The sequence below is a fragment of the Schistocerca piceifrons genome, chromosome 2 (assembly GCF_021461385.2).
Source record: "Schistocerca piceifrons isolate TAMUIC-IGC-003096 chromosome 2, iqSchPice1.1, whole genome shotgun sequence".
In the NCBI taxonomy this organism is placed as follows: Eukaryota; Metazoa; Arthropoda; class Insecta; order Orthoptera; family Acrididae; genus Schistocerca; species Schistocerca piceifrons.
This window is the reverse complement of record NC_060139.1, coordinates 319,410,188-319,698,545: the sequence shown is the minus strand read 5'-3', so window position 1 is coordinate 319,698,545 and position 288,358 is coordinate 319,410,188. Positions and strand designations below refer to the sequence as shown.

General features: G+C 40.0%; 1 protein-coding gene across 1 annotated transcript; it reads left to right on the top strand.

Moving 5' to 3' along the window:
- Positions 1-67,843: 67,843 nt before the first annotated feature.
- Positions 67,844-260,846, top strand: LOC124775357 (insulin receptor substrate 2). Its single transcript, XM_047250189.1, has 20 exons — positions 67,844-68,241; positions 88,225-88,371; positions 94,495-94,604; positions 94,808-95,010; positions 105,151-105,296; positions 119,187-119,329; positions 120,993-121,144; positions 127,193-127,255; positions 162,481-162,706; positions 164,367-164,563; positions 205,371-205,495; positions 205,585-205,660; positions 211,076-211,333; positions 214,828-214,992; positions 222,289-222,493; positions 230,266-231,381; positions 231,615-231,891; positions 235,792-236,090; positions 245,552-245,823; positions 255,156-260,846. Exons 2-20 carry the CDS (start codon positions 88,258-88,260, stop codon positions 256,436-256,438), a joined length of 5,430 nt encoding a protein of 1,809 aa, XP_047106145.1. The 5' UTR covers positions 67,844-68,241; positions 88,225-88,257; the 3' UTR covers positions 256,439-260,846.
- Positions 260,847-288,358: the final 27,512 nt, after the last annotated feature.

The following is a 288,358-nucleotide window of genomic DNA, read 5'->3' as shown; positions in this document are numbered from 1 at the left end:
GAAGATCCAAAGAAGAGCGGCGCGTTTCGTCACAGGGTTATTTGGTAAGCGCGATAGCGTTACGGAGATGTTTAGCAAGCTCCAGTGGCAGACTCTGCAAGAGAGGCGCTCTGCATCGCGGTGTAGCTTGCTGTCCAGGTTTCGAGAGGTTGCGTTTCTGGATGAGATATCGAATATATTGCTTCCCCCTACTCATACCTCCCGAGGAGATCACGAATGCAAAATTAGATTCGAGCGCGCACGGAGGCTTTCCGGCAGTCGTTCTTCCCGCGAACCATACGCGACTGGAACAGGAAAGGGAGGTAATGACAGTGGCACGTAAAGTGCCCTCCGCCACACACCGTTGGGTGGCTTGCGGAGTATAAATGTAGATGTAGATGTAGGCACATGTCTCATGCTCAAAACATCCGAAAAAATTGCATGACACGAGCCGATCGATATCTTCTCGGCCATCTTGGAAGAGCTTGTACCACTTGTAAACATTTTTTTTTTTTTTTTACTTAGAGCAGATTCACCGTATGCCACTGTCACACAAAATTTGATGCAAATTCTTTGTTTCTTTTTTTATAATAATAGAAAATCGCCGAGAACGCTAAAACACGTCTAAGCTTTCTATGTGTCAAAAACAAACGAAGTATGCTTTACAATTAAAACTGTGAGCATATGTTCGGGACATGTGTACCAACATAACAAAAAAAAGATCGATAGTCGAATGTACGTTTCCCGCGCAATTTGAAAAGTCACCTTACTTTCCGAGATACTGGAAACTGTTTTTTTAATTTTAATGGCTATACTACACCGTATTAGGCATGGTAATGAGTAGTGTTTGTGGTGTTTTCATACTTTTGCCTAACCCCTGTACTTCTCAGCTGAATAACTATGACGAGAAAGTTAGAGAAACTGGAACTCATACGTAGGATTAGCGACAATAGATCTACCTCCCTTCTTCCATTCGCAAAAGGAACAGGAAAGAGGGGAAGTAATTGTCATGCTAAAAGTATCCTCCGCCACAATCTGTAAGAGGTCTTACGGAGTGCAGAAATATAGATGCGGAAATAATCGCGAGTTTTAGTCAAGATGCATCAGAGGCCTTTACATTGTAGTGTCCGTATTTCTTTGAAACGGTTACCGGAGTGCGTGGCTTGCGCGTAATTCGTTGTTTGTTCCATGGTTAAGATAAAATTCGTTACGGACGCAGTCGTAGCGAATAGCTGCGCTGAGTCAGTGGTGACGTGAGACAAGTTCTCTGGGAATTCCACACGCTAGCGAGCAAACAAACAAACAACGGCAAAAAGGAGTAGGCGTGGGAGGCTGGGTGGGGAGAACGGATGGCGGGTGGTACAGAAGGAAAAGCAGTTACACCGCCTCTGCGACGGAAGGCTGCCGTGAGTCAGAGATTACTTTTGACGCAGTTGCGGCCGACTGCTGCGCTCACTTCCGGCGCGGCGTGGAATTAACGCGGGCGTAATGGGTGGCCTTCCTGGGACGCATTCCATGTTCTTGAGTAAGAGCGCCGCTGGCGCGCGGCCAGGCAGACAACGATCCGCTCTCGTCTACCGAACGAGTACAGCTCGCGTGCGGCTTACTGGGGATATCAAACTATAAAGCAGGACGCAAAACACGGAGCAGAGCCTGTAAGAGATTTCCTGCCAGCATGTGTATAACATCCGAAGACATGCAGAACGAAGAGGTTGACAGTGTTAAATTTCTGGGATTACTCCTGGATAATAAATTTAGCTGGAAAGGGCATACTACAGAACTGCTGGAGCAGCTAAACAAGTCTGTATTCGCAACACGAATCATGTCATGTATAGGAGATATAAACATGAAAAAGTTGCATACTTTGCTTAATTTCATTATTTTATGTCACATGGTATTACATTTTGGGGTAACTCGTCAAACAGAGCAAAAGTTTTTAGAGTGCAAAAGCGCGTACATTCAAGAACATCATGTAGAAACTTGTTCAAGGAACTTTGTATTCTAACCATTGCTTCTCAACATATTTATTCCTTAATGAGATTGGACGGACAAACAAGAAGATGTGCAGATACGGAAAGGTGTCCGACAAGGTTGCGCACTATCCCTTGTTATCTTTAATCTATACACTGAAGAGGCGCTGAAAAAAGTAAGGAAAAATTCACAGACAGGTGTAGTAATACATGGCCAATGAATAGACATGATAAGATATGCCGATGATATAGCTGTCCTAGCTGAAAGTGCAGAAGATCTTGTAGTCCTACTGAATAGAATGGATAAAGTTATGGGGGAAGAATATAATATGAGTATTAATAAAGCAAAAACAAAAGTAATGGCATGCGACAAAAAAGAACAAGTGAAAGTCCAAGTTCATGTAGGCAATGAACTGCTTGAACAAGTTGATAAATTTACTTATCTGGGCAGTAATATTACCAGGGATGGAAGGAGCAAGGCGGAAGTGAGAAGTAGAATTGCTCAAGCAAAGGCTGCTTTTAACAAGAAGAAAAACATCTTAACATCTAAGAGCATCAGCCTTGAAATCAGGAAAAGATTTTTGAAATCATATGTGTGGAGTGGAATGCTATGGGTGTGAAATATGGACTCTTGGGACAGAGGAAGACCAGAAGCTAAATTCTTTTGAAATATGGTGCTATAGACGCATGCTCAAAATAAAATGTATCGACAAGGTCACAAACGAAGTGGTTCTGGAAAGAGCAGGTGAAAAGGAAAGCTTCTGGAGTTTCATTGTTAAAAAAGAGTGCAAATTTCTGGTAGACCGTCCGCACTTCGATTTTGTTAATTGTCAGAGAGAGCAACGGTAAATTTTAGACTTCAGTTTCTAGCACTGGGTTCAATAATTTCTCGACCACTGTTCTCTATCTTAAACTGTACGTTTTCCCTTCAGCGTCATTTCTGAGTCTGTTTGCTCATACCGGAAGCATCTTGTGTTCTAGACTTGGGAAGCAAATTAGTTGGTAACTATTACAAGCTGCTCGTCCACAGAAAGTAGCATCCTGATAAATTGCATGTTGTTTAAATCAAATCTATGTTTGGATGAAAAATTAACCCTTTCAGTCGTAATTTCCTTTATACATATGCATATGCTAAAGGTATTGATGATTAACCGCAAATGTATATCAAGCTAACATTAGTAAATTCTTTTTTATTTTACTTGTTACCAGTTTTTGATATGCCTACTTTTGATCACTTCTATGACTAAAATATTTGTTTCTTTGTTATAATTAAAATATTTCTCTTTTATTTGTTGCAGTTGTTCTTATGACAGTCTCTGCTAGTCTTTCAAGCCATGTTGTCACTGTATTCGTGTACAGTTTGTCACCATTATTTGATGAACTGACCACCTGCATAGTTTTCACAGTTCTTCACTCCAATGGAATAAACTTTTTCTTGAACATGTATTTATGAATCTCTGGAAACTCTCTAGCACTGTATACGACTTATGTTTAGGAGTTCACCATTTATGATACCACTTCCGGAAGCTCAACTCTTTCAGACTACAAATTATTTCTCCAGCTTGAAATTTGTACTCCGTTCTTTCGTAGTATTCATCTCAGCATTCCCTTCATCCTGGATGAGGAAAAAACTGTATCATCACGAGAACCGCCATAATTCTGTGATAAACGTCGACCAACGTTTGTGGCCTATCTGGAAATTATTGTCTGACTTTTCGGTCACTTGATATTTTTTCTCAGAAAACTCAAGGGCGTAGGCAGTAATTCGTCTTGCCATTGCAACATTGAAGGCTCACCTATGTAGAGCTAGATATGAACCGTTAGTTCACAGTTATCTGCCTGTGGTTCTCGATACAGTTTATGAACTGAAAACGACGGCGAAGAGTTCGTATCGAAACCAGCAAAACAAGCACTGTCAGAACAAGACAGTTAGTAAAAAAATATGTAAAATCACCAATAAAACAGACCTAAAACTTAGGCTTTCTTAGGCTGCATATGATAATGCAGTAGAGACTAAAGCATTGTCTGGTGTAAAATTGGGCTTTTTTTACGGTAGCACATATTCCATGGCTTTTTTTTTTTTTTTTGCAGTTCTGCAGTTTATAATTCTAACTTACAATTAAATCTAATCAAACAATATTTCAACGAAGCACAGATTCAGGTCCGCCACAGAGTTTTAATCTGTCAGCAACTTTCAGATCGTTTAGTATTTTCCTTAGCTTCATATGGGAAGGAAACAAGGTACAAACAAAATATGTGTTTTGAAGGCGAATAAAAATGCATTAAGGAAACAGAGGACATCAACAAAATTCACCTTCAGATTAATCTCCTCTGGTCGTAAAGCACTACTGGCCATTAAAATTGCTACACCACGAAGATGACGTGCTACAGACGCGAAATTTAACCGACAGGAAGAAGATGCTGTGGTATGCAAATGATTAGCTTTTCAGAGCATTCACACAACGTTGGCGTCGGTGACGAAACCTACAACGTGATGACATGAGGAAAGTTTCCAACCGATTTCTCATACACAAACAGCAGTTGACCGGCGTTGCCTGGTGAAACGTTGCGATGCCTCTAGTAAGGAGGAGAAATGCGTACCATCGCGTTTCCGACTTTGATATAGGTCGGATTGTAGCCTATCGCGATTGCGGTTTATCGTATCGCGACATTGCTGCTCGCGTTGGTCGAGATCCAATGACTGTTAGCAGAGTATGGAATCGCTGTGTTCAGGAGGGTGATACGGAACGCCGTGCTGAATCCCAACGGCCTCGTATCACTAGCAGTCGAGATGACAGGCATCTTATCTGCATGGCTGTAACGGATCGTGTAGCCACGTCTCGATCACTGAGTCAACAGATGGGGCCGTTTGCAAGACAACAACCATCTGTACGAACAGTTCGACGACGTTTGCAGGAGCATGGACTATTAGTTCGGAGACCATGGCTACGGTTACCCTTGACGCTGCATCACAGACAGGAGCGCCTGCGATGTTGTACTCAACGACGAACCTGGGTGCACGAATGGCAAAACGTCATTTTTTCGGATGAATCCAAGTTCTGTTTACAGCATCACGATGGGCGCATCCGTGTTTGGCGGCATCGAGCTGAACGCACATTGGAAGCGTGTATTCGTCATCGCCGTACTGGCGTATCACCCGGCATGATGGTATGGGGTGTCATTGGTTACACGTCTCGGTCACCTCTTGTTCGCATTGACGGCACTTTGAACAGTGGACGTTACTTTTCAGATGTGTTACGACCCGTGGCTCTACCCTTCATTCGATCCCTGCGAAACCCTACATTTCAGCAGGATAATGCACGACCGCATGTTGCAGGTCCTGTAGGGCCTTTCTGGATACAGAAAATATTCTACTGCTGCGCTGGCCAGCACTTTCTCTAGATCTCTCACCAACTGAAAACGTCTAGTCAATGGTGGCCGAGCAACTGGCTCGTCACAATACGCCAGTCACTACTCTTGATGAACTGTGGTATCGTGTTGAAACTGCATGGGCAGCTGTACCTGTAGACGCCATTCAAGCTCTGTTTGGCTCAATGCCCACGCGTATGAAGGCCGTTATTACGGCCAGAGGTGGTTGTTCTGGGTACTGATTTCTCAGGATCTATGCACCCAAATTGCGTGAAAATGTAATCGCATGTCAGTTCTAGTATAATATATTTGTCCAATGAATACCCGTTTATCATCTGCATTTCTTCTTGGTGTAGCAATTTTAATGGCCAGTAGTGTAGTTGTAGTATTGTGGAGATGAACCAACCAATAAGTCTGCAGAAGTTACCTGAAAACTGAAAAAAAAATTCGCCCACCATAAATAATTTATCCGCATGGGACGGAAATCGTTAGATGTGATATACATGTACAGACGAACAAATGATTACAGTTGCGGAAAAAATGATTAATTTATTCAAGAGAAAGTGCTTCAGTAATTGAGCAAGTCAGTGATTTACAACCAGAAGGAGGCTCCTGCTCATACAGAATTTTGGTCTGAAGATGACCACAGGCGTGGTCGAAACCGGTTACCAGAATAATTAAATTTGTGATCAATACTGATTTTAATAATAGCTATTAGTAATAGCACTGATCACTATCTGCTCCTAGGATGTATTCAAAAGTAATTAAGTCAGTGACGCGTTGCTCCCCCTCTGGCCCATGTGCAAGCAGTTGTCCAGCTTCGCATTGATTGATATACGAGGGTAAGTCAATTATTATCCGCAAAATAATTATAAAATTTTATTGTAATCAAGTAGGAAACTTACAAGAACATCATTTTTCGACATAATCTCCTTGCGTTTCAACGCACTAGGTCCATCGTTGTACAAGCTTCCTGATGCCCTCATAAAAGAGGGTTCTCGGTTGAGCTGCGAGCCAGGAATGCACCGCTTCTTTCACTGCTTCGTCCAAGGCAAATCGACGGCCCGTTAATGCCTGTTTGAGTGGACCAAACAAGTGATAGAAGGGACAAGATCGGGACTATATGGAGGATGATCCAGTACTTCAAATTTGAGTTTCTGGAGCGTTTCAACAGTGTGGACAGCAGTACGCGGACGAGCATTGTCGTGCTACAACACAATACCTTTTGACAGCAATCCCCATCGTTTGCTTCGAATTGCAGGCTTTAGCCTAGCAGTAAGCATCTCACTGTAACGAAAACTGTTTATTGCTGTGCCCCTTGCCCCATGAATGTTCCAATATTGGACCTTGTGCGTCCCATAAGTTTTCCTGCGGACGGTTGGGTCTTAAACTTTTTCTTGCACGGCGAATTTGGATGTTTCCGTTCCATACTCAGCCGATAACTCTCCGGCTCGTTACGATGAATCCTCCTTTCGTCACCAGTAATGATCCTGTCGAAGATGTTGTCCCCTTCGTTACCATAGCGATCCAAATGTCTTTTGCAGATGTCCAAGCGCGTTTGTTTATGCAACTGTATGAGTTGTTTTGGGACCCATCTTGCACAAACTTTACGAAACCCAAGTCTGTTGTGGGTGATCTCGTAGGCAGAACCGTGACTAATTTGCAGACGATGTGCCACTTCGACAATAGTTAATCGTCTAAGAGAATCATTTCATGTGAACGCTCAAGGGTTTCTTCATTTGTGGCGGTAAACGGTCATCCGGCTCCTTCGTCGTGCGTTAACACTTGTGCCACCTTTTCGGAATTTTTCAATCCATTTTTAGACACTCCATTGTGGCAAAACACTCTTCCCGTACTGTACCGAAATTCTTCGACGAATTTCGGCCCCTGATAATCCTTTCGATCACAAAAAACGGATCACTGAACGTTGCTCTTCTTTGGTGCAAATACACAGCAGAGCAGCCATGACTAACAGCACGGCAGCGATAACGAAACTAACCCAGTAGCTTGAAAATTGCAAAGATATAACAAGAAATAAACAAAGCATGCGTCACCAACGTAAAACGACATTACTACCAAAATAAACAAAAATATAACTAAATTGCGGATAGTAATTGACTTACCCTCGTACTTGTTGGATGTCCTGCTGAGTGACATCGTGCCAGTTTCTGTCAAATAGGCGCGTTAGACTTCAAAATCTTTAGCCCGTTGGAGCTCCTTGCCCACAAAGATCCAAATGTTCTTAATTGGGGACAGATCCGGCGATCATTCCAGCCGACGTAAGGTTTGACAAGCGCGAAGGCAACCAGTAGAAACTCTCGTCGTTTGAGGGTGGAGAGTTGTTGAAATGCAAGCCCAGGATGGCTTGCCATGAAGGGCAAAAAAGCGGGGCGTAGAATAACGTCGACGTACCGCAGTGCTCTAAGGATGCCGCGGATGACAACCAAAGAGGTCCTGCTATAAAAATAAATGGCACCCCTGAACATCACTCTGGTTGTCGGGCGGTATGCCGGGTGACACTCAGGTTCGTATCCCACGGCTGTCCGGGCCATCTCCAGACACGTCTTCGCTGGTCGTCCGGGCTCACTTCGAAGCAGGACTCAACACTTAAGTCACTTCTAAAATGGTTCAAATGGCTCTGAACACTATGGGACTTAACATCTATGGTCATCAGTCCCCTAGAACTTAGAACTACTTAAACCTAACTAACCTAAGGACGGCACACAACACCCAGTCATCACGAGGCAGAGAAAATCCCTGACCCCGCCGGAAATCGAACCCGGGAACCCGGGCGCGGGAAGCGAGAACGCTACCGCACGACCAGGAGCTGCGGACGAAGTCAATTCTACTCCACTCAATGAGACTCCAGGCCGAGTGTGCCCGACACCACTGCACAAGAGCTTGTTGACTACTGTGGTTGGCATAAGCTTCGGTAGTGCCTAGGCGATCATTGCTAACTACCTCGGATCTCGGGAGCTTCTGCAAGGTAGGTTCTTCGTCTTTTCACTGCAAACAGTGTATTTCATCGTCGCGAGGTGTGCAGACGGCTACAGACACGCTACCAGATTGAAAGGGAACATTTTTCCACCGGAATGTGACCTGCAATGAAACGCAGGTGCACCAGTACACCCCGGAATCGAAGAAAGCAGCATGGAATGGCGCAAAGAGGACAAATATGCACCCCTCAAAGTCAGAAACCGTCTCTCCAAGGGGAATGTTCTTGCAATAGTCTTATTTTAAGGAATTGCTCTCATCGATTTGCTTCACGATCAAAATCAAATGGTTAAATGGCTCTGAGCACTATGGGAATTAACTTCTGAGGTCATCAGTCCCCTAGAACTTAGAACTACTTAAACCTAACTAACCTAAGGACATCACACACATCCATGTCCGAGGCAGGATTCGAACCTGCGACCGTAGCAGTCCCGCGGTTCCAGCGCAACTGCCTGCTGTCCAACAACCACGTTCATTTTACGAAGGGGATCAAGAAACTACCAATTAGCTGGGAAAATGTGTTTCCCATTGAGAAGACCATACAGAAAAACGAATTCATGTGTATGATTTTTCTGAATCTTAAATAAACTAACAAGAAAATCGAGTTTGTATTTGATTCGCTCTCGTATTACAAACCTTTTGTTTGGTTAGGTGTAAAATCATAATATGTATGTGCGTTTTATTATCTTATGATTGTTCACCTGAAACTGCATTAAAGATTGAATTGTACAGGCTGGCCTGTTTTATAGTTGTTATACAGTTTATTCGGAAAAATGTGTTTCTTAGCTCCGAAAGTAGCTGCTTTCCTACACTTTTTCCGATAATGACAGTAGTGTGAACAACAGAGTGCGCAATTACAGCACACCAAGAATGACGAAAAACGTAACTACACAATATCCGCTACCGTTATTCTCGAGGAAAATAAACAAAAACAATGGCTTTTTGAGCTAAGCTACGCCGGCCGGAGTGGCCGAGCGGTTCTAGGCACTACAGTCTGGAACCGCGCGACCGCTACGGTCGCAGGTTCGAATCCTGCCTCGGGCATGGATGTGTGTGATGTCCTTGGGTTAGTTAGGTTTAAGTAGTTCTAAGTTCTAGGAGACTGATGACCACAGCAGTTAAGTCCTATAGTGCTCAGAGCCATTTTTTTGAGCTAAGATACTCATTTTTTCTTACTACTTTGCAGATGAGAGGCTCCTGAGTCATGAATTGTACAAGAGCAACCCCACAAATACTATCCGATATTTAAAAAATACATAAATACAGATTCAGGTGAGCAACAACAATAAAATAAAATACATATGTTTTAGTGTTAGGCCTAAAACAGAGAACCAACCAAATGTTTTGTACAATATTTTACAGAAATAAAATGAGACACACTGTAGATGACACCTAGATGTCGAAACATATATTGGTAAATCATAAGAAAAAGGAAAAACACTATGTTATGCAGAAGACGAAGTTTGGAAAGAGCCATATTTTAAAAGAGGATATTTAATTCACAAACACGAAGAAACTGAAATTGGAGTTTCTAACCTCAGCAAGGTGATTAGGTCTTAATTGTAAATTAGGAGTAACAGTGGAAGTTGATTACACAGGAGAATAAGTAAAATACAGTGTAATGATCACAACAAACTTCGTTGAAGAAAACCATAAGCCGGCCGCGGTTCTAGGCGCTCCAGTCCGGAGCCGCGCTGCTGCTACGGTCGCAGGTTCGAATCCTGCCTCTGGCATGGATGTGTGTGATGTCCTTAGGTTAGTTAGGTTTAATTAGTTCTAAGTTCTAGGGGACTGATGACCAGAGCAGTTGAGTCCCATAGTGCTCAGAGCCATTTGAACCAACCAAAACCATAAATAGCAAAATCATCTAGATGTTTCAGAGGCCGCTGACGGACTGACTCGAAAGCTGCCTTCGCCTACGAGGAGCACGAGCTGGGTTTCGTGTCGACAAAGGATAATCACACAATAGTGGCCCCCAGAGCGAACAGTGAAATTTGAATATACGGACTAGGGTGAATTAACCCTCCATCCCACTCTCACGCTAAGACACGGAGGTAATGCAGAACCGGATTTAATACATCCACCGGTTTGCCAACCGTTGCTGAAGTTTACTGGTCATCTTGCACGTGACTGTATTTTAATTTTTCTTACAGTGTACGTGTGTGAGCCGCAGATGGGGATCGTATCGGACTCGGCATCGTCCATCTAAAACAGGAGAGAAAACTTTCTAATAGGAGTGTCTGCCTGCGCCCAGGCATCAGCCATTCATTGACAAGGTGGATTCAATGTTCGACTGGCAAAATAATTTGTCAGGAAAACCGAAACGATGCGCACTAGAACGTGCGGCGGCGCGGTTCCTTCCGTCCCTTAACGACGAACCTGCACCTACCTGTGAACATTGTCCCAGCACATCATCAGTAGGGAAGCCGAGCGAAACCTACTGTACTGCAACGTGAACCAGGCTGCAATTAAAAGTCCACTTCAGAAAGCCAGAAACTTTTCGGGAGAAAGTTTGAACATGAAATGAAAAGTTGGAAATATTGTCCTTAATTAATATATTCTGAAACTTAGGTGAACAAGTATCACTGCCAAGCCGTGCTAGCAAGTTTATGGTGTTGCATTTCCCGAAAACGTAATAGCTACAAAAATACGGATTGTTTTTGATTGAGAATGCTCGACAAATATTAAGTCTGTTGGTACCTAATGCAGTCACAGTTTTTAGCCACCGATCTGCTCGATACGCCAGGCGGAATTTGTGGCTTTTCTCGTCACAAAATCCAATTAAAAATTTCTAAATTTCTACACACCCTTTGGAATAATTATGCCGTCACTGTACAACGCTTTTGATGTATGAAAGACTGCTAGATCCAGCAACTTATCATTTCCATCGGAACTACTACTACACACATCCTAACTGTTTCATGGCTAGGCTCCGACTCCTCTCTAGAATACTTTAAGTCTTCTTTCTCTACCAGCAGAGAACGGCGCGCGAAGAATATTGCTTTACCATTATTCAGTTTACTCAACAGCCAATAGCAAAACAACATTCTCCCGCCTCAGCCCGCGCTTTTCATCTTTAACCAATCTCAAAATAGTAAACCTAACGACTGCACTTTTTACCGACGTAATTATCTAATATGCTCAAGTTTTGTTTATGTATAAAGTTATTTACTTTTGTTATTTATACCTGAAGTAACTTTCCCTTTACCATAAACTTACTTTGCAAATCTGTTCTACAAAAATCCCCTTTGTCCTCATCCATACTTCTTCGAAATGTTCCCACACTAAATCCCACTACATAACTCGTTAAACAGTTATCTTCATATTAACCTTAAACCACACTCACGCATCATTCATACTGCTAAAACACATTTATAACATTTTACATACACAAAAAGACGTAATAACACTATATAAAATACTAGAACAGTTTATGAAAACATGCTATTACTTTAGTGCACTCTAGTGGGCACAATCGAAACTAAATCACAGTCCCTTGTCCAATACTGTCCTCTATCGGGTGATACATAAACTACGTGCGCGTCCAGTCTCGCGTCACCATCTGTCACTATCCAGCTCTGAGACACATCTCCCACTTAACCGCCTCCAAGGCAGGATCGGTATACGGCGCTACGCCTCAAACAGAAAGAAATCAAGGTTAAAATTTAAAGCTCTGTCGACGCCGATGTCTCTAGGGAGCATCATCTCAGTTAACATACCTGTAAGAATGTGCACTCATTAGCCATAATGTTAGAACCACATGCTTAGTAGTGTTTTGGTCCACTTTTGGACCGCAGTATAGCACCAATTCTGCGTGGGATGTGTTAGATTTCCATGGTGGATTTTGTGGCACCAAATGTGTGTGCATAGGTCACACAGTTCCTGCAAATTACAGGCCTATGGTTTGTCGACGCGGAGCTTGTGCTCAGTAGCACCCCAGATGTATTCCATCGGTTTAAAATCAGGCGAATTGACTGGCAAAGAGTAAGTTCATAATCAAGTCCTCAAACCAATGTAGCACGTTTCTGGCTTTCTGGAGTGGACTGTTATCCTGCTGGAAAGAGCCGTCGCCATCGAGAAAGACATCAGTTATGTCGGGATGCAGGTCGATTACAATAACTTTGGCGTAGTCCACTGTTGCTCGATACCTGCCGCAAGAAACATGGGAGCCGAGGTGGATGTCTTACATCGGTACGCATGCAACAGCATGCACTACAAGTATGTTCCATAACGGCCGGAATTTTCCGAGGCTCATACCTCGGGTCCTACTGGCGATGGAAAGGTAGGGTCACGTGTTTGAGATAGCCGTTGGGCAAGGGACCATTTGTACACTCAACAGAACGATCGTCTTAGTGTAAGTATCCTACAGTAAAGGGTCAACTGTTGATTATTACACACTTCCTGCCGCTTAGGCAAATGGAGCAAATGGTTGGCTACTACTGCATTAGATGTTGCCTAAGGCGGGCCTTAAGATACTTATGGAGCCACAATTTAGCTCACGGGAGATTCCGGAGAAATTCAAAACAGCATTTTTCACGATTTTTTACCATCAGCAGCGGATATCTAACTAACTAATTGCAGCTAATTATTCAGATTTTAACGGTATATTCCCTAGGTGTTTATCTAAAAGTACCACCATCCCGTCTTTAAAAACCTTTATCTGTTATCGAGAAACATCCCAAAAAATGGTTTTTGGGTACCAAAACTGAGCGGCTCATTCCAAGACGGCTACGCACAGCATATGGCTGAAGATCCGGATCTCGAACAGTACTGAAAATTTTCTTGCTATCTTTATCCGTTTCCAAGATACAGAGGTCTACACGTAAAACACGCATGTAAAATCCAGTGTGAGGCGAAAACATAGTTTGTAAAGGTGTATAACTTGGAGTAATATGCTATAAAGTGTCTCCATAATCATCAGCAGGGTTATGGGGACACAATCTTGCAAAATTTTTGTGCACATCAAAGCCTGTATGACATGCAATTTAGTTTTGGGTTTTTTCGGTTTCACTTAAGTAAACTATCAAAACTTTACTGATCCATAAACTTCTTTTCACATGATTGACACGCCCTGCTGTAGCAGAGAAAAGAAGGGAACCAGCGGAAAAATGCTTCTACCAGAGCACAGAAAAGGCGAATAGCTTCTGTTTAAAAGACTCTGACTGAAAAGAGCTGCCTCATCTACCTTCCCCAGCACCTTTAAAATACAGGGCTATTACAAATGATTGAAGCGATTTCATAAATTCACTGTAGCTCCATTCATTGACATATGGTCACGACACACTACAGATACGTAGAAAAACTCAAAAAGTTTTGTTCGGCTGAAGCCGCACTTCAGGTTTCTGACGCCACCGAGCGCTCGAGAGCGCAGTGAGACAAAACGGCGACAGGAGCCGAGAAAGCGTATGTCGTGCTTGAAATGCACTCACATCAGTCAGTCATAACAGTGCAACAACACTTCAGGACGAAGTTCAACAAAGATCCACCAACTGCTAACTCCATTCGGCGATGGTATGCGCAGTTTAAAGCTTCTGGATGCCTCTGTAAGGGGAAATCAACGGGTCGGCCTGCAGTGAGCGAAGAAACGGTTGAACGCGTGCGGGCAAGTTTCACGCGTAGCCCGCGGAAGTCGACGAATAAAGCAATCAGGGAGCTAAACGTACCACAGCCGACGGTTTGGAAAATCTTACGGAAAAGGCTAAAGCAGAAGCCTTACCGTTTACAATTGCTACAAGCCCTGACACCCGATGACAAAGTCAAACGCTTTGAATTTTCGGCGCGGTTGCAACAGCTCATGCAAGAGGATGCGTTCAGTGCGAAACTTGTTTTCAGTGATGAAGCAACATTTTCTCTTAATGGTGAAGTGAACAGACACAATGTACGAATCTGGGCGGTAGAGAATCCTCACGCATTCGTGCAGCAAATTCGCAGTTCACCAAAAGTTAACGTGTTTTGTGCAATCTCACGGTTTAAAGTTTACGGCCCCTTTTTCTTCTGCGAGAAAAACGTCACAGGACACGTGTATCTGGATATGCTGGAAAATTGGCTCATGCCACAACTGGAGACCGACAGCGCCGACTTCATCTTTCAACAGGATGATGCTCCACCGCACTTCCATCATGATGTTCGGCATTTCTTAAACAGGAGATTGGAAAACCGATGGATCAGTCGTGGTGGAGATCATGATCAGCAATTCATGTCATGACCTCCACTCTCTCCCGACTTAACCCCATGCGATTTCTTTCTGTGGGGTTATGTGAAAGATTCAGTGTTTAAATCTCCTCTACCAAGAAACGTGCCAGAACTGCGAGCTCGCATCAACGATGCTTTCAAACTCATTGATGGGGACATGCTGCGCCGAGTGTGGGAGGAACTTGATTATCGGCTTGATGTCTGCCGAATCACTAAAGGGGCACATATCGAACATTTGTGAATGCCTAAAAAAACTTTTTGAGTTATTGTATGTGTGTGCAAAGCATTGTGAAAATATCTCAAATAATAAATTTATTGTAGAGCTGTGAAATCGTTTCAATCATTTGTAATAACCCTGTATTTCCCAAAAATTTTGGCATGAGAACATATTCGTCCGTTTTCATGCTGAGAGAGAAGGAATAGTGGCAATGGGAAAGAGAAAAGTAAGACATACTGGGAGAAAGAAGACATTGGTTGTGGTTTATAAAGAGCAAAGGAAACGATGGTAACCTGTGACAAAGAGAGGGACACAGCGACAGAATAGTGCTAAGAAAAGAATGAAGGAGACAGCGCCAGTAGGAGATGAATAAAGAGAAGGGGAAAGTGGAAGTGGATGAGGTCCAGTGATAATGAGAGACAGAGTTTATGACAATGATAACGAGGAGGAGAGAGATAGTGTCAGTGAGAAGAGATAACAGCAGTGGGAAGGAATGAATGAGATAGTAGCAGTAAGAAAGAGGAAGAGGGAGAAGTGTCGGTGAAAGAAGACTGTACTAGTGGAACAGAACGAAGGAGACTCTGGCTGTAAATCATGAGACAGTGACAGAGAGACCCAAAGAGATAATGACAATGAGTTGGGTTGAATAACTGATTGAGAATGGGTAAGTGGGAATGGATGGGTGTGAGCGACTTACAGCGATGGGCTAGTGGGTGTGAGCGAGTTACAGTTACGGGAGTTTGTGGGAGTGAGAGGTTGTTGTTGTTGTGGTCTTCAGTCCTGAGGCTGGTTTGATGCAGCTCTCCAAGCTACTCTATCCTGTGCAAGATTCTTCATCTCCCAGTACCTACTGCAACCCACATCCTTCTGAATCTGCTTAGTGTATTCATCTCTTGGTCTCCCTCTTCGATTTTTACCCTCGACGCTGCCCTCCAATACTAAACTGGTGATCCCTTGATGCCTCAGAACATGTCCTACCACCGATCCCTTCTTCGAGTCAAGTTGTGCCACAAACTTTTCTTCTCCCCAATCCTGTTCAATACTTCCTCATTAGTTATGTGATCTACCCATCTAATCTTCAGCATTCTTCTGTAGCACCACATTTCGAAAGCTTCTATTCTCTTCTTCTCCAAAATATTTATCGTCCATGTTTCACTTCCATACATAGCTACGCTCCATACAAATACTTTCAGAAACGACTTCCTGACACTTAAAACTATACTCGATGTTACCAAATTTCTCTTCTTCAGAAATGCTTTCCTTGCCATTGCCAGTCTACATTTTATATCCTCTCTACTTCGACCATCATCAGTTATTTTGCTCACCCAAATAGCAAAACTCCTTTACTACTTTTTTTAAGTGTCTCATTTCCTAATCTAATTCCCTCAGCATCACCCGACTTAATTCGACTACATTCCATTATCCTCGTTTTGCTTTTGTTGATGTTCATCTTATATCCTCCTTTCAAGACACTGTCCATTCCGTTCAACTGCTCTTCCAAGTCCTTTGCTGTCTCTGACAGAATTACAATGTCATCGGCGAACCTCAACGTTTTTATTTCTTCTCCATGGATTTTAATACCTACTCCGAATTTTTCTTTTGATTCCTTCACTGCTTGTTCAATATAGAGATTGAACAACATCGGGGAGAGGCTACAACCCTGTCTCACTCCCTTCCCAACCACTGCTTCTCTTTCATGTCCCTCGACTCTTATAACTGCCATCTGGTTTCTGTACAAATTGTAAATAGCCTTTCGTTCCCTGTATTTTACCCCTGCCACCTTCAGAATTTGAAAGAGAGTATTCCAGTCAACATTGTCAAACGCTTTCTCCAAGTCTACAAATGCTAGAAACGTAGGTTTGCCTTTCCTTAATCTAGCTTCTAAGATAAGTCGTAGGGTCAGTATTGCCTCACGTGTTCCGATATTTCTACGGGATCCAAACTGGTCTTCCCCTAGGTCGGCTTCTACCAGTTTTTCCATTCGTCTGTGATGAATTCGCGTTAATATATTGCAGCTATGACTTATTAAACTGATACTTCGGTAATTTTCACATCTGTCAACACCTGCTTTCTTTGGGATTGGAATTATTATATTCTTCTTGAAGTCTGAGGGTATTTCGCCTGTCTCATACATCTTGCTCACCAGAAGGTAGAGTTTTGTCAGGACTGGCTCTCCCAAGGCTGTCAGTAGTTCTAATGAAATGTTGTCTACTCCAGGGGTTTTGTTTCGACTCAGGTCTTTCAGTGCTCTGTCGAACTCTTCACACAGTATCGTATCTCCCATTTCATCTTCATCTACATCCTCCTCCATTTCCAAAATATTGTCCTCAAGTACATCGCCCTTGTATAGACCCTCTATATACTCCTTCCACCTTTCTGCTTTCCCTTCTTTGCTTAGAACTGGGTTTCCATCTGAGCTCTTGATATTCATACAAGTGGTTCTGTTTTCTCCAAAGGTCTCTTTAATTTTCCTATAGGCAGTATCTATCTTACCCATAGTGAGATAAGCCTCTACATCTTTACATTTGTCCTCTAACCATCGCTGCTTAGCCATTTTGCACTTCCTGTCGATCTCATTTTTGAGACGTTTGTATTCCTTTTTGCCTGCTTCATTTACTGCATTTTTATATTTTCTCCTTTCATCAATTAAATTCAGTATTTCTTCTGTTACCCAAGGATTTCTACTAGCCTTCGTCTTTTTACCTTCTTGATCCTCTGCTGCCTTCACTACTTCATCTCTCAAAGCTACCCATTCTTCTTCTACTGTATTTCTTTCGCCCATTCTTGTCAATTGTTCCCTTATGCTCTCCCTGAAACTCTGTACAACCTCTGGTTCTTTCAGTTTATCCAGGTCCCATCTCCTTAAATTCCCACCTTTTTGCAGTTTCTTCAGTTTTTATCTACAGTTCATAACCAATAGATTGTGGTCAGAGTCCACATCTGCCCCTGGAAATGTCTTACAATTTAAAACCTGGTTTCTAAATCTCTGTTTTACCATTATATAATCTACCTGAAACCTGTCAGTATCTCCAGGATTCTTCCATGTATACAGTCTTCTTTTATGATTCTTTAACCAAGTGTTAGCTATGATTAAGTTGTGCTCTGTGCAAAATTCTACCAGGTGGCTTCCTCTTTCGTTTCTTACCCCCAATCCATAGTCACCTACTACGTTTCGTTCTCTCCCTTTTCCTACCGACGAATTGCAGTCACCCATGACTATTAAATTTTCGTCTCCCTTCACTGTCTGAATAATTTCTTTTATTTCATCATACATTTATTCAATTTCTTCGTCATCTGCAGAGCTAGATGGCATATAAACTTGTACTAGATGTCTTGTTCATCCTACCACCGAACTTCACTAATTCCCACTATATCTAACTTTAACCTATCCATTTCCCTTTTTAAATTTTCTAACCTACCTGCCCGATTAAGGGATCTGACATTCTGACATTCCACGCTCCGATCCGTAGAACGCCAGTTTTCTTTCTCCTGATAACGACATCCTCTTGAGTAGTCCCCTCCCGGAGATCTGAATGGGGGACTATTTTACCTCCGGAATATTTTACCCAATAGGACGCCATCATCATTTAACCATACAGTGAAGCTGCATGCCCTCGGGAAAAATTACGGCTGTAGTTTCCCCTTGCTTTCAGCCGTTCGCAGTTCCAGCACAGCAAGGCCGTTTTGGTTAGTGTCACAAGGCCAGATCAGTCAATCATCCAGACTGTTGCCCCTGCAACTACTGAAAAGGCTGCTGCCCCTCTTCAGGAACCACACGTTTGTCTGGCCTCTCAACAGATACCCCTCCATTGTGGTTGCACCTACGGTGTACGGCTATCTGTATCGCTGAGGCACGCAAGCCTCCCCACCAACGGCAAGGTCCATGGTTCATGGGGTGGGGGGAGGGGGGGGAGTGAGAGGTGAGCATGTTAAAAAGAGCACGAATATGTTTACATGTCAAAATTATTGGAATAAAAATTAAAGGTGTTGAGGTATGTTGTATGTTAACTGGGGACCTAGAACCGACGGAGAGGCTCCGTCCCCGCCGCAGCCGCAGTGGTCCACAACCCCACCACGACTACCGTAGTCCACTTCACCCCTCCTCCGGCCCACACCAAATCCAGACTTATTGTGCGGTTCGGCCCCCGGTGGACTCCCCCAGGGAACGTTTCACACCAGAGGAGTGTAACTCCTATGTTTGCATGGTAGAGTAATGGTAGTGTACGCGTACGTGGAGAACTTGTTTGCGCAGCAATCGCCGACATAGTGTTAGCTGAGGCGGAATAAGGGGAACCAGCCCGCATTCGCCGAGGCAGATGGAAAACCGCCTAAAAACCATCCACAGACTGACCAGCTCACCGGACCTCGACAAGAGTCCGACGGGGGGGATTGGTGCTGGGGATCAGGCGCTCCTTCCCGCTCCGGAAAGCCGTGCGTTAGACCGATCGGCTAACCGGGCGTGCCAAAGTATTGAGGTTGGTGAAATGAGTCAATTGGTGCCCCACTTTTCAGTCAGAGCCATTCTAAGCAGGAACATATTCGGATTTTTGTATCCCGATTTGAGCATTTTTCCGCTGGCAGCATAATACTGCTGCCCTCTCCCCCCTCCCCTCTCGCAGAGCTGGCATTTGGAACAAAGTGCATGTTTCGAGCAGTCGTCGCTCGTCCGGATGACGGTGTATCCGTGCACACATCGACCTGGTGTAAAATAAAGGGGAAAAAACCGTGATTCATTTAGCCACGCGACAATTTTTCTCTGATCCACAATACAGTCTCAATGATCTCGTACCTACTGCAATCATAATTGACTATGTTGTTGGGTCAAACATGGGAACACGTAGAAGTCGTCTGCCATTGAAGCCATGTTCAACATTGTGAAATGAATAGAGTGCTCCGAAACACTTGTGACTGCAGCAGAATTGTTTTCTGTCCCATGTCTCGCTTTACGGAGCGGGAAACCTTCGGTCTCCTCCTCCGGCGATGAGTCGGGGACGCCCAACACTTTGCCGCCTACTCGTGGTTTGCCGTCCTTCAAACACTTTATATAGATGCTCATAACAACAGTACGCGAACGGCCAACCAGCTTCGCCGTTTCCACTATGCGAGTCATAACAATTTGCTCTTTGACAAGGTCGCTTATGTCAAGGGTCTTCCCATTTGCGGCCAGTGTTTTTGCTAGAATGAGTCCCCATTCTTCTCTGCGCCGTTTACATATTTCCCTTACCGTGTCACGTGCCTTCAACGCTACCAGGTAACATTGAATTTCGCGGCGGGCACAGGTCATGTTTTGGCTCATCTGTATAATCTTCTCTGTGAAAGACAACGATTAACTGAAAAAACATTCATCATGCGAAAACGACACACAAAATAATCTCCGCGCCATGTATACAGGAAACTAGATTGGTTCGGTTTCAGAAGCTTTTGACTCATCTCAGCACCAACGCAGAAGTGCTACTAGCGGAGCACAAGTAGAGTATGCTCCTGTTAATTAAAAGAACTTGACTGAAAACTGGTGTTTCTGTACAGAAGATTTCGACACTCCTAAACATCCCTAGATCCACTGTTTCCGATGTGATAGTGATGTGGAAACGTGAAGGGACACGCACAGCACAAAAGCGTACAGGCCGACCTCGTCTGTTGACAGTAGAGACCGCCGACAGTTGAAGAGGGTCGTAATGAGTAATAGGCAGACATCTATCCAGACCATCACACAAGAATTCCAAACTGCATCAGGATCCGCAAGTACGATGACAATTAGGCGGGAGGTGAGAAAACTTGGATTTCATGGTCGAGCGGCTGCTCATAAACCACATATCACTCTGGTAAATGCCCGCGATGCCTCGCTTGGTATAAGAAGCGTAAACATTGGACGATTGAACAGTAGAAAAACGTTGTATGGAGTGACGAATCACGGTACACAATGTGGCAATCTGATGGCTGGGTGTGGGTATGGCCAATTGTCCGGTGAACGTCAAATGGCTCTGAGCACTATGCGACTTAACTTCTGAAGTCACCAGTCGCCTAGAACTTAGAACTAATTAAACCTAACTAACCTAAGGACGTCACACACATCCATGCCAGAGGCACGATTCGAACCAGCGACCGTAGCGGTCGCTCGGTTCCAGACTGTATCGCCTAGAACCGCACGGCCACTCCGGCAGGCCCGGTGAACGTCATCTGCCTGCGTGTGTAGTGCCAACAGTAAAATTCGGAGACGGTGGTGTTAAGGTGTGGTCGTATTTTTCATGAAGGGGGCTTGCACCCCTTGTTGTTTTGAGTGACACTTTCACATCACAGGCCTACACTGATGTTTTAAGCACCATCTTGCTTCCCTCTGTTGAAGAGCAATTCGGAGATGGCGATTGCATCTTCCAACACGATCGAGCACTTGTTCATAAGCACGGCCTATGGCAGAGTGGTTAGGTCAACTGCTGGTATTATGGGTCATTTAAAAAAAAATGTAAATTACAAAATATGTTTGTAGCTTAAGTCAGTTACGAGCGGAAAAAAAACATATTTTCAACTTCTTTCCTCTATGTACTAAAAATATATTTAGCAATACATGAAGGGAACATAATAGAAAATGTAATTAGAATTAACTTTGCATTTTGGACATTTGAAAACTGTTGAGTAATATGGGCCAAACCAATAAGATTATGTTTATAAATTAAAAACATTGTTTTGAATAAAAGTTTCATTGTTTAATACTATACACAATGTATAACATACTATAGCTCATTTACCCTTATGATTTATTTAGTATATACAGATCACAAAAGTAAAAATGTAAGTCGTCAGTGTCCGCACAGAGCTCATGTGCCCAGCCTTCACACTTGTTGCACTGAATTCAGTTTTCCTCATAGCTTTCTCTACACACAATACATTTAACATCTACAACGTCTTGGGAAGTGCTTTTTGCAGGATTGTCATTATGAAAAATTTTGATTTGCTCATTTCTCTTCTTGTTATTGATCATCGTTTGTTCTTGTTTTGAAAATTTCATTTGTCTCTTTTTCTGTTGCGCTTTTTCCTTTTGCTCTTCTGAATCATTCTTGTCTGTCAGCATATTTTTTACTGGAGTTGATGTCAATATTTCGCTTCTCTCTGCCTTTCTTTTCGCTGCTGGAGGGCAAATGCGATGTCTCTTTTAAAACACTTGCAAAATCAGAATGTTCACTTGAGTGCACTGCATTGGAGGAAGTGGTGGTCTCTCCAGAAGTGATTGTGGATTCTGCCTGTGAAGCAAGCTGAGAGGGCGGAGGGGGCCTATCAGAGCTACTGGTGAGATCCATGTGAGTGTCCTACATGTAGCAATCACAGCCCCATCAAACGTCATCTCGGCGAGAGGTTCCTGTATAATGTTGGTAACATCACTGCCCATATAGGCCAACTCAATAAATATGTCTGGGTTTGTCGGGTAAATGCTAGTGCATCTAAATCCATTTTCAGCAACATCTAGTCGATACACTTGGTTTTATCAGCTACCAATTTTGCAACATCAAAGTCATTCATTATTGGCTCTGGATGAGCCCTCATCCACAAACTGCAAGCAATATTGTAGCAGTTTTTGAAAGGTTTCATGAACGCCCTATCCAGAGGCTGCAATTTATGAGAAGTGTGTGTGGCAAAACTTAACATACGGACATGGTTTTTCCGAGCAAACATGATGACATCTAATTCATTGTGACTGGCACGCCCATCTACAATCAGCAAGATAGGATCTCCTGCTGAGGGCTTTGTGAAGGAAAGAAAGTGTCGAGCCACTTACGAAAAGCCTCAGCTGTCATCCAACCGTTAGAAGTTGCTTCCGGTTGGAGCACCAATCATCAGGCGGCCATTCATTCGATTCCTTGGGAAAATAAAAAGGAAGGAATAAATTGCCCGGTTGCACTCATGCAAAATAGAAGTATAACATTACGGCCCCTCTCTCCAGAAGTAATTTTCCTCACTTGACGCTTGCCTTCACTGTAATGACCTTGTCATTTTCACGCACGCACGATACGCCAGTCTCGTCCGGATTAAAGATTCGGAATGGACGAAACGAATGCTATTTTAAGAGAATTTCAAACTGGCTGAAGAACCCTTCGACCTGTGGCTTATTCAACCTTACACACTGCATCGGACTCGTTGATTGTGGTCTTCTGTAGGTCAAATTTGGGTGCTTGTTCATAAAACTAGCATAAAAATCTTTTCCAGCCATTTTTGTCCTTTTGTTGACTTAAATTTAATTTTTCTGTCAGATCATAGGCCAGTTTCAAAAGCTGTGGTTTGGACAGGGGCATTAGTCTCGAATCTAAATCCATCAAATGAGCTACTAACAGTTTTTCACATCTTTCATCAAAGGTTGCCTTAAACGACCCTATTTGTGGTTTCATATCAGTTGGCTCATTATTTGCTATAGCTTTTAACTTTCTTTGCAGAGTGCTTCTAGGTACACGGTATCGATCAGACACGGCTCTTAAGGAAAGTTTATTTTCCACTACACTTGCAACAGCATTTTTCATATCATTCTCTAACCATTCTCCCCGACCTTCACCTTCTGGTTTTTTCTTAAATGTTGGCATAGTATTCTAAAAAAATAGTAAATGAGTTCTGCGGCCCATGCCACCCGAAAGTCACATGACCCATACTATCCGACTCACATTGATATGAAAACATGATAGTAAGCGAAACATTGTTAGAGCAAACGAAATGCAATTCCAGAATGAGATTTTCACTCTGCAGCGGAGTGTGCGCTGATATGAAACTTCCTGGCAGATTAAAACTGTGTGCCCGACCGAGACTCGAACTCGGGACCGTTGCCTTTCGTATGGCAAGTGCTCTACCAGCTGTGAGTACCGGGCGTGAGTCGTGCTTCGGTAGCTCAGATGGTAGAGCACTTGCCCGCGAAAGGCAAAGGTCCCGAGTTCGAGTCTCGGTCGGGCTCACAGTTGAAATGCAATTAACAGAGTAAACTAAATAACAGCTCTAGTTCAATAAGTGTATTTTTACCTGTAATGATTCAGGGTGATGTTATAAAGTATTCGAGGGAACAACTTTTAGGAGCACAAACAAACAATAACCACTCATAGGCGATACGACACTTGCAATCAAACAATTATTTACAATGAATTATATATAAGGGTATATATATATATATATATATATATATACCCTTATTTACAATGAATATATATATATATATATATATATATATATATATATATATAACATCTGCACCATTTCATTGCAGTAATATGTTCATAGTAATAAGTATGGTAGTAGTTCTATTACATGTTTATTACCTTAAAAATAAATAAAACATTTTTTAAATTTTAAATTCAGTGCGTTAATGCGATATTAGTAAATGAGTGTTTGTGAAATGATTCTTTCACATAGTGTTCATTTTTAAAAAAATGACGTTCATTCCACTTGCGACCTGTGGAAGGTACATTAGCGTATTTGTTTCAGTTGTAAATATTTGTTACGTACTATTGTTTTTTGACATGTTCTACATCCTGGAGGACTTCCTCACTACGGATAAATTGGAATGAAAGTAAACCTAATCTAATCTAATCAAACTCTTTGCACATGGCGAAATGGCGCTGGCGGCAAAGATTACACTGTGTACCGTGTTGCTATCTAGTAGTGAATAGCTGAAATACCAACTGGCCCATACTACTCGCTGGCCCATGCTACACGCCGTTCTCCTACACGACAGTAACATTCCTTTAAAGGACTGACCTGCACAGAGTCCTGACCTGAATCCTACAGAATACCTTTGGGATGTTTTGGAAAGCCAACTTCGTGCCAGGCTTCACCGACCGATATCGATACCTCTCCTCAGTGCAGCTCTCCGTGAAGAATGGGCTGCCATTCCCAAAGAAACCTTCCAGCACCTGATTGAACGTATACCTGCGAGAATGGAATCTGTCGTCAAGGGTAAGGGTGGGGCAACACCATATTGAATTCCAGCATTACCAATGGAGGGCTCCACGAACTTATAAGTCATTTTCAGCCAGGTGTCCGGATACTGTTGATCACATAGTGTATTACTTAGCGCATGCTGTCGCATGTGTACCGATCACCTAGAGAAGCTAAGTCCCTGTGGGACATCTAACCAGTTTTCTCGACTGGATCTAAAACTTCTTGACAGGTGACAAACAGTACGTTACACTAGATGGAGAGTCTTCTACAGACACTTTAATAATACCCAGTGTGTAGCATTGATGCGTACTACTACCATTGTTGTTCTTTCTCAGTATCATTAACTAAGCGGACAGTAATAGCTACATCCTCATGTCTCTCGCAGACTACGCAGTTATCTAAGAGCAAACTGTTCCCTGTAGGAATTGTAGTGACTTACAGTCAGATCTTGACAAAATAAGAGCCTGATGGAAGCACTAGTAGTTACCTGTTAGGTTGAACAAATGTAAAGTTGTGCACTTCATGAAGCGTAACAACGCGGTTAAGTTTAATCGTAGAAATTATGGGTCACAGCTAGAGTCAGTCGTGTCTTACACACCCTTAGAAGCAACAATGTTTAGCGATACGAAATGCTATCTTACATAGACTGAGTAGTAGAGAAGACAAATTACAAGTTCCAAATCAATGTACGATAGTGACAAGCCACAGTTTTGTGTACGAAACAGTTTGCAGAAACGGGGTGCTTCAGATAACATGTTTTTCTCTGTAACTCATAAAATAATAAGTGAGCGAGACATTTATTTTGATTGGTAAACGTAAGAAACGTGACTCTTATCAGAATTATGAACAGTTTATTCAGCTATTTTGCAGAGAGTTACAGCGAGATATAATTGTTGAAATAAAACATATTCTCTGTCATGTAGCTGATGCATTTAAACCAACTGTATACAAATAAGCAGAAATCAAATTTCTATCAGGTTTAGTTAGAGAACTGGAAACGTTTAGAGTTTTAAGGGTGTGCAGAACAATGAGTATGTTATTGGCTGTGTTCAGACGATTTTTTTTTCTGAGGAGGACTCACACAGCCATTCTCATACATACAAGGTGTAACATATAATCGTAAACATAAAATTACAGTATAATCGCCTTAGAAATCGATCTGCGTTCCAGCAAAAAGACATAAAAGTGAGCAATAGAGCGATATTGGCAAACAGCAACCGATACTGACCAGACGTTGTAGGAGGTGGCTTGTAGCGTTGTATTTGTTCGTGCAACCAAAAAAGATGTGACTGAGATTATCTTCTTCACCACATTCGCACAATAGGGATATCACTGGACTCACACGATGCACATGTTTCCTGTAACGGCCATGATTCAATATGAGGTACCTTTTGTATTTGGAGGTCTCTTGTCATCCTGATTTTCTCTTTGTAGTGTTTGTGAGCAAGGGGAACGACAAGCTACAATTGATGTGCCCAAGTAGCGAAGAACTACTGTACGTTTATTAAGTTTAAGGAACAGAATAGAATAAAACAGTTTCCTTGGAACTGATATCCGCACTACTTGGCTCAGCTGAAATTCAGTCACTTATGTTGCAATGGAATGTTCTTACACAAAGTAAGTAAGACTGTCATTGTCGGAGAGCAGTAGGCTGCTGAAAGACGGAGTCCAGCGAGGCAGTGAGTTCGAGGATGCTAAAGATGGGGCTCAGCAAGGCAGTAGCTCAATAATGGTTGAGACGAGATCCACCGAGACCGTAGCTGGAGTACAGTTGAAGTTCGTTGACGCTGTGGTCAACTACCTCGCTGGCTTGGTATTGTGAACGTCAGCTGATGAGCTGGTAGGTGCAGGGGGTGTAACCACGGAGATTGTAAACTGGATGCAGAGCGGTCCGGCAGCAACCTAAATACTTACCCAGCGAAGGGAACCAGGGGAGGGACGTGACTTGCGGTTGGCGAGGTAATGCCGCGATGGCAGTTCCGTTTGTGGCAAGACTGGTGCCGCTAGGTACTGTGGAGCCCGCTGGAGCTTCGCTTGTAAACAATCTAGCACATAAACACCCACAGTTCATTGAATACTCAATGAATTGAATAGTCAATGAATACTCATTGAACACTCAATGAACTGTGGATGAAGCCCGACCAACAGGCGTTACATGCATTGATCAAAAATATAGTGCATTGAGAATGGCTAGTTTCTAGCTGAAATCTAGACCTGCCAATAAAATTTCAAAAGGACGACTGATACCTGAAATCTATTATTTACAAGCCATAAAACTTTGTCAGCGTGACCAGGAAGGATTCAGGATTCACACTCGTAACAGTGGAAGTTCATAAACATAAAAAAATAAATTTTTTATATGTGAAATTTCATCATTTTTTGACTTACTATTGGCTGCATTTGTTGCTATAGGTACACTTTTCTTTATAAGTAAGAGAGATTCCTCGATCAATTTTGCACAGCATACAAACCATACATATGAAGCTCTAGAAATTTCCAAATATATGAAAAACTGTGGTAAAAATTAAGATAATTAACTATAAAATTTCAGTTCTTTCTAAACATAAAGTTTAGAATGTAACAGCTCACTCAGTTTTTCATAAATTAAATAAATTCTATAGTTTCGTACACCTGTAAGTATGGTTTGTATGCTGTGCAAAATTCATCGAAGAATCTCTCTTACTAACGATGAAAAGTGTACCTATAGCAACAAATGCAGCCAATAGTAAGTGAAAAAACAATGAAATTTCACACGTAAAAAGATTATTTTGTGATGTTTTTGAACTTCCACTGCTATGAGTATGAATCCTGAATCCTTCCTGGCCATGCTGACAAAGTTTTATGAATTTATTTGTAAAAGTATAGACAGTGGAAATTAAAATGTCCTGTGCCTCTTCTGCTCCAAGTCGGTCTGTTTGACATCCTACCCCCCTTAAAATCGCTCCTCGATATTTTATCGAGGTAACTACTTTCAGTCACTGTTCAACAAACGTGTAATCATTACAATTATGGGCCTTCCTATGTACATGCAATACGTTTGTTTATGTTGTGGACCAACTGCCACTCCCTGCAACACGCATCGATCCTCTGCAGTTCTTCCTGCATTCCGCTGCAATTTTCTAGCGCTGCGACGTCTCTGTATACGACACCATCATCCGCGAAACGCCTCATGGAACTACCGATGCTGTTTGCTGTGTTATTAATATATACTGTGAAAAGTAATGGACCTATAACACTCTCTTAGGATACTTCCGAAGGTACTTTCAGGTCTGAAGACTTCTCTCTGTTTGACATGCTGTGTTCCGTTTGCTAGAAACTCTTCAGTCTAATCACGCAGTTGTCTGAAATTCCATGCGCTCGTATTTTGTTCATTAGAAGCAGTGCGAAACTGCGTCGAACGCTTTACGAATGTCAAGGAGTGCGGCATCTACCAGTGCGCCGGTATCTTACTGCTTTCTGGGTTTCGTGGACGAACAGCTCGCTCAGAGATATACATACACTCTTACCATACTTCATCCGTGACTGGCGGCGGGAGTAGCTTTAAAATATTGTAGAATAAATATTATTACCATTTGATTCGCAGTTCATGTGATGTGCACTGGAAACGGATGAGGAAGGAAATCGGTCTTCGCTTGTCATAACCTATTCGGGAGAAAAACTTCGGCGGTCGCCAGGAGTGTTTTAAGGGAACCACAGTAAATCCATGTCAAGAAGGGAATTTGAACCCTCATTTCGTCCGCATAGGGGTAGCCACTGCATCGCTTCTCTGGGTAAGTATTAAATTAACCAAGCAGGTCACAGCTGATCGCCGCCGTCTGGCCTTTTTGGGCCGCGCACAAGATTTTTGCTCTCCCTGTGTGGTGTCTCCCGTGTTGTATACCGTTAATATTATTATATCAGCACCTCAGCCTCGTCAACGATAGTTTCAGTGTTTGGGGGCATCACGCTGGTTTTCAAGCAGATACTCGCGAACATGAGCACGTACATAATATGTCGGTTTGAGCCTGTTCGTGTACTTCTATGTATTGTCAACTGAAATTGCAGTCGTAGGATAATGCACAAATAGTAGTCAGTCATAACTCCATACAACCGAGCGAGGTGGCACACTGGACTCACGTTTCGGAGGACGACGGTTAAATCCCCCGTGCCCGGCCATACTGATTTTGGTTTCCCGCGATTTCCCTAAGTCGCTTCAGGAAATGCCGGGATGGTTACTTTGAAAGGGCGCGGCCGACGTCCTTACCCATCCTTCCATAACCCGATGGGGCCGATGACCCTCCTGTTTTGTCCCTTCCCACAAATCAACCAACCAACCAACTCCATACAATATGTACAGGTTATGTTGTTAATCTGATACAGGGACAGCGCCTCATCGTTTTCAACGATTTCGTCTAAATTTGTAGCATACGCCCGACTCGGTCAAAAATGAAATTGACGGAAGGGGGAGCGCCAGATAATTACGACAGCGTACATCCAGTTCGCTGTTGAGGCAGCGGAAGCGTATAGAATGGTAATCCGAAGTTAGTGGGATCGAGTCCCTATGCGGAAATATTTTCTAGTTTCAGTATTCACGTTACGAACGCTGCAAATAAACAGAAACGATGTTCAGTACATTATATCTGTCAATATTTTCATTAAAAACATGAAAAGGAAAGAGAAATAAAACCGAGACTGCAAATAAATTTCCAGAAAGGAACTGTGAGGCGTACGTGAGAAGTTCCCGTATAAAACTAGATACTTTATTTTACAGTTGATGATTTCCATGTTCTGGGGTAATAATATTTGTAAAAACAGTGAAGGCAGTAATTTTCTCGCCACCTTGTACACTTTATAAAAGCCACATTTTTACAATTACATGCTAAGTTTATTTACTAAATAAACTTATTCGAAATTTGTAAAAGCTTGTCTCTCATCGCACAGTTTAGCAGCAAACTATGCGTAACACATCATTTCTCCAAATATTGGCGACGGTAACTGGTGACATATTTTGATGCAGCCTCCTAGGGATGTGATTTCTTTTCCTCTATCGACGAGATAAGAAAACTTTTGAAGCTTTTTGAAGAAATTCTTTAGTTGCCGATAAAAATAGACATGACAGGGTTGCACTAGCAGTGTACATTTGGTAAGGGGCAGGGGGCGGGAAATCGCTTTAAAACTGCTTGAAAGCAATCCTTCTTCATCTCGAAAAGTCCCATTGTATAATTGCAAATTTGTTTCTTTTCCCCTCTATTCAATTAATAGAAGAAATTTGTTCTCCCACACATAGGGTTTCATCGCATCAGACGTTGAGCATTATCTCGGTTTCTTTTCAGTGTAAGCAACGTAAAAATTTAAAATAGAAAAATACCACATAGGATGTCGATCCCACGTAGTCAGAGAGGAACACAGTGCCCCGCATTCATCATTATTATCGATCTGACATGCAAGTAGTGACCACAAGGACCATTAATAGGCGGCTCACAGCAATAGGGCTGAGCTCACGGCGACCCTTGCGCCGACTACCTCTGTGCTCCGAAGAACCTGTCTGCATTGGTGTCATGCACTGGAATCTCATTCAGTGGAGTAGAAATGCCTTCAGTGATGAGCCCCCTTCGAATTGGGCCCCAACGTCCAGCGAAGAAGTGTCTGGAGAAGCACGGGACTACGGGCTGAATACCAAGCTGACTGTCGCCCGCACTACGGTCCGACAACCAGGAGTGATGGTCTGAGATGCATTTTTTCATAGCAGACGCCTTTGGTTGTCACTCGCGGCTCTCTTACAGCACAGCGGGACGTCGACGATATCCTACGCCCTGTTTCGTTGTCCTTCATGACAAGCCACTCTGGGCTTACATTTCAGCAAAATAATGCCCGCCCGCACATGGCAGGAGTTTTTGCTAATTGTCTTCGTGCTTATCATACCGTACGTTGGCCAGCAAAGTCGCCGGATTTCTACGAAGCTGAGAAAGTTTCGAGCATTATTGCCAGTTCGGAATTTTGACGATCTAACGCACCAGTTGGATAAAATATGGCACGATATCTTTCAGGAGGATATCCAACAAGTCTGTCAGTTAATGCCAAACCGAATAACTGCTTGCGTAAGGGCCCGAAGTGGACCAATGCGTTACTGATCAATTTCGGAAGCTCTTTCTCTGTAATAAATTATCCGATTTTTCTGAAACTGTAATCGTTTGTTTGACTGTACATGTACCATTTCGTCCCATTCGGATAATTACTCTGTGGTGTGTCTTTTTCTTTTTGACTTAAAGTGTATTTCTAAAACTGTCCAATTTCGCAAAATAGTGTGTGATTCGGCTTGAGAGATATTCATGAGAAACGTTGCTGGATTTGAAATGAGATCAGGCACCACCTATGTTGTAGCAGTGGGTGGAGAACTCTGCGTAAGGACAGACATTGTATCTGAAGAAATGGAAGATGGCTGGGATGATGAGAAAAATCCCGACGTGTCCTTCTCGGCTTCGTCTAGCTGCTCATTCAGAAGAAACAGGAATTTAGCTTTCATATCTTATTTACGCCTGTCAAAAGTTTCCTGAAATCAAGGGGCATAAATTGAAAAAAATCCAGTCGTCATTATCAGTTAAAGTTTCGCGGGGTCTTTTCATTTCAGTATGTTTTTCACTTCGAGCATTAGCTTATATTGGTAGCTAATAAAAAGGAAACACTCCACACAACAGGCGACAACAGCTTCACTTGCGACACGTTGCTGCCAACATAATCATGATAACCTCCAATACCTCTCTCGTATTTTCTAGAGATGTGTCGATATGTCAGTTATATTTCGTATACAGAAATTCACCAATGGTATGGAATTCGTATACAGAAATTCACCAATGGTAAACTGGCGGCGATTAAATTCTTCACTACAAATTTTTCAAAACATGCCCAGTGGTTTACGTGTTTGCGAAATATCACAATAACTATAGGCAGAAAAGAAAACCAGTTCATTATCAAGCCATGATATCAGACTAAATGTAGATTTCTCTCTGACATTTGGTGATATCTTTTAGTGAACAACAGTCATCACTTCTATTCAAGAACAACACTCAATTTCTGGTCTTCTCTACTAAGCTAAATACAAGTTTTTGGGATTTAACTCCTAATTAATGTAGCACAATTTACTTATAGAACTCAAGTATTTTCAAGAACCTTATCTGAAAGCACAATGTAAGAAAAACAACTTGTAAAAAAAATATGAAGGAAGTTAAAAAAAGTTAGAAGTTAAATACTACAATTAAAAACAGGACTACCATATACAGGAAATGTCTAAAAAGAAACTGATTAGTACAAGTATGACATAAACAAGAAGTGTTTGGCATATTGACACAGTAAGAATTAGGGCAGCAAATGCACATAATAAAAATCCACTGCATGTCAAGAATTATGTAGGAAATTATTAGTAGGGATTAATGAAGAAAAGTGAACCTGTAAAGGTACAGGATCGATCTTCTACTTGACAGATTTAATGCTTATGCTTCTTTGCTACAACAAAGCAGCACTGCTGATGGGGATGCCCCGTAGACCTAGCAGGCCTAGGTTGGCATCTGGACTTTGTGTGGTGCAAAGAAGGGAGAGAGTTGCACCAAAGACATCACGTGATTACGACTTGCATGTATGTGAGCAAAGTGATTGTGGTTAAAATGATCACTTTGAAGCACAAGATTAGTTTCATATTGCGGGAGTTGTTTTTTATATATAAGGCAACCCTACCATAAGAAATCGGCAATGGTATATTCGTATAAGATTGTGACAAGTAAGTAATTCTAATCGTGGTATGAGTGGGATCAGAACAAATAGGAACGTGATACTTGAAATTAAAGTGAAATGAGGTTACTGTGTCATAAAAAAGTGTTTAGATATTGCAACCTGTTTATTATTATCAGAAAATTTTGGACGGGATGAGACTATAACATGCGAAAAATCAAATTTTTTAACGAATAGTTTCTTAAAAGTCGAAAGAGAAAGACTGCATAACATAGAACACATACGAATCCCAAAACAGTGATTTTTAATTTTTTACGCGAAAAGTGACAGTTCTATTGAGGAACTAACTACAGAGACGGTTGTGGCGTTGTTTCACCTACATAAAACAATAGTTTCGAGTCACATTGGATGATCTGAAATTTCCCATGCCGTGTATCGTATGACACAAGTTTTATCATTTGCCCAGTGTGCTCTATTTGTAGGTTCGAAAGATCCAATGGCCTTCAAATTAAGAGTACAGTAGTGTGTACTGTGTACTGTACTGTTGTGTGTCAGGCAACCCTTAAGGGCAGGATAGAGGCCCTGTTCAAGCTACTATATTGGAAACAATGGCGCTGTAGATGACGTTTTACATTAGCATCAGAATGTGGCGCTGACCACATTGCACAAACGATCCTCAAGGGCAAAATTTGTCTTGAATTAAAGGGGAACCTAATCGAAATGTTTACATTCCAAACACATTTGAGCTTCACACTGAAGGCAGTGGCAGCTCGTAACCACATATTCGCAGTTATGTTACAAATGGTTTGTTTTGCAGACCTCTGCCAACTGGAACGTTATTATTCCTGTTATTTCATCTTCTCAGGTTCCGCTGTTAAATATGATACGTCATACATATTTACTGAGCAAGAAAATCTACAGTACACAAAGGTGCGTATTTTGTACCCAGTGTTAGTCATTTTTGTTCTACTCCCTAATGCTACCTAATGCATATCGCGGTATAGTACACTCCTGGAAATTGAAATAAGAACACCGTGAATTCATTGTCCCAGGAAGGGGAAACTTTATTGACACATTCCTGGGGTCAGATACATCACATGATCACACTGACAGAACCACAGGCACATAGACACAGGCAACAGAGCATGCACAATGTCGGCACTAGTACAGTGTATATCCACCTTTCGCAGCAATGCAGGCTGCTGTCCTCCCATTGAGACGATCGTAGAGATGCTGGATGTAGACCTGTGGAACGGCTTGCCATGCCATTTCCACCTGGCGCCTCAGTTGGACCAGCGTTCGTGCTGGACGTGCAGACCGCGTGAGACGACGCTTCATCCAGTCCCAAACATGCTCAATGGGGGACAGATCCGGAGATCTTGCTGGCCAGGGTAGTTGACTTACACCTTCTAGAGCACGTTGGGTGGCACGGGATACATGCGGACGTGCATTGTCCTGTTGGAACAGCAAGTTCCCTTGCCGGTCTAGGAATGGTAGAACGATGGGTTCGATGACGGTTTGGATGTACCGTGCACTATTCAGTGTCCCCTCGACGATCACCAGTGGTGTACGGCCAGTGTAGGAGATCGCTCCCCACACCATGATGCCGGGTGTTGGCCCTGTGTGCCTCGGTCGTATGCAGTCCTGATTGTGGCGCTCACCTGCACGGCGCCAAACACGCATACGACCATCATTGGCACCAAGGCAGAAGCGACTCTCATCGCTGAAGACGACACGTCTCCATTCGTCCTTCCATTCACGCCTGTCGCGACACCACTGGAGGCGGGCTGCACGATGTTGGGGCGTGAGCAGCAGACGGCCTAACGGTGTGCGGGACCGTAGCCCAGGTTCATGGAGACGGTTGCGAATGGTCCTCGCCGATACCCCAGGAGCAACAGTGTCCCTAATTTGCTGGGAAGTGGCGGTGCGGTCCCCTACGGCACTGCGTAGGATCCTACGGTCTTGGCGTGCATCCGTGCGTCGCTGCGGTCCGGTCCCAGGACGACGAGCACGTGCACCTTCCGCCGACCACTGGCGACAACATCGATGTACTGTGGAGACCTCACGCCCCACGTGTTGAGCAGTTCGGCGGTACGTCCACCCGGCCTCCCGCATGCCCACTACACGCCCTCGCTCAAAGTCCGTCAACTGCACATACGGTTCACGTCCACGCTGTCGCGGCATGCTACCAGTGTTAAAGACTGCGATGGAGCTCCGTATGCCACGGCAAACTGGCTGACACAGACGGCGGCGGTGCACAAATGCTGTGCAGCTAGCGCCATTCGACGGCCAACACCGCGGTTCCTGGTGTGTCCGCTGTGCCGTGCGTGTGATCATTGCTTGTACAGCCCTCTCGCAGTGTCCGGAGCAAGTATGGTGGGTCTGACACACCAGTGTCAATGTGTTCTTTTTTCCATTTCCAGGAGTGTAGTTTCGATTCCCACCGCCAGTATGTTATTTATGATGACGTGGCAAGCTCAGCCTATGTGACCTAAACTAAAATGGTGGGGCAATTTCAGAATGAAAGAAGCACACTTGTACCTTAATGATAGGAAATTCAAAATAACCAATAACCCACACAGACATCATGCAGGGAAATTAAAAAATTCAAGTACTCTTCTCCTCTTGGAGAACTCGTGCAAATGCCTCAGGAGCAAAAGAAATTCGCTATGGAAAATTAATGTGTGGGATGGTTGGTGGCTATTAAAACAAGAAGTAAGCTCTACCTTTTTCATAGCAAAGGCCCAATACTCACAAACACACACGTCAAGTTATGCATACTAGATGTCTGTTTAGCACATTCACAGCAAAATACCTTTATACAAAGTGACAAGCTAATCCACAGCCATCAAAAATGGCACAAACACAGATGACGGAAAGAAACGATATGCTGTGAGAATAGCACTCAAGACCCTAGATGTACATGCCATTTCGTGATGAAAAAACACTGCTAAAATCTGTGAGAGAATGCAACCCTCTCTGGCAGACAGGACATCAACACAGCCCCGTCTTCGTCCACAAGAGCGGACAGTAACCAACATAAAAAACACATACATAGGTACTTTGTGGATAGACCTTGTGAGAGCAGATCTGTGGTATTCTCTTGCTTAGGACAGAGCAAACACTGAGCTAGAGGTAAGATTTAATGACTGGTCACTTGATATTTCTAAGACAGCAATTTGTACTCTTAACTTGACAAATATTTTGTCATAAGCGCCGCAGATACCTCCAGATGCGGGTAGAGTAATCTTTTCAACTGATGGTCTTTCTTGCCACATATTAGAAGAATGATGACAAGTGTCACAGGTTTGCAGTTGAAGATAAATGACAGCACAGTACATGCATTCAGAAGTGTTGCAGAGGATGTTCAATGAGTTAATTGTCAGGCACAGACACCGCACGTTTCCACAGGATTTGTGAGTCATTTCTGATGAATTCAGGTGGCATTCCTTTAACAAAACACTTGCATTAGAAATCGTTTGCCTGCAAGATTGTGGATGGTCATGATAACTAGGGTTGGCTATTATGACTCACATAGGAATCCTCATAATGGGTATGGATTGTCAGCAAATCAAGCATACCAGCGAAGCAGTTCTACTGTGGTTTCCTCTGTAGGTATCCGGCAATGAATGTTTACACAAAACTCCTATAAAATAAAGGTGCAAAGCTTACGTCCAGATGCATTCAGACTAGACGAATTTGCACTGCATCACAATTTGAGCCTTATACCCACAGACAACTATAAGGGCACTTGTGTAGAAGGTCTTTCGCCACCACAATAGGGAGTGTCAGGAGATGCGATGTGAAACGACCATGCGTGCAGACTTGGAGAGATTCTACCAGCCTGCTAGCGTGTAAGACATTGAAATACGTTCAATTGAAGTTAAATATTTCTGACAAAATTCAAATTTAGAGTTATTCAAAACGTGTGACTTTGATTTAACAAAGGCTTCTCTGAAATATTTTGGATCAAGTTCAGACTATGAACATTTTATATAAAATGGGAATATAGAGAGAAACTGAACAAGTCATGCACTGCATGGTGGAGACTACATAACACTTCAAACCATACATACAGGATACAGTGAAAATGTAAGAAAATGCCTCTTGTTACAGTGGAATTGTAACAGACTACCCATGTTCCAGTTAAAATTGCTACAAACTACCGCATGTTACAGTAAAATTGTAACAAAAAACAGCATTTTACAGAAACTAGTAACAGATTGCCCCACATTATAGTGAAATTTATAAAAAAAAATAACTCCATATTACATTGAAATTGTAATAAAACACCCCATGATACAGAGATAATGGAATCAAATTACCCAATACACCACTGTGTTAGAGCAAAATTCACTGAAGACCTGCAAGCAGTAGAGTTTGATGGGAGCATTAGTGCAGACAATAGACCCAAGAAGGAAAGTTGGAAAAAGTACTGTGCCACCTACATACCGATCGTGCTGATAAGGACGCTATTAACAGGTGTAATTTCATAGCTTTCATAAGCGTTCCGTGCTGTTATCAAAGACCTCTTAGCTCCAACACAGTCATATCCTACTGGACTTGTCTCTGATATAATGTAGTGTAATGGTTGTAGGATCTATTTGTAGCCCACAAACACTCCATACCTGGTGCCACCTACATGGTTGTCAGATTCCCCGTATACTATGAGGTTTTCCTTGATGTCACTGAGGAACTGTCCGTTCGCTGTGGCGGCTCATGCAAAATTTTATCACTGTGTTACAATGTGGTGGGCTGTAGCCATTTGTATTGCAAGGGCAGTAATTATAACTAAACTGAATATATTAATTTTACTTATATAAATTTAGCAGTTCAGTTATAATTAAATTTTATAATAAATCATTTAACATTGCAAGGAATAAAACAATAATGGAAGCAGTGCAAATCGAACCTGAGCCAACAAACTGGCACTTAGTGAGCTTGATCACTTTTTTCCCTTCGTCATCGTTCTAGTCGTTTGCTCTGGGTGGATGTTACGTGGCACATTTTCAGGCTGACAGTTGAATACTTCACTCAGTCCGAACACACTGAGCTACTGTGGTGGCAAACCAATAGCCTTTGGAACAAATACAAGAACTACTGCTGAAAAGCCCCTCATATTCTATGCGTAAATCCTTAGAAAGCTTAAGCGCTGTTCGTGTGTTTACGTGCCTCGTTTTTGCTATCTTTGGGGAAAAAAAAGACGCTAAGTTAGGTGGCGCAGTGGTTACACACAGGACTCGCATTCAGGAGGACGACGGTTCGATTCCACGTCCGGCCACCCTGATTTAGGTTTTCCGTGATTTCCCTCAATCGGTTCAGGCAAATGCCGGGATGGTCCCTTTGAAAGGGCACTTTCGACTTCCTTCCCTACTCTTCCCTAATCCAATGAGACAATGACCTCACTGTTTGGTCTCTCCCACCAAATCAACCAACTAAAAAAAAAAAAATGCTCGTTTTTATATCTTGAACTCTTTAGGAAATATGAGAATTGTTATGAGCACATGATTCCTAATGTGGAGGGAGTGCATTGCGTGTGACTGTCTATCGGATATAAAAATGAATAAAATGAGATATCCATGTGCTTTCAGTTTTAAATGGAATTTCCATACCTTATCTACATTTCATTCATAGAAGTGCATAGGCTGGAATTAACAACAGGCAAAGTTTACGCAATGCGCTTTTTTTTTCGTGCAGGCTGCAGATTTCTCGACTTACACCAGAGGGTGGTTGGGTTTCGCGTCTCACTGAGTAGGTCTGGAGTCCACTACACACAGGAGACGGCTACACGGGTAGCAGAGGCTGTGCGGCGTGGACTGGGTCGTGTTTTAGGTTAGAGGGTCTCAGGGAAACACAAAAAGGTCTTCAGTTTCAAAGGGTGCATCTCGAACAAAGGAAGAACGTACATCCAGGAGCCATCAGTATAATAGTAGTAAATTTTCGCAGCTGTGTTGGGACAGTACCAGAGCTCCAAGCGCTAATAGAAAGCGCTGATGCTCAAATCGTTATAGGCACTAAAAGCTGGCTAAACCCGAAGATAATTTCTGCCGAAATTTTTGCGAAGAACCTTACGGTATTCCGAAAGGATAAGGGAAACACGGTTGGCGGTGGCGTGTTTGTTGCTGTTAGAAGTATTCTATCTTGTAGCGAAATTGAAACAGACACTTGCTGTGAGTTAGTATGGGAAGAGGTCATTCTTGGCAACGGGAATAAAAGAATAATTTGATTCTTTTCAGACCTCCCAACTCAGATGATACAACTGTTCAAAGAAAACTTGAGTTTAATTTCAAACAAGTAGCGACTCATACGATTATAGTTTGTGGTGACTTCAATTTTCCATCGATATTTTGGCGAAAATACGAGGGTTATTCGGAAAGTAAGGAACGTTCGATCGCGAAATGGAAACCACAGTGAAAATCCGATGAAGTTGTGCACAGGTGTGTTGAGCAGGGTCTCTAGTATTTCCGTCGATTGCGTTACGTCGTTCTTTTTAGTTCTGAGCACACAGGGAGCACATAAAGATACCTAGAACAATAGTGTCTCCCGCCAAGTACGAGGACCTGGTGAGAAATTTCGCCTGAAGCTATGCAGCCAACATTACATAACTGTCGTGCGGTTTCTTCTTCAAGACAATTCTCAGCCGCATTCTGAAGGGGCAATGGAGATGCCCCTGCATCGCTTTCAATTGAAAATGTTTGATTACTCACAATACAGCCTGTAATTGTTTCCCTCTGAGCTTCATCTCTGCTCACATGAACCGCTGGCTATGAAGACAACATTTTGGCACAGACGACGAGCTGTAGGCCAGCGTAGAGAATTGGCGGAAAGCACTGGTGGCTGCCTTCTATAACGAGGGTATTGGAAAGTTGGTACAAGGCTACGACAAACGTATCAGTCGGATCGGCGACTATGAAGATACAGTAGATTATCCAGCAACAGAACGAAGATTTAAGTAGCAACATAATAACAAAAATGGTAGTTCATAAATATAAAAGATAAATAATAATTTTAACGTGTTAAAGAACGTTTGGAAGAAGGTACTGACTAAAAAAAGGTTATGTTAAAAATAAATTTGATTCGGTAAATATTCAGTTAAGAGTCGATGGCTTTTTAATCGTTTGTCGTAATAACAAAAGAAACCTGTACGTCTTCTTCGCAACAGTACAGTTCTAATCCATTCTTGGAATGGGAGGACTACGTCACATAGTCGACGGTTCGGAAAACAGCTCTTGCGCAGCACATCTTGGTCCATTCTCTGAAACTTATCTGTAACAGATAGAATGGAAGCTCTCACACGATTGGTAGATATGTGCACAACAAACAGCGGCGCCTCTTTCACGCTCTTCAAATACAAACTGCGATTACCTTTCAAGATAAGCGCACACTGATATCAGATATGATGCGAAAACAAGTAACGTTTTATGTACCACACACTAAACGTGTACGATATTTCTGACCCGTGGCTGTGTAAGTTCGCGGTCTGATCTGTGGTTGACCCAATAATTCATAGGAAATTTAAGGTAGCTTTCAGTTCTGGCAATGCGAATATTCTCAATCTGCACCCTGTTTCGGGATCTACATCAGACTACAAGTAACTCCTAAAACTGGTTAGATGCACAGTCCACATGTCAGACTAAGTCAAGACCATACCATAAGCATTATAAGTATGCCTGATAAAACGCTATTTTCAACCAATCTATGATTTGACGGGTACAACCTCTGTGTTTATACCATGTCTGTATCTTCACAATACAATGTCCTTCGACATGAAGGAACAGACACTATCACTGACAACTATAGCTGTGATAAACATTACGAAATCGTTTCGCATTCTGCGACTATACATTGGCGTTAGCTGTTTGCGACGCTAGAAAATTTGTGCCTCTCGCGATAAGCAGGATTCCTGGTTCGGCTCCCGGCCCGGTACAAATTTTCATGTGGAGCAAACAGCCTACGTCATTGCGTAGTCGCAGAATGCGAAACCATTTTGTAATCTCGGATTTATTTAGACGAAACATCAGATATACATGTACCGTCTTAAATGCGAAAACTGGCCATTGACGATTGCAGGTGGAACTGTTTCGATGATTTTCTGATTAACATGAGTGAATTCTCGGTTCGTCCTCACGTAGTCTCGCGAAACCTGCGGAATAGGATTTGTATTTCAGTATATGTGCCACAAGCGAAAGACGTCGTTTACTAATTAGAAAAAATTTGTTACTTAGTAGCTCGGTACGAATACCACGTTTCAACAGATGTTGTCAATAATGGCGAATAAAAAGTACAAAACCGGTGATTGCAAGGGAAAACGAATTAAAACTCGTGAGACATGAAATAAAAATGACAAAACAGAAAATACACGGGACATAAAATCAACAGTAATATGAAATCCTGATAGCACCCTGTAGAACATATTTACAGTGGAGCAATCCACGTTAAATACGGTGAAATGAATTAGAAACGTTTGATGTTATAAAAATGACAAATTTCGCAACTCGTTACTCATAACATCACATGAATTAGCGACCGCGAGCGCATCGGATAAATAAAATCTTGATGTTTGTTAGAGGAGTCACATACAGTTAACAACAGGTACTGATGATTATCACGAGAAATCAGAAACATTCGAGGTCATTAAGGATACTTACTTCCCTCGCATTATTCGCTATTGGAATAGGAAAGAAGGGAAGAAGCAGTGGTGCCCGGTGTACATTATGCCAGACACTGTAAGGGGGCTTGCTGAGTCGTCGTTAGCGCTGTCTTCAGTCCGAAGAGTAGTTGATGCAGCTTTCCGTGCTGTTCTGTATTTCTTCTTCTTTGCATAGCTTTAAAGAAATCGTTTATATCCAAGATCGCATTCGTAACTATCTTTTATCACCGATTTCGACAAGTAAGACTTTATATTTACATCTTCAAAAACGTTTTTGATCGTACGCCATGTTTTATTGTGCATTCATTATTCATGTAAAGTTAACACTTTAATGGAGAGCTTATTGCACATTCCGCACAGGTTCCTCGAAAATAAAATTACAAATGGGTTTGTCGCAAGTAAAAATATACACGGCTAAAATTCACCTAAAGGAACTTGGATTGTCTACATATATAGCAGTCCTTTGATGCTTGTCAGTTGTTAAAATCCACAGTATATAGCAAAAATGCGCATTTATGGCGATGATTACATTTAAATGACGAGTGAAGCACATCTTGGAACCTTTTCACTCGAAATAGTTGCAAATAATGTGAACCGCTCCTTTTCGTACTTCATTATGAGAAACTTTGCACAGCTATTGCAAACTACAGTGTCCAGTCAATCTGACCATCTGCCAAAAGCCTGAAGAACCACCTTTTGCGCCGGCCGGAGTGAACGAGCGGTTCTAGGCGCTATAGTCTGGAGCCGCGCGACCGCTACGGTCGCAGGTTCGAATCCTGCCTCGGGCATGGATGTGTGTGATGTCCTTAGGTTAGTTAGGTGTAAGTAGTCCTAAGTTCTAGGGGACTGATGACCTCAGATGTTAAGTCCCATAGTGCTCAGAGCCATATGAACCAACCACCTTCTGCAGTGCGGACCGTTGCGGGGCGTGCAGGAAGAGTCAGTGAGATTCTGGAAGGTACCGGCAGGGATGTGGAGCTGTGCCGACTCCAATGCCGCGGCCAGCTGCTCTACGTTTCTCGGGTGAGAATCCATGACGCATACAGCCCAATCGAGATGGTCCCACAGATTCTCGATTTGGTTTTAATCCGGGGAGTGTGGTTGCCAGATCGAAACACATCCTGTTGCTCTTCGATGCACAGGCGTACACATGTCACATTCTCCTGCTGGTAGATACCATCGTGACGAGGAAAAACAAACTGCATGTAGGAGGGACTTGGTCCCCGAGGATAGACGCATCCTTGTGTTGATTCATCCTTGCTTTTCAGAATGCCGAGACCACCCAGGGCATGGCACTAAAACATTTCCCAGACCATAACGCTCCCTGCTCCAGTCTGGACCCTTCCGACTACTGTTACAAGGCCGTACACGCCAACGGTCATCTATCTGATAGAGCAGAAAAAGTGGCTCACCTGAAAATGCCACATGCCGCCACTGAGTGGACGTCCAGTTGCGGTGCTGGCGTGCAAATTCCAGACTTCGCCGCCGATGAACAGAAGTGAGCGTGGGTGCATGGATCAGGCGCATGCTGCGGAGGCCCATATGCAACAATACATCTACATCTACATACATACTCCGCAATCCACCATACGGTGCGTGGCGGAGAGTACCTCGTACTACAACTAGCATCTTCTCTCCCTGTTCCACTCCCAAACAGAACGAGTGAATAATGACTGCCTATACGCCTCTGTACGAGCCCTAATCTCTCGTATCTTATCTTTGTGGTCTTTCCACGAAATATAAGTTGGTGGCAGTAAAATTGTACTGCAGTCAGCCTCAAATGCTGGTTCTCTAAATTTCCTCAGTAGCGATTCACGAAAAGAACGCCTCCTTTCCTCCAGACTCTCCCACCCGAGTTCCTGAAGCATTTCCGTAACACTCGCGTGATGATCAAACCTACCAGTAACAAGTCTAGCAGCCCGTCTCTGAATTGCGTCTACGTCCTCCCTCAATCCGACCTGATAGGGATCCCAAACGCTCGAGCAGTACTCAAGAATAGGCCGATTAGTGTTTTATAAGCGGTCTCCTTTACAGATGAACCACATCTTCCCAAAATTCTACCAATTAACCGAACACTACTATCCGCCTTCCCCACAACTGCCATTCCATGCTTGTCCCACTTCGTATCGCTCTGCAATCTTACGCCCAAATATTTAATCGACGCGACTGTGTCAAGCGCTACACTACTAATGGAGTATTCAAACATTACAGGATTCTTTTTCCTATTCATCTGCATTAATTTACATTTATCTGTATTTAGAGTTAGCTGCCATTCTTTACACCAATCACAAATCCTGTTCAAGTCATCTTGTATCCTCCTACAGTCACTCAACGACGACACCGTCCCGTACACCACAGCATCATCAGCAAACAGCCGCACATTGCTATCCACCCTGTCCAAAAGATCATTTATGTAGATAGAAAACAACAGCGGACCTACCACACTTCCCTGGGGCACTCCAGATGATACCCTCACCTCCGATGAACACTCACCATCGAGGACAACGTACTGGGTTCTATTACTTAAGAAGTCTTCGAGCCACTCACATACTTTGGAACCAATCCCATATGCTCGTACCTTAGTTAGGAGTCTGCAGTGGGGCATCGAGTCAAACGCTTTCCGGAAGTCAAGGAATATGGCATCCGTCTGATAACCTTCATCCATGGTTCGCAAGATATCATGTGAAAAAGGGCGAGTTGCGTTTCGCAGGAGCGATGGTTTCTAAAACCGTGCTGATGCATGGACAGCAACTTCTGTGTCTCAAGGAAATTCATTATATTCGAACTGAGAATATGTTCGAGAATCCTGCAACAAACCGATGTTAAGGATATTGGTCTGTAATTTCGAGGATCCGTCCTTCTATCCTTCTTATATACAGGCGTCACCTGCGCTTTTTCCCAGTCGCTCGCGACTTCACGTTGGGCAAGAGATTCGCGATAAATGCAAGCTAAGTAAGGAGCGAATGCAGTAGAGCACTTTCTGTAAAACCGAATTGGAATCCCATCACGACCTGGCGATTTATTTATTTTCAACCATTCAGCTGCTTCACAACCCCAGTGATGTCTATTACTATGTCCTCCATACGGGAATCTGTACGAGACAAACGGCGGTATGTTTGTACGATCCTCCTGCGTGAAAGATTTCTCAAATGCTAAATTTAAAATTTCAGCATTCGTTTTGCTGTCTTCCGTTGCCAGGCCAGACTGATCAGTGAGTGACTGGATGGAAGCCTTCGACCCGCTTACCGATTTTACGTAACACCAGAATTTCCTTGGGTTTTCAGCAAGATCTTTTGCTAAGGTATGACGGTGGTAGTGGTTGTATGCTTCGCGCATCGCTCTTTTTACAGCAGCACGAATCTCTATTAACTTTTGCCTGTCCTCATTCTCCCGATCTTTCTTGTACCGCGAGTGCAACTGTCTTTGCTTACTGAGCATTCTCCGAATTGCGCTGCTAAACCACGGTGGGCCTTTTCCGTCCGTAACCCACTTTTTCGGCACATACCTCTCCAATGCGTGATTTACAATGTGTTTAAAATTTGCCCATAATTCTTCCACGTCCATCGTACCGGAAGTAAATGAAGTCGATTCATTTACTAAGTGGGATGCTAACAACTGCTTATCTGCTCTTTCCAGTAAGAATACTCTCCTAGCCTTCTTGACCGACTTTTTAACTTTAGTAGCCGTAGTCGTAATGACAACATCATGATCACTAATCCCTGTCTCAACACTGACACCGTCGATGAGGTCTGGTCTGTTCGTGGCTACCAGATCCAAAATATTTCCATTAAGCGTTGGCTGTCGATTTAGCTGCTCAAGACAGTTTTCGGATAATGTGTTCAAAAGTTATTCACAAGGCGGCTTGTCTGTACCACCAGTAATGAATCCATAGACATCCCAGTCTATACTAGGTTGGTTGAAGACGTCTCTGGCTAATATAGCATGATCCGGGTACTTCTGCGATACAGAGTGTAGACTCCCTTTGAATGATTCTAGAACTGTCACGGTGGAACCTGGTGGCCGGTAATAATACCCAACAATTAACTTTATTTCTCCTAGCCCCGTTAAACGTGTCCAGATAACTTCACAATCACACTCTACTTCGACCTCAGTAGACACAATATTTTTGTCAACTGCAATGAAGACACCACCTCCTACGGTGTCAAATCCGTCTTTCTGATACACGTTCGAACCCTCACTAAATATTTCAGAACTTCCTATCTCAGGGTTCAGCCAGGTCTCAGTCCCGAGAATATTTTCGCGCCGCACGCTTCCTGGAGGGCAGTAAATTCAGGAACTTTATTCCGAACGCTCTGAAAATTTACTACTAATATCTTGATAGCTGAAGTGTCTTTACACAGAGCGTGTCCTGATTTCCCTGCCTGTATGTCGACTGGTGAGTGTTCATCAGGACACCTCGCACCACTGCTTAGCCTAAAAAAAACCCATGTGCACGCCACAAGTACTCTGCTACCCGAGTAGCCGCTTCCTTTGCAAAGTGCACCCTTGGCCTATTTAGGGGCATCCTACAATTCCCCACCCAATAGCGCAAGTCTAGAAATCTGCAGCCAAGACCGTCACAGAGTCGACGAAGCCTCTGGTTGAGACCCTCCACTCGTCTCCAAACCAAATTACCCCGATCCACTCTGGGAACGACGCTGCAAATAGAGAGCTCTGCTTGCACCCCGCGTGCGAGGCCAGAGGTCTTCACCAAATCCGCCAGCTGCCCGTACAAACTAAGGATCGCCTCAGAACCCAAGCGACAGCCATCATTGGTGCCGACGTGGGCAACTACTTGCAGACGACTGCACCCCGTACGCTCGACAGCCGCAGGCAGGGCCGCCTCCACATTTTGGATGAGCCCCCCCCCCGGCACACAAACCGAGTGCACGTTGGAATTCTTTCCAGCCCTGTACGCTATTTTCCTAAGGGGCTCCATCACCCGCCTAACGTTGGAGCTCCCAATAACCAGCAAGCCTTTGCCCCCGTGTGCCTGTTCGGGCCCTGCTGAAGGAGCGGCCACCTGCCCACTGACAGGATGAACGGGCGAGGCCAGCCGGCCAGCCTCCACATTGACCTCCGCCTCGAGATGTGGAGGCGGCTTTGCCTGCGGCTGTCGAGCGTACGGGGTGCAGTCGTCTGCAAGTAGTTGCTCACGTCGGCACCAATGATTCCTGTCGCTTGGGTTCTGAGGCGATCCTCAGTTTGTACGGGCAGCTGGCGGATTTGGTGAAGACCGCTGGCCTCGCACGCGGGGCGCAAGCAGAGCTCTCTATTTGCCCCCGTGTGCCTGATCGGGCCCTGCTGAAGGAGCGGCCACCTGCCCACTGACAGGATGAACGGGCGAGGCCAGCCGGCCAGCCTCCACATTGACCCTCCGCCTCGAGCGACGCGAATGCTTTGCGTCCGCCACTCACCCTGAGGTGACGGCGGCCCCAACGCGCTGGGTACACTAGAAGGTGCCTCGGCGGCTGAGTCAGCGGACGCAGCAAGCAACACCTGGGGTGTTTCAAGCGACGCGCCAGACCCTCCGCCGTCGATGCACCTCGAGGCAGCAGCCTGAAGGCGGCTGACTGTGGCCAACATCACGCTCAGCTGCTCGCGAACCGCGGCCAGTTCCTCCTGCGCCCGCACACAGCACGCACACACCCTATCCATCCTACTGCTACTATCTGTCGTATAGAGTTGCGACAAATAAAACAGCAATATGCGACTGCACAGTTGCGTCACCAGCGCCAGATTGAGATGCGATATATGAACAATTACTTACGAACTAAGCAATCAAATGACCACGACTACGCCACTATACAGATATTAAATGCGATCCTACCCCTGTCTTGGTACAAATGACAACCGCCTACACGATGTTACACTCTACCGTAATTAAAATTTGATACTACCCCTTTCTGATTCGAAAATACGCAAAGATCCGAAAAATTTCACCACGCAGCACACAAACACACAAAGTAATTTGAATTAAACTTGTGGAACTAATACGAAAAACTGAATATACGACTAGTTTCTGCTACCGCTGCTCGCACACGTCACTCTGCAAGCACAGGTGAAACTGCACTGGCCTCTGTCTGCTGCTAACTGACTCTACGAAATAAATAGAAAGCACCGGCTGCCCAAAACAAACAACTGACTAACGACTCCGTGAATTTATACTTTACAGCTATCAATAAGCAATATAATTCCTCTCAAATACGATAATACGCAAGGATTTTATGTACTTAAATATGCAAGCGCAAAAAACACTCGGAAAGAAATAAAGAATCAAACTACAAAACAAATATGAAAGCTAAATAAGCGACTCCCTACTGCACTGCTGCTGCACTACTGCTGCACTGATACTTTACCAGCGGCTGCTCAAGGCTCATCGGTCGTTGAGGAGACTGTTGGTAGCCCCTTGGTTTATCTGGGCGGTCAGTTGCTCGACAATTCCACGTATATGCGCACCGTACACATTTCTGCAGCCATCGTTGACCCCCTGTCATCAATGGTTCGTGGTACACAACAGTTGCCGCGGCGCCAGTTTTGAATAACGCCATGGTTCAAATGGCTCTGAGCACTATGGGACTTAACATCTGTGGTCATCAGTCCCCTAGAACTTAGAACTGCTTAATCCTAACTAACCTAAGGACATCACACACATCCATGCCCGAGGCAGGATTCGAACCTGCGACCGTAGCAGTCGCGCGGTTCCGGGCTGAGCGCCTAGAACCGCTAGACCACCGCGGCCGGCAATAACGCCATTTTGCTATGCACGGTACACTTAAATCACAGTTAAACACGAACGGTTTACGAACTTAGCCGTTTCGGAAATGCTACTACCCTTGGGCTAGATACGAATAGTCATGCCCTTTTGGACGTCAGATAAATCGCCCCATTTCCGCATTATGACGACGATTGCACTGTTTTCCACCCCAGTCGGCAGGTTTCATATATCCTCCACAGCCAGTGCTGTCGTCTGCCGCCTCTAAGTAGTTGTTGCATGTTGACGCCGAACACAGACGATGGGTACATTAACGTGACTGGTCCGTGTATACCCAGTTCGCCCTGTTAGCTGTAGTCAAGCCTACGGCCCTGTTAGCTGTAATCAAGCCTACGCCTTTCTTTGCAATTTTTACCCCTCAGACTTCTCTACATTAACAAACTGACTATTCTATGATACCTCAGGATGTGCCCTACCAACCAATTCCTTCTTTTATTCGAGTTGTGCCATAAATTTCTTTCCTCCCAGATTTGATTCGGTACCTCTTCATTAGTTATCCGATCTGTCCACATAATATTCAGCATTCCTGTGTATCGGCACATTTCAAAAAGCTTCTTATTTCTTATTGTCTGTTCATACTTCACTTCCTGATAAAGCTGCACCCCACACAAATTGCAAATACACTATGCGATCAAAAGCATTTGGACACCCCCAAAAACAAGCGTTTTTCATATTAGGTGCATTGTGCTCCCACGTACTACCAGGTGATCCATATCAGCGACCTCAGTAGTCATTAAACATCGTGAGAGAGCAGAATGGGGCGCTCCGCGGAACTCACAGACTTCGAACGTGGTCAGGTGGTTGGTTGTCACTTGTGTCATACTTCTGCACGTGATATTTCCACACTCCTAAACATCTCTAGGTCCGATGTTTCCGTTGTGGTAGCGAACGTGAAGGGACACGTACAGCACAAAAGCGTACAGGCCGACCTCGTCTGTTGACTGACAGAGACCGCCGACAGTTGAACAGGGTCGTAATGTGTAATAGGCAGACATCTATCCAGACCATCACACAAGAATTCCAAACTGCATCAGGATCCACTGCAAGTACGATGACAGTTAGGCGGGAGGTGAGAAAACTGGGATTTCATGGTCGAGCGGCTGCTCATAAGTCACACATCACGCAGGTAAATGCCCGTGACGCCTCGCTTGGTGTAAGAAGCGTAAACATTTGACAATTGAACAGTAGAGAAACGTTGTGTGGAGTGACAAATCACAGTACACAATGTGACAATCCGATGGCAGGGTGTGGGTATGGCGAATTGTCCGGTGAACGTCATCTGCCCCCGTGTGTAGTGCTAACAGTAAAATTCGGAGGCGGTGGTGTACTGGTATGGTCGTGTTTTTCATGGAGGGGGCTTTGCACCCCTTGTTGTTTTGCGTGGCACTATCACAGCACAGGCCCACATTAATATTTTGAGCAACTTCTTGCTTCCCAGTGTTGAAGAGCAATTCGGGGTTGGCAATTGATCTTTCAACACGATCAAGCACCTGTTCATAATGCACGGCCTGTGGCGGAGTGGTTACACGACAATAAAATCCAAGTGATGGACTGGCCTGCAAAGAGGCAGCATCCCTGTAATGGCCTGGCCTGCACAAAGTCCTGACCTGAATCCTATAAAACACCTTTCGGATGTTTCGGAACAACGCCTTCGTGCCAGGCCTCACCGACCGACATCGATACCTCTCTTCAGTGCAGCACTCCGTGAAGAATGGGCTGCTAGTCACCAAGAAACCTTCCAGCACCTGACTGAACGTATGCCTGCGAGAGTGGAACATCTCATCAAGGCTAAGGGTGGGCCAACACTATAGCAAAACTCGTCTACTACTTTTACTGTCATATTTCCTAACCTAACTCCTTCAGTATCACCACCTGCTTTAATTCGACTACGTTCCATTACATATACACTACTGGCCACTAAAAGTGCTGCACCAAGAAGAAATGCAGATGATAAATGAGTATTCATTGGACAAATATATTATACTAGAACTGACATGTGATTACATTTTACCGGCCGGTGTGACCGAGCTGTTCTAGGCGCTGCAGTCTGGAACCGCGCGACCGCTACGGTCGCAGTTTCGAATCCTGCCTCGGGCATGGCTGTGTGTGATGTCCTTGGGTTAGTTAGGTTTAAGTAGTTCTAAGTTCTAGGGGACTGATGACTTCAGAAGTTAAGTCCCAGAGTGCTTAGAGTCATTTGAACCATTTTTTTTATTACATTTTCAGGCAATTTGGGTGCATAGATCCTGAGAAATCAGTACCCAGAACAACCACCTCTGGCCGTAATAACGGCCTTGATACGCGTGGGCATTGAGTCAAACAGAGCTTGGATGGCTTGTACAGGTGCAGCTGCCCATGCAACTTCAACACGATACCACAGTTCATTAACAGTAGTGACTGGCGTATTGTGACGAGCCAGTTGCTCGGCTACCATTGACCAGACGTATTCAATTGGGGAGAGATCTGAAGAATGTGCTGGTCAGGGCAGCATTCGAACATTTTCTTTATCCAGAAAGGCCCGTACAGGACCTGCAATATGCGGTCGTGCATTATCCTGCTGAAATGTAGAGTTTCGCAGGGATCGAATGAAGGGTAGAGCCACGGATCGTAACCATCTGAAATGTAACGTCCATTGTTCGAAGTGCCGTCAATGCGAACAAGAGGCGACCGAGACGTGTAACCACTGGCACCCCATACCATCACGCCGGGTGATACGCCAGTATGGCGATGACGAATACACGCTTCCAATGTGCGTTCACCGCGATGTCGCCAAACATGGATGCAACCATCATGATGCTGTAAACAGAACCTGGATTCATCCGAAAAAATGACGTTTTGCCATTCGTGCCCCCAGGTTCGTCGTTGAGTACACCATCGCAGGCGCTCCTGTCTGTGATGCAGCGTCAAGGGTAACCGCACCCATGGTCTCCGAGCTGATAGTCCATGCTGCTGCAAACGTCGTCGAACTGTTCATGCAGATGGTTGTTGTCTTGCACAAGTCCCCATCTGTTGCCTCAGGGATCGAGACGTGGCTGCACGATCCGTTACAGCCATGCGGATAAGATTCCTGTCATCTCGACTGCTAGTGATACGAGGCCGTTGGGTTCCAGTACGGCGTTCCGTATTACGCTCCTGAACCCACCGATTCCATATTCTGCTAACAGTCATTGGATCTCGACCAACGCGAGCAGCAATGTCGCGATACGATAAACCGCAATCGCGATAGGCTACAATCCGACCTTCATCCAAGTCGGAAACGTGATGGTACGCATTTCTCCTCCTTACACGAGGAATCACAACAACGTTTCACTGGGCAACGCCGGTCAACTGCTGTTTGTGTATGAGAAATCGGTTGGAAACTTTCCTCATGTCAGCACGTTGTAGGTGTCGCCACCGGCGCCAACCTTGTGTGAATGCTCTGAAAAGCTAATCATTTGCATATCACAGCATCTTCTTCCTGTCGGTTAAATTTCGCGCCTGTAGCACGTCATCTTCGTGGTGTAGCAATTTTAATGGTCAGTAGTGTATGATTAAGACAACACAAAATGATTTAATAGATTGCTGTGATGATACCATTGCTGGAAAAATGACTGATTCCATGAAGGAATCCAAATTTTTCACCGTAATAGCAGATGAGACAGTTGATATAAGCATCTCTGAACAGTTATCGCTATACTTACGTTTCTTTGATGTTGGGAGTAGTATTGCAAGAGAAGAATTTTTAAAAAACCATTGCAGCTACTGACCTGGCGGCTGAAAACTTAACAAACACCACCCAGCAGGAGATTAAAGCAAATGACACTTATATAGTTTATTGCCCAGGACCATCCTATGACGGAGGAGCGAATATTTAAAGGAGTTCAAGCAATTCTGTAACAGAAACTTACCGTCACTATGCTAGTGACAAGTTCAATCTTACACTAAGATAACCGTGTACTCTAAGTAGCGCACAAAATAATATGGGTGTAACTGGCTCAGTATTGAACTTCATCACGGAATCTGCTCAATGACGACACTTACTAGAGGAAGAAATGCAGTCATCTCTGCCAGCAGAAAAGATTCACATAATAAAGAAACTGTGTAAACACGTCGGGTAGGGAGACATGATGCTGTCCCGCGTTTTAGAGACATTGTTCCTAGCCTAACTATTGTACTGCCCAAACTATGCACCATTCGCAGTGGAAGCAATACTGCAACGACTGCATTTTCCTTACTTCATGCTGTAAAGTCATCAGAATTTATTTTAAGTTTTTGTGTACTTGCCAAAGTATTTGAGATAATATTGCCACTTGCTCGGCAGCTGCAAGACAAGGAATTCGATGTATTCCAAGCAATGCAACTCGTGGAAGCAGTATGTGGCAGCTTGTAAGAACTTCGCGAGGACAGTATTTTACACTTCCGTCCTGTCTTTAAGGCAAGCAGAAGAACTTGCTGAGAAATTTGGCGCTGAGAAAATAACTCCTAGAGCAACTGCTCTAACGAAGAATCGAACAAATGCCCCAGCTGAGTCACACAAGGAATACCTTAGAGTGGTGATCTGGATTTCTTTTCTAGATTTTATGTGTAATGAACTGGCCTATAGGTTCCACAAAAGCACACCTTAAAACCGGTGGTCATTTAAAGAAGCTAATAACAAAGTGCGTTTCTGATGGGTCCACTGGGGGACTGTTGAAGAGTGATGAAATACACAAAAATGATTTGCCATGTTTTGCAGGTTTGGAAGGGGAACTGACGATCTGGAATCAGTTGTGGAGAAAACAAGACAACAAGCCAACCTCTCCAGCAGAAGCATATAAAAATTCATCTTGAGTTCCAAATCTCGTAGCCCTCCTTCAGCTGCAATCGATCCGGCCCATCACTACTGCGCTGCGACACATAAAAACCTATCTTGGTAGCACCATGGTAGAATAACGACTGAATGGCTCAACTTTGATGCACATCAACTGGAACAACAAATCTACAGCAGGAAAAGTGCTAGAAGTCTTCCATCGGAAATTTTAGAGAAGACTGAGCTTCTACATCTACATCTACATCCATACTCCGCAAGCCACCTGACGGTGTGTGGCGGAGGGTACCCTGAGTACCTCTATCGGTTCTCCCTTCTATTCCAGTCTCGTATTGTTCGTGGAAAGAATGATTGTCGGTATGCCTCCGTCGGTATGGGCTGTGATCTCTCTGATTTTATGCTTATGGTCTCTTCGCGAGATATACGTAGGAGGGAGCAATATACTGCTTGACTCCTCGGTGAAGGTATATTCTCGAAACTTCAACGAAAGCCCTTACCGAGCTACTGAGCGTCTCTCCTGCAGAGTCTTCCACTGGAGTTTATCTATCATCTCCGTAACGCTTTCGCGATTACTAAATGATCCTGTAACGAAGCGCGACGCTCTCTGTTGGATCTTCTCTATCTCTTCTATCAACCCTATCTGGTACGGATCCCACACTGCTGAGCAGTATTCAAGCAATGGGCGAACAAGTGTACTGTAACCTACTTCCTTTGTTTTCGGATTGCATTTCCTTAGGATTCTTCCAATGAATCTCAGTCTGGCATCTGCTTTACCGACGATCAACTTTATATGATCATTCCATTTTAAATCACTCCTAAGGCGTACTCCCAGATAATTTATGGAATTAACTGCTTCCAGTTGCTGACCTGCTATATTGTAGCTAAATGATAAGGGATCTTTCTTTCTATGTATTTGCAGCACATTACACTTTTCTACATTGAGATTCAATTGCCATTCCCTGCACCATGCGCCAATTCGCTGCAGATCCTCCTGCATTTCAGTACAATTTTCCATTGTTACAACCTCTCGATACACCACAGCATCATCCGCAAAAAGCCTCAGTGAACTTCCGATGTCATCCACAAGGTCATTTATGTATATTGTGAATAGCAACGGTCCTATGACACTCCCCTGCGGCACACCTGAAATCACTCTTACTTCGTAAGACTTCTCTCCATTGAGAATGACATGCTGCGTTCTGTTATCTAGGAACTGTTCAGTCCAATCACACAATTGGTCTGATAGACCATATGCTCTTACTTTGATCACTAAACGACTGTGGGGAATTGTATCGAACGCCTTGCGGAAGTCAAGAAAGACGGCATCTACATGGGAACCCGTGTCTATGGCCCTCTGAGTCTCGTGGACGAATAGCGCGAGCTGGGTTTCACACGATCGTCTTTTTCGAAATCCATGCTGATTCCTACAGAGTAGGTTTCTAGTCTCCAGAAAAGTCGCTATACTCGAACATAGTACGTGTTCCAAAATTCTACAACTGATCGACGTTAGAGATATAGGTCTATAGTTCTGCACATCTGTTCGGTGTCCCTTCTTCAAAACTGGGATGACCTGTGCCCTTTTCCAATCCTTTGGAACGCTACTCTCTTCTAGAGACCTACGGTACACCGCTGCAAGAAGGGGGACAAGTTCCTTCGCGTACTCTGTGTAAAATCGAACTGGTATTCCACCAGATCCAGCGGTCTTTCCTCTTTTGAGCGATTTTAATTGTTTCTCTATCCCTCTGTCGTCTATTTCGATATCTACCATTTTGTCATCTGTGCGAAAATCTAGAGAAGAAACCACAATGCAGTCTTCCTCTGTGAAACAGTTTTGGAAAAAGACATTTAGTATTTCGGTCTTTAGTCTGTCATCCTCTGTTTCAGTACCATTTTGGTCACAGAGTGTCTGGACATTTTGTTTTGACCCATCTACTGCTTTGACATAAGACCAAAATTTCTTAGGATTTTCTGCCAAGTCAGTATACTTGCAGTATTTTTCAAAGTTTATCTTATAAATATATAAAATATTTATTTGGTTTGCTTCGCCGTAATTAAACGAGTAAAGTCTGTATAAAACAGTTCAGTTGATTTAAATTTATTACAAAGTCCTTGTGAAGACCATCTTGACCTTCCCACAGAGGTGCCCTGTCATAGACAGGTACGCTGTGCACTGCTATGAAATGGATAATTATTGACGTGAAAGCTTGTGCACCCCACCCAGGAAAATATTCTAAATCCGCCGCTAATTACAGGTTTATTTTTCTACACATATGCAGTAACTTACCTATTTCTATACTTAGAATAAGCTGCATCATACCAAATAGGAATTTCGTCTACGACAACGTGTATCCTCCTATAGTCACTCAACGACCACACTTCCCCGTACATATACATCTATACACTGCAAACCACCATGAAGGTCACTGTACCAGTTATTAAGGTTTCTTCCTGTTCCAATCACGTATGGGGCGTGGGAAGAATAGTTGTTTCAATGCCTCTGTGCGTGCAGGAATTATTCTAATCTTATCCTCACGATCCCTGTGTGAGCGATACGTTGGGGGTTATCATTTAAAGCGGATTCTTGAAACCTTGCTTATAGACTTTCTCTGGATAGTTTACTATAGCATCATCAACAAACAGTCACTGACTGTTGCTCACCGTACCTATCAGATGGTTCATGTATACATTGAAAAAGAGCAGTCCTATCACATTTCCCAGTGGCATTGCTGACGGTAACATCGCCTCTGATGAGCACTCGCAGTCCAGGACAACGTAACGGGCTCTACTACTTAGGAAGCCTTCGCACCGTTCGCATATCTGAGAACCTGTTGCGTATGCTTGGACCTGTCTGCAATGGGGCACTGTGTCCAACGTATTCCAGGAATCTAGGAATACGGAATCTGGCTGTAGCCTTCCTGCTGCATGGTTCGCAGACATCGTGCAAGAAAAGCGCAAGCCGAGTTTCACATAAGCGTTGCTTTCTACATTCATGCTGATTTGTGGACAGAAGCTTTTCTGTCTCGAGGAAAGTTATTGTATTCTAGCTTCGAATATGCTCAAGAATTCTGCAGCAAGCCGATGTTAAGGATATTCGTCTGTAATTTATCGGGACCGTTCCTTTAACATTTATACAGGAGTACAGGAGCAGCCTGCGTTTCTTTTTCCAGTCACTTGAGACTTTGCGCTGGGTGAGAGATTCATGATAAATGCAAGCTAAGTGTGTGGCCAATGCCGAAGAGTACTCTCGGTAAAACCAAACAGGGATTCCATCCGGAGCCTGCCGCTGTGACCGAGCGTTCTAGATGCTTCAGTCTGGAAACACGATGCTGCAACGGTCGCAGGTTCGAATCCTGCCTCGGGCATGGATGTGTGTGATGTCCTTAGGTTAGTCAGGTTTAAGTAGTTCTACGTTCTAGGGGACTGATGACCTCAGATGTTAAGTCCCATAGTGCTCAGAGCCATTTGAACCAGCCATCACAAAACATAACCATATAATTCTTACTCTCTAGAAGGTGAGATAGCTTCCCTCATGACTGTGTCACATTTTCTGTTTCCATCTTCTATCATAGACAGCAGCTTCTCGAAACAGGCCATGTCCATCCTAATGAAGTTCCGAAATTCTTGCGGATCTTAGTTAGGTTTAAGTAATTCTAAGTCTCAGGGGACTGATAACCTCAGATGTTAAGTCCCATAGTGCTTAGAGCCATTTGAACCATTTGATTCCATCCGGACATGGGCACTTACACTGCCGGAAGAAAAATCGCAACACCAAGAAGGAGTTATGCGACATAAACGAAAGTTGGCAGACGTGTTTCTACACCTGAAAGATGACGTCTACTTAGATTTCGAGCCAGTCACATAAAAGAGGCGCTAGTAGCTTTAAATACACGCCGTAGTGATCGAGAGCTTCAGTTATCGTTCAGATTGGACATGATGAGTTGATGTTAGTCAAGAATGCCTTTAAGGCGACAAAGACGCCATTATCAACATCTCCGAGTTTGAACGAGGTTGTGTAATAAGGCTGAAAAGTTGAATGTTCCTTCTGCGATACTGCAGAAAAACTTGGCAGGAATGTAGCCACTGTACATGATTGCTAGCAGTGGTGGTCGGGAGAACGTACGGCCGCAAGAAGACTGGTCTCCGGACAGTCACGCGGCACTCCCGAGAGGAAAGACCATAGTGTTTGGCGTTATGGCTCTGGCGCATCGTACTGCATCTGCAGTAGCAATTTGAGCATCAGTTGGCACCACAGTGACACAGCAAATCCTTTCAAATAGGTTACTTCAAGTATAGTTCCGAGCCAGAAGCCCTGAAGCGTGCATTCGACTGATTCGAAACAACCGCCATTTGCGATTTCTGCTCACTGGAGAGCAAGATGATGGTTTATTGTTTTGTATTAAGAAAAGGCAAACCTACGTTTCTAGCATTTGTAGACTTAGAGAAAGCTTTTGACAATGTTGACTGGAATACTCTCTTTCAAATTCTGAAGGTGGCAGGGGTAAAATACAGGGAGCGAAAAGCTATTTACAATTTGTACAGAAACCAGATGGCAGTTACAAGAGTCGAGGGGCATGAAAGGGAAGCAGTGGTTGGGAAAGGAGTGAGACAGGGTTGTAGCCTGTCCCCGATGTTATTCAATCTGTATATTGAGCAAGCAGTAAAGGACACAAAAGAAAAATTCGGAGTAGGTATTAAAATTCATGGAGAAGAAGTAAAAACTTTGAGGTTCGCCGATGACATTGTAATTCTGTAAGAGACAGCAAAGGACTTGGAAGAGCAGTTGAATGGAATGGACAGTGTCTTGAAAGGAGGATATAAGATGAACATCAACAAAAGCAAAACAAGGATAATGGAATGTAGTCAAATTAAATCGGGTGATGCTGAGGGAATTAGATTAGGAAATGAGACACTTAAAGTAGTAAAGGAATTTTGCTATTTAGGGAGTAAAATAACTGATGATGGTCGAAGTAGAGAGGATATAGAATGTAGACTGGCAATGGCAAGGAAATCGTTTCTGAAGAAGAGAAATTTGTTAACATCGAGTATCGATTTAAGTGTCAGGAAGTCGTTTCTGAAAATATTTGTATGGAGTGTAGCCATGTATGGAAGTGAAACATGGACGATAACTAGTTTGGACAAGAAGAGAATAGAAGCTTTTGAAATGTGGTGCTACAGAAGAATGCTGAAGATAAGGTGGGTAGATCACGTAACTAATGAGGAGGTATTGAATAGGATTGGGGAGAAGTTTGTGGCACAACTTGACTACAAGAAGGGATCGGTTGGTAGGACATGTTTTGAGGCATCAAGGGATCACAAATTTAGCATTGGAGGGCAGCGTGGAGGGTAAAAATCGTAGAGGGAGACCAAGAGATGAATACACTAAGCAGATTCAGAAGGATGTAGGTTGCAGTAGGTACTGGGAGATGAAGAAGCTTGCGCAGGATAGAGTAGCATGGAGAGCTGCATCAAACCAGTCTCAGGACTGAAGACCACAACAACAATAATGATGAAAACTGGTTGTATCTCGGTGCCAGGATGGTCGTTTATTTTATTTTATTTACACGTCAAGTTCCGTAGGACCAAACTGAGGAGCAAACCTCCAAGGTCATGGAACGTGTCAGTACATGAACTTACAGCATAAAAGTAATAAACAGATAAAAATAAATATTCATGAACCTGAAAAAAAGTCAGTCCATAAGTTTAAGTAAACGCTATCAGCAATACAATAACAATCAGCTTAATTTTTCAAGGAACTCCTCGACAGAATAGAAGGAGTCACCCATGAGGAAACTCTTCAGTTTCGATTTCAAAGCGCGTGGATTATTGCTAAGATTTTTTAATTCGAGTGGCAGCTTATTGAAAATGGTTGCAGCAGTATGCTGCACACCTTTTTGCACAAGAGTTAAGGAAGTCCGATCCAAATGGAGGTTTGATTTCTGCCGAGTATTAACCTAGTGAAAGCTGCTTATTCTTGGGAATAAACTAATATTGGTAACAAGAAACGACAACAAGGAATATACATATTGAGAGGCCAATGTCAAAATACCCAGACTCGTGAACAGAGGTCGACAAGAGGTTCGTGAACTCACACTACTTATTGCCCGAACCGCCCGTTTCTGAGCCAAAAATATCCTTCTAGAATGGGAAGAGTTACCCCAAAACATAATACCATACGACATAAGTGAATGAAAATAAGCAAAGTAGACTAATTTACATGTCGAAGTATCACTCACTTTTGATACCGTTCGAATAGTAAAAATTGCAGTATTAAGCCTTTGAACAAGATCCTGAACGTGGGCTTTCCACGACAGCTTACTATCTATCTGAACACCAAGAAATTTGAACTGTTCAGTTTCACTAATCATATGCCCGTTCTGTGAGATTAAAGTGTCAGGTTTTGTTGAATTGTGTGTTAGAAACTGTAAAAACTGAGTCTTACTGTGATTTAACGTTAGTTTATTTTCTACAAGCCATGAACTGAGATCATGTACTGCACTATTTGAAACCAAGTCAATGTTGCACACAACATCCTTTACTACCGAGCTAGTGTCATCAGCAAACAGAAATATTTTAGAGTTACCCATAATACTAGAGGGCATATCATTTATATAAATAGGGAACAGGAGCGGTCCCAACACTGATCCCTGGGGCACCCCCCACTTGACAGTACCCCACTCAGATCCCACATCACAGCCGTCATCAATATTGTGAATAATGACCTTTTGCTGCCTGTTGCTAAAGTAGGAGATGAACTAATTGTGAGCTACTCCCCTTATTCTGTAATGGTCCAACTTCTGGAGCAATATTTTGTGATCAACACAGTCAAACGCCTTAGTTAAATCAAAAAATACGCCAAGCGTTCGAAACTTTTTGTTTAGCTCATCCAGTACCTTACAGAGAAAAGAGAATATAGCATTCTCAGTTGTTAAACGACTTCTAAAGCCGAACTGTACATTTGATAGCAAATCGTGTGATATAAAATGATCAATTAACCTTACATACACAACCTTTTCAATAACTTTTGCAAACACTGATGGCATAGAAATAGGTCTAAAATTATCTACATTACCCCTTTCGCCCTTTTTATAAAGCGGCTTTACTACTGAGTACTTTAATCGCTCTGAGGACCTGCACCCAACCTGTCAGCAGCCTAGCCTCCTTCAGTGCACCAAACCAATGGAATTCACTATGTGCTAAATCAGGACTCTATGGGGGGGGGGGATGCAGTACTTCCCAGCCCATTTTGTCGATGGTTTCATGGGTTAGCTGAGCAACATGAGGACGTGTGTTGCCTTGCTGGAGAATCACACCTCTCCTCTGACATCCACAACCTCTCTCTCATGGCTGGTTTCACCTCGTTTAAAAGCAAATCCGAGTAGTATTGGCTGTTCATTGTACGCTGCTCTTCGAGGTTATCACAAAAAACTGGACTTTCAGCACCCAAAAATGCCGTCAACATGAATTTTCCTGCTAATGCTTGGGTTTTGACTTTTTTCTTGAATGTGAGTTGGTGTGCTTTCTACTCCATGCTTTATCTTTTTGATCCTGCCTCATAACAGTGAACCCAAACTTCATCACAAGTTAAAGTTTTATTGAGGAAGTGCTCACCTTCTCTTTCATAACGTTCCTTTAGCTCTGTGCACACTCTCAACCTTGTTTCCTTGTGTAGTTGTGTCAACTCCTTTGGGACCCCTCTTGCACATGTTTTGCGGTACTTCAGCTAGTTACAGATAAAATTATGAACTGTACCAGTACTAACTTGAACCTTATCAACTACCATTTCCACAGTCACACGGCGGTCGGCACGAATAATGTCATCAATCCTACTTTCAAGAGGGAGTTGAAACTGCGACTGGTCGGCCAGAACGGTGTTCGTCAGTCACTGAGTCGCGACTATTTTTGAACTGCTCTACCCACTTGTAAAAATTTGCACAATTCATACAACGTTCACCATAAACTTTAGACTTTCTAACAGTATATATTCACTGGTTTCTCGCCTTCAGCAACAAAAAAACGAATAACAGAATGCTGTTCAACTAATGTGGACGTTTCAAGCGAACTCGCCATCTTGAAATGTATTTTTGAGGTTAGAAACAAAACAGTATTGATACATCAGCTGATCGGGGATCATCCCAGTGATGCCAACTTAAAGCGATAAAAGTACCAAATTTGCCCAACTAACAGTTTTTCCCCCAGACCAATTTGTCTCTTTAATTATTGAATAACCCTCGTATGTTTCTGAGACAAAAGTATTCGCGAAATTTCGTTACTCTACATTAATTATTTTTTGGTATTGCAGTTATTCCCGTCAATGTATTTGTTTTCAACTCTTTCATTTCCTTTTCAACACCAGGGGTGCTTTTGTCCTCCATACAGGAGGCTGTACGTCGGTCGAACGATGATATGTCTATATAATCCGCCCGTGTGAATGATTTATTAAACTCAAAGCATTTCACTAGTTTTATACCAATGAATTTAAGTCTTGTCACTTGCTTTGTCTACAACTGAGTCTATGTGATCATTCCGTTTAATTACCTCTACAAATTAAGATATTTGTATGAATTGATTGATTCCAGTTGTGATTCATTGATATTGTAGTCATGGGGTAACACATTTCACGTTTTGTGGAATACATGGTTCTATATCTCTGAACACAGAAATATGTAGCAAACTGCTAATATTTGCACCAGACAGGACTGTTATCAAACTTCTGCTGAATATTTGTGCAGATTTTTCAGATAGTACTTGATTACTGATACAAATCTGAGGTTTCTGTTGGTCTTGTGGTCCAGGTCATTATTATGTACAGTAATGGACCCAACAGGATTTCCTGGGACACGTCTAAAGTTACTTCTAGATCTGTCTCCATTCAAGACAGCATGCTGCGTCCTCCCTTCCAAGATATCCAACATCCAGTCACAAACATCATTTGATATGTACCTCATAGGACAAGCTGTGGTATAATACCAGTACGAGTCTATTTTTTTCTTTGAGAAAAGAATTACTAACGCTGATTTCTCATTTTATTTTACATCGAAGTTTATCTAATGTTGGTGAAGGTCAGTCTCGGTGGCTAAAAATTGGGCAACTGGATTCTAGTACGGCCATATTGCTCCTGAAAATAATCCATTGCAATTCGTCCAAAAATTCAAAAACAGGTGATAACGTCAAGAAAGTGCGCGACAAGAGATTGGAGAGTAGGCGAATAGGAGTGCGTTGGTTAGCTCCGATATTTTACATGAAGAATCAACTACCAGAATCCTCTGTGCCACGACAGGTGCCACATTGTTGCCCGCTGGCCAGAAACAAATGCGGAAACACATTTCTCAGGAATAAATGGATCGTTTTATAAACAAACCTGCTAATTTTGAGTGCCGTTTCCTTACTTTGAGTAAAACATCTGTCGATGACATGCCGCCAGAACCAAACCCTTCATGTAGCAATAGATGAAAGACATGTAATGAAACTGAATATTTCATCTCATTACTAGACATAGTAGCATTAAATACTGTTATCGATGAAGAAAACTGATGTTTTTAAATGGAAGCGTTAACCAAGTTACAGAACAATGAATGCGTGGACTTTTTTTACTATTTTCCTGTAGAACATCTTAGTTGAAGGAGACCGAGTACTAACTCAACAATCTGTATCTCCATTTATCAATAATCCGCTATATTCTGTGTGAAAGAAACGTAAAGCATTTGTATCGGGAAAGCTCTACAAGGTATCCTAGTAATCATAAATCTGGTTTAAGCACTGTTAGTATCACATTTGAAGTCGAAAGCAATATAAACATTTATTTCGGTTCTAAAGACAGTAAATTTCATCCGGAATTTTCTGCTTATGTGAAAGTCAAACAGCGTTCAGAATAAAGACACTTCGACTGTCACAGTTTTATCACTAAACTGTCGAAATATTCGTAATAAAGTTCCCGAACAGACTACCCTTCAGGAAAGTTCTCGCGCTCAAATTATTCTTGGAACTGGGAGGTTGCTGAAACCAGAAGTGGAAAGCTCTGAGATATTTAGCGAGTCGTGGAACATATATCGGAAAGACAGGTTAGAGGCCATAGGAGGGGGAGTTTTTGCAGTTGACAAAAATATTTTCTCTATTGAGGTCGAAGTTGAGTGTGACAGTGAAGTCGTCTGGTCGCGTATAGCAGGTGTAAGTGAAACGAAGTTAATTGTTCGACGTTTTTACCGTTCACCCGATTCCGCTGTGGCAGTTCTAGAGTCATTCAAAGAAAGTCTACGGTATAGCGCGTAAATACTCAGATCATGCAATACTAGCTGAAGGCGACTTCAACCTGCTGAGTATAGACTGGGATGTCTATGGATTCATTGCAGGGGGTACAGACAGACAGTATGCGAAGTACTTTTGTACATGTTTTCTGAAAATTGCCTTGAACAGCTAGCTCGGCGGCCCACACGCAACGGAAGTATCTTAGACTTTGTAGATACAAATAGGCCGGACCTTATCGACAATCCACGCCCGGGTTCCCGGGTTCGATTCCCGGCGGGGTCAGCGATTTTCTCTGCCTCGTGATGACTGGGTGTTGTGTGATGTACTTGGGTTAGTTAGGTTTAAGTAGTTCTAAGTTCTAGGGGACTGATGACGATAGATGTTGAGTCCCATAGTGCTCAGAGCCATTTGAACCATTTTTTTTTTTATCGACAATGTCAGTACAGAAACGGAGATTAGCGATCATGACTTTACGAAAGTTAATACATCAGTCAAGAAGGCTAGAAGAGTGTTTCTGCTAGATAGAGGAGATAAGCAGTTACTAAAAGCTTACTTAGACAGTGAGGAGAGGAGATACTAAAAACTTACTGAGACAGTGAACTGGCATCACTTAGTACCAGTAAGATGGATGTAGAGGAAGTATGGTCAAAGTTTAAGCAGACTGTAAGTCGTGGTCTGGAGTGTTAAAGTGCCTAGTAAGTGAAAAAAGGATGGGAAAGACCCACCAAGGTTTAATAACGAAATTCGTAAGATGCTGAGGAAGCAGAGGCTGTTGCACTCTAGGTTCAAAACGGGACGCAGAAACGACGACAAGCGAATGTTAGAGATTTGTGCGTCTGTGAAAAGATCTATGAACGAGACATACAACTACCACCACCGTCACACCTCGGCAAAATATCTGGCAGAGAGTCCTAGAAAATTCTGGTCGTAAGTAAAATCACTAAGTCCCTTGTTGACTAGTCTGGTGTGGCAGTTAAAGATAGCAAGACGAAAGCCGAAGATTTACATTTCACGTTCAAGAAATCGTTCACGAAGGAGCACCGTACAAACATACCGTCATTTGACCATTGGACAGATTCCCATATGGACGACATAGGAATAAGCATACCTGGCGCAGAGAAGCAACTTAAAGGTTTAAAAACAAATAAATCACCAGCTCCGGATGGAGTCCCAGTTCGATTTTACAAAGAGTACTCTACGGCATTGGTACCTTACCTAGCTTGCATTTATCTTGAATCTCTCGCCCAGCACAAAGTCCCACGCGACTGGAAAAAAGCGCAGTTGACTCCTGTATAGAAGAAAGGTAGAAGAACAGACTCGCAAAATTAGAGACCAATACCCCTAACTTCTGTTTGCTGTATAATCCTTGAACACATTCTCAGTTCGAATATAATAAACTTTCTTGAGGCTAAGAAGCTTATGTCCACGAATCAGCTCGGTTTTAGAAAGCATCGCTCGTGCGAAACTCAGCTTGCCCTTTTCTCACATGATATACTGAGAACTATGGATGAAGGGCAACAGGCAGATTCCATTTTTCTATATTTCAGGAAAGCATTTGACACGGTGTCCCATTGCAGGCTATTAACGAAGGTACGAGCCTATGGAATAAGTTCACAGATATGTGTGTGGCTCTAAGACTTCCTAAGTAATAGAACCCAGTGTATTGTCCTTGGCGGTGAGTGTTCATCAGAGACAAGGGTATCGTCAGGAGTGCCCCAGGGAAGAGTGATAGGACCGCTGTTGGTCTCTATATACACAAATGCTTTGGCGGGCAGGGTGAGCAGCTGTCTGCGGTTGTTGCTGATGATGTTATGGTGTACGGTAAGGTGTCGAAGTTGACTGACTGTAGGAGGACAGAAGATGACTTCGACAAAATTTCCATTTGGTGTGATGAATGGCAGCTAGCGCTAAATGTGGAAAAATATTAGTTAATGCGGATGAGTAGGAAGAACAAGCTCGTAATGTTCGGATACCGTATTACTAGTGTCCAGCTTGACACAGTCAAGCCGTTTAAATATCTAGGCGTAACGTTGCAAAGCGATATGAGGTGGAATGAGCATGTGAAAACTGTGCTAGAGAAGGCAAATGGCCGACTTCCGTTGATTGGGAGAATTTTAGGAAAGAGTGGCTCGCCTGTAAATAAGACCGCGTATAGGGCGCTGGTGCAACCTGTTCTTGAGAACTGTTTGAATGTTTGGGATCCGTACCATGGCAGATTGAAGGAAGATATCGAAGCAATTCAAAGGAGGGCTGCTAGATTTGTTATCGGTAGGTTCGAACAAAATGTGTTACTGAGATGCTTCAGGAACTCAAATGGGAATCCCTGGAGGGAGGGCGGTATTCTTTTCGAGAAACACTTTTGAGAAAATTTAGAGAACCGGCATTTGAAGGTGACTGCCAAACGATGTTGCTGCCGCCAGCATACATCTCGCGTAAGGACCTCGAAGATAAGATACGAGAAGTTAGGGCTCATACGGAGGCGTACAGACAGTTGTTTCTCCCTCGCCCTACTTGCGAGTGGAACAGGAGGGGAAATGACAAGTAGTGGTACAAGGTACCTTCCGCCACGCACCTGACGGTGACTTGCGGAGTATCTATGTAGATGTAGATGGAATGTATCTGAGCTGGTTCTATTGGAGTCGAGGTGTGCACAATTGGTTTGTTGGAGCTAGAGGTGGTAGTTGTGAAATTATCATTGATGAATAACCACAGCACTGTGTAAAAATCTCTGCTGATATATTTATACAACAAAAATATTTTTTGTGTAAATTATTTAAGTAATTAACGATAACATACTAAAATGAAAATGTGGGTGTTTAAGAAAGGGTGTCCCATTAACTGACAGAAATTGCACGAAGCACAAAATTAAATTGAAGGTCTTGAAGGGAAATTATTTCACAAATTAACTTTATTTCTTATTTTGCCCCTGTATTCAGGGATGTATGGTAAGCCTGAACTAGAGGAAACTATCAAAGTGCACGCTACAGTTGTTTCAGCAAATGCAGAAAAATTTTCCTACAACATGTTGAGCAACAGACGTTCCCTCACTTCCGAGAACCTCTGCATGCTGACCGTCATACACTGCAATAGTTATTGTAAGACGTTCCTGCAACCATTTTCGTACGCTTACAAAGAATAAAATTTCTTAAACAAACATAGCGATTTTAATTTCATTTTCACGTTGCGTGAAGTTTATCTTTACTCTAGTTCTTTTTATAACTCACTTTACATGTTTCATTATTTATATCATTTTTACGTAATGTATCGGTATTTTCAGGTCATTTTAATACTAATTTTCCGTCTTAAAAATCCTGATCCTGCGCTTACAGGCCCTATTTCTAATTCGTAAACTAAATTAATTCTCACTAGTGGCAGCTGCCCCCCCCCCCCCCCACACACACACACTGAACCACCCCCCCCCCCCCCCTCCACCCTTGGACCCCTGTTTCCCACAGACTTGTGGATGAGCCTGAGTGACGTCACTTTTAGGTTGCCGGTTTCTGGTCGCACCTTCCTGTTGGCAACAGGAGTATTTTGTAATAATGAACATGCTCTTGTGCTCTAAAACGCGTGAATTAATTCTGACACTCCATAACATTACATGGATATCATGAAGTACTGTTGAAACATAAATAATTGGTGACGCGCATGAAAGGAAACTAATTTGGGTGACCACACATGCTGAAAACTACAATGTAGAGACATTCACAACAACCTACTAAACTAGATGAAAATGTCCTACATTCATATTTCATATAAAGCACCACGAGATCTTAATAAGCAGAAGCTTCGAAAGCGCTTTTATCATGAGATTTGCCTAACGTGTGCGGTAAGTATAATATGAACAAATGCTACAAGTTTTCGCCGCGTCAGATTTGCATTCACAGGGTCAGGTTTGTAGGCATATTCCGAGATTGAATACAGATCTGACGTGACAAGAGCTTCGTCAAGCGTTTATTCAAGAGCGTCGCCACGGATATTTTCATCTATTCCTGCTATAAACCTTGTCAGCAGTTTAAAACTATTTTAGAATTTTCTTGTTCTTGAATCCGAAGTATATTTCATTTCCTCGAATTTGTTAGTGAAATAAGTGTGGATAAATGTACCGGTACACAAAGTAAATGTTGAATTTTGGCAGTTGCAGACTTTCGTTGCAGAAAAACTGTATCATCACAGCAGGTTGTCACGATCATAGCTTTATCGCAGCGTTTGCGTCGTACTTTGGAGCTCAGAATTTCGGCCTTAGGCTGCATGAAGTTGCTTGTTATCGGGGTCACTACGACACAAATGCTACTATATCGCTTTTACCTTAACTAATTCCAATACTGACTTCTTATTTGGGAGAAGGAGCCTTATTTTTGAAGACATGATGCATTCCTTGAGTAATGACAACTGCAGACTTGAAGTTGAGTCAGCAAACCTTGTCGACTGAGAATATTATTGTCAGTTCAAAGTCTTCGAGGTTTATAACAGTTTTCCTCTACAATTTTAGTTTCTGTCTGCTAATAAACTTACGGACGTAGCTTCAACACACGCCCGCTTCTTATATTAGGCATGACTACCACGAATTCCAAGAAATCGATGAATGTGTGCATGTATTCTTGGCTCTTGAATGGAAAATCACGAACAGATCCGTATTTATGGCTTCTCTCAGTCTATTTATTGCCTCGAGGTAAACTTGGAATCAGTGTAATAAGAAAAATAATTGATGTTTTGAAGCAATTGTCCCCCTAACAATGGATGACGCATTAATACGCTGGCATGTGGTCACGTGAAGCGCATGCGCAGCGCTTGTTTACAACGACAGCCCGTACACACACATGACCTTTTTCAAGATGGATGTGAAGGAGTATTTTGCTGTAGCGTGTGCAAATGATAGTAGCAAAATGCAAGTCAAGTGGTTATCTTTTTTAGTGGCAGCTAGATTGTGGACAATAGCGTTACTTAGTGAATGTTTTTGATGAAACTGTAAACCCGTAAGACTTAATAACTTGTAGTGAATTATTGATTTTTGTGCTAGCACATTTTTCCCGTCTGTTAATTCATAAAAGTTTGTACGTTGAGTGTTACTTGTGCGACTATAGGACAGACGAAAATAATTTATAATCAGAATAGCTGATTCGTGTGATTGTTCATCGGAGAAAGACGAAGTTTGTGATGATATTACGTTTCATTGACCTCGAATAATAAAGTGTTGGGTATTGCGCATGAGGAACTGCATGCCCTTGGCAAAGCCACTCGTAGCCTATTTTTTTCTCCTGGGTGACGTTTCTGAACAACTTGCCGAAAATATGTGTAGTGAAATGTTGTCAGTGTGACTGTGACAAATTGTTGTGCAATTTTCTAGTTGAAACAGCGCGGCATTTCGGCGTAAACACGAGTTGCGAGCTGTGACGCGAGGAATGCCAGGGCGCCTGCTGCCCTTAAATGCGCAGTGCTCTCAAGGATTCGTCGTATTTGGTACGTATCACTGTGTTTATGCGTCTTCACGAACTTATGCTTGAGAAAATGTGCATAGTGATTGGTGTCTTGACGATGTGATGGATTGAAGCAACACCCGTACGCAAATATGTAGGGAATCCTGAAAGCACATGGTTACTACGCTTTTAGTTCGCAATTGGAGCACGTTGTACCTAAGCTATTTGACACTTCTGTGCCAAATTATTTTAGTTTTGCTACCTTTACAAAAGGAAATGCTTCGTGTATCTCCGAAATCAGCAGAGTTGTTTATTTTTCAATGCCACGTGCGTTTTTTGGGGTTACGCGTTTTGTTTGGGATGACTTTAGCATGCTTCATAACTTCGAGGGAAACATAATTGCTAGAAAATGTTAATAAAATGTGGTGGGTGATCATGTTTGTAAACATTCGGCATTTTGTTTTATTTTGAAACATGCTTCTGCTGTTTATTGACTATAAGCGAATGGCTTGTTTCAAAGATGATAGCTTTCATAGATACGTCAAGATCAAAAACTTTAGATCTTAACCCAACACGTACAGTATTAAACGCATTTTATTACCGTAATAGCATGAAACAAGTGTAAAAGAATTTGTTTGAAATACTTTCCTTTAACGTAGGTCGAGTGACTGTGTTTTACTTACTATAATTTTTCGAAATTTTTAAGTTTTGGAAATCATTCGAAATGTAAAAAAAAAAAATTCTGCAGAGATTTTAAACGTCAGAAACAGCATACTTATTTCTGAAACATACCCTTGTTTGATAACAGTAGCTGCCTGACTTACGCATCCATGTTTTTCTACTTTTTATTTTGTTTTCGTTTCGTTGTGGTATCCGCCAATTTACACACAGTAAATTATTTTCATATTATTGCCAGCGTAATAATTAGAGAGATGTTCTCTCTGGTGATCACTCTAAATGAAAACGAAATAAAGAAAAGATAACCCTGGACTGTTCTTTCCCCATTACATTTTTCCTGATTACATATTTCAGTGTGTGTCTTGCCATTATTCTTTAGACATGCTTAATGACTTAGAAATGAGTACAACCCTTAATGACTGAATTGATTCAATATTCACTTTCTCAGATTGAATACATACAATTTAGGTAATGAGCATTTCTTGTAACTTTTGTTGTCAACTGTTACATTTGGAAGGGGGTAATGATTTGGAAATTCAAAGCCAACCATAGTTTCCAGCCTCTTATTTGTATGACTATTTATACCAAGGGCATAGTACATACTGCAAATTCAATGTTGTGTGAATTTCGTATTGTGGGGTTGACCCTATGAATCAATTAGAAAGAAATTAGATGTGTTCTGAAGTTGTGCTGCCTTATCATTTGTAAGTGTATGATCAGTGAGGATTGTGTATTTTTAACTTGTTTGACGAATAGAGGATTGACGGATAAATTTGCATCATGATATTTGTCATGCCATCCATAATTAGTACAAGTTGTCTGCTGTTACTTGAGAAAGTCGTATATGTAGGCTTATGGTTATGTTTCACAGATATAGATTAATTAATTATTTACATCCAGTGTGGTTAATAGTTCTTTTATGTTATCATTTGATTAATTAAACATAGTATGACATTTCTTATTAAATGCTCACATGTTTATGTTAGTGTGTGCTTGTTTGTGATGCTTTAGTGTTCTCCATCTGCATCTAAACTCTGCAAAGCATTGTGAAGTACTTGAATTAGGACCATGCATTATCTGATATCTATTTTATGAATGCCTGTTTTGCAAAGCGGTAGGGAATTATGGACTTTTGCCCTGTGTACCACATAACTATGTATTACATCATGTGATCTACACTGAAACTTACAAATTGTGTCCAAAAAAGCCTCTGCACTCATATAATGATCATGTGTTGTCATTTGGCATTTATCATTGTTCAATGTGGAAGGAAGAAATTTGGTTTGTTGTGTTTTCCATTTGTGATGTCATTTACAATTTTGTTGCCTACATGTCGTGGAAAGTTGATGTTTTTACATTTCAGAATGGATGTATTTGCAGTTTTTCACAAAGTGTGATATACTCCTGTTACCATATATATACTCTAATTATGGAGGATGGTAGTAGTAGTGTTGCAGAGATTGTAAACACACACATCAATAGGGTGTCTGTTTGTTACTGCAGAATCAGTCTGACACACGGGTTGGATTGCTGTGGAATTATTGTGTGTTTTATTACTATAGGCAAGTCATACCACTGAACTGTTAAGGATTTAGAGTAGGCTCTGTAACAAAGGATCAAAAACTCAGAAAGATGCTTGTTGGGTAATAAATTAATTGAATCCCTCAAAAACCTGGTTAAGAAGATAATCCAATCTTATTAAGAAGATAATCCAATGTTATTGAGTTACCTAATTGTGTGAATGAAGTTGTATATTTGCTTCTCCTGCTTTGTTGTCAAAAATTTAGTAAACATACACTCATTTTTTCTGCAGTTGCATGTAACATGATGCTTCAGAACTAACAGTACTTACAAGATTTCAAACAAGAAATTATTTAACATTTTGTTTTACTGATACAGCTAAGGGGCTAATTCGAATGTTCAGTACCACTCCGTACTTTTGAGCTGTGACAATTTGTCTATGATGCTAAGCTTGTAAACTTCCAGATGTTAAATATTAGTTATGGTTGTCACAGTAACTAGAGAAAAATTTGATTGCAATTTACATGAGATGTGAATTATATGTGCAATTTATGCTTATTTTGAATTGTTGGTAAACAGATTTTGTTGTTGAGATGTTCCTTTTAGTGGCTGAAAGTTGTTTTGTTTCTTGTAACTGTGTGACATATGTATCCTTTCTTTTATTTGTATGGTATATTCACTTGTTTTTCATATTGTATGTAATCTGCGGTATAAGGTTTGTTTGATTAGTTGGTTATTTTTATTGTGATGTGTTATTTCTTGCAACATGAATCCAAAATTAATCTTCAATAGTTGAATGAAGTAGTGTGACTTGGGGTATGTTATATCAGCCATCAAATTTTTGCAGATGTTTAGTGACGGGGAATATTTTAAATGTCACACATTCTAATGGATACATGTGGAAGTGCCTTAGGGATAACTTGTGAGTGCCCATCAGATGTGGAACTTGGGTTTAGAGGTCGAGATTCAGTGCTTAAGTGTTATTATGTTGACATACTGTTTTTGTTATCAGTCATCAGTGATATACGTCTGCCATGAAATGGGTGTTTCTGCAAACACAGTAATTGATTTGTTTTCATCCTGCAGAGATGTGTGCGGAAAATTCATTAAGTATTTTTTTGTGTGGGGGGGGGGGGCGGTGATACTAGAAATAGATGAGTTGAGCTTCAGTAAGAGAAAGAATGGTACGAGGCATAGAGTTGTTGGTAACTGGGTTTCTTTAGCAGCTGTTTGTGGTGGGGATTGTTATGATGATAAACTGTAGTAAGGGTGTCTTTATTTCATAGTAGAAGAGTATGTAGCAGAGGTGTATAGTGTCATGTCAGATGGGTTCGCTTCATATAAGGCTGCGAGGCTGGGGCCTATAATTGTACTATTGTGGGAGGGGCAGTATTCCATTTACATGCTCAATTGATATATTTTGGTTTTGTATTTTTCATGTTTTTATTAAGTTAATGAGAAAAACGTTTTAGAATTTTTGTAATAGTATCGGCCTTTCAAGTTTAGCTATAAAGCCAGCTCAAATGATTTTATTTCGAGTCTAGTTAAATTTTGCTTGCTCATATTGTCTCTTTTTTACTTTTGTAAAAACTGTTTTATCTGTCATTGTTACTTTTCATGTATTTCTTTGTTAATGTAATTTTGCATTTGTTGTGTTAGAGTTTAATTTTTCCCCTCCCAGAACCCCAAGTTCCTGTAGTAGTCACAGTAGGTAGGTTCAGTATTTATTATTAAGAATTTGTACGACTATATTTCATGTTTATATTTTCACACAATGGAAACATTTAAGTTTATTTGTTGCCATTTTGAAATCGTGTGTATTACATCTTGGGGTCTAGCCTGATGTCATTGGTAATAGCTGATGACTGGTATCAAATACCCTGGTTTGTCACAAGCAAAGAACTGTTTGAAACTATTTTTCATCGTCTTATCCCATCCTTCTGTCTCTGGAGCCACAGGGTTGTGAGTGATTTCCCAGTTCTTAGAGAGTCCTGTTTCCTCTGCAACTTTATATTTTTTCTCACTTAATTTAACACTTAAGTTATAAGACAGTTAAGTCATCTGGAGGAAAGAGGGGAGTTCATCTAGTAAACAGTTTAACCATCAGGTAGGATGTTCATTTAGAACCACACCACTTGAGAGACAGAACAAGGTGTTATAGGCCAAGACAGCAGTCTGTATAAGTGGAAATGTAAATGTTTGTTTGTACAAAATTGTAAATCTCGTAAAGCTTTTACTGATTACTTTGAAATTTTGACACAACTTTGTGTTCGAATACACTCATGTTTTTGTATACGTACTGGAACGCCATAGAGTGTCTCTCTCTCTCTCTCTCTCTCTCTCTCTCTCTCTCTCTCTCTCTCTCTCTCTCACTCACTGCGTGTGTGTGTTTTTTACTAAAGGGATACATTGTTAGCAAAAATCTCACACTTGTTCCAACAGTCCTGCAGCTTTTTTGTTCCATCAGGAAAATAGGTTCTGTCAGACTCTGCAAAATACTCGCTGACTGCAATGATCACTTCCTCATTTGATGAAAATTTCTTCCCAGGAAGCTAAAGTTTTTAGTTAGGAAACAGGAAGAAGTCATTTTGGGCTAAGTCTGGTGAACAGGGTGGATGAAGAACCAATTAAAAGCCCAATGGCCAATGCATTGTTATTGCTGATATGTGAGATGCATTATCATGGTTAAAGAGCTCTTTCATGTGTGCCAAACTCACTGTTTTTTCAGCCATTGAACGATTCAAATGATCCTACAATGGAGCATAATAGGATAGGTTCTGCCTTTTTCTAAGTATTCTCTGACGATTATTCCTTTGACCACATTTAAATTCATTAATCCAAAAGTAAATGGTCTTCAGTGATGGTGCAAGAGCCTGCCTGAGCTTCATCCAATTCTGTCTTGATTTATGCAACACTGCAACCCTTCAAATGAAAATGTTTAATAACAGCATAAAACTTAGACCGAGCAAGGTGACGTGGTGGTTAGAACACTGGACTCGCATTCATCAGGATGACAGTTCGAACCTATGTCCGGCAATCGTGATTTAGGTTTTCTGTAATTTACAAATCACTTCAGGTAAATGCTGGGAGGGTTCCTCTGAAAGGGCATGGCCGATTTCCTTCCCCATCCTTCCCTGATCCAATGAGATTGATGACCTCACTGTTCGGTCCCCTCTCCCAAATTATCCATCCAATCATAAAACTTCATTTTCTCTGTTTTCAGTCACAGTTGACACAAAGAGCAGTTTACAAGATGGTTGTCAACAATAAACTGCACACTTTCATGAAGGCACAACAAAAATGCTCCATTTTCTCATGAAAATTTACCAGACTTAACAAACCACTTTTGTAAAAATGTAAATGTTCCTTCGTTTCAATATTTTAAATGTATGAAAGTTCTTCACTGATTCCTTTGAAATGTTTACAGAACATTGCATTTGTATGTTTGTGTGTTTTTATATACCTGTTTTAATATATATAATAAATAAATTAATATATAATGTATAAAGGAGAAACAGTATTACCAAAAATCTCGAAGTTCTTGACCAATTTACTTCAACTTTACTATAATGAAAACTGGACAGGCATAGACCATATATTTTTAATACATAAATATATCTGTAATCTACAAAGGGGAAACATTCTTACCAAAAATCTCAAAATGTACTCAACCTATCCATATATATTAGCAAACAGGAAATTTGTATTTATTGCTTATCAGTTTATGGTTAGAATACTATTACAGAATCTGAATTTGCAATAACAATAAACAAGGACTAAGGTCGGCCAAATGATATGGTAGGAGAGGGTGAGGAGAATATTGACGTAGAGAAGCGTACAGGAGGAGATGGGGGAGAAGAACAGAGAGAGAAAAATAGAGGGGAGGGGGAGGAGAAGATAGAGAGAGGGGTGAGGAGGTGATGGACAGAGAGAAGGGCCAGAAGATCAGGACATACGGTAAAACTGCCTTTTTACACTTTTCAGCAGACTAGCCCAAAAAGTGTAAAATGTTATATGGAGTAAAATACAGAAAAGCACCGGAAACACAACAAGCAGAAATGAATCAATTCCTCTTACAGTCATCTTTATATTGTTCAAAATATGAAATTAAAACAATTTAGCTTTTTCCTTTTTTAAAAAAGAACAAATAGTTAATTGTTTTTGCTTCTTTCTTACAGCAGTCAGGTCTACTTGTCTCTCCACAGAACAGGGAAACAAAAGTCTTTCTTGAATCCAAATTAAAAATATTTTCATGTTCTAAAATGAGACTCATCATTCTAAAATTATGATAACACAATATTGGTTAAAACACTAAGGTTGATAGTCTTCGTAAACAGAGAACAATAGGCAAGAAATCTATAACTATGTTACCAACAAGAAGATCACTTGGCTCAAGGGCATCAGAGCAACTTGAGGAGAAATGTTTCATGTCTGACATCAGGTTATATGAACCTGAGACTCTGTGCCTTGTAGGAATCAGCATATTTATTGCGGAAGTAACAATTTGTGAAAGCCCACTTAGAGATGGCTGTCTTCAAAAGTGGTGTTTATTTGTATAAATTACTGTGAAATTAAATTAAAGCTGTTGTAATACAGTGCAGTGAGTGGAAGCAAGGTTACTACGAGAGTCGCTATAGTCAGATCATGATTATCTTAAAGTCAGTGACTCAACATACTTTCCCACCTTTCCGAACTCTGCAAACCTATAATGCAGGTGGCTGTGGCCCAATACACTGACAGTGAAAATCTTCAAACCATGCTAAAGCTCCATTACATGATCTGTAACTTTGTGTGTAGTCCACTTTTTCTGCTTTGTTCCAAGGCTGACTTTGAGCAGGAATATGATGCACTTTTTGCGGAAATCTTTGTGAAAATCGATGTTATAGGTTGCGATAATGTCAGAGAAAACTTAACATGAGGGAAATGTTGTAAAACAGAATTGTTAGTCACAGGAAAGCATTGTATTGAGGGAATAGGACTTATGTTGTGACTGACAAAAATGAATGTAAAATGCAGAAATTTAGAAATGGAGTTTTACTGTTTGTCCAATTCTCATACATTTTAGATGTGTACGCTGTCTCTTTCTTTTCCATTTACCCAGATTGAGCCACAGCAACACATGGCCACGAACCCTATGTTTGAAATGAAATACCAATGAACAAATAGATTTGAAAACACCTGCTGTTGAAAGTGGCATGAAGAGCAGCTGATAATTCATGAAATAAGAAACCTAGGTGTGACATGCTGCACAGGGACAAACCATTACAAAAATGGGGCCTTCCTCCCACAGAAGCTATTCTTCTATAATATAAGATAAAGAATCGGGTATTAGAAGTTACTGATAACCGTATGTCCACCTTGATGGGTGACATAATGGTGTGATGTCTGACAACATACACGGGCAAGTAGAGCCTATGCATAAAAAGATTCCAGAATCAAGGATTCCTTTGTATGTAGGAAGAGATCGCAAGGTGAACCAAAGTGAATTACACAAGGAAATTGTAAACCTGTGTGAGTGAAGGTAGACAAAGCAGGATTGCATGAGAGTAAAATAAACAAATAATTTGCAGTTGTTCTCTTGAGCTCAGCTGCTTTATTGACTGCAACTCAAAGAGGGGGCCAATCAAATTGGGGTTATTGCTAATTTTTAGTTTTGTACTATCATTTCTGAAAGTATTCGTATGGAGTGTAGCCATGTATGGAAGTGAAACATGGACGATAAATAGTTTGGACAAGAAGAGAATAGAAGCTTTTGAAATGTGGTGCTACAGAAGAATGCTGAAGATTAGATGGGTAGATCACATAACTAATGAGGAAGTATTGAATAGGATTGGGGAGAAGAGAAGTTTGTGGCACAACTTGACCAGAAGAAAGGATCGGTTGGTAGGACATGTTCTGAGGCATCAAGGGATCACCAATTTAGTATTGGAGGGCAGCGTGGAGGGTAAAAATCGTAGAGGGAGACCAAGAGATGAATACACTAAGCAGATTCAAAAGGATGTAGGTTGCAGTAGGCACTGGGAGATGAAAAAGCTTGCACAGGATAGAGTAGCATGGAGAGCTGCATCAAACCAGTCTCAGGACTGAAGACCACAACAACAACAACAACAACAACAACAACAACTATCATGTAAGATGAACATTGTATCGCCTATTGTTTGAAATGTTTAGTGTAACTCTTTAAAGTCAGTACCACCATTAGACTTTTTTATTTGCAGTGTTACATTTACACGATCATGATTTTGGCTTCAAAGTGCCATTATCAAGTGTTTTAAGTATTATACAGTGGCTAAGATGGCATACTGTCGTATTTAAAATACACTATTAGACACATTGTCTAAGGGTCGATATTTCTGGTAAAGCGTACTGCTTTGTTTTATCACAGAGTATACCATCTTGACTCAAGCCGAAATCATGATCATCTAAATGTAACACTGCAAATAAAAAAGTCTAATGGTGGTACTGACTTTAAAGAAATATAGTATGACTATGGCCCCACATTATGAAAGAATTATTTAGTGTAACTGTTTACACTTGTGCATTAGTTTGGGATTGGTTGCCGTGGTGTGACTAAGGCCTCCGATGATACCATTGTCATGCTTGCAATGGAAGCGTAAAAAAGAGAGAGCCATTTCTGAACTGAAGAAGAATGAGAGGTCAAGAACAATTTTAGAACAGCTCAAGAGATGTGATATACGGCTTAGTTGGAGGGGCTCTTCTACTTCTGCATGTGTTGCTCATATACATAATTTAGGAATTGAGTTTGCTTCCAAGAAAATTGTTTGATGACTGTGTGGTTCAAGGGCGCAGCTTTAGGAGGTAATTGTTCATGAGTTTCATTATTATCCTCTTATTGCCATCTTGGTTTACTATTGTCAGTAAAATGTTGCAAATGAGTCCACAAGGAATTATCATTCGTGGAGCACATTAGCCAGCAGAAAGATTCAATTTGCACCATTTATTCTTTCATACCTGATAGTGATGTATCAGACTTTCATTAATTATAGTGTGTTAGCTCGAGAACTTGTACAGGTTGCAGATTAATATCAAAATCGGTTTCATACTCATTGTTGTAGGGAAAATTGTAATGTAAGAATCTCGTGACGTTCTCCTAGGCAAAATTATGTCAGAAATATTTTGTTGTTACCCAGTTCTCATCTGTTGTGTAGTATTAAGCATATATCTGTATTGTGTAGATGACAGTGATGTGTTCTTGCTCAGAGTAGTATTGTGTGTGTATTATTTAGTGTGAGTATGGAATGAAATACAAAGAGAGAGAGAGAGAGAGAGAGAGGGAGAGAATTGGTGTAAAGTAGCAGCAGTGGTATTGCGTGAGATTAATTTCTGCTGAATGGAGTAGCCTACCATCAACTGTGTCACATATTCTTATTCCTTGAAGCATAGCAAAGACGTTGGGGACTCAAGCCTGGACAGTGTTGTGCAGTCAGGTGATGAGAATGTGCACATCACCACCCCTCCTTCCCTACAACAAACATGACCTCCCACAAGATCTGTTTCCTAGTAAGTCAATATTTGCTTGTGAATGCAGTGCGTCTATCGCAAATCATTAATAGAATATCAATATTCTGCATCTGCATCTCCCAAGGTTGTTGATAGCAACAAGTGTCCTGAGAAATGTTTAGCTCTTCATATATTTTTACATGAAATCTGCTTCTGTCATTTGTTACTTTATCTTGCATTGTCACTTCATGATATATCAATGTTTTAAAATCAAGCATTATAGAAATACATTGCTGTTGAAACTATGTTATATAGTGAGGAGTGATATAGAAAAGATTTCTTGTTGGTGTAATCCAATCCATCTTGAACACAAATGCAATAAAATAAACATTTGAGGAGGACAAAAAATCTGCATTTTAGTTTTGCACTGATGGATTCTTTCATGTTACCCAGTTACCTATGATTAGTTATAGAATGTAACCTGATCAGGACAAAAAGGTAGCAACAAAGCAAGTCAGAACTTGATTTGCCAAAGGAAAAGGAAGGGTAGTTCTTACATTTGACACCAGTTGCAAATTAGATGTTGTTTTATTCCAACAGATCCATAGTGAGGAGATCCTCCAGGATGTCGATGATTACTCGTTTTTTATAGCAAAAATACCCTAGGGCAAAACTTCGCTAAAATCCAGTTAAATGAGATGTGTGGGACTGTGTTTGGATAGGCATTTTTTTACTAAAGAGTTCTCGAACCATAAATTTAAAACACCCCCATTGAGATCTACTGACCACCAGTGAGATAGTTCACCAACTGAAATGTGTTAGTTAGTTGTACCCTATTTCCCCTAAGTTATGTTACGGTATGTGGAAGAGGGTGCCTTAGGTACCACTGTCATTTACCTTTTTCCTGTTTTGTTTGCAAATAATGCATGGGAAGAATGGCAGATGGTAAGCACCCATATGAGCCCAAAGTTTCTATCATGGTCATTTCTTGAAATGTGTATAGGAGGAAGCAATGTTTTGCAAGACTTTCCGTAAACATTTGCTCAGAATTTTAACAATACTAGTAAACCTCTGTGTGATGTACAGTGCTGCTTTTGTGACATATGCCACTAGAGTTTGAAGAGCATCTCCATGCTACTCTCATAGTTACTAAATACAACTGTGAAACAAAGCTGTTTTTCCTTGTGTCTACTCTGTCAAATCTACCTGTAGGAGTCTCAGACTGTGGAACCATACATGAGGGTAGAATCAGCAAGGGTTTTGTTCATTAAGTAGTAGCAGAACATTAAATGATTTCCTACTATCAAAAGAAAATAAAGATTTAAAGGTAGGAACCTTTTTTATAACTAGATAGATATTCAAAGAATAGCAGGAACCGTGAAGTCTCTAAAGCAGTTAAGAAATAGTATGCGTGAAGCTGTTTGGTTATTGAAAAAGTTTCACCAAACCCTGAACTTTAGCAGTCACTGCTTCCTGCAGAGATTTCATTAATGTAGACTTTCCAAACTGAAATAATACTAATGATCAATATTGGAGAGGAATGCTTATTTTGAAGCCTTAAAAATCTGTCAGGCTCCTCCACCATTTGCATGTTTTGCGTTATACATTTGAAAACTGCTGCAATTCCTATATAGACTTGAAAATGACACACATACTTATACATGCAATTGCACAAACGAGAAGATAAGCAACAAATACAGCACAAATCATAGTTCCATCCCTGTACAGCAGTGGAGCAGTCTGCCCTCAGTCACAAAGCACTGTAATGTCCTTGCTCAACAAAATATATTTATTTTCAGACCCATCACATTGTTCTCCACTTTTCTTGTCTCACAAGTCATAATATTACTGAAAGAAGACTAGGCAATTTGGGAATTCCTGAGGGAACAAGCAGGTTCTTCAACCTTTAAAGTCTCCTCACCTTGACAGTATCATGGGTGGAAGATTGAAATGAAATAAACAATATTCCAGTTTACAGTAAAATGTAAGTGTGTCCAGGGTAGTGGTAAATAAGAATAATTAAACACTCCTGGTATGCAAACAGCAACAGTGTAGACTTGTGCAAGGAAATATGGTGGCACGTACACATATTAAGGGACTTAAAAGAGCTCCAGAATAGGTTTGGAGGTTGCCTGCCAAAAATGTCGTCTCAAAACAGGTGATAGAAATAATTTGAAGGAAAGTGGAAAAAAATCATGTTTTAAATGAGCAGTGTAGCTGAATCAGTGATAATCAAATTGATACATGCTTTCCTGAAAATGTTATTTGAAGAATGTAGTTAAAAGAAAAATCTTTTCTCTAAATGTGTCATAGTCAATGTAGGAAATAGTGTACTGTTAGCTCTCACATTGTAAAGAATAAAAGTTGTAAGGTGTGTTTTAAGTTGAAAACAAAATTGTGTTGAAACTTATTTCTAGATGGTTATTCATGTATGGCAGACCATACATGCTGTCATGTTGAAGTCCATATTTTATTGTTAGATGCAGTGTTTACTGATTACTGAACACCATTTGGTCAAGGACTAGCTGCTTAGGGAATCTGAAATTCTACAGAGTTTTTTTCGAGGTCACTTCCCAGGCAATAAAACTCATATGCTTTTAAGCTGTTTAAAAGCTCACTCTACAAGGGGGAGGGGGGGGGGGCAAATATTCATCATAATCGTATGACTGTAGTGCTGAACAACAGACAGTTGTTTATGTCGTATCGATGTGCCCCGTACATGCCTACAAGGATCCTTTTGAAGATTTCCTGACAGTTATGAGTGATGTTATAAAATACATAAAAGACCTTGATATCCGTATATAGCTGTTGTCATTTGTGTTATTTTATGCTGGAGAGCTGTGCTTAAATGTTGGTGTGTAGTAGTTTTGTAATATTTGTATGTGTATTGCCATATGATAAATAAATGGCACTGTATAGGCCCCTAAAGATAATGTGTCACATTATAGACATAAAAATCACTGTGTAAAGGTTACACATGCCTCACCACAGACCTATCATTTAGCTCCCAGTCTTTATTGCAAACAAAGTGTAATTTGTGATAAATTTTCACAAATGATCAACGCAGTGAATACCTTGCCTAAAGTATAGGAGTTTCTTACCCAGTCACATATTTAATGATTTATTTGTTTACTTCCATTGTTCTTAAATACAAACTTGCTAACATCTGTCTTTACTAAGACAGAATTCGAAATTTTTGTAAAAGATATTGTTCGATATCACCACCATATTTTAGAATGCAGAATGTTGACAAAATCAATTTTTCTTTTCTTTCTTTTCTCTTTTTTCTCCAGAGACCAGGACAGAATACATCACTGCATTGCTAGTGTGCTCTCCATTTATTGCCACTTCAGTTCAAGGCTGAAAGCTGAGGTGATTGTTCATGTGACCAATATTGTTTGTGGTTCACATTCGTTCACATTTCTTCATTCTGACAGAAATAATACAGTTTTCTGATCGTACCCCTGTAATTTGTGTATTCCAGTCAATTGCAGAAACCATTAAAACACTGATTCCAAAATACTAAGTTCGTAAAGTGACAAAAAGAACATAAGGATTGAGTTTGGGAAATTTGAAAAATTAATTTTGTGTAGATGTTAACTAGAAGTTACGGTATACCCCTAAACAAAGAAAACCTAAAATTGTATAATTAGTGTTCTCAACTTGAATATAGACTATTATTCCAAATTGCTGAGTGACGTATTTTTCTTAAAAATCCAATCTCTAATGTTAAAGTTATTCTCCTCCCTACATGTTTTCCTCACATCATTCATTTTCATATACATTAAATGGATGCCCTTCACTGTTCTTAACATTGCCTATTTGCTTTTACTTCTGTCTCGTTCAAAACTAATCATTCTCATATTAGATATTCACTTACAGTGTGTACCAACACTATGCACTGCAGTATTCTTATAACAGAGCCTACTTTTTCCTCTATGGTTTGTCCACTTGTCTTCTTATTGGAAAGAAACTTCTCCCCTAGTTTCAGGTTAATTGACAAGATCTTCATGAACTGGACTCGGGACAAAGACACCCTCTCCTTGTTCTTTCACAGCTTTAACACATTTTCTCCCGTCTGCTTCACCTAATCCTCCTCAGCCCCAACATGCCACCTTTCTGGACATTGATCTCTTCCTCTCTGATTGCTCCATTCACACCTCTGCCCACATTAAATCCACCAACCACCAACAGTACCTGCATTGTGACTGTAAAGGAGCAGGCCCTTTGTTACCCAATACCACCTAGGAGTGGAACAGCTGAACCACATTCTTCATCAGGGCTTTGATTGCCTATCATCATGCCTGGAAATGAGGGACATCCTATCCAAGATTCTTCCCACCCCTCCTAAAGTGCTGCTCTGTCACCCACTTAACCTCATGACATCCTAGGCCATCCCTATGCCACCAACAATCCACACCCTGTGGAAGGCCAAGTTTGCAAGACCTGCCCAATCCATCCACCCAGCACTTTCTATTCCAGTCCTGTCACAAGTTTATACTACCCCATCTGATGCTGGGCCACCTGTTAAAGCAGCCATGTCGTACACCAGCTTTGCTGCAGTCATTGCACTCCTTTTTATGTTTGTGTGACTACCAACCAGCTGCCCACCAGGATAAATGGTCACCACCAAATTGTGGCCCAGAACAAAGTACCACAAGCAGCCGAACATAACATGCTCGGTTTCAATGGCTGCTTCACAAGTCAGGGCATCTGAATCCTCCCCTCCAGCTTCTCTGAACTGCACAAGTTATTCTTACAATTCATTCTCTACTCCTGAAGTCACCCTGACCTCAAACAAAGGTAACTTACTGATCCCACACCCTCCACCCAACAGTTTCCACACCCTCTGCCCTATCGTTTTCTCCCAATTCATGTCCTCCACCTTCTTTGTTCTCCACAGTCTGCCAATGCCACCAGTGTTTGGCCTTCTCCTTTGCTCTCCTTTTCCACTCCCTGTCCTCCCTTCCACCCCACACAGCCTCTCAATGTTGTGCCAAGCAGCCTTTTATGGCCACCATCTAGTCCTTGCACATTCTATCAGGCAGTGCTGACTCTCTCTTACCACCTGTACCCTACTATTCCTCCACTCTTCCGCACCTCAATCCAGATTGCTGCTTGAGATTGCTGCTTCTGCTCAACACAACACCATTGCATTCTGGCCACAGCAGCCAGAGAGAGCGGTCATGTACACAAGAGATATGCTTGCTTGTTGGAAGGGTCTCTGTGTTTTATTTTTGTTTCTGAGGAAGGCTTTGGCCAAAAGCTACGTGTGTAACAGTCTTTTTGTTGTGCCTGTGTGCAACTCAGTTAGTCATCTTTACGGTGAGTAGCAATATATCCTTTCATGATATTGTGGTTATGTCTTTCAAAGGTAAGCCAGGTGCTTCATAACTGCTGCACGGTTATTCTCTGCAATTACTCATTTGTGCAATCCTGAACTGATAAAGGAAAGTGATAAAAAAGTGAGTAGTTGACAGTTTACCCTTTAAGTAACCGCTTGCTGATACGGGTGCATTTTCTAGTTAGAATGCAGTCTGTGTTCCCTTGTGAAATGAGGACTGCCATTCTTCAACCAGTGAGAGGTAATGTGGCGTTGTGGAAATTCAGAGGAGACTGATTGTTGAAGAGATGATACTGTTTCAGGCAGAGCAAGATGATACTGTACCAGAAACAGCCATAAGTCACTCGATAAGTCTGACATCTTCAAACATGAAGTGAATGAGCTGTGTACAAATAGATAGTCTCTGTTTTTCATGTATCAATGTTGGACCATGTGAGACTTGATTGTGCCCCACAATGACTTGTGTGGCATGGTAAGGTTCAGGCTTTGTGGTGGCCATTTCAATGGAGCTGAACCAACAGCCTCAAAATTGTTCATCAAGGAACTCTCATACACAAATAGAACAATGTGATGTAGCTTCTGTAATCAGACTATATCCTCAATTCCTGTTTCCTTGAGCTGAAGTATTAACCATGTTTGTAAATGCAACATGTCCAAATAAAAATTTCTGGTCATTTATCCTTAAAATATGAGCCCAACATGTATTACGATGACATCCCGGACCACGATCATAACAAGAGGCAAGTTTATTTCCAACTCTTGTACATAATGAGGATTTTACTTAGACCAGAAAATCATAGTACCTTTGTGTGAACTGTGATATATCTCACTTTCTTCGAAAAATGTGCCAACAAAACACGGCAGACTGTAACTTGCTGCTCTATGTCTTGTTAAGTAAATCATACACAAACATTGGTCATAATCCTTTTATTTTCCTCAAAATGTCCTCCACGAATGGCATCCTTTAACATGTTTGTCCTTGCAAATGACAACATCATCTGCTGCACCATGTCGTGTGACAACCGTGGATGATCTTCTTGACCGCTGCAAATCGTGGAACTCTGTCGAACTGCCTTCTGGTGACCTCACCCTCCTTGCCCAGCGACTAACTGTATTTTTGTCAACAGCAGATGCTCCATAGACTTTGAACAAGTGTTAGTGAATATTCCTCCACAGTTTCTTTCTCTGCAGTGAGAAAGTCAATGATGACACATTGCTTGTAACGTAAATCACCTATGTGATCTTTTGAAGATGCAGTGTCTACTTTCTGATTTGGCGTATCGCAAAATCGGTGCTGACCCTACTAAGAGTGTTGAGAGAACGACAAATATCCTCCTGAAGAAAAGTTCTTTGTCACAGGAGACTATCAAGAGTCTTAATTCTTACCTAAATTATATGGCCTCCCTAAGGTCCATAAGGAGGCTGTCCTGTTGAGACCGATTGTTTCTAATATTGGTGCTCCAGCATATCGTGTAGCTAAACATCTTGCTAGTTTGTTGAGCCCACTAGTAGGTAGGTGTGAACACCACATTAAGAACTCTGCAGATTTCTTACGTCGATTGCAGGGATTGCGTTTGAATGACTCTGATATTTTAGTCAGTTTTGATGTGGTTTCTCTTTTCACTTGCGTACCTCTGTCTGATTCATTGCAGCTAATTGAGGTTAGGTTTGGTGTTGAGTTAACAAATTTGTTTTGACATGTGCTGACTTCCACTTACTTTTTATTCAATAGTCAGTACTACGAACAGACTGATGGAGTTGCAGCGGGAAGCCCGTTGTCACCTATTGTGGCCAATTTGTTTATGGAGGACATTGAGGAATGTGCATTGGAGTCAGTGACCTTGAAACCTGTGTGTTTTTTCAGATATGTAGACGATACTTTTGTTGTTTGCCCTCATGGTAGTGAGAATTTAAACCGGTTTTTGGAACATCTGAATTCAATCCACTCAAATATTCAGTTCACTACGGAGGTGGAAAAGAATGCATGCCTTCCCTTCCTTGATGTGTTGCTCAAAAGGAAGACTGATGGTACGTTGGGGCATTCTGTTTATAGGAAGCCTGCCCATACTGTATCTGCGAGCTGATAGTTGTCACCATCCAGCTCAGTGTGAAGGAGTACTTCGCACCTTGGTTCACAGGGCCCACATTATCTCAGACCATGAAAGTTTGGCAGCTGAGCTATCACATCTCGAAGTCACCTCTCGCCAGAATGGTTATAGTGAGAGGCAGATCAAACGTGCGTTGCGCCATCAGCCTTCTGTCCAACGGGTGAGTGATGATAGCAACGAAGTGGCGCCTAAGTCTACGGCCTTTTTGCCTTACGCAGGAAGCATTTCCAACAGGATTGGCCGTATTTTGTGGAAATATGATGTGAAATGTGTTTTTCGACCACCTTCTAAGATTAAGGCCCTGTTGGCCTCCGTAAAAGATGATCTTGGTTTACGTAAGGCTGGGGTCTATCGTATTCCTTGCAGTTGTGGCATGTCATATATTGGTCAGACAATCTGGACTGTGGAAGACCGGTGTATTGAACATAAGCGTCACACACGCTTACAACAGCCGAGCAAATCCGCTATTGCAGAACATTGCCTTGACACCGGTCATCCAATGGAATACAACAACACGGAGATTCTGGCTTGCACGTCCAGCTATTGGGATAGTGTTATTAAGGAAGCTGTTGAAATCAGACTATCAAGCAACCTTATTAACAGAGATGGTGGATTTTGTTTAAATGCTGCTTGGAATCCGGCTCTGTCTCTCATCAAAAAACAGAGGGACAGAATTAGTGCTACCCCACCTGTTGATTAATAGTACTATCGATATTTCGGATGTTGGTTATCTTTGTTTGTGTTGTCACTTGTTCTGTGTGTGGTGTCTTCCTTGTTTCTCCTCTGTGAACCGAGGTATTAAATTTGCTAGCACATTTCTTCTTCCTTGCATTTGTGCCTTGAGAATGGCAGCGTGTGCTCCTGTCGAAATATCGGCGGTGTTCGACGACGTCACCCGGCAGCAAACCCGTAAGTTATTTGAACTATCCCAAGAAATTCTAACAAAGTGTCAAGAACTGCTTTAAATGATGACTCTAGGAATATACCACAACCCCCTATATATCACTTATGTAGGGACCGTGAGGACAAGATTAGAATAATTACAGCAGGCACAGAGACATTCAAACAATCATTCTTCCTGCACTCTATGAGTAATGGAATGGGAAGAAACCCTAATAATTGCTGTTATGGGACATACCCTCTGATGTGCACTTCCCAGTGATTTGCAGAGTGTGAATGTAGATATAGATGTAGATGCTCATGTCAAATTTAGGCACATATAAAGGACATGTTAGTGTGATGTTTCTTGGTGTGACTAATTTTTGGTCGTGTCACTTATCTGCCGTTTTACATGCTTCTGCCAATTTTTGAAAGAATATTGTAAGATATTATTGGTATGCATGTTACTTTCTTTTATTTTGACACACAGAATACACAACACTGGAGACTGTACTTACTAGAATGTTTTTTGAGATTTACCAGGGGACTTTATGAAGTGATGACCTTCATCAACTCTTGACCCTCTTTGATTCTATTCATATGTATACAGTTTGAAGCTCCGTCGCTGCTCACAGTTTCCTAAAGTTGTATAAAACACCTCTCAGAAACAATTTAAAAAATCGACTTTGAAGGCGCCTGAGTAGTAGTATTTGTAATTGTAAAAGTGTAATACTATTTGAGCAGTAGTGATACTGCCTATGTCTCAGTCTTGTAATTGAGAAATTGCTGAGTCAGTCTTAATTGTAGCAACTGTTTTTTGTTCTTTTATATGACTTCTGCATACAGGGTGTGTGTCCTGAGAGTCATCAGGTGAATTTTCTCTGGTGTTTCAGCAGATATTGACAGTTTCATTTTCGTAATGTGTAGATGGAATCTGGCCAGACAGATACTGCTCAACACATATTTAACGTGGCACTCGTCTCAATGAAGAACATCTACTTGTTTCCCATTGTGCACAAAATTACTTTTGAAGTAGAATTTTTTGTGACCATCCAATACAGCGATCCAAAATAAGCCTAATGCTGTATTCAGTTTAGTCGTATGTCTTAAGAGGGACAATGAAACATGAAGAATAACAAATACTCCAGCAGTTACTGAGTAGTTCCGCTGCATGTTAGTAGCAGACAGCACAAGGCAGGGCTGCACATGATCCAGGGCAAGTTGGGCAAGGACTGCTGCTAGAGTACCAGTTATTCTTATTGTTTCACAGCAACTATTAATAAATATTGATAAACTGAATAGCACACTAGGCTAATTTGGTAGTACTTTATTGAATGGACATGTAAAATTCCTCTTCAAAAATCATTTCTTTGTAGTTGGAAACAAACCAGTGCATTTTGTTGATGTTAGTAAATTATGATTCATTATTTGTTTATCAATACTTCAGTTTAATAATAAATATAGAAATCAAAAGAGAAGGAAAAAAATATTGTCACTAGTGAGAACTGAACCAGTGACTTTGTGATTTCAAGACTAGATCACAGTGCACTTAGTTGCAGGTGGCTTTGCTACATCGCTTGCAATGTTTTGTACTGAACAGCACTCTTATATCTACAGAGTTGACTTTTCAACTGTTTTTGACAAGTGTGTCATACTGCTTTACAAATTTGATCCTGAGCACTCTTCTTCAAATCTTGTAAGTGTGAAGAAAAAACGGAAGAGGCAGAGCATCCTGTATGGCCCCCTTGTTAATCCTCCACAATTTTAGTCACAATACAATAAAAACAATAACACAAACCAAATCTGTAGTTGCTTAGCAAAATAATTTTGAGGTGATCTCACCATGTAATGCCTAAAGTTTTTCAATATATCCATACCTTGATCTGTTTACTGAACTTCATTCTAGAAATGATAAAAATATACTTAATGAATTATTTTAAAAAGGTAGTTAGAAACACTATTTTTTCAGACATATTTATTTGCTGCCTTTAAAATGCTGCTGTGCCAGTATATCACTTATTTTTTCTTCCCACAGGTGTCTGGCACCATGCATCGACATTAAAGAGCTATGTCGTCAGTAAAGAGTTCATCATCAGCCGGAGACTCGACCTGGCGGGATTCGGACCGGCACGATGGTCGCTCGGGAGAGATAGTGAAGCGAGGATACTTAAAGAAGCTTAAGGTACGGCGCATTGTGACTGTACAGACCTGAAAATTTTCTTCACAGAAGGGAGACAGCCGATCTAATGTGTAACAGGTACAGTTCGCTCCTGTGGCAGGTTTATCCACTGCTGCATTTTTGAAAGCTCATAATTTGAGTTTGTGAATTGTGTATGCTTGGCTAGTAGATGTTGATCTGCATATGAAATAACTTGGAACTGTTCTCAGATTACATGAGGATTCTGTGGTGGGTTGAATAGCCCTGTTGAACTTCTCTAAAAGTGAGTACTGGGCTAAATTTTAAAATTGTTGTTATACATGACGCAAGAAAGGTAGGCAGTGGAAAGATAAAATCTGTAATTTTTGGGCTTCCTTCCTCTTGATCCTCACCTCTTGCTAGACTTTCTAAGTGACAGATATTGAAAGTTTTTTATGTTTTCTGTGTTATTTTGTCTGCAGTGATTCTCTCTCTCTCTCTCTCTCTCTCTCTCTCTCTCTCTCACACACACACACACACACACACACACACACACACACACCATAAAGTAGATCAAATTTTACAGCATAGATTAAGTGGCTCTCATGTGTAATTAGTAACTGTACTATATTTCTGTGAGGCAACTGCTTCTCATCACCAGAAACCGGTACTACTTTGGAGAGCTGTTGTGGTGAACCAATGAATATCTTGCTAGAAAAATGCAGCCACCTGGGCGGGGGGAATGTCTGTATCTTCATCACAGATGATAAAGTGATGTCTAGAGCCAACTGCTGGAGACACAAATTATGGACCTATCCTAGCGTGGCTGGTGTGAACGCTGATCACTAGCTGCAGTTTGTGGTGCATGTGTCCGCATAATTTTTTTGTGCCCAGCCTGGCTGTCCAACATTATGCCTATGTACCATTTAAGCAGCTATTATGTCAGAAAAGCTTCAGATAGTGCCAACAAGTGTACAGTAAGTAGGCAGAAGAAAGAGAGAATGTTGTTACAGCAGTTAAGACTTTGAAAAGTTATATTAATCACTTTGAAATAAGCCGTATGCACAAATCTGAATTACATTATTTTATTCTTGCTATTGGTAAGATGATTAAATAAGTAAAAGTTCTCTGTCTGAATTGCTGGTAATGTTTATTTTTTATTTTTTATTTATTTATTTATTTTTTAAACATGGAAGAGGTTTGTGTAATCAAAGAGTTTAGCTTTCCTAAGAAAAGAAAACAGAACACACACACTTTCTTTCACACACTCAAGCACACAACACACTTATGACCTCCGTTTCCGGCAGCTTGGATTGAAATGCAACCATCACATCAAACAAAAGCAACAATTTGAAAGGGGTGGGGGAAGGGGAAGGGATAGCCAGGTATGGATGGGGGATGGGGGGGAGGAGAATGGGAGTGAAGAGCACTTTCTGGTAGATTATGCAGGGACTGGATGAAGGCATGACAAGAGTGCCACCAGGCACAGCATCGGGAGGCTGTGGGGCAGTTAAGAGGGTGGAAAAGGAGAGGAGCAGGGAAGGAGAAATATGGGTGGGTGCATTGGCTGAGGGCAACATACAATGAGGATGGGGACATAAGGAGGGAGGAGGTGATAGGATAGAGTGGATGGTAACTGTTGTGTGGAGGTTGCAGGAACAATAGATTACCATAGGTTGAGACTGTGATAACTTCGGTAGCAGAGAATGTGTTGCAAGGATAACTCCCATTTGCACACTTCAGACAAGCTGGTGGTGGAAGGGAGGATCCAGTTGGCATGGGTTGTGAAACAGCCATTTAAAGCAAGCATGTTACATTCAGATGTATGTTGTGCCACAGGTTAATCTGCTTTGCTCATGGCCACTGTTTGGCAGTGACCTTTATCCTTGTCAACAGTTGGTGGATAGTCATACCAATATAAAAAGCAGTACAATGATTGCATCAGAGCTGTTATATTACATGGCTGCTTTCATATGTGACCTGGCCTCTGATGGGATAGGATAAGCCTATGATGAGACTTGGAAGTACTTTGTGGGTGGATAGGGCAGGTCTTGCACCTGAGTCTTCCACAGGATATGATCCACGTGGCAGTGGGATGGGATTGGGAATGGCATAGGGATGGACCAGGATGTTGTGGAAGTTGTGTGGGTGATGGAACGCAACATTAGGAGGGATGGGAAGGATCTTGTGTAGGATTTTTCTCATTTCAGGGTATTATGGTATGTAATCATAGCCCTGAGAAGGATGTGGTTCAGTTGTTCTGGTCCAAGGTGTATTGAGTGACGAAGGGAGCACTATTTTGTAACTGGTTCGTGGGGGTGGTTGGAGGATTGAGGATGTGTAGGGAAACGAGATAGGAGACCTGGTTGTGGACTGGGTCTGAGGATAGTGCTTGTCCGGAAGGGTGTGGTGAGACCCTCAGCATACTGGGCAAGGCCAGCTTGTGGGAGGGATTTTTTGGTGTGGAAGGGATGACAGCCACTGAAACACTGGTACTGTTGGTGGTTGGTGGATCTAATGTGGGCAGAGTTGTGGATGAGCAGTCAGGTAGGAGAAGGTCAATGTCCAGCAAGGTGGCACTCTGAGTTGAGGAGGACCAGATGAAGCAGATGGGTCAGAAGGTGTTGAGCTTGTGAAGGTATGAGAATAGATTGTCCTGGCGTAAAGTACAGATCATGGAGATATCATCAATGAACCTAATCCAGACTCGGGTTGGCATTTTGGGAGGTTAGGAAGGTTTTCTCTAGATGGCCCATAAACAGGTTGCAATAGGAGGGTGCCATGCGGGTGCCTTTGGTTATGCCGCACATTTGTTTTTATATCTTCCCTTCAGAGGAGAAGTAGTTGTGAGTTAGGATGAATTTAGTAAGGTATATGACATAGTGGGTTTACAGTGCAAAGGACATTGGGAGAGGTAATGTTCAGTAGTGGCAAGAGCATGGGCTAGATTGATGTTGGTGTATAGGGAAGTGGTGTCAACAGTGATAAGGATCCAAGAGATAAAGGGATGGGGATGGTGGAGAGTCAGTGAAAGGAGTGGTTGGTATCCTGAGAGTCAGTGAACGGAGTGGTTGGTATCCTAGATGTGAGAGGCTAGATTACATGCAATTGGTTGGAGCTGTTGGTCAATAAGGGTTGAAATTCTTTCAGTGGGGGCACAATAAGCAGCTACAATGAGGTGTCCAGGATTGTTGGGTTTGTTTATTTTGGAGAGCGTATAGAGGATGGGTGTGCAGGATGTCAGGGTTGAGGAGTGAAATGGATTCAGGGAAGAGGTTCTGGGAAAAGCCTAAGGTTTCAAGCAGGGATTGGAGATTATGGTGGACTTCTGGCATGGGATCACTCTGGCAGAGTTTGTAGGTGGAGGAGTCAGATAATTGTCAGAGGCCTTTCGCCAGGTTGTTGCTGTTATTCATAACAACAGTGATGGAACCTTTGTTTGCAACCAGTACGATAAGGTCAGGATTTGTTTTGAGATCGTGTATGGCTGCTATTTCTTCTACCGGAAGGTTGGTGTAAGAAGAAACTTGGGGAAGGATAGTGAGGGCAATTTGGAGGTAAGGAGTACCTGGAAGGTGGTTAAGTGGGAGGGGAAGGTCGGGGGGGGGGGGGGGGGGATAACAGTTTGGATGTTGGTATGAATTGGGAGAGGCAGGGTTCAATGTTGGGATTAGGTTGGCTTTGGTTGGAGGGATTGGTCGCAAAGAAGTATGTCCTTTCCAGGGATCAGAAGAAGGAGAGTAGGTCTCTGGCAAGACCAGCATGGTCTGGTTAAATTTGTGTTTAGGGATAAAGGTGAGGCCTTTGGATGGGACTGAAACTTCTGTGGAGCTCAGAATTTTGATGGAAACGTTAACAACTGTGTTTCAGGAATATTGGTACTGCTATGACTACCAACCAGCTGTCCACTCGGATGAACAGCAACCACCAAAGTGGCCAAGAGCGTAGTAGGCCACCCTGTGATGCTGAACACTATGTACTTGATTTCAATGGCTGCTTCACAATCTGGGTCATCTGGATCCTTCCCTCCTCTACCAGCTTGTCTGAATTGTGCAGATGGGAGTTACACTTACAAAACATTCTCTGCTCCCAAAACTATACTGGCCTCAACCTATGGTAACCTGCTGTCCCTGCACCTTCCACTCAACAGTTTCCACCCCCTCTGTCACATCAGCCCCTCCCTATTCACGCCCCCCCCCCCCAACTTCATTGTGTAGCTCCCTTTGCCAACGCACCGACCTGTCTTTCCCCTTCCCTGCTTCTCCCCTTCTCTGCCCCGTTACCCCTTCCTCCTTCCCACCTCTCTACCCCACAGCATCATGACTCATGCCTCCATCTAGACCCTGCATGCTCCTTCAGACAGTGCTCTTCTCCCTTTCCCCCAATACCCAACTATCCTTTCTGCTTCCCTATCCATTCCATATTGCTGCTTTTGTTCAACATGACTGTTGTATTCCAGTCCACACTGCTGGAGGTGGCAGTCGTGTGTGTGTGTGTGTGTGTGTGTGTGTGTGTGTGTGTGTTTGTTGTTGTTGTCTTTTCTGAAGAAGTCTTTGTTTGAAAACTGAATGTTTAACAGCCTTTTCGTTGTGCCTGTCTGCAACTCAACGTCATCGTTACGGGGAGTAGCAATCTACCCTTTTCCTTATATTGTTAACAAAAGATATGGGATATGCCGAAATGTGATTTTAAAAGTACAAGAATGAAAAATGAAGATGGATCTTTGATGCATCGAAAACATGATAAAGCAAATTGTGCGCGTGTAACTGCTCTTGTTTGCTGATTGGATCCACCACTAAAGATCACAGCATGTGTATTGGTTGCCAACCTGAAACAGTGAAATTATTTGTTCAGTTACCTTTCATTTGTGTGTGTGTGTGTGTGTGTGTGTGTGTGTGTGTGTGTGTGTTTTAAGATTGCTATTAAAAATTCATTTTTTGAAATGTTGTGGGTTCAGATTGACAATTTGTAGCAAGTAGAATGTGTAGCTTCCAATAAAGGTACTACAACAATGTGGCATCCACTGAGGTTGAGGACCGAGTGAGGTGGTGCAGTGGTGAGACATTGGACTCGCATTCGGGAGGCCGACGGTTCAATCCCGCGTCCGGTCATCCTGATTTAGGTTTTCCATGATTTCCCTAACTCACTCCAGGGAAATGCCGGGATGGTTCCTCTGAAAGGGCATGGCCGACTTCCTTCCCCATCCTTCCCTAATCCGATGAGACCGATGACCTCGCTGTCTGGTCTCCTTCCCCAAACAACCCAACCCCAACTGGGGTTGAGTTTCCTGTGCAAAGTAAAGAGCGTCATATAGTTCGGCAGCTTGCACTCACAACAATGTAATACTCAAAAGAAATTCCACATCTCCACTTATGAGAGAGAAATTTTGTGAAAAGATGGGATTTGAAAGAAGAGATGTGTAGCAATATTGAGAGAAATCCTCAGCCATCCACTGAAATATGAAGGGAGCCATGTTTAAAAAACCTCGAAAAGTGTCACAAGGTTGAACAGCTCTACAGTAATTTCTTCAGCGAACAAAAGTTCTTCCCTCCAAATGGTTTTTTGAGGTTAAGAAATAGAAAAAATCTTGAGGCAGTATGTGGGAGCTGAGTAGAGGTGGGGAGTGTTTTAAAAACCATGTTCATACACATTTGCCACTATAAAGATTAGTGTGTGCGTAGGTCATTGTTCTGATGGAAGCGCATTTTTTGCGTACTAATTTTGATTGCTTCAGTTTGCCATTCAAACAGTTTGATGGTGTTGCATAATAAGCATGAGTCATTTTATCTTTTTTCAGGTAACCAATTGTGATGTTATTCTGTGATTCTCACCCTTCTCTCCCCAAATGGCATCCCATTTTATGAACTGTAATTATTGGTCAGTTTGGTATTTTAGCACTTCGTAATGTGTGGAAACATGTAGCCATTATGTACATGTATAAATACAGAATAGCAAAAGGTGAAACCAAAAACAATTGGTAATGTTTGTGTAAAGATTAAACCTGTATATCTTCCATCACGTTATGTTTATGTTAACACAGAACTTTTACATTGTAATCAGCAGTACTTCTTTCCATCTGTTTTCATTATTGTCACATTTTTTTTTCTATAGTCTTTTCTGTCTATGAGTTAGTTTGATAGGATTTTATAATTTTTCCTCCCTTTACAGACAATGCGCAAGAAATACTTTGTTTTGCGTGGCGAGTCAGTCGAGTCTTCAGCACGTCTGGAGTATTATGATAGTGAAAAAAAATGGCGGTCGCATCATCCTCCCAAAAGGTGAGCCTATCTTCTTGTCCCATATGCCTATGTGTAATGGTTTCTCCCACTCGTAAGATTAAATCGTTTTGTAGGATATGTTGTTTTTCTATGTGTAACAGTCATAATGGTTGTTACTAACTATGATTTGGTTGTGCATGTAGGTTTCTGAGGAGTTCCTTCATAGTATTACAATGAGTGTCAGAAAAACAATTATATTTCAGGAGCATTCTGCTGAAAACTTGTTTTAATATCAATCGTCGACAAGACACAAAGCACAAGTATGTGATAGCACTGTATACGAAAGATGACTGCTTCTGTGTAGTTTTGGAATCCGAGGAAGAGCTGGAAGAATGGTTAAAATCATTGTTGTCACTTCAGCAGGGTGAAGATATTCCTGAAGGAGAACAGCCAAAACCTACTTATGGTGAGTGCAGAAGACAGTTTTTTTGCTTTATCAAGCTGAATAAAGGCATCGTCTAAACTTTTCTATGCATTACAGTGTATAGCCATATGGATCCAGCTTGTACTAGCATATCTTTTTAATGTCAGCTACTCAGTTTTTCATTAGGCTGTTGCCTCTCACTTTCCTTATCTTTAGGAAATCAGCAAAAGATTTCGGGCCCATTTACCATTCATTCATCTGATGACATATACTGCTCACCTGAATTTTATTTTCACTACAGTCATTATTATGTCTCCCATCCCAGGTTGTCCCCTACTCATTTCTACCCATTTTTTGTTTTGTTTTTCTGAATCTCCTAGTAATTTCCAAACACACTACTCTCCATTACCTCTGACCAGTGTAATGAAGTACTGTAAGGTTAAGCTACCAGTAGGATATAAACAGCAGCTACGTAGTATAAGTGAGGAGACAGCAGTGTTTCTTATAATTAACCTGATAAACTTATCTGGCATAAGAATGAATAACATTAAGCATAATGGTAGTTTATTTTTAATAAAATGTACAGATTAAGTTTCTGTTGTTTACTTGTCTACGTTAACTTGTATCTTGATCGTTTTGATCCCTGAAGGTTTTTCTTCTTGAAGGGATCTACTGAACACAGTGAATGAATGAATGAATGAATGAATGAATCAACTCTTAATTTTTGAATATTTTTCCATTTAAAGTCATGTTTTGCAGCCAGAGGACTGATAAACAACATAGGAAGTTAAACTTAAGCTGCTAAAATTTAACAGACCCTCTGATCTAGTTTTTAATGTTTGCATCAGCTAGGTCCAGCCAAACAAAGTGTAGCGCAAATATTGTTGGAACTCGGTGATTCTGTTTACGACATGAATTAAGACGTCTGTCTCTAATGAACTCGAAGGAACTGCAGTGATATAAATACGGAGAAAAAACTTTCTCCGGAAGAGGAAGAATAAAACGAGACTCGCCGCCTTCTATACTTGGGACTGCTCTCGGCCAAAATTGCAAGGTTACATGAAAAAGCCAACATAAAAACCTTCTTCCGACCAATGCCAAAGACGAAGTGTGGCCTGGCTCTGCAAAAGACCCACTAAAATGAATGTCCCATGAACATACAGCGTTGCTTGCAATGTGACCAACAGTACGTTGGGCAATCACAACATTGTATTTCTAAACACTGCGAGGAGCGCTTGAGGCATTTGCGACTGGTACAGACAGAAAAATCAGCAATAGCAGAGCATATAGCCTCAAGGAGGACCACACCTTTGACTTCCAGAACATCAAGGTATCTGCCGAACAGTCGGCTATTGTGACAGCATCATAAAGGCATCCATTGAAATACGGATTCACAATGATCTTGTCGACAGAGATAAAGGATACCAACTAAGTGTGGCATGAAATCCAGAATTAGTGGCAATATGACAAGTGATGTGTCGGCAGCTGGGCCAACACCTTGTAGATCGAGATGGCTGAAAATGCACGCTAGACTAACGCAGACGGGCGTGAAGTACTGGAACAGGCTACGTAATTAATGCTATGAAGAAAAGTACGTAGCTGGATTAATACTTATCTTTAATCAATCATTGTGGTACATCGCTCTTGACTATTCACAGGAGACTTTAATTACAATCACTGTAAGGCTAATGGCGCCTTGCTAATTCGTAGCCATTAACTTAGCTGAAGGCTATTCTGTCTCTCGGCTAATGAGAGAGAAAGGCTTCGTACATCTAGTCGCTAGCTAGGTCGTCCGTACAACTGGGACGAGTGCTTGTTCGTATCACGAGACCTGCCTTGTGGTGGCGCTAGGTCTGCGATCACACAGTGGCGACACGCGGGTCCGACATGTACTAAATGGACCGCGGCCGATTTAATCTACCACCTAGCAAGTGTGGTGTCTGGCGGTGACACCACAACAAGAGTGTGACCAGCATTATCAACTTGCCAGACTCAGCCAGAAGGCTCACACAGAGATTTGAATGGAGCACCCTCTATCCAACCAGTGCAGTTTCAGCACTCTCTCTGCCCACCAGCCAGACAGTACACAGGTGCCCATAGCCAGGGGGAGGTGGAGACACCTCTAGTATAAGTATCACACTATCTGCATATCTTGACACATTGCCAGAAGGTGATGAGTATGACACTCAGTGAAATGTTGCCGTATTTTACCAGTGCCACCTGGCTGGAGACCTGAGAGCTTTTCACCAACCATAATAATCCTCTAAAAACCTAGTAGCAACATAATCATCCATAAAGTGAAAGATATGCACTTATTCAATTACAGTCGTATTAAGGCACACAATGCCTTCCTCAACAATGATCTAAGTCTTTGCATGGTTATTACTGACGATGTTTTCTGTTTCACATCCTGAATAGCCATTGTCTGTTGTAGGTGCATAACCGTCGATAATCATCTTTAGCAATTCTGCATTGTCATCTTGGAGGAACTTGAGTAGTGTGAAGATATGCTTGTCCTTTGCATCCATTATCCCAGGACAAGTTTTCTTCATCACCACCATGTCCGTCTTCCGCATTGGCAGTCTGCATCCGCGTTGTTTATTTGGTAGGGACTGAATGTTGCTGCAGGAGTAGACAAGACTTAAAATGCCTTCCTGTTGTAGTAAAAAATAACATATTTTCATATTCCAACAGTGTGTTCCCTTTCAGTTTCGTGATAAAGCGGATGCCCAGTCCTCAGTAATGTCCACTTCTTCCACCACTTCCTAGGGTGCTGGAATCTTTCTGCAGCTCTGAAGCACTGAACTATATTGGCTCTCATTCTCAATGTTTTCAATCTTTCTTAGCAGTTTTCCATACATGCCAAAGTGACGGTTGCATTGGCTGTATGAATATCCCCCAACTAGAAATATGTGTTGTATAGTCACGTTGTTGTTTTTTGAAAGCCAAGTACAAAATTGTACCATACTTGAATTTTTATTTTGCTCCCCACACAAATCAGATAGAAAAATAATGGTGTTAATATTGTTTGTCTCCTGTGGATTTTCATGCTTATGAAGCCATACATAATGGAGCAACCAGATTTGAATATTATATTGCTGAACCTTCGAGAAACCAATAGAACGTACTTGATTGGTCATAGTGGCGGTGAACATTAAATACATAGAGCCACAGTAGCTTCTTATAGAACTGCACAGTAATGCTCAGTTTAGGCATGGGCAGGTTCCGTGTGTAATCAAACTCTAACACTAAGGTACCTGTGCTGTCAACTTGGCTGACCTCAAATACTTGTCCATGAGTTTATTGTACACTGCAACCTTTAGTTTCTGTTCTTCATATACATATTTATGAGGATCAATTGCATTGACATTCATTATAACTTCACATTCCTGTCAGAAATCATAAGTATCATTTCTTGGTTTTTGAAACGAATATGGACTATTTTCTCTAAAGAATTTGTAATAATTTTTGTACTTCATCTTGAGTACTTTACTCGTTTCAGGAGAAAATGAATCTCTGAATGATGTGAATAATTCCCAACACTAAGGTCAGGGTTGTCAGAATATTTACTTTCAGCTTTACTGTAACAATAATGCAATGATGTGGAACTAAACTGGTCCAGTGAGATCAGACCATGCCTGATATTTCCTTTGGTGTTTTCTGCAGTCTTCACTTTGTTGCCTTCTTTTGTCTTCCACTTTAAGAGCACCATCATTCAGTGCTTTTAAAACTGTTTTCAGACAATGCTTGGTAGCTTGCAAGATTCTCAGGTATATAAGGGGAGCTACGATTCCGACAAGACCTAGGTGCATTAGTTGCTCTAGATTGTGTTTTCTTTTCATTTGACCCTAACATCAATGTATCTTCTGTGTTCTTGCCACGTAAAGCCCAAAATTGTTCATGGTTCTCTTCTTGATCTTTTGGGCATATTTTTAGAAAACATTGCTTTGTGTGACATTTCTTACTGACTGCAAATTTCTTAGAACAGACTTTCTTACTAGTTTTTGGTGAAACATAACAGTGTCCTAAATTTCTCTTCTTTTTCAAAACTTTTTTCTTTCATTTCCCATTCTGAATTTTACATTTCCTTCCAATTGGATGGTTCTCAAAATCACACTCTGCAATAGGTGTACCATCACAATCATTTCCCTTATTTTGCTTACAGTGACTATTTACTTCCTATGCTATGTTGGCAAAAGTAAGTTCCACAGTATGGATGCACCATCACTGATAAATTTGTCTCAGCAAAGCACACACATAAAACAGGTTCGAGCAGCATTGAAGTTGTTTGTGTATTGGCCGCAGCGCTCTGTGGAACAGCAGCTTAGAGCAGCACGGCCATCAAATGTTTCTGGAAGGTGTTGCATCTGTCGGAGAGTAATAATATTTTTTTTAGCACAAAGACTGGTTCTCACAGACACAATTACTGCAGGAAACAGAGAAACGAATTGGACGTTAAGCTGTTTTTCCTGGGAATGCCTCAATTGCTGCACCACTTGCATGCTGTAGAGTTGAACCTTCAGGTGCAACCTGTCCAACACCTTAAGAGCTTATCCATCATGTTTAAAGCTTGTGAATGCCAACAAATTGACTGTGTTGGCTTTTGTTTGATGGTAGCTCTTACTGTTGCAGTGTTATGTGGGGTGCAAATTTTATGTTATCTACCAGTTGGCTTGTTGTTTTTAAGCAGATGCTGTTGTTCGGAATTGATGCCCACTTAAATTTTAAAATTGGTCACTATTTAGCTGTAATACATGAAACCCCTATAAATAGAACAAATTCTATTTGAGAGTGGGAGCTTCTGCAGTGTTATATGCATGTGAAGGATTGGTTCTCTGTCAAAAGAAAAAGTCCAGTATTCAGGCAGTTGAAATGAATTGCCTGCATAAAGTGGGAGGTTTTACTTTCTTATGCATGCAGAGGAATTAAGATGTAAGGCAATAGCTGTATATTTATATGCTCTACATGATAAAATTCAGCAACACACGGAAAAAGTGTATCATCAGGAGTGCCCCAGGGAAGTGTGATAGGGCTGCTCTCATTCTCTGTATGCATAAATTATCCAGTGGACAGGGTAAACAGCAATTTATGGCTTTTTGTTGATAACTTTGTGGTGTATGGGAAAGTGTCATCATTGAATGACTGTAGCGATAGAAAATGACTTAGACAGAATTTTTAGTTGATGTGATGAATGACAGCTTGCTCTAAATGCAGAAAAATGTAAGTTAGTGAAGATGAATAGGAAAAATAATCTTGTAATGTTTAAATTAGTAATGCGCTGCATGACACAGTCACATCAATTAAATATCTGGACGTAATGTTGCAGTGCAATATGAAATGGAATGAGCAAGTCAGGTTGGTAGTTGGGAAGGTGAATGCTCAACTTTGTTGTCTCTCTCTCTCTCTCCCTCCCTTTCTTTTTTTTTTTTTGGGGGGGGGGGGGGGGGTTAAGCAGCTCATTTATGAAGGAGAAAGCACATAGAATGCTAGTGTGACCCATACCTGAGTACTGCTCAAGTGTTTGGGATTTGCACCAGGTCAGATTGCAGGAAGATATTGAAGCAGTTCAGAGGTGTGCTGCTAGATTTGTTACTGGTCGATTTGATCACCACAGAAGTACTACAGACATGTTTCATGAACTCAAATGGGAATCCCTGAAGGGAAGATAACACCTTTTTTGTGAGGCACTATTGTAGAAATGTAGAGAACTGGCATTTGAGGCCGACGGCAGATCGATTCTACTGCTGCCAGCGTACATGTCGTGTAAGGAACACGAAGACAAAGTGAGAGAAATAAGGGCTCACATGGAGGCTTTTAGACATCATTCCCCTTATTCTGTTTGTGAGTGGAACAGGAAAGCAAATGATTAGTTGTGATATGTGGTACCCTCTACTATTCACCATGCACTTGAACTGTTATTTGCTTATTCACAGAGAGAAACGGGATAATTTGATAGAGACCCACGTGTTACAAGGATGAGGGGAGACTCCGCCTCCCGTGTATAGTGTTCTTTTTTAGCTGTTAACGCATAGTAAAGGCAGTAGAATGTGTGTACCAAGAATCAGAAATCACCACTGTAGGAAATGGAAAATATAATACCAGCACAAATTTGAGAGTAAAACAAGGACACAGTTTGACACTGAGTGTTTTTAATATTTATATTGATGACATGCTGAAGCAATGGATAAGTAAATTAACCTTTTATACTTATGACTTCAGTGTAAGAAATTATTCTGTGACATTACTCTTTGCTGATGTTCAAATTGTGATTGCTTACTGTGAGAAAACATTCAAAACAGTTGCTAATATTTTCTTCCACAGCAGCTAAGTTATATGATGCTTTAGTATCTTCAAAGAAAACAAAAGTTATGACTTACAGATGCCAGGGGCTAACTCCCAGCAAAATGATTACAAATGATCAGAAAGTAAACTCATTCAACGTCTTAAGAAATATTACCTCACTCATGACAGAAATGGTCTTTCAAATGAAAATAGAAAGATTTAGTCATGTTAACAAACAACCTATAGAACTCTCACTACTAAAGCAATAAGGGAAACTCTGTTTTAAGTTCTACAAAACAATGTCAGTACCAACTGTAATGTATGGAAGTGAGTTGTGGACTGTAACAAAAAGACATGAACAAAAAATACAAGCCCTGGAAATGCAATTCCTAAGAAGAGTATGTGTGTACACATTATCCAACAGTACGACAAATGCTGACAACACAGAAGAACTGGGAGTGAAAAGCTTAATTGAGCAGATTAAAGAGACAGGAACAACTGGAAGACCATGTCGCAAGAATGTAAGATGACAGAATACGACAACCAGTGGCAAATTATCAACCAGTGGGCAGAAGATCTTTAGGAAGACTGCGGGAAAAGCAGAAAGTTCAATAGTTTCATCCTTCTTTTTCCCCTGTGCTCTCTCCCTCTGTCCTCACTTAAGGTGGGTTCCTTTTGATCTTGTGTCAGAGTGACCTGCCCCAACTTTCTGACCTTCCCAAACACATCCCTCATTCCTCTCGAGGCCGTTAACCTTCCAGTGGGCATGTTGGAAAATTTAAAGATCCCAGTTCATTTGTTTTGTTTTGTCACAATTTCTTTGCTGGAACATCACATTTTTACATTCCATGCTGTTTTTATTATTAGTGGATCATATATATATATATATATATATATATATATATATATATATATATATATATATAAAAACAAAGATGATGTGACTTACCAAATGAAAGTGCTGGCAGGACGACAGACACACAAACATACACACAAAATTCAAGCTTTCGCAACAAACTGTTGCCTCATCAGGAAAGAGGGAAGGAGAGGGAAAGACGAAAGGAAGTGGGTTTTAAGGGAGAGGGTAAGGAGTCATTCCAATCCCGGGAGCGGAAAGACTTACCTTAGGGGGAAAAAAGGACGGGTATACACTCGCACACACACACACACATATCCATCCACACATATCACAAAATATATATAAAGTGGAAATTTGTGTTTTATGTTGGATGGAATGAAATTCAACATTATATATTTTGCAACATTTTTCTTTCCACTACTTTTTGTTACAGTAATATTTTTTTTTACATGTTGTTTTTATTCTTGTATATTAAATATTTTCAGGGCATATTGTTTTGTTTATGTTTTTGAAGACAATTGATTTTTTATTTCATAGCTTTTGTTGTATTTCTAGTTATCATAATGAAAATGAGAAAAGAAAAACTTAAATACAATGAAATACTTGTTCTAGTTTTACTGTGATTGGATACAGTTATGTCAACACACCACATTTACTTATTTTTATCACATTCTAAGCACATCACAGTCTGGCTGAAATGAGAACTGGAAACAAATTTTCCATAAGACTTATTTATTTTTATCATATTCTAAGCACGTCACAATCTGGCTTTTGCCTAGATTTCTTGCACACAAAGAACACCTTTATATTTTGGTGGTGTGTTGGTGTCCTTTAGTCTCTTAGTTGTATCCAAGAGCAAGGACACCACGTTTGCTCCCTTTTGAAGGCACTTCATATCAAGTAGTCTTCTGTCGATGATGCACAAACTTTCGTCACAACTACAGCAGAAACTGCCACCTCTACTGATTTTAAGACAGCTTTTTGAGTGATCATACAATCATATAATCACTGCAGTGATACCAGCAATGTCAGTCGAATTGTAGAATAGTTCCAAGATTTCTTTGTTACACTTATTAGTGATAAAGAGTTGAGGAAATCTAAAAACAGATGTATTCCCTTCTCTTGAACAATGAGGCTACATCTCCTTAGAAATTTCAATCTTATTTTTCCTTAGAGTTCCGACATACGTTCTTTTCACTGCCATCAAGTCCTTCACTAATGGTATTCTCCAGAAAAAATTGTCAGCTACAGTATTATAGCCTTCGTTGAGCCATTCAGTTGATACACCTTTTATGACTTACGAACCCTGATTTAACTCTCTCTGTTGGCCAGTTTTTTCCCCAAGGAAATCTGTTCATTCACTGGAAATGTATATCTAGAATTGCAAGCCCACCATATTTTTATACCGTATTGAGCAGGCTTGCTTTTCATGTATTGTTGAAATGGTCATTTCTCTCTAAATGCAATAAGCTTTTGATCAGCAGTTATGTCAAAGCTTGGACTCTATATGGAAGAAAGCTGCAAACGAACATTTTTGAAATGTTTCTAAATGCTGCTAATTTATCATGAACTCTACTATCTGCCCATGTTTCCTTATTGTTGAATCCGAGAAAATGTGTGATAGCTTGAAATCTTTTTAGGCATGTTATTGTCCTGAAGATAGACCTCTCATGTTTCTTGGCTCACTCAAGCACTCCCATCCTGATCTGTAAGCTACAGAAGATACAAAGCAACCAATGTAGGCCTCTAATTCTTCCCTGTCTAGTTCCTTCCATGGCTTAGGTATACTATTAGGATATCTCCACTCCACTTGTTGTACACTCGCCTAGGGTCTCTTTCAGTTTTCGTTGTCATGACAGAAATAATTTTTGGGGTAATTTAGAGCTTTAGGGTTTCTTTTATTGAACTATGGGGTGCTGCTTCAGGACCAGGTTTATTCTGGATTATATTATGAGATGAGATGGAGTTTGGAATTTAGTTGGAGGCACTTTGTATGAAATCATTATATTTTCTCCAGTGAAATAATCCTTCATAGTTTAGTCATCACTATTAAATCATCATAACCATGAATGAAATCATCTTCATTACTTTCTTCTTCCATTGCATCACTGAATTTCTCCACTTCATTATCTGAGGGCAAGTATTCATCATCATTCATGTCAGATACACTTTCATTATCTGAATCAGCATTATCCCAAATCAGAAGAATTTTATCAGCCTCTTCATACCAAACATGTTTTCCATCAACCCTAAACAGAAAATTAATTCTATGTTTAAATTTTAACCTAAATTGTCAGACAATAGTTTTTTCTACAATTTTCATAATTTATGACTTATGTTACAATGAACTGATAGTTCTTTGTTTTTATGAATTATGTCAAGACTTGTATGGAAAACTTAAAGATTTGAATACAAATACTGAACTTACTAAATAAAGTCAGCCGACATCTACTTGCCTCACATCAACAATGCTATCTAAAGCTCAACAAATGAATAACCTTCATTGTTGTTAAGTTTTGCCAACTTCAGCCATTTGTTGGCAACACTGAGTTGGCTAAACCAGCTGGGGGTCTTTGAAGACCCCAAGCGCCCACTTTCGTTCCTTCTTGAACTAAGTTATCTAAATTACAGACATAATTAATGTAGGATTTTTTTTTCATAGCGGTCCTTTGTATCTTAACTAGGAAACTTGTGTCAGGGACCACGAGCATTGCAAGATCGGCACTGGAAATATGAGGGGTATGGGATCTGAAAAGACACCTCATTCCTAGCGAAGGGTTAAACTGATGACCTAATATTAAATTCATAGGGTTTCTAATAACTGAATATTTAAATGAAATAAAAATCCTAGGCAAGCCATTGCAAAATGACCGATGATGATGTTTTCCAACCCAGTAAATTATATTTTTTTAAGTTTTCTACAACTTCCTTTTAAATTTGCAGGGCTGATTAGGTTAGTGACATGTATTAGTGCTTGTTTAAATATATTACGGTAGCAACATGTGCTAGTTCTTTTATAACTTTTTTTTTTCTCATTGCAGAGCATGTATGGCAAGTGACTGTCAAAGAGAAGGGCCTTGGCAACAGCCGCAACATACTGGGCCCATTTTTGCTTTGTCTGACAGACAAGACCCTCAGCTTGGTGCAGTGTGGCCCATCTGAGGATCCACAAACATACGAATTTCCGGTTAGTATCACTGTCAGTTACATTGTTGCATTGTCAAACATTTGGTATGGAGTGTGCTGTTGCTTTTGACTATAAATGATAATCTTTTTGGATTTGATGCTCTTCTTAAATGTACCTTATTAGCATCACAAAAGGTGTGTGCAAAACTACAAATATTCACTAATCAATCCTGTATTGTGGGTCTAATTTTTGCACAACTAAGATGTAATATTCTGTTTATCAGTTAGCCAACATGCAATTAACTGCACATGAAAACCAATACTAAATTGATGCATAATTATTACTCCATCAGACGAGTAGAAATAACTTTAGGCTGAAATTCAAATGTAACTGTATTATAATAGTTTTCAGACTGGAAAATAAAAATATCCTGCTGACGATGGCACAAAAAGTGCTGAAACCTATTTGGGGAAAGTAAAACAAGCAAACAGTGTCTTGCATAAGGCAGGATATTTCACCAATTTGTCTATAAATAACAAACAGATGAATTTTAAAGAATATTTTCAGGGTTAGCAATCTCTCTGCCTCAGAGGTTCCCAAACATTTCTTCTGACAGAACACTTTCAGAATACTGGTACTTTAAAGGAACATCTTGTGTATTTTCAGAGTTAATAAAATCAATGAAATTTTAAAAAATGAGAAAAACTAGTTTTATTTGGTGATTACTTCAGTTTAAATCATAGCTAATAGGACAGAAATTTTAATAAAATTTTGAAAAATGAGAAAAAAATGTCAAAAAATACCACCTCATTATTATTAATAGTCTCTTGCGGAGCACTTATTTGGTGTTCTGCAGAACATAGTTTGGGAAGCCCTGCTGTGCTTAATCTAGTGTTTTCCTTCTTAGCTTATATCTTATATTTTAGTCTGATTTGATCCATTATAAATGGGTTTTGAAAGCCTGCGACTGTAGAAATAATAGGTTTGTTTATAAATAAATAAATCTTCTCCTACCAGTCACGATTTTCTTTATTTTACTATTCGCACGACGCGTTTCGAGAAATAATTCCCATTTTCAAGTGCGTTTTTTTTTTATGTGTGTTAAGCCATTTCTTTTGATGTTGTCAGTGTGTGTGAGTGTGCTTAATTTTGTTGACTTTTACTGTAATACATAAGAAACGTGATTTTTAGTTGGTTATCAATTCTTTCTGTGAGGTTAGTGGCTAAAGTTTGAGAACAATTTGTACTTACAGTTTTCTAATGGTCCATTTGTGTAGAGAGTCACACACACTTAACATCACACACAACTTGTACATTTTACACATTGAAAATATCTTATATAAACAAAACAGTTACAAAGATCTTCTTATAGGTAGTTCACAGAGATAACATTATAGGTCTTCCACAGATTATGATATGCTTTTGTACAGAGGTTAATTTATCTTTACAATTTGGTTCATGAATTACTTATACTGATTTTACAATTGTGCTTATTTCTATAGTAAAACATAGAAATAAGCACAATTGTAAAATCAGTATAAGTATAGTAAAACATAGAAATAAGCACAATTGTAAAATCAGTATAAGTAATTCATGAGCCAAATTGTAAAGATAAATTAACCTCTGTACAAAAGCATATCATAATCTGTGGAAGACCTATAATGTTATCTCTGTGAACTAACTATAAGAAGATCTTTGTAACTGTTTTGTTTATATAAGATATTTTCAATGTGTAAAATGTACAAGTTGTGTGTGATGTTAAGTGTGTATGACTCTCTACACAAATGGACCATTAGAAAACTGTAAGTACAAATTGTTCTCAAACTTTAGCCACTAACCTCACAGAAAGAATTGATACCCAACTAAAAATCGCGTTTCTTATGTATTACAATAAAAGTCAACAAAATGAAGCACACTCACACACACTGACAACATCAAAAGAAATGGCTTAACACACATAAAAAAAACGCACTTGAAAATGGGAATTATTTCTCGAAACGCGTCGTGCGAATAGTAAAATTAAGAAAATCGTGACTGGTAGCAGAAGATTTATTTATTTATAAACAAACCTATTACATTTTAGCATGACATGTTTGTTTAGCCCTGAACCATACCTACGAATTTTGAGCTCAGCGTTCTGCATTATGAAAATCCTGAAGAAAAACAGTGCAATGGGAGACATGAGAGATATGATACTTTGGAACAGAAGATGTCAGTAGGACATAATTGCGCATATAAATTTTAGACTGCATTCAGTTTATTTTTTCATCTGTACTAAAGGCCAGTTACTGTGTGAAAGTCAGTAGTGGTGATCAGAAACAGCTGCAAAAAATAAAAGCAAAGTGAAAATGTAAGATAGAAGAGAGAGACTGTGATAATGATTGTGAAAACGAAACTGCAAACATTGTTGTGCTTACAGTTTAAAATTTTCTAATTTTAACTGATCATGACATCAAGGACTGAGTTAAATCTGAAACGTAAATCATATAAGTTCGTTATATCCATTGTGTATGACGAACTTGGAACAAAAATTTAATTTGTAAAATCAAAACTGGAAAATGCAAGATGGAATAATAACAATATTATGGAAAGGTTATTTGCTACTTACTGTATAACAGAGATGCTGAGTCGCAGAGAGGCACAACAAAAAGACTATCAAAGCTTTCGGCCAAACAGGCCTTCATGAGAATTAGACAAACCACACACACACACACACACACACACACACACACACACACACACACACACACACAACTTCATCTACATTTACATTTAGCCTTTGCAAACCACCATGAGGTGCGCATAGCAGAGGGTACATCTCATTGTACTAATTATTAGGGTTCCTACCTGTTCCCTTCATGTATGCAGGAAGAATGATTGTTTGAATGCCTTTGTGTGTGTGGTAATTATTCTAATCTTATTCTCACAATCCGTTGTGAGCAGTACATAGGGGATTGTAGTATATTCCTGGGGTCACCATTTAAAGCCAGTTCTTTGAGCTTTGTTAATAGACTTTCTTGGTATAGTTTACACCTACAGGGTGTTTCAAAAATGACCGGTATATTTGAAACGGCTATAAAAACTAAACGAGCAGCGATAGAAATACACCGTTTGTTGCAATATGCTTCGGACAACAATACATTTTCAGGCGGACAAACTTTCGAAATTACAGTAGTTACAATTTTCAACAACAGATGGCGCTGCAAGTGATGTGAAAGATATAGAAGACAACGCAGTCTGTGGGTGCGCCATTCTGTACATCGTCTTTCTGCTGTAAGCGTGTGCTGTTCACAACGTGCAAGTGTGCTGTAGACAACATGGTTTATTCCTTAGAACAGAGGATTTTTCTGGTGTTGGAATTCCACCGCCTAGAACACAGTGTTGTTGCAACAAGACGAAGTTTTCAATGGAGGTTTAATGTAACCAAAGGACCGAAAAGCGATACAATAAAGGATCTGTTTGAAAAATTTCAACGGACTGGGAACGTGACGGATGAACGTGCTGGAAAGGTAGGGCGACCACGTACGGCAACCACAGAGGGCAACGCGCAGCTAGTGCAGCAGGTGATCCAACAGCGGCCTCGGGTTTCCGTTCGCCGTGTTGCAGCTGCGGTCCAAATGACGCCAACATCCACGTATCGTCTCATGCGCCAGAGTTTACACCTCTATCCATACAAAATTCAAACGCGGCAACCCCTCAGCGCCGCTACCATTGCTACACGAGAGACATTCGCTAACGATATAGTGCACAGGATTGATGACGGCGATATGCATGTGGGCAGCATTTGGTTTACTGACGAAGCTTATTTTGACCTGGACGGCTTCGTCAATAAACAGAACTGGCACATATGGGGAACCGAAAAGCCCCATGTTGCAGTCCCATCGTCCCTGCATCCTCAAAAAGTACTGGTCTGGGCCGCCATTTCTTCCAAAGGAATCATTGGCCCATTTTTCAGATCCGAAACGATTACTGCATCACGCTATCTGGACATTCTTCGTGAATTTGTGGCGGTACAAACTGCCTTAGACGACACTGCGAACACCTCGTGGTTTATGCAAGATGGTGCCCGGCCACATCGCACGGCCGACGTCTTTAATTTCCTGAATGAATATTTCGATGATCGTGTGATTGCTTTGGGCTATCCGAAACATACAGGAGGCGGCGTGGATTGGCCTCCCTATTCACCAGACATGAACCCCTGTGACTTCTTTCTGTGGGGAGACTTGAAAGACCAGGTGTACCGCCAGAATCCAGAAACAATTGAACAGCTGAAGCAGTACATCTCATCTGCATGTGAAGCCATTCCGCCAGACACGTTGTCAAAGGTTTCGGGTAATTTCATTCAGAGACTACGCCATATTATTGCTACGCATGGTGGATATGTGGAAAATATCGTACTATAGAGTTTCCCAGACCGCAGCGCCATCTGTTGTTGAAAATTGTAACTACTGTAATTTCGAAAGTTTGTCTGCCTGAAAATGTACTGTTGTCCCAAGCATATTGCAACAAACGGTGTATTTCTATCGCTGCTCGTTTAGTTTTTATTGCCGTTTCAAATATACCGGCCATTTTTGAAACACCCTGTATCTTCAAGAGTCTTCCAGTTCAGTTTCTGCAGAACCTTTGTGACTCTATCACACAAATTAAACAAACTTGTGACTATTCATGCTGCTCTTCTCTTTATGTGTTCAATACTCCTGTTAGTCCTATTTAGTACAAGTCTCACACATTTGAGCAATACTTTAGGATGTTTGTAAACTGATTGCACTTCCCCAGTATTCTACCAATAAACCAAAGTCTACCATGTGCTTTACCCATGTCTGAGCCTATGTAATAATTCCCTTTCATATCCCTACAGACTGTTACACTCGGGTATTGTATGAGTTGGCTGATTCCAGGAGTGACTCATTGATATTTTAGTCATCGGATACTCTTTTTTTGGAAGTGCACAATTTTACATTTCTGAACATTTAAAATAAGTTGCCAATCTTTACACCACTTTGAAACCTTATCAAGATCTGACTGAATATTTCTGCAGCTACTTTCACATAGTAGTGCAGCTACTTTCACATAGTAGTGCATTATGGATAACTGCATCATCTGCAAAAAAATAAAAAATAAAAAAAAAATCCTATTTCACTGTTAATATTGTCTGTAATTTCATTAATATACAGTATGAACAGCAAGGGTCTCAACACACTTCCCTGAGTTACATCTGAAGTTCTTCATCTGACGATGACTCTTCATCCAAGATAACATGCTGTGTCCTCCATACCAAAAACTACTCAGTCCAGTCACAAGTTTAATTTTTATACCCCATATGATTGAGCTTGTGACAATAAGCGTAGATGTGGTACTGAGTTATATGCTTTTTGGAAATCAAGAAATACTGCATGTACCTGATTCCCTTGACTCAAAGCTTTCAATATGTTACGTGAGAAAAGTGCAAATTGGGTTTCACATGGTCGATGTTTTTGGAATCCATGCTGATTGGCATTGAAGAGGTCATTCTGTTCAAGTTACCTCATTATATTTAAGCTCAGAATATGTTCTAAGATTCAACAACAAATCTATGTCAAGGATATTGGATGGTAGTTTCGTGTATCACTTCTACTACCCTTCTTGTGCATGGGTGTGACCTGTGCTTTTCTCCAGGAACTGGGCACAGTTTTTTGTTCAAAGGATCTGCAATAGATTATAGTTAGAAGATGGGCTAACTCAGACACAAGTACAGTATACAGGGTGTATACGACACGGGAGATCCGGGAAAAACCCGGGAATTTTTTCATACGGGAGAAAACTGGGAAAAACCCAGGAATTTTTTAGAATTCTGGGAATTTTTCATTGTTTTAGTTTACAGTTAAATTTTTGTAACTTTGACTGGTAAGAACCAATACTCTAACAAAGAATATTACTGTATTTCGCTACTGCAGAATAATACTGCAGCAATAAAAAACAAATGAGAGAAAAAGAAACGAAAATAAAATTTAAGTTGCAAAGGAAATTCACCATATACAACAACAAAACACAGTGCTCTTACAAGCGTCTGCCAACAGCAAAATCTGTCAAAGGCTTTAGGAAGGTTATGCAATGTTTCATAACAACAAATTGCCTCCTATGGGCATGACGTCACAACTTTACATTAGATTCGTTTGAGCGGTTGTGAGCGAGCTTATCCGCATGTGCAGTTGAGTCTCGTATGAGTAGTATCTTCTCCTGCTTCTGGCTACAGAAGTGTGGCAGTTAGCTGTATAAGCAAGCAGCTAGATGCTATCCGGAAAAATTTTACTGGTGCGCCTAAGCTGCCAGATTCACATATGCGCAACAGGCCAGGAACTAGGGGATGGGGGCAAACCGGTTTATCTGTCCCGGGCAATAGTTTCATTGGTGGGGGAAGGGGGGGGGCGGAATTCATATTATTGAGGAAGAAGACCTTGTTTCACAAAGCCCCTATCACCCAGCGCACGTTGGTCTATTGATTACTCATATGATTTTGAACGCATCCCTGTTGGTTTTTGAAAGAATTGTAAGTTGATTTTTGAATGCGTGCATAGTGTACGTGATGTCTCTGCTAGGGGAATCCTCGTCGCATCTAGAAATAAACTTTCCTGCAGACAAATACGAGCTGAACGGAATAAAGCCGAACGGATGAATGCCAGCCGCTGTTTATGTGGTTGACTGGGTTTGCAAATGACAGGCATTGTTATAACTACTAGCGAATTCCATAGATTCAGACTACCAGAGTGAAAAAAGCAACTAACAGGAATAACAGGCAACAAAGATTGTTTATTGTCTCCTCCATATGTCCAAGAAAATGAAATTTTGACAGAAAATTTTTGGCCAGACTGCTACACTGCTAAGAGCCAGTTATGCAGTCCCCGACTAGGAGCCGCTAAAGTTATATTCTGGGAGTAGCGTGGAAAACGTGTTGTACAAACACATAATAACACCCTACCGTATAAGTAAACTGGTGATGCAATTAACCAGAGAATAAGTTTTGACACTGGCAGGAATAGGTACAGAATTAGTGATAAGATTGTTTGTTAGAACAAGGAAGGAGAAGAAACGGGGACTCACACAAATTACGGGAGAATATGACGATTCAAAATTTATTTAAAAATTTAGTACTACTACTACTAGAGAGTATGAATGAAATGTGAAACTATTTCCTAACACAAAACGTTTTGCTTGTAGTAGGCCTAATAGGCATTTGATATTGGTACTTCGTGAATTGTATTCCGTCGTGTTATAAAAATGACCATTTGTGCCAAAACAGTCTCGTTTATTTGGTGTGTGTAAGAACTGCTGCAATATTGGGCAGGCCTATTTCATTTTATATAGCAGTGACAAAATACATGTAATGAGATCGAGAAACACACCAGTCTTGGGTACAATTTGTATTAACAACTTTTCTAGTATTAGACAATGACATTTCATTTTTTCATGTAGCAAAATGCTGACGAACTTTGATGAGGTAGTAGATTCTTTCCCAGAAAGGAAAGTACGCCATATAAAGCTATGGCAAGATTAGAGAGAAAAGAAGCTAGGACTTAACGATTGAAGAAACGTTTACTGTCTTGCGTGTCTCTTGTCTTTACTCATTTTATGTATCCTACATTTAATTTTATGTCACACAAATCAGCAAGTTATTAACTAATAGGCAGTAAAGACTGCAAATTTTCTGAGGAGTTCTTGTTCTGCCGGTTACGAATAATCCCAACCAGTATTAATTCCGAGATTTTTATAAAGAGGAGCAGGATGTCAATAAAGAGGAGCAGGACGTCAAACTGACCGACTGGGAGCAGGAGAGGCACCACAGGACATTTTAATTTCCACTGGTGCGAATATAGTTTGATGGCACCCATTCCATTACAAAATATTACACGTTTGAATTCCTCAGAGCAAAATACAAGAGACGTGCGAAGGAAGAATGCTGTGTGGAGAGGCGTGGCACTGCACTTTGCCACACTTAAGACCAAATAACATGTCTTACGTTTCCTCGGATATATATGTTTTATGTATCAGACTCTTCAGAAAGATGTGTGCTACAAAATGAAGATATTTTTTAAAAGTCAATTTTTAAATTTTTGGCATCCTACCTCAAATGCTCAAGGGAGGGGGGAGCGCCACTATCTAATATCGCCCTGGTTCGGAAATATCCTAGATCCGGACCTGATTTACAGAGCAGTCTGAGTTGTAGTGGGAGGTGGTAGTCTCCACGTGACCCATGTTTACGTTAAGTGATTTTGCTGTTTCCTCTTCGTTTATTGCTCTCACTTCAAATGAAAACAAAATGGATTTCTGTGGCCGGGAGCTATCAAGTAAATTAAAATACATTCACATAATTACAGAAGGCTAAAATATGTAATTAGTTTCAGATTTTATTTTGTTTCCACCTTTCTGACAGTCAAGCCTTAATCGCCTTGCATAACACTGAAGTTATTTTTAGAATGAGATTTTCACTCTGCAGTGGAGTGTGCACTGATATGAAACTTCCTGGCAGATTAAAACTGTGTGCCCGACCGAGACTCGAACTCGGGACCTTTGCCTTTCACGGGCAAGTGCTCTACCATCTGAGGTAATCTTTTCTGCTGAGGCAGTCAATTTATTTGAAACAAGTGTTTAATTCCACTCTATTGGCTATTTCAACTGTTCGCTGCATTTCAAGTTCACGTTTTCATCTTCTAGCACGTGTGGCATTAAAACCAAACATGAGATAATACAGTGCAGGTACTCCAAGAAAATTTACATCTGAATCTGGACATACGAATGTGCACTTTAAGCTGAATGATGCATTTTAGTATAGTTCACAAAATTCCCATGCTCTTGGAGTGTCCTCTAATGTCTTGTTTCTTTTATGACATAATGTAAGATCTTTTAATGTTTTACACGCACGAACATACGGGCTTCCTGCGTCATCGTAGCTGCGCAAGCGCTGCAAAACCTGTTATTTGGCACGCTCTGGCAACTGCTGAAACGATTCTGTTTCTAACAGGTCACGGGAAAATATTGCAAATGGTTGTTTGGAAAGCGTTACTTTCAAAGTAAATTTCCTTTTACGCAAGATGAACTCTGCACGCAAATGTCCAATGAATTTCTTAAATCACAGAGCATTTGACTCTCATTCAAAAATCAAATATTTGAGGATGACCATTTAGAATATTTTTGAGCCCAGAAGATCAAACATTCATGTCGTTAAAAAATTTACTGGCACATTTTTGTGATGTATCTTTAAAGTGTTACACGCGCAAAAATGTTCATTATGTATTAAAGCTTAGCTTCTCTTGCAGCTTATTAATCTTAGTGACCAATATTATACGTAAAAGCTTTTCTTTTCTTGTAGCAACACTACATATATATTTGTATATTAATTTAAACCATTACCTTTTCCTATTTGTGTGTTCGCGCTACTTCACAGTGATGTTGCTATTGGCTGACTGCATCATGTGTCCTATGATCTGAATATCCGCTATCATCGGCTGGCGAGATCACTTGACACGAGCTACAACTGCCTTACAAAAGCGCATCGCAATCTTGATTTCAATCCTTCGGAAAGTAACATGCGGTGTTTGGTGGAATTCGAATTTATATTTTAGTAATACGAAAATATGCAGTGTACATGTTGCTGCACATCACACATCTTTCTGAAACGTGTTTTTTTCCCCGAGTTTCCTTTTCTAAAGTGCCGGGAAATTCTACGCCGGTGTATAAAACCACAACCATTTAAAGGATTGATAAGTTTTATAGTTTTGGGGAAAAGTATACTGCTACTTAACACAGAAAAAAATGTATTTTCATCTGGGAGAAAGTGTATTTTTAACTGGGAAATCCGGGAATTTTTTTTCATTGTCCACATATAAACCCTGAGTATAGAATCTGACAGGGATTCCATTGAGCCCTAGAGTTTTGTTCAGTTTTAACAATTTAGCTGTTTCACAACAACACTGTCACTAATACCTATTTCATTCATTTTTTCAGTAGTATGAGGATTAAATTGGGGCAATTCTTTTGGGTTTTGCTTTGTAAAGGAACATTTGAAAATAGAGTTAAACAATTCAGCTGTTGATTTGCTATCCTTAACGTCTCATTCACTAGGACTGGACACTAACTTTGGTCATAGTTTTTTATTCAGGCAATTTTCAGCAGTTATCTGTTTCAAAAAACTCATGGCACTGAACTGCATTAAATTGATTTTATTAGTACTACCGATTTCGACCATAAGCCATCTTCTGGTACCTAACAACACAACATTCCAATTTGTAGAACAAAATTAAGACAACACAAATTGGTGTGTAGTAGTCACATAATAATATACTTATGAAAATCACTTAAAACATTTCATTTGTCATGAATATTGAAACACAAATCATTGAATATTTTCATCCACATGAAATATGTAATAAAAAACTCATTTATAGCATTTACAAGTACAGTATTCATCCTATTCATATGAAATGACAACAAATACAAAGTGACTTGGCATCACAGCCCAAAAATATCATTATGCCGAAGCTGTAGCTATGAAGATATATCGATATGTACATTATTCGGTTACAAAAAGTGTGACAAGTAATGTAAGGGAAGCTAAAAATTATCTTCACTATCATCGTATAGTATAGTATTTTTTTTTTTTTTTTTAAATACAGTCATGGCACACTGACACACAGAAAAAAAGACATAATGAAAAGCATACATCAAGATCTCAGTTAACCTGGTCACTATGTAAAAACTCAGAATGTGACATTGTATAAATTACAGTATTACAGTATTGTAGAAATTATAGTACAGACTAAAAAAAAATGAGGCCTAACATAAAAATGATCCCATAACAATCACATACAAAAAGTTAGTAACATAATACGGTGAGATCTTGTAATTTTGTGGCTCATCCAAGTTCACAAGCCTTTCCAGGTCTCTTTAACTTGCTGATGATATAGAAGACATATATGAATCATTATTCTGTAAATGTATAATAAAGGTACAAAGAGTGAAGAAGTAATGTACTGGAATTGCTGAACCCATGGTAATTAGATCAACAAACCATACTTATCTGTAAAGTATGTTGAATAGTTTGGAGATAAGTATGGTCAATGGAGACCTTGATGTATGCTTTTCATTATAGAATGATTGCTGCACTAGTAGTTTTTTATTGCATGTTTCATGTGGATTAAAATATTCATTGCTTTGTGTTTCAATATTCATAATAAATGAAATGTTTGAAGTGATTTTCGTAAATATATTATTATGTGGTTGCTAGGCACTAACTTGTGTTGTCTTAATGTTGTTCTACAAATTGGTATGTTGTGTTGTTAGGTACTAGGTAATGGATTATAGCCAAAACCGATAGTACAATAAAATCCAGTTAATGGAGTTCAGTGTCATGAGTTTTTTGAAACTAACTTTGGTGCCATTATCAGCCTTTACATACGATTTACATTTCTTTGGGTTTTGTGAAAGATTATTTGACAGTATTCTGCCTTGGTAGTCACTGAAGGCATCACGCACTGTTGTCTCGACAGCCAGACACGTTTCATTTAGCATCTCTCTATTTATAGCCCCACGCTTTGTTTTACACCTTTCATGTAGTAATCTCTATTTAACACGTAGCCACAATCTCTGGTTGCCAAAGCCTGATTGCAATCAGGCTGGGAGGTGGGGGTAAGAAGGAGGCTGTGGCAGGGTGGGGGAGGGATAGCATGGTGGGGGTGGAGGATGGTAAAGTACTACTCGTGGGAGCATACAGGGATGAAGTGGGGAGTGAGTAGGGTAACTAGGTGCAATCGGGGGGGTTAGACGGGGGGGGGGGGGGGGGGGGGGGCTGTGGAAAAGGAAAGAAGTAAAAAGATAGTAGATGCATTGGTGGAATAGAGGACTCTGTAGTGCTGGAATGAAATAGGGAAGGGGACTGGTGGATAAAGGATAATGACTAATGAAGGTTGATGCCAAGAGGGTTACATGAGTGTAGGATATGCTGTAGGAACATTTTCCATCTGAGTAATTCAGAAATAAGGTGTTTATGGGAAGGATCCAGATGCCACAGGCTGTGAAGGTCTTAGAAATGAAGAACGTCGTGTTCGGCAGCGTGCTCAGCAACAGGGTGGTCCAGCTGTTTCTTGGGCACAGTTTGTCATTGGCCATTCATGAGGACAGACAGATTTTTGGTTGCCATGGCTGGTTTCACATGCAGCCCTGCCTTTGATAGGATAGGTGATGCTTGTGACCAAACTGGAATAGGTAATGGTGGGATGATATACAGGGCAGGTATTTCATCTAGGTCTATTACAGAGACATGAGCCATGAAGCTTGGGGTTGGGAGCAGGAGCTATGTTGGGATGGACAAAGATATCATGCAGGTTCAGTGGGTGACAGAATACCACTGTGGGAGGGGTGGGAAGGATAGTGGGTAGGACATTCCTCATTTCAGGGCACGACGAGTTGTAGTCAAAATCCTGTGGAGAATGTGATTCAGTTGCTCCAGTCCTGGGTGGTATTGAGCCATGCTCCTCTCTGGCTGGGTAGTGACTGGAGCAAATGAATCACATTCTTCACCAGGGTTTTGACTGCCTGTCTGCAATTTAACATGTCTTCCTTACGGTAAGTAGCAATCCGTCTCTTCTTACGATTGCTGATGTCCCTACTTGAAGCTGCCAGGTAGATGTAGCCAGCATCTCAACATAAGATCAAGACAAGAACATCGATTTGATAGTATAATGCTGTGGCCAAACATGAAAACCACCTCTCATTTTTTAGTATATTTGTTATGACTATTGAATTCTATGAAATGCTATATTGGCACATGAGAATAGAGACTGCTCACACCAGTAAGGAACTATTTGTTGTGGTGTGTTAGTACAATATTGGTTTCTTACCTTGAATTGTATCCTTATTCTGTTAACAGCTTCATTAAAAAAAAGTGTCATTCAAATCAATCAACGTGGTGGTAGTGGACAAGCAACTTTCTACTGATGTATTCGTGGGCTTCATTGCAAAATATCATGTACAGATCACACACTTTAATTTGACCCCTGAGCAAAGGATGCTGGGAATGCAGCTCATAGTACCTTGGCTATTGAGACAAGCCCTTCCTTCTTTTTCCAGAAGAGCCAGTTTACAGCTTATAAAAGAAACAAACTTATAATGGGTTAATGTGTTGTAGGAGTGACGCAAAAGTTGATGGCGAGCTACTAGAAGGAACAGGTAGTGTTTCTTCGCCCATTTTTGTGAATAATATTAACAGTCACTATACACAAATCAGCACTAGTTTCACAATAGCTACTTGTTGCTACATTGCACAAAACTGTTACATAACTAATGTTGCCAATGAGCACAAACATTTAGAAGCAGTACAAAGCCAGCGGACTTTCACAGATCAGAAGTGAGCCAATTTAAAGTGTGCAATCTGTACGAGATCTGACAAAAAACAAGCAAGATAATGTTGTAACCAAATATGTTCAGTTAGTGGTTGTCATTTTCGAAGTAGACACATTTGAGTCAGAATTCATCTACATTTATTCCGTTCATTGCTCAACATTTCTGTACATCTTTTTCTGGTCTGCACAGAAACTTTGCCTTCCAAATGTGTTTTTAACAGTTTTTCTACTTTCATTGAACTGATCGATGTATCTTAAGTTTATCATAGCATAATGACTCATTTCAAGGTTGAAAAGTAGTCACGGTCTAATGAGCCACAACAAGTAGTTACTCAGTAATGCAGATAATCATTTTTTTTTTGCGTTGAGGCAATATGTTTATTATAAAATACAATTCTGTCATGTGCATGACATTATGTTTATATTTCTTAAGATTTGAACCTTTTCTAAGCAGCAGTGTGCTGTTTGAATTAATAACTCAGTTTAAAATATTAAGTTATTTATTTTCTGAGAAACATATCCAGAAAAGTGTTTTTACAAATTAGTGCCATCTAAATGTCACACTGATTTGGCTTTATAGTTGAATGGTATTCGGCGATGCGGGTACTCGGACTGCTTTTTCTATATGGAAGTTGGCCGTTCTTCATGCACAGGAGCTGGTGACCTGTGGATGCAGACTGAAGATACCAACATTGCCCAGAATATGCATGATGCAATCCTCCAGTATGTATTCTCTTCTGCTTGGCCACCAGTGATATTGCATGTCTCCTTTAACTTGTATTATTTTTTCTCTGCATAGTTATTGTGTTTCTGATAGTTTTTTGCTTTTGTCACTATTCATTGCCTTCTTATTACATTTTAGAGCTAGAACAATCGAACATATATACAGAATGAAACTTAATTATAAGAAGATGAGGAATATTATAAAATGATAACTTAGAGGCTTTGACTATTTAACTGCCTCTCATTTGAAAACAACCGGACGAGGTGGCGTACTGGTTAGCATGCTGGTTTGCATTTGGGAGAACAACGATTCTGTCTGGCCATCAAGATTTAGGTTTTCCATGATTTCCTGAAATTGCTCCAGGCAAATGCTGGGATGGTTTCTTTGAAAATGGCATGGCCAATTTCCTTCTCCATCCTTTCGTAACCCAAGCTTACGTTCCATCTCTGTTAATGGGACATTAAACCTTCCTTCTCCTCCCGTAATTTTAAAGTGTACTTTTTAACTGTAACATCCAGATGTTTTTAATTTTTTCAGTCTCCTCTGGCCAGTAACAGACATTTTTATGACATGTTGGGCATCTTGGAAAATTGTGAAGTATTAAGTTATCCCTCTGGTATTCAGAAAAGTGTTTGTTATTATATTCAACTTCTGAATGTATTTTTATCTTTCCAAACAAGGAGTTGGATGAAACATTATTATTGACACACAGCTGACAGTTTGAATCAGAAATAAATGTTTCACAACTACATACCCACCTCCATAGTCAAAGAAGCTAACGCATGCTTGTGGGATGGCATTTAGTTCTAAAATGACCATTTCAGATACTTGAGGTAATAAAAGTATCCGTGTCAATATCTGGCAAACATGGTGACGCAGATTCCCTGAACACCAGACTTGTGCTCCTCTGTAGATCCACACACAAGAGTGTGTTCTGATACGTGTTGGTGTCATGTGCTGTGGCTTAATTCACAAAAATATGGCAACTGTGACATTTGCCAGCGTCAGTCCAAGCTTGTGACTTGGGTTCCTCTTTCCTATGATTGTCATAGCTGCTTTTGCATGTAATTTGGCAGTGGCCTATAAATATGAATTTGCCCAGTTGTGGTGATCAAATAAATTTTAATTTTTGACAAACTCTTACAACCCAGGTGAAGCTGTGGTTTAAAGCTTTTACAGGCTCATACTAGCTGTGGAATTAAAAGCCACAACACTGGTGAAGCTATGGTTTAAAGATTTTGCAGGCTCTTACTAACTGTGGAATTAAAAGCCAAGAAGTTGACTAGAACTGTTATTTCATTAAAATTGTGGCTGGTTCTCTGTAGGAATTGTGTAAACTCCTGGAATGCATTAGCAAATCTTGATCAAATAGAGAAGTTTGTATTTTCTCATTTTTACCAGTCAGAAATAAGATTGAAGGTTTTACCAAATAGAAGAGACTTAAAAAGAACTAAATCACATATGGTACCAGCCCAGGTTTGTATTCGTATATTCACACTTGTGGAAAAGGGATTGGTATTTTCATTTCTTAATGTAATGTTGTATGTAAAGGACTTCTCTTCAGGCAGGCATGATAATAAGGCAGAAGTGTGAAGGAGCTCTATAAAAAATGTCAATCTGGTACATAGCTGGTCAGTGATTGCTTTTTTTCTTTTGTATCAGTGCAATGAGTAGCAGTCGTGAGGACTCAGGCAGTATAAGTGTCAGTGGTAATTCACGTCCTCGCACACGCTCGTCACCAGGGAGTGACGCCGCACGGCCATGCCGCAGGCAGGGTCACACTGTGTCAGGAAAGCCACCACACTACTCTGCAGGTAACTAGATGGAGAATAGTTATCATTGTATTGTCGGTGTACTGCCTCTTATACACTAAAGTTTTATTGGTGCTATGTAATGTTTCAGTCTCTGCTTGCCAGAAAATCATTCTAACTTAGCAAACAGCAACTCCTGAAAGTACAAGTACAGCATGATTTAAACTAGATCTATTTCTTAGGCAAAGGAAGAATGTGAAAAATGATGGGGTTGGGAATTTCATAAGTAGCAGGTAGGAATGGAAATTGGACAGTGGATGGTAATAGGTGGAAGTTTTAAATTCTCTCATTATTCATTGTTGGTCTGCTGATCAGGAAGGTGAATGTTCAGGGATGTGGAATGAAGGTATTCTCAGGAACACACATTCCACTTATTACTGCACGGTCTTTGATTTGTGTAGCTGCAGTCCCTTGCACTCTCTGGACTTTGTTCTGTCAAATTATATAGATAGTGTTTTGATCATTTAAGTCAGAAACCCATCAGTAAGTACATGTGTGCACTAAGTTCATTTCTTTGTCCCTTAATCATTTTTGTGTGTAATAATGGTGAGCAGCATCGCTTCTATCTGTGAAAGAGCATTAACAGTTTCTCAACATCAGGTCAACTACTTTCACCTGTGTTATTTATTTGGTCCAGGAAATCATTTTTAGTACATGTGATGTAGTACATGGGGTAAACATAATTAATGATTTCAGTAGCAGTTGTGACTACATGTTCAACAAATTAAGAGTGCACAATAAATTGACACTACATTTCTTGTACATATGATAGTAGCAGTTTTTAAGCGAGAGTACCTGAGCAACACAGTCAAAGTAAATTATAGTACAAAGTGATATAATACACAAATAACAATATCTGATAAATGAGATTTTACTTACTATGATGATCTAAAAATACAGAGAGGGTAGAAGTAGTGGTCCAGTAGGAACTGTTTTAACTGTACTTTAAATGTGTTTAATGTCAGTATGCATTTTAACTAAGAAGGCATTTGTTTACATAATATAATTCCAGTATGATGTACTCCTCTTTTTGGTAAGTTTGTGTTTGCTGTGTTTGCACGCAGGTTAAGCATCTGCCTGGTCTCCTGTACATTTGCAGGTTTTTTTCAATTATTAAGATGTTCCCTGTGTGTGTGTGTGTGTGTGTGTGTGAGAGAGAGAGAGAGAGAGAGAGAGAGAGAGAGAGAGAGAGAGGGGCAGTATTTCAGGTTTTAAAAAGTGTGAACTCAATGGAAAGTACGTGACTCATAAACTGGATTAGATTTCAGTTACTACCAGAAAGCACTTCTTTCTGACCACAGTATTTTCAGATAGATACTCATTTAATTGCTAACTAATGAGGGTAAAGTGAAAAGTTTTTAGTTTTTATGCGAGAAATATGCTTATTGTTTTGTGTAAATACACTGACATCAGACCACTTCCCCCAACATTTTTCCAGCAAGTACTTTCCATTCGTAAGTATGGTTCGCGGTGGTTTTTAAAATTTTAATCTATGTTTGTGAGAATGTATTTATTGGTCTGAAAACATTTTTCAGCTAGGATTTTTTTCAAAGTCTGCAACATATGGAACTCGTAGGTTGCCAGATATGGTGAATAGAGAGGGTGTTCCAACAATTTGTACTTAAGTTCTACGGTGTTTGCCATTGCTGCAGCATATTTGTCTGCAACTGCATGTACGTGACTTTTCTTTGTTCTCTTTTTGCAATCAAGGTGTTCTGTCCCATATTTTTTGCTTCCATCTAGTTCGGGAGACTCGTATGATATTTCCTAATTATTGTTGTACTCTTTGCAAAGTAATCAATCAGGAAAATCTACTCCGTGCCACAGAAAAAACTAAATTGGTTCCACGGCGTCTTTTTTTTTATTTACAGTGTGGACTCGAGTCCATGATAGCAAATTGGAGTATAAAATCAACTATATTCTTTTTTTTAAATAGAATCCAAACATAGCTGAAAATTTTACTTTCCACCATCACTCAGCATATGATGTGCTAGCTTTATAGAGTTTTCACAGTGTTAACTGTGAATGTACCATACTCTTTCTATTTTGTGCACCATTTCAGTTATTTCATCTGTGGTTGCAGTTTTGGGTTGCTGTTAACATGGACCACCTGCAAGAGAAGTAAGGTCAAATTTTAATTCAGTATATTTGCTCTGAAATGTTGGAATCGAAATAGATCTGTACCTATTGCTGCGGTCCAGTGTCGAATCTGTACTGCAAATGAATCTGCGTGGTCCATTACGGCCTTGCAGACCATTGCTGTAGAAAGCGCTGGTGAGATAGGCACACACCAAGGACACAGGCACAAAGAGGACACAAGAACTGGCAACAATATAGAATGTAAGAGGATTTGAGGATTAACTGGGGGAGCTACACTAGTTCCCTTACTCATTGTGTTCCAAGAGCACTTAGTTCACACAGCTGCCAGCTACACTGCTCCCTCATATTCGACAGTGGAGTTCTTGTTGCTACTTCTGTGTGATGTTGTAGGATTTCAAAGGTCAGTGAGCAGCTACTGAAACAGATATGTTGTTTGACCAAAGGCCTGCAATAATTGCCAACAAGGACTTGGTGAGACACAATGATGGAAGAAACAAGCAAACTAAAGGTCAAGGGGATATATAATTTACTTGTTCCTACAGCCAGTACCTATGCTGCTCCTAAGTTTTGATTGATACAATTTGCTGTGTAAATAAATAACCTCTGTGGCAGATTAATAGTATTATGGGAGTTGTATATGTTTTACCTGTTGACAGCTATTCTCTTGCTGTTGGTCATCAATTGCATTGCTCCAGCGCTGCAAGTTGCCCTTACTGAGGTGTTAGATACATTGCTGTTGTTATCTTATGAATATAACTCTGTGCTGAAGCACTGGAATTCTTTAAGTTTTCTTTTAATCGCTGTGCTAAACATTTAGCCCATGTAGTTTGTGTACCAAATCTCACTGGACTGTCACTTTCACTATGCCTGCCAGTTGTGTCCATATAGACATGAGGGTCTTGATTCATCACTGCTGAGCTACATTAGCGATATGCTAGCAGCGATGCTGTACCATAAACCTTCATAATCAGACACGTTTGTGTGTGAGGAGGACAATCCAATAATGTAACAACAGATCTGAGGAATACTTAGTGCATTGTTGATAACCATGTTAATCTTACAATGAGCAGACTGTAGTAACAGCACTTTGCTCTGCTGACACGTGCTGTGTTACAACTATTAAGCCACTCGCCTTCTTGGTTATCGAGCCTGTTCTAAAATGAATATTCCCATTCTCTCTCTATCCCCTTTACTCTAGTGTTGTTACTCATCCACTTTACCAGGTCTTGCTTGTGACTGGAAGTGTCACTCTATCTGTTTTGGTGGAAAATCAAAGATTTTTGTGATTCTTTATCTGCCCAAAGTAGTTTTACCATTAAAAGGTTAAGAAATGCAAAGAGGTTAGCTAGAGAGATGATTGAATGCTCACTCCACTTCTGTGTTGAGAAAGTAATTGAGCTAGACTGCTTCAAAGTATTTGATAGAATAAGAAATGAAGTGGATAATAGATCTCACATATTTCCAGAATGAGATTTTCACTCTGCAGAGTGAAAATCTCATTCTGGAAACATCCCCCAGGCTGTGGCTAAGCCATGTCTCCGAAATATCCTTTCTTCCAGGAGTTCTAGTTCTGCAAGGTTCGCAGGAGAGCTTCTGTAAAGTTTGGAAGGTAGGAGACAAGGTACTGGCAGAAGTAAAGCTGTCAGGACGGGGCTCAGTTGGTAGAGCACTTGCCCGCGAAAGGCAAAGGTCCCAAGTTCGAGTCTCGGTCTGGCACACAGTTTTAATCTGCCAGGAAGTTTCAGATCTCACATATGTCATAACATATCATTGACTTTATTTTCTATCAGGAAACTTCATAAATAAAAGCTTTGCATCTTATTTTGTAAAGTATGCAGGTGATTTTGGTGTAAGATACACCACAGATATTGTTGCATAGGAGCTGAAATAGCTGCTTTCAAGTTCCAAGTGAAAGAGTGGATGGAAAGCATATTTTGAAAGTTTTTTTAAAGTACAGAGTGAGAGACTCTTATCTGAGCATCAAAATAGCTTTGAGAACATTTATGAAAACACCAGTGACTGTAGCATTTTTTGAACACAGTTACAGCAAACTAAAGTCGAAAAAAAAAAAAAAAAAAAAAAAAAATTACTTACGGTCAAAATATGGATAAAAGCAGACTGTCAATTTAAGCTGTATATTTATCAACAGAATACAACACAGCTGCTAAACATGACTTTAGCAATATAATCAATGCGTCTGCTTTGCTTGAAACAAGGAAATTCAACATAAAGTTGCAATAAAAACACAATGCGTTGTGAAGGGACATTTTGTCAACTCTTTTTTTCTTTTATTTCTAATTAATAATTTATGTATTGTTAATGATTTATGTGGAGAAAAAACTGTTGAAAGGTGTTGGTTTGGGAGGGGGATGACAGGTTGGGCATTACTGCCAGGGATGTAGGGTCACTTCAAGCTCTGGCATGAACAAGTGTGGTCTTCCAGTACATCCATTGTATTGCATTGTCCAGTACAAACTCTGTGCTTTGCTGACATTCTTCTGTCCATTTTCATATACAAGTACTGTTGTTGTAGCAATGTATAATTAAAATGTTGTAGTATGAGAAACCTATTTTTCGTACATTGATCATTCTTATTCACTTGCTGATATTGCACCCTTTGGTGCCAGTGAGGCACACTGACACTTGCTTTCAAAATTCAGTTTTCCTGAAGCTTTTCACAGGTTGAGCTTAGCATAGCACTACTTTTCCAGCCGCATCAGAAGGTGTTGCTGAGCCATTACATAAACCATCCCTCTGCGGTCTTAACCAGTTATTGAAACTTCCTGGCAGATTAAAATTGTGTGCCCCTTTGCCTTTTGCAGTCAAATGCTTAACTGACTGAGCTATCCTAGCGTGTCTCACGACCTGTCCTCATAGCTTTACTTCCTCCGGTTTGTCATCTCCTACCTATCCAATATCACTAAAGTTCTCTTGCATAAGGCAAATGATTTTGGAAACAACTTGCATAAGGCAAAGGGTTTTGGAAACAATACCTCATGCTTTGGCTAAGCTGTGTCTCCATAGTATCCTTCCTTCCAGCAGTGCTAGTCCAGAACTTCTGTAAAACTGGGAGGGTAGGAAATGGGTACTGACAGAAGTAAAGCTGTGAGGGTGGGCTGTGAGTCATGCTTAGCCGGTAGAGAACTTGGTCACAAAGGCGTAGGTCCCAGATTCGAGTCCCAGTACGGCACATAGTTTTAATCTGCCAGGAAGTTTCGTATCAGCACACTCTCTGCTGCAGAGTGAAAATTCATTGTGTTTAAAAGTTATTGATGTAATAATAACAACATAGATAGGATAGGTTGGTACTCACCACGCAAGGATGTTAGAAGTATTTAAGCTTCTGGACAAAGTTATTCCATGGACGTAGAATGTGAACACGTTCACACAACAACTCACACATGGCTTCTGTCACTGGAAACTAAGGCCCAACTGTAGCTGTATTTATGTATGATGTTGTGTGAATGTGTTGGAGTTCTATTTCTGAAGAAGGACTTTGTATAAAAGCTTAAATATTTTTGGTATTCTTTTCATTGTGCTTGTCTGCAACTCAACATATCTTCTATGTAGTGTGTAGCAATTTGTCCTTTCCATGTTGTTACATCGTGGAATTTCCATTGCCCAGTTACTGATCTTTCACTCTTCTTCATGTCTTCCAAGTCACGATTCATTTGGGTCATTCGTGGTGTTGCATTTCAAATTTCAGGTTTCTTTCACATTCCCAACTCTAGTTAGTACAGGAGACACTAAATTTAAATTTCTTAATCCTGTTTTACTTACCTTGACATAATTTTTTTTCTGTAGTTTATTGAGTATTGTAATAAATATATACACATTCATCTGTTGTGACTTTAATCTTATTTTAAAGAGAAAAATGCGTGCCAGGCTAATGCTGAGGAAGGACATTACATGTGTTCTCTGTGTTTAGAATATGATCCTCTTTGTTTTCAGGATCATCCATTTACAATGAGCACCATCCACCTAGTGGCAGCACAGAAGCTGTGCACAACCAAGGTAAGTGACAGGAATTATAAATGTTTCAGAAGGTGACAGATAACATTCTCTTGTAAGTTGTGTCAAACAAACTTCTTTATAGTGAATTATATGTTTTTTTCCCAGTTGGCCACTTTTCAAGTAAACAGTTTTCTTATTAAAAACATGAAAAGTGGAAACTGAACTGATCTGTTTGGTTCTTCTGACATTTTATAACAATATTGCATCTAAGTTACATTCCATTACACAAAAATATTTTAGAAATTGAAGGTATCTGAATTCTGATTGCTTGTTTCTAGTGATATAGAAATTATCTCGCCAAGACTTTATTAGCCATTCCTTATTACTTTTCTTTGACTGTTCTTCGTAAGTTTGTTTCAGTTCTTTATGCATTTTATTTTCTCTGTTTTTCTTCTGTTCCCATTCCGAATATTTCTTGTTGTGTATTCCAGCTCTTCCTTCCTTTTTAAATTTCCTCAGATTGATTTATAGTTTCTCACTACCTTATCAGCAGTTTTTGTTTGTGTCTACTTCACTTATTTCTCTTGTTTACATGCTTACATTCAGTTCTTTAAAATTAATTTAAACTGAGTGCACTATTGTATAGATTATTATTCACATTAAAGATTAAGTTATATGTTTTGAATAACAAGTGAAACAGAGCTAATGTCTTCATTCATACCTTCAAGGCAAAATTTCTGTATTAATGAATGGTGAAAAAGTAAGATTTAAATGTCTGTTCTTTCAAATCATTTCATTGTAAAATGTGACACTGAAAACAAGAGGAAAAATAAATAAAATATGAAGCAGGGTCTGTGGAGGAGTAGGATAAATAGTCTGATGCGATTTTGTCAGAGATATCTAACTTTGGTTCAATTCATCATCATGTTTTTGATCCTTTCTGTGTTAATATTATGCCTTATAGGTTTCCCTTAGTTAAAGTTTTAATTCCTTCCATATCCTTACAGTACTGGTCACAGTACACAGCTGATTCTTAGGTAGTTGTGTTGCTTCATTGAAAATGCTTGTTCACCGTAATGCTGTATCATTCAGAAGCGATAAACAACTGCTTGATACAGAAACTATTGAACTTGTCTTCTGCTGAGTATTTCATTAGGTCTCCCAAAAGACAGGTGACTGTTCTTACAATTATGCATGTTTATAAATGAAATTCCGAAAATGTGTTCCTGCTTTTCAGATCCTTCAAACTGCTTTGTCTGTATGTATTTATAGTACAAATGTGCTGTATTTAAACACTGGTTAAGTTCCTTTTCTTACCATCATTTCTTTCGATCATTTCAGTTTATTTCCGTCCTGAACTTTCAGCCCAGTAAAATTAATGATGTAGTGCAGATGTTAAATGCTGTGTTACAGTGGTATTTTACATGATTGATTGCTCAAGAAAAGTTAACTGCATTAATACTCTGCTTCTTTGTATTGTGTCAGTTGCAAAAGATTTGGTATTTTGTCTCGAATTTTCTCCAAAACATTTAGACAAAATCTTAGCATTGCAGGAGTACAATGTTTTCTGAAATGAATGCCAGTGAAAGATTAAAATAACCTATTGGATCGGCTTTGCAATACTTTGAGCTGTAGGAACATTTATAATAGGTGTACTCAAAATATCATTCTGTCACTGTTTTTCTCTTACAGCTCCATGGTTGCAAAGATTTAGTTAGCAATTTCACTGATGTTACAGCGTGTCATTAATTTAGGAAATAACCCGTGGCTGCAGTTGCGTGACCTTTAGAATATCTGTGAAATTTGGAGTTGTGGATGGCAGATTTGATTCAGACTGTATGACGTAATTTGGTAATGTGGCTCCATACTACCACCAATAATGGGCATAAAAGCTTCTGTTGCCTAGCGTAGTTCACAGTTAAAATCTTTCGTGGGGATTCATTTTTCAGATGTTGCTTACAAAACATTGAAGGGTAGAGTAGTTATCTCTAATTTCTGTGTTGCACCTTGTACTGTTGTCCAGAAATATGTAGTTTCTAGTAAGCAAGTACTGTTATTACTGATAATTTTGTGCTGCATTTCTTTATACCAAATATAAGAGGCTTTACAGTACATTTTATCTGCTTCTAAGAACTTCATGCAGAACAGTAAGTATTTCTGCCTTATAAAAGGATAGATGTGGTTGACATGTCAAGTGGCCTAGAAATGGTAAGTAATCTTATTGTATGCAGATGAGAAGTTATTGCAGTTCATTGATAGCATTATAGGCCGTATGCTTTTGTTAGCCACTGAATGCTGTTTTGTACAGTGAGCTGTGTCATTCCATGTTTGACAAATTCAGATTTTTTTTTTTATTTAATTCTTAGCTTGGAGCCTGAGTGAACAGTGGCCATCGTCATAGTAACCACCACCGTCACCACATACTAAAGGCAACATCTTGTTGATTTATTCTGTCTATCACCATCTATAACATTTGCTTGTAGTTGATGCAGATCATTCACTTCGTAATATGGATATGTTCTGTCTTCTTGATATGCAGTGCTAGTAAATAAAAAAATTTCATAGGGTAACGAAATTGGAAACACATTGACGATTATGTAATAGCAGTTGACATACAAGGGACATATTGTTTAATTTTAACACAATTCTCAACATACAAACATGCAATGCTAATGACATTAATGCAGCAGAATATGCCATGATGATATTTTTATTAATAACGATGAGTCCAAATTTAATTACATCAGTCAAGGTATTTGTTTGTCACAAGTCTTGGTTTGGTAGCTTACTTGGTGCTTGACATTCTCTAGGTATGTTATATGTCATTGCGAAAGCATTACACAAAAAGGTCTACAGTGGAATTTAAGACCTACACAGGAAAACTTCTCTCACTTAACCGGCATGACTTCAAAGTAGAGGTGACTCTTTGTGGCTTTTGTCAGTTGTTCATTGTCAAGTTTCATCTATTGCTGCAGATTTTGATAATGTGACACTTATTTTGACTTTGGCTGACTTACTTACTTAATTATACTGGCCACACAAACCACAGTTGGTCCTTGGCCTCACTCAGTCCAGCCTTCCACACTTTCCTGTCATCTGCATCTTCATCTCTCAGACCCAGTATGTGCATGCCTCCCATGGTATTATCCTTCCATCTCATTCTCGACCATCCCAGTGGTCTCTGTCCTTCAGGCTCTCCATCCATTACGGCCTTTATTACCATGTTCTCCCCTCTCCTGCTCACATGTCCATACCATTTTAGTCACTTAATTTTCACACTCCCTATGCCGTCAGGCAGTGTGTATAATTGTCGGAGTTCTCTGTTTTTCCTTATTCTCCATTGTTCATTTTCTTTCACTGGTTCGTATATTTTTCTCAGTACTTTATTTTCAAAAGTGATGAGTTTTTTCCTCTGTTTTCTTTGTCAGGGTCCATGTCTCACTTGCATAGCACACTATTGGCTTGATGATGGTCTGGTACATTCTTATTTTTGCCTGCCTAGATAGTAACTTCGATCTTTGGCTGACTTAATGAATATGAAAGAAATCACTATGGAATGAGTAAAGATAATTAGTCACAGTGCAGTAGAGGCATAGAGTGTTAAGATAGACAAATTAAGAAGAAATGGTAGCTCTGTTTTTGAACTGGCATTCTTCTCCAAAGCACACAGACACATGAGCTCGCTAGTTACCATTCTATTTTATTTAAATGTGTCTTGTGAAGGGAACATAAATATTTGATAGGACTCACTTGAAGTAATTTTGCTCCATTAGGTGTTGTCTAGAGACCAATTTCACAATTTCGCATGACACAAAACCGTTCCTATTTTGCTAACATAGGAAGTATAATAATTCTTTGTAGGCTTGGTAACTGCAGCATAGGTAAATGAGTTTAGGTTGACATTATCAAATGAGTTAGACAGCACAAGGAATTACTTTGCCATTCAATAATTTTCTCATTAAAACATAGCTCTGTTTAAGCAGCAGTTATCTCGACAACACTTGCATTATGCATCCACCTGTCGTTCACGTCATGAAGATGGAGTTCCTTACTCTTTCAAGAATAGAGCTCCTTAGTCTTTGGAGTGTAAAAAACAAGTCCACCATACTATGCCTTCCCCTTTACTTCTGTTAGCTTGCTTCCCATTGGTAGTTGTCACTCTGTTCTATGCATTACATTACAGTTTAGTAATACACCTTTTCCACCAATCAGTCCTCATGTATAAAAAGAGTTTCACAAATAAATCACACTCAAATATGGATAAAAAAGATATCAAACTCTCTAAGTCTAAATGAATTGTTTCTCATAAAATACGTTATCCTAAGACACAAGTAACCTGCACATTTTCAATATTAAGTAAGGACGTGAGAATTTAGAAGTAAGATGATCTAGTTTTGTTTATAATGGTGTGTCTATTAAATGCTTTTGGGGAAATTCTACCAGAGCCTCTGGTTATAAAAGAGACTCCTTTATGCCATTGGAGACAGGCAGATGCTTCTCCAGACAGGCCCACAGCTGGTTAAGCTTGGTTCATGCCACATCATTTCCGGTACAGTAGCACAACCTTGCTGTTTTCCTCACTGGAATACCTCGGTCCCATTTACAAACAGAAATGTCTTGTCCTGCGGTATTTCTAAAGAAAACCATCTTATAAGTTTCTAAGCTGGGCTGCAAGCTCACGGCTTAAATCTGTTTTCTCAAGTGCTCTGTAGTTAGTGTTCCTTGCTAGAAATCTGTTAACATATTGAAACATACACTCAGAAGTTCTTCAATGACTATTTGCATGGCTTGGAATGCCTGCAGGTGTTCATATTGTAATATTGCTAGCTACCATGTTTTAGTTCTTGATTATGGTCGTCTATATTACTCAGTGCCTCCCCTATAAGGTGAATGATTGTCTTAATTCATCCATTGTTTATACCTCATCTAGCATTTTCCAGTATTGCAGTAATAAAAGAACTGTTTGACAACAAATACTTTGACAACTACATAACCTTAAATGAGTTTTTGCATTGGTTCACCTTGTGTGGTAGTTTTCACTTTGAGAGTCTTAGGTCTCACAGAAATACACGGAGAACTGGGCTAAGGGGAGTTTTCAAACCAGTACTTGAAACAAATGCTGTGTGTTAAAGCACATTGCACTCATCCCGTATTGATTTTCAGTGATACGCAACAGTTAAGTAGTATGAATATGCCTGTAACTCACTACCATGAATTTGAATGCTTGAGCAAGGGAAGCACAAATCCTTATAATGAGACTAGACTCATTATATAACAAAATGTAAACAGAGGGATTGCAACACTAGAAAATAGTAGTGAAATGCAGGAAAACCTGCAGATGATCGACACTTGCTGCAGGGAATAATGTAAACAAATGTAACATATTGAAAATATGTAGATTGACCATTCTTGTGTGATTATACAATTGCAGAACAATCACTGAAGGCAATCACACCCATAAAATATTGGGAGTATAAGTACAGAGTGATTTGATGTGGAACAACACATAAAATTAAAGAGTGGGTAAGGCAGATACCAGACTGAGATTCATTGGAAGAATCCTCAGAAACTGTTGTCCATCAACAAAGGAAATAGCATTATTTTACTAATGCCAGGAGGGGGATTCCTAATGGTGATGGCCTGTTTAACACCCATTTTGACCTCAAACTGTCCCTGGTCCACCATCATCATGAATGAGATTCCATTCTTAACATGAATGCATATTCTGGAGCTCTTTAGATTTTTAACTTAAATCAACTTACCTCTAGTTCCTCCATGGACTAACTGAAATGGAGCCTTTATATAGATAGGATTTTTGGATCATGGCCATTTCTACCTCATGTCTTCCCAGAAGACTACTCTGGGCAGCAGTTGCTGCTTTACTATAGTGCAGGTTTATCTACAGCCTCCAACTTGCCACATTGCTCACATCCAGTATCTTTGATTATGTGATGGCAACCTGCGAGAACTCTTTTTTAAGTACAATTTCAGGTCCATTTATCACATGGCTGTCTGGGAGTTTTTGTTGGCTTCCACCACAAAGGTTTGTCCGTGCAGTACAACCTTTTGGTTGATTACCCCCAATTCTATGTCGAGACCTTCTGGTTCTGCGCCCTTATCTCTAGGGTGTGTTTGAAGATACATCCTTAAGACGTTTTGGTACCCAAATTGATACCTTTGTGGTCTTGGAGACCTCAGCCACTGTCTTGACTAGCAGCTTCACGTCCACCCACGTACATACCTTGGGCACCATTTCCCTAAGCCAGTCCACTGTTTCAGTCCCCACAAAAACAAGATAAGAAGACTTTTGTCCAGATACACCTTCCTGAATTTGGGTCCTGGGCTTGAATCCACCCTTATTCTTCTCAAAGAGAGCCATCTGAACAAGCTTCGTCTGCTGTGAAGTGATGTTGACCAGTGAATGTCCCCGTTGCACAGCTGCCATCATGAAAACTGAGACTGCAGTAGTGTAGGTCTGCTTTCCATTTCCTGCCTCGGTGTTTTCTGGATCCATGTATCCTAAGAAGTGGGAGTATTAGACTCCTTCCTTGTTCTCTTGTTCCATGTCTTAAGGTAGAAGGAGTCTGATTACCCCCTTCAGCCTGAGATAGTCCTCTTTTGGAAATCTTAGGTTCCAGAACTTGTAGTTCCTGCAGTTTATGTTTAGGTTTTTGTTCTTTCAGTAATTTCCCCCATTCGGGCCTCGGACAAGGATGTGATTTTTGACCTAGTCCAACTTCTCAGTAACGGTTTCCCCTTCTTGGATTGGTCTTTTGTCTGATCCAGTTGTGGAAACAGCTTCCATCAGTTTGAATCCCAATGCTAGGGTGTTTGAGGTCTCTTCAAGTCCCTCAGTTTTTGTTTTGTTTCCACGAGAGTTGGGGATGTATTCAGTCAACACCACAGACCCTCATGCAGTGCATGTCTAATTACTCAGGGAGATCGCCAAATATCCTTGAGGCTCTTTCAGTGACACATCTTCCCATGTGCCAAGCACCCCTCACTGTGGATCACGTCACACCTTTGTTGGATAATCAGGGAAGGACTGTGGGAGCGGTTATGGGAGAGATGGTGCATCGTGGGACACTCTTCATCTGGTCGGTCGGCTGAAGCCTGTTCTGCCACCAGTAGCTGCAATACAAATATCATAGCCCTTCAGCTTCAAAGTCTCTCCATCCGCACAGTAAGTACTTTGGCATGGCGCTGTCCCTCGGAGAGCAAGGAAACAGCACACAAAGCATTTATTTGACCAATATTTGAATATTGTTTGCCAGTCTGGTATCCATACCAGGTAGGATCGATGGAGCAAATAAGAAAGAGTCAAATAGCAGCAGCACATTTTATTACAGGTACATTCCGTAAGTGCTGAAGCATCAGAGAGATGCTGCAAGGGTGCAGTTTATTATTAAATTCCCAAGAGCATATGTTTGTAGCAGAGTCAGCCAAAATATTGTGTCCTCCTATGTATGTCTTGTGAAAAGACCACGAAAATAAAATTAGATAGAAGAGTCAGCCAAAATATTGTGTCCTCCTATGTATGTCCTGTGAGAAGACCATGAAAATAAAATTAGATAGAAGTGAGCCCACAGAGAGAGTTACCAGCAATCATTCTTCCAGTGAACCATTCGTGACTGAAACAGGGAAAGGGGGAAGTGACACTGTTAGACAAAATACCCGCCGCCCACACCGTAAGGCGGTTTGTGGAGTATAAATGTAGTTGTAGATATAGATGTAATCGTAATCCTCATCTCCAGGTCGACTTTTCCCAGTACACAGGCAAGCTGGAGAAATTTTTAATGCACTCACCCATTGAATATTACACTTTTACGTCTGAACTGTTTTACATAATTATGGTTGTATTCTTTTTATTGAACACCTATGAAGTACAACATCTTCATTGTTATTGTCAATCAGTGACAGGTAATCCCTAGCAGATTCGACTTGCATAAAATCTGTAGTAAATTTGTTCCAGAGCAGATCATTGATCACTTCGCTGTCTGTCTATGCGACTTTACTGCTGTGTTAATGAAACCTTTAAGAAATACAATAAATTGACATTTGTTTTTATCTGTGGAGGAAGGAATTATGGATGCACTTGTTTTCTTACCTCCCTTCTCATGAGCATAGGACCTCACTGGCAACATGAAATATATAATTCTCTCACAATATAAACATATTGATGAAATACCCCTGGAAGTGTATAGCTCTGCTAGAAAAATAAATTATTATTCAGTACTTGCTTCAATTTTCTACTTTATAAGCAAGATAGAAATTCATCTGCTGATAAATCAAAGTTCACAGTTATTATTATTATTACTGTTTTTATTATTAGATTAACAAAAATTCAACCAAAGAGTAACAATTATAGGAGAGCAGAGCAAACTGAAGTGTGGTAAAGTAGATGCATACTGTGAATATGAAATAGTGAGAAAAGCAAGAGACAAGTAAGCTAATTAAAGGTGACAGCAAGCAATATAAGCACTAATATTTAAGATATAAATGACTAGGGACCTGAAAAATTCACATTTTGGGATAGATGTGAATTGTGCCTCAGAATGCAAAAACAGAAAATTACCTAATAAATGCTATTTCATAAAAAGTTGTATGTAGATGAACTGTTTCACCAGAGACAGTTTGAAATAACTTTATTTTCTGCATATAAATACTGAAAAGTACTTAGTTTTTAGTTACTGGTATTGCTAATCAGCTAGTGAAATGCAGTTTCTAAAGATAACATGCATAAAGTTCAAATGTTGATATAACGTGGACACTTTAAAATGACAGTTTTACACAGCGGGTGTTTTGAACTATTGTTCCATCAAATACTGGTAGAGATCGGGCATGAACTACCTTATTTACGACATTGCCAACCTTAGCAGACAATTGCATGGTAGCCATTACTGAAGGATTTGCGTTGTGCATTGTTTTCTTATTTTTAAATGAGTGAAGAAATTAATCCTGACCCATCACAGAGTTTGATTATTGTGGTGTGCGTACTGTAAAACCTTCGGTACACACACCATCAGATTATTTGACTTGTCGCTCTAACGAAGTAGGCGAGTGTCAGCAATACGTCTCGTGGCGTGTTTATCTTCTGCCGTTAGGTCAGGCAATAGAAATGCCACTTGCATGCTTAGAGTAGCAGATTGACGGTGACCAACTTTAAACAGAACTTGATTAATTTTCACACTCATTTATTAAAGTAATAAAAAGCATAGAAATAACTTAACTTGGTTCTGGATGCTATTTACAATTGACAATCTGAAGTTCCTTTGGTCTTGGTACGTTAATCTTATTCTCACATATCTCTGATACTTGACAAAGTGTCTATACATTTCTCTTCATGGCTAAGTACAGGAATATGATAATCTTATTGGTCGCAGACTGAAACTTGACTGTAGACTGGTACAGACAAATGCAGACTAATGCAGACTGGTGCAGACTAATGCAGACTGACTAATTGGAGGTCTGTACACTCGTTATAATACCTTGAGCGTTCAGGTATCACTGTGCGAGTGTGATCCACAAGGAGAAAAGGTTCTATGTTAGCAGCAATCTCATTGGCTGCGTACATATTAATACGCGGATCGGCGGAAGCAGAATTTGGTCTGTCTTTATGGCAGCACCATCTCGTAGTGCGGAGACGGACAAGTGCTGCGCCTGCACTGTTGTGCTTAGTGGGGCTTGCTCTAGTGGGAAAGTTGTGTACGCGCTGACTACGCAGAACTATGTTCACAACAATTATAACCTTTAAAACAATAGAAGGGATCGACATAACGCAGTTGTGGTCTGGCTGCCCTGCAAGAGGGAAGCAGGGCTTGTTTTCCTGCAGCATTTCTGTTCCCTCTGATGGTCAGAATTGTAATTTGTTTATGCTCAAAGCCAACTTCCAGTTTATAGTGTCTGCACTCTGCTGTAGTGTGACCAGAAAACAAAACCTGCTAATTTATTTTGACCATTTCGAAAGTCTTTCCCTAACGTGCTATTCCATTTCTACAATAAGTACCTTGTAGGCTCTATCTGTATTAATACAAGGTATGGGTAGCATGCTTATGAATGCCCATGAAAGTTCAAAATCAATATTTCATAGATTTTGTCATTATTGAATTGGGTGGGAAGAGAAAAATAGTGTCGAGAAACACTTTAACCAGAGGTGAGAAAGCGGTGCTGCTTCTCACCATAAAAAATCAATTGTTGAAAGTTTACATAGAGCCAAAAGAAGAAAAGCAAAGAGCATTAAAAAAAGCTGTTTAAGTTTTTACAAAAGCAAACAAACATTCCAGTTGAAAGCTCCCAAATATAATTAGTTTCTAAGCACTAAGGCTTCCTTTTAAATTTGTGTGCCTAATAATGTATATACAAAAAATGCTGTGAATTTCACCAAGATAATTGCGAATTTTGCCAAAAGTAGATGCTACATTATCATGTGCTTAAAATGACATAAACCTCTGCTTCAGAATCTGGAAGTTAATACAGGTGTTTCACCTTTTGTGTTTTAAACTATTGTTTACATCTGAAGTTGGTCCCTTAGTCACTTGGTGTGATTGCTGTATAGTAATGCACAAATGTTAGACACTATTATCTGCAAGTTATTCTTTAGTTCATGTAGAAACAGGCAGGCAGGAGCTTAAACAGACGTTATTGGATATGTGGTGACCTGACCGGTACTAGCTGATCAGCTAGGTGAATTATTGGTATTCAATGATACTGTTGCCACTTCATCTGGTAATTGTCATTTTTCTACCCCCATTTATTGCTCACAAATCGTATAGATATAGTACCTATTGGAGAAACTTGAAGTTCCATTGACCAGCAGAAGAAAAGAGATAGGGATCATAGGAAATAGGATTTTACAGAGATAGCAAGGGGCAGTTCACAGGATGCCATGTAAAAATAGGTGTATAGGGAGAAGGGAGAATCATAAGGTCCCAGCAGTAAATATTATCTTTAATAGCTTTGCCACCATAACATTCCTTTCATTTTGATCCTTTTATCTGTCCTTTATTTGAAGAGCTCGCTCAGGATTTTTAAGACCACTTTCCAAGGCATAAGAAGAATAAAATTTTCTGAGCTATTTTAGTCACTCTTTAACCTCTGCGCAGAGCATTGCAAGCGACAGTCCTGCGAGATTTTAGACCATCGTCTAGGGTTAGTAGACAGTTTTTGTTTTTATTCAGACTTCCTAGCACTTGAAAAAAACCTCATAATTTGTTTGCTATTATTATTTTTTCATATTTGCATGTCTTTTGTATTGATTTATCATTAAGCTAGTTAATACAACGGTGAGTATGATCCTGCAACTCAAACTAGCCAAGTTCATAGCCTTGCCTGATTTATCTTAGTGTATCTGATGTTGCATTGGGATGCAGCTGTTTGCTCTTGGAATACGTATATGCTTGAGAACTAATTTTTGTGTGGTGTTATTGTGGAAGCATGACCTCAGGTACAAATTATGTCTGTTGTTAATGTGTCAGACTCTGTCTTTTGTGAACCTGTCTTTGCCATTGTGTTCTGTCTGCAGTATTACTGTCCTGTAATTTTGGACAGCTGTCTCAGAAATTTTCAGTTTGTATGACCAAAAAACTGCGTCACGTTATGCCGAATAGAAAAGAAGACATCTTTAATTAGTACAAAACTAATATTTTAGTATACTAATATGCACTTAAAAAAAATCCTCAGCTGTGTCCCTATGATGTGACAATATTCAGCTTGTTTGATCAACTCATTGGCAGTGGATCAGAAATTTTCCATAGACATGTTCTTGTACTCTGCCAGGAAATGTCATGCTCCAGGTCTGACAGAAACGAAATGAGATGTATGCTGCCAGTTTGCATACATACCAGATATGTTCAGTTAGTAATGGCCACTTGCATAGTAATTTTTTGAGTTCACACTCAGATGCATTCGTTCATTCATTCATTCTTGAATCAAAACAGTTCTCCATGTTCTTTTCTGTGAGCCCATGCAACAGCTCCACTCTTCTTGCTTTCCAGTGATGTGCAAAACTGTGTCTGTAGTGAACTGCTTGTCCACTGTCTTGAGTTGATCAGCAAGTTGATAGTTACAATGAAATGAACACCCTTAGCTGGTTACAGGCGTTGACATACGTCAACGGGGACAGATGAATGTGTGTCTCCCGACTGGGACTTGAACCCGGGATCTCCTGCTTACATGGCAGGCGCTGTATCCATCTGAGCCACCGAGGACACTAAGGATAGTGCGACTGCAGGGATTTACCTCTGGCACGCCTCCCACGAAACCCACATTCTCAATGTATTGTCCTGCACTACATTCGTAGTGCCCCTGCCCATTATGCTCATTACTCGCGGCACGTTGCCGATTCCCGTAAGAGTTCGGGCACTGTTTGTGCATTCGCACAGAAGAACAAGATGGTCAAGTGGCCAGTGAGCCTTAACTATATATATATACTAAGATGGTATCTGTTCTTTCGGACATGTCCGAAAGAACAGATACCATCTTGATATATATAAAGTTGATAGTTGTTATAGCGTAAGGATTCAGTTCTAGGTCAAAATCTCGCACTAATAAGCTATGACAAATGTTTGCTCAGTAGTATAAGCAGCCCCCCCCCTTTTCACCCCCAAACTTCAGCCATCACAGTTAGGTTACGGCTCTAGTGGTGAAGTGTTAACAGTGGCATGGAGAAAAGCACATATACACACAACCATTCTCCACCCCAGCAATGCGGTCTTAGTGGATAACTAGGTTGTGTGTTTAAGGCATTGAAGAGAGCAATTATTTATGTGTATCGTATGTACAGTTTTCATTTAAGTGCAGTTACTCATGTTTGACAGATGGAATTGTTATTTTGTACATTTGTTATTTGAAAAGATGTTTCACTTGTCCCCCAGCTGGTTTTAGTATGAAGGAATAGTAGTTATGTGGAGTACACAAATGGATTGAATTTTTGGGGGGGGGGGGGGGGGGGGGGAGGTGAAAGACACTAGTGTATGGACTGAAAGCTTCATAACAGATTACATCCTGCATAATCAGTAACAGAAAACTGTTACAGAAACAAAAACTGGATACTAGACATAAAATATGAAGTATTAGAAATGAACAAAGAAACTGCACTGAAGTGGCAATAGGAAGAACGATAATACAGGGAAATTAGAACTTGTCAGTAGAAGTAACATGTGAGTCAGGAATTGAGAGCCTATGATCTTCTATATGCGTTTGTAAGCTGCTTAATCCATAATTAACATACCAACCAGAAAGATTTCTGGTACATTAGGTATATTCATAAACTTCAGGAACTTTTGTGGTATGTGAGACTTAAACTGGATAGTTAACAGTGGTTCCCTAATGTGAATTCAAGTTTCCAAAAAGTGCTTCAGTTCCCAGCTGATAACAGTCACTTATGTCGAAGATGATCATCGAGACACAAAATTAATTGATCTCATAATAAACTTGCCAACCACCCACAACAAAAAAAATTGTGTCTAGTGTTGAAACATCTGAGAGAAGTTAGAGTTCTTGTAACCAGTGTGGGTAATTCAAAGAGGATATTCTCACCAAACTTATGATCATTGTAGATGGTGCCAAATTACCTGCCTGTGAGACACATTTACGTTTTGCAATGTTTATGGTTAACAGAAATAGAATTTATTTTTCAAATTCATGTATAAGACAGTGAGATTAGGTAGATCATCCTTTTCATTCCCAGTTTAACAGAGACAGCTGGCCATCTCAACATTTGTGTGGGTATGTGTGGTGTGGGTGTGTGATGTGGGTCCCGTGCTGTTGGTTTTTCCAGCGGTGTATGTGGGGCCATCTCCGCACTACCAACGGATGTCATCTGTGTCAGGCTGTCCATCACATCATCCAGGAAGTTCCATCAACAACAACAACGCTTTGCCTTCACAGCGAAGGCACTCTGTATCAGGTATGCTGTCCACTCTCCTTACAATCAGAACTTTGCTGTTTTCCTCAGTCGGAGTTGGAAGAGTATATTTTACATTCACTGCAATCTAACTATTGTAGTAGCTCATCTCCTTAATGTGCCACATCCATTCTGCCGCAATGAAATCAGAATATTTAATGGCCAGTTGTTAAGACTTCTGTTGTTATTAACATGCTTTGGTCTGTTTTGATTATCATAATGTTTTTCTAAAATCGCATTCAGATCTTCATGTGTATAAAATTCTGTTGATTTTCAAGTTGCATCACATTTGAATAGAAGCAAGTTTTTGAAGATTTGCAAAATCTTCATCAGCATTTGGTGATTTGCTGCCAGAACTGACAGTGAGTTGTTTCCTGACAGTGAAGCTGGTACAAATCTTTGAATATTCAAGTTTCCACTCAAATGTGTTATGACCTGAACAACAAGAAAATTTTATACTAGGATGCTACTGTGAAAGACTTTGCAGCCGACTTTCCACATGATACTTCACCCACAGTACAATAATCATATTTATTTCCCATGTTAGTTGCAACATTACCCTCTTGCCCAGATGTGTGAATGAACCCAAAATAGTCACTTGTTCTCAGTTATGTAGTGAGATACTCATGCATCAATAGCTGCCGTAGTCTAGCCACAAAAAACTGACATCTTCATCACTGCTTGAACCTTTTTCTTGGTGGAATTTGGAACTGACAGGGTCATTTTGAACTAACTTTTTGATAACAACAGTGCTGCATATAATTCCATGGAGAGTGCAGCAGAAAAATAACTTTACCTCTATATTTTATTAAACTTGCATCCATACTTTACAGGCAACTCTTATAATGTTCCATTGGGATATATCCTATACAAAATAAACATAAAAATGAGGATCATTGTATCATTTCCAGTGTCATTACAGCTGAAAGTGTTAACGTAGTTTACAGCCTCAGAGTAATATGTTCACAGTGACAGAGCTGTCACTTTGCAACATCTATGTACCACCTGATCCTGTGTGTGTGTTCCTCACCACAGTCAACTGACGTTCCTTTGTCATTCCCTGGTTGACAGCTGCTGTCAATATCTTAAAAGATTTCTCCTAATGTGGGGATTCGAAGTACTGTCAACTGTAAGTGAATAATTCTCTATCTTTAAGTCTATTCTGATTTTTTTACATTATTTTATACTTACATAAAACTCCAGATCACCTTCCATATTCATCTTATCTTTATGAAAGTGTCTCCAAATATACCAGTCTTTGAGAGACAGTATATCTGCCTTAGTGTATTCACTGCTGTTGCATTGTGTACATAATTCTAAATGTTGATTCAGCGTACTTGCCCTAAATGTTTAGTTTTTCTTCCTACACAGACTTGATTGTAGACTGTAGGTGCAGTTTGTGGCACAAAACCATATGTCCAGAAATGTGTCTGTGTATAAAATGGGATGCTGTTTCCACTGCTGGTACCAATGGATACTGTACTAATATAGCCTTTTACCCTGTTGGGAAACATAGTTCAACAACGAAATGCTTTATTAATCTTGGTTTAATGGGGTAACTGAAATACATATTTGCTTTTGCTAAGTTATTTGGAAATTTCATTATTTGTACTGAGTTACCTTTGTGTTATTGTAGACTATACTACTATTAATTCACATTATTTAATTGTGTGCATTATGTGTGGTTTCACTGCATTCTATGCACTCCATTGCATGTATGATAAAGCATGTGTATTACAAATAGATATGCTGCTTATTCTGCACTTCAACAACTGCATTTATGTGTGTTCAGTCTGTCTATCTGTAGAATATTATATCAACTTTTTTTTTACTTCTTTGACTGCAGTCAGTGTCATAATTACATATTTTATATATGCATAACAAGGTGATACAAGTCAGTAAGTCTGTAGTTTTAGTCTCTGTATTTCCTTTGTAATTAATGGCACCAAAATTTGTTTTTATTTCTCACATGTTACTGTAGCATAACTGTCAGGTATTTTCTGTGTGCAAATATTTAATTGCACTATGTTTGCTTACTATTGTAGGAAGTCATTATCACATTTTGATAAGCATAAAGTAGTTCTCTATTTGTTTTCCTATCCTCATCTTACTGTTATTTCTTTTCTTGGTAATGTGATTACACTGGCAGCAGGACTGATATTTACAATGTTTGCAGTATTCCTACGATTTGTGACAGTAGTATCAACTAATTCTTTTGAATTTGCAGTTCATTTGACTGTGAGATCTTTAGTATTGTGAGAGACAAGAAAATATAAATTTCAATGACTTCTGTAAATTGGCTCTTTTAATTTAGTGTCAGATTACCAATTTTATGTGGAAAAAATGGATTTCATTTTTGATAGTACAATTTCAGCTCAGTGATTGAGCTTACTTTTGCAATCTCCACTGGTGTTCTAGTAAGAAATTGACATTTTTGAACTAGATTTATGTCCATGTGCCAATAACTCCTGATGTCAGATTCACAATTGTCAGCCGTACTGCATGCTATTTGCAAATTAATCATTTTGCAAGTAGACATGGGTTCTTTAGGGCTGACTGAATGTAAATATATTTGTGCCAATTCGAAGCCAGAGCTACTTTTATTTAGTATGTCATGGGCCAAGAAAAATGGCTCCAAGCACTATGGGACTTAACATCTGAGGTCATCAGGCCCCATGGGCCAAGAAACTCATTTTTTTCCTTTCTTAAATTCATTCAGTGTATTAATAAATCAAAAGTGCAGAAATTTCAGATTTGATTCTTGAAAGTGCATGTAAAAATGCACAGTTATATCCGCATGATAATACAGAAGGAAAAGACAGATTTGATTCACTTTCAAAGACTACACAAGTAGCATTATACCAAAACGAGAGCACTTTAAGTGAAGATGCATAGTAACCAACATTTTGAAGTGCTTGTAGCCTGAGTGAGATATATGAGTATCATGATGAAATAGTGAGATATATAAGTATCATAATGAAAATGATCGCTTCAGCTGTACGATAAATATTTAATGGTCTAACTAGTTTTGCAGCATTAGATACACATCTTCAGGGATACATCCTGTTTCAATTAAAGTGTAGTTGGGCTATAGATGAAACTATATAGACATATTATATTCTCACATTTATTTCATAATTTAGTTCAAGCAATAACCAGATTGAATCTATATAAGCCAAGAATGCACATTTTTTATCAACATTTTAGTTTGAGTATCATTAAGGTTACAAGTCTTGTAAGTAACAGTAGTGCTTGTTATAATTAAAAATTATTCAATGACATGTAGAAGAAATTGTTCAAATTTTCACATTTGATACATTTCATACTAATGTGAAAGGAATATGCAATTTTATATACCATGAGAGAGAGAGAGAGAGAGAGAATAGCAAGCACTCTTCTGTTGTTATTTTTTACACACTGTATGCTGGCAGTCACCATACGAGGTGTGTTGGAACGAACCTGCACCCTCCAGTGTTTAATGTGTAATTGCTGTAAGTTTCATTGTTGTGTGTATGTTAATTATTAATCAGTACTGTATTGAGTAGAACATCGTGTCACATAGTTTGCAAATTTCAAGGTGGCGGAGTTAAAGGAGCACTGCGTCTGCATTAAATTTTGTGTAAAACTCAAGAAAATCTTTACAGAAACACACCAGATGGTGCAGAAAGCCTACGGTGGTGAGTGCTTAAGCCGTACTCAGTGTTACGAATGGTTGACACGGTTTGAAAATGGCCAGATGGAAGTTAAAGATGTCTGTAACTCAGGACGTATTTTGATGCCTGCCAACGATTCTCATGCTAGGAATGTCAACGAAATTGTGCATGCCAATTGAAGATTGACTGTACGAGAGATTGCAGAAGAATGAAACTTTTTAGTTGGTTCATGTCATGAAATCCTGACACAGCATTTTGGCATGCATCATGTTGCTGCCAAGTTCGTCCCATGGCTCATGAGTGGAGACAAAAAAGACCTTTGCCTTTCAATCTGTGAAGAGCTTTTGGATTGCACAAAGGAGAACAAGACTTTCCATAAGAGAATAATAACTGGTGATTAGATGTGGGTCTATCATTATGATGTTAAGACTAAAGTTCATTCATCACAGTGGGTCAGGAAAGGTTCTCCAAAATCAAAAAGCTCCTCAGGTCAGGTCAAATGTCAAAGCCGTGCTGACAGTTTTCTTTGACCTTGAAGGATTAGCTCATGATGAATTCCAGGATGTGTTGTGAAGCCAGTGAGAAAATGTGAGAAGGAAATGGCCTGAAATGTGGTGAGACAATTCATGGCTTTAGCATCATGATAATGCACTTGCACGTTCATCCCTGTTGGTGCATGACTATTGCACAAAAAACGAAAGCATTGTGCTGCTTCATCCTCCGTACTCACCAGACCTGGCCCCTGTAAACTTTTTTTTTGCTTTCCAAAGTTGAAAACCTCGAGAAAAGGATGAAGATTTACAGTTATAGACGAGATAAAAGAAAATTCACAGACAGCACGTCGCACAGTCCAGCAAGAGGTAAACCAAGACAGCTATCACAAGTGAAAATAGTATTGGGAGGGGTATATAAGGAGGAGAGTATTTCGAGAGAGACCATGGACAATAAGTAAAAGATGAGTGTAGAAAAATTTTATGGACAAAGTTCTGGAATTTCTTGAACAGGCTTCAAATATCTGACCAGTTTGTGAAGTTCTAACATTATGTGAAATAAAATTGAAATTTGTACATTGAATAAAAGACGAGGAAAAAAATGACATTTGTGTGGAGTTTTCAAAACCATACTGAAGAAAATACGATATTTGTGGCTCATTTGTAGTAGGGTATTCTGAAAGCTACTTAACTTTTAATATACAATGAAAAAGCAAGGGGAGAAATTTTGCAAGGTTCCATTGAAACTACAAAAAAGTACACACAAAAAGCAGCGCAGCAATGGGTAGCAACATTGGTTTCAGAGTAACGAAATGATCATGTTTGCTTGAGTTCACCATTTTCGAAAAATGGAAATGGTACTAGTTATTTTGACAGTGTTTGCTTTGGTGTTGGTTATTTCTGTGATGGGTGTCTCATATACTCTTTTTGTCTTTCAGAACCACACAAACAGTATTTAAAGTTTTGTAGAACTTAATGAAAGTCGACATCTTATCTGTGTAAATGGTTCTGTAGTAAAACTTGATCTATGCACTTAACTGTTTGTTTCATCTTTACTTGAGGAAGGAGAGGCACACAGCAGTCAGTCGCAATCCCATTAGGTTTAATTATTCTTGCAACTCTAGATTTCAGCTATAAATAGCCACCTTCACTGCATTTTTGTTATATTTTAACAGAATCACAGCTGTATTTGTCACCATGTGTTTTTATGGTGTATAGTTAGGACACTCAGTGTCCTTCTGCATATACACCTGTAAGAACATATGTTAACGTGAACTGTCTGTGTCCGTCTGCCAATATACCTGTAAGAACATATTATGACATGAACTGCCGCAAGTCTGTTGAAATATAATGAAAATGCATTGAAGATGGCTATTTATAGCTGGAATCGCTTTTCAAGAATAATAAAAGCTAATAAGATTGCAACTGGCTGCTGTGTACCTCTCCTTCTTTATAGTCTAGTATCACTGTGCACAATGGTTCCTGATGGAATCAAAAATGGTTAATTCATCTTCATTTGTAAAATGTATGTTATCTAGGGAAGTGTAGTGTATGAGAGTATCAGTTGTCTGTCGATGATATTGCAAGTTCTGTCCAGTGTTTCATACTGTCATGACCACTAAATGATAAACTGCAGACAAACTTAATACCAACAACATCAAATGCCCATCAATGTTTTACGGTCCTCTATACCAATGCTCTTAAGAACCAGAGGTGAGAACTGGTCTTCAGTATTTTATTGTTTCAGTCATCAATCCTAAGACCAGTTTGATGTGGTTCCCCACTCTGGTGACTTGTCAGTTATCCACTTCATTTCAGCATAACTGCTGCATCCCACATCATTGATGATTTTCCTTATGTACTCATATCGAGGCCTGACCTTCAGATATTTTCCTACCTCTAGCATTTCAACTACAGTTTTCAATGACTTATGTGTGGGGGTGTAACTTGCAGTCAACCGTTCTTTCTTTTCAACTCAGTATGTATATGGTGTGCCTTAATTTAGTTTCTTTGTCCCATAGACTTACTTTCCCTAACACACTGTCTACATTCCACATTATCATTCTCTTTTCTTATCTACACGAATATCTAAATCAACGTATGTAATGTTTGTATATGCGATACTTCTCATTTTATTTACTTCTACTTATTTTTCTGCATTGTTCCTTCAGTTATCGCTCCTTTGCCTTAATGTTTTTCACATCATTTTGCACTCGCTTTTGTATCATTTCTAGTTCCACCAGGTGATTTTGTTTCCTTTTATATTAGTTCTCAATCATTATTTTCTAATTGTGTCCTTTATTTGACTTTCCTCTAACCAAATGTTTGGAGTGGCTTTTCTTTCTCCTTGACACCTATGTACATACCCTATCCTTACCCTAAGTTCCAACTTTATTGTGTTTTTAAAATTTTGTATGTAGACGTATAATAAGTTTGGAAAGATAATTAATTAAAATTACATGTCCCTCAAGAGAAAAAAAATTATCAACTGGCTTGTAAACTGTGTGTTAATTTTAGATAAAATCAACCCAATAAAAAGAGAAAAAATTCATGAAGAAGTATTTCAAATAAAAGTAGTCACAACTATGAAATTTGGCTTTCTATTAATGCAAAGAATAAATTGTGGCACAATTGACTTAATATGCTCCTTGTGGAAATGATGTGGTCTAGTATGAAATGTGAATCTTGCCACCTTAAAAGAGGTGTGTTCAAATCATGGTGTGGATATCCTCCAGTTTGATGGGATGATTCCTTTAGTTGGTCTCTGCCAGTTCTCATTTTTCATCCTAGTGCCTCCTCTTCTAGAGTAATTTTATGCAACATTGTAAAAAGTATGCAGTGCAGTTGTCAGTGGAATTACATTGTTATATGTTTTTAATTATGTATGTGCTTGCAACTTGAGGTGCCAGCTTTATGCTTAATGCTGTCAGCTTATAACTAGACTGGGCTGGTGGTTTCCATTTTCCTACAAGATCCAACATTTCATCCAAATTCCTGTACACTTCATAATGGAAGAATACACTGTAAACAGCAACAGTTCTGGGTGTTACTGTTTTTACAACCAAGTTCATAGTTACATGTTTTAATTTATATGTCCTTGGTTAATGATGTGTCTTCATAATTGTAACATTTGCTGTCAGTCACTTGGAGGATCAGTAGAAAAAGATTACAAAACTTAGAAATGAGTTATGCCGCTGTTTGAAATTGAAACAACACAGATTTCATTAGGAAAGTGGTGACCACCACTTTCTTGCCGAGGTACATTTGAGTTTCGACATCACCTGTTATCCGTGTCTTATACATTAGATGGTAAAAACATTGAAAAGCCACATGCAATTACAAATTATTAATGTATTTTGTAACACTACCACATAACCAGTATTCCTAGTACTGCATTAAAACACTAAGCAATTATGAAGATCAGTCAAAAAGCAGTGTATAATCCACTGTAATCCAGCAATGGTAAACACAAGGGAAATGAAAATCTGTTGTTTGAGGCTGTGGTTGTGTCACCCAATATATGAGGCACTTGATTCAATGCTCAGTAAACCATCCCTGTTTCCACGACAGAAATTGACATTTTTTAATAATGACCTATATATGGATATGGTTGGTTCTCCGTGAAATTGGAGAAGTCCCGTCCTGGCAGGGGCTGGAGAAAGGGTGCCATAAAGGAAGGGAGGAAGGTTAGGTGCCAAAGAACCAATACTTATACAGTTTCATTTTCCCAGAACTTACCATTACTGACCTGCAATTAACAGAGTATTATTTTTTGACTGACCTTTATGTCACATGACATGCTCACATACCAAGAGACTGCCTGACAGGAAGCTTGCGAAAATTATAAAATTTTAGTTAAGCTGTGAGAATTTTTTGAAATCCACTCTAAACTGCTTACAGTGTGTAATCTTCTAGATGGCAGACCTCTCCCTAGTCCTGAATTGGTAGAAGTCTGTAAACGTCGGGAGGCTTCGGTAGGCACGCAGTTTCGACTGCTGCCAACATTACGTAGCTGACTGTGTTGTACAAGGTAGCCATTGTCGTCTGCTTCGTTATTGTTTTGCACTGTACTGTTCTGCGTGTTTTTATTGTGCAGTTGTGCTAAACATTATCAAAATGAGTGAAGAGGCAGTTGCTGGCCCATCTCGGGAGTCGCCAACAACCTCTACCGGTAGGCCTACGGCTAGAAGGAAACCAGTATTACGTAGCGATGCTCGCAAAATTATATTGCGTGTGATTGAATGCTGTGAAAGGGAAAGGGAGCAGAAAAAATTGCTTCACCCCAATTACAAATCATCAGTGAGAGTTGCTACATACACAGGACAAAGCATGCTTAGCATTGGAAGATTCAAACAGTTTTCCAAGAATCATCCTGGTGTATCACCACAAACGCCTGGCAAGAAAAGGTGAGTTTCCATTTCAGATATTTTGTTCGTGATCACTTTGAAGGAGCCCCCTATTTCGTCTGAATTACCTTATATTTCATTTTTCCTTGCTACCGTATTGCTTTGTATGGAAACACCACTGGTTACTGTATTATTTCAAAACACATTCATATTACAGTACATTTCCAAATTTTAAAAAAATACATGCAGTGCAGAAGGCATTTTCTTATAAATCTTTCTCTCTCTCTTAACTTAGGAAAAGAAGTGGAGAAATCGAAGTAATGATCGATGATTTCAACCAGCGTGTCATTTACGACACGATAGTGGAATTTTATTCAGTGCGGAAGATTGTGCCGAGCCTGCGAACACTGCTTCCAGTTTTGCATGACAAAATAGGCTGGAAGTGGAGCATTGTCTCGCTGAGAAAAGTACTTTTGTCTATGGGATTCATATGGCGTAAGGTGGAAAACAAGAGGAATGTGTTGTTAGAACATCCAGACATTGTGCACTGGCGATCTCATTTCATTGTTGATATGAAGAACTTCAGGGAAGCAGGCAGAGAAATATTTTATCTCGATGAATCGTGGATCGATAATAACTTAACATTTAATAAATGTTGGCAGAGGAAGGATGACTTACGTGAAGAGAGTGTCGTTGGTGTCACTGCATGCGGGAGCTCATCGAGAACACTGTTACTTGCAAGTGTCGGATCCAAGAATGGGTTCGTCAAGGAAGGCCAACTTATGTTCTGGGCAAAGTCGGCAAAGGGCGATTATCATGGTCAGGTGAATTCGGCAAACTTTGAGAAGTGGTGCGGAGAGAAGGTACTGCCAAATCTCCCGCCTAATTCAGTAATAGTTATGGATAATGCTCCTTACTATAACAGGCAAACAGAGAGAACTCCAACGAAGTTTGACAGAAAAGTGCAAATGCTGGAGTGGCTGCAACACAGAAATATCCCGTGATGAGAGTATGAGGAAGGATGAGCTGTATGCAAAAGTATGAGCGAATAAGCCAGCTGAGAAGTCTTTTGCTGTAAACCTGTTGGCTGAAAGCAAAAGCCACCAGGTCGTTTGCTCGCCACCTTACAACTGCGACTTAAATGCAATAGAATTAGCATGGGCAAAGATAAAAAGGCATGTTAGGGAGCACAACATATTAGGGGACTTGGCTGCCACAAACATGCTGAATCTTGTGGACGCAGCTTTCCAGTCGGTTAGTGCCAATGATTGGAAAGGATATTGCAAGAAAGTTAAAGGAAACAGAAGAAGAATATTGGGAACGTGATGGTGTCATCGAAATTGCTGTGGACGAAATTATCATTAACACAGCCACATCAGATGTAAGTGAGGAAGACTCAGACACACAAACGGAAGACAGTGACAGTGAAAGCGATTGATCACATGGCGGGAAATGTTTTTACAAAAGATCACAGCTTGAATAAATAACAAAAACAATCTCCTATTAGTTTGTTGTAAATTGTATTTCTGTTCTATTTTAATCAAACACAGAAACAGAACATAGTGACAGTGAAAGCGGTGGACCACATGGCTTTAAATGGTTTTACGAAAGTATGACATATCGAATAAATACGAAAAACAATGTGCCATTCATTGCGTTGTAAATTTTATTTCTATTTCAGACTGTTTCCATTCTTTGCGATAAGTGTACTTCATTGCTGCAGTTAAGATATTTATTAAACGCTAGCTGTACGCCCGTGCTTCGCAACAGAAGAAATCTCGGAAAGTTGTTGACCGATTGATTTAAAATTTTGGCACAACATTTTTTAGGAATACGCCCATGGTTTTATATACTTTTTTAACACGTTTGCGAAACGTGTTGCGAATAGTGTTAGTAGTGAAGAAATAATAGAACAAAACGTCATGCCTGACGTGGCACTTTTTCACGCATCTCGATGTTTACCACGTCATATCTCCTGAATTATATGTCGTAAAGAGACATAAATTTGCCGGCGCATTTACTGATATATGTGGATACTGTATGTGAAATATGTTGCGATTAGAGTTAATAGTAACGAAATAATTCATTAAAACATCATATCTCCTCAAGAATGTGTCTTCTTCCCCCCCCCCCCCCCCCCCCTGCCCCCCGGCTAGGAACCTTTGTGGGCGTACGGAGAACAAATCACCAAAATTTCATCACAGTCGGATGAATGGTTTGGGAACGCACAGAGGACAGACATACATACATTGATTTTTATATATAGAGATTAGCAGTTACGTTATACTATATGACTTGTTTAAGTATATTTAAATTTTATAATTAATAGTTTAACATTGTGGGGAATGAAATAAAATGGGGAAAAAAAATTGTGAGCAGTGGGAATCGAACTCTAGTCCGCTGCATGACAAGCCTTTACCTAATCAATTGCGCTACACATGCTACAGTGACCTAACTGTTGAAACATTGTCCATTTCTCTTTTCGGGCATTCGGAGAACAATCACCAAAGTTTCATTGCAATCGGATGAATGGTTTGTGAGCGCATAGTAGACAAACATACATACATTCATTTTTATATATATAGATAGTAATGTACATGACGCTTCAGTTTCGTTTACAAACAACATTTAAAGCGAGGTTTACTTCTTTCTGCTTTCTTGTAAGCATGACGCGCAATTTGTAGTGCCATCACTGCAACTGGTAGGCGTGCCTTGCAACCCCCCCCCCCCCCCCCCCCTCCTCCAACGGCTCCTCTCCCCTCGCCAGCCAATGCTTGCTTCCTCCCTCTCCCTGCACTCCCCTCACAACTCTGCCGTCTTACAGTTAACACACTGTACAGGGTTTAGAAGGTTTTTTGCTTAGCATTAAATGTGTACTGGCACACACATCTGCTTATGTTATGTGAGTAGCACCCCTTATGGTGGTAAATATTTTCACAATAACTTCACTTAACAGTAAGATGACCTGTATGTCATCCACTTGAGTCATCAACTGTCTACTAAATTTCTCAGTCGTATTGAAAACAATAATTGATGGAATGGGAAACCAATAATTGTTAATTTTGTCATTATACAGTTATCTTTATGGGTGAAAAGCATGCTTAAATAAAGGAGCTATCTAGTGGTATGAACACTACCATCTCATAAGTTCATACCACAGTGAAAACTGATTTAAGATAAATGGTAACAATAAATGGATGTAGTGTAGATTGTTCAAACTTCAAAATGAAAAAACAATTAGTTGATAAAGCCCACTACGGATGCAGAACCGTCACATTATACAGCTGTGCCAACCAGACTTGAAACAACAATGCATATAGTAACAGAACTGGAACACATTGATAATGGCAATAAATGGGGCTGTACTGCTTGTGTAGCAGTCAGCTGCTTGAAAATAGAGGGCAGCAACATAACATTGACACAGTACGGAAGATAGTCGACAAGCAGCACAGTAGTGTCTTGCCCAGCCTGTTCTAGATGACAAACAGTTTAATAGGGTTGTGAACCACGGTGTAACTTATGTTGTTTCAGTCACCAAACTATTGCCAGAAAAAAGTTATTCAGCAGTCCACAGATTGAATCTGAAACCCATAATATATTCACAAACATTATGGTTTTGTGATAACTGAAACTTTCTATCTTTGTAGCACTAACTGCAGAGCCCCAATTTTTCGTATATGCTGTCATAAGGCACATTATCTGAACTCCTAATAGGGCAGATTTATACTACTGTAGGCCTAGTTTCTAACTCAACAATGTTTAATACACTACTGGCCATTAAAATTGCTACACCACGATGATGACGTACTACAGATGCGAAATTTAACCGACAGGAAGAAGATGCTGTGATATGCAAACGATTAGCTTTTCAGAACATTCACACAAGGTTGGCGCCGGTGGCGACACCTAAAACGTGCTGACATGAGGAAAGTTTCCAATTGATTTCTCATACACAAACAGCAGTTGACCAGCATTGCCTGGTGAAATGTTGTTGTGATGCCTCGTGTAAGGAGGAGAAATACGTACCATCACGTTTCTGACTTTGATAAAGGCCGGATTGTAGCCTATCGCGATTGCGGTTTATTGTATCGCAATATTGCTGCTCGCGTTGGTCGAGATCCAATGACTGTTAGCAGAATATGGAATCGGTGGGTTCAGGAGGGTAATACGGAACGCCGTGCTGGATCCCAACGGCCTCGTATCACTAGCAGTTGAGATGACAGACATCTTATCCGCATGGCTGTAACGGATCGTGCAGCCACGTCTCGATCCCTGAGTCAACAGATGGGGACGTTTGCAAGACAACAACCATCTGCACAAACAGTTCGATGACGTTTGCAGCAGCATGGACTATCAGCTCGGACACCATGGCTGCGGTTACCCTTGACGCTGCATCACTGACAGGAGCGCCTGCGATGGTGTACTCAATGACGAACCTGGGTGCACGAATGGCAAAATGTCATTTTTTCGGATGAATCCAGGTTCTGTTTACTGCATCATGATGGTTGCATCCATGTTTGGCGACATCGCAGTGAATGCACATTGGAAGCATGTATTCGTCCCATACTGGCGTATCACCCGGCGTGATGGTATGGGGTGCCATTGATTACAAGTCTTGGTCACCTGTTGTTCGCATTGATGGCACTTTGAACAGTGGACGTTACATTTCAAATGTGTTACAACCCGTGGCTCTACCCTTCACTCGATCCCTGCGAAACCATATGTTTCAGCAGGATGATGCACGACCGCATGTGGCAGGTCCTGTACGGGCCTTTCTGGATACAGAAAATGTTCGACTGCTGCCAGCACATTCTCCAGATATCTCACCAACTGAAAACGTCTGGTCAATGGTGGCCGAGCAACTGACTCGTCACAATACGCCAGTCACTACTCTTGATGAACTGTGGTATCGTGTTGAAGCTGCATGGCAGCTGTACCTGTACACACCATCCAAGCTCTGTTTGAGTTAATGCCCAGGCGTATCAAGGTCGTTATTATGGCCAGAGGTTGTTGTTCTGGGTACTGATTTCTCAGGATCTACGTACCCAAATTGTGTGAAAATGTAATCACATGTCTCCCATAGTGCTCAGAGCCATTTGTAATCACATGTCAGTTCTAGTATAATATATTTGTCCAATGAATACCCGTGTATCATCTGCATTTCTTCTTGGTGTAGCAATTTTAATGGCCAGTAGTGTACAAATGTAACCACAATAAATAATTTTAAGTGCACAATGACAGCACAATATAGGGGATATACATTTGGTGACAATAAAGATAAAACTCATAATGTGCGTACTCTCTTATTACTTTTATTTGTTTTACCAGCACGACTTCTTAGTCTATGCAGTTAGGTTTGCTGTCATGACTTATAACACAACTTAATTCCTGTGGATTTTTGTCATGTCTTTTGTGTTGAAGGCACTTTAATCCATTCAGTTTCACACAGCATAAATACAAAAATACTCAATTTACAGACAAATTAATGAGCATCATCTGCAGCCATACTTTGCAGTGGAAATAGTCTGTACTGAAAAATAAAAATAATAATTAAAAAGTCATTCATAAATAACATGATGATGATGATGATGATCTGTGTTACAGTTCTACTGGACCATGTATTTGAAATGTGTCAGAATGACCTTAGGTGCCGTGTAAGTGTTAACATATTTACTGCTATTCAGTTTAGTGTTAACTCTTTATTTGTGCAGAATTAAAAAACAAACAATAACAACAAGGAAAATAATTAATGTACTTGTGCTTTTGAAAGTGAGACATTTCTTATTGATGAGATTCTCTTTTTATCACCATAGTTGACTTAACGTACTTCCTTACTATTTGCAAGTGACGTGCATCTATTAGAAGGACAGTTGCACTTCCTGTGGATAATTGTGTACTTTCTTCCATCTCCCTTCAACCTCCATTAACCTAGTCCACCAGTCCAGCTGGTTGTTATGGTGAGTTCTTGGTGGTGGAATAGCAAACCAAACCTGAGAGGAAGTGTGTTGCAGCAATGTGTGTAAGTCCTGCGACGCCTGTGAACCATCAGCGCACATACTCATTTCCACTGAGTGACGACACTGGTGTGAGCCCTGCACCCTCTGCCCCTGCCCCCACCCCCACCCCCAGAGGTGGTCGGCGATCGGGGGCAGGCATCACAGCCCCAAGAATCGGTACGTATTAATATCATTTGCTGCAAGCTCCTCGGGAAAAATTTAAAGACACTTATGAAAGGTGTCTATGGTTTTCTCTTTTACTTTGCTCCAAATATTTGTCAGTGCACTATCTTCTTTCATTATGAGGCTATTGATTGCCACTGCAATTAAGAGGTGAGAACAAGGATGACAACAGCAGTTAGGTGAGTCATAATTGGTTTGAGGAGGCAGCATAGAATTATAACAATAATTAAAATTTGTCAGGCATAACATTGTGTTCCCTGTACAAAAGTTAATACTGTGGCTAAGCTAGTACTTCAAACAGTCCTTTGTCTTGGGAAGGCAGAAAGACGTGCAGGTGAACTTCTGTAAAGTTTAGAAAATAGGAAAGAGATACTGGCAGAAGTGAAGCTGTGAGAATGGGTCATGAATCTTTCCTAGGTAGCTCTGTCATTAATTGTGTTGACAATTAAAGACAATGCAAGGTTCCAGGACTGGAGTTCTTGAACAGTACACTGTTTTAATGATAGAAAATTTCAAAACAGTGCACTTGATTGCACAATGAAAGGTTGATTCTGGCGAATAAATTTCTAACTACTTTGCCTTTTTCTGTGACTCTCTCTCTCTCTCTCTCTCTCTCTCTCTCTCTCTCTCTCTCTCTCTCTCAGCTCAAGCACATCAGATGTCCAATGGGCCAGTGGGTATGCAATTCAGAAAAGCTCATTTGTATTTGATCCATACTCATGTATAAATGTTTGTATGGGTGGAGCAAAAGAAGCTGCTCTCAAATTAGAGGTTCATTTAAACACAAGTGTTATGGCCCTGTTGAAGGTGGTGGTATATGTCATTACATTCCTCTGACCTGTGAACTGATACATGAAGCTTGTTACGAGGAAATCCACAGTTTAATATAAAATTTGAACCATGGTGCAACTCAACATTTTTCACACAGACAAAGTTATACCGAAGATGAAAGAAGTTATTTATGCCATAAAATATCCTAAGGTCAGCCAGGGTTAAACCTGCAAAAAGTTGGATTTTTTGTCATGTGACCCACTCGACCATCAAATTTAAAACTGGCTGTACAGTCAGCTCATTGTGTGTTGTCTCTAGCCTGAAGGCTGATTTGAATCTGTATTGCTCTTGAAAATACCTGCAAAACAATGCAGATGTTGTTGGAATGTGTTTTGTGTATTGTGTTTGGAAACTAGCTAAGCTGTTCCGTTCACTCACAGTACTTGATGCTGAAAATACTAATGGCTGCTTTACTCTTTGCCCTCAGGCTTGAATTCAGTACCTCACATTCCTGTCTTGGGCAGCAGTATCAGTAGATTCATTCTTCAAAATTTTAGTGTTTTATACATAATGGATGCAGTTGAACTCCGTGACGGTTCCTTTATAACAATATTATGAAAAGGAAAGTTGCTACTCACCATATAGCGGACAAGCTGAGATGCAGATAGCCACAACAAAAAGACTGTGACAGTGCTTTTGACCATTAAGGCCTATGTCAGCAATAGGCAACACACACACACACACACACACACACACACACACACACACACACACACACACGAACGCACGCGCGCGCCAATGCAACTCTCACACACAACTGGTTTCAGTTGCCTGAGACTGCAGTTGGGTGCATGTGTATATCTGTGTGTGTGTGTGTGTGTGTGTGTGTGTGTGTGTGTGTGTGTGTGTGTCTGTCATCGTCGTCTATTGTTGACGAAGGCCTTGATGGCTGAAAGCTTTATTTGTGACAATCTTTTTGCTGTGCCTGTCTGCAACTCATCATCTCTGGTATATGGTGAGTAGCAACTTTTCTTTTCATAATATTGTTACATTCCATCCTGGATTTTCCACTGTTCGTTTATTGGGTGTAGAATAATAACAGCTACCACTAACAGAAGAAGATGGTTATATTTAACATACAATTGGTTTTGAACTTGTGCCCATCTTCAGTTGGTTTACATTTGAGCACACATTTCCATTCTTAGTTTTGGAGATCAGTGCTTAAATCAAAAATAAACAGAGATGTGAGTCAAAGCGCTGCATATAATCCACTTATTTGATATTCTTTGACTACTTAATTACAGAATGACAAAATATATTACTACTGTTTAGAGTTGTGTGCAAAATTAATTTTCATGCTCTTGGGCATGCTGTCATCCTAGATTGAAGTGAATATACAGCAATAGTCAAGATGGCTCACATGTGAATTGTAAAGGTTTAATGTGACCCTGAGGAACTGACATGCAAACATGCTTTGTGAATATGGAGACACAGGGATTGTCCTTAATATCTGATGGATAGTAGTAGCAGCAGGCAATTGCTTGTAAACTTTCCGCAATGATATTTCAGGCCATAGCTACAGCATATGTACACAGGTTAGTGTGAAACTAATTGACTACTGATAATGTATTATATTACTTGTTACAAGAAATTTATCCTTTAAACTAGCTATAGGTAAGTATAAATCTGATAGATTAATATAAGAACTTTGTACTTGTGGCATACTTCAGGTTCCTAGTAAGTGTTAATGTGTAAGATTTTCATTGCTGTTACAATTTGGTTTGCATCTGTAACTATGTATATCAGTAGACGATGGTATATTTTGCTTAGGGCTCAGAATTTTCAATAGTTTGTAATGTCATGTAGCTTACCTTTTATAATGTAAATTATATCTAAGAAGTATCTGCTCATGTATCTCAGAAAACTCTTTTCTCCTAGTTGGTGATGTATTTTGAGTTGAACTAGCATTTCCGCTTATTAAATGTATTATTTGTCAGATAGAATTCCTCATTGAACGGTTGAGTGACACACTATTTTCCAAAGCTGCGCCAAAGGGTTTCGGCATTTTCTAATATTTGCAGTGTAAGTGTATTGAAAGAAAGCGTATGAGAAGAGGTTTTGACATTTTATTCATCTGGCTTTACAACAGGACAGGGGAGGGGTAGTGGGGGGGTCTGCGCTATAGTTTTATGTGCAGTATTTATTTGTTGTCACTGTGAGAGAACTTAACACATATAGGTTGCCTTATTTCTTTCCTGTCTTCCTGGTGCCGGCTGTGCTGTGCTGCTGTGGAACTCTCTTACTGCAGTCTGTAAATGAGTGAGACATAAATTTTCCAGTCTGCCTGTGTACAGTAACATTTGATGTTATTTTCTTTAATTGCTAATGACAAGTTGTGTTACTGTATCAAAGGAAAATTCAGTCAAGAAAACTAATAAATAATGAGATGACCAGAGAAATGAGATTCAAGAGAAATATCAGTACTGCTAATAGACACATATAAAAGTGATACACGCACTAGCTTCTGAAACTAATAGCTTCTTAGCTGGCAGAGGAGAGGGGGCATAAGTTTGGAAACGTTAAAAAGAAAGATCAGGTCACTTAGTCCCAAGGATGAGACGGACCTATCTCTTACATATATTAGTGTTAGTTCCAAAACGTGGGAATGTATAATTTTCACTTTCATATGTTTCTATTAGCAGTACTAAATATTTTGGTGCATGAAGGTAAGTAATGGACAGTGTTTGTGTCACATAATTTATTAAATTGTATGTTTACTATGCTTAGCTGAGTAGCTATCAAGTTAAGTATGCTTATTTTCAGTTAGCAAATCATACACTAGGAGAAAATCATACACTAGGATAAATATGCTGTCAGTGGTTTTCTTCTCCCAAATCACATCACCAGTCAATGAAAGTCAGGCATAATAAGTGAAGATCCATTATGACACATGAAAAGCTGTAATAAATTCCACAGAATTTGAATATTCTATGCTAGACAGGGACTCAAGCCTATTTCCTTATCCTTCACTGACAGTGCTCTTCCAATTCAGCATGGCCTTAAATGACTTTGTCATCTGTGGGACGTTTAACCATGATGTTATTTTTCCAGTTGGACTGAGATAGAGTTTTAACCCACTGCCATCTCTTTCCTATAAGGATTTCTGGCTTTCAGTTAATTAGAACTGAACTCCAAAATTGTTTGTTGCATATTCAATGGTCAAACTAGATCTGTCTGCTTTATGTAAAGAGTGTTTTTGAATTCAGGTGTCATTTGCATTTCAATTAAGCTTTCAAAAAACTGGCCAAACTGGAATTGAAATTACTTCATTTAATATAACATTGTCACTGTGTAATTCACTCAGAACTTATGTTTGAGGTAATTGTAGGAAACAACAGCGACTGAAAATATGAGCTGGATCTGGAGTCATGCTGTCATAGGTTAACAATTAAGTTGACTGCTAGTGATAAACACGAGATCTGGCTGCGAATCCCTGTTTGGCTTAAATTTTTCATTTATCACAACATTACATTGAAAGTTAAGCATTTCTGAGTGATTTGGACTGATATTTCTTGTTGTTGCCTCGTAGTTGGTTCCATTAATTTACTTTATGAGTGTTTAATCCAATTGGTTTACTGCAGAATTCTTGGAAAATATTCTTATTTCGATTATAATAAACTTTCTTGAGTCTAAGAAGCTTATGTGCACGAATCAGCAATGTTTTAGAAAGTATTGCTCGTGCAAAACTCAGCTTGCCCTTTTCTCACATGAAATACTGAGGACTATGGATGAAGGGCAACGGGTAGAGTCCATATTTCTTGATTTCTGGAAAGCATTTGACACGGTGACACATTGCAGGCTGTTGATGAAGGTACGAGCATATGGGATAAATTCACAGATATGGGAGTGGCTCGAAGACTTCTTAAATAATAGAACTCTGGAGTGCCCCAGGAAAGTGTGGTAGGACAGCTCTTGGTCTCTATATAAATAAATGATTTGGCGGGTAGAGTGGGCAGCAGTCTGCAGTTGTTTGCTGATGGTGCTGTGGTGCACGGTAAGGTATCAAAGTTGAGTGACTTAGACAAAATTTCCAGTTGGTGTGATGAATGGCATGTAGCCCTAAATGTGGAAAAATGTAAGTTAATGCAGATGAGTAGGAAGAACAAACTGTAATGTTCAGATACAGTGTTACTAGTGTCCTGCTGGACATAATCAAGTCATTGAAATATCTGGGCATAACATTACAAAGCAATATGAGGTGGAACGAATATGTGAGAACTGTGGTAAGGAAAGCAAATGGTAAACTTTGGTTTATTGAGAGAATTTTAGGAAAGAGTGGTTCACCTGTAAAGGAGACCGGATGTAGGACGCTGGTACAACCTATTCTTAAATACTGCTCAATTGTTTAGGATCTGCACCAGGTCAGATTGAAGAAAGATACCAAAACAATTCAGAGGCAGGCTGCTAGATTTGTTATCGGCAGAATCGAACAACATGTAAGTGTTACGGAGATGCTTTGGGAACTCAAATGGGAATCCCTGGAGGGAAGGCAACGTTCTTTTCGAGAAGCACTATTGAGAAAATTTAGAGAACTGGCGTTTGAAGCTGACTGCTCAATGATTCTACTGTCACCAACATACATCGCACATAAAGACCACGAAGATGAGATACAAGAAAATAGGTTTCATATGGAGGTGTACAGACAGTTGTTTTTCCCTTGATCTGTTTGCAAATGGAACAGGAAGGGAAATGACAAGTAGTGGTACAGCGTACCCTCCACCACAAACCGTACAGTGACTTGCAGTGTATCTATGTAGATGTAGATTGATTCTCAGCATAACTGAAAGTTGAAGCAAAACTTTGTACGAATCTGTTTGTGTGCATAAAAAGATGCATATTGCCTTACCGAGCGAGGTGGCGCAGTGATTAGCACACTGGACTCGCATTTGGGAGGACGACGGTTCAATCCCGTCTCCGGCCATCCTGATTTAGGTTTTCCGTGATTTCCCTAAATCGTTTCAGGCAAATGCCGGGATGATTCCTTTGAAAGGGCACGGCCGATTTCCTTCCCACTCCTTCCCTAACCCGAGCTTGTGCTCTGTCTCTAATGACCTCGTTGTCGATGGGACGTTAAACACTAACCACCACCACCACCATATTGCCTTCCTTATGAAATAAGAGGTATATGAGTGGCAATGTCTTTTTTATGAATAGAGATGTTTTTTGAAACAGAATCTGGGCTACCTACATTATTCAGTCTTTGTAATGATAATTATCATCCAATATTGATTTTTCATGCAATTGCAGTGTTGCACGAGAGTAACAGCCAAGTACCACATAGATCAAATGTTCCTCAGTGAAGCATAGTATGCAGTTCTTCCTTGCTTGCCATTACATTCTGGCGTACTCCACACACTTATTTTGCCTTGTTAATTGCCTCCTGAAGATATTACTTGATGGGTCCATGGGAGAGCGACCATACAGTTGACACCTCTTTGCAGCACAGGGTAAATGATTACATTGCATAATGTGATCAGTACTAGAAATGGCAAAAGATTTTAGCAGTCAGGATGGGTACTTCAGAGAACCACCATATTTCAATTACATCGCAGTTTAACATGACATCAGTGAATTGCACGAAACCAGCACAAAGCACTGAAGAATTTATTGTTCATCCATTGCGAAAATAGCATTTATTAAAGTTATTCTATGTATATCAGTTAAGCACTACGTCTCTTGTACATCATGTGGTGTATCTTCCACCAATTAGTTTAATTGCATTTTAGATGTACAAGTTGACTAGATAAATGTAGAATGCTTGTAGAAGAATTGCACTAGATTTGTCCTCTATGTCTTATGATTTAGCTCTGTTACAGCTAAAAATGATTTTGTGAGAACAAACTGGCTTACATTAGAAAAGACATAGTAGGCAAGGAACTAATATTCATTTGTACATTTTGTCATAGGTTCAACTGGTCAGGGACGTGAAAGGTGTGACAGCTTGCCTTCGAGGGCCCGTACAACCAGTGAAGGTCACCCTCAACCACTGCCTGGAATTCTGGGAGCCTCCAGAGGTGGTCATCTGGTGCCTGGCCATGGTCACCGTCCCACTTCTGTTTATGGCCGTGGTATATCCCATTCTCCTCCTGTTGGATCTAGTCCTGTGAGGTAAACTTCATTGCAGTTTTAATACCATTATTAGTTGATACAGTGTGTTTCTAGTGACTTCTTGTGTAGACACATATTATTTCAACAGTAACTTTTGTGGCAGTGGTCTTATTAGAAACAACCAGTGTCTTTAATACCATTTTACCTCACAGTCATCATTAATACCCTATTGCCTCTCAGCGAGTTTTACTTTTTTTTCACCATTGTGTTTACCATAAAACTTTTCATATGAACTCTTGTAGATACTGCATAACCATTGCTGTGAATGCCCAGACTAAATAGGCACCAACAGTTTACTTTTGAAGTAATTTCAGGTCAAATAAAACAGTAGACCAACACCAGGAAAATGAATGTGTCAGTGAATTATGGAGGTGTCTGAAGATAAACATCAGTTAAAATGTGTCATTAACAGGATGTTCACATTATTTTTGCCAAACTCCTGTATGTTATTTAGCAGTTTCTCATATTCACTAAGGTGATATCATTTGCTTTGTTGTGTAGTTGAGGAGCAGAAAAACACAAATACAGGTATGTTTAGTAAGCATCAAAATATTGCAGTGATGTTAGTCCAGCTCTAGTGGCAGGCACCACAAGAGATGCATTACACACTTCAGAGTGATATATTGCCAAAATTCCTAGTATGTACAGTCCTAGAATAGTTAACTAATATATTGCATCATCGTGCATATATCTCTCGAAAAGATCATGAAGGTGAAATAAGAAAGATCCGAGCTCACGTGGAGGCTGACTGACTGTAGTTCATCACATGCACCATTTGTTAGTGAAGCAGGAAAGCAGGGAAGTGATAATGGCACACAAAGTACCCTGCATCACACACCATAAGGTGGCTTGCGAAGTGTAGATGCAGATGTATGTTGCTAGTGTTAATGCTGTTGGTCCCACAAAAGTTTTAATATGTTCCTGTGCTACATCACAAACATTGTCACCTCCATTCTAAGAGAATCTATCAAGATTGAACTGGTAAGTGGCACATGCGTGCATGCATGTGCCCACCCACACCCACACCCACACACGCACGCACGCACGCACACACACACACACACACACACACACACACACACACACACACACACACACACACACACATACTAGTTGGAGGTAAATTGCAAACCTCAAGCAGGTTGTGTTACGTTAAGTGTCTGTAGAAAAGGTTACCTATCAAAGTATTCACTTATTAGGAGAATTCTATCTGGCCACATTCCCACAAAATATTCAATGTATATACTGGGAAAGGTTTTGTTTTCACAATACATTATTTTGATACATGGATTTGCAGCCATAGGAAATTTTGCATGGATATCACATGAATTGAATCACACTATGTGGTAGCAGCATACATATGCCTGTAGACAAAACTCTATTCACAAATGCCCATCGTCTCATTATACCAACTCAGGTAAGGTAAATGCTACCAGACACTCTCTCAAACAGTCATAAAAAGTGAGATTTCTGAAATCTAAAATAAAGACTCTTGTAAATTACATCATCTTGGGAGGAATTGCCATACAAAAATTCATGATAGACTTAAGACTTAATTTGGTTTTGGATAAATCATGGATCAGCATTATCTGCTCTTTTTAAGACAGCAGTTTAACATGTATGTACTAAATTTTAGGGTGTATTAAATATTGTTTTGCAGTCCAAATTCTGGTGCTTGTTCAACTGATTCTGCTGGATCATCGCTGTCCATTGATGAGGGCGATGGATGGGGTGGAGATGGAGATCAGGGCTGTCCCACTGGTGCACGCTATGGGACTGGCCACTCTCTCACACCAGATGAGCCGGCAATCCTTGAAGAGAACTGTGATGACTACACTTGGACCCAACCTGGATCGGGTATGTTACATCTGTGGAGATCATTTCTTTTCTTTTGAGATGCATTGCTACCACTGACAAGATTTTTTTTAGATATATATATTGTGGCTGGCAGGCATGGGAGATTGAAGAAAGATCATGCAATAATGAAACAGAAGGAGAAAATTTAAATCTTAAGAGTGTATGGAACAATAAGGTGGAAATTATTTGCTGCAGCAGTGTTGTAAATTACTGTTGAAGAAGGTAGTGTAAGGATACCGTTGGGTCAGGCTCATGGAAACCTGGAATAGAAAAATATAATTTAAGAACACAACCTTTATAATTGAGGAGGCAGGTAATACCATGAATACACCATTATATTGTTATATGAGGACTACACAAAGCCACTTGTGCACTAAGATATGCTGCAGGTGTGAGGAAGAGATGGATTGGCTGTACACGAAACAGGTACCACACTTGCAGACAGTTGAGTACCAGTGTGGTACCAGGTCTTCTTCCATCTGTACAGGGGATATCAGAAACAAGTATCCTCATGTATCAGCACTACAAAAAGGCTAACATTTCAAACCTGAAGATTGTCTTGACAAGTCCTTAATGTTGTGTTGATTTTGTATGGGATGTGCAAAATGTGCTGGCAAGCCATTGAATTTCAAACCACGCTTCTTCGCAAATGATCAGTGGCATGTCTTTTAAGAACTCCAGTCTCTGAATTATTAAAAGGCTGAAAAAGTCATCTAATCCAAATTGCAGGTTGCCTTCTAACAGCTTCCAGGGGAAACAAAAATTTGATTTTTCAGATATCATCTAATTATTGACTGATTTTAAAAATTTAAAATCTTGTCATATTCTACTCTTTAGAGGTATAATCGTATGTTAAAGGTGAATACTATAAGATGAATACTGAAATCAGAAACTATGTACAAAGTGTCCAGGGAAGGAGACCCTGATTTCAAAATTAAATATCTCGAAAACTCAAATTGATAGATAGTATAGTGTAAAATGTTCGTTAGAAAGCTGTAAGAATTTTATATAGATTTTTCATAATAGTTCAAAAAGCTGCTAACATATGGCACCATATGCCATAGAGGCTCATACACTATTAGTGTGTGTAATTAAACTCGTCAACTGCAAGTAGTCTTTGCAATCACATCACAATATTGTCAATGTCCACCACTCACAGCATGGTGGTGGTACAAAGAAATAATGAAATGTGTCATCAATTCACAGGTCGCCGATTCAAGCTCATCCATTGTAATGGGATCGTTCCAGTAGACAGTGTCTTTCAATGTGCCCCATAAAAATAGTCACAAAGAGTTAAATCCGGCAGGTATGGAGACCAATCCATCCCCACACCAGCAAATTTGCAATAATGTGACACAATGTCTCCATTCCCAAAGTTTTCATCCAAAAAGCGAAACACTTCGGTGCAATGTGGTCTGGCCTCATCTTGCATGAACCACTCGGAGCCTGGGCGATCCTCCAATGTTGTTTGAAAACTGCAGTGTAACATTCACTGATGATTTTTCTTGCATGAGAAAAGGGCCAGTAATTCATATGCTGAACACTGCAGCCCAATGTATAACTTTGGGAGGATACAGTGGTTTCACTTCACACAAATGGGGAATTTGGAAACCCCAAAATTGCCAGTTTTGTGTAGTCATGACTCCTTTGAGGTGGATGTGTACTTCATCTGTTAACCAGCTCCAGCCAGCATCAAATCTTTCATTATCAATTGTCATGAGAATCTGGTTCACAAAGTTGGTTCCCTGTTGCACAACCTGTACAGGTATGGCCTGGTGCCTTTGGATTTTGAATGGATGTGTAAGCTCTGTCTCAGTGCTTTCAGTGTGCTGGAACACTTCAGACCAGTCTGTGATGCAACTCTTCAGACAGATTTCTGTGGATTTTGCTGAATAATTCCAGAGACCATATCAACATTTTTAGGAGTAACTACAGTTTGCCTGGGCCCAACATTCCCCATTAGATCATCAGCCACACTGCTTCTCTGTTGGAATTTGGCAAAGAACTTGCAAATGGTTTTTGGAAGTTTAAATCGTGTTTTGAAAACTGCACCTTGTTTTGTGTTTGTATCTGTGGTAGTCTGGTACCAGAAAAAATCACCTTTCATGTTTCAACTGTGGAACTGATTGCTCTGAGCTGCAGCACACTATTTGTAGGAAATACATATTGCGATCACAACTCCATCTGCTGGCAGCTTTTCAAATTATTTTGTAGCTTCATAAAATTCTTACAGGTTTCACAGTAAGCGTAGTGTTTGTTGCACATGTCTATTAACTTTAGTTTTCCAGATACATAATTTTGAAACCAGGGACTCCTTGATTGGAAATCCTGTGTATGTCTTGTAGCAGCATAATGTACAAATTACTCAGACTATATTTATCCAGTATTTGAGAATGAGATCATGTAGCAACTTTCAAGAAACTGTACAAATAATTTGAAACCTTTTTAAAATTGTCTCTTGCATACACCTCAAACATTTAATTAATTTTTAAAGTAATATGACATTGAAGCTGCTTTATTTATGGGAGATTGCTGCTCTAAAGAATCAGGAGGGGAGGGGCAGCTACTGTTTACAGGAAAATCAGGTACCTTCAATCTGATAGGTTGGGAAAAGGGATCAATCGAACCACAGTCAATGATACACTTCATACATTGATACTTAAGGTGTACTGAAATTAATGGAAATGTGTGGTATGGAGGTTCATTTCATTCTCAAATAAGGCTGTTTTGAAGTGCACTTTGTTGGTAAAAGGCCTTCATCTCAAAAACTGGAGAAAGTCTATACAGTGTTATAGCAAGCAAGTAGAAAAGTCAAAATGTGAAATAAAATCTACCATGGCCTTAAAGTATGACGTCTGTTGATGGCACAGATGGGTTTGCTGTTCATGTAGAACATACTAGACAGTTTTTGAGGCTGATTATGTCATGTTGTTCAAGCAATGCTTGGGTCATTGCACTCTTTGACTGTGAATGTCTCTTGTTTCCTACAGTGATTTTCCTGCCACAGGGGAGGGGGGGGGGGGGCAACTATATGTAGTGGTATCATGTAATGATGTAATATTGTGGCTCTTTCCATCTTTGAGCCACCCCTTAGGGGGGGGGGGGGCAACTATATGTAGTGGTATCATGTAATGATGTGATATTGTGGCTCTTTCCATCTTTGAGCCACCCCTAAACCATCTTATGCCATCTAAGGACAGTGGTGGGAGGCAGTAGAATTTCAACAGGCCAAGACAGGACACGAAACAATTGTCACACATTGGCAGAAGGGGGAACACAGGAGATGTCAGGTTGCTAGAAGTGCAACACCAAGCTGGCATCCACTGATAGGGCCATGCAGTGTTTTCTTGCCATACATTAATGGCCAGCTGTGCTAGACTATTTGAGCCTCCACCAGCTGGAATAAGCGAGGGCCTGTTCACAATCACAGCTCTGGAGACTGCAGTTTATCCCATAACAATGGCTAACAGGCTAACAGACTGGTGATATTACCTGCTGCTTCTGCCAGTGCCAAATCACATAAGTAAGAACCCAGTGTTGTAACCAAATTGAAGAAGAGTTCAGATTATGTTAATGCAGAACTTCGCAGTCTTGTTATTTGACCCCTAAACATTTTTAATTCAGTTCCTCTGCCCTTAATGATTAAATTTTGCTGCTGTTTCAGTTTTAATAATACGTAACTTGTTCAAATTATTTTTGTTGTGTATTTTACTCTTTTTGCAATTGGCACTGCATTGAATCCATTGTTATTCGTCATGGTGTCAGTATATATTGTGTTTGACTTCTGTGCAGGTGAGTAGTGTCCTCCCAAAATATTGGGCAGATAATTTGGCAAATAATGGGTACAAGAGCTAGTGTGAGATGAAGAGGTTGACACAGGAGAGGAGTTTGTGGCAGGCCACATCAGACCAGTCAGAAGACTGATGACTCAAAAAAAAAGTTGGGGGTATTGTATAGGAGGGTGTATTCCATAAGCTTATGTTTCCAAAACTTACTTCTACTCTGAAGGATGTGGTTAGTGGACATGTTAGTGGTGTAAATGACTTTTAATGTACTGAATTAGGTAGTGTGCGTTTGTAGAAAAATCACAAGGCAGTTGTTAACATTACAAATGGAAGCTGTGAAAGGACTTGTATAACTGATTAGTCAAGAGTCCTTGACCAGAATCTCAGGTAGTGAAGGCAGGAAAGGAAAAATTAGAAATAAATCAGAGTGAAATAAAGAGGAAAGAAGATTGCCTAATGGAAAGTGGTTGGAGTCATAATATTGGGGAGTCAAGGACTGCCAATATTCTGGTCATTGCAGATATAAGACTGGCAGCTTCGTGTCAACACTTGCTACCAACAATAGGATCAGTGAATTCCAAGTTGGATTTGAATACAGGATATCGAGGGTCAAAACTAGAAACCATAAATATGAGATTGGGTGATGTCAAAAGAAAAATAAATAGTTCGCAATCACAAATGGTTGTATTCAGATCAGAGGTGAATGCCAGTATGGGCACACTCAAAACAGAAATGAAAACAAAAATGAAGTCGAAACATGAATATCTTTCAGGCAGAGTTGAAAAAGGTTGATGTGAGTCAGCATTCAGTGCAAGAAGAAATGGGAACCAGGTCTGAAGTAACTGAAACACTGAATACCAAAATGGCTACAGAGAATGAAGCTATCATGAAAGAGATTAAGGAAACAAAAATCAAATGACAGAAGTAGAGAAAAGGATAGAGAATCAAAGAGAATAATGTGTTAGAAGTAGTAAAGAAAAACATAGGTGAAATTAAAAAAATTAAGGCTGATGCAGACAAGATCAGTGGAATATTCACTAATTTCAAAAATAAAGTAAACAGGAAAGGTGACCAGATTAACTTCAGTAGCATACTAGGTACGACAAAGAACTTGATCCAAAAGGGGATGTTCAACCTGTGATATCTATAGAAGAATTTGGCTGGTCATTGGCAGGAGGGTGCTCCAAAATTAAAAAGATAAGACTAGTGGAACATTGTCTGGCAGGAGAGACCCAAGAATATGCAATCAAGGTGCCAGAGGGATGCAATAAATTTGGTGAACTCATGATAACATTTAGATCCAAGTACTGGTCCAAGGACAAGAGAGAATCAATAGAATTTAGAAATGTTCCTGAGTGTAGGAGTAACTTCAGATATTCCATGAAGGAATATTGTGAAAGATTGTGTAGGATACTAGAAGACCACGATCTGTCTAAGAAGCTCCTCAAGCAAATGCAGAAACATTTGAGCATTGCCGCAACATAGAGCAATTTATTGAGCCATATGAGTTAAGTTGATGGCTGGCACAGAATATAAGATGCTGAGCTCCACAGAGGGTTAAATATCAAGAAATGGTCAATCCATTTATGAATATGGGATGCAAACTATGATGATCTATTGTGGTCATGGTACTACAGGAAGAAGTAGGATTGGGTACTATGAAAATGGTAACACATTTTTGGAAAATGGCCAGCTGCCTCAGTAAGGGGTCGCCCCAATGCAGAAACAAAGAGAAGACCTTCTTTGTACCATGGAAACCAAGGATATGGTAGGGTTTACTTAGATATATGGGCTAAACCTTGTATTCTGATCACAAGGGGAGAGAGATTGCGAAATAATATGTATCGGTATGCATGGGAAAACGCTAGTAAACATAGATTGAGAAATTCAATGCAGTGTGAAGAAAACTAAGGACAGTTGGGTGTGATAATGTGGAAAGCAGAAATATGAGGGAGCTGGAGGCTCATAGGGTACTCAATATTGTGGACAATGAAGGAAAATTTGCCAGGGTGATATTGCAGAATGGGGTGGGAAATTGTGAGTTATGAAAATTTAATGGAATTTTGGAAAGCTGCATGAGAAGCAAGAGAAAAGAAAGAATAAGAGAAGTAATTCAGGGTTAATGGAGGTAGATAATGCTGAGAAGAGTAATAGTGATAATGTTTCAAATATGGGGAAGTGTGATAGAGAATTGGAAGATGAATTTGACAATATGTGAGTGAAGAGGAGGTGAGACATGGACCATAAGTTAACAGCAACATTCAGACTAGGAGACCTTTTTGAGGGATGATGATGGTGATAAAGTAGGTTCAACAGTACACAATAGGAATATGTAGGACAGATGGCAGATAATAGTATGACTGAATCCAACTGCCAGGAAAGAAGGGATGTTAGAGAATTAATGAACCATTAGTCAATAAAGAAAGATGTAAAGGAAGGACGAAAAAAAGAAGCCACCAGATGAGGACATGCATGCAAAATATGAAAATGAAGAATCCAAAGATGAGACAAGAGGTTATAGGACAGGGTTTCTTAAAGGAGGAGAATGGACTGTAAGATTATTCATCAGTAACTAACAGAGAAAAAGTAGTGAATAGGAAGGAATGGAATAGTTCACAAATACAGAATAGGTTAGAAGAAGAGAGAAAGTAAAAGTTAATTGAAAGGAAACTCTTGGAAGAGGCTGTTGATTCAGAAGAAATAATGGTGGGACAACACTGCAACAAAGTGAAGATTACCAACAGTATAGAAAAAGAGTTTGTTTATACCGGAAGTGAAGTACAGGGTCCAGCATGAACACTCTCGCATTTGATGTGGCTGGCATGCGAGTTGCAGTGAGGATACTGATGCGGAATGTGTTTCGTCCTCATCTGGTGCCATTTTCAGTGTGTGCCGCAGCATGGCTTGGTGAGTTTATGTGTTTGTTGTGGAAGAATTTATTTGTAATGGTGGTTCTGTGATTACTACTCAGCGAGCGTTCTGGAGATGATTCGAACTTGGCCAACATGATCGTATCCTGGATAGAAAAATTATTCAACTCTGGGTGTCAAACTTAAGAAAGACAGGTTCAGCACTGAAAAGAAAACCTACTAGCCGTCCTCAGTCTGCAACAACACTGGAAAACGTAAAATTCCACCTGGTGCTTCGTTTATTTCTTCGGATGAGGCCAATTTCCACTTATCAAGAAATGTAAACAAACAGACTTTCCACTACTGGTCGGCAGAAAACCCTCGTGAAATTCATCAGCGACCACTACACAGCCACACAGCCCTCATGTAACAGTTTGGTGTGGGGACCGTAGTTTTTTTTAAAAAAGATGGTACACGGTAACGGTTTATTCAAACCCTTGTTGTCACAAGCTAGAGACCTTCATCCAGCCTAGGCTAAACCAGTTTATTGCAGATCATGAAGATCAAGAAGTGTGGTTCCAGCAAGATGGAGCAACATCCCGCACCTCTCAATGTTCTGTGGAAATGTTGCGCGAGTTGGTTCCTGGTCATCTTGTCTCTTTGCAAGGAGACATCGCGTGGTCCTCAAGGTTGTCTGATTTATCATCTTGTGATTTTTTTCTTTGGGGAAACTTAAAAGGCTCTTGTGGGCAAACATCATCCCGCAACACTGCAAGCACTTAAAGAGGCCATTAGCCAAGAAGTGGCAGTCATTCCAAGAGAACTGACACGAAGATAAATGGAGAACAGAGAACTTTCAGGATAGACTACAGCAATGTGTCAACAATGGAAGACATCATGTAGCAGAGATAATTTTTAAAACCAAATAATCCAAAATGGAAAAGTATGTATTTTTCATATATAAAAGTAATTTTTCTCTCTCATATTTAGTTTTCCTGTGACAAACTATTAAAATGAGGTAGGTTTTATTGCCAGACCCTGTAGATGCCATTTCTTAGTCTGTGTATTGAATGGGTTAGGGAACAGGAGAAAATTGTGGAAATGTCTGTAACTGGCATCAAGAGAGTGGTAAGCCACTGACAAATTGAGTAAGCCCATTAAGAAAGAAGTATTTGTGGATTTTTATACAGGGTGTTGCAGGAGCAATGATCAGTATTCAGGGATATAATAGGAACAATCATTTGAAATGAAAAAGTCCAGTAAACATGGGCTCCAAAAAAGGCATACCTTAAGAGCTGTGAGCAGTCGTTTATCTTCGGTACTGTGAAACCATCTCTTCTACTGAACAAGTTCTTGCATCTGTTAAGGTACGTGCTTTGGAGCCCCTGTTTACTGAGCACTTTTTCCCTTGTTTTTGTCCATACTGCCCCCTTTCAAAATATGGAAACTGAAGAGCTTGCAGTAGATATGTTTTACAATATCCAAGATGAAGAAGTGCTCATGCTCTTCAGGTATGCATTTAGAGCCCATGTTTACTATACTTTTTTACTTTGAATGATCGTTGAGTATTGACCATTCCTCCTCGGACACCCTGAGTAGGGGATGTGTTTGCTGGAACAAGAAATCCTGGTAGTACTTCTCCTGAGTGTATGTGTGATTTTTTGTATAGATTGCTAAACTAAATACAAAGTAGAAATTAATCGTGAAAATAACTATATTTTAAGGAAAAATGGCAAAGATCCAATTTTGGGGTTGTTAGGTAGCAAAACTATGCCCATAACATATACTGAACTGGAAGAGGAGTGTGGATCCATGTGTAGGGATAAAGCTATGAAACGTGGAAGAAAAGATAAAGGAAGTTTTGATATCGATTAGTGAGGTTACAGGGAAACAAAGGGAAGAGCTAAAGAATTTAACATGGGAACACAAGCAAGGCAGTCTTCTTCGGTTAAGCTCAAACAAGTTATTGATCATGTAAGTAAATTGTAAATAAAACCATTCCATGTAAACTATCTGATTCCACTTGCTAGGAGGCCAGCAGCTGCTCAGTAATTCATGGGAAAATGAGTCAGTGGGGTTATTGAGAGGAGTATATGTGACTACAATAGCCTAGGTTGTGTTGGGGGAAGGATGGATGCCAGAAAGCTGAATGCTGTTTTAATGAAAGAGACCAACAGTTATGAGAATATTAATGAGCTGATGCATAAATTCCATGGCGTAAAACACATGACTACTCTGGATTTGACGGTGGGCTATTGGCAGGTACCTTTAACAATCAAAAATAGGAAGTATATTTCTGTATGGGAGCAAATGCTATAAGTTTATGGTAGTGCCCTTTAGTTTTAACATTTTAGTGTGAGAGTTTACTAGGGCCTTTGATCAAGTTTTGGGAAAGAATTAAGTTCCCACATTATGGTGTACATAGATTATTTATTAATTATCACGAAGACAGGGAAGGAGCATTGCGAAATATTGAGTGTAGTATTTTTAACTTGGAGAAGTAACTGTCTAAGTCTGAGTTTGTGATAAAAAAAGTCTTGTTCTTAGGTCATACAGAATCTACCGAAGGAATCAGCAGAAAATAAGGGCGATGTTCAATTCATGCAATTTTGTCAAATAAAGACATTGTTGGAGACTGAGGCTGTTATATGAAATAAATTGTTGATGGTTGCAACAACCAGCGACATACATATCCCATACATAGGTCCATAACACACCAAATTGCAAACCTATTTAAAAAGAAGAATATTAATATCAGCTTCTCTACTTATAGTAAATTACACCAAAAAAGTGATTCATGATAAAAATCTTTCCAAGGCCCTCTACAGTAAAACGTGAATATACAAACTCCAATGTGATTTGTGCCCAAAATTCTACATTGGTCAGATAAGCAGAAGTTTTGAGGTTAGGTACAAAGAATACCTTGATCCCTTATGGCTGGGAAACTTAAACAGATCTACATTTGCAGCCCACATTGCAGAAGAAAACCATTCAGTGACAAACATTGAAAACAACATGAAAATATTATCAGAAAATGGGGCCCACTATGGATATATCAGCCAGAACATACTTACTGTGCTCGATAATAAATAATAATTGCGCACCTATCTGCAGATCAAGTAACTAATATTATAATATTTTATGTGTCTGCAATAGTCAGTATTATTTATGGCACTAAATACTAATAAATTGTAATGTATTATCATCATCATCAATGTTCAAATAGCACATAAGGATTTCACACACTTCTTGTCCCCATTCGTTTCTCTGTTGTTATGTAAAATAATTTTGTGGTACTATAATTCACAAAATCCCACGTATTTATTGTTTCTGTGTGCATTTAATGCCCTAGAGTTAATGCAAAATGCATTGTCAATCTAACATAAAAGTAATTGACACTTTCTGTCCTAGAAAATGTAATATCTTTGTATCATTGCATTTGCAGCATCTTTGACACACATGTACCTTGTAAAGTGTGTATTTGTTTTTGTATGTTGTGAATCAAAATATTTGGTGCACATTGAAAATTCATTTTGTGTCTGAACAAAATTGGTATGCACTGCAGTGCAACATTTTTGACTGTGAAAATACAAACATACTTGAGAATGTATTTCATTGCAAGAAAACTGCAAGCACAAATGCACCAGGTGGACATTCTATGTAAGTTGCATTCCAACAAAAATATGTAATGTACCAATTTGGTTACACATTTATAATTGTGAATTATTGTTTGTGCTAGGGCAGCTCACAGGTAACCCATGTATAATTTGTTTTGATGAAAGCATGAAAAAACCGTCTGATGAAAAGTTCAGAACCGGTAATGGTAATTTTTAAATAAAGTAACCTAAAACCAATTTGTTGCTGGTTGCCATACACCATCAACAATTTATTTCAGTGTTGGATTGTCACCCAGTCAGAATAAAAAGTGGTGCAAGTTATTTCTAGGATTATGTGTGGGTGCTATTGGAAATTCGTGTCAAACTAAGCATTTAATGACATATGTTTCTTAGAACCCTTAAAAAGGGTTATTACATGTGTGTGGAATGACAAATCCCTTTCAGTAGTCAGACATTTATAGAGTGAATTATCTAAGGAAATATTATTAAGTCCTTGTAACCTCAGCCTACCATTAACATTAGCAGTTATAGCGATGGGATTATGGCATTGAGATGGACCAATTGGCACAAAACAAAGGAAAAGAAATGTACAAAACCATAGTTTTCACCAGAGTGAATTCGGCAAAACATGAACATAACTACGAGGTGGAATCCAAAATTTTTGGAACTGGTGCTGCTGTCTGGAAAGTAGGAATTGTAGATCTTTGCACCGCTAGGTGACGAGAGCTGCATATCTGATGAGTCAGTGTGTGGAGTGGTATTCAGCTGGGAGGGCGTGTTTCGTGTCAACAGTGATTTCCGTAATACTCTGTGTTTGGTGTGTGGCGATTTTACAATGGATCTGCGAACAGAACAGTGCGTGTGTATCAAATTTTGTGCGAATCTCGGGAAGAGTGTTACGGAGACCCTTGCAATGATTCATCAAGTGTTTGGGGGACAGAGCATGAGCCGTACGCGTGTGTTTGAGTGGCATGTTCGCTTCAGGGCCGGCCGTACAGACGTCGAAGATGATGCTTACACTGGAACGCCCACTAGCTGCACAACACCAAACTTCAACAATTGGCTCGTGCGGATCGACGTCGAACCATTCAAGACCTTGCGGATGAAGCGGGTATTGGTTATGGGACATGTCAAAGAATGTTGACTGATGAATTGGACATGCATTGTGTCGCAGCAAAATTTGTGCCAAGGATCTTGACTGCCGATCAGAAGGCACAGCGTGTTGAACTTTGCGCAGACCTTCGTCAGACCGCATCTGATGATCGACCTTCTTGTCACGGGTTATAACTGGCGACGAGAGCTGGATTTACGTTTATGGCCCAGAGACAAAGCAACAATCTTTCCAGTGGAAGAGCCCTGGCTCTCCAACACCAAAAAAGCGAGACAGGTGAAGAGCAATGAGAAGAGCATGGTCATCGTTTTCTTTGATGCCAAGGGAATTGTGCATAAAGAATTTGTCCCACCCAACCGAACAGTGAATTCCACGTACTACTGTGACGTTTTCCAATGGCCCTAACTTTGGCATCAAGGGAACTGGCTGCTTCATTACGACAACACGTCCTGTCACACATCCTTGCTCACCAGGACCTTTTTGGCAAAAAACAACATGGCGGTTGTACCACACCCACCGTACTCACCAGTTTTGGCACCTTGCGTCTTCGCGCTATTAACAAAACTGACAAAGTTGAAAGGCTGTCGGTTTGATACTCAAGAGAGGATCAAGAAGTATCGCTGGTGGGATAAACAGCCTTAAAGAACAGGATTTCCAGAAAATGTTTGACCAGTGGCAGAATTCAGCAGATGGCAGCACCAGTCCCGGAAATTTTGGATAGCACCTCGTATAGCATCTAAGAGTGCAAAGCACTGGCCACTATCTAGGGTTTCCAGAAATTTCGTCTGGAGACAGGAGACCATTGTGTACACTGCCCACAAAGCACTTTTTTTTTTTTTTTATTTTTTTAAAAAAAGGGATATAGGTGGACGCACATGAGATTGTCCTGATGGGCACTATTTCTGCAACAGTTCAGAATGAGAGTGGGCTACCTCTCGGGAAAGGACAGTAAAGTGCCCATTTGCCAATTGGTATGGAAGATGATGGTGACCTGGGATTTAGTGAAGATTATCTGAAGCTATTTTATAGCAAGGATGTAGTGGGTAGAAAAAAAATTGGAAGAGGTATTTAAAATTTAATAAGGAAACATAATAAGGCTTAGATCTATAAATTAGTGAAAGTAGACCTGGGGAAGAAGGAAAGTTTTAAATTTCATAAGTTCTATAAAATAAATAAGAAGGCATTATTTCATAGGAGAGATGAAAACTAGAAACAGTGGTTAGTATGTTGGCCTAAGAAATACACTGAAGACATCATTGATGTCTTTCATTTACGATATGGTCCCATGGGTCCAAAGAAATATGTTATCAAACTGCAAGAATGTGTACATTTTTACAATACAGTACATTTGATGCAAGGATGTGTAAGGTCATGTGATCGGTGTCAAAATGTAAAGGTGAATAATCAAATCAGTCAACAATCTATGCAAAGTATACAACCACATGATGTTCTCAAAATTCTGGTGGTACATTTGCCTGAGCCATTATCAAAGTCAGTAAGTGTATTTTTATATATTCTGGTAATAGAGGACATAGTTTCCAAGTTTATTGTGTCCATTGAAAAAGTGAAAAAGTTCCACAGTGTTTACGAAATTAGAGAATATTTCCAGAAGTATGGAAAACCGAAAAGAGTACTGTCAGATACAGGGCCTCAGTACATGGCTTAAGTATGGATGGGAGGTATGTGAAGAAACTGCATGAAATTAGTCTGTACCTCATCATTTCATCTGACCACTTATCACATTAAGTGCTGTATGAGGGAATTGATGTCATGCTGGACTTAATCTAGTAACAAACACAGTAATTTGGCCAATGAAATACAAGATGTACTTAATAATGTACTGCATGAGAGCACACCCAAAAGAAAGAATAATGTACACTAGAAAACTAAATTTTGTAGAAAAATTAGTGTTCTTTCCACTTTAGGAGGACTTGACTAATGAAGACAAAAAAAGGCTGTTTAGGAAGAATATGAAGAAAAACATTAGAATATGCAAAGAAAAACATGGTCGAAGGATTAAAGGTGATTTGGTCCTATTGGCAACTCATGAAAAGTCCAAGGAAATAAATTTGGGGATATCTTAAGTACTTTGATACCTATGAGGGCCCAATGCAGGATGGCAATTCTTCTGGAAAACCTGGAGTTATCAGAGAATTACATTACACCTGAAAAAAAAAATCAGGGAAATTTCAGTGATTTCAGGAATTTTGTAAAATCTCGGAGAATTTTGTGGTTCTAACACAACATTGATATTTAATTTTATAAAGCTTTATAAGTCACAAATTTTAAAATACTTAATGGTATGTATGGTCGTTTGGGTAGAACAGCTCAAACATATATTCAGTTTAGGTGCTTTGAGGTGGACAGAGGAACTGTGACAGTGAAACCAAATTAGTGATGTCCAAATATACACTTTATTGCACTGCAATACTGCAGAGTCCTGCTAATCCCAACCCCTGTAATCTGAATGTTCGGTTAATCTGAACATGAAAAATGTTAGTCTAAGTATGGAAAACTGTTTAGAAAAATTGCCAAGAAAACATTAGGTTTAAACAATGCATAACAATGAAAGAAAAACTGTCAAACTTACTAAAACACAGCGGAAATTTTATCCCTACTTTTTAGATGATAAAAACTCAGTCATTGTTTTTTTGGCATAATGAAGACAGGCTCTTATATGATGCATAGTTGCGCATCGTCTCATAAACATCAAATCAGCTGATGTAACAGTGGGCTGTTGCTCCAAAAAATGTAGCACGAGGTCAGGGGCTTCTGCTGCATCACTGTGTGGCACCAGCTCTCCTTTGTCACTTTCAGGTTCAGTGTTACTTCTGTCAGAACAGTCCACTTCTTGAGTCACCGCCACAACTAAATCAGCATCAGTGAGGTTCTCCACACATGCCCTATCCGCTACCATCCACTCCCACTAGCTTCTTCACATCCAGGGATTGTCTGTATCATTTGTAGTAGACTTTCCTCTTCATTTTCCTGAAATTCAAGAGATATCCACAGTTTTCTCCACGATTTTCTCAGAATATTTTCTGAAATATTCTACCATGCTTCAGTGGCCCAATAAACAACATCCTTCACCTTGGTCTTTATTATTTTGTCCACTAAAGGAATGCTATCATCTTGGATCAGCATTCTTAAAAATGATTTTCTGTAAATCAGTTTTAATGTTTGCAGTCCATCGGCTGTAGAAGTGGTGTAACATTCGGCGACAAAAACTTCGCCAAATTTCTCCATCACATAATTCCTCAGTGTTGGGGTGAGATGATGTGTTGTCAGTCAAAAGGATTGCATGGGGAGACAAATTACTTTCCTTAGAAAACCATCGAGCAGAGGGAACAAACTGGCCATAAAACCATATTTTGAACATTTTCACATCAATCCATACTTTTTTCTGGTTGCGGTAATATACGGGCAGGGACTTCATGTTGCAGTTTTTAAAAGCTCTGTGCCTGGCAGATTTTCCAATCAGCACTAAAGGCAGCAGCATTGCTGATGCTAATAAAGTCACACGATCTTTGCACATTTTAAAACCAGGGGCATGGTCTTCTGCCTTTGATGCCAGGCTTTTTGTTGGCAGTGCCCTAAAATTAAGGCCTGCCACGTCAGTGTTATAAATTTGTTGGGGAGCATACTTTCCCTCTCTTATCATTTATTCAAACTCACCCAAGTATTCGTTCGCTGCATCACAGTCATAAGAAAGCTTCTCTACAGTAATTGTTAGTTGACTGTTTCCATGACATTTTTTGAATCAGTCCAACTGTTGTGACTCGCCGATCTTTCAAAGTGCCGCCGCGCAGATACGCGCGTCCTCTACATGCGGCGCTGTCTGCCAACCATGCAGCAGCAGCGCCACCTAAGCGGCCGGCCAGCCAGTGGCCGCTAGACTCGGTCTCAGTTACCTGTATGATTTGACTGTTAAAGTGTACACACATCTTACTCTGTTTACTTGATCTGTGACTTTCATGTACTGCGTCTTCCTTGAAATATATTTGTTCAACTTGAAGTTATAACACCAACCAACCTGTACTCGCACTAAAAGACTCATCACCATTCTTTAAGTTGTTCAGGTAAACAGTCTTCTGAACCAGTGCTCCACTCAAACGAGTTCCCCTTTCTCTTTCCTGCGTGAAACAAAAGAAAAGAGCTTATGGTACTGGGACTGTTTCAACTGCTGAAGTTCAGGTGTTTTTCCCAAAGATGTTGCACAGGACTGTTCAAGCTTCACTCGGTTCATCTTCCAATCACAAATGATTGCTTTACCAACACCCAGTTCCGTTGCCAGTTTAGATACATTCTCACCATTGTCTATCCGCTTCAAAGCATTCAGTTTTTCTTTGAGAGTTAATGTTGTATGTTTCTGTTCGCTCATGACAAAAGTATGTATACCACTACACCTGAATGAATACAATACAACTGTTACACGTGCCAGTAATCAATAACTAACATAACCAAGTGCTTTGCGAGCCAACTGGCAGTGCACTGACCTCAGACACTACAAAGGTCTCAACAATGCACAACAACAAGGGCAGGGAGTGTGAGTGAGCCATTATTCCTACATTTGTTCCCATTTGTTACCATGGTGCACCTACTTATCTGCATGATATGCTTCATCCTAGAAACTTGTCACCATAATTCCGGCTAATCCGAACAAATCGATAATCCGAGCAAGGTCCAATCCCAATTAGTTTGGATTAATGGGACTCTACTGTACTTAACTAAAGTTGTACAGCAACTCGTTTGATGTGCTTGCGGACAGATACAACGAAGCAGTGACCTGTCAAGGAGTGCGTTACTGAGGCTACAGGTGACTCCACTTAGACTAAGTCTCGTAAGCTGATCTCCACTACGAACTATAGCTACAAACTGTAACCCTGGAATTCGGTTGTATGCCAGTGCCAAAAGTGAACCGTTGCTGCCTATTGCCACCACTTATTACAAAGCAGGAGTTCATCTCATTGGCAGTGATGTGGAGGTTGGGCCGCACTTGTGATTGGCAGTGAAGTCCAAAACGCTGTTCTTGGCACCAGTCAGAAACTATCTCAAGAGTGCCAGGTCTGGTTGCGTCCATTGTCGAGGACACAACTTTTAATGTTTCAAAGTATGTTATATATTTGAATATTAGTCCATAAAAATTATTGATGTTTGAAAACTGTGGCTAAACTACAGCTGAGAGGAAAGAAAAGTTGTTGTCCCCCTACCTGCTCACTGTTAATTTCTCAGGAGTTTCTTATGATTTTGTATTCCTCCACATGCTTGAGTAGCCACCATGTTGTGAAATTATAGGTGTGCCACATCAAACGAGTACTCCCTGTTTTTCCCGAATCAAAGAGGTGATTTGGAATAAAAAACATGGAGGAATTAAAGAGACACCGCCCCAATTAGGTAGGGGGTGAGAAATGAATAGCAAACAACAGTTAAACAAAAGCGAACTAAATGTGGGACCAAAATAAAATTACATAAGATCGTTTTCCAATTTGGATGCTTAAGCAAGTGATGTTTTCCTGAAATTTTATTTTCGTATTAATATTTCAAATAAATGTTTGTATAATTTTATTAAGGTAGGGTGAGCAGCTTTAAAATTGAAAATCAATGGGGAATCACTGTTGGTTCAATATGAGCAGAGGACTGATAGCTCTAATGAACTGGTACTGTAGTTCAGTGTTGTAATTTTGTTAGGGGACAAACTTTCAGTGACTTCTGTTAGCAGTAGTCCTATTTAAATGCACAAAAGAATTGTCAAAAAGCATGCAAAGATTTTAAAGCAGGAATTGTTAAAAGATGAGAAAATTTTAGTACCCATATCACAGTGAACGCTTGGATCAAGGCAATCAACAAGTATCTTTGTGTGAAAGCCTAATTAAGGGAGATCATTAATGAAGCTTAGTATAGGATTAGCTAATCTTGATATTAAATGTGAATACATGTATTTTGGTTAGATGCCTTCTGCATTAAGATCTTAAGTAGAAGACAGGGTGAATGAATGAAAAATATGGAATGCGGAATGAGTGAGTCAGTGAATGAGTGAGTGGTTTTGGCACTATTTTACCATTTGTAAAATGTCATTGAGATAGGGCTGAAAATATAGAAAAATAGTATGTTACATATATGTAACTTAAATTGTGAAAGTCAGATAGAGGAACGAAGAAGAGGTAGTTAGTAAATAGGAGAACAGACAGAGTTGAATGTGCTACTTGTTAGTATGCCGCTTGAAAAAAAAAAAACGAAACAAACCGTCATAATCGATACATAGTTTTCAAATGTGGCTCATACAATAAAGATGATGGATTCATTGCAGTGACTAGCAGTGCAAGAGGCAAACTCCATATGAGAGAATACTCACCAAAGTATCAGGTGTTTCAAAATGATTATCAGTGTTTTCAGGTTTTGTAGCATTTATTACATTCAACTTGAAGTTCAGCTTACAATTATAAATGATACAGTAAATGAAAGAACAACACAAACAGTTTGGTTTGTATACCTATGTACATGTGCATGTGCCGTTTTCTGTGTCTTCTGTTAGAAAGCAAAGATGACAGCTCATGAACAGGAATTCGTAAGGACTGAATCTGTTGTTGCAGAGCAATGTCCATTCCATATTAAGCTCCATTCTAATCCTCCAAGTGATAGTAACGTCCATAGATGGTGTCATGAATTTGAAGGTATTGGCTGTCTTTGCAGAGGGAAGAGTACAGGAGGACCAAGAGTGACTGAAGAATGTGTTAAATAAATGAGAGAGTCTTTCACACGTAGCCACATTTAATATCAGTTCGGAAGGCTAGTTGTGATTTAGCAGCTCCAGTGACATCTGTGTGGAAACTTTTAAGGGGATGCTTACAACTATGTCCTAATCATTTGGAGTCGTTATAAACTCTAAAGTTTACAGATAACAGTTTACATGCCAACTTTGAAAACGAAATGTTGCTGTGTGATGATGAAGACTTTCTGGATCATATTGTCTTCAGTGAAGAATCAATATTTCACGTAAGTGAAATTGTGAACACACGTAATGTGCACGGGGGTGGGGGTCAGCATATCCCCATGAGATGGTATGGTTGCAACAAGACTCCCCTAAAATGAATATTTTTTATGCCATATTGTGGCGGAAAGTAAATGAGCCTTTTTTTTTTAAATGATGAAGCAACTGTAACTGGTGGTTCTTATTTTGATGTGCTATAACTAAAACTTTTTCCTGATTTGGAAGAAGCTGAACAACGGAACTTGATTAGGCAGCAAGATGGTGTGCCACCTCACTGGCACAACTCAGTATGCAACTGGTTAAACAACGTTGTACATGACTTCTGGATTGGCCTCAAGTGGCCAGATGAAAGGGCTTGTTTCACATGGCTTCCACGTTCACCCAGTCTGTGGGGGTTCATAAAAGATCATGTGGATGTGCCTCCACTATCAGTTGATCTGCCCAACTTAAAAAACAGCATTAAAGCAGTTGTTGCATCAATTAGTCCAGACACTCTGATCAAGGTTTGGGAAGAATTCACCCTACCAACTCCGTGTGTGCCGAGTGATGACGGTGCTTACATTGGACACTTATAAGAAAAACTATTCGAGTCTCTATTTCACTTGTATTATTTATAATTGTAATGTGAATGTAGTAAGTGTTACAAAGCCTAAAAACCTCAATATTCATTTTGAAACACTTGGTATGTTGAGTGGGTGCTCTAGTTTCCGCTGATGAAAAATAAATAGTGATACTTGAGGAGTGGACAAAACGGAACCGTCTGTGAATTATCATTGTTGTCTTTGTTTCCGCATTATCCATAATTAGACAGGGTTTCGACATGTATGTTACTTCTCCACTTTCCACTGCCTTTTCACCATTCTTCTTCCAGTGCAGATTCCTTCTTCTTGTTCAGCCTGTGAATCATAGACTGAAAACTGATTCGGAAACCTTTTCTTTTATATTATTTCATTTAATCATAAAATTTGTAGTGTAATGACTTGCTAGTGATTTTCCTACAGCTCGCACTACTGAATTCGAAATACCCAAAGTTGTTTACAGTACAAATGTGTAAACTAACCACGTCCTTCAAACCAGAAGGAAGCTTTGGAAATAGCCCACGTATGAAATACAAGCTATAAGTACACATCTCTGTGAGGTTTCATCATCTGTGCATAGAATGCAGCAGTGTTTCCCGCCTTTGATCATAGCACAATGTACGTATGTCCATGTGCTTTAGTAGAAGATGGAATTTGAAGGTTCTTGTAGTGACCACATTATGGAGAGTTGTTCAAAATATTAACCAGACAGCGAGGAAAATGTTCCTATGAATGATACTGTGACAAGTAAACCACACCAACAATAATTAATAATATTCTATATGTAGTCAAAATGAATAAGATACTGCTTCTAACCTAATCTGTCGAAGAATGCTGCATTTTACCATTACATATACACCTGAACAGAAGTGCAATTTATAACAATTATGTATTGTGTATGCTATGAGGGAGCTGTAGAGGGCAAAAACTGTAGAGGAAGACAGAGATTGGAATACGTCACGCAAATAATTGAGGACGTAGGTTGCAAGTGCTACTCTGAGATGAAGAGGTTAGCACAGGAAAGGAATTCGTGGCGGGTCGCATCAAACCAGTCAGTAGACTGATGACCAAAAAAAAAAAAAAAAAAAAAAAAAAAAAAAAAAAAAAAAAAAAAAGAGGAACATACAATAACTGCATCGTAGCACAGAACTACAGTATTTGATATAACTTTATCATACTTTTAGATTCTGTGGAAATGCACAGGGACATAAAAGGACAGGAACAGTGGACAATCGTATACATCTTGTAGTAGAAAGAATGTTCCAGAACCAGTATTTGAGGACAAGGAGTGTAATGGCAGGAGGGAATGTAATGCAAAAATTAAGGCAAGTAAGAGGAAAGAAATATTCGAAAATTTTTGGAAGTTAGCAGACTACTCCCGACAGAATATGTATATTCGGGACTTGTTCAGTTAAACTCAGTACAAAGAAAATACTTGAAGGATGGATCTCATTCTCCGAAAGCAGTCACATACAAGTACTTTTTTAGGGTAGGAAATAATAGTGTACAGGTGTGCAAAAAGTACTTCTTAGGGGGACTGCAAATAAATGAAGGGAGATTATACAGATGTGTAGGAAAGGAGAAAGTGTCTGCTGTGACTGATTCAGAAGTAAGAAAAACACAAGGAGTTGACAGTAGTGTTCAAGAATATATAAACTTGTTTCCATTTACCAGAGCCATTATACCAGAAAGGATAATCCCAGTCGATGATATCTCAGCCAAGACTTCACAGTGAGAAAAATGTTTTGTTGTTGGTCTTCAGTCCAGAGACTGGTTTGATGCAGCTCTCCATGCTACTCTATCCTGTGCAAGCTTCTTTATCTCCCAGTACATACTGCAACCTACACCCTTCTGAATCTGCGTAGTGTATTCATCTCTTGGTCTCCCTCTATGATTTTTTCCCTCCATGCTGCCCTCCAATACTAAATTGGTGATCCCTTGATGCCTCAGAACATGTCCTACCAACCAATCCATTCTTCTAGTCAAGTTGTGCTACAAATTTCTCTTTTCCCCAGTTCTGTTCAATACCTCCTCATTAGTTATGTGACCTACCCATCTGATCTTCAGCATTCTTCTGTAGCACCACATTTCAAAAGCTTCTATTCTCTTCTTGTCCAAACTATTTATCGTCCACGTTTCTCTTCTATACATGGCAACAGTCCATACAAATACTTTCAGAAACGACTTCCTGACACTTAAATCTATACTCAATGTTAACAAATTTCTCTTCTTCCAAAATGCTTTCCTTGCCATTGCCAGTCTACATTTTATAAGTTAGATTGCTCTCCAAATAGCAAAACTCATTTATTACTTTAAGTGTCTCATTTTCTAATATAATTCCCTCAACATCACCCAACTTAATTTGACTACATTCCATTATCCTCATTTTGTTTTTGTTGATGTTAATCTTATATCCTCCTTTCAAGACTCTGTCCATTCCGTTCAACTGCTCTTCCAGGTCCTTTGCTGTCTCTTGCAGAATTACAATGTCACCTGTGAACTTCAAAGTTTTTGTTTCTTCTCCATTGATTTTAATTCATACTCTGAATTTTTCTTTATTCCTACTCTGAATTCTTCTTTTGTTTCCTGTACTGTTTGCTCAATATACAGATTGAATGTCATCGGGGGTAGGCTACAACCCTGTCTCACTTCCTTCCCAACCACTGCTTCCCTTTCATGCCCCTCTACTCTTATAACTGCCATTTGGTTTCTGTACAAATTGTAAATAGCCTTTTGCTCCGTGTATTTTACCCCTGCCACCCTCAGAATTTGAAAGAGAGTATTCTAGTCAACAGTGTCAAAACCTTTCTCTAAGTCTACAAATGCTATGAGTGTAGGTTTGCCTTTCCTTAATCTATCTTCTAAGATAAGTCGTAAAGTCAGTATTGCCTCAGTGTTCCAATATTTCTATGAAATCCAAACTGATCTTTCCCGAGGTCGGCTTCTACCAGTTTTTCCATTCGTCTGCAAAGAATTTGCGTTAGTATTTTGCATCCGTGACTTATTAAACTGATTGTTCGGTAATTTTCACATCTGTCAGCACCTGCTTTCTTTGGGATTAGAATTATTATATTCTTCTTGAAGTCTGAGGGTATTTCACCTGTCTCATACATCTTGCTCACCAGATGGTAGAGTTTTGTCAGGACTGGCTCTCCCAAGGCCGTCAGTAGTTCTAATGGAATGTTGTCTACTCCCGGGGCCTTGTTTCAACTTAGGTCTTCCAGTACTCTTCATGCAGTATAATATCTCCCATTTCATCGTCATCTACATCATCTCCCATTTCCATAATATTGTCCTCAAGTACATTGCCCTTGTATAGACCCACCTTTCTGCTTTCCTTTCTTTGCTTAGGTCTGGGTTTCCATCTGAGCTCTTGATATTCATACAAATGGTTCTCCTTTCTCCAAAGGTCTCTTTAATTTTCCTGTAGACAGTATCTACCTTACCTCTAGCGATATACGCCTCTACATCCTTACATTTGTCCTCTAGCCATCCCTGATTAGCCATTTTGCACTTCCTGTCAATCTAATTTTTGAGACGTTTGTATTAGTTTTTGCCTGCTTCTTTTACTGCATTTTAATATTTTCTCCTGTCATCAATTAAATTCAATATCTCTTCCTTTACCCAAGGATTTCTACTGGCCCTTGTCTTTTTCCTACTTGATCCTCTGCTGCCTTCACTATTTCTTCCCTCAAAGCTACCCATTCTTCTTCTACTGTATTTCTTTCCCCCGTTCTTGTCAATTGTTCCCTAATGCTCTTCCTGAAACTCTACAACCTCTGGTTCTTTCAGTTTATGCAGGTCCCATCTCCTTAAATTTCCACCTTTTTGCAGTTTCTTCAGTTTTAATCTACAGTTCATAACCAATAGATTGTGGTCAGTGGTGGCCATGCGGTTCTAGGCGCTTCAGTCCGGATCCGCGGGACTGCTATGGTCGCAGGTTCGAATCCTGCCTCGGGCATGGATGTGTGTGATGTCTTTAGGTTAGTTAGGTTTAGGTAGTTCTAAGTTCTAGGGGACTGATGACCTGAGATGTTAAGTCCCATAGTGCTCAGAGCCATTTGAACCATTTGAAGATTGTGGTCAGAGTCCACATCTGCCCCTGGAAATGTCATAATTTAAAACCTGGTTCCGAAATCTCTGTCTTACCATTATATAATCTATCTGAAACCTTCCATTATCTCCAGGCCTCTTCCATGTATACAACCTTCTTTCATGATTCTTGAACCAAGTGTTAGCTATGATTAAGCTATGCTCTGTGCAAAATACTACCAAGTGGCTTCCTCTTTCATTCCTTACCCCCATTCCATATTCACCTACTATGTTTCCTTCTCTTCCTTTTCCTACTATCAAATTCCAGTCACCTATGACTGTTAAATTTTCATCTCCCTTCCTATCTGAATAATTTCTTTTATCTCATCATACATTTCATCAATCTCTTCGTCATCTGCGGAGCTAGTTGGCATATAAACTTATACTACTGTGGTTGGCGTGGGCTTCGTATGAATCTTGGCCACAATAATGTGTTCGCTATGCTGTTTGTAGTAGCTTACTCACATTCCTATTTTTTTATTCGTTATTAAACCTACTCCTGCATTACCCCTATTTGATTTTGTATTTATAACCCTGTATTCACCTGACTAGAAATTTTGTTCCTCCTGCCACCAAACTTCACTAATTCCTACTATATCTAACTTTAACCTATCCATTCCCCTTTTTAAATTTTCTAACCTACCTGCTCGATTAAGGGAACTGACATTCCTCACTACGATCCGTAGAATGCCAGTTTTGTTAATATTTTATACAAGAGGACGTCGTCATCATTTAACCATACAGTAAAACTGCATGCTCTCGAAAAAAATTACGACTGTAGTTTCCCCTTGCTTTCAGCCGTTCGCAGTACCAGCACAGCGAGGTCGTTTTGGTTAGTGTTACAAGGCCAGATCAGCCAATCATCCAGTCTATTGCCCCTGAAACTACTGAAAAGGCTGCTGCCCCTCTTCAGGAACAACACATTTGTCTGGCCTCTCAACAGATACCCCCCCCCCCCCCCCCCTCCGTTGTGGTTGCACCCATGGTACGGCTGTCTGTATCACTGAGACCCGCAAGCCTCCCCACCAACAAAATGGTTCAAATGGCTCTGAGCATTATGGGACTCAACATCTGAGGTCATCAGTCCCCTAGAACTTAGAACTACTTAAACCTAACTAACCTGACATCACACACATCCATGCCCGAGGCAGGATTCAAACCTGCAACCGTAGCAGTCGTGCAGTTCCAGACTGAAGTGCCTAGAACCGCTTGGCCACAACAGCCGGCTCCCCACCAATAGCAAGGTCCATGGTTCATGGGGGGAGAAAAATGTATGAACTCTATATTGAATGGTATAGGAACACTGGCAGAGAACCAGTGAAAGCAAAATACTACCATCATGTTTTCAGTTCAAAATTTAATCTACACTTAAAGCCTCCATCCAAAGATATTTGTAAAATGTGTGATGAACTACAGTTGAAGATTGCAAATGAGAACGATGTACAAAAGAGACATAGGCTGTAAAACGAGAAGGGTGAACACCTAGCACAGGCTGATGAAGCAAGAGAGTCGATGAAACAAGACAGAAATACAGTATGAATTGCCACTATGTGTTTACGTTTGATTTACGAAAGACACTGCCCTTTCCAAAACTGCAGACGTCTGTTGCCTACTGTAAGAGAAATTTATATATGTGTAATCTGGAATGCCATTCTTTTAATGATGGAAATGGATACATGTACATGTGGGATGAAACAGGAGGAAGTCGAGTTCCCAAGATGTGTCCTGTGTTGTGAAACACCTTAAGGAATATGCAAAGGTGTACAAAGTAATAACTGCACATTCTGATTCATGTACAGGACGGAACCATAACTGTAATGTGTGTATTTTCTTGATGAAATTAGTGCAAGACCCAGACATGAAAGTGGAAGTAATAAACCACAAATTTATGATACCTGGCCATCGCTACCTGGCTAATGATGCAGACTGTGTTCTGATTGAATTAGCCAGTCACAAAAAAACTATATATTTACTTATATCAGCGCTTTTGTTCGGTAAGTCACCTCATCTTTGTTTTTATATATATATTTACTTAGCTGGTGATTACCCAAGGGTGTAAAAAGGAATAGCCAGTCACAAGAAACAATATATTTACTCAGCGCCGGCCGAGATGGCCGAGCGGTTCTAGGCGCTACAGTCTGGAACCGCGCGACCCACTGCGGTCGCAGGTTCGAATCCTGCTTCGGGCATGGATGTGTGTGATGTCCTTAGGTTAGTTAGGTTTAAATAGTTCTAAGTTCTAGGGGACTGATGACCTCAGAAGTTAAGTCCCATAGTGCTCAGAGCCATTTACTCAGCTGGTGATTATCCAAGGGTGTAAAAAAATTAAAAAAAATAAAATAAAAAGCCTTTCATTGTTTGCATAATGAAGAAAAATGAATTTGAGTCAACAAAGGAGCTACTAGACAGCACATTGACCAGTAGTGATGGGATCCGTTAAATTGGCTGCAAGTCATATAGATGCAATTTGAACAGGCAGTGCCATTTTCCATGAGGTTTAAATCAAATTTCCGTCAAAGTGAAGAATTTCGTGAGGTGGATTTTTGAGAACACGTTAGGCGGACCTGTCCAAAGCTTTGCATCAGTGACACAAGGGAGACATTACAAGACCAGGCGGACTGTGACAACCGACAACAAGGAGGATATGCTTGATCTTCTCAAATTTATTCCTTCTGTGTATCATGCATTCTTCAAGAATTTGCCTGTGAAGGCATCTACTCGACACTCAGGTTCCCGGGATCATTTTGGGTGAGGAAAACTATGAACCTGTGATTACACAATGTACTTGAAGTTACAGTGGATGACTGACGGAAGTGTTCAGTGCACAAACTAAGTAACTCCTTTCGTTTTTGTTTAACAAGTCGATTTCGTATGCATTTCCTGTATGGTATTCTGTTTTGTTAATATATTTAGAGAGAATTTAGTGCATATTATCCTGTGTTCATCAGTAAAAATAAATTATTAACATTAATAATTGTTTACACACTTCTTACTCAAAACTATCATAGGTGGAGTTACGCCACTTGTGCTCTGAACCCCTCATATGTTGATATTGTGAATCAATGCCAAATGGCAACGGAGTCAATCAACACAGTGCAGTACAGTTGTAGAATGAGAAAAATACACAAGAAAAGCAGTGTAAACAAGCTACTTAATACTACCTTTGAAACTGCACTAAAAATTAATTATTCAAGACAGAGGAAATGAATTTAAAATGTTCAGGGGTCAAACAACGAGACTGTGAAGTTTTGTAGTAACATAATGTGTATTGTTCTTCAATTTGGTTACAGAGTGGTTTCCTCTTTATGTGATTTGGGACAGATGAAAGTAGCAAGTAATATCACCAACCTGTTAATGTATTAGCCGTCGTTGTGGGATAACTGTAGTCTCCAGAGCTGTGATTGTGAGCAAGCCCTCACTCATTCCAGCTGGCGGAGGCCCGGGCAGTAGCACAAGCAGCTCAACAAGGAAGCACTACTTGAGCTCCTTCAGTGGTTGCTGGTGTGGTATCGCACTATTAGCAATCAGACTCCTTCTATGCTTGCTTGGCTCTGTTTCTACCCTTTGGCACAGTGTTGACCTTCATTTCTTGTGTTGACCTGGGCGGCTAAAATTGTTTATCTTCCGTCCATTGCCACTAGATGGAACAGACTGGTTTAGAGATAACACAAAAGACGGAAAGAGCCAAAATGTTAAAATGTAGAAAAAGTTGTTGGTATAGGCATGACCTTCTGACCCATTGTGCCATGCTACATCTAGTGTAGTGCTCTGCCATAAATGAATGTTTTAGTGTACCCTGACCTCATGCACTCAGGTTTGCAGTTCTAAACCACCTTTGTTAGTGGGTACATGGCAAGTGATGATCAAAGTGGTGCAACAGCGTGTAAACAAAGGACATAATGTGACAAATGTTGGTTGCATTATGCAAGCTCTCGCACGCGTGCTGTAGTTTTTGCGTCGTTAGGCATTTCCATGTGGTACACATCAGTCAGACACCAATACCTAAGAGGAGAGGAAAGATGATACTGTTCGATACGTGTATTGTTTGTTGTGTATAATTTCAGTCATACCAGTTACTGCTGGGGTCCAATTTAGTGGTGTTAATCAGTGTCTTTTTCCCTTTTATTTTATTTTTTATTATTTGCTCATTATGTTTTACTTCAATTCAGGATTCTGTAAAACTTCACAGAATCCACCATGCAATATCCTCTGTTTATCTTACTTGTTTGGTTGGCATACTCTTAATTCCTTAGAATATTGATTGTCCTCTATTTTGACAAGTTGCTTTTTTACATTGCACAGTTCTGCTGTTATCTCATTCTGGCTTTCATCCATGTAACCCACGTACCCTTTTATTCTTCAAGGCTCCCATCTCTTTTTCGTAACTTCAACCCCTCTTATTCGCTGGTTCCCAGTCTTTAGAACTAATTTTGACTTCTATATGACTGTATTGGGAATTAATTATATAGATAGGTGCCCTGTCACGGTCACAACATCCAACTTCCCCAACTCTTCCCCCTCGTCAGATGTATGTTAATTATTTTTTTGAAAATCTGCATTCATTTAATTAAAACCAAGATCAGGCAAGAGAACTACACTCTTATTTAGATTGAGTAACTCGTAGTGGATTGCACTGCAAACCAACTGGACAGTGAACTGAATCGGTGCATCCACAGCCTGGCCAGCACCTTCGGGCTGTCTCATAACAAAGTGTGGATACCTGCTGCCTTACTGTTGGTCGAGGCTTTCCTTTTTAGTGGACTGACACCTCGTTGCCATGAGGTGCCTGCCACACACTTACATCGTAATTCTCTTCCACTGCTTGTGCCCAACACTAAAGTCTGTTGGCATAGCTTGGTTCTCTAAGCATTGGCATGTTGACAGTTAATAACCTCCTGCAATGGAACGGCGCTGTTACCACACTTTTCTGCGTACTTCCACTTACCTTAGAAGCCACAACGCTCGAAGATTGGTTACAAACACAGAGAGTTTGGACCCACAGATATGCAACTATATTACAGATACTATACTATAACTACAAAGTGTCCCAGTGGTTAAAAATTTTCAAAACTAACAGCATTAATATCGGATGTCTCTTATAATGGACCTTGAATGAAACTCACTGAGCCTCTGATTTAGAATGTAACTTGAACTGCAGTTTTGAATGGTAAGTCAGTTACAGTTTACTATTTGTCCTCCAGGAGGTGATGCACACTGTATAGCCTCATTGTGCACTGGAAAGGTATTTGGTTGTTACTCTCAGCATGAAGATCTTGCAGGCAAGGCAGCATCTTCTCAGTGTTGACAGCAGGAGCAGCCAGTGTCATTCTGAACACCTACCTTTGATCTTGGTCTGTGGACTAGAAAGGTGATCTAATGGTTTTGGAGACTGGAACCATTTGGATATTCTCAGATGGCACAGCAGTAATGTTTATGGCAACAACAAAAATAGTTTCAACTTGTTGAATCAATTATATTGATGCCCTGACACTGACAATACAGAAACAGTATACGTCGAATGACATGATGAAGCGAGCTCTGCATTGTTTTCAACAAATGTTTTCACATGAATTTTTGCTACCCAACACAGACACAATATTGGCCATGATTAACATCGAAATCACTCAAAATCATCCTCACTCAGGATAGTCATTCATCTCAGTTTTGCTACACAACTCATCAGCATGCGTATTACTGTTTTACCATTTGTTATTCACTCTGCATGGCATACCATTTTCCACTAGTTTAAAAAAGTTTGTTGTATACTTTTCCAGGAGTTACTGCACTTTTATCGCTTTGCACATCGATATTCAGTAAAAATTAATTGATTGTATGCCCTGACACTGTTTTGTGTATTGTGAGGCAACACATCTGACACTTAGTGCACCAGTCTCTGTGTCTAAAGATGATCATCTCTACTATCGTCTGCCATGCCACATTTACTTGGCAGTTATAAAATTAGAATGCACAAAAAATAGAAGAATACCATATAATTTAAAGAAAAAAAATTGTGTGCTTCAGTTTGACTTTGAAGAAGTAGTGTGCAGAGAGTTATAAGAGCCAAGAACAGACCCTTTACAGAAAAGATTATGAAAGATGCTATGTACTGGTTCATAACCTTGTGTTAGCACAGAAATATTGCAGAGCCATATTCATACATATGTTTACTAAATTTGGTTCATGGTCATATATGCAGTGTACGCAACAAAGAAAAAAAAGAGACTAGAAAAATAAATGCAGGAAAAGATATGAGGTATTAAATTTGAAGGTGTAGTAGAAACTGTTAAACTGTGAGATGAAAGTGGACAGGCCACCAGTGAACAGAAATTGAGTAAATGTTGGAAATATGATGAACTGACATACATACATACATACTTCCTCATTATAAGGTAGACAAAATGGGATTTTTGCACATCAGGCGACCTTTTTCAATTGGAGTGATATTTTACACAAGTTTTCACTGTAGAATAAAATAAAACACAAAAAATTTGAAGTTTTAGGAGGCGTTCAGTGGGTGGCTGCAAAATATGTTGTGTGTTTTGTGACAGTTGTGGTCAAATTTAAGTCTGTGTGAAATAGAAACTACGCGTAGTTCAAGGGACATAATTTGATCAGGTGCACATTTTTTCTCAACACACTGTGAAATTTCAAGGCTGTGTCATTCATCATTTTCATGCTACATTAGGTCAAAATTGAAGAAAAGTAATGACAGTTTTTAGGCCATTTCTGAGTGCAATAAGTTTTGACCCAACAGTGTGTGCACTGTGCCATTTTTATGTAATATTTTCGAGGTATGAGGTTCTGCTTTATTTTGTTGATCTTACTGCAATATATAAAAAATGCACAATTTTTAGCTAGTTATCAATTTTTATATGGTGAAATTTGGAAGAACTTGTACTTACAGTTTTCTTATGGTCCATTTGTGCAGTCTCTCACACATGTTAAACATTACTCACAACTTTCAGTGCACAGTACACATCGAGAATAACATACATAAACAAACAGTTACAAAGATGTTTTTATATATAGTTGACAGAGATAATGTCACAGGTCCTCCTCTGATATGCTTTTGTACAGAAGATATTTATGTTAAGGACATGGATTATAATTTGGTTACATCTATTTTACAGTGGTGCTGATATCTATGTGTTATTACTTTTATTTAAGTAGCATCTGAAGAAATTCACCAATTCACTTTCATGTTTTTCATTTAGTGTTTTGTTTTCACATTTTCTATAATGTTCGCCTAAAAATCCATTGTATGCCTTTTGTTTAGTTGGTGGAGTACTTTTGACATTTTGCTGTATCTGATTTGATCCATTACAAATGGTTCTGAAAGCTTGCAGCTGTGAAAACAAATAAATAATTCTTCTGTTACCAGTCATCAGTTTTTTATTGTGCTTTTCACACGAAGTGTTTCGGGAAATAATTCCCATTCTCAAGTATGTTTTTTGTGCCATTTCTATGTGATGATGTCTATGTGTGAGAGTCTGCTTCATTTTGTTGACTTTACTGCAATAAATAAGAAACACGTGAATTTAGTTGGTTGGCAATCCTTTTGTGATGTTTGTGGTGAAATTTAGACGAATTGGTACTTACAGTTTTCTTATGGTCCATTTGTGCAAAGTCTTACACATACTAAACATCTTACACAACTTGCTGTACCCTTTAAACATCAAAAATATCTTAGATAAACAAAACAGTTACAAAGATGTTCCTACAAGTAGTCAACAGAGATAACATTATAGGTCTTCCACAGAGTATGATATGTTTTTGTACAGAGGTTATTTATCTTAACAATTTGGATCATAATTTACTTATATCGATTTTACAGTTGTGCTTATTTCTGTGTGTTACTATTTTTATTTAAGTATACTATCGAAAGATCTGAAGAAATTTACTGATTCACTTTCAAGTTTTTCATTTAATATTTTATCTTTATATTTTTTGTAATGTGAATATATCTCCAGTTCTTCTAGCAAATCCATTTTATGTCCTTTATTTAGTCGGTGGAGTACTTTGTCATTTTGCTCTATTTTTCCAAATGGGTGTCCTGCGTTATGTATGTGTGTTGCCATAGCTCATGTAGTGTGTCTGTTGTGTGTGTAGGATTTAATGTGCATTGTGTACCTGGTGTGAAAATAAAACATGCAACAAGAAACAAAACAGTGAAAAAGATTGCAGTTGCCTGTATACTTAAATAAAAGTAGTAACATATAGAAATAAGCACCATTAGAGATTAGATTAGATTAGATTAATACTTGTTCCATAGATCATGAATACAACACTTCGTAATGATGTGGAACGTGTCGGTTAATAAAAGATGTCTGTACAAGATATTACATTACACAAAATATTGCATGACACTAATGTTTAAGGTCCCCCCCCCCCTTAATTTATATCTAAAAATTCAGCCAGTGAGTAGAAGGAATTGTCATCTAGAAATTCTTTTAACTTATTTTTAAATGTTAGTTGGCTATCTGTCAGGCTTTTGATGCTGTTTGGTTGGTGACCAAAGACTTTTGTGGCAGCATAATTTACCCCTTTCCGTGCCAAAGTCAGATTTAACCCTGCATAGTGAAGATCATCCTTTCTCCTGGTGTTATTGCTATGCACACTGCTATTACTTTTGAACTGGGTTGGATTATTAACAACAAATTTCATAAGTGAATATATATACTGTGAGGCTCCCTAGATCCTTAAATAGATGTCTGCAGGATGACCGTGGGTGGGCTCCAGCAATTATTCTGATTACACGTTTTTGAGCAATGAATACTTTTCTACTCAATGATGAATTACCCCAGAATATGATGCCATATGAAAGCAGTGAATGAAAGTAGGCATAATAAGCTAATTTACTGAGATTCTTATCACCAAAATTTGCAATAACCCCAATAGCATACGTAGCTGAACTCAGACGTTTCAGCAGACCATCAATGTGTTGCTTCCAGTTTAACCTCTCATCACTGGACACACCTAAAAATTTTGAAAATTCTACCTTAGCTACAGACTTCTGTTCAAAGTCTATATTTATTACTGGAGTTGTGCCATTTACTGTACGGAACTGTATATACTGTGTTTTATCAAAGGAGAGTCCGTTTGCTGAGAACCACTGAATAATTTTGTGAAAAACATCATTTACAATTACATCACTTAGTTCTTGGTTTTTGGATGTTATTACTATACTTGTATCATCAGCAAAAAGAACTAACTTTGCATATTCATCAATGTGGAATGGTAAGTCATTAATGTATCTCAAGAACAGTAAAGGACCTAAGACCGAACCCTGTGGGACCCTGTACTTGATAGCCCCCCAGTTTGAGGAATCAGCTGTTGCTTTAACATTACATGAACCACTTATTTCAACTTTCTGCATTCTTCCAGTTAAGTATGAATTAAACCATTTGTGCACTACCCCCCTCAAACCATAATGATTTAGCTTATCTAAAAGAATTCCATGATTTACACAATCAAAGGCCTTTGAGAGATCACAAAAAATACCAATGGGTGATGTCCGGTTATTCAGAGCATTTAATATTTGATCAGTGAAAGCGTATATAGCATTTTCTGTTGAAAAGCCTTTCTGAAACCCGAACTGAGATTTTGTTAGTACTTTATTTTTACAAATATGGGAGGCTACTCTTGAATACATTACTTTCTAAAAAAATTTTGATAGAGCTGTCAGAAGAGAGATTGGGCAGTAGTTGTTCACATCCGACGTATCCCCCTTTTTATGCAATGGTTTTACAATGGCATATTTCAGTCTATCGGGGAAAACACCCTGCTCCAAAGAGCTATTACATACGTGGCTGAGAATCCTACTTATCTGTGGGGAACAAGCTTTAAGTACCTTGCTGGAAATGCCATCAATTCCGTAAGAGCTTTTACTTTTCAGTGAGTTTATTATTTTACTGATTTCAGAGGGAGAGGTTGGTGGAATTACAGTTGTTTCAAACTGCACAGGTATGGCCTCTTCTATTAGTAGCCTTGCCTCTTCTAGTGAAGATCGAGATCCTATTTTCTCCACAACGTTTAAAAAATGATTATTGAAAATATTTTCAATTTCTGATTGTTTGTTAGTACACTTGTCATTCAGTTTTATGGCACTAAAGTCTTCCTGTGCACTTGGTTGCCCTGTTTCCCTTTCAATAATATTTCAAATTGCTTTAATTTTATTATCAGAGTTACTGATCTCAGACATGATACACATGCTTCTAGACTTTTTAATAACTTTTCTTAGCACCGCACAATAGTTTTTATAATATTGAACAATTTTGGGGTCAGTACTCCCTCTTGCTGTTAGATACAGTTCTCTTTTACGGTTGCAAGATATTCTTATTCCTTTAGTTAGCCATGGTTTTTTATATGTTTTCTTGGAATTATGTTTAACTATTTTCTTGGGAAAACAATTTTCAAATACCCTTAAAAATGTATCGTGAAATAAGTTTGCATCAGGTTCCTTATACACTTCATCCCAGTCTAGTTGCTGTAGGCTTTCCCTAAAGTTTGCAATATTTATATTGTTAATTGAACGCACTGCTTTGAAAGTCTGATTTGATATACTGCATGGAGCTATGTCATGTACTGTAACTAGCTGTGCACCATGATCTGAAAGACCATTCTCAACTGGATAAGCATTTATGTCCTTAAACTTATCTTGGTCTATAAAAAAGTTATCTATTAATGTACTGCTGTTCTTTGTTATCGAGTAGGAAAATCAATGACGGAGCTCAAATTGAAAGAACTGAGTAATACTACAAGGTCATTCTTCCTATTACACTCTTTCAGGGAGTCAACATTGAAATCCCCACAAATGATAATTTGCTTCCCCCTGTCTGACAGATAGCACAACAAAGCATCCAAGTTTTCTAGAAATAGCTGGAAGTTCCCTGAGGGGGACCTGTACACTGTTACAATTATGAAAGTGCCATCATTTAGTTTAAGTTCAGTGCCACATGCTTCCATATGTTGCTCTACACAAAAAATTTTAATTTCTAAATTTTTTACACTGTGGAAGCTTTTGACATATATGGCAACTCCTCCTCTCATCATATTATCTCTACTCGGTTTCTATATCTTCTAAACAAAGCAGAAGCTCATCAATTTTGTTCTTCAATCCCCCAATATTTTGATGAAATATACTAACATTATTTTTCACTTTACTTTTGTATCTTGAACTTTTTTAACATGTTTAGTACTTGCCTGGCTGAGTTTCCCACTGGACACTGATCTTACACTAAAAAAGAGTTTCCACCATGAGATGTAGTTCCTCCCCCCTTTAAGTTTCCTGCTATCAGCCCAGCCAGTTTACCCTTCCCTTTCTTGTCGGGGTGTAGGCCATGTCTAGTATAGTCCCACCTGCAGAGTGAATCAACAGGAACCACACCAATGTGTGACCCTGCACCAGATCCAAGTAGCCGTTCCAACTCCAAATTAACTCTCTTGACAGAAGAGCTCAAATGAGGTCGGTCGTGGCACTCCAGAACCAACACAAACCCAACACTGGTATGACTCGATGTTGATGCAATCTTTGCCAGGTCACACTGTATGCTGTATCCCGGATCTCTGTCAATACTGTTGCCCGGCCCACCCACAATAACCATGGAATCTTCCTTAGTAAAGCCTCTACATAGTGAACCTAAATCCTCTGTAACCTGCCTCAGTCCAGCACTAGGCTTGAAAAAACTTGTGACCTGGTATTCTGACCCTAGTTCATCCTGCAGAAGTTGACCCACACCCCTAGCATGCGAACTACCTAGCAACAAGACTTTCTTTCTCTTTGCAGACTTCCCTACATTCTTATTCAATTTGCTGCTGAAAGCTTGTTGAGCCCTGTCTACATCTACATCTGTGAGAGGCTCATCAGTTTCTGACTGAGGCAACAGGTCAAACCTATTTTGTACATTAATAACAAAGCTGTCAGAAGAATTTCTTGGCCTGTTCCTTATGCCTGTTGCCACTTCCCACCCTTGTTTAACCTTCTCCCCCCTTAAGCTGCCCAGTTCTCGCCTAGCCTCATCTAACTCAGCCTGAAGGACAGCAATTTTCCCCTCCTGTTCCACAATCTTTCTATCTCTACTGCATAGCCTACAGAACCACTGATGAGTCTCGCTCATTTTCCCAATTCCCACGCCACTACAATCGCCCCAGTGAAAAAAGTTACTACATCCATCACACCAGACCCCGGAGCTAACGATTCTACGGCACGTCAGGCACTTTACACTCATGGTACAAATCGATTTTAGTGACAGAAAGACAATGAAGTTACCGGAAAACAATGAAAATACGTGTACGAAAAATTAGGCGTACTCGCGACTATGTAAACAGTGGTTCAGAAGTTTTTTACTTGAAATTACTTAAGAGATGACTATACTCTGCAGATATAAAGGGGCAGCAAACGTATTTAGCACACTAAACGATCAGTAAATGCACTTAAAATTGCGATCTGAAGTTTAATCTGAAAGCTCAAAAGTTCGGCCTGGCCGCGATACGTAAACAAAACGAACTTTACGTGATTACTGTGAAAATAAGTGAGTAAGACAAAAACCTTTAATGGTACGCTTGAAGAGCACTATAATTAATGTAATTAATTAGTTTAAAGTGTTAAAAACAGTTTATTACTACTTAAATTACTTATCTTGTACGAGAGCTGTGACACAGACGTCCGTATATTGTGAAGTAGATGTAAACAAAGCATAATCCATATCATTAAGATAAATACCTTTCATACAAAAGCATATCTGGTAGAGGATCTGTACCATTATCTCTGTCAGCTACATATAAAAACATCATTGTAACTGTTTGTTTGCGCAAGTTATTCTCAATGCCTACTGTGCACTGAAAGCTGTGAGTGATGTTTAATATGTGTGAGACTCTGAACAATGGGCCCTAACAAAACTGTGAGTACAAGTTCTTACAAATGGCATGTTTTTTTATATATTGCAGAAAATCATTGAAACAAAGTAGAACCTCAAAAACATTACATAAAAATGGCATAGTGCAAAGGAAAGCGCACATGAAAATGGGGATCATTTCCTGAAATGCGTCCTGTAAAATATGAATAAAAGAATATCGTGGCTGGTAGCTGAAAAGTTATTTATAAACAAACCCAGTGTTTTTACAGTCACAGGCTTTCAAACAAAGCCATTTATAATGGACAAAAATCAAATGTGTGCATACTTTGATGTCATATTTCTAAATTTTTTATTCGCCAAATAATAGTTTCAAACATAAGTAAATGACAGGAAGAGAACTACTTCCTCCTGAAAGGGTTTGTTGTTATGAGGTGGCTTGCTTGCATACAGTAACTGTACAGATTTGTGACAGGGCCAAATATGGTTAGGCAAAAGGTAAATAAAAATATGTGGCAACACAAATTAGCAACAATTTGCAATAATGTATTAATATAACCTTTACATTACTTAACTGTAGTGTGAAGATGATACATTGCACTGTAGTTAGATGTTCACTTGGACTAATCAATCTTCAAACACCAGTCTGTTCATGAAGCCAGTGTATGATAGCTCCATTGAAGGGCCCCTGCTGGCATGCAGAAGTGCCAAAACACAACATGGCATGTCTGAAGTAGTGCTGGAGGGAAGTGACACCATTGAAACCTGCAGGGCTGTATATAAATCAATAAGAGTTCGAGGGGGTGGAGATCTCTTGTGAACAGCACGTTGCAAGGTATCCCAGATAAGCTCAATAATGTTCATGTGTGGGAAGTTTGGTGGCCAGTGGAAGTGTTTAAACTCATAAGAGTGTTCATAGAACAACCCTGTAGAAATTTTGGACGTGTGAGGTGTCGCTTTGTGCTGCTGGCATTGCCCAAGTTCATTGAAGTGCACAATGGACATGAGTGGATGCAGGTGATCAGACAGGACTTGTCAGCATCATATCTAGACATATCAGGGGTCCCATATCACTACACCATTACAGAGCCTCCACCAGCATGAACAGTCCCCTGCTGACATGCAGGTCCATGGATTCATGAGGTTGTCTCTGTACCCGTACATGTCCATCCACTCAATACTATTTGAAATGAGACTCGTTCGATCAGCCAACATGTTTAACAGTCCAATGTTAGTATTGATGGCCTCAGATGAGGCATAAAGCATTTTTCTCGTGCACTCATCAAGGGTACACAAATGGCCCTTCGACTCCAAAAGTCCATATCAGTGACATTTCATTGAATGGTTTGGACGCTGACACAATAGTTTGGACGCTGACACTTGTTGTTGACCCAGCATTGAAACCTGCAGCAATTTGTGGAAGTGTTGCACTTGTATCATTTTGAAAGATTCTCTTCAGTCGTTGTTGGTCCCGTTCTTGCTGTATCTTTTCCAGCCACAGCGACGTCAGAGATTTGATGTTTTACCGTATTTCTGATGTTCATGGTACACTTGTGAAATGGTCGTACCGGAAAATCTCCACGTCATCACTACCTCAGAGATGCTTTATCCCATCTGTTATGCACTGACTATAACACCACTTTCAGACTCATTTAAATCTCGATAACCTGCCATTGTAGCAGAAATAACTGATCTAACAACTGTGCCAGACACTTATTGTCTTATATAGACATTGCTGACCACTGTGCCGTATTCTGCCTGTTTACATACCCCTGTATTTGAATACACATGCCTGTCTCAGTTTCTTTGTCACTTCAGAGTATGATCACTTATAGAATGCCGTGCCCTCTGTGTGTATGGCTGTGTCTCAAGACACAGCACTAAATTTCGTTACCTCATTTTTTTTTTATTTATTTATTTATTTTCATTAGAAAGAGTAGGTGATTTTGTACTAGAAAATTTTTTGTTTGTTTTGAGATCCACTGGACAAGGCTACGCAAACCCGCTTGAAAATTCTTCTGTCAAATATATCACACTGCTGCAACATTTTGTAAAAAAAAAAAGTCTTTAAAAGAATGACATTCTTCTGATAAAACAAGAGCAGCTGAATTAAAAAAGCTCACAGAATGTGGATGTCTACTGGTTAAAATCTTGTGCCCGTGATTGCAGAATGAGGTTCACAAGGAAATTGGTGTTATGTTATCCTTCTCAAAAGCTTCATGTAGCAATAAAGAATGGAAAAAGGGCCAACCTAAATTTGTTAAGCCTTGCCCATTCTCCTTTAACATGCCAGAAAATCTCAGAATAAAAATTACAGGGCTAAATGAAATGCAAGGTATTTCTAATACAAGGTGAAATTTGTACTCAGATTGCTGTGTTTGGTGTGTCTAATAAGCCAGCTACATTCGTATAACAAAATTATGATTATTAGCAAAGCCAATACTGTGCTTATTATGATGGTCTACTGAGAAGGTTAAAAAAAATGTCTAGTACCTTTAAATAATGAGAAGTTGTTAATGTTACACATTTGCTCCACAAAGATGGTCGATAAAAGAAGTGGCTTCTGAATTTTTCGTTTTCAGCAAGACTGGTGAGGAAAACTAAAAAGGATACACATTAGTTGGTTATATTAGCAGTGTCTAATGACATAAAAGGCAATGTTTTAACTTTAAAGAGAATGAATTTAGCTATAATGAAAATCTGTTAAGTAGACTGTTATGTGCAAATAAATAAATAAATAAAACTTGGGGAAAAGCTGTATATAACAGTTAAATTAAAGACTGTAACTATTATATAAATATGTTTCTAATATAAAGGGTGTTTGTTGAAATGACGGTTTTCAGATGTTTGACAATAGGGTGTTCAAGCAATTTTTTTTATTTTTATAAATTCAGAATGTTTTCAAACCAAACAAAACCTATACCAGTATAAAACACCTTTTCTACCTAATGAAACAAAAATAAAGAAAGTTGGTGGTGATAATATTAAGCAATATTACATCAGAGTATGCACAAACTTAATGGAAAAGTTTCTAGAGGCATATTTATGTACTAACAACTTCTGAAATACTCACAAATAACTGCTGTAGTGCAGTGGAATTGATAGCAAGTAACTCCTCTGCAGAAATAATGAAGGGTGCACAACATACTTTGTTTGTCTGAAAATTACTGAAAAATTGTTGTGACTGAGTTTTCCTCAACTGTCTCCTCATGTAACGTAAAAATGATGAACTGCACAGCCTTGGAATTCTAACAGTGTTTTGGGCACAAAACCAGAGTAATGATTTGTATGGAAAACTTGGGAAATCAGGAATTCTCTGGGAAACTGAATTTACTGGAAAAGAGAGGGCAAAGCCACAGAATTATGGGGACTCTAGTGAAATGATTTTGGGGATACGGGGCAGGTGGTCTATTTATTGACAGAAAATGATGTAGTGAGGCATTTTTTTTAAAAAAAAATCACTGAGCTTTAGAGTGAATCAGTTGTACAGTTATGTAAGGAATCTTAGAGAAGTACATTGATTGGTAATGTTTGGTGCTTAATAGTGGCAACCTCTGATGCTCTTATGGTCTCAGGAATCATTGGTATTGTGTGCATGGGTTCTCAGGATCCAGGTCTGTTTTGCATTATGTGATGAATGCAACTGAGTGTAACGTGCCTGTGATGATTTGTCATATAGCTGTCAATTAGACATTTGCACAAAAGTGAAGTTATATATTTTAACACACGTATTTTGTAGATCACATTTGAATATCAGGCTTCACTTCTTTTTTAATTGTTTCAGTGTGAAGTAACGCTTTGCCTACTTTCTCTCCGAGTCAGCACTTTTCATAGTGTAAAGACTGTCAGCTGTCAAGCTTAATGTATTGTTCTTGTCAATATGTATTGATGTTATGTTTCGGTGGTAACACTTGGAAACGTGTTCATGAAAGAATTTCTTGTGTTCTTGAGGTTATCACACAATGGCGAATAATAATGTTGATGGAATTTCAATATTAAATTACCTGTAGTAACTGTTGAAATTTCAACAACAAATAATCATCAGTTTCTTATACATATCCTATTGCCAGACCCAGCTGAACTTCTTCATCAAAAGATTTTATGTGATTTCCAGTTTCTAATTTCAAATTACCTTGAAGTAATTTTTGTTTAGTGTCAGAGAAGGCTTCACTGTAATAGTTTTCATGGTCACATATTAATATTTATGAGATGCCATATAAGAAGAAATTCACCATCCTGTAAACATTGTGCATCTGATTGAAATACGTTCTTTCAATTAGAACAAGTTTCAATTTTAAACTGTCTTCAGTTTGTTCAAAATTATTATAGTGCTCACATGACATTTTGCAGCTCACTACTGCAAGCCTCATAAAACCATGTAGTTTTTGGGTCTTATACTCAAATTTTGTAAAATTTAAGTGTTATCCTGTAATGACCATCACTAAAAAATTTCATTTGGGTTGGAGATGGTTAGGTGCGCACCAGTGGTACATTTGGTATGGAATTACTACACACAGAACACAGAAATGTTAATTGTAATGATTATTTAAAGATGTCTTTCAGTTACATTACAATGCTTGAGAAGAAAGATAGAGGTGGAGTCTTTGTGGGATTTAGACTCAGTTTTGTTCATTATTAACTTGCATTATGAATGCTGACTAGTGTACAAGTGCAATATTATGAACCTATAAAATGTAATTGAATATAGCTGTCTCAGAGTGCAAGTCACTATAACGTTAACTAGCACTACTTCCTACACTGGAAACCTGAAGACTAAAAGAAAACATTCAAAATCTTCCAGCATTTGGTTTTGACCCATGAGTATATCTTTTGGAGAACACATTATTTAAAAATTTTCTGTGTGAGTTTTGATTTTAACTTATAAAAGTAAGAAATGATAATATTTAATACTAAAACATGCTGTCTATTGCTACAGGCAGCACTGGATACAGCAGAGCTGTGCCCTCTCTGTCGCTACCCATTCAAGGAGGGAGCTCCAGCAGTCGCAAGATATCACCCAACCTTAGCAGCAGTGGATTCAAATCGGGGTCTCCATCACAGGTTGTGTATAGTGGTGTATTGCTCAGGTACTGTTCTACAAGTAAAAACCACAAATCATTGATCATGAAAAATGATTTTCTCTGTTTCAGGGTTCATACATGGATGTCTATAGTCCATGTAGCTCCTCTCCTCTGGATAATCCAGGCTATATGACAATGAGTCCAGGTATGGCATTCTAACTGTATAAATGGATAATCTTTAAAATTGACTGGAATTTCCATGTCATCTTTCTTTATACACTAGACATCCCAAAAGTAATGATTGAATAGAAGTATTAACAAAATTAAATGAATGTGTGACTTTATGAGAGACAGACTAGAGAGGAAGAAGCTATTAGCTCCAAAAGCTTGTGTAGTGTCATGTATTTTTATATATGCCTATCGACAGTCCTGATACATTGATTCTTGTGAAGATAAGAACTGGGCAGCAATTTTGTCTCATAACTAACTGGAGAGCAGTCACAATTAAACCCGAAGGAATAGTTCTTGAATTGCAGAGGGCTGATAGTCTTAAATCTTTCATTTGGGCATATTGCTGGCACCTAAGTGACTGTTTCACAAGTATGAAACCAGACTAAATGTGTGGTCATGTTCACAGCAGTGAAATGGTACCAAAAAGTACTAGAGTGACATGCCACATAACTTGACGGCTGTCCGGGGATTTTGCGCAGCCAGCAATTAGTACCGATGGGGGAGCCATCTGTTGCAATGTAGCTATACTGTGGGTTAGCTGTGCTCCATTCAGCAGTCAGCTAAATGTTACATACACATACAGGAAAGGTGACAAGCACAGTGATTTAAGGCCATGCCATCAAACTGTGTGCCTTTAAAATATGGGGCTGCATAAAATGTGTAACATACAAAAATAACAATGTGTGGTAATAGGGTGAACAGTGACAACAATAAAAGATAGATTTGCATTGTTTGTCTTTTCTGTTGATCAGTGCAAGAAAATACTGTGATTAATAATTGGGAAAAACCGCTGAGCATTTATTTGTGTTTCCCATTCAAATTCGGAAAATGTGTTCATCTTGTGATGTCTTTAAAAATAAACTTTAAAAAGAAGAAGAAAAGAAACTTAGTGAAACATGTACATTTACTGACGCATCCTAGACCAGCAGTGACGTTTGACCATTCTCAGACAATTTTTATAATACTCATGAAATGTTTTGCAAAAATTTAGATTTTGGTGCTTACCAGGTGACATAAAAATAGGTGATATATTCTGTTCACCAGATGCAGTGGCTTCATTCACAATCAGTTGAACAGTTCTCAACCCAGTATCGCACTCCTCAGCTGTTTGTTCTTGGCACTTGCCGACACTGGGAGACACTTTTGATCATACATGGATGCCACTTCCGACTCCTGTCTAAAGTACTGATCACATAAAACACCATTTCTCTCGCGTGCTAGTGTATACTGGGTGGGATTTGCTTTTAACACTCATACTGATCAGATTGCCTTGAAATACCACTGCGCAGAATGTTAAAACCAGTCGTGAACTCACTCTACACAGTATGAAATGAACTCAAGCATATGCTTCAGCTGACTGACTACAGTTGGTTGGCATATCTTGACATATCCGTGCTTCTACACCTCACCCACCAAGTTATGTAGCATGCAGAGTCCTTTTCCACCCATATTTTTTTAAACTTTTTTTTTTGTAAAATCATTTAGTGAAACACTTTTGTGAAAATGGTTTAACAGTTCTAGTGATTTGCTGTTACAGATATTGTTGCCAACCAAAGATATCAAGGCAGTTGTAAAAAGGCCTTTATTTTTTAGCAAATCATGATGGAGGGAAGTAAGCTACTAGCATGGTTAACGCGGTGGAATAGTGTGGAAAGCTACCATGGAGGGGGGATAGGTGCCACCCAGCAAGCGGTATGGGCAAACCTGCTGATGGAAGTTTTGACCTGCCAGTGCCAGTAAGCTGGACTGGGCAGTTCTAACACTGACTTCAACCACTGCGGACCTCACCTTGTGCATCGTGCCATTTCTGTGCACCCATCTGTCAGCTGCCAGCACCTGCCATGTGTTGTGTTGATCCCTGTCTATGTTTGTGTTGTTTTGGACTTCCTGCTTCCCCATAGATTTACTCGCACAGCAAGTTTTCATTTACTCCTGCGCTGTTCAGTTCCCTGGTTCTGGTCGTGTCACCATTGCCACACACAGCACCTTGTGCTGACAGTGTCGTTTGGCAATGTGTCACACCTGTGCAGATACTAAACAGCCCATTTAAAGTTATCAGCAAGTATAATATGAAGCACTTCACAGAATCTCGTCCAGTGTAATACTGTATTACTCAAATGTCAAAACTGGTGTATTCTAATGTCATCTGAACCGTCTGTCGCTGTTCTGGTTGCAGTACACACTTAAGGGCCAGATTCTAACCATTTTCAAGCAATCAGATGGATGCTGTATTTCTTGATGTCCAAAAAGAATTTGATGAAAACCACATGAATTGTAATTAAGGCATTTGATTACATGGGATACATGAAGTACTATCTGGAAAGTAAGCTGCACAAATATTGTCAGACCTTGATAAAATTTCAAATAGTGCAAAGGCTGACAACTTGCTTTGGATTATTATAAATATAAAGTTTGCCAGTATTTTATTGTCCTTGCCAGCACCTAAGCTAGCGGTCTCTATTGTCGTATTCCTATTCTCTACCTATATTATCGTTTCCTCTTGGAGACCTTGCCCTAGCTTGATGCTCTATAATGAGTGAGTGTGTATCTTTTCTCATAGTACCCAGGATTTTCCAGTGTTAAGTTAAACTTTCAGTGACATTGAGTACTAGTGCAGTTGCAAAATTGTAGTGATGGGCATTGCCCATAGCCTTGTTCAACAAACCATCCCGCCATTTCTGAAATTTAAATCTTTCCTTGATTATAGACTGTGCCGTAAAACTGTGCGTAAACTGCCAGATGTCAGTTGGTAGAGCACTTGCCCACGGTAGGCAAAGTTCCCAGGTTTGAGTCCCAATCTGACACACAGTTTTTAATTTTCCATTAAATTGCAAGTCCTATTTCTATTGATTCATTGATAATTGATATTCAGAAGTTTGAGGAAAGACCACAATTTTTGTTCAGCTGCACTTTGTGAATGACTAGTAGACGTACAGTGTTTCGCAATAGCAAATTTGCTAGCTTGGAGGAGATAACTTATGTCACTGGTGTTCTGCAGTGCCCTCCTAAACATTGCACATTGTTTCCCCAATATATAATTTGACAAACTCAGTCAGAATCTTATAAACACCTGCCTTGTGCAGACTTAAGTCGCATTGGCCAATCCCAGAAGTACCAGAATTTTTGATGGAGGACAAAAAATCACTTTAACTTTGTGTTTTTGAAGTACTCTGTCTATTTTTGTGGAAACATTTGCAATATAGTGGATACACTTGTGTTGAACGCCTCAGCCTCTTCCTTGTTCTGCAATTTGTATTTCTGTAGTGCCCTCAGTATCTGCTGAGATGAATACCCATTTTCAAGGAACACTGTATGGAGGTATTCCAATTTTATTTGCAGGTTATCAGTATGTGAGGTGGTATGGGCTCGTTGAATCATAGTACTCAAAGTGGATAAAGGTAATGCCACTGTTCTTGTGCCACAGGAGGCTTATGTTAATAATATCAATATTTTATTATATGAATTCAACATATTGCAAGATCAATAAGGACCCTACTAACCATGTGATGAGAAAAACAATGGAACTTCGACTTCCTGTTGTCTACCTGTTATATACATTCAGCAGCACCACAACAGACAAATAATTAGAACAAGTACATGAACATTGATTTAATTCCAACACTCACATAAATGTACATTCATTTCAGATATAACATCAATGAATCGCACCAGGCAGAGAACTAAGTTCCGTAACTAAACAGTCACTTCCAGAAGTAAACAACCATCCAGAGACAAAATGAGCACCATGTTGCTGCTCAAGCTGTGATAGTCCTTGTCCTCATAGGCGTTTTCTTGTGGGCTGCAGATTCGTGGCCAGTGGCAGCTCTTGTCTGACTGTTGCTAATGTGAGCTCTGGCCTGGTACCTCATGTGCTCTGGCCGAGAACTGGTGAAGACAGACTCCCATCTGCCAAAGATAAACTGCTTGTTGTCAATGTAATCCAAACTTTTGGCTCTGCTGGGTAGTCCAAACTTTTGGCTCTGCTGAGCACTCGATGAACTGCTGCTGAGCACTCGATGAACTGCTGCTGACTTGCTAGGTTGCGAGTTATAAAGCCACATGGATTGCTACACTGAATCCACGTGATTGGCTGGTGCTGCAGGTGTAACATGCGCCTTGCTCATCGGCTCTGCAAGTCGTCATTGGTGCTCATTGGCAGTTATGCAGAAAAACAGTGAGTTATTTTTCAGTTTTGATGTTGTCTCCCTTTTTTACAAATGTGCCTCTGGTGGAATCATCTTATCAGCAACACGTTTGGAACTGACATAACAGCATTGTTTGAGCACTCTCTCCTCACTATTTAACAACAGATTTATGAATAATCTGACAGTGTTGCTATGGAAGTCCTTTACTTTCCTTGATGACCAACCCTTTCATGGAAGATTTTAAGAAACAAACACTTGACTAAGCAGTTTCAGAAATAACAGTATTTTGGCAATACATTGATGATGTTTTTATAACTTGTCCTGATGGTTTGGACAGTCTCTGAGAGTTCCTGGAACATCTGAACTCCTTACATATAAACATAAAATTTGCTATAGGGATGCAGAAAGACGGTTACTTGCTGTTTTAATGTGACAGCCAAGCAACGGTACACATGGACATTCGATATTTTGGAAGCTCACTCATACAAACCTAAAATTGGAAAGAAATAGTCAAAAACAGAAGGGTATTAAGGTACCAAAAAGATAATGCAGTACTATGTTCTTAAGACCAGTCACGGAAGATGAATTGCGGAAAACTATACAGAAACTGAAGTCCAAGAAATCAGCTGGTGATGATGAAATATCAAATCATGTAATAAAGCTGGTATGTGAGGAGATAATAACACCACTGCTGAACATAGCAAACTGTTCTTTCAGAGATGCAATTTTTCCAGAAAAACTGAAGATAACGAAGGTAGTGCCAGTGTACAAGAAAGGGTGTAAGGATGATCCCAACAACTACAGACCAGTTTCACTGATATCAGGTTTCTCAAAAATCCTAGAAATGCTTATGTATACCAGATTAGTTAACTATTTGGACAAACATAACATTCTCATGACCTCACAACATGGTTTCAGAAAGGGTAAATCTACAGAATCAGCAATTGTCAGTCTAACAGAATACATTTTACAGTCCTTAGATGAGAAAAAGGTTGTCTCTGCAATGTTTCTGGATCTTTCAAAGGCATTTGACACCATTGACCATGAAATGCTGATACAAAAATTAAGCAACTATGGCATTCGGGGGCAACCAGGTGAATGGATAAAATCATACTTGTGCAACCTTAAGCAGTATGTATCATTAGGAAACTCGTACCAATCAGAAACCAAATCCATCAAAAATGGAGTGCCGCAGGGTTCTGTAATGGGGCCATTGTTATTTAATGTATTTGTTAATGATATAGGTGTTGAGGAGGAAGAAAAGAAAATATTGTATGCTGATGACATGACAATACTAAATAGTGACCAAAATATGGAACAGCTTGAGAGAAGAGCATACATATCTGCAAATGTCACAGCTCAATGGCTGTTGGAAAATGAAGTGGTTATAAATCTAAAAAAGACTATGTATGCAGTGTTTAAAAACAAGGAAAAGGCTGTAGACATGGATTTAGAGGTTGACGGAACAAGGCTGGAAGAAGTAGAATCTGCTAGATTCTTAGGTATTCTTGTGGATAATGAACTGAAATGGAAAAAACATATTAATAATGTCTGTAAGAAACTGAGCTCTGTCATATTCTTAATGATGCAGCTATCACAGTATTCAGACAAAACCTTCTGTGTACAGTGTATCATGGACTTTTCGAACCATACTTACAGTATGGAGTGACGGTGTGGGGAAACTCAAACAAACAAGAGACAAAACGAGTGTTCACATTACAAAAAAAAAGCAATTAGGACCATTTTAAGAAGAAAGACCTCTGAAATATGCAGAAACTGTTTCAAGAATTTAGGTATCTTAACTTTTTCATCATTATATATATACAAAACAATAATGTACATCACAAAAGGTAGTGAGGACTGGATTACAAATGCTAGTGTACACACCCACAATACAAGAAAGAAGAATGAAGTACGGAGCATACCCCACCGACTGGCAATGCTAGAAAAAGGACCCCAGTACTCTGGTATCAGACTACTAAGAAGTCTGCCCAAAACCCTGCAAGATAGTGTACTTCACAATGAATTTACAAAGAAACTTAAAGACTATCTCATTGAAAAAGAGTTTTACAGTGTTGCAGAATACTTATGCCATTAAATTTGTATATATTGTTACTCATTATCAGTGATGTAAAAATGTAAGCTAAAGGTGTAGAAAAATAATTGATAAAGAATTTTGATACTTTGACATGTCCTATATTACACGTACATTTACTGTACACGATGTAATCTTACAGGATCAAAAAAAAAAAAAAATCAATTCAAATTCAATTCAATTTAAAGGCAATTATTTGCCACAATCTGACACAAACAATTGGCATTATGTAGATTTTGATCCACTGAGTCCATTTCACCTTAGATGCCAAAAACCTGGAAGCAGAATTAGAACACATCCAACTGGTTTCTGGAAAAATGGATATTTATCTCAATAGATTTGGAGAGCTCTACAGACATATGAACAGCAGAACAAGAATGAGGCTGAGGCCTTCAAGATGACAGCTACCTGCCTTGTATTATAAATATTTCCATGAAAATACACTGTGTGATCAAAAGTATCTGGACACCCCCAACAACATACGTGTTTAATATTAGGTGCGTTGTGCTGCCACCTACTGTCAGGTACTTCATATCAGTGGCCTCAGTAGTCATTAGACATTGTAAGAGAGCAGAATGGGGCACTCGGTGGAACTCAAGGACACATGGTCAGGTGATTGGGTGTTACTTGTGTCACACGTGTGTACGTGAGATTTCCACACTCCTAAACATCCCTAGGTCCACTGTTTCCGATGTGATAGTGAAGTGGAAATGTGAAGGGACACATACAGCACAAAAGTATACAGGCTGACCTTGTCTGTTGACTGACAGAGACCGTCAACAGTTGAAGAGGGTTGTAATGTTTAATAGGCAGACATCTATCCAGACCATCACACAGGAATTCCAAACTGCATCAGAATCCACTGCAAGTCCTACAACAGTTAAGTGGGAGTTAAGAAAATTTGGATTTCACGGTTGAGCAGCTGCTCATAAGCCATACATCACACCGGTAAATGCCAAATGACACTTTACTTGGTGTAACGAGTGTAAACATTGGATGATTGAACAGTGGGAAAACATTGTGTGGACTGACAAATCATCATACACAATGTGGCAGTCTGATGGCAAGGTGTGGGTATGGCGAATGCCTGGTGATGTCATCTGCCAGCATGTGTTGTGCCAACAGTAAAATTTGGAGGTGGTGGTGTTATGGTGTGGTTGTATTTTTCATGGAGGGGGGCTTGCACCCCATGTTGTTTTGTGTGCCACTATCACAGCAGCATAGGCCTACGTGATGTTTTAAGCATCTTCTTGCTTCCCTCTGTTGGAGAGCAGTTTGGGGGTAGCGACCACATCTGTCAACAGGATCGAGCACCTGTTCATAATGCACGGCCTGTGGCGGAGTGGTTACACGACAATAACATCCCAGTAATGGACAGGCCCGCACAGAGCCCTGACCTGAATCCTATAGAAGACTTCGGGATGTTTTGGAACGCCGACTTTGTGCCAGGCCTCACCAACTGACATCAATACCTCTCTTCAGTGCAATATTCCGTGAAGAATGGGCTGCCATTCCCCAAGAAACCTTCCAGCACCTGATTGAATGTATGCCTGCGAGAGTGGGAGTTGTCATCACGGCTAAGGGTGGACCAGCACCATATTGAATTACAGCATTACCGATGGAGGGCACCATGAACTTCTAAGTCATTTTCAGCCAGGTGTCCGGATACTTTTGATCACATAGTGTAGGCAGGAAACTTTGAGACTATCAGGTTAAAGCGATCTTTCTTCTTCCATCAAAAGTCCCGGAGCTTCTGGGATCAAAGACGACGTAGAGTTGCGCAGGGCAGGCGCTTATAAGATTCCATGTGAGTCTGGCAATTCGTATATATGGCAAACAGCATGCACTGTTTAGAAGAACATACACCATTGGCATGCTTGGCTCTTCCAGCCAGACTGACTGGGTCAGCACAGTGGTTAGCAAACTGGACTTGCGTTCGGGAGGGCAATGGTTCAAACCCGCATCCGGTCATCCTGATGTGGGTTTTCTGCAATTTCCTTAAATTGCTTAAGGCAAATTCCAGAGTGTTTCCTTCAAAATGGCACAGCTGCTTTCCTTCATCTGACCTTATGCTCCAGATTTAATGACCTTGTTGTTGACAAGACATTAAACACTTATCTTCTCCCCCTCTTCCTCCAGCCAGAATATTTGCTATTACAGAATACTGTATTTCTACTGAGCATTCGATGAAATACAATACATCAAAAATTGTAGTCCATACTTACAAGTTCCGAAAATTCATTATCAATGAATCACTAGAAATAAAAATGACTGAGGCTCTTATCCATCATAAAGTGGTTTCCAGTTGAATTGTGCATGGAATACTGTCACAGAAAAACTTTGTGTTCTGCATAGCTAGCATAGTTCTGCAATTTTAATGTGTGAAGATCATTGATCTGACATAAATGAGGTGAGTTTTCACCATGGATGACACTCTCAGCTGTGCACAGGCTTGCAGCAAAAACTCATACACTCTTTTAACACACGCACTGCAACAACTGGGTACTTCACACATACTACACTGGCATGTTTTTAAATTGGAGGGGGTGGGGGAGGCACCAGCATATTGCCCCAGTACACACCTGAAGATGACAAGATGACTCCGTGATGAAATATTGTGGCAGCAGGTTACTGACATCTGGCAATTTGCCTGAAATTTCATGGAACATCAAACCATATGTGTGAAGTGAAGTGACATGATAGAAAATAGGGATCAGGACATCCATACTGCTCCACATCATTCAGTGATACTACTCGTGATAGCTCATTCTGTGTATGGAGAAACATTACTTTTGTGATACTATTTGATATAAGAAGTACTTATTATGCAAAAATATATGAATGTATCGATGTATTTGGCATTACTTCATTGTTACTTACATCTATAATTTTTTCTTCCAGGTGGGGGAAATGAGACAACTCCAAGAGCTGCCAGTGCAGGCACATACAGCCGCATGCACAGCCGTGGCAGCAGTGTGGCTGATGATCCATATGTACCTATGGGACGCCCTGCCACAGATGATGGTTATGTTGATATGGACAGCTCACATAGTCGTAAGTACAAGGGTGTGAAGTTCTACAAAGGAGTTTGAAGAGTCATCCCTTCATTTGATTGCTTCATTTTAACCACTGTTGGTTTGTGTTTTATAACAAAACTTCAACTGAAATTTGGTTTTACTGGATTCATGATTTTGTGTCAGAAAGGTCACAGTTCACAGTAATTGACAGAAAGTCATTGAGTAAAACAGGAATGGTATCTGGCACTAACCACGGAAGTGTTTATGTAGATATAAGTGATTTAGGAGACAATGTGGGCAGCCCTCTTAGATTGTTTACAGGTGATCCTGTCGTTTTCCATGTGGCAAAGCCATCAGAAGATCAAAAGCAATTTCAGAGCGATTTAGACAAGGTATCTGTCTGGAGTGAAAAATGTCAATAGTCTTCTGGAGTATTGCTATGTGTTTTGAGATGTTTACCAGATAGAATTGAGGAAGGACATTGAAAGAGTTCAAAGCAGAGCAGCTCGGTTTGTTACTGGAAACTGGTGGAGAGAGCGCCACGGATGTGATACACAGTCTGGGGTGCAATAATTAAAACAGAGCCTTGTATAACTAACTTTTCCACTAAATGTAAAAATATTTTTGTTGATGCCAACCTAGATAGATACACTCCTGGAAATTGAAATAAGAACACCGTGAATTCATCGTCCCAGGAAGGGGAAACTTTATTGACACATTCCTGGGGTCGGATACATCACATGATCACACTGACAGAACCACAGGCACATAGACAAAGGCAAAAGAGCATGCACAATGTCGGCACTAGTACAGTGTATATCCACCTTTCGCAGCAATGCAGGCTGCTATTCTCCCATGGAGACGATCGTAGAGATGCTGGATGTAGTCCTGTGGAACGGCTTACCAAGCCATTTCCACCTGGCGCCTCAGTTGGACCAGCGTTCGTGCTGGACGTGCAGACCGCGTGAGACGACGCTTCATCCAGTCCCAAACATGCTCAATGGGGGACAGATCCGGAGATCTTGCTGGCCAGGGTAGTTGACTTACACCTTCTAGAGCACGTTGGGTGGCACGGGATACATGCGGACGTGCAATGTCCTGTTGGAACAGCAAGTTCCCTTGCCGGTCTAGGAATGGTAGAACGATGGGTTCGATGACGGTTTGGATGTACCGTGCACTATTCAGTGTCCCCTCGACGATCACCAGTGGTGTACGGCCAGTGTAGGAGATCGCTACCCACACCATGATGCCGGGTGTTGGCCCTGTGTGCCTCGGTCGTATGCAGTCCTGATTGTGGCGCTCACCTGCACGGCGCCAAACACGCATACGACCATCATTGGCACCAAGGCAGAAGCGACTCTCATCGCTGAAGACGACACGTCTCCATTCGTCCCTCCATTCACGCCTGCCGCGACACCACTGGAGGCGGGCTGCACGATGTTGGGGCGTGAGCGGAAGACGGCCTAACGGTGTGCGGGACCGTAGCCCAGCTTCATGGAGACGGTTGCGAATGGTCCTCGCCGATACCCCAGGAGCAACAGTGTCCCTAATTTGCTGGGAAGTGGCGGTGCGGTCCCCTACGGCACTGCGTAGGATCCTACGGTCTTGGCGTGCATCCGTGCGTCGCTGCGGTCCGGTCCCAGGTCGACGGGCACGTACACCTTCCGCCAACCACTGGCGACAACATCGATGTACTGTGGAGACCTCACGCCCCACGTGTTGAGCAATTCGGCGGTACGTCCACCCGGCCTCCCGCATGCCCACTATACGCCCTCGCTCAAAGTCCGTCAACTGCACATACGGTTCACGTCCACGCTGTCGCGGCATGCTACCAGTGTTAAAGACTGCGATGGAGCTCCGTATGCCACGGCAAACTGGCTGACACTGACGGCGGCGGTGCACAAATGCTGCGCAGCTAGCGCCATTCGACGGCCAACACCGCGGTTCCTGGTGTGTCCGCTGTGCCGTGCGTGTGATCATTGCTTGTACAGCCCTCTCGCAGTGTCCGGAGCAAGTATGGTGGGTCTGACACACCGGTGTCAATGTGTTCTTTTTTCCATTTCCAGGAGTGTAGAAATGATCATTGTAATAAAATAAGACAAATCAGAGTTCACATGGAAAGATATAAATGTTTTTACTGCCTGCTGTTTGAGAGTGGAACAATAGAGACATAACCTGAAGGTGGTTCAATGAACACTCTGCCAAGCACTGAATTGTGTTGAGTTGTTATCATTGCACCAGGCTGATGGCTGCTTGTTAGATATATGAAGCAAGCAGTGCAAGAACAGCAATAAAACAAGACACTCTGCTACATTTGGTAGAATACCAACAAAAGACTGCATAGAAAAGAAAATAAGGTTGGTTGTCAGAGCTTGCTCTGAAATGTGAAATAAATACTCAAGGCTCTGGAATGAGTCTCCCGTTTCCAAAAAAAAACTAAGACTAACAGCTTGTCTGATAGAAACTAAAGTTGTCTTCCATATTCAGTTTCCATATTGAGCAAGTTTTTCCCACCAGTTGTTGTGTAGTTTGTTTTCGCTCACCAAAGACGATGACTATGTAAACCAACAAATCGATTTCATACAACAACTAATCTGATTTGATCAACCATTACCAAGCATACCCTCTGTCAAAATAATATCGTAGTCTTAAAACAAATTATGAAATTCTTTGCTAAACACACCTTATTCTATAAAACTATGAAACACTGAGAGATGCTTTTGGCCTTCAGGTGACAAGTCACAATAAATTAATGAAAAAAGAAGGGATGAGGCAACATCTTTCATTTTGTTTGTATGAACCTCTGCGTATTAATAATGCAACAGCACATATTACATTTTTCTCGTCTCTAGACATGTTGCAGACGATGTGAATACACTGAGAAATGTTTGCTGCTGGTGTGGACAGAAACGGAGACAAGAAACAAAGTCAGAAACAGATGCAAAACACTGTAGGAAACAATGTTTCCAACAGGAACCTTTTTCCAGTGGTAGTGTGGACATGGATTCACACTACGTTTTGCTGTGGTAATGTCACTAGTGGGGTTTTGACTATCGACTTTTGCAAGTGCTTGTGAACAACATCAGGGTGCGCTGTGTGCATTTCAGTTATTAATTTTCTTTGTAGTGTGTGACGTACGTGCGCAGTATGCCATTTCAGAGCAGTGGTGCATTGAAAATATATCAGAAATATGTCACACTTACCATTAAATCAGTTTAATAAGCCACAGCTGCAAAATACTAACACGAATTCTTTACAGACGAATGGAAAAACTAGTAGAAGCCGACCTCGGGGAAGATCAGTTTGGATTCCGTAGAAACACTGGAACACGTGAGGCAATACTGACCTTACGACTTATCTTGGAAGAAAGATTAAGGAAAGGCAAACCTACGTTTCTAGCATTTGTAGACTTAGAGAAAGCTTTTGACAATGTTGACTGGAATACTCTCTTTCAAATTCTAAAGGTGGCAGGGGTAAAATACAGGGAGCGAAAGACTATTTACAATTTGTACAGGAACCAGATGGCAGTTATAAGAGTCGAGGGGCATTACAGTGGTTGGGAAGGGAGTGAGACAGGGTTGCAGCCTCTCCCCGATGTTATTCAATCTGTAAATAGAGCAAGCAGTAAAGGAAACAAAAGATAAATTCGGAGTAGGTATTAAAATCCATGGAGAAGAAATAAAAACTTTGAGGTTCGCCGATGACATTGTAATTCTTCAGAGACAGCAAAGGACTTGGAAGGCAGCTGAACGGAATGGATGGTGTCTTGAAGGGAGGATATAAGATGAACATCAACAAAAGCAAAACGAGGATAATGGAATGTAGTCGAATTAAGTCGGGTGATGTTGAGGGTATTAGATTAGGAAATGAGACACTTAAAGTAGTAAAGGAGTTTTGCTATTTGGGGAGCAAAATAACTGATGATGGTCGAAGTAGAGAGGATATAAAATGTAGAATGGCAATAGCAAGGAAAGCGTTTCTGAAGAAGAGAAATTTGTTAACATCGAGTATAGATTTAAGTGTCAGGAAGTCATTTCTGAAAGTATTTGTATGGAGTGTAGCCATGTATGGAAGTGAAACATGGACGATAAATAGTTTGGACAAGAACAGAATAGAAGCTTTCGAAATGTGGTGCTACAGAAGAATGCTGAAGATTAGATGGGTAGATCACATAACTGATGAGGAGGTACTGAATAGGATTGGGGCGAAGAGGAGTTTGTGGCACAACTTGACCAGAAGAAGGGATCGGTTGGTAGGACATGTTCTGAGGCATCAAGGGATCACCAATTTAGTATTGGAGGGCAGCGTGGAGGGTAAAAATCGTAGGGGGAGACCAAGAGATGAATACACTAAGCAGATTCAGAAGGATGTAGGTTGCAGTAGGTACTGGGAGATGAAGAAGCTTGCACAGGATAGAGTAGCGTGGAGAGCTGCATCAAACCAGTCTCAGGACTGAAGACCACAACAACAACAACAACCATTAAATGTCAATTAATAAAGCATCAATGATGTAAGACTTCAAGAGATTTTGTAAAAACTAATGCACTATGCAAAATTCTGATGCATAAGCTGTAGTGTAATGGATAACATCATGGTTGCTGAGTTAGAGGTTATAGGTTTGCGACTTGCTCCATGCAACTCACTCCCCCCCTCCAACTTAATGTTGTCATCACATTCTGAAATTTTGTTATGGTTGTATTACAATATGTTCTGCAATATTCAGTGTTGTTGAACATTTCTATGTGGACAGAGAATGAAAGATGAAATAAATATTTTCCTGTTTATTTCCAAACATGTGGTGCTTTCCGAGTTGTGGTGATGCGGGAACCAAAGAGGACAGCTTATATTCCTGCAAATATAATGAGCAGCTATAAAATTCATATTGTTCCTTGTCAAAAATACTTCACTGTTTATTTCCGATTATGTGACGATTTCTGAGTGATGGTTAGACAGGAACCTAAGAGGACAGCTTATATTGCTGCAGTGAAACAGTGAGCAATAACATTCATATTCTTCCTTGTCATAAATATTTCACATGTTGCGTAACCACAAATACATTCCTCTAAAGAGTTCTTGCTACAACTTTGAGATTCCCCCGTCACTAACACATCCATAAACATCAACTTCGCACTACAGCAGTAAAAAACCGAGAGCGTTGTTCCTGGTCGCCTTCACAATGGCAGCACATCACAGTTAAATCAGTTCCTGCAAAAAGTAGTGTGAAATGTACTCGACCCATCATCATTTCGCAGTCATGGATTATGTCAACATTTCCTGTCTCATGCCTCCCCCCTCCTCAGTGACCTGAATATTCCCTTAACTCTGCCATCATCCATGGCATGAACCATCTGGCTTTTCTGCCACTTGTAACTCATTCAGTCACATCAAATGTCAATAGGAAGAAAATAGGACAAAGTCAAGCGAAATGCTGAGTAAGAACATAGAATTGAGGAAACCTTATTAGGAAGAAATGTAAAATCAGAGAATTTTTAACATTGTTCTTATGGGTTTTTCACAGGGGCTACAAATTTATGGTGTAAAATCGCAAAAAACATAAAATCAGATAACATAAAATCGAAGCTCCACAGTATTTGCAAGTACAATATATACATGTTCATTCCCCCTCATTAGAGGTGCATTGGGGTACATTATTAAGTAAATTCCATAGTGTGTATATGTATGTGAATTGCAATAGTTACAGAAAATATGAAGTACACCAAACAAAATTCTTCAAAGATTGTGAGGGAATACTGTGGGGATAATGCAACCAGTTGTTGAACTAAAAATGTACTTAAACAAACAATAAATTATGTATTACTTGACTAGGAAAATTTTAAAATTCTCACTGTACTTTCTGTTCTTTAAATTATTTTTGTTTGTTGAGGGTATTATTTGGCTACTTTCTATAGACAATCAAGCAATTTTTTTTTTATTTTTTTTATTTTTTTTTTTTTTTATTTTTTCCTTCACCGCATGCTTTCTTTCTCTTAAATGGGCACTAAACAGTGATCGGTTGCTTTCACCGGAGTTGACATGGTATATGAACCTTGTTTCAAATTCTCTCCCCATATGTGCAATATACCACGTACAACAACTGTCATATTTTGTTTTATACACTCCTGTAAGGTTGAACAGAAATTTCGTAGCAGTATTGAGTCTAATATGAGAAACTATTGTGTTATTTTGCCAGAAGGAGACTTTTAATTTGATTTTATGGAATAAGTGACTCACCTCATCTGAAACATTTCATCTGCAAGGTAGTTCAACACAAGTTGTTGTCGGTTGTTGTTTCTTCCCTTTGTAAGGAAATCTGCTGTTTCACATTTAACTTTGACTGCTTTTTTGGCATACAAGTTGCTTTCCTTTTTTAAAAAAGAATTCGAACTGGAGTGTACACATGTTCACAGCTACTTCTTTCAGCAAGTGTAATTGGGATTGTGTATTCTCTTTTAAGAGATATTTGGCTCATTTTCCATGGTGAAAATAATTTTATTGTGTTGATCATTAACAGATGAAATGAAACATCAGCTGCTTCAAATGTCCCCTAAAATAAAATCAAGGTAAATTTAGAAAACCTAAATAGTATCTGGTTGCTGTAGACCTTGACTTGGTGAAATGAGGGAAAATGAACCAACAGAATAAGTCAGTAGAATACACAGCAGTAAAAAAATGGTAAACATTTTTAATCTCCTTTGTCCATAAATTTGAAGTGATTTATGAAAAGAATAGTCTCTTGGTAATTCAGTTGTCTCTCTCTGTCTAAAGAGAGAGAAAATCCTCTGATTAGGATCTGATTTTGATGGAATTTGATTATTCTTGTGTCATTTCTTAAATTAGACTTAGTTTCATTGTGCAGTTTGTAACATAACAACACCACAAAGGAAAAAGAAGTGTGAATTACAGAGTGCAGTGGGAGCAATTTTACATTAGACATTTTTGGACTAGTCTTTTGCAGACAGCATTTTTAAGTGGTGGTGATTAGAAAACGTAGGAAATCAGTTTGAGAAGTTTCTGAACCCTTCAGGATTTATTGTTAAATGGATAATAATGTTTTCTATAGCACTGTAAGTAAAGCTTTTATTTTTACTCAGTACTTATGTAATGTTTTACTTTCCATGTGTTATTCTGAGGTTTCAGTTTTTGTTATTCACGTAGTGCCTTATGAGCTCGACTTTTTTATATAATTGGGACTCTCATTTGCTATATGTTGTATAAGGAATTGGAATAGGAATTTTTACATGTACATTTCAGTTGAATTTTGTATCTAATCTTCAAATAATCACTAATATCATTCCTTGAAAAATGAGGCTGATTACACTTACTGCAAACTTTGTTGTCTAAACAGATCTTCATCATGGTGAAATGTCCCCAAGCAGCAGCTGCTCCGTTACATCTGGTACACCATCAACTGATCTCCGCTTTTCAGAGTACCACCTAGAGAAAGTCAGCTCATACTTCACACCCTCAGAAGATGATGATGCATCGTCTATTGATCGACCAATTCGTGCATATTCTGTGGGGTCGCGGGCAGACACTCGAAAGACAAGCAGGTTAGTATTATGTGCTGTTTGAGACTTTCTGCCATAGTAACTAATGGGCGTCACGTTGGATATTTCAACGAGACAGCTGCTTGTCGTCTTCAGGGGCTTATTGACATGTTGCTGCAATGGCTCACCAATGTATATGCTGACTCGCTAGCAAAGTGTGGGCACCCAGGGGTGGGCCTATAGCGACCTTGTAGGTGAATCATAGAGCATGGTGATATCCAGTGCCCTCAGCCAGTGAAACGAGCCACGGTCTTCACATTCGTGGGGTGGGAAAAGCACGGCCACAAATCATGGCCTAGCATGCACGGGGGAAAGCGTTGGCACCCAGTTTAAGTGGGCAGACTCTGATTCTCCATCTGTGTAGATTCGGCTTCGTTTGTCTTCGGCCAACAATTCCTTAGCACTGCTGATACTGGTTCCCATGCCTTGCTGAGTTGAAATCCTATGTCTCTATTGATCAGGTCCTTACTTATACTATTTTGAATGCTTCTTTAATGATGGAGTCCCAACATGTGGAAACAGATAAAAGGATCTTTGTCTTTCCATAGTTCATGCTATGTCTCATGTCAAGACAGTGTTCAGCCACAGCAGACTTTTCTGGCTAACCTAATCAGGTGGGACATCTATGTTCAGAGCATCTGTCCTTACCAGAGTGACATATCTGGACAGTGTATGATTTCCCACACTGACATGGGATTTTTGTCTCTTTAGACCTAGATTGTCCTTAGGAGAACCTAGCATTGTTTGCACTTGTGCTGGAGGGTGAAAGACATATTTTATTTGATGTTTCTTGAACAACCTTTTGTCAATCTTAAAGGACAGACTACCAACACAGGGTAGAAATACCATCCTTGTGGAGTTATCCGTTTCTTCTGGCTGTTCTCAAGCTTTGCTGCATGCAGATTGAAATACATTCCAGAACTGTTTATCAGAGTGGAGTGGTACACAAAACATGTCAGAACACTTTTGCAGAAGCAACGAAAAAAGCATGCCAAATTCAGAACAACGCAAAATCCCCAAGACTGGCTAAGTTTCACGGAAGCTCAAAATTTAGTGCGGACATCAATGCGAGGTGCTTTAATAGTTTCCACAATGAAATATTGCCTCAAAATATGGTAGAAACCCCAAAGAGATACTGGTCATATGTAAAGTACACCAGTTGCAAAAAATAGTCAATACCGTCACTGCACGATAGCGCTCGAAATGTTACCGATGATGGTGCCACTAAAGCAGAGTTACTAAATACAGTTTTCTGTAATTCCTTTGCAAAAGAGGATGAAGTAAATATTCCAGAATTCAAAACCAGGACAGCTGTTAGCATGAGTGACATAAAAGTAGATATCTTAGGTGTTGTGAAACAACTCAAATCACTTAAGAAAGGCAAGTCTTCTGGTCCAGATGTTATACCAGTCAGGTTCCTCTCAGAGTATGCAGACATACTAGTGCCTTTCTTAGCAATCATATACATCTGCTCACTTGATGAAAGATCTGTTCCTAAAGACTGGAAAGTAACACAGATCACACCAATATTCAAGAAAGGAAATAGGAGTAACCCATTGAATTACAGACCCGTATCACTGACCTTAGATTTTGGGGCATATACTGTGCTCAAACATTATGAACTACCTCGAAGAAAATGACTTATTGATACATAACCAACACGGATTCAGAAAATATCATTCTTGTGCAACACAGCTAGCTCTTTATTCCCGTGGAGTAATGAGTGCTGTCCACATGGGATCTCAGATCGATTCCATATTCTTAGATTTCCAGTAGGCTTTTGATACCGTTCCTCACAAGCGACTATTAATCAAATTGTGTGCATATGGAGTATCGTCTCAGCTGTGTGACTGGATTTATGATTTCCCCTCAGAGAGGTCACAGTACGTAGTGATAGACGTGATATCTGGCATTCTGCAAGGTACTGCCATAGGCCCTCTACTGTTCCTGATTTATATAAGTGATCTAGGTGATAATCTGAGCAGCCCCCTTAGATTGTTTGCATATGACGCTGTAATTTACCATCTAGTAGAATCATCAGACAATCAATTCCAATTACAAAATGATATAGAGATAATTTCTGTATGATGCGAAAAGTGGCGATTAGCACTAAACAAAGAAAAGTGTGAGGTCATCCACATGGGTACTAAAAGAAATCCGATAAATTTTGGGTATACGATAAATCGCACAAATCTAAGGGCTGTCAATTCGACTAAATACCTAGGAATTACAATTATGGACAACTTAAGTTGGAAAGACCACATAGGTAATATTGTGGGGAAGGCAAAACAAAGACTGCACTTTGTTGGCAGAACACTTAGAAGATGTGACAAAGCAACTAAAGAGACAGCGGACATTACACTTGTCCGTCCTCTGCTGGAATATTGCTGTGCAGTATGGGATCCTTACCAGGTAGGATTGACGGAGAACATCGAAAAAGTGCAAAGAAGGGCAGCTCATTTCGTGTTATCGTGCAATAGGGGTGAGAGTGTCACTGATATGATACGCGAGTTGGGGTGGCAGTCACTGAAACTTAAGCTCAAGAACAGCCAGAAGAAATGGATAACTGCACAAATATCTACCCTATGTTGGTGGCGTGCCCTTTAAGATTGGCAGGCTGTTCAAGAAGCATCAAACAGAAAGTGTCTTTTGCCCTCCTGCACAAGTGCAAACTAAGCTGGATTCTTTTAAGAACAGCCTAGGTCTAAAGAGACTAGGCATGTATAAAATCCCATATCAGAGTGAGAAATCATACACTGGCTGGACATGTCACACTGTTGAGGATAGATGTGCTGAATGTAGATGTCATGCCTGATTGGATCAACCAGAAAAGTCTGCTGTGGCTGAATACTTTCTTGACAGTAGACATAACATGAACTGTGAAGAGACAAATATCCTTCCATCTGCTTTCATGTACTGGGACTCCATCATTAAAGAAGCAGTGAAAGTATGTATAAGTAACAACCTGATCAATAGAGACTTGGGATTTCAACTCAGCAAGGCATGGAAACCAGCACTAGTGGTACTAAGGATTTGTTCCCCGCAGGTGAAAATTTACCCAGAGGGAGAATCAGAGTCTGCACACTTAAACTGGGCACCAACACTGTGCCTCTATGTGTGCTGGGCCACATTTTCTCCGCATCACGAATGCGAAGACCATGGCTCGTTTCTGCAGCAGGGGACACTGGATGTTGTCGTGCTTTATGATACGTATACAATGACATTATAGCCTCATCCCTTGATGCCTGCATTTTTATAATGAGTTAGCATATATATTGGCGAGCTGTTGCAGCAACACATCAATAAGCACCTGAAGATGATGATCAGGTGTCTTATTGAAGTATTGTGCAGCTTCCACAATTATCCGACTCGATGCCTGTAAACCAATGAAACATTTCGTATTATTTTCAGAGCATTACATAGGGTACAAATGTTTGGTTATAGTGCCTATGAGTAAAACATAGTTATGATAGTTCTTCAGTAGGAAGTGATTTGAGACACTTATATCTGGGAGTTTTGTGTAAAATATCATTTCTTAGTGCGCTATTAACTTCTTCATGTCGTCTGTGGAACCTTACTTGTACACAGCCGCACACATACTTACCAGTTCCAGAACAATAGTCAAGAATGTTATTGGTACCACAGCTGTACTGTTGCATGTGTCGTCATCCACATCAAGATATGGTGCACAGATATCTCTTGTCATGTTGCCAGTATGCGAACCCCACATACGTATAGGTGGATGACTGAGTAGTGATGCACACAGGTGCACACTCATTTTAGATTTGTAAATAATTTATTCCTTCATCTGAAAGAAGTAAAAGGTTGTAGGAAGGGATACTTTGCAGAAACTGAGTTTGAATGTCATCCAGGAGCCCATATGAAGGGAGACAGTAGCATAGTACAACAGGAAATTTTACAATGATACATTAGTAATAAGGAGAGGGAGGGATGGAAAAGTAGCAAAGTGAGCAGCCAGCAAGCCGGAGATAGAGAAGGTTGTAGTGGAAGAAACAGATTTCAGATCGACACCAGGAGTTGACAAAAATTAAAGAATAAGAGCTTGCAGATTAAACAGTAGTCATTGGAAGAACATGAAAATACTAAACTGAAAAAAAAAATTGTGTTAACACCTTTGAGGTACTGACACTGGGTAGAAGAATCTAAAGCACCATGCCTTATGCAGCAAGCACCGAAGCCATAGAAGTTGTGATTCAATTTGTGGAGTGATGGGGGAAGGAAGTTTAAGTTATCACTATCAAATTGAAAAAGCTATCATCAACTAAACATAGGTTTAACACCACAGTATTTTACTAGGTGTGGACCTCTTTGAAGTGGTATGCTCTTGCCTTCTTCCAACTTTGAAATGAGTGACTGAGCCACTTATGGGGGGAACATATGATTTATTGTGAACCTCAAACCACAGTATAGCTTAGTATTTTTCACATTGATAAATTGTTGTCAGAAGCAAAAGAAAAAGTAATGGGTGAAAAAATCCTAGGTCCAATTGGGAACCAAAGCCAGACATTTGGATTTGTAGTCAGGCACTTAACCAGTGAACTGAATATGAATATGTAAAAATGTTTAAATGAATGTTATGCCATTTGACTGTATATACCGTTCATTCTATTGTACAATTCTGATTTCAACCTTTGGCCATTTTCAAGTGCTACACTGAATTGAAAAAAAGGTAACATTATGCCAATACAATCTTTGCTCAGAGAGTGTTTTTAGAATTTAAAAAATTACTGAAATTGTTTTAATTACATGTTAAGAATGATCAGACTTTTGTAAATGAAATCTGTGTCAAAATATATTAAATTTGGTTAAGCAATGCAGGTGTCGCAACGTATAAATGGGAACATATTCACAAACTGTCTGGCAGAAATAGAACAAACAAATCTGCCATACAGTGAATAAATATATCTGCCATACATTGAATAACTGTGTCACAAAATAATCACCAAAAATCATCACTAGGAAGGAACTATTACACATAATAAACTGTATAGAATATTGAACATGAAATATAATTGTGCATTAGTGCAACATAGCTCAGTTGTAAAAACATGTAACGATCTGCCGAAATGTATTATGAAGCAGACCTTTGGATCATATACAATTGTACTGTGAAAGAGCCTGCAAATGTTTGCCATAAAAACATTGTATACTATAATGTGACAATGTATTGTAAAGCAGCTGTGTGCATACCTGAAGTGGAAATAACATTATATGTTGTAGCAAAGAGTTTACCTAAGAGTCTTCCTCGTCCCCCATCACCCACTTCTATCTTTGCCAATAGGTTTCTTCTTAAAATTCTGAACAACCTTTATGAATTGAAGAGACTGTTGTATTTATCACTGTTACCAGTCTTTGTAGTCACCTCTCTTTAATATGGTTTTACACCAAATTTATGTTTTGCTGGTTTGACTTCAATTATATTATTACCTGGCTTTCATATTAGCCATAGTATGACATGAATGAATTGCTGCATTTATTACATGTTTTCGTTCTTTTCTTTTATAAAGCTATAAAATGGCAATGTTTGACTGTTGCAATACATTATAATTCGTATAAGCATACTAGTTATAGCCTCACGTTCTTTCCTTTTTTCCCCTTTCCTTATTTAATCTTGTTTTCTTACTTGCTCTCCCCCTTCCTCTCTTTCCTTTTACATCTTATATATCCCTACTCAATTTTATTACATTGCCTATTATTTTTCTACTCCTTGTTCCCCTACCTTTCCCCCTCCACCCTCCCCCCTCCCCCCTCTTCTGCCACCTTCTAATACTTCCCTATACCATCCCCCCCCCCCCCCACAATGCTCCGTGTTCCCTCTCCATTTCTCCTTCATCCCCAACACACACCCTACACTCCTATCTGTATTTTTAATTTGGTCTGGGCTGCTAAGGACAATATGAAATAATTTATGTATTCTTTCTTTTCTCCTTTCTTTCTTTCCATATGTTATTATTTTCTTTCTTCTGCCCATATTACACCTGCATTTTTCTTTGTTTTCTCCTGGAAGCCTTTGAAATCTTTTTCTGTATTTTCATTTGTATTACTTTATTTGATTACATCTCCTCACTCCCCTCTCCCCCTCCCCCTCCCCATTCTCTCCTTTCTTTACCCTGCCCCTCACCCCTCCATTACTGCACCAGACTATTTTGGGACTGCTCTATTGAAATTCTGCTTTAAAAATCATTTTATTTTTAATGGGGAACAAACCAACACTTTCCGTCGACACTGGAAGTCAGATGAAGGATGTGATAGGCACTATTCATTTGGGCTACCCAAGCTACACGTTGCAAAAACGCAGTTACAAATATCTGCCAAAACACCAGAGAAAATGCACCTACGACTGTTAGAAGAGACATTGTATATCTTTTCAGTCTGGTACTTGAAAACGGACAAAGGCTAAAATCATGATTGTACAATAGAATAAGCAGTATACATGGTCAAATTGCAGAACTTTGGGACTCTAGGAGCAGTTTCAACCAAATTTGGTATTAATATAACGTACTCTGGAAAATATATTATTGTGATACGGGAAGAGGGGGAGTGGGGGGTGATAGAAGAGTCCCACTTCAGCAAGGAATGATAGTCAGTATAGGAGGGAGGTGACATTGAAAAATCAGATTGACATCGGCGTTGAATCCAGTTTTTTGGTATTTTGCTAGGGTGATTGGTGACAGTTATGCTGACTTTTTGCCCCATATGCTCTGGTGCTGGTGACATAAAAGTTGTCGATAATTACAAAAATTAATGTTTAACCCATAGTATTCAGGGTTGATATGTTGAGTGGTAACCACAAGAGCAGATTTTGAGTAGTTGCATGATATTTGTTTGGTTAAATGAAAAAGAAATTACTTAAATAGAATAACACAAAACCAGATACATAGAAGACAGTTCTTTCTGTCGCTGTGTATGGAATTACTTCTTACCAGGATGTGGTGCATTTGAATATACAACAACCCACCACCCCCATTAGTTGACTCACAGGGGTGAAAATTTGGTGACACAGAACAATAAAAAATGGCTATGATTAGTGTCATATCCAAAGGGTTTGGTGTTGTCGGCTGATTGGAAGAGTCCCAGTAACAGTTCACCTTTACTGGCAGTGTAGGGTAAATAAAAATAAGTTACCTGGCGATGAAACGAAAACTTTTGAGCACTTTTGTTGCCACCATCACAATTTTGCGAACATAGCTAATCACCAAATGTCTTAACTAAATTCATTGTATGAAAGTTACGACTGCAGTTTAGCAGTGTGAGACTAAAGGAGCACATGCTTATCTTTCGCAGAAGTAGAGATGACTGGAATAGTGCTAACAAATCTTATGTCAAATCTTGAAATTCTTATCTCCTGTAAGTATAATATGTCAAAATGTATCTTATTGCTATAAGATATTCTCTGAGTGAGCTCAGGTGATTGCTATAAACATAAATTAGAGAGCAAACACTATTTAGTACTAGAGAGAAAGTTATTGGTCATATCTGAGAATTCCTTTTGCTGTTTCCTCACAGAAGAGAACTTATATAGTGTGGCAACTCGCTAGACATTGTAGATGATGAGTTGGGATGTGCATAATACTGTTTATCAAAGTGTCTTAAAACGTACTAGGAATGGATGAAAATGCTGAAAACATGTTCTTGATAAGTTATTTATGTCAGTCATGGTAGGAATGATTTTTTTAATTTACATAAATGGAGTTTTCAGAATACATAATGCTAAAGAAAATAATTAATTTTTTTAACTTTCTTCTTTACGGCAGATTGGAAGCAAGCCCACTGTTTGAGGATACTGCACGTGTGCGGGCCTTTTCTGTTGGAAGTCGCCTTGCAGGACGTGTGGGCACTGGACGGCCACGGCACACACCTCCACCGCATACTGCCACCACAGCTACTCCAGGTCCAAAGTCCAGCTCTGCACCTCTGCTATCCAGTTCCTGGTCTGGCACAGGGGGAAGTGGCAACAACAGCAGTATTGGAGGAGATAAAAGCCAAATGTCTGATCTGATGGAACTAGACTTCACCAGCGGCCGTGCACGTCCCGCTGGAAGTCGACGTACACTCCCTCCCCATCGTGAGGGAATGGGATCTGGAGTTATTTCCAGTTCACCACCTCGACGATCGGCTGTACATGCTGCAGGTCGTACACCTCCACCATCTGGAAGCCCCGATAGAAGGCCCAGATCTCCTCGTGCTGAACCAGGTCATCCTCCAACTGGTACTTCACCACCTTATGTGCCCATGAAACCTGTCCCAGGCACATCACCAAAAAATAATGATCACTTTCTTTCTGTACGTCCTGGTTCACCGCGTAGAACCGTGCCTGATGCCTCTGCCAGCAGCAGACAGAATTTACTGTCAAGGGATCCAGAATCAAATGAAAGTGTGAGGCTGCTACAGTCATCATCTGCCCTGACAGCTTCAGAGAGTGGAATATCAACTACCACCTCTACAGTGACTGATCCTTATGTTCCAATGCAACCTGTTGTAGTATCTAGTTCAACGGAGCCTTATGTACCGCTGCAGCCAGGGTCTTCATTTTCCCCTCCTGTAGATGCAGGACCCTATCTGGACATGAGGCCGAGCCGTGTTAATGCATCTTCAGTGGCATCAGGACAGATTTCTTCAGCAAATGAAAGTGGTTCAGTGGAAAGTGATCCGTACTTGGAAATGAAGCCTTCCCTGTCAAGGGTTCCTAGTGTAGTGCGACCTACAGAGACACCAACTGTCCCACGTACTCGAGTACAGTCATTTCCTACCACTATTTGCCCAGGAACTATGCCAGCAAAGCCAAATGAAGTACCTTCAGGTGGCAATGGTGTAGGAGATCGTAATGTGAGGCAAGTGCCTGTGAGGAAGACATCTAGACAGGAAGAGTGGTAAGATAATAAATCATTGAATTATTTATTTGGACTTGGTAATTAAGATAGCATATTTGATAGGAAAACATTTGATTTATTCTGGGAAGTTATGACCATAAGAACAACTATTTCATTTGTAATAATAGTACAGAAAATGAGTCTTTCCATTATGCCACAGCATTTTGTTTCATAGTGACTTATCTGTTGTGTGATTGACATTTAGTAATGATGATACATTTGTAATTCTTCAGGATAACCACTGCAATTGAAGAAGAAGCAATAGAGGCAACACAGAGAGGTAGAAGCTCTGATTACGTGGAGATGGGTGGAAGTTCCTCATATGCAGACCAAAGCACCAGCCATAATCCGTATGTCGAGATGACTCCAATTCAAAGACTGTCACAGCAAGAACCAAAAGATTATGTGGAGATGGGTCCACCACCAGCTGCGCTACGATCCAGCCTTGCTGCTCGCCCTCCAGATTACATCAGAATGCAACCTGGGCAAAGAGTTTCTAACCACAATCAGGTAAAGAGCAGTTGTGTTGGATAAAGTATGCTTTAAACTGATATTTGTCAGATGTTACACAGGAGCGTATATTATTTTCATTACATATTAGCATTTTGTATATGTACAAATTTATCAATTTCAGCACAGAATGAGATTTTCACTCTGCAGCGGAGTGTGCGCTGATATGAAACTTCCTGGCAGATTAAAACTGTGTGCCCGACCGAGACTCGAACTCGGGACCTTTGCCTTTCACGGGCAAGTGCTCTACCAGCACATTTTAATTCATTAATTTCAGCACAAATTGTCTGTCATATGTCACATGCTCCAGTAAGATCTTCAAAGTTACCACACCAAGTTCAAAATTCGTGCAGTACACACATAAACAGACATCTCTAGGTGGATGTGGAACTACCCACTTAGGTTGTAGTGCACCAAATTTTGATCTTCCAATATGTGAAATTGTATAGTTGCTCTTATAAACTGCTAAGTTTCTTTAATACTGTGAGTCATGTACCTCTTCACTTTCACAACTTTTTGACATTCAGCTGTTACAGTTATTGTGCATTTTTTGTTGGCACTCTGGCAAGAACAGTCCCATTTATCTTCCAGATAAAATGACTGCACTATTTGAACTTGAGCTGTTTCTACAGGATGACCATAATAGGTATTTGGTCTTCCAAAGACTCCTTTTACAGACCTCACATTTCTTGATTTGCCTACCATGTACTTTTGATACTGATGGAACATGGTTCAAAATTGTTTTCTTTGAAAATGTCTCTGGAATAATAGTTCAAACTTGCACCTTTTCACTGTACAATGCACAATATTCAACAGCTGAATTGATATCTGTGAAAAATTCCTGTCCAAGAGTACTTGGTTCACTTTCTTCTGAAAATGGAATTTCTACTTTGAAGAATGCGGTCGATGCATACAGCTTATGAATTGACTTCACTGACGACGGTTTCTTAACAGGACTAACACCTACCTCTGTAGTTGACTGATTCAGGGTATTTAATTCTTCCTCTATTGATGCAAAATCTGCATCATCTGCACCGTGGGAGACTTCACCTTGTTCAGATACTATCATTGTTGTTATTCTATCAAAACACTTAGAACACATTCCCAACCTGAACAAAGTCTGTTTTTTGTTTGTCTTTTATATCACTCTTTTATGGATATGAAAATAGTCAACACACTTCACTCTCCTGTGGCCCCAGTCAGAAGACATCTCAAGCAGTCCTTTTCACAAAACACACTGCAACTGTGTCAACTGGCAAATTCCTCACGAAAACACAAAACTCACTGGATGGTCTCAGATTTCCTAGAAGCCTCTTCAGTAAACAAATTAGCACTGAACACCTACAGTACAGAAACCTGCAATGAACAACCACAACAAAGAACCTGACAAGGAACTACAACAAAGTGTGAGGAATATCTGCAGTAATGGAAGTGAAAAGAAACAACTGTGACAAAGAAAGTGATAAGAAATAACAACAACAAAGACAATAGAAATAAACATTGTAACAAAGAAATTAGTAAGAAACAACTTCAGTTAAGACATACATTACCCTTGAAAGTGAAAAAAAATGATTTTTAAAAAATAAAACCTGTTCAACTTAAAAGTGGAAGCTCTCCTTCACGGAGAATATAGTACTACATGGTACTAATCAACAGAAAAAAATCTAACTGTTCTTGACTGGCATCTTTGAAATTTTTTCAGAATATTCAAAAGGTGACAGTGAAAGAACTTTGACAGATATTTGTCCAGACGGAGGATACCGTTGTAATCATAAAGCAATTATCTTTGAAATAAAAAAAACTGTAACAAAGTATCTAGAACTGTTACAGAGATACAGCATTTTAAAAAATTTTCCGAAATTAACATCTTCCTCTTTGGAGGCCTGTATCTCAGGGCAGAAATTTTTTGGAAAAAACAAAAAAATACGTGTTTCTTACTTACTCCTAAATTTCAACATAAGCTACATTCAATAACATCTGAGACTATGAAGGGAACACCCTGCCTGAAGTGATATGGATTATGCCTTTAGCTGTGAGACACAGTCCATACACAAACTAATTTAAACATACAAAGAAGTAACATTCCTGTCAACTTACTCCTTATGTGTAGGGATCGGAAAAATTCACATTTTACAGTAAATACAAAATAGATACGAGTTCTACCTCAAAATGTGAAACCACAAAATTACTTGATAGACATAGTTTTATAGCTAATTGTATCCATGCGAACTATTTTATCAGAGAGTTTGAAACAGCTTTATTTTCTGCATATAAATATTGAAACTGTCACCAATTTTCAGTTACTGATATTGTACATCATCTAGCAAAGCCTTTGTAAATAGAGAAGCATTCAGTTCATCTGTGGGAAAATGCTGCTGCTTTTCAGCAGAATAATTATATTGTGTTGAAGTTTTTGCAAAAAGCAAACATTCCAGTTAAAAAGTTTACAGTCAGCACTTTTTTTTCTTTAACTGTCAATTTCAAGGAATGAGGACTTACTTTGTCTTCACTCATGTAGCATGACAACCTTATAAATTTGTGCACCTAATCTTTCTTTCTTTCTTTCTTTCTTTCTTTCTTTTTTTTTGACGACAATAGACGTGAATTTTGCCAAAACTGGATGCTACGTTTTCCAGTCCCTACCTATATGATGTCAAGATTTCTGTGTCTTATTGTTAATGCTCCTTTGATTTGTCAGTTATGTATATTTTAACGCTTTAGGACTTCAGTAAGTTGTTATGCAAACAACTGCCTACCTCTTCATACCCTTCCCATCTCATTTTTCACTTCCCCACTTTCATTGTTCACCACTCCCTCTCTTTCTCCTGGTATAGTTGTTACATTCTGTGAAAGATAGGTTAAATTAAGTCTGTTTTCCTTTATAGTGTTCACTTCATTTTCCTCTAAACATTCTCACCTCTCCTCCTCTGTTACACCACAATACTGAGATTTCATCAGTTTCATGCATATACAAAGTTTGAAGTGAATACTACAATTTTTTTACAAGTATATAATTAATGTGTATAATATGGATAAAGGAAGTCTGCTTACCAGAAGGCAGCATATCTATATAATTATGCAGATTGTAAAATTACTGTGTTTCGGAACCAGGGGCTCATTCTATTGACAGAAGAGAGGAAAGTGTTCAAGGAAAATAGTCTAGTAAGGCTTAACTATACAGGAAAAGTCAAAAAGTCACCCAGGACCAACATCAAAGGAACTTAACAGATGAAATAAGAGGGGAAAATGCATTGTCAGCACCTAATGAAATTTTAAAACCTGTAATCAAGGATATGGCAGACAGGGTAATAGTAAACTTAGAAATGAGTGGAGATACATCATGATCAAGCCAAACAGATTGGGGAAACTAAGTCTTTATTTCTTTTCTTTTGTCAGAAGAAGGAGTTAATGTTTCTGCAGACTAGTAATTTTAAATTTTATGTTTTTGTATGTGTTAGCATCTGCTGCCACTTGATTAGGAGGTTTTACCTGTCCAGATTGTAAACAGTTCACGTTAACTGATTCTTCCGTCATAAATGAAGAGCACAGTATTGTGTATGTTGCACGGTACTAATTAGTTTTGTTGAACTATTTTTGACTGACAAGGCCATTATCAGATTTTACCTGAGTGCTGACATCAAAGAGGGTACAATACAAGTGAACAACATTGGAAAGATCTCACAGCTCACGCATGCTCGCGCGCGCTCACACACACACACACACACACACACACACACACACACACACACACACACACACACACACACACACTTGATGTTATGTTTTCCAGTATGTTGCAAGAAGAAAGCTGCAAAGAAAACTGTACGATAAAGATTATATTGGAATGAAATAGTCAGTTGGCCAAATACACAAGCAAAAGTGTTCTCATTTGTTCTGCAGGATTATGCTGAACAGCCAGCTGTTGATATCTCAGTGAAGCAAACTACACAAGTTACAACCAGTGCTGCTGATGGTTACCTGCCAATGCAACCAGGCTCTGGCGCATCTCGAAAACCAGAAGTTGTCACCCAGAGCACTGTAGCTAGAAGATCTGCACCACTTGATACACCAGCTGCCAGTACCAGGAGCCGTGATGGTTATGTTGAGATGTCTTGGAAGCCACCAGCTACAAGGTCACTGTTAGATGATTACCGCCCCAGCCAAACACAGCAGCGATCTGCACCAATTGCCATCACAAGGTGAATTAACAGAGACCATATATTCCTCTTAAATTGTATTATAGATTTTATATTTATTGTTTGTTAAATTGTGGGTAATGGGCCACTGAGCTCGTGACAACTAGTATGTTGTCTTAAGCAATAGTGGTATTGAATACAGGGTGTATACGACCTGGGACAACCAGGAGATCCGGGAATTTTTTCATCCGGGAGTAAACCGGAAAAAACCTGGGAATTTTTTAGAATTCCAGGAATTTTTCATTGTTTTAGTTTCCAGTTAAATTTTTGTAACTTTGACTGGTAAGAACCAATACTCTAACATTGAATATTACTGTATCTCGGTACTGCAGAATAATACTGCAGCAATAAAAAACGAACGAGAGAAAAAGAAACGAAAATAAAATTTACGTTGCAAAGGAAATTCACCATATACAACAACAAAACACAGTGCTCTTACAAGCGTCTGCCAACAACAAAGTGTGTCAAAGGCTTGCCTCCGATGGGTGTAACATCACAAGTTTACATTAGATTCGTTTGAGCGGTTGCGAGCAAGCTTATCCGCATGTGCAGTTGAGTCTCGTATGAGTAGTACCTTCTCCTGCTTCTGGCTACAGAAGTGTGGCAGTTAGCTGTATAAGCAACAGCAGCAAGCAGCCAGATGCTATCTGGAAAGATTTTACTGGTGCGCCTAAGCTGTTATATTATTGAGGAAAAAGACCTTGTTTCACAATGCCCCTAGCATCCAGCGCACATTGGTCTATCGATTTCTCGTATGATTTTGAACACATCCCTGTTGGTTTTTGAACAAATTCTAAGTCGATTTCTGAAAGAATCGTATGTTGATTTTTGAATGTGTGCATAGTGTAAGTGATGTCTCTGCCAGGGGAATCCCCGCCGCATCTAGAAATAAACTTTCCTGCAGACAAATGGGGACGTGTCTATACGAGCTGAGCGGAATAAAGCCGAACGGATGAATGCCAGTCGCTGTTTATGTGGTTGACTGGGTTTGCAAATGATCAGCGTTGTTATAACTGCTAGCGAATTCCATAGATTCAGACTGCCAGAGTGGGAAAAAACGACTAACAGGAATAACAGGCAACAAAGATTGCGTATTGTCTCCTCCGTGTGTCCAAGAAAATGAAATTTTGACAGAAAATTTTTGGCCAGACCGCTACACTGCTAAGGGCCAGTTATACAGTCCCCGGCTAGCAGCCGCTAAAGTTCTATTCTGGGAGTAGTGCGGAAAACGCGTTGTACGAACACGTAATAACGCCCAACCGGATAACTAAACCGGTGACGAAATTAACCAGAGAATAAGTTTTGACACTGGCAGGAACAGTTACCAAATTTGTAATAAGATTGTTTGTTAGAACGAGGAAGGAGAAGAAACAGGGACTCTCACAAATTACTGGAGAATATGAAGATTCGAAATTTATTTAAAAATTTAGTACTATTACTTTTCGATCTCATGCTTCAGAAGCTAGAGAGTATGAATGAAATGTGAAACTATTTCCTAACACAAAACTTTTTGCTTGTAGTAGGCCTAATAGGCATTTGATATTGGTACTTCGTGTATTATATTCCGTCCTGTTATAAAAATGACCATTGGTGCCAAAACAGTCTCGTTTATGCGGTGTGTGTAACAACTGCTGCAATATTGGCAGGCCTATTTCATTTTATATAGCAGTGACAAAATACACGTAATCAGATCGAGAAACCACACCAGCCTTGGGTACAATTTGTATTAACAGCTTTTCTAGTATTAGACAACATTTCGTTTTTTCATGTAGCAAAACGTTGACGAACTTTGATGAGGTAGTAGATTCTTTCCCAGAAAGGAAAGTACACCATATAAAGATGTGGCAGTCCTAGAGAGAAAAGAAGCTAGGATTTAACGACTGAAGAAATGTGTACTGTCTTGCTTTTCTCTTGTCTTTACTCGTTTTATGTATCCTGTATTTAATTTTATGTCACACAAATCAGCAAGATATTAGCTAATAGGCAGTAAAGACTGCAAATTTTCTGAAGAGTTCTTGTTCTGCCGGTTACAAATAATACCAACCAGTATTAATTCCGAGATTTTTTTAAAGTTGACCAGGATGTCAAACCGGCCGACTGAGAGCAGGAGAGGCACCACAGGACATTTTAATTTCCACTGGTGTGAATATAATTTGTGGCACCCATTCCATTACAAAATATTACATGTTTGAATTCCACAGAGCGAAATTCAAAAGACGTGCGATGGAAGAATGCTGGGTGAAGAGGCGTGGCACTGCACTGTGCTACACTTAAGACCAAATAACATGTTTTACGTTCCCCAGAATATATATGTTATATGTATCATACTCTACAGAAAGATGTGTGCTATAAAATGAAGATAGTTTTGTAAAGTCGATTTTTAAATTTTTGCCGTCCTACCTCAAATGCTCAAGGGAGGGGGGAGCGCCACTATCTAATATCGCCCCGGTCCGGAAATATCCTAGGTCCGAACCTGATTTACAGAGTAGTCTGAGTTGTAATGGGAGGAGGTAGTCTACATGTGACCTGTGTTTACATTACGTGATTTTGCTGTTTCCTCTTCGTTTATTGCTCTCACTTCAAATGAAAACAAAATGGATTTCTGTGGCCGGGAGCTATCAAGTGAACTAAAATACATTGACATAATTACGGAAGGCTAAAATATGTAATTAGTTTCAGATTTTATTTTGTTTCCACCTTTCTGACAGTCAAGCCTTAATCGCCTTGCAGAACACTGAAGTTATTTTTGTCGGTTTGTTAAAGAAACTTTACTTTCACTAATCTTTTCTGCTGAGGCAGTCAATTTATTTGAAACTAAGTGTTTAATTCTACACTATTGGCTAGTTTCAACTGTTCGCAGCATTTCAAGTTCACGTTTTCATCTTCTAGTACGTATGGCATTAAAAACAAACATGAGATAATACAGTACAGGTACTCCAAGAAAATTTACATCTGAATCTGGACATACGAATGTGCACTTTAAGCCAAAATATGCATTTTAGTATAGTTCACAAAATTCCCATGCTCTTGGAGTGTCCTCTAATGTCTTGTTCTTTTATGACATAATGTAAGATCTTTTAATGTTTTACATGTACGAACGTACCGTCAGATCTCTCAGTTTGTCGTCTCTAATAATAAATTTTTTGGTTTGAAATATGCTTCCATGACACGAAATTGGGCACACTCCTATGTTGAAAGTATTAATCCACTGGTCAGAGCTGTTCTCTTATTTACTGCACTTCCAGTGGTTTAGTATAGGCAGTAGATAAGAAGTGGTCATAGTTAAATCAGTATTGCTCTTTCCTGTATTATTTTTGAAAGTTGTTTCGTGATTCCCCTCGTTCAATATATATAGATTAGTAGATGCCAGGAATTCTTCAAATCTCTTTTCCTCTGGAGTTTGTTACTGTGTTATGCCATGTGTTAGATCTTGCATTGCTGTCCATAACAATTACTAAATCAACTCCTTTGCTGTAGGTTGTCATGTTGTCAGTTTTCCTCATTTTATCTTTGATGAGTTTTGTAGTGTCTAAGTGTGCTAAATATGAAAGTGACAAATTTTCTTTTAACTGTTTGTTCAAATACTGAGTCTTTACAGCCACTTGTTCAGTGGCTGATGTTTATGAAATCAGTATCTTTCTTGGTTGGCAGTATTGCTACTCTTTCCCTTGTGCTAAGTAGCTTATAACATCTAGTGATTCCATCGCCGTTTTGTTGATAACAACATGTTTTTTGGATGAAAGCATAGTCAATACAATATTACATGGTAAGCTGCATTAGATTAGTTGTTGCAGCTCAGGAGCACTGTAGATTTATTTTTACGCACCATATTTGTTTTCGGAGAGACCATTTCATTTGGGTTGTACCTGGTGTTGCCATTAGTGGTAGTGAAATTGTATTCATGTTGTGTACTGTTTACTTCAAACATATCAATGCTACTGCATTGTTCTCATCTGAACACAGAGACAGTGAACATGTAAATAGGAGTAACAGGGGATATTGAATGTATACACAGAAGGGCAGCATGAATAGTTACAGGGTTGTTAGACCCATGAGAGAGTGTTAAAGAGATACAGAAGAAGCTGAACTGTTAGGCTCTTGAAGATATACGTAAACTATCCCAAGAAAGCCTACTCACAAACTTTTAATAACCATCTTTAAATGATGACTGCAAGAATTTCCTACAACCCCCTACGTATTGCTCATATAGGGCTCATGAGGACAAGATTAGATTAATGATAGAACATACAGAGGCATTTAAACAGTCATTCTTCTGTGCGCCATACATGAATGGAGTGGGAAGAAACCCTATTAACTGGTACTATTGGACATACTCTCTGCTGTGCACTTCACAGTATTTTGTAGAGTATAGAAGTAGATGTAGATGTATCTCATTCAGCAGCCATTTCTTTTTTAATCACACTTATTGTTCACTGTAGATGACAACATTTGTCGATTGCTTTGATTTTTGTGAGTTTCTTATCAATTAATTGTTGCAGTGCTACAAAATTTTCAGTGTACTGTTTTACTAACAGAAGTATTAGATTCTGATTTCATGTTGCTTTCAAAAAGGGCACTGCTAATTCAGGAAGCTGATACTGATCAACCTCATTCAGATCCAGTATCTATCATTTTGTTGTTCAGCACCAGATGCAGGTGGTCTATCAGTAACAGCAGATTTGTTTCTCATTCAGCATTAAATTTTCTGTTGTTGGTGTACCTTATAGACTGTTGTTCCAAAATTCTTTGTTTGGAATACACCAGCTTTGATATCTCTATTGTCAATTTCGCTCTATTCAGCTGTTTGAGAATTTACAGTGAACGACAATAATTCCTCTGCATATTAAGAACTTCGTGTATTCTCACTTTTTATTTCATTCTCTTCTAGTATAGTAGTGTCGTTCTTCTGGCAGTTTCAATCAAATACTTCGTTAGTTCCATTTATAGGCTTGTGTGTGTGTGGGGTGGGGGGGGGGGGGGGGGGCATGAATGTGGGAACAGTTTATCAAACCTGAAATGTACTCCACTTCAAGAAGTTCAAAAAGACATTATTTGTCTCCCAGCAAAACTTGTTTCCAGGTGTTTGAAATGACTGTCATTATCTCCCCGCAAACCTTGTTTCTTTGGAATTTTGTACTTGTAAAAAAATGAAGATAGCTATAAAAATTAAGAGAGCAGAATTTTTCAATTTCAAGAAGAGTAAAATCCCTTCACAATGTTGGCTGCAAAATATACACCCGCTCTCTGTTGACTTCCTTGGTGACAAATCATTTAAGTTGACAAAATACATTTTTTTTCTTTTCCTTCAGCTGTATTTATTGGTGTTTCTTTTAATTGCTATTGAGTTGAGAATTAGGCATTTTTTACCTTCTGATGTCTCTTTAGTAGAGAGAGAAGAAGACAGGACGAGTCGTGGACTTCGTTGGTTTATGTGTCTGTTTCAAGAATGTGAAAGGGAGACAGTAATTGAGAAAGGAGCGAAAGAGGGCTGCAGCCTGTCCTCCATGTTATTCAGTGTGTGTATTGAGAAAACAATGAAGGAAACCGAAGAGATGTATGGATAGAGAAGGAATGAAATGTTCAAGGGAAATAAATAAAAACTTTTGTGGTTTGCCGCTTACATATTACTTCTGGCAGAGTGGCAAAGAGCTTTGAAAGACCAGTTGAATAAAATTGGTAGTGTCTTGAACGGAGTGTACGAGATGAACATCAACAAAAGTAAAACAATAGTAATTGAGAATAGTCAAATTAAATCAGGTTATGCTGAGGTAATTACAATGAAATGTCAAAGAAACTGTTATAGGCATGTGTATTCAAATACAGAGATATGTAAACAGGCATAATACAGTGCTGTGGTCAGCAACACGTATATGTACAACAACTGTGTGGTGCAGTTGTTAGATCAGTTTCTGCTGCTACAATGGCAGGTTATCAAGATTTGCGGGTTATCAAGATTTGAGTGAGTTTGAACATGGTGTTATAGTTGGCGCATGAGAGATGGGACACAGCATCTCCAAGGTAGTGATGAAGTGGAGGTTTTCCCGTACGATCATTTCATGAGTGTACCGTGACTATCAGAAATATGGTAAAGCATCAAATCTCAGACATCCCTGTGACCAGAAAAAGAGATCCTGCAAGAACAGGACCAACGACGACTGAAGAGAATCATTCATTGTGACAGAGAAGTGCAATCCTTCCACAAATAGTTGCAGATTTCAGTATTGGGCTGTCAGCATGTGAACCATGCAATGAAACATCAACGATATGGGCTTTTGGAGCCGAAGGCCCATTCGTTTATCTTTGATGATCAGAAACGTATTCGTTTCAAATTGTATCGAGCAGATGGACGTGTACGGGTATGGAGACAACCTCATGAATCCATGGACGCCACATGTCAGCAGGGGACTGTTCAAGCTGGTGGAGGCTCTGTAATGCTGTAGAGTGTGTGCAGTTGGAGTGATATAGGATCCCTGATACTTCTAGATGCAACTCTTGACAGGTAACATGTACGTAATTATCCTGTTTGATCGCCTGCATCCATTCATGTCCATTGTGCATTCCGACGGACTTGGCCAATTCCAACAGTACAGTGCAACACCTCACACATCTGAATTGCTACAGAGTGGCTCCATGAACACTCTTCAGAGTTTAAACATTCCACTGCCCACCAAACTCTCCAGATATGAACATTATTGAGCATATCTGGGATGTCATACAATGTGCTGTTCAGAAGAGATCTCCACTCCCTCGTACTCTTATGGATTTATGGACAGCCCTGCAGAATTCATGGTGTCAATTCCTTCCAGCACTACTACAGACATTCGTGTTGCAGCACTTCTGCATGCTTGCATTTCCATATACGATATTAGGCAGCTGGAACAGTTTCTTTGGCTCTTCGGTGTAGATTAGAAAATGAGACATGAAAAGTACCAGATGAGTTTTGCCATTTGGGCATTCAGATAACTGATAGTGGCAAAAGTAAAGAGAATATAAAATTTAGACTGGCAAGAAGAAATATGTTAACACTGAACGTAAATATAAGTGTTAGAAAACCTTTTCTAGGTATGTTGAATGTATCCTTATTGGAAGTGATACTTGGAAAATAAACAGTACAGGCTGGAAAAAAACAGAAGCTATCAACAAGTGGTATTACAGAAGAAGGCCGAAGATTCATTTGGTAGATTAATAACTAACTAGGAATAGCGGGGTAGGATTGTAGGATGATGCTAGTGCTGCTTATGGGAGTGCACAGGGATGTGATGGGGAAAGGATAGGGGCTACGAGGTGCAGCACCTGGAGCCTGGTCTCGGAAGGGAGTGAAAGGGAAAGTAGAGAAGGGGAACTGTGCGGGTGCACTGACAGGATAGAAGCCATTTATAGGGTTGGAGTGTTTGCAGGGAAGAGGGGATATAGGCAGGGGGAGGACAGGAACTAGCTAAGGTTGACACGAGAGAGCTTTTGAGAATGAAGGATTTGTTGCAGGGAGAGTTTTCACCTGAATAATTTGAAAAAAGTGTGTGTTGGTGGGAAGAATCCAGATGGCACAGGCTGTGAAACAATTGGTGAAACTGATCCCATTTTCGTGGACAGCATGCTCAACCAGGTCCTGTTGTCCCTTGGCCACAGTTTGGTGGTGGCAGTTCATGTAGACAGACAGCTAATTTGACAGACAGCACATGTAGAATGCCACACAGGTTTTGCCGCTAAGTTGGTAGGCCACAAAGCTGCTTTCACAGGTAGCCCTGCCTTGCCTTTCATGCATTTCTGCCATGCATTGTATTGAAAACCAACGTAACTCCATTCAGTTTTTATAATTCTAAGTTGCATCCAGTGCCGTAGTAGGTACAAGTTTTAAAATTTATGTCGTGCAGACTGTGTCCTAGAAAGTATACTTTCATGGGTACATTACTGGATGTGATGTACAAGCATTGATTATTTAGTGGCACCAGATGGAACTTTCTGATACAAATTCCTTTGGAATTTGTACTTAACTCTGCTGTTGACCTAATATCAGTTAAAGATTCTCCAATTGAAATATATATCTGCTTTACTTATTCAAAACTATATACCATACTGGGACGTAAACCCAATACGATTCTCGTAAATGCAGTTTTTCAAACTTTCATTTTAATTCATAAAATTAATATTTTATTTTTTAATTACTAATCACATTAATATGTGAGTTCATAATAAATTAAAATCTGGTGTTGTTGTTGTGGTCTTCAGTCCTGAGACTGGTTTGATGCAGCTCTCCATGCTACTCTATCCTGTGCAAGCTTCATCTCCCAGTATCTACTGCAACCTACATCCTTCTGAATCTGTTTAGTATATTCATCTCTTGGTCACCCTCTACGATTTTACCCTCCACACTGCCCTCCAGTACTAAATTGGTGATCCCTTGATGCCTCAGACCATGTCCTACCAACCGATCCCTTCTTCTAGTCAAGTTGTGCCACAAACTTCCCTTCTCCCCAATTCTATTCAATACCTCCTCATTAGTTATATGATCTACCCGTCTAATCTTCAGCATTCTTCTATAGCAACACATTTCGAAAGCTTCTATTCTCTTCTTGTCCAAACCAGTTATCGTCCATGTTTCACTTCCATACATGGCTACACTCCACACAAATACTTTCAGAAATGACTTCCTGACGCCAGTTTTCTTTCTCCTGATAACAACGTCCTCTTGAGTAGTCCCCGCCCGGAGGTCTGAATGGGGGACTATTTTACCTCCGGAAATCTGGTATAAAGCATTAAATAGAAAATAAGGTACTTTCTAATTTTTAGCAATTACAAATAAATACAAACATAAAATTAAAACAGTTGTTAATTATGTATAAATATTTTTTTAATTTAACAATAATACATACAGCATTTTTGTATGAAATTTTAATTTGTGATGACTACTTGTATTTTCATGTCATTTATTATTAAAAAGACATCTTTATTTAGAAGTGGTCCATTTTTTGCTATTTTAACATGTCATTAAAAATGTAAAGCAAGTGTGTCTACCAAGAATCAAACCAGTGACCTCACGATTACAAGAGTAAAGCTTGATGCTCATTGCTATAGTCACCTCTGTTAATAGCTTCAATTATTTTATACTTAACTGTGCTTAGAGCTGTTCAAAGAAAATTTTTTCGAGAGGTTTGAGAGGTGCATTGAACTGCTTTAGGAAATTAATGTCTTGGCACTGACCTTAAAACCCTAGAGGTATGAAAAAAATCGAAGAAGATCAGTCAGTTTGGTTCCCTCGTGCAGCCTGCATCTCACCTTCTGATCAGTTTTAATCTGCAATGAAATTTAGTTACAGTGTACATGACATTGCAAAGTGAACGTTTTCTATAACTTTTTACTTTACTTTATGTTTCTGTATGAAGAATTTTTGTGAATTGTTTTGTCTGTATAGCTGTAGGTTATGAGTCAGTAAAACAACATATATTGAATATCCATGTCAATTGCAGGTGCACACCACCCAAAGCATTGCAGCTATCACCATCACCTGGATCGAGTCCATTTTCATCACTGCGCCGGCAGCGACGTGTACCTCATGTAGTAGCAGATGTGCCCACTCCCTCTGGCTCAGTCTTTCCATTTAGTCCTGGAAGTCCTTCAAGTCGACCCTTTCCCGGAGAAGACGATGCGAAGGAGCCAGATCGGAAGTGTGCTGTGGATGCAACTGGTGGATGTCTACGGCTATCAGCTCAGTCGCCGCCTTCGGATAGTTCGGCATCTGGTATGTTTCACAGTTGAGCCTCCTTGCATGGGGATACTGTTGACTTACTCCTTCATGTGAGAAAGATGAAATTGTATATTGGTTTATTGTTATACATATGAATGATGGTAAAGAATTACACACAATTGAAGCTTTGATGACAAGTAAATGAATGTTTGCATGAAAAGTGCTCAGTGTTCTTGCCGTGTCAGATTCAGATAAAACCCAAGCTTCCAGTTATTGCCTCTATCATGATCATCAGGGGCTAAGTCTGACTGGCATGAAACCGGTGGCACTCCCACATTTATACCCAGAGGACAGCATATGACTGACTCGTTTACATAATGACAACTCGGAAACGGTGCATACTGAGGTGGCATTCTGTACATCAATAAATTTTGTTTGCGATCATCATCCTTTGCTTCAGGCGGTAAACTTCGAGAAGTTTTCCTCTGTGTTCTTTCTTTGTTAAATACACACTTCCATCCATTGCTAAGCACATACCTGGCATGTATATTGGAGATGTAATCACATAGTCTAATTTTAACTGCTTTTCTGATCAGTAATCCATTGTGTGAGCAAATATCCTTGTTTGTTCAGACAAAACTGGCTATTCATGTAGCAGTGCATGGAAGCATGCATTTCATGAAGGAAGAGCACAGAGGAAGATTTCTTGCCATTTGCCACCTTATGTAAGGGATGCTGCTGCAAGTGATGCTGGATAGAACGCGTAAACAAAATCTGTTGACATAAAGGGTGTCTCCTAAGTACACACAATTTCCATGTCATCATGACATAATCCAGTCCTGAGGGTATAAAAGTGGGAGCATAGCCAGTTTCATGATAGTCACATTTATCCCCTAATGATGACGATGATGGTGGCAATCATCAAAAGCTTGGAATTTTATCCATATTTGATGCATCAAGTAAATGGAGAACTTTTTATGCAAGTACTCCGTTGTGAATTATTTCATAGCCAGATTGCATGGTTGTTTGTGATGTTCAGGATTGCTTTTAATTAGTCTGCCAAGTGGAAACTTTTCCAGCAGGGTTTTATAACAAAAGATTTGAATCTTAGCCTCTCCTTCTTTGACTAGTCACAATACTGCGATTGGACTCTGACCAAAGTATTCTGACTTGTTGACCTCATGGAAGTGGTAGGGTTTCTGTGAATATCAATATATGGAGTGGGAATCCTATTAAACTGTGTGTAAAATGTCCATTACTTTATCTTTCATGTACAATATATTGGTTCAGCAAGCTGCACATTTATGAACTGCCATAGGCTTCAGGACATTATAGACCCACTAGTTTAATTTCATATTTTGTATTGCAAATAAGTGCATTTTCTGAGAAGGACCGTCTCCATCTACTTCTACATCTACATACATACTCCGCAAGCCTCCGTACGGTGCATGGCGGAGGGTGCCTTGTACCACAACTGGTCACTTCCTTTCCTGTTCCACTCACGGGTAGAGTGAGAAAAAAGCAACTGTCTATATGCCTCTATATGTGCTCTAATTTCTAGCATCTTCTCCAATAATGCACTTTCATAAATCTTTGTTACTGCCATGTGTCATTTGTACTGTAATTTGTATTGTCAGGTAAAAACTGTAACAGTAAGGCTATTGCATTCAGCATGACAGAACATTTTCAAAGTTATTGGTTGATTGAGCCAGATTTGAAATTTTGGATAGAAGAAAGCTTTACAATGTTAAGTTTTCTTTAAGTAATATGGGTATAACAGTTGTCAAAAGCCATGCCAAAGTATTAAAACGTTTTAGCAAATTTACAGTCTACAAAAATACCACTCCTCTAGTTTTTGAACTCACCTGTCAATACTTTGGTGTATTCAAACACTGATGACTCACAAGTTAATGTGGTCAGCTGGAAGTGATGTAAAGTTATTTTTTAAAAAATGTTCAACAATAGTGAAATAGCCAGAAGAATGGAACTGCAGCAAACTGAAATTACGTGCTTAATGCTTTATGGTATTGTGCCATATTATAAAGATAGACTGAGGGAATCGTATTACTTCCTCTAATCATTTTATTATAAGATTTGATGATTCACTTGATAAGGTTTGTCAAGAACCTCAAATGGATATAAATATCAGATTTTGGAGTAATGGGGGGGGGGGGGGGGGGGGGGGTTGTACATGATACTTAAGATCTGCTTTGCTTTGTTGTACACACTTCTACCTCTTATAAACCTTAATAAAATTTTACAAAACTCAATGAATGGACCAACTATTAATCATAAATTTTTCAGCAATCTGAAATCTGAGTGCAGTCTGTGAAACAAATTAATGATTCAGTGATACTTAATATGGACAGTTGCACAAGAATATCCAAATTATACTTCTGTGGCACCAATTCTGCATAGGTCTTTAGTGACAGTCATTCAAAATATACTGTGAAGATTTATCAAAGCAGATGTAGGGCCTACTGAAGTCTGTTGATTTCTTAACAAGTATAGACTTAACTGATAAAAAAATTCTTAACAAGTATAGACTTAACTGATAAAAAAAATTTGCTTCTGTACAATCAAATACACTTAGGATTTGGTACTAAAAAAGCTATCAGAGAATTAAAAAAGACAAAAAAAGTCACTTATCAAATGATCTTACAGTTTATAAAAGATGTCACAACTGCTTTCATAGCTTTTACAGAAAAATTATCGACACAGTTACTCTTACTAAGCTTACTAAAGCAGTCTCACGTTTTGATCCAAGTCTTGTACATTTTCCCAAAGTCAACAGCGAGAGACTGAAAAGTCTTCTCACTGTTTTGAATGAAAGTAATTGTGTCAGTGGTATTGTGCCTGATGAAATCATTTGAGATTTAAGCAATTTATGTTCTCAATCTTCAGCATAACTAATTCTCAAAAATTATTTGCAGGCTAAGAAACACCTAGATCATTTTTGGAATGAATTAATTGTTACACACACCTATCCACAGTCATTAATAAAATTGTTAAAGATAGTTATGATTTTATCTCATGGCAGTGCTAATATTGAAAGAGGTTTTTCAGTCAATTATGAGTGCTTGGTTGAGAATGTGAAAAATTAAACTTTAATTGCTCAACAATTAATATATGATTCCATCCTAAATGAAACAAATGGATATGTTGCAACTTTTGATGTTCCAAAGTTTGTAATTCATTCTTACCAGAAGTTGGGTTCAGAATTGTCAGAAGAGACTATATGTTGAGATTGAGACAAAGAAGTTAAAATAACTGAATCAGAAGATTTGAGAAAAAACTTGTAGTAAATTTAAAAAAAAAAAAAAACATTTGGTATGAAAAATCCAGACTTTTAGCTAAGATTTTAAATGATTGATGAGCAGTGTAAAAATACTCAATAATTTGATCTGCCAAATATTAAAATTTTAATTTGAACTAGTTCGTACTACAAATCATTAGCTTGTTTTGTGTTAATTCATTTTAAATTATGTAGATTTTATAAATGTGTTAAATTACTTATAATTACCATCTATATCAGTGCACTGAAAACGAATAAAATAAAAAGTAAACTATATAAATTGACAGAGTTAAAGGGTCCGCCTTAATTTTTGTGAGTTTTGTACCAGATTTAATTATTTTCAGTTAGAAAACAATGAAGACTTTAATTGTTATTATAACATAAATAAAAATTTCAAAATCAGGGGAAAATATTACAAACTTTACTGGAAATACGAGGAAATATTTGATTCATTTCTTTGTTGCCATCCTCATCTCAGCCTTGGTCTTCCCCCTGATCTGTTACTTGTGATGTTGTCTTCCTCCGCCTACCTGATCTGGCATTCTCAATGCATTATGTGCCCATACTATTTCAGTCTTCTCACTTTAATCACTCCCACAACGTCCACCAATTTGTAGAAACTTGTACAACTCCTGCAGTTTATGGTTCCTCCTTTTCCCCCCGTCATCTCTGTCCTTCACTAGTCAAAAAATCTGCCTCAGAATAGCATTCTCAAATATCTGTCTTTTGGTTTGGGATGAAGGTCTGTGCTCTCTATAGGACCACAGGTTATATCTCACTCCTGTAGATTAATCTTTGTGGATCTTAATAGAAGCTGAGACTTTAGTGGCTTTCCAAGTGCAAACCTCGACAACCTATTTCCTGCTTGAATTTTTGTCATTGTTAACGTCTGAAGGTTTATTGTTTTCCTCCCTGCTCACTACGAGGTATTTGGTCTTATCCATCTTCATCTTTAAGGCTGCCCACATTTTCTCCTCCAACTCTTACCATCTGAATTATGTCTTGCTCATGTGATTTTTTTCTGGTAAAATTTTTATTAATTGTGACCAAAGCTTTGATCTGTTCGCAAATCATTTATTAAATTTGTTATTGATTGATACTTTTAAATTGTGCAGCTATGTACAAATTTATTAACATTAATCAAGTAATTAAATTTAGAAATGGAAGTATGGAATTACTGACACTCACCAACTTCCCCTGTTTTTGTCTGTGAGCAATTCATGTTGTGAAAAAATGTGTCTTCATGCAAAATCCAACTTTGGGGAGTAGGAAGCGAAGTAGAAGTTACAAAGCTCCTTCCTTACTGTGCAGACAATGTAAATTTGTCTAGTGACATATTTAAAGTATTTCTTCGTGACTACCTGTGTATTGTAATTTTCCCAAGGAAGTAAGCAGTAACTTAACATATCTGTAAATCTGTTGTGTAAATGAATAAAAATGAAGGTAGCAACCACTTATCTGCAGTGGTGTGTAGCCTATAGACAAATTAAATACTAAAAATTCGTAACTGCCTTTTCAGCTACCCCTCCTTTGCTAGAATAACTACACACTTTCTTACAACAGTCACAGCGCCTGACAGCGGATTTATTCATTATCAAGGGCAAGAAACACATGCATGGTGATTTGTGGATGAATTTTTTAGTGCTCTCGTTTCTTCAGTGTCTGAAAAAAAAAAAAACAAAGTGCTACTGGTGAACAATAAACAGCTTGATTTGACTGTTAGGTTTGCCATCAGATAATAAAATCAATATCACATAGTATTTCAATGGTCCAACTACGGCCTTCATCATATTAAATGCTTTGCCGAATCTTGCTGAACTGATGTGAAACTGGAGACTGGTCGCTATCGAGAGACAAAAAGACAGGGCACTTGTCCAATAAGCTGTCAGATGGAAGTCCTTCATATTCGACCAGCAAAACGTATTCGTGGCAATTTTAGACTGTAATGTAATAATAGAAATTCCTGGGTGGAACAGTATGTAAAAAGAAGGGTAATGCAATCACTCACGTATAGTGGACTGATGTGTGGTGCATAGACACAATCATGTGGTGCATAGACACACATAAGAGAAAGCAGTTTTTACTAGGTTTCGTGCCCTGACTCTTCATATTGCAAAAGTACACTCAGTGACACACTCAACCACACTGACACCCAAACACATATTCCCACTGCCGTGGCGAGACACTATTCAGAGCAGTTGCCTGGACAATGGTAAGGAAGGGTTATGTAGTGATGCAGGGCCATGGAGGGTCATAGTGGGATATTGTGGGGCAGGTCTTTCAACAGATGACTCAATGTCTGCACAACAAGGTGAAAGGGGTTCAGAGGGTATATCTTAAAAAAGGTATAAAGGGAGAAAGGGGGAAGGAGAGGAAGGTAGAGATGAAGAGGGGGGAAGAGAAGATACAGGAAGGTGGGAAAACAGAGGGAGAGAGAGAGAGAGAGAGAGAGAGAGACTATGCCTGGGTATGGGGGGAGTGTGGGAAAAGGCAGCACACAATCTGGATGGGGGAAGGGGTAGTGTGGACAAAGACAGAAAGGAAAAGGTAAATTGAGGCTGTGGCAAACAGAATAGCAGAGGTCTAAGCCAGGGGGATTCCACAAGCACAGTCACAGTGAAGTAGCTGTGAAAGTCGTTTGCGTTGTGGTGCACTGCATGTTTGGCAACCAGGTGGTCAAGTTTTTAATTTATCCCAGTGTGGCGGTGGCCATTCATGTGAATAAGACAGTTGATTATGTATCATGTCCACATAGAAAGCTGTATAGTAATCACAGTGTAGGTGGTATGTAACATGGCTGCTTCATACAAAGCCCTGCCTTTTATTGGGGAGACTGTGGTAGGGGGTAGTGGATGGATGCACAGGATAGGTCTTGCACCTGGGGCACCAAGATTCATGACCACTTTGATGGAGCCTTTGTCAACAGGAAGGGTGGTAAGTTCATAACCTGAAGACAGTTCAGACCTAATCATCCTACCTGCAGACAAAAGCTCCATCACAGCGGTCATGAATTGTAATGACTACGTGGCTGAGTGTCTCTGCCAACTTTCCGATACCCCTGCATACAAACCTTATGACTGTGATCACATTACAGAAATCCAACAAGATCGCTAGCAGCTCGTTAAGGCCTTAGGTCCATCCCAAAACCTGACATTTGTATCCATCTCTCTCTTTACACCAGCCCCTCCCTCCCCCACACTCTTACCTTTTACATAATCCCCATACTCCATAAATCCAACTCCACCGGTCTCCCAACTGATTATCCCATTGTGTCAGTGTGCAGTGCTCCCATGGAATGAAGCTCTGCCTTTGTCCACAAACACCTCCAAAACACTGTCTGTAACCTCCCATCCTACATCTAACACACTGCTCACTTTTTCACCACCTTTCCACAGTTCCTGTCCTATTACCATCAGACTGCTTGTTGGTCATTGCAGATGTAATGTCCTTATACACCAACATCACCCATGCCAATGGCCTTGTTGCCATTTAACACTACCTTTCACAAAGTCCTTCTGATATCAGACCTACCACATCTTTCCTAATCCTCCTGGCCAACCACATCTACACCCACAATTATTTCACTTTCAAAGGTCAAACTTGTAAACAAATCCATGGTTCTGTCAAGGGTTCTCTCACCATTCTGTGTCAGCTTATTTATGAGCTGTCTGGAGGAATGCTTCCTATCCTGTCAATGCAGCCCAGTCCAGTTTGGCAGCACAGTGCACTACTGTGAGCCTTCTGCTGCACCATGTCAGTGGTGACTTGGTGTAACTTCAGGCTATTGTTGGATGGCAGCAACTCGGTCCTTCTCGGACCACTGCCTCATCGCAGCATCAAGGCAGTCCCCTCAGGAGTGCCTTCCAGGGGAAGACGTCTTCTCATGTGCTGGTCGCGCATCGACGTTATGGGTGGCCAAAGCATTCTTGATCGCCCTGTGGTCAGCCATGTTCGCTGCCAGTACGCAGATCAGCGAGTCTGAATTGACAAGACTCGTAGACCACCTCATTCTTGGTGCAGCTCATCATAAGTCGAACAGTGCTATCCACCCACCTCTGCACTTAAACAGTGCTATCCACCCACCGCTGCACTTACAAAGGGAGGACAGGCTATGACTCGTCTTTGTGATTCTTCTTTGCCCAGTTGGCAGACTCAGTGAGTTGCGCGACAGATGGGCCCCTTCATGACAGAAGGTTTCTTCTGCACAGTCTTCTTTCCCATGCTGTGACACAGAGGACACAACAATCTATTTGCATTGTAAGAACAACAAACGACAATTTGCTCCTTTCCACAGCCACAGCACAGAACTTATTCTCAAGCTCTCTTAGGCCCAGTGAGTGTAGCATGCAGCAGCAGCGATGTGCACTCCTGACTGGTTTGGACTTCTAACTCCTTTCGTCTTCCTGTGCAGCCACTGAGTCATCTGTCAATAGATTTGCCCCACACTACCCCACATTCCCCTCCTTGTCTCACCGAGCGAGGTGGTGCAGTGGTTAGCACACTGGACTCGCATTTGGGGGGACGACGGTTCAATCCCGTCTCCAGCCATCCTGATTTAGGTTTTCCGTGATTTCCCTAAATCGTTTCAGGCAAATGGTGGGATGGTTCCTTTGAAAGGGCACGGCCGATTTCCTTCCCAATCCTTCCCTAACCCGAGCTTGCGCTCCGTCTCTAATGACCTCATTGTCGACGGGACGTTAAACACTAACCACCACCACCACCTCCTTGTCTCATGCATCCTTCCCCACCCCCTTCAGTCCAGGCAACTTCTCTCAGTAATGCATAACCAATAATCAGTCTCACTGTGGCAGTGGGAGTCTGCACTTGAGTGCCTGTGTCATTGCATGTGTAAACATGTGCACTTTTGCTAAAAAGAAGAGCCAGAGCTTGAAAGCTAGTGAAACATGTTTTCTGTTGTATGTGTATATGCGGTACACATCAGTATGCTGTAGTTGGTTGGTTGCTTTTCCCTTTTTCTGCATGTATATCCTGATACATTGCTCATGCTTTTTTTTACCACCATATAGGGATGTTGTCTCTGTTTCGCATTTGTTTGGCAGGGCAAAGTGACTGCCTCTTCTCTGATGACAGCAAGGATTGGACCATTGAAATATTATATCTCATTTGTTTTAGAATATGCTGGCAAATCCAGCAAAAATTCCATAAGAAACATCTTGCTCATCAACTATTTCAGATCAATTCATTGTAGAATGCAGCATTCCTTTAAACAAGTATAAATTAATCTAAAACTTAACATCCCAGTAGTAGTGGGCGAAAGGAGGGAGGATAAAGTGTCATTACAGAATTTGAATTGGGTGGAAAATGACAGGAGAGGAATGGACATGAAAAGGGGAAAGATGGGGATGTTATTGTGGATTCTCTAGTCCCAATTTCAATTCCGTGGAAACCAGATAATATCCACAGTGTGAAAATGTCGCCCCCACCATTGCTGCATATATTAACATTTTGTGAACTCACTTTCGCATATGGTTATGTGATTGGAGTTTGACTGCTCCATAGAGGTGGTAGACTTACAGTAAACTGCATATTCTGATCTTGAGTTTTCATATTGTGAATTGTACTCTCCTTGCTGGGATGCACCTTTGTATCATTATGTTAAATTATGTAATGCTGTTGAACATGTAACAGTTATTTTAAAATTTTAACCTAATTTATGGATTTGCTGAACCTTTCAATGGTGTAATGGTGCAGTTCGGTAGTAAGACTTAATGCTTACAATAAAAAAGGGCAAAAAGATCATTCTGACAGTGGTAGCAAGAAACATCACTGAGACACTGAAATTATTTCCCTATGCTCAGTGTAAAATGTAATAATTTTCACTTATTTTCAATAGCAATCTCTAAAGTAATATATATTGTTTTAATCTCATTTTCTGATTTTATCAGTCTGTTCTTTCCATGGATTCCAAGTAGTCTACTTTTAATATTCTTTTCGTTATGCTCGCATTGTTACATGAATAACTTACAGAGTTTAGCATTTATGTGCATCCCTTTGCTTCATACCATACTAAGTTCAGTTGACATTCTGTAGGAGAAGCCTTTATTTAATTTGCATTTTGTTTTGAAAACAGGTTCTGGATCAGGATCCTCAGAGCAGCCAACACCTGTAAATGCTGATTATGCCAACTGCAGTCCACCACGTCGTCCTTTCTCAGAGCTTGTGGATCTTCCGCAGCCCATCGAGAGTGGACCCAGTCTGGCTCCCCGTGTCATCAGAGCTCGGGGCTCTTGGGGACCAGGAGAGAATATTCCAAAGTTCGAAACACGCAGTGAGAGAGCAAGTTCATCTGAGCAGATATATGACTGTAGGGACAAGCCTCCGGTTCCACCTGCAAAGCCTCAAGGCTCAACAGCACCCACAGCAAGAAGTGTCAGACTGACCAATTTCACAGAGAAACAGTTATCGGGTATTGACGCAGGACAAATGAAGTCGTGTGAACTTCAAACGTGTGGCCGCCAGCAGGAAAGTGTTAACTACTCCACAAGGAGTGAACTCCAAAACGTGGGTAGAACTGAAAGTGATCAAAACAATGCATCAGGTACGAGCACAACAGACGATCAAAAACAACGTAATATGTTACAGAGCCAGCAAAGAGAAGAAATAAATTCCCGGCCTGCGATGTCATTTTCCAACAAAACTGCACCTTCGCTTCTATGCGAGAATCCTGAAGAGTTGAACTGTACATCTTCAAGGTTTGCGCAATCGTCCAAATCTGATAGCAGTTCAGGAATCTTAATGGACTCTGTAGGAGAAGTTCAGGAAGAAGGGAGACCCAGCCATGTAAGGGAACATAATGACAGCCTAACTTCCAACGAAAGGAAGGAAGTTGATCACTCAGAACATAGTGCTGGAGATATATCAACCTGCAATGATGCAGGCTGTTTAGGATCAGAGGAAAATCCTAATGTAAACTCTGTGACGACTGAACTGACAGAGAATTTGAGTCTGCCTTTGGAGGCCATTGTTCCTGAACATACAAATAACATAAATATAGTGGCCGTGGAATGTACTGCAACAGAACAAACTCCAGAGAACTCGGTCAGTATTCACCGTGAGTCTTCAATTCAGCAAAAAGGTCCTGGAAGGCCAGTTGATGTGGGGCAGCATAAGTCACTGAAGACTCAGACGGATGTGTTGAATGGTCCTACTACCAGTGCACACCGACAAGCTAATCCCTTAATACGGTCAGGCTCTACTTCTAGTACAGCATCAGCTGACCAGCAGCTACACTACGTATCACTCGACTTGGAGGACAGGCCCAGTGAGAGATCACAGCGCACTCAGCTTCGAGGAGAACAGCTGTATGATGGCAGTTCTTATGCTCAGATTGACTTCTCTCACAGGACTGAGTGACTGCTGTCTTATTGATTTGCTATTTGACTGTGAGACTGTTTACTGTACACCTGTTTTTTCGTATTGTAATTGTAGCAAAATGAATAAGCATTGCCAGTTATTGGGGTGGTAATGCATCCTAGGTGAACTTTGAATTGTGCATCTTGCTAGCTTTGAGGCTGTCTATTAATTTTTTATCTAGCTTTGGTACTGAAAGCATGAAGACGATTGCTGTTTGTATGGCTTGCTGCTGAAAATAATGCTTTAGTATTAATTTGCTGCAGCAATGCCTGAAATGTATACTAAGTAAGAACTACTCAAGTATCATTAGAAAATGTGGCACACGCTACAGAGCTCCTCACCCACCACTCAGGATCTTATGCCCTTTATGAATTAAGGTAGGCCTATCTTGTATGCCCACTTCCGTAAAGTCCACTGGTGGGTATTTGTCTGAGAAGTATAAATTTGGCAGCAACATATCTTTGTGGATACATATACTTGTGTCATTATCTGAACCTATATTTGCTTTTAAGTTTATTCCTAGAATAAGTGCATACCTAATTGGTACACACCATAGAGACATTCTAATGGAAAGGCAGCTGGCTCAGATTTAGCCTCCAAGTGTATGAGGGATTTTGTTTTAAAAATTTCCACTGTACATTTGATGTTTAGGAACAAGTACTTAGTACATTTTTGGCATTTTATTAGAAATGGTTTACATGTGCTATGTATGGAAAAAATGTGTATGATCGTCAGTATGTAACGTGTTATCAGAATATCAAGTACCATGAGTTGAACATGTTTTCACAAAAATTTAAAAATTGTTTCTTTACAATATTTTTATGTCTCATTCCAAAGCTGTCCCACAACAGTCTTTTGTGGTTACCTATTTAGTGACCCATCTATGAAGTGAGAAGCACTTGTATTTCTTCTTCTCCCCCTTTTTTTAAGGAAAAAACGAGAGCAAGAAAGAAATATGTTCTGTGAATTATCACCATAACATGTTGCAGAAAGCTTTTCACATCCATGGAGCAGCATGAAATGGGAGATCTGTAGTAAATACATCTTAAAATCCAGTGCTGAAGTTCAAAGCATCAACTAAAAGGATCCAAAAAAACTAGATTATTTGATTTTGTACACAAAACTGTTTGAAGCATAAGTGCAAAGTAATGATGTTGAGAATATGTGTGATGTTTGTGAACCTCTTTCTTGTCTGTCACCTTTTTCATTGCTGTTTCACATAGCTACTTAACATAAATACATATTGGTATGCTTCACTCGTAGGTGTGAAACAGCAGTATTCTTTTTCCCCCCTCATGGGAAATTCAGAACTGACTGATTACAATTGCTAATAATTTAAATATGTCCTTTATTCATAACTATTTAGTTGTCTGACTGATGAGGTTTTTCAATGGCATGAAAATGCCTTTGTGTAAGAAAACTGATTTCCTTTGTGTGTTTACCAAATATTTAGCCTTAACAACTTTTTTTACATACACATTGTTCACAAGCAGCACATCATTTCTGAAATTAACCTTTTAATACCACGAGCACCTCTCTGGATTTACATTACCAATTAACAAGTTATAATTTTTACTGTATTTTCAAGAATTTGTTTTGTTTAAAATATGTTGTCTCTAAACATTGAACATTGGGCCTCTCAATCACACATCAGTTAACACTGTAATAATATTTTTATCAAAGACCAGAGAAATGAAAACGTGGATTCATGGACCAGGATAGGTAAGAATGTTATATCTCTGAAATGTTGGACATGGACATACTGATTGCTTTAACTGTCCACGTGCCAATATAATTCAGCCTGGGTAGTGACTCCCAGCATTTGCTGCTGTGTGCTTTGGCTACAGCTGATGGCCTGCCTCAGTTGGTTGGTTCAGTGAATACCTTTTCAACAAAATTGTATTTTCACAGAGTAGTATAGATATTCAAATCCTGATACCTCCTTGTTTCCATTAAGACCATACTTGTTAATACAGCACTGTTGCAAGTGCAAAAATCACTGTTTCTATGTGATGTGTTTGACTATCTGTAGTGTACAGATAGTTGAATGGCTGCAGTGCTCGCTGGAAAGTAGTTGGGAGTAATATCAGGTGCCAGGTGCACCATGGTGCAGTATAGCTTTCATTTCTTGCTCATGCATAAGCTGACTCAGTTTCTAAAATGTGCCTTCAGTTACTCCATAGGCATAGGCCTAAAAATCATAGTGAACAAGGGGCTGGTCCCTTTGTGATTCCAGGACTTCAGTTTCCTGATAGGAGTGTGTCATTTTCCTCAAAGTTTAATATTCAAGAAGGAATCATTCCTTTCGCTGTGTATGTAGTGGTAGCCAGGGCACTAAATTTAACACACCTTTTGTAACTTTTTGTTACACCCTTTACACTTGATTTGTTGTAAAATAACAATATATTTTACTATCAAGAAGCAGGTCTGCAGTGAGCATCCATTACTCTAAGAGTGCAGCTGATTTACTAATCTAGACCAAGTGCAAGAAAATTTTTTCCATATATATACACTTTCAGTTTTGGTGACTGGTGCTTTGTTTTGAATTGTACCACATTCAAAGACTTTGCTTCTACTGGACTATTTATATACCTTGCAGGGTGTGCCTACCTGTAGTTGTATGTATATAGAGTATGAAATACTCTTCAAATGGACAGTGGTGTGTTTCTTAGTGGCCCTACAGACTGCTGACAGAGAATGACTGTAATAAGTTGCCATCAAATGGCAACATGTCAGAAGAACACAGTTCTCTTATCATTCTGCTGGGGAGAAGCCACGTCAGACGTGGCTGCGTGTGTCCCATCAGTTTCCCATGTTGCATGGGGGCGTGCTGGCACGTCTCTGGGGGGGCGGGACCCCTCCTACACTGCCCCATGTCTCCAGCCTTCTCTACTATATTTATTGTTTGTTGAACAGAAAGGAGATAGTTACGTGACATTTTATCCATTTTTGTGAGAGTTTTGATAACATTTTATGTTGTATTTATTATTGTATAGACCCAGCATTTTTACGTAATCATTATGGCATCACCATACTTACATGCAAAATACACGCATACACTTGTGCTCAGAAATAAAGACAGTTCCTATATGCCGACAAATGTAATTTGAATATATGTATATGTGTGACATGTTTTATTACTGGATATTGGATTAACGTGTTTCCTTTGTCTCTGAGGTCAAACATATTGTTATCATTTTCAGAGTGAGGTAATCAACCTACTTTTAAGTTCTTGCATTTTTCAAAATGAGTGGACTGCACATTGTAACAAGAATTTTCATATTGTCACTGTCACTCAGCAGAAAGGGGCACAGTTGTTTTAACAAACAGTTTAAGAATATGTTTGTGATTAATTTAAATTTATGACTTCTATTATTAACATGAACATCTTGAGGAATGCTGTAATTATTGATTAATAATGTTCACACTTTAGTGAGGGGAGAGCTTTGCCCCATATTTACGTGTAGCCAAATGCATAGTTTTTACATCTTTCAGGAGTCATCTCACCACTGTTACTGGCATATGATGTAATCCTATTAGAAGATATCTTAAGTTACATTTATTTTGCATCAATCGATGAATTTCATCAGTTTTTGCAACTACAATACTTTATAGCAGTTTCACTCTCTGATTAATCCAAAGGAACGGTGCTTATGATTGTAGATATTTTAGAATAAACAATTACTTGGCTCTTGCTTGAAGTAAAAATAGCTAAACGAAGCTTCCCAGATTAGTGAATTGGAAGAAATTTTCAAGTTCCTTGCTAGCTGCTTCCCTAGCTCTTATCAAAGCATAGTTTATACTAGTGATTGGAAGGTTGACAAAATCTTTCATGATGGGTAGCTATACTTTTTGCTACATGCGTAAGAGGCTGTAGCTTGAACTCAGGGAGTCATACTGCAATAAATAAATAACTTTATGATTGTGTAATGCAATGTTGTTACACACTAAAGCTTGGTGTCTGCACACTCACTACAGATGATTCAGGGGTGAAAACATTGGCTTCTCTCATGACTACGCTACATATAACTCTGTTGTGTGAAGTACTATTACAGAAGTTTTATTACTGATTTATACTAGTGTGAGTGCTGACACCATAGTTAATTCTACCATTTTAAAACTATTGTGTCTTATATGACATGCTGCTGCGTGGCAACACAAAATCGAAAATCTTATAATTAAATGTGCAGCCCACACTGTTACCACTGCCAGTTGCCCAGAGGCACTAAACTACCATGTCTTACATTGTAGGATTCTGTGAGTAACAGATGTTTTATTGTATACAGTTTGTTGATTTTACCTTATTTCATTATATGAAATAGAACTGTTCATGTTATTCCTATTTTTATGTATATTTTTTTGAGTTGTACAGATCCGTACCACTACTTGAATAAAAGTATGAGACACATTTCCTTTTATTTTTCTTCCATTCCATGCTCCAATAACTTCCTGTTGTTACCATTTGTTTAAAATTCAGATGCACACATTTTAATTTGCAATTTTAATAAGTTGAACAGATCAGCATATTCTAGTTGAATTGGCGTGAAGTTGATCCCTGACAGTTGCAGTGGGCTGGATGCAGCAGTTTTTCAGGCCTGCCTCAACCAATAATGTAATGCTATTTTGTAAATGTCTCTGTGGCATCATCTCAGTGTTGTTACAGCTCTGTAGATGGCTTCTGTTTTCGGCTGTAGTCATGATCACTTCACAGTTGAAAGCTGGGTACCGAGCTGTCAGGGATCTTCTTATCCTGTCTTGTTTATAGGACTATGCATAGATTATGTCATTTGTGGAGGAGGAGGATATTAGTGTTTAACTTCCCGTCGACAACGAGGTCATTAGAGACGGAGCGCAAGCTCGGGTGAGGGAAGGATGGGGAAGGAAATCGGCCGTGTCCTTTCAAAGGAACCATCCCGGCATTTGCCTGAAGCGATTTAGGGAAATCACGGAAAACCTAAATCAGGAAGGCCGGAGACGGGATTGAACCGTCGTCCCCCCGAATGTGAGTCCAGTGTGCTAACCACTGCGCCACCTCGCTCGGTGATGTCATTTGTGGAACACTATGACTGCAAAGATCGTGTCTTAGTTATCTACGCTACAGTGATGATTTCAAATACACTCCACGCAAAACTGGACAAGCTAGGTAAATTAACATAACATACACTGATGCGCAAAAATTAAAAAGACAAAAATAACTTTTGCAGGATATGTAGGGACAGGAAAATTTTGCAAAATGACCAGTTTTTTTTAAATAAAACAACATTAGAGATTTTTACGAGACATCATGAATTTGTAATTTTGGCATATAAAAATGTTGTAAATCCGAGGACGGAAATTTACTAATATTTGTAGCTGATAGTTATTGAATTTTTGACCTCTAATTTCCTCAAGGCTGAGATTGGTTTAGGCCGATAATCATAAACTGACTGTTTATATCTTACATTACAAACTTTGATGTGACAATGAAAATAGCTCCCAAATTAGTAAAAAGTAGATGAGTTTTGCTATTTGGGGACCAAAATAACTGATAATGGTCAAAGTAGAGAGGATATAAAATGTAGACTGGCAATGGAAAGAAAAGTGTTTCTGAAGAAGAGAAAGTTTTTAACACTTGAGTATAGATTTAAGTGTGTGGAAGTCTTTTCTGAAACTATTTGTATGGAGTGCAGCCGTGTATGGGAGTGAAATATGGACAATAAATAGTTTAGACAAGAAGAGAATAGAAGCTTTCGAAATGTGGTGCTACAGAAGAATGCTGAAGATTAGGTGGGTAGATCACATAACTAATGAGGAGATACTGAACAGAATTGGGGAGAAGAGGAATATGTGGCACAATCTGACCAAAAGAAGGGATCGGTTGGTAGGACATGTTCTGAGGCATCAAGGGATCACCAGTTTAGCATTGGAGGGCAGTGTGGAGGGTAAAAGTTGTAGGAGGAGACCAAGAGATGAATACATTCAGCAGATTCAGAAGGATGTAGTTTGCAGTAGTTAGTTGGAGATGAAGAAGCTTGCACAGGATAGAGTAACATGGAAAGCTACATCAAACCAGTCTCTGGATTGAAGACCACAACAACAACACAGTGTTAGGCAAAACAACTCTGAATGTGCAAAAAGCAACATCAAATTTGGCATAAAAGTAACACCAGATTTGGTAAAAAATAACACATTTGGGAAAAATAACAACTTTGGAAAAAAGTAACAACAAATTTCACAAAAAACAACAACAAATTTCGTAAAAAAGTTTCGAATTTGCAGAAAAAATTACTCTGTATTTGGGAAACACAACACTGACTTTGGAAGAAACTCCTACTAAAAGAAGACTAAATCTGACCAAAAGTAATAACAAATTTGATGATAGTATTACTTAATTTGCTAAAATAATAATGAGTCTGGCAAAAGAAAATAACACCAATTTTGATAAAAAATAAAACTGAATGTGTCAAAAAAAAAAAAATACTACTAAATTTAGTCATAAAATAAACAAATTTTTTTCTGTCACTAATGATGTGTCACTGTCAAGTAACAAAACAATCATGTTTGACAACGCTGAACATGTCCGGTCTGTTCAAAAAATTGCGGGACATTCATGATTTCACTTGTATGTCTGTTAGTTTTTGTTCAGTGCTGTATTGAGTAGAACATTGTGTTTTACAGTTCACGAATTTAAGAAAAACTCTACAGAGACACACCAAATGATGCAGGAAAACTACAGTGGTGAGTACTAAACTGTACTTGGTGCTATGAATGGTTCGCATGGTTTAAAAATGACCAGATGGAAGTTAAGGATGACCCTTGTTCTGGACACTTTTTGATGTCTACCGATGATGTTCGTGTCATTGGGGTACTGTACTTTTTCTCCGTGTGCATCTTTTCAGTGGTGTATTTGGTCCTGACTTCGTTTTTATAATTGACAGTGCATGGCAGCCTCGAAAAATGCAGTTATAGGAACTGTTGGAACCAGGGGATATCTGGCGAATGGACTGGCCTGTCGATTCCCCCATGTGGGATGCGCTGGAGAGAAATATTGCAACATGTTGACATGCACCAACTACCATCCAACTGTTGTCAACTGCACTCGTGGAGAAGTGGAATTCTCTACCATAAGAACTCCTTATCAGCCTTGTGGTCAACATAGGAGCATATTGCAGAGCATGCGTTGCCATCCATGATGATCTGTTAAGAACCATGGCCTGCATATTTTAATGTGCAGGGACCATCGCATTTCAGTGGCTTTAGTGTAATGTCATTCCTGTTTATCTCATTGCATATTTCTTTCTGTTACCTTCTGAACTACAATGTAGTAGATCTTTCTATGCATGGTCCAATGGGCTATGTTACTTGGCAGTGGTTTTTGTCCTTAAGTTTTGCATGCTGGTGTATTACTCAGAAAAAAATAGTATATCACAATACTCTATATCAAGTATTTGGCTCAGCTGAAAGAAAAAGAATATATGTACAGACTTATACTCAAACCCAATGATCGTGACTCTATGTAGCAGTTACTTCTGTAAAATATCTGGGAGTATGCATGCGGAACGATTTGAAGTGGAATGATCATATAAAATTAATTGTTGGTAAGGCGGGTACCAGGTTGAGATTCATTGGGAGAGTGCTTAGAAAATGTAGTCCATCAACAAAGGAGGTGGCTTACAAAACACTCGTTCAACCTATACTTGAGTATTGCTCATCAGTGTGGGATCCGTACCAGATCGGTCTGACGGAGGAGATAGAGAAGATCCAAAGAAGAGCGGCGCGTTTAGTCACAGGGTTATTTGGTAACCGTGATAGCGTTACGGAGATGTTTAATAAACTCAAGTGGCAGACTCTGCAAGAGAGGCGCTCTGCATCGCGGTGTAGCTTGCTCGCCAGGTTTCGAGAGGTTGCGTTTCTGGATGAGGTATCGAATATATTGCTTCCCCCTACTTATACCTCCCGAGGAGATCACGAATGTAAAATTAGAGAGATTAGAGCGCGCACGGAGGCTTTCAGGCAATCGTTCTTCCCGCGAACCATACGCGACTGGAACAGGAAAGGGAGGTAATGACAGTGGCACGTTAAAGTGCCCTCCGCCACACACCGTTGGGTGGCTTGCGGAGTATAAATGTAGATGTAGATGTATGTGAAACAGTCCTAAAATAACCATGTAGATGGAATGCCATACACCATGTATCAGGGATGTTGAGTCGCAGATAGGCACAACAAAAAGACCGTCAAACAAGTAAGCTTTTGGCCAAAAATGTCTTCTTTCAAACTAGACAACACACACACACACGACCACTGTCTCTGGCTGCCAAGGTCAGACTGTGAGCAGCCGTACATGATGGGAGAAGTAATCTGGGTGGTGGGGGTAAGGAGGGGGCTGGGGTGGGGAGGGAGGGGGATGATAGGGTAGTAGTTGTGGAGAATAAAGTGGCAGGGGGTGGCACTGGAAGAGGAGAGAAGTAAAAAGACTCCGGGTGCATTGATGGAATAAAGGGCTTTGTAATGCTGGAATGGAAACAGGGAAGTGGGTAGGTGGGTGAAGGACAATGAATAACATAGGTTGAGGCCAGGAGGGTTACAGGAATGTGGGATATATGCAGGCGAATGGACTGCAAACCAGAAAAGATAGTGTTGGTAGGAAGAATCCAGATGGCAAGGGCTGTGTTGGGCAGTGTGCTCAGCAACTGAGAGGCTCAGCTGTTTCTTGGCCTCAATTTGTTTTGGTGGTCATTCATGCGGACAGAGATAGCTTTGTTGGGTATCAGGCCCATGTAGAGTGCAGAACAGTGGTTGTAGCAGAGCCTGTAGATCACAACTGATTTTGATGGGATACGTGATGCTTGTGACCAGACTGTAGTAGATGGTGGTGGGAGGATGTATGGAAAGGTCTTGCATCTAGGTCTGTTACAGGGATAGGAACTATGATGGAAGGGGTTGGGAGCAGGGACTGTGTTGGGATGGCTAAGGATATTGTCCAGGTTCGGTGGGTGGGGAATCCCTCTGGGAGGGCAGAGAATGTGATTCAGTTGCTCCAGTCCTTGGTGGTACTGAGTCATGAGGGGAATGCTCCTCTATGGCTGGATGGTGGGACTTTTGGAGGTTGGGGAGGACTAGAGAGAGAAGGTATGGGATATCTGCTTCTGTTTGAGTAGTCCCTCTTGAAATACACCAAGGGTCTCACTGATGCCTTCATAGACCACCATAATTACCCTTCCAGTGATGGTAATCATGGTCTTTGAAGGCCTCAGTGAGACCCTTGGTATATTTCAAGAGAGACTGCTCTTCTTTACAGATGTGATGTGATGGCCACAGGTGACAAGGCTAGAAGAGACTTCTTGGTATGGAATGGGGGGGGGGGGGGCAGCTGTCCCAGTGGAGGTATTGCTGGTGGTAGGTTGATTTGATATGGACAAAGGTACTTATGTAACGACCTTTGAGGTGGAGGTCAACATTGAGGAAGGTGGCTTGTTGGTTTGAGGAGGACCAGGTGATGTAAATGAGGGAGAAGGTGTTGAGCTTCTGGAGGGATGTGGACAGTGTGTCCTCACCATCGACCCATATCATGAAGGTGTCATCAGTGAATCTGAACCAAGCAAGTGGTATGGGATTCTGAGTGCTTAGGAAAGACTCCTGAGACAGTGGCCATGTGTGTGTGAGTTGCACTTGCATGGATGTGTGTTTATATGTTATCTAGTTCAGAAGGAGGCTTTTTTGGCCAAAGGTTCACTTGTTTGACAGTCTTTTTGTTGTGCCTTCCTGCGACTCAACGTCTGCTCTATACAGTAAGTAGCAATCTGTCCAGTTCAAAATATTGTCATTATTCCATCCCAGACCTTCCATTGCTTGCTTTACATGGTATTTTAATCTGAGTACAAAAAACCTGCTTAAGAATTTTGTTGATGAAAGGAATAGATAAATGAATTAATTTTGTTCAGAACTTGGGTGAGACTCCTTTGAGGGTGGCATGCCAATGAATAATTAATTAGTCCAGAGGAGAAATTATTTATTTATGTATTTATTCAGGGCAGCTGTGTGTGGTATTAAATATTTAGGTAACTTAGGTTACTGTGCATGAAAATTTTGACAAGAAAATGTGTTAATGAGTAACAAAAAGGTTTTTAGAACTTATATGGTCCATGTGTAAACTGGTCACTAAAGTTAACAATGCTATGCTGAGCAGCACATTTCACAACTGGATAATGCAGTTGCCCTTGAACTCAGGCGACTCATCTTTGTGGATGGTTTGGTTTGTGGTCTCACCATGAAGAACACTGCGTAGTGGTTACAGTGAACTTAGTAAATGACATGGATTTCTCAGTGAGCTTCTCTTTAACAGGACAGGTACTGCCAGTGACAGTGCTTGAATAAGAGGTGGCCAATATCTGTGGCACTAGCTTACTTATATCAATGTCTACAATTGGGCAGGGGGTTGGGAACATAGGCTGCGTAGTGACAAACAAGGATATTCAACGTGTTGGCTCGGCAGTGGAATACTATTATGGGAGGGGGTGATGATATAATTTTTTATTTGTTCCCAATTTCGTAATGTCTGTCTTACTGAATGAGCTATGAAACAGTCCCAAATTGCTAAACTTATCAGTGACAGCTACAATATCATGTGCAATATTTTGTTTCAAGAAAATCATTTAAACAAAAAATTCTCAAACTCCTGTTGCTCTATGCACAGTTTTCATATTGCTTGGCTGCCAGTTGCCAGTCAGTTGTGAACAACAACTTGTGTCCAGCATAACTGTTGTGATTTCTGTTCTATGTTTTGTTTCTGTGTGCAGTATGTTTCTTTTGTGGGATGTGTATAGCCAACTGTCAAATTGCTTAGGAAAGTGATAATATAATTACAAGGGATGATCTAAAAGTTTCCATTTGAAGGCTGTACAGTCAGGAATTGATATGACAATTAGACAGAATTTCCATGAGCTTTGAGGCAGTTGACCCACCAACACACCAGATTGAAGGCATCGCTGTGGTAAAACACCATGTCCTGCTGTTGAGAAGACATGCCTAAGTGCCTGTGCACATCCTTGTTTGACAGGAACCATCAGCCTTTCGAGGCCTTTTCTAAGGGAACAAATGTGTGATAATTACACAGGGAGAGATGAGGACTATAGGGTGGTTGCTTGAGTGTCTCCCACTTGAGTTGGCATAACTTTTGTGATATTTGGGTATGCATTCCTGCCCAGAAGTTGGCATACATTCTGCAGTGGTGGTTTGCAATGGACTTAATGCCCCATACAAATTCCTACCTGGAATTTCCAATGTTAGGTGTTCACTCTTCCACAGCCAAGGAAAAAATGACAGCGTGTTGGTTCTGTTTGGATGCATTTGATAATAAATCGCCATGGTTCACTTTTCCACATTTACGGCACACATTTTGGAAAGACATGAATGCCACACTAATCCCCTGCCTTCGTGTCAGTGTTTATATACCATATTGGAGTCATGCTGCATTGTATATACACTTTGGCAACGCCCTCGGACAGAAACTTTTTGATTGCCCCTTATATGATCCTGCATAGCGAACTCAGTAGTTCATGTTAATGGGGAACACTTGAGCATAGGACTTCACAGAAGCTGCTATTGGAGCCATGTTGTGCTCATGCGTATTGGCAAATTGATAAGATTGCCCCTCCATTCCATGCTCAGATATCAAGCACTTTGTTATTCTGGCCCAGGTATAGGCATGTTTTTCCTAGAGAAGAAATACCTTTGTCTTTCCTTTACCTGTAAAAGACTGTCCATCCAGTTTAAGTAAATTGAAATATTTTTTTGAAAACTATGGGATATCATGCTGATTCCCACCAAAGTTTAATTACCAACACTATCATACTCGCACAGATGACCCACATGTAATCGCTAACAAGGAATATTTTTCATCTGAGGTTCTTTTGAGTCATCAGTTTTCTGACATTTGATGCGGCCCACTACGAATTCCTCTCCTGTGCCACCAATGTCATCTCAGGGTAGCACTTGCGGCCTATGTCCTCAATTATTTGCTGGATGTATTCCAGTTTCTGTCATACTCTACAGTTTTTACTCTCTACAGCTCCCTCTAGTACCATGGAAGTTATTCCCTGCTGTCTTCCCGTCGTATCATCCTGTCTCTTCTTCGTCTTGTTGTTTTCCATATATTCCTTTACTCTCTGATTCTTTGCAGTACCTCCTCAATTCTTACCATATCAGTCTACCTAATTTTCAACAATTGTCCATTACACCACATCTCAGGTGCTTCAATTATCTTCTGTTCCAATTTTACCACAGTCTTTGTTTCACTACCATATCACTGCTGTACTCCAAACGAACATTTAAAAAAATTTTATCCTCAGATTAAGGCCTATGATGGATGCTAGTATACTTTCTGTGGCCAGGAATGTCCTTTTTGCTACTGCTAGTCTGCTGTTGATGTCCTCCTTGCTCTGTCCGTCATGGGTTATTTTGCTTGCCTAGGTAGTAGAATTCCTTAAGTTCATGTAATTTGTGAGCATCAATCTTGATGTTAAATTTCAGACCGTTCTCATTTCTGCTACTTCTCATTACTTTTATCTTTCTTTGACATACTCTCAATCAATATTCTGTAATGATTACACTGTTCATTCCATTCTGGAGATTCTGTAGTTGTTCTTCACTTTCAGTGATGATAGCAATGTCATCAGCAGATCTTATCATCATCCTTTCATCTTGAATTTTAATTCCACTTTTGAACCTTTCTTTTATTTCCACCATTGCTTCTTCTGTGTATAAATTGAATAGTAAGGATGAAAGGCAAAATCCCTGTCTTGCACCCTACCTAACTGGAGCACTTCATTCATGGTCCTCCACCCTGCTATTCCTTCTTGGTTCTTGTACAAATTTTGTATTACTTGTCTCTGCCTATAGCTTACCTGTATTTTCTTTAGAATTTTGAACATCTTGCACCCCCTGACATTGCTGACAAATCCTACAAATGTGTTTTGATTTTTCTTTAGCCTTGCTTTCATTATCAACTGCAACATCAGAACTGCTTCTCTGGTGCCTTTACCTTTCCTAAAGCCAAACTGATCATCATGTAACACATCCTCAATTTTCTTTTCCATCAATCTGTATACTACTCTTGTCGGCGACTTGGACGCCTGACCTGTTAAGCTGATTGTGCAACTCTCATACTTGTCAGCTTTTACAGTTTTTGGAATTCTGTGGACTATTTTTGTCAAAAGCCAGACAGTATATTGCCAGGCTCATACATTCTACACACCAATGCGAACAATGTGAATAGTCGTTTCATTTTTTTCCAGTGATTTCAGTAATTCTGATGGAACGTTATCCATCCCTTCAGCCTATTTTGATCTTAAGTCTTCCAAAGCTCTTTTAAATTCTGATTCTAATATTGGATCCCCTGTCTCTTCTATGACTTGTTTCTTCCTCCATATCAGACAAATCATCCCCCTTATAGAGACCTTCAGCATAGTCTTTCCACCTATCCGCTCTCTCCTATGCATTTAACAGTGGAATTCTCATTGCACTCTTAATGTTAATACCCGTGTTTTTAATTTCACAGAAGGTTGTTTTGACTTTTGTATATGCTGAGTCAGTCCTTCTGACAAGCATTTCTTTTTTGTTTTCTTTACATTTTTCATGTGACTATTTTGCCTTAACTTCCCTGCACTTGTTTATTTCTTTCCTAAGCAACTTGTATTTCTGTATTCCTGAATTTCTCTGAACATTTTTGTACTTCCTTCTTTCATTGGTCAACTGAAACATTTCTTCTGTTATCCATGGCTTCTTTGCAGTTGCCTTCTTTGTACCAATGTTTTCCTTTCCAACTCCTATGATTGCCCATTTTATTTAGGGGTGTCCATTTCTCTTCAACTGAACTGCCTACTGAGCTGTTCCTTATCACAGTATCTATAGCCTTAGAGAACTTCAGGTGTACCTCTTCATTCCTCAGTAGTTACATATCCTACTTCTTTGCTTATTGATTCTTCCTGACTGGTCCTTAAAGGTAAGCCTCCTCTTCCTCACTGCTAAATTGGGATCTGAGTCTATATCTGTTCCTGGATGCACCTTACAATCCAGTATCTGAATTTGGAATCACTGCCTGGCCATGATGTAATCTAACTGAAATCTTCCTCACTACCAAATTGTGATCTGAGTCTATATATGTTCCTGGATGCGCCTTACAATCCAGTATCTGAATTTGGAATCACTGCCTGTCCATGATGTAATCTAACTGAAATCTTCCCATGTCTCCTGGTCTTTTCCAACTATACCTCCTCCTCTTGTGATTTTTGAACAGTGTATTTGCTATTACTAGCTGAAATTTATTGCAGAATTCAGTTACTCTTTCTCATCTCTCATTCGTAATAACAAGGCAATATTCTTACGTAACCTTTAATTTTCTTCTACTCCTTCCCCTACAACCACATTCCAGTCCCCATTACTATTATATTTTCACCTTCCTTTACACACCGCATTATCCATTCAGCATCCTCATATAATGAGACCCTAACAAAATAAAATGCTGGAATATTTTTGTCCACAACCACTTGCACAATAATAGCTGATCATTCTGCTCCAAGAGATTGCCAACCACCACAGCTCATTATCTGCACATCATCTTGCATACCCTTTTATGGGCTGTTTTTGCAAGAACCACATCTGGAATGGGCTTGTTCCAAGAACAGCTGCGGGAACTACTCTCAGCTTAGTATCCAAGGATAAGAGTTACTAATGGCCTGCCCTAGGTTATCTTAAAATTTCATTATGCACAAAAAATTATAGAAAAATTTGATATAGCCTTGTTGAAAAGTCACACACAAACCGTGGTTGCGTTCAACATTACAGGTTTTCACTGTCTTGGGGAAAGTAGACATTATGTGAACCATGACTTTGGTACTATTATAAGGTTTATAGTGTAAAACAACAACCAGCACAAGTAGGATTTTAAAAACATTTATTTAAATCAAATCATTACCAGCTTTGAATTTATTACAAGTATGTCTTTAGATGGCTCTTACAAATTTTCTTGCTTTCCAGTGTCAACTACAAAATGAGACCCCTGTGAGAAAGCAAGAAAATCTGTAAGAGTCTGAGGGAATAGGATATAGTTGTAGGTAAACAACTAGAATTCTCTCAGATACAGATTTATTAGCACTTCGCTTCTACACAGATACAAGTCCAGAGGCTAACTGCCGTTAGCGGCCAACATCCCCCCAAAGCCCTCTCCTCAACGATAGCACACTTATACACTGAGCAAATATTGATATTTATAGCGCTCTAGGCCACATGCCCCCCCCCCCCACCCCCCACGCAGTATGGAGTACGTCCCTGTGAATGAGGGGGGGGGGGGGGGAGGGGTGAAAAGTTAGGAAGGTAATGTACAGTTCTTCCACGTCAGGCGGAAGCGGTCGACTGGTAGGAGACCAGCGGGTGAAACCCGGTACGTCGACGGCAAAGTCAGCAAGCGGCGCCGGCAGCTGAAGACAACGTCCCATCCTGGAGTGGAGGTGTAGCAGTTTGTCAGCAGGCAGGCGGAGAATCACCTTGCCAGAAGGCCTAACAAAGGCATGTAAATTGCCACACGCAGCACTTGTGCTCAATTTAAAGCAGCACACCACACGAGTTTCTGCACTTCCTCCCTCAACATTGTCACACGTGAGTACCACACACACCGTATCGCCATCTACAACAACAGATAATATATGTATGTCATCAGGGTGTACGTGTGTTGTGAATTCTTGGGTGGCACCTGTACGAGCAATGGTAGGGAGGCAGGGAGGTGTGGGAAAGCCATGGCAGGGGGAAGCATCTGCGAAGAGGGGGTGGCAGGTGCACTGGACTGTGCAGGCAACAACCTCAGGCGATCAGCTGACAGACAAGTGAGCATGACCAAAGGCAACAAGGAGCCAGCGTGGATTGAACGGCATGACAAAGAGCTATCACACGAAGATAGTAACACAATGGTAGAATCCGAGTGGTTGGCAGTTCGACTGCGAGGGCTGTGAGGAATGAAACCTCGAAAAGATTGGCCAGTCGAATTAGATGAACGCGGAGAAGAGGCAGTGCTCGGCAGAGAAGCACGCTGTGGAGAATCAATACCCGAATGTATGCTATGAGAAGACGGATGGCCGCTCAAAGCAGGAGTGGGAGAAATAGGGGCAGAATCAGGGAGGTTCACCTGAGGCTCAATGAAAGCTGGTTTCGCTTGGTTGAGTGAGACCGTGGTTACAGAGTCTTTTATGAGGAGATCCATGTTATTCTCGGAGCATTTGATGATCTTGTAAGGACCTGTGTAGGGTGACTGAAGCGGGGCTTTGATTGAGTCATCTCTGAGAAACATGTACTCACAAGAGTCTAGCATGCGCAGTACGTACATGTGCGGAGGTGTATGAGTAGCCGGAGGTGGCAGCTGAATTTTGCTGCAGTGCAAGCGCACTCGCTCGAGAAGTGAAGGGAGTTCAGAGGGCCGTGGAAGTGGGGTGGGAGTGACTAATTCTCCAGGCAAAACCAGAGGTTGGCCATACACAAACTCGGCTACGGAACCCTTGAGGTCTTCCTTGAAAGTCGCACGAAGGGCATTGCTTCTGTACATAGTGAGTCATGGCAACGCAAGGCAGACTTTAAGGTGCGATGTCATCGCTCGATAAGCCCATTGCTTTGGGGGTGGTATGCGGAAGTATGAATTTTGACAATACCACACATTTTACATAAGTCGGAGAAAACTGAAGACTCGATAGTCGTCCCTGGTCAGTGGTGAGGTAAGCAGGTGAGCCAAATCTAGAGACCCACGAATCTAAGAATGCTTGACTTACTGTCTCAGAGGTAATGTTCGGAATAGGCACAGCCTCAGCCCACCAAGTCATCCTGTCAATATCTGTAAACAAGTAACGGAAACCCTTGGAGGGGGGCAAAGGGCCTACGAGGTCCACATGAACATGGTGAAACCAGCCTAGCGGTTGGGCAAAACAGCCAAGGGGTGGGGAAGTGTGCCTGGAAACTTTGTTCTGTTGACACAACATGCATGCCTTGGCCCAAGACTGACAGTCGCGGCACATGTCTCTCCAGACAAACCGTTCAGCTACCAGACAGGTGGAAGCTTTGACACCGGGGTGTGCTAATGTGTGTAATTTGTCAAAGACCTGGCATTGAAGGGGCTTAGGAATGAATGGCCGCACCATACCAGTCGATTCATCACACCACACTAAGTCAAATATGCCAGGGAAAGTAGAGTGTACCAGTTGGAGAGAGGAGCTGTGGTCCGAAATTAACTGCATGGTATCGGGGTCTGCCGATTGCAACTGAGATAGGTCCGTTAAGTTAATTAAGGTTGTGACAGCACCAACGTGCGAGAGAAAATCAGCAACCGCATTGTCTGCTCTTCGGATGTAGCGAATGTCATTTGTAAATTGCAAGATGTAATCGAAGTGACAAAAGTGTCATGGGGGTGGATCAGCCGCAGGATTTTTTATGGCAGGAACCAACGGCTTGTGATCAGTGAGCACATAGAAATCTCATCCCTCAACATCAGTTCTGTAGTGTCTTATGGCCTCATAAACTGCAAGTAATTCTCTGTCGAATGCTGAGTATTTCTTCTGCATGTTGTTTAGCTTTTTTGAGAAAAACTGCAGGGGGGTCGTAACATCATTGTATGTCTGACTCAGTACTGGGCCGACAGCATTGTCACTAGCGTCAGTAGTGATAAACATTGTGGCACGTGGGTGAGCAATAGTGGCAGTGGATGATGAAACACTGCCACATTTGGGGGACGTTTTTCAACCCAAACGGCATAAATTTGTATTGAAACAGCCCGAAGGGAGTGGTTATGGCAGTCTTTTCAATATCCTTCGGAGCCACAGGAATCTGATGAAATGCATGCTTAGAGTCCAAAACAGAGAAGAACTTTGCACCTGCGAGCGCATGATTGAAGTCTGCAATGTGTGGGACCGGGTATTTATCAATGATGGTGCAGGCATTTAAACGCCTATGGTCTCCGGCCATACGCCAAGTACCGTCTTTCTTTTGGTCAAACAGGATAGGACTAGCCCAGCAACCGGAAGAAGGTTCAATAATTCCCTTTTGTAATAGATCATCTAATTGTTCTTTTTCAATTTTCATAAATTCTGGCTTGAGGCGGCGTTGGTGTTGCGATATGGGCGGCCCATTGGTTAGACGTACGCGATGAACTGAGCCATTAGTGACTACTGCAATACGTGGCACGGCACGACAGTCAGATGTCTGTGAAGCGGGGCAGGTGGTGGCGGACGGGCAAAGCTGTGGCGCTGAGGGCATGGAAGTACAGGTGTGCCAACTGTTCCTAGGCTGCGTAAAGGCCGCACGCGTGTTAACATTGGCGAGGTTGGTACACTGGTTCTTGGTAGTGGGCCGTGCCGCTACAAGCGCTGTATGCACGAGTGGGTGTGACCAAACAGCAGATGGCCGTAGTTCATTGCCACGAGCTTGGGATGTTAATTGTCCATTCGGAATGCAAGGAACATGAGCACTCGGGCATACACTGTCATTACAAGACGGGGTGCTGACACAGTTTACAGAGTTCACAACATTGTCGTTAACGTGCGCAGGCATGGGAACACCACATTGGCACAGACTGATCTTGTCTGTAGCCGATGAGTTGTCTGCTTGTAGTGTCACGAGGCGTTGTTGTGTGGAGGCCAACTCGTGGTGTATGTTGCGGAGATGCAGCAACATTTCCATACGTTCCATCCGCAACTTCGACGACTTGGCACACTCCACTAGCCACTTGTTTGTCCAAGATTGCAGCTCCAAGGATAGGTTTAAACACTTCTTAGCACAGCACACGTGTTTGGTGTTAGCCTAACTGTCACTTGGTGGAGCGAAAGGAATATGTTTGTTTAGTGGGGGGTAAAACACAGTATTTTGCACAAAATCTAGTGACAACTGATAGTGCTTGAGGAAATCAATTTCGAGAATAGGTTCTTCAATTGTTGACACTAAAAACGTCCACTCCAACTTGCACTCAGGCCAAAGTTTCACTGTATATAGAGTAGAACCCGAACACTGTAGGGTAGACAAGTTCACTGCATGAAGTACTGTTTTGTGTGGTTGCACTTTATTGGTTGCTAGGCGAACTGGCAGCCAAGAGACGTCTGTGCCAGTGTCTACCAGAAAACGTACACCTGATTGTAAATCGCGAACATAGACTCGACCACACTTACTGTTGTTGTCCGAAACGGAATGCAATGTTGGATGGTGCCCGTTGTTTACATCGCAGGAGGTGGCTCTGCAGCCTACCTGCGGTTGGAGTTTGGGCAAGAACTCGGTGACTGGCATTTGTGAGCTTGCTCCCTGAATCTTGCATGGAAGAAACAATAAGGTTGGGTGGGCCTGTGCTCCTGTGGGTAGTTGCTAGGTGACTGAGTATGTGACCCAGAGTCTTCCACAGAGGCCGATGCACTGTCGTTGTGGGAAGTTGAAGGTGCAGGCAGGGCGGCTAGTTTAACAAACTTGTTATTAGCAGTACCAGACAAGGGTGTGGTGTCAGAAAGCTTCTTAGTGCAGTCACGTCCAGAATGCAGTGCACAGAGCTCACGTTGCCTGGCGGAGTATGCTCTGTCGGCGGCGCGTAAACGTTCATTTACTGGCCTATCTTCATACGCAGAGATTACAGTCTGGATAGGCAAAGGCAGCTTTTCTGTCCAGATTTCTGTGAGCGTGTCATCAGGCATAACTTGCTCATCGATGAGAAGACAGATGCACCACCACAGCTGGGACGAGACCTGTCGCCGAGACGCTCTTCGTAGATGAGCTGTTGCACATTTTCTCTTCTGGTTTCGGAGACGCGCTCCAGTATCGTCTGTTTGACCACAGCATACTTCCCTGCTAGGGGGGGGGGGGGGGTGCTTTGACTATATCGTAAATTAAATCGACACGGTCTTGAAGATGGTTCATGAGGCAGGCGAAGCGTGCATTGTCATCCAAAGCACAGACATTGAATGTTTGCTCAACCAGGTTAAACCAGAACTCCGGGTGAGCAGATTTGAAGCTTGGTAGTTTCGGCAGATTCGGCACTGCAGTCACTACAGAGGTGCACCTATTTCTTTGGACAGAAGTAGAGCATTCAGAAGATAGCGAGTCCGAATTATTGGCGGGTATCGCGAAATTCACTTGACGCCAGAGGGGCGACTGAGAAGCGACGGATTCTCGAACAGTGTGAGGATCGTAGTCAAAATGTGCATTCTCATTGACGGGGTGGCTCGGAGAGAAGCCACAAGTACTTAAGTACGCCGGTGAATGTCCGTTATGCACACTGTATTCACTCGACCGTGAGTGGTGGGGCTGGTTGTAGATGTCTGGGTAATTACTGTCCAACACAGAATTATTGACTTGATTAGGAGTAACACAAGGATACCACATATGTCCACTAGGATGCACACTCGGTGTGATATTTGCTGTTTGGCGAGCATTGAGCACCTGTTGACTAGCGGGTGCGGAAGGATACACGCGTGGCGGGAACTGATTCAAGTTTGAATTTACTACTGGATTTTCCAAAGTAGCAAAACTTCGCTCAGTGCCACGAACTGTATTGAATCGTGCATTCAACACAGGAGTAGGAATGTTCCGAACAACAGTCTGTGGAGAACACGTGGAAAGGTCTAGGCTAACGAAGCCAGAGTCAGCGACCGTTGGCGGTTGGAAGAAACTGGTGGCACTCAATGAATTCCACTGCATGTTCGGGCTGAAGGATTCCAAAGAGTCTTGCAACATGTCCACTACGACAGCAGGAGTGCTGGAGAGATGTTGCTGAAATCCGGGCGGCAGTGAGTGCTGAAAGGCCATTGTCTGAAGCTGAACAATGGCCCTCGCGATTGCGAAGAAACCCGGCGGAGTAGGCGTGTAAATAACCTTCGGGTGGTAACTCGGATGCGTATTACACAAAAAATGGGGTCACCAGTGAGGGAATAGGATATAGTTGTAGGTAAACAACTAGAATTCTCTCAGATACAGATTTATTAAGGTAAATATGTTGACAGTGTTCCTTTGAAAAGAAGTCTGAGTTTCTGTTCCATCCCTGATGACTCCGAAATTGATGGTACATTAAACACTACTCTTCTGTTCTTCCCTTTTTGTACTCAAAGCTCCAAGACTATGCTGTAGTTTGAAATGAGTAATTTTTTCTGACTACTACATGCATGACTGGCAGTATCAAGAAAATCACTCTCTTCCAGTCCTGTGCTTGAAAATGCTTCCTAATCTGCTTGAAAATGCTTCAGAATATCCCTCATTTAATTCCAAATTATGAAGGCAGGTGCTCATCACCACTCAAACAATGCTATTGTGTCTTTTAGCAAAGTAATTTCGCAAAACCAAACTATTATTAACCAGAAACTTCATATATATTCCCTTTCAGGGCAAGGCAGACTGCAAGTTCATCCAAGTACAAGCATGCTTCTCACAATCCTCATATAATAAAAGTGTAATGCAGTGCCTAGAAAATTTTAGCTTCTCAATTTACACATTACCAGGTGTGCCATGTGCTGCGCTCTTCCTCCTGCACCAGTGAAGACTGATGGCATTTTTTGTAAATGACAGAAGGGGCCCAGCTGCAGAATGAGACTTTTAATTCTGAAATAAACTCTTATGCTGTGATCACAAATACATATTCTTGTCAGAAAAATGCTGAAGCTTTTCTTTCTAGATTTCTAATAACCTTTAAGAATTTTCTGTTATAGCACAACTTTTTCATTTTGGTGTGATTTTTCAAACTGGTTTTTACATTAAATTTGGCCTGTATCTATTTTGTGAAACAGAATGTGTAGTTTTTGTGCTTGTTGTTGTGATATATCATGTTTCAAATATGTTTGATGTCTTCAGACAACTTCTGTCAGCATCAAAACTGCTGCATGTAACAGAATTAGAGAGACAATGTTGTCATTGCAGAGAATAGTCCCATTCTGCAGAGTACAGTATATTTCAAATCTCCCCACTTGAGTCTCAGGTCTTTCATATGTTCGAGACAAAATGTGCAATTTTTTGTGCTTGTTCTAATTACATGCTGTTCACCACTGCCCACAACACTTCTGTAGGCATTTTGATGACTGAATTATCCTAAGACAAGGTTGGTTACACATATAGACACTTGAAATGGAAATGAGCATGTGGCATTGTTGGCTGGGAGGCCCCATCCGGGGAAGTTCGGCTGCCGAATGCAAGTCTTATTTCAGTCGACACCACATTGGGGACTTGCGTGCCGGTGATGAGGATGAAATGATGATGTGGACAACACAACACCCAGTCCACGAGTGGTGGAGAAAATCTCCAATCTGGTCAGGAATCGAATGCAGTCCCACTGCATGGGAGGCAAGTGCATAACCACTCAGCTAAGCAGGCTGACATATAGACATCTTATCTCTGAGAACAAAACACTGCACGTAACACTGGAGCTGTCATGGCTAATTTGTTTAACTGAGTGTAATTTAGGAAGTATCACTACTTACTGAACAAAAGAGACTTTATGAAATTCAACACATATGAAAGGACCACTGCCTCTCTTACAATACTATAACATTGCCCGCTCAACATGTTGAATATCCTTGTATGTTGTTTCCCACCTGTGCTCCCAACCTACTGTCCTATAAATCATGAAAGACTCAGGTGCAATGCCTGCCATACGTATTGTACCCATTTACAGTAAAGCATATACTTCCATTCAAGCAGCATCAGCAGTGTAGACAGTTTGTTTGTTTATGATAAGTTTGTAAGTAAAAGTAAATCACTTATTTCACTTTGTCTGTGTGCTTCCGTAGTTTAATCTTCAATTTTTTGTGTGTCTGTGTATTTATGAGGCATGGAGTTGCATATGTTAACTTGTAACCTCCCCCTCACTTATCAACCTTAATGACAGTGAAAAATTAAACCGCGTGCACCTAATGGAAATTTGGGAAAAGCAATCATCACTGAAGTTAATCTGTCGGTAAGGAGGGAGGAAAGGGTTACATCTAAATGAAAGGAAAAATGCAAATGAAACTGGTGGAAATTAATTTTGAAAAGGGTAAAGTTAATAAAGAAAGTAAATGTGCAGCTGTTATGTTAACAATTAAGTAGCGGTAATTAGATATTTGAGATTTGGGGGAAATTACAGTTGCCAGTCCTATGGACAGTTACTATAGTAACTGAAAAAGAAAGGTTATTACACATATAATTAGCACTAGAATCATGGCAACTGAAGGTTGATACGTGTAGTGTGAAAACTGAAAGTTTGTCAGAAGTAATAAATTTCGCTACATTCTGACTTAATTTAGCAAAAGAATTAATAAAAACGGAAAATTGAAAGTTAATTTAGTGACTGAAATTAATAGTGAGCTTTGTTTCTGAAGAACATCGAAATTCAGTAAAATACGGTTAGTCTTGGGCTACCTCAACAATCATTTCAAAAGCTACTTGAATCTACACAATTTAGAAATAAGAGATTTAACTTTGAACTTGAATTAAATGATTCTGGACAATTAACAATAGTAACATTTAGTACGTACCAAGCTGATCTGCAGTCACAGGTAAGCTAAAATATGCTAACAAAACTCGCACTCTTAATTTCTGCTTGTGTAATCTAAATATTGTAGCCAGCTATGAATACCTTAACTGAACTTTGAAATTAAAGCAGTGAAATGGAATGATGTTACTTTAATGCTGGTGTCTGAATTTCAATGACACTTCGGTTCATTTCGGAAAAGGAAGGGATCCTGCTTGGTAATGCAATTGGGTCAATGAGCAACGAAGGTTCATGCTAAGTTGCTGTAATTTTGTGATGCGACAATTTTAAAAGCTGAGGTCTGCCATACAGTTCTAAAACTTTACATGCTTCCAGTCTTCCTTGTTGGTTGATTGAATGTTTGAAGTCGTCGATCGAGGAGGTGGCGACAGTCACTCATTGTCGGCCGTCGCTGTTACAGAAGCTGGATGTTGGCACACCTTCTTCTCCACACGGTCTCCAGCTGAAACGGGCTCTTGATGTGTACCAGCTAATGCTCCCGTCCGCAACACCATGTCTCAAACTAACATAGTAAGTCGAGCGCAATTACATGCTGCCAAACCCCGAAAGTGCGGCAACTCGCGGGAGTGTCACACAACACACCTGCTCCACTGCCCTCCTCCAGCCAGACCCTCTCTCTGCCCGCCCTCCATGCGACAGGGTTAACCCTACCAAAGATCCTAAACACTTTGGTTCTCCACACGACCTATCGATGTATTCGTTCGACAGCATAGTTTTCCCTAGGCAAGACCCAGAGTAAAATACAAATAATATTTACAAAACAAACCAATTATACATCGACATATATATATATATATATATATATATATATATATATATATATATATATATATATAGTAAAACAATTACAATATATAAAGGCACAGAAATGTCATATATTCAGGTAACAAAATTAGGAAAAAATTTATAGTACAATAGATGGAAATAGAAGGATATGCATTTCCGGCATTACAAACTGTGTATTTTAGATTTCTGCCTTCAGTAGCAACATTGTTTAATATGGATAGAGACTGTGAATGCTGCGTTTGGATGTGAACTAAGGTGCAGCCCCCTGGTTACATCTCCATGTAGTACTTGCTTTGATCATGCAGCTTGAGACTGTTGCCAGTGCGCATCACTCTTTGTTGCTCTGACGTTTGGATCCCAGGAATATCTGACACATTCTATTTGTCCTCTGGTAATTCCACTGCTGTGACTGGCCCAGTTGCTGCCTGCATTGGAGTTGACTCCTCGAGCATGGTTGAGTGGGAAGTATTTAAGGTGTGGCAGACAGCAGAACACTTTCTGGGGAGTAATCAAAAGGCCTCCTCAGTTCATTTGACGAATAGATTACAGGCACTGTCTATCATTGTTAATGGTCCTGAGTCAGCTGTAGCCATTTACTCTGTTCCACAAGGTGCCTCTTGGCTTGCAAGGTCTGGGCATTCACAAAGGGTGGTTGGGAATGTGATGGAGCCGCTTAGGGATTTGGCTGCCAGTAGAGGAGAAAATCCAGTGTGCATTCTGTCTGGGAGACATCCCAAGTGTGCAACAGGTCCTTCCGGATGCTATTCAGAGCACAAGGTGCACTCACCTGCAGGTGGTGGCTCATGTCGTTACCAATGATGTGTGTTGCTCTGAATCAGAAGAGATTTGATCTGGTTTCTGGCAGCTGTCTTAAGTGATAAATACAGACAGTCTTGCTTGCAAGATGAGAATTGCTGACGGGACTATTGTGGATGGTCTGCATCAGAGACTCAGATGGTTCTGTGACCATGTAGGCTGCCAATTCCTTGACTTATGTTGTAGGGAGGAAGGGCGTCAGTCTCTGCTTAATAGATCAATGATCCACTACTTACAGGTAGTGGCTACATGAGTAGTGGCAGCTGTGTGGAGTGGACTGGATGGCTTTTTATGCTAGAGGGTCAGTTGTACAATAACAAAGGGAGCAGGTTAAAAACCAGATGAGAGTAGACCTAGAAAACATCAGTACTATAGTTTTAAATGTCATAAATACGTTGGAAATGACCCAGAGCTCCAAGTGCTCAGAGAAAGCACTGTAGTAGACATAATTATAGTCACTGAGAGCTGGCTAAAACATAATTTTACTAAGGATCTAAGGGTGTACAGAAAGGACAGACTAAATTCAGTTGATGGTACTGCACTTGTTTATGTTAGAAGTAGTTTGTCTTGTACTGAAATTAAGTAGACAGTTACTGTGAGTTAGTGTAGATAGAAGTTAGATTTGACAACCAGAATAAATTTGTAATCATTTCCTTTCACTAACCCCTATCTGAAATGGTATAGTTGCTGAAAAATTCAAGTAAAATTTGAGTTTCGTTTTAAACAAGCACCTCACTCACCAAATCATGGGGATTTCATTTTACCCTTAATATGTTGGCAAAAACACGTTTTTCCAGCCGGTGTGGCCGTGCGGTTCTAGGCGGTTCAGTCTGGAACCGCGTGACCGCTACGGTCGCAGGTTCGAATCCTGCCTCGGGCATGGATGTGTGTGATGTTCTTAGGTTAGTTAGGTTTAAGTAGTTCTAAGTTCTAGGGGACTGATGACCACAGATGTTAAGTCCCATAGTGCTCAGAGCCATTTGAAAAAATACGTTTTAAGTCAGTGGTTAGCGTAAAATATCATCCAAAATTGTTCTAAATGCTTTCTCTGTAGCTTATTGTAAGCAATTAGTTAAAGAGCTCACATGAAATGAAAATGTTTATGATAACATACTACAAGGGCGTTCAAAAAGTTATACACAGTCATCTCTATTTCTTTTTTTTTATTTTTTGCAGGAGGAGAATGATATTTTTTGTGAACATACTTGGAACATTTAGCTATACATTGAACCTACTCGCCGGCCGGAGTGGCCATGCGGTTCTAGGCGCTACAGTCTGGAGCCGAGCGACCGCTATGGTCGCAGGTTCGAATCCTGCCTCGGGCATGGCTGTGTCTGATGTCCTTAGGTTAGTTAGGTTTAATTAGTTCTAAGTTCTAGGTGACTGATGACCTCAGAAGTTAAGTCGCATAGTGCTCAGAGCCATTTGAACCATTGAGCCTACTCAATGTGGCCTCCATCAGCTGTGATGCATTTGGCCCAATGTTCTTTCCATGATATAAATGCACTTTAGTAAAATTCTGGGGATTGACTTTTACGCCATCGCTTGACACAGGAAATAAGGTCTTTCTATCAAACATTTTACCATGCAGGTGGGCCTTCAGATGACCAAAGAGGTAAATCAGATGGAGCCAAGTCCAGACTGTAGGGAGGATGAGGAACAACTTTCCAACCCATTTTCCTGATTTTCTCCTGCTTCATAAGGGCTATATGGGGTTTGGCATTGTCATGGTGTAGTCTGATGAGCTGACCCTGAAGCTGTGGTCTGTGGGTCTTGATTGCACATCACAGCTTGTACAATGACAAACAATAATGGTCCCGGTTAATTGTGGAGCCAGGTTCCAAAAAGTCAATGAAAATGACACCACACTGATCCTAGAAGAAGGAGGCCATCACACTTCGGCCTGCTGTTCATGAAAGTCTTGGTTTCTTCTTCCAAGGGGAACTCAGATGACACCAGTCCATGGATTGGGTTTTGCTGTCAGGTTCGGACACAAACAATCATGTTTCATCCTGTGTAATGATGCTGTCAAAACACTGTTTCCACTCTTCAGTAATGGTCTTCATGAGACCCTCGCACACATTCTTCCTCATCATTTTCATTTCTCTTGTCAATAATGTAGGCACCAAACATGCACAGATTTTCCTATACCCTAGTGACTGTACAACTGATACCACACTACCCAATTACAAACGAGCCATTTCAGGAATCTGCCATGTCATCACACATCTGTCATTTTGGATGATTTGATCAGTGGTCTCCTTATTCACATCACTCACTGCCATTGATTGTCTACCGCATTGTGGATTGTTCAGCAGAGAGAAATCACCTTCTTTAAACCTCTACAACCACCACTAGATACTGCTGCAATCCACTGTGTCCTCCCCATAAACATGTGGCAACTTCCCGTGAATCGATGTGGCAGAGTCATCACCGGTCTTGAAGAGGAACTCCATCACTAACTGTTGTCGCAACCTGACATCTACTTCACAGTCCATTATGGCTCACCTGTAAATAAAAGAAAATACTTTTATATACCAACTTATAACTAAATGTTGCAAGTATGTTCACAAAAATTTCATTCTCCTCCTGCAAAAAGTAAAAAAATTAGAGACGACTGTGCAAGACTTTTTGAACGTCCTTTGTAGATCTCTTAGCAACAAACAATACTGAACAAATTGAGAGGGCCATGACAGATACAGGAATTAGTGACCACAAGCTTGCTGCAGCAAGATTGAGTACGGTAACATCTAAATCCACCAAAAATAACTGCAAAATGTATCTATTTAAGAAACAAAAGATGAAAATGTGCTTGATGCCTTTCTAAGAGACACTCTCCATTTCTTCCATATTGTCAGTCTTAAGTGTTGAACAAATGTGACTCGGATTCAAACAGTTAACAGCAGCTGAGAATTTTATACCAGGCAAATTAAAAAGAGATGTAACAAACACACCATGATACACAAAACAGGATATAAAGCTGTTGCAGAAGCGATTTAAAGGAATGCAAAATCTCCAAGATTGGGCACAGTGTACAGATGCTCAGAACTTAGTGCTGACTTCAACGTGAGCTGCTTTTAATAGTTTCCACAACAAAACTGTCTCAAAATCCTGCAGAACATTCAAAGAGATTCTGGTCATATACAGACCAGTAGCAAACTACAATAAATACCTCCACTGTGTGATAGCAGTAGTAATATTACTGACAACAGCACCACTAAAACAGACTTACTAAACAATTTTCTGAAATTATTTCACCAGTGAAGATGCAATAAATGTACCAAAATTCAAATCAAGAACAAATTCCAACATGAGTAACTTGTAAGTAGCTATCCTCAGTGTAGCAAAAGAAGCTTTCAGAGAATGCTGATGAAATAGCTCCATTTTATTACATACAACTGCCCACTTGATGAAAAGATTGAAGTGTTCTCTAGTTTGTGAAATGTGAATGTTCAGGTTTTGTGCGTTGTTCTCCAATTCTAAACAGCTGCCTCTTGAATAAATGTTCAGATAAACTATGAAGATTACCTTCCTGGCAGCGCACACTCCACTGCAGAGTGAAAATCTCATTATGAAGATTGCATTACTGGAGACAGATAACAAAAACATAGCAATCTGGAACATAATCAGAAACATCTGAAAATACGGATAAAAGCAAAGGTGTTCAAATCAGCAGCCCAAAGGAACTAGCAGACTTCGTGAATGAATACTTCAGCAGCAGTGCTAAGAAACTGCAAGAGAAATTTCCAGACACATACGTATTGCACCACCAGGACAAAAAAAAAAGGGCCACAGAGTTAGACAAGATCCCAATCAGTGTCCTAAAGAAATGTATAAATAACATAAAAACTCTATTAACAATAGTAATTAATGAATCTTTCAGATCTGGCTGCTTTCCTGAATACCTGAAACAAGCAAAAATAATGCCAATACTAAAGAGTGGTGATGCCAAAAAATGTATGAAACCACAGAACTACTTCTTTATAATATTGCATTTCCAAAACAATAGAAACCATTATGAACAGCAGACTAATGAAGTACCTAAATAAATACACCCTCCTCTGCAGTGGTGCAGGCCCACCAGAGGTACACTGTCAGCTATAGAACAGTTTACTAAAGTCCTATGTGGAGCACTAGAGAACAATGAGAACGCAACAGTCATCTTTTCGGGTCTATCAAAGGCATCTGACACAGTTGACCACAGAATTTCGTTACACAAATTATAACTATTAGGAATAAGGGGTATGGCAAAGTCATATCTGGAAAACTGGGTACAAAGAATTGAAAGATCACATATTTCTAAAAGACAAGTATAAAACACTTATCAGATACAAAGTATACAATAAGCATTCATCAGGCAAGTGTATTGGACCCAGTCCTTTTATTTATATACATAAATGATTTCCTGCAAAGCCTCAAGTATAAAGAAAAAAAAAAAATTGCTGATGACAGAACTTTAGTGATTACAGACAAAAATTCTGCACAGTTAACAAAAAATTCAATGGATCTCTCAGAGATGTCCACAACTGGTCATTAAAAAATAGAATAACTTCATATTTGAAAAAGACAAACTGTATAGACTTCCAGCTAAATAAAAAAACACAATGATACTACATCGAAAATGAAAAGTGGTGAACTAGGTTGTGTCACTGACACCAAATTCGTGGGAATGAATGTAGGCTGTCCATTGAAAAGGACGGAATATGTGAGAATTTTGGCAAAGAGGCAATCCTCAGCATGTTATGCCCCATGAATCCTTGAATATGTGTACAATATTTCATGCCACAAAGTAGCCCACTTTGGATGTATGCATTCAATCCTCAATTATGGGGTAATGTATTTGGGAATAAGTGGTGGGGACATACAGACTATTTTCAAGATACAGAAAAGAGAGGCATAAAAAGCAGTTACAGGGCACATTGTAAAGAATTATTCAGAAAGCTAGAAATTCTGAGAGTTCTGAGTGAATACATCTATTACAATATAAGGTACATAAGGAAAAAATCTTAATCTGTACATCACAGGAAGCACAATACGTGGCCATGGAACCAAATCCAAACACTGTTTACTCCTAACAGAAGAAATAAGTCAAAAAATCAAAATAGTGCACTATACCATGGAATAAAATTGTAGGACAGATTACCACAAGAAGTAAAAGATTTAAATGATCACCAAACCTTTAGCTAAAGGCTAAAAATATTTACTAAATAATAGCTATTACACTGAAGGTGAATATTTAAAATAACTATAGATAGTAACTTAATGTTCATGAACATTGTACTATGTAACAATTTATGATATGATTAGAAAAGTAGGATTAAGGATAGGAGATATAAATACTGTAAGAAGCATGTTTATTTTAATAAGAAATATTTTACAAACATTTGACAACATCCATACAATGCACAATTTTCTAGAGATGAATAAATTAATCAACCAGTCAGTCAATCAGTTAGTGTGGACTGCTTCTCCGTTGCAGTTGTGTGTTGGAACATTACATTACAATAATACTTGTTCCATAGATCATGAATACATTTCAAAATGATGTGGAACTGTCAGTTTAACATAAGTTTTCTTTACTGATTAAGAGGAGTTGTCATTCAGAATTTTTTAAACTTTTTTTTAAATTTTCTGAAAACTAAATTGACATTTTGTTAGTACTTCATTTTTACAAATGTACAATACTACTCTTTAATACTTTACTTTTTCAAGAATTTTAGATAAAATGTCAGAAATGAGACTGGGTGGTAGTTGTTAGCATCAGACCTATCCCCTCTTTTTTGCAATGGTTTAACAATAGCATATTTCAGCCTGTCTGGAAAAATGCCATTTTCAGTGAGCTACTACATATGTGGCTGAGAATCCTACTTATCTGTTGAGGATAACCTTTTAGTACTCTGTTGGAAATGAATGCCGTAAATTCCATGTGAGCTTTTACTTTTGAATGAATTTATTATTTTCCTAATTTCAGTAGGATAGGTGGGTTGAATTTCAGTTTTATCAAACTGTAAAGATATTGTCTCTTCCATATACTGCCTAGCATTTTGTAATGAATAACTGGATCCTGTTTTCTCTACAACTATTAAAAAATGATTATTAAAAATGTTTTGTACTTCTGAATTTTATTAATGAAGTTTTCAAGTCTGATAGAAATGTAGTCTTCCTGTGTTCTCAGTTGCCCTGTTTCCCTTTTAACAATATTCCAAATAGTTTTAATTTTATTATCAGATATGCTAATCTCAGACATAATGCACACACTTCTGGACTTTTTAATAACTTTTATTAATACAGTGCAGTAGCTTTTATAATGTTTCACTGTTTCTGGACGATTACTCCTCCCATCATCATCATCAAATCAGCAATCAAGGACCCTGTAGATCATGTGCTGACCTCACAATGCTCCTCCATACATAGCAATATTGTGCACTTTGGATCTAGTTTTCATGGACTCCTTCCTAGCTGACAAAGTTCTTTCTGTAGCTCATCGTCCCATCACTTTCTGGATCTTTCGATTGGACAGGTACCATTAGGTCTTCCCATAAGTACAGCTTTTGCCCGAGAGGTATCTGAACTCGTAGCAACCTTTTTTATTTTACCGAGCGAGGTGGCGCTGTGGTTAGCACACTGGACTCGCATTCGAGAGGACGATGGTTCAATCCCATGTCCGGCCATCCTGATTTAGGTTTTCCGTGATTTCCCTACATCACTTCAGGCAAATGCCGGGATGGTTCCTCTGAAAAGGCACGGCCGATTTCCTTCCCCATCCTTCCCTAATCCGAGCTGGTGCTCCGTCTCTAATGATCTCGTTGTCGACGGGA

Coding starts and splice junctions, on each gene's coding strand:
- LOC124775357 (XM_047250189.1), top strand. CDS start 88,258: ATGTCGTCAGTAAAGAGTTCATCATCAGCCGGAGACTCGACCTGGCGG. Junction 94,605..94,807: donor TCGCATCATCCTCCCAAAAG/GTGAGCCTATCT, acceptor ATTATATTTCAG/GAGCATTCTGCTGAAAACTT. Junction 205,496..205,584: donor AATCGGGGTCTCCATCACAG/GTTGTGTATAGT, acceptor TCTCTGTTTCAG/GGTTCATACATGGATGTCTA.